The sequence below is a fragment of the Strongylocentrotus purpuratus genome, unplaced genomic scaffold, assembly GCF_000002235.5.
Source record: "Strongylocentrotus purpuratus isolate Spur 01 unplaced genomic scaffold, Spur_5.0 spur5_scaffold_9, whole genome shotgun sequence".
In the NCBI taxonomy this organism is placed as follows: Eukaryota; Metazoa; Echinodermata; class Echinoidea; order Camarodonta; family Strongylocentrotidae; genus Strongylocentrotus; species Strongylocentrotus purpuratus.
Genome location: NW_022145615.1, coordinates 11,180,174 through 11,457,547, shown reverse-complemented (window position 1 = coordinate 11,457,547; position 277,374 = coordinate 11,180,174). Strand labels below are relative to the sequence as shown.

Genomic DNA, 277,374 nt, shown 5'->3' with positions numbered 1-277,374 from the left:
ATTCCGAATTTAGGGGGTAAAATGAGCATTTTTCCTGATTTAGGGGGGTCTCCAAGGCAGGAAAAGCCCGCGAAAAGCCCGCGAAAGGGGGGTTCGGAAATGTTGGCACTCCTCAGATAGGGGGTGCTTTCAAAAATAGGGTACGAGCATATGCGTACCCTAAATAACACTGAGTGGGGGGGGGGGGCGGGTCAACAAGAGAGTTATTAAACCTAAAGTTTGTTCGTCAAAACATCCATGCTGATCCGCAGGCTCAAACGACATAATTATTATGAGTTTCCGAAATTCTTTTTTAGTGTGTTTTGTTCATAATATAATGATATGATAATAATTCTTGTTAGTGTGTTATCTGTTATTTTTGTTTAAATGTCAACATTTCTATTATCATTATTATATTATTGCGTAAAAGTTACTCAAAGAAAGTTATATTTGGTATATGTTGTATCGCTGAAATGTTATCTTGCAGAAGTAAAATGACTTAAATTCAATTTAATAATGATAAAACGGGATATTTAAAACATCCCCTCTTTTGTTTACTTGAACATAAACAACTACGATATTATTAAATATTTACGATACGATCGAGAAGATCGGGGTTTTAAATCATAAACTTTTATCTACGAAATGGAAGGGGAACATGGTGGTCAACAAATTATTAACAGATGAATTATATTTTGTATGCTTCCTACATAGAAAATTCATACTTTGTGATATTTAAAGTATTATAAGACTTTTTGTTGTAAACCTTGTTTCCAACTTCATCAGTAACATGGCATGAGTATTTCGTATAATAATATCAATATGTACTTCATTTGTAACTGTTCGGGCCCTGTTTCATGAAATTTGTTATCAATGACAAGTTACAATAACTGTTATAAGATACATAAACCGTGGCATTTGGTTGGCTTAGAACAAATTTCTGATAGACATTTGGCATTTGTTATTATCAGGGCCCTAATCGGGTTTGTCACACACGACCCCATGACCCCTGGATCCGCAAAAAAATAGGTCTGCAAAAACTTGTTTCATTTTCATCAGTGTGTAGTTTAATGCAACAAGCTATACACAAAATTCAGACGTTTCATCAATATATGACAATAATTTTTTTTTTTTTTAGCAACACAAGGAGCTTTTCAAGGCACCTGCCCATGCGCGAGCAGATTTTTATGAGAAGTCAATCGCCTTTTATTTTCATTGTGTCGTAGGCGCGTAAAAAATGAATATGCATGACTCAAAGCAGAGACGCGCCCATATTATTGGCCAAAAGTTTATTGTTACGTCACGTCAAACGCATCCTTTTATATCATGTCGTAAGCGCGTTAATCATGAATATGCATTACTTAAAGCGTAGGCGCACGCTTATTGGCCCAAAGTTTTTGTTACGTCACGGTCAAGCCCGCAGTTCTGCTTGTTGCGAGGCATACTTAGCAACCGGCTTCACAACTTGCTGAAACGGCATGCTCGCGAACACGTACAGTTAGCAATCTATCGAAATTCTTCAATAACGTCGAAGTTTTGACTTTTATTGCAGAAATCGTTATTTTACAGCTTGCGAAAACCAAAGTGATAATTAAGGTGAGTGCCTCACTGATTTACGATATCATTTTTCTTATCATTTTTCTTCCTATTAATAGGAAATATATACATGTACACAATACCCAATAAACACCTTCAAAATATCGGCTATATTTTTCTTCTGGGGGGGGGGGGGGGGGGGGGGAGGGGGTGAGGGGGTGAGGGGAGAGGGGTATTATTTCCTTGAAGATTATGCACAATTTATGTGACAAATAAAAATGAAAATGTACATGATATTGAAACAATGAGGCAAAGGAATAGAACATGTTATGGATAATGAAAGTGATAATGATGATGATGATGATGATGGTGATGAAAATAAAAAGGAGGAGGAGGAGGAGGAGGAGATGGGTACTGCTGAATGATGATGATGGTAACGTTTATAATGATAATGATAGTGCAATCCCTAATCTTATATTTTTGTGTAGTACAGGTAAGCATCATTGCATATTAAAATTGGAGGGATATGGACCGAATGTCCCCTAAATTTGCCAGGAATGTAATAGACATACATGTAATTAAACATTTTGTTTTAGAATGAGTATCACACCGAAGCATATCAACCGACTTCTTCCTCTTATGGCTGAGAAGCCGGTGAGGAATAGGGGTAATCTTGTTTACCCCCCTATCAAGAAAACACTGATGGCACGACCCGTGGACGAATTTAAGACCAAGAAAGTCCGAAATGAGGCAAGTATAGATGATAACACGTTTATAAATGGCGGGAAATCTGATTAGGCTTAAACAAAAAATGTGTTTGCAATAACCCCCCGGATATTTTGGATAAAGGGGGGAAAAGGCAGGAGAGGGAGGGTGTAGGAGAGAGAGAGAGAGAGAGAAGGAAATGGAGAGAGAGAGAGAGAGAGAGAGAGAAGGAGATGGAGAGAGAGAGAGAGAGAGAGACACATACAGACAGAGACAGAGAGAGAGAGATAGAGGGGTGATGAAGAGAGACACAGCTATACAGAGAGAGAGAAAGGGGTAGGGTCGGGAGGGGGAGGCAGGGAAAAGGGAGACGTGATTAGTCATTACCAAATCCCATTCCAATCTTAACCACTAAACAAGGATAACAAACAATTTAAGAACAACAGCTGAGCCGACCATAGGATACCGTTTATACCTGTTCGGAAACGATGCAATAAGATATTATATTATCATCTATCTATTTGTAATCGTTATGTGCCAATACGACAAAGAAAATCGGTATAACAATTCTGGAAGAGTTTCGACCAATCTCAGTTTAGAAATACTAAACTTTAAAAAAAAAAAAATTAATACCCTAGCTGTTCCTGTCAGCATCTTTTATTTTGACTTGAAAGAAATTTATTTTGAGTGACTGAATGTGGTTGAATGATAACAAAAAAAAAAAACGTAATTTCGTATATGTCCAAATACTGTATACATTGTGTAGGTATGATTTTCAATGTCCAAGTTTACGATATTTTATATGAAACTACACTACAGGACGTGCAAATAGTGCTGAAGTTCCTTCGTGAATCTTGTGGTTTTGCGCCCACGACCAGCCCGGCAGACACGGTCAATAAACTGATATTCAAGATGACCAGTGCAGACAACAAATCCAAAAGAATGAAGGAACAACTTAAGGTAAATTTGCAGCAATTTTGAAACTGTTATGAAACTGAAAATTTTTAATTTTCATTAATAAAACAATTTATAATAAAAATTGATTTATATTTGAATTATTTAACTATCTTCTACACTGTCTTAGCGGCCATTTTTTTTTCTATCATGGTCATGTATTATGTCTTCCTCGAGAATGTGTTGTATAAACTGGCTAAAAAGGCCACCTGTCTACCGTGTTCACTTTCTATGTTTCCCTAGGGTCTAGGGTTGCCGCAATATACAGGTTTGAATATCCCCCTTAAAAAAAATGTAAAGCAGGTTTAAAAATATGAAAGTACATATCATTCCTATATCCATATCTCCCCTAGATTATGCTATGCTCTCTTTTTGCTCCATTATTTTTTCTTATTCTTTCTCTTTCTCATTATCCCTTCACCTCGTTCTCTCTCTCTCTTGCTCCTTTTCGTACTCTCTCTCCCCCTCTCTCTCTCTCTCTCCCTCTTTCTCGTGTCCCATATTTGAAAATGTTTTTAGGACCATGATGTTCTCTTGTTTGACGTGCAAGATGCATTAGGCCTTGGTCCCGAGACCAACCCAGTCAGGACTGCTCGATCCTTCAAGACCTTCGTTCGAACCTCAAAAGAACGCGTTACCCGTCTTGAGAAGACCATCAAGGTACCATTTCTAAGATAATTAAGACAAAAAATATATATACATCTTGGCCCCGTTTCACAAAACTTATCATCATCAGTGACAAATAACAAGTTTTGTTATAAGCTAGTGAAATCCTTGCTTCTGGTTGGTTATCAGCAGATTTGTCACTGATTTTTGTTATTTGTCTTTGAAAAAAAAGGCTTTGTGAAACGGGTCCCAGTTCTCATTTGGAAAGATTCTGACCCATACAAAAGTACAGTAACACGATGAAAAAGCTTGAGATCTTATAAAATGCTATACAGTTTTACATGTACATGGTTTCAATTCCGATAAATCATTAAATAAAAAAGAAGGAGAAAGCTTTTTCAAATTTTCAGGTGATTTTCGGTCTAAACTTCCGGAGGGGGCGGGGGGGGGGGGGGGGTAGGGCTAGATTACAAAGTGGTAAAAGGGTGGGGGATCGTTAAGGCCCACATGTAAATCATTTCTCTCCTCTTTACTCGATTTAGGGTAACGAGACGCTCTTGAAGGCTTGCAAGGGGTTGACTGGAGTCTCCGGTCCCCTTGCTCCAGATGGTTTAGCTGATCTTATCACATCAACCTGGAGCAAGCAGAAATACGTCATATCCCAACTTAAGAACGACATCCAGGTACGTGACATCTTCTTGTAATGATTGATGTGAAAGAAAGGAGAAAGAGAAGAGGAAGAAGAAGAAGAAGGAGAAGTGGAGAATGATGAAGAGAATTAATTTTCCAACTAAAGGATTGAAAATATTATGATACATTCACATGTTTACAGATTTAAAACATAACTTATTGTCTATAAAAATCATTGATTACAAAAATTATGATGAGGCCTATAAAAAAAAGATGTTGTATTGCTCATTTGGTGCCAAAACATGGGTCGGTCGGTCGAATCTGTGTTTTTTTATGTTAATTTTTTGTTTGTTTACTTCCTCTTTGGGCTGGTATTTCTCAGTTTTGAATGCTTTAATACATATTTTTTCTTTAAAAAAAAAAATAAAAAAAAAAAAATTGTTTTTTGTTTTGTTAAAGCCGACCGTTGATTTCAAGATTGTTGGGTCTGTCGCAAAGGGCAATACAACGTATTTTTTTTTAAAGGCCTAATTGAAATGTATTATGTCATTTTCACGTTCGCATATTTCAGTATAATTATGCCACACAAAGCTATTAAAACAAACTAAGTTTGATTTTTGAAAATCTTTGCGATCGTATTCTATTTTGTGTATTTACGATTAAAAAATAATTTGTAATCATCCTTTTGCAGGAATTGAAAGAGTCACCGAAGGACTCTCTGATCGGCCAGTCGGATGAGTCTATCATGGTAACAAATTTGTAGGAAAATGTATAATGAAAAATATAGGTCTGTTTTATATAGATGTTTTCAATATTCATAGTAGGGAGGGGGGGGGGGGGATACAACCAACTGTCAGATCAGAAATAAGAACGTAGCAAAATGCTTCTCACTTCTCTCTTTCCTAATTTAAACTTATATATACCAGAATAAAGGGGGGAAAAGGTGGTGTTAGAAAGAGAGAAGGAAAGAAAGAAGAAAAAAAGCGAGAGAGAGACAGAGAGAGAAAGGTGGGGTTAGTAGGAAATAGAGAATATAAATTTGAGAAAATTGATAGGAAAATATGAAAGTTAGACAAAGAGAGAGAGAGAGAGAGACAGGGTCTTGACTTTCCGACCATAGTATGGGAATAGTGAAATAATAATTTAACGATCTACTATGATAATTCTCCTAACAGGGTCTTGCTCGAATGATGGATGTTGATACCACCCCCTCACAGACCTCGGCCATGGTCAGCAAGATGAAGGTCACCTTCATCAACCTCAAGGACATGGTCAAGGTCAAAGAGGAGAAGATTCAGGTATCTTAACATTATTCTTTATTAGGATGTATGCAAAAGAAAAATCTAATTTATTAGTTTTCTAAGTTAAATAAAAGATTTCAAAGGCAATCCGTTTCAATTTGAGTGATTAGGTGATAACAATAAAATAATGAAAATAATGATAATACTTCTACTGTTACGACCACTACACTGCTGCTACTACTACTACTACTACTACTACTACTACTACTACTACTGCTGCTACTACTAATACTACTAATACTGCTACTATAGTTACTACTTCTTCTACTAATGATTATTATAATAAAGATATTAATGATTTTAATAATAATCATAATGATATAAATGATATTGAAAATTAAATGAAGAAAAATGACTTTAAGACATTTTTTTCACGTAAATGCAAGAAATTTTGTTTTCAAGTCATAATCTGTAACATTGCATGAATCAATTTAATTTGATGCTAACTAAAAGACAATATTAAGCAATTATCTCTTACAGCTAAAACATTGTCAAGTGTTACATGTATTACTTTTGAAATTGACACAAATGCAAATCTCCTCTATAAAAAGTGTTTTTAAACTGTGCATTATTACACATGTAATTTGTATCAAAATGACTGTGGGGAGTGTATTTCTTTCTTCTATTGTTGTTAAATTAGTATTTTCCCCCTTTCCGTCTTCTTCCATCATAGGAGCTCCAGCATCAGCTTCGAATCAAATCCAGTAGGATGTATTTACATCACGATGAAACAGAGATTCAGGTATTGTGATGAAACCAGTTATGAAACATTGTCTAAGAAAATGAATATTAGGATTGTCATCAATAGGCATCACATAGGTGAAATACCAGGAGCATTGAAAATAATGAATGCAGTCTACATGGTTTAGGAAATAAATGGAACACAGTTATAGAGTAAAGCAATAACATATAATAACAATGATATATATAGACGTAGACATTCCTATTTGGTTTCCCAAACATGAAGAGAGAAAGAGTGAGAGAGAGAGAGAGAGAGAGAGAGAGAACTATATAAAATCCTTCCCATTGAAATCATTCATTTCCAGGTTCGAATTACACGTCGTTTCCAAAATAAATTAATGTAGACAAATGTTTAAGTGTGCATGATTTACGTAGTTCGATTGGAAAATATGACTTTAACTGATATAAAGTAATCATGAGATCACATGACGTAAAATATTTTATTCTTTGTCTTTTTCTTGTAGAATCTCCGTGATCGTGAAAAGACGAAGACCAAACGCATCGTCGAACTCCAGAACGACCTGGACAATTTGCAGACCAAGAACCTCGATCTAGCCCTCGACCTGCAGGTGACATTTCTACCCTCTTCGATTTTGTTGTTCGGTTGTTATTCAATAATATTTCATGATTTGAAGAAGTGATGAAGTCGAGGTTAGCTGTTCCCTCGAGTCAAGAAGCTGCCGAAAAGATTAACCTACCATAGGTTTTCTACACAAACTCGGTCCGAGGCAAACGCCAAGGTAATGAAGATACGGCCCTGAGGGCGGACTCGACTGCAACACTGATTTGAAGCTGATTATAGTTTTAGGTGTTTGGTATCCACATACTTATGTTCAACTTGATACTTTCTGAATGTAACTATTAACCTTTCCCTTTCCCTTTCTTCCTATATTTCTTATATGTAGGAAGCTCAAGATAAGCGGCAGACAGCCGACAACCGCGTCTTTGATTTCGAGACCAAGATTCGCGATCTTGAGACAGACATCGAAAAGAAGACATGTGAAATCGAGGTAGGTATAGATAAATCTCAAATTAGCAAATATTTTGCAGAAGTAAGGAGTTGTAATCCTAGATAATATACACAAAATTCATCAATCTGAAGATGACGCATGGAAATAATGACTCCCCCCTCTCTCTCTCTCTTCTGTTCTTAGGATTTACTGCAGCGCTACGAGGAAGCTGGGGAGGTGGTCTTGGGTCTTCAAACTAATCTGGATGAGACTAAACAGAACAACGAGTCTCTCAATGTACAGATCAAGGTATGTCATCTTATTGAAATTTATAAGCCACAATTTGACTTACTTCAAGAAAGAGAACTGCCCTCATAATATAAACGCATAATGGCGTCTAGGGGGGGGGGGGGGGGGGGGGGTTATTGCACGGACAGGGGTCTCTTGCCTATCTCACCTTGTACATAAATCATTAGATGTCCTATTTAAGGCATGCAGAATCTTCTCTTTTTTTCAATGACAAATATTGGAATTTTTGTATTTTCCTTTGTAGCAAAGTGGATGGCGGATATCGTCACAACAAGGTGACATTAAATCAAACAATCATATCATAAAATCATAACCACACAACCGTAACAACAGTTTGAATTTAAATCAAAAAATACCTGCTCATACGGTCTTAGATTTTTAAATGAAAAATCAAACCTTTTACAAAATAGTACTCTGCATATGTCTATAAATAACATTAACATATACATCATGAGTATGTATAAGGTAAGTAACAATATGAAGAACCATTGTAATCATGGAAAAGTTATAGTATTCTGTTTTTTTTTTCTTCTTCACAGCTTGTCAATAAAAACGCGAATTCGCACATTAGATCGGTGAAGGAGATGCCGAATTGTAACTTTACGCATACAATTATACTACGACAAAAACAAAATACACCAAATTTAACAGTAATATTCACTACCATCATGATTATTTATTGAATTATGAAAGAATAATTTACTTAATGAAAAAATAACGTTTTTTTTTTTTTACTTGATTTCTTTTGATTTTATCATCCTAATAGCAAATATATAATGGGAGATACTCCTATATTACCTTAAAACAATTTTTTTATTAAAGGATCTTCAAGCCAGAGAGTTCAAGAAAGATGATCACATCTTGACACTGGAGAAGGAATTGGCGAACCTCAAGCAGATGATGGATTTGGATTCAACGTCTGAGGTGGGTTATGAAAAGAAGCATCGAAAATGACAAAAGTATTTCTATTTCATTATTACCTGGATGAATGACATATGTATGATCTTGTGATAATAATTGCTCCGCGGTAATTTCCTACACAAACCGAACACCTTACCTTCGCCAACCATGGCCACAACATTATAACTTACCTAAACCTGAGCCTTACCTAAAACCCACTCGTAACCGTAACATAATGCCTATACTTTTGGTGAAAAAAAGCTTGGCAAGATTGTCACATTCCCTTTGAGAATCAGTCGTAAAGCCTTCATAGTCACGTGACGCAAGAGTATGACATAGCTTAATATTTTCTTACAAGTATATTTTGTTTACTGAAAATATTCATTTCAGGATGGCTTCATGACATCAAAACTAAACCAGAATGCCCTGAAACTTCAGAAGAAATCATTCGACCAAGAACTTAAGGTAAGAATACAAACTCTTCTTAACATATATTTTAAAAGATTAAGAAGAAGAAAAAAATTATATTGACTTACGTCACATCGAACTTTAATAGCCATACATGTAATCCTCCGTTTGAATTTACTCGTTATCTTGCAAAAAAAATTGATTTTTTTTTCCCCCCCCCCTTTATAACCCTCGTTTCAGAATCTTCGCTCTAATGGTCATGAAAGGGACTACTATGTCTTGAAGCTGGAGCAGGACATTGGAAACATGCAGAAAGAGAAAGATGAGTTGTATCAAGAGATACAGGTAAACTGACCATTTATAATGTCATACATTGAAATTGTAATTAACATGTATCATTTTATTAGCATGATGAAAATAATTATAAGCGCTAGTAAATAATGGAGAGGGCGTACCCCGTCCGGATTCGGCGCTCTATCATGGCCCGCTGATGGGGAATCAGTTTTCTACTGTAGGCTACCAAGACAGGGCTGCCCAAATGTTATACTTCCAGATAAATATTGTGAAGCATTCTGTAACTGCAAATTTGCTATTAACATACTTTGAGGATTGGATTGAAATTTTGAAATGCATATTTCATACGATAAGGAACATTATAGGAATGGTCTATACTGATAATAATGATCATCCCTAAACTGAAAGGAACCATGTCAACATAATATAAATTAATTTCATGTGCGAATATTGTATCAAAACTCTCTATACTTCTCCCCACTTCATTTCATTTCCAGAACTCATTTTCTAAAGACCGCAAGACCAACCATTGTGAGGACGAACTGAAACAAGAGATTGAAGACCTGAAAGAACAGAAGTTCGAGCTGGAGCTAAAGCTGAAGGTAGATCATTGCATAATAATGAGGATAGTGATTTAAAAAGTAGATGTATTCGATGAATTATAAAAAAGACAATCAGGATTATAAAATTGTAGCTGAAGAACAAGAAGTAGTAATAATATTAGTGATATGTTTAATAAAATATTGTAGTATTGTTGTTTTTAATGAAAAGTGTAACTTGTATAGATTAAAGCTAATATCATTATTGAACCAATGAACGATCATGGATATACAGGTACAAAGAAGTTATATTCAAAGACGCAATTCGAAGACAAAGTAGGTTAAACAACTATTACATTTTTTTTCTTCAAAATTTAATTCAAAGGACACCATATCCAAAGCAGATGAAGAGATCTTTGAATCCAAGAAGAGGGTTTCTGAAGTACAAGTTCAAAAGATCGAACTAGACTCTAAACTCAAGGTAACATATTTAGTCTGCCCGTTGAGGGCCAGGAGGGCGTTAGGAGTTAACGCCCTTCTGACCCTAAACAGATGGTTAGTCATTAAACGAGGAATGGGCGAGACTTTAAACCCATTCAGGGGGACATCCAATGTGTTAAGAAGTGATAAAATCACTCTTGAACTTGATCATAATTATAGAGAGATGTTAATAATCACTTAATAAATTCCTATGATACTTAAGAATATGCATAGAGTTGTATGGCAATATTTGAATACTCCATTACATGCATACTATAATATTGACATTCAAACAATAATAAATAAAGAGATGATAACAATTAATTTATAAAGTTGCACATTGGGTGGTGCAGTATATGGGTCAAAATTTATATTGAAGGGAAAGAAGGCCTATACTCAGCCTGGATCCCCAAACCACCAAATGATGGGTCTCCATCTTGTATATTAATTTTATAAAATTGGAATACCTTGTTCATGATGAATAGACCGTAGGCGAAAAATATTCGAAGGCAAAAGATCGTCTCCGCCAGCTCGGAAAGGATGTTGCCGATTTACGGAGCCAGAAGAACGAGGCGGATTCAGATAATCAGGTACAAATAATCGATATTAATATTTCAGGTGTTTATAGAACTATTAAAGATCTTTTACAGTATGAAGCAGCGTTTAAAATGGAATTAGATACTTTTTGTATGAAGTAAATGTTGAATTACGTCTTTATATTATGAGAAATTTTGGATACTTTTTAACCAGAAAGACAACATTTTTCCTGACATAAATCTTATTTATTTCATGATATTATTCAGATTCTTATCTGCAATTCAATTCAGCTTAGCTAAAATGGCATTTATTTACCATAAACGAAATCCTTGTATATACAAAAGCTTGTAGCGACGGAGCCCCGAAAAAACTATACTAGCTTTGCTATCACACCTACTGATAAACATTATAGACAAAGTAAACCAAACGAATAATTAAATATTATACAAACAAACATCACACCTTCTTTTCAATCAATCGAATTTAATATGTAATAATCATAATTGTCATTACATTTATACTAAAGACAAACGAAACGTATATATTATGAAAAATATCATATTCAATATCTTTCAGCGTCTTTCACTTGAGATCAAGGACCTAAAGGCCGACATTAAGCCGCTCCTGTCAGAGAAGGAACAGTTGAAATCTTATTCCATGGTAAGTTCTTAAGATAATGATTACAAAAAAACAAACAAATAATTGAATGAATAAATGAATTCATACATGAATACATTATGAAGAAAAATAAATGAATAGGCAAAACACAGACAACAATAAATAGCGTTACCAATCGGTATTTTCTGCAACTTATTAATCTCATTTCTCGTTTCATGCTAAATAGGAGTTAGAGAAGAAATTCTTAGACACCACAGATCGTCTCAGTCATCTGACAGAGGATGTTGCCAATTTACAGAGACAAACGAAAGAGGCAGATTCAGAAAATCAGGTACAAATAATAATTGTTGTTATCAAGATTCTACCCAAAGTTTTTAAACCATATTTTTTTATAAGTAATGTTCAAAATCGACTCTTCTCAACCATTTACCATTTACGTCTTTATTCCTCGAGAATATTCATGACATTATTGATCTTTAACTTGGTTGAATTTCAAATAGCGGACGAACATTTCCCACTGGTATTTTTAATTTATTGCGCTTAATCGTCGCAACAATATACCTAGTCCTATCACTGTTCAAAATGGTAACGACTGCAAATACATTATTAAAGGTATCACTTACTCTGAAGTTGAATGCATTCGAATCAACTCCAAACGAAGTGATCGAAGTTATATTACTCCTAAAAGAGGATCCCACTTCTGTGCATTTAGTGAGTAATAATATTTCTAACGACTTATCTATGTATAATATCAAACTAATCGTACTTATTTAGTGGCTTTCTGATGTGGTCTCACAACATAACGCTGATAAGGAGCAGCTCATATCGGGGAAGGAACGACTCTTGGCTCACTCAAAGGTATGTCTTTTTCTTAGTCCTTTTTTGAAAAAGTAATCACTACATTATTTACACACGGAACCTTTAATGTTTGTTTCGGAGATTTCAATCATCAAAACGCAAGCTAAAGACCAAGCAGACATAGTGAACAATTATGGAAGCATAGAAATAATTTTGTTGATAATTTTTTTTTTTTTTTTTTTAGAATTTTCGTCTAAATATTCATATCCATAATTTGTTTTTGTTATCGCAATTTTTTCAACAATGATAACTAGGCGTTAGAGGAGAAAAATACCAAGACCGAAGATCATCTCACGGAGTTGAAGAAGGAATTTGTCGATTTACAGAGCCAGAAGAACCAAACAGAGGCAGAAAATCAGGTATAAGTCATAAATTTGTTATTAATCAAGGTACATATATGTACAAGTTTAAAATTAGCAGTCACGTATTGGATAGTTTCTGTGTCATATTATCATATCCCTGTTTATTAAAAAAAAAAACGAATGATATATTCATCTCTCCTTAATGCTAAAGACCTGCATAAATGAGTCATGATTAAACATACTTGTACTTACTGATATTTTCAGCGCCTTTCTGATGAGGTCTCGCAGCGACAGGCTAATATAGAGCAGCTCCTTGCAGAGAAGGAACAACTCGAGTCTAACTCTGAGGTATGTTTGTTTGTTTGATTGTTTGGTTAGTTGGTTTGTTAGTTTATATTAATACATCTTATCCACACAGGAAGCCTTAATATTAGTTGTAAAACTCTAATCACTCCACAAAAAAAGGTGCTGTCCTTTTCCTGATTTCCCGACGGATTGCGACTTTTTAGCAACTTTTGCTCGAACTAATGCATTGTAAAGAGTTTAGCGATACTACTTTAGTATTTTGAAGGGGGAGGTGGGAGAGCCTAATCCTGAAGAATTTCACCCCCTCCCCTAGAACAAGAAAAACCAACTAATCACAATACACAAACAAAACCATTTTGCTATGGATAATAAATAAATAACGTAATGTTAAGTGAGATAAGTAAAATATTGTAAGTTATACAATCATTTGACTATTTGTTAAAAAGCAGAAATAACCGACATTTCCTTTTAAAAACCATCGGGTCGGGTTGAAATTCGAAATTTGCAAAACGGTAGTGTTAAGCACAGGTTCTGAAGCCATACTTCAAAAGATTGAAGGGACAGAGAAATGGGAATCACAAAGAATTCATAACAGGTTAACCCCAATACAGACAAATTGACCGCCGGTTTATGTTATAGAATATGGAACCATCACACAATAATTATTCAACGTATTAATATACCTGTTTTAAAGGAATTGAAGAAGAGCTGTTCAGCAGTAAATCAAGAGAAAGACCGACTTGAACTTCTCGTGGGGAGCTTGACAAGAGAAAAGGAACTTCTTTCAGCCCAACTTGAAACAGCTGGCCAGAAATATCAGGTAAGAATAATCACTAAACAAACAAACAAACAAGCAAAACAATAGGATTTATACTACGTACAAAAAACAGAAAATGTTTGAACTTTAATCTCTTTTCTTCATGTGATGCCAATTGACGACTAAAGGAAGAAAAATACATTCATTTTTATCCGAAAAGTATCGATGCAAAGTAAGTATGAGACTATCAAAAATAGGAGTCCGAAAAAGAAATTCAGACTCTAAAGAAATAATGATGAAAAGATCAAAATAACACCCCAAAAAAAAATAATATCGTTTTCGTACAGGTATTAAAGGACCAGTTTGAATCAAGCAACGAAGAAGGTAAGAGACGCCAGGCTCTGACACGGCAGTTCAGCGATGAAAAGTCTCAACTTTCCAAGCACCTTGAAGATGCCCGACAAAAATGCCAGGTATTATAGAAGACAAAAAAAACAGCTACTTGTAAATACAAAATAGGATGCTTCGATGTCTTTCAAATTTGATCATTGACTATTAAATAACTTTAATAATATTAAATAATCTTTTTGGTTTTAGTTTTGAATATAGTTTTGCTTTTGCGTTTTGTTGATGACTCCACAAGGTTAATAGCCTTATTTTGATGGAAATCTACCACATTTACTTGCATAATAGGTTTCAGCAATAATATGTGATAAAAAGATTGTGTTATCTTGCCATTGATAATTTTGAAATTATGTTTTCCTATTTGATTTTTCATTTCTGTGAGCTTTGGAATGCCCTTTAATACTTATTATTAGCAGAGACAAAACACGATGTGCTTTTGTTCTCTGTCGATTTCTCTATCTTTCACACTTGCATTGGCTACTTTCTTCAATGCTTTATTCCTTTCATTTGTTCTCTCTTTCCCTCACTCCCCTTCTCTCTCTCTCTCTCTCTCTATCTCTCTCTCTCTCTCTCTCTCTCTCCCTTCCTTCCCCTTCTCTCTCCCCTCCTCATCCACTTCTTCTCCTTCTCCTCTCTATCACCTTCTCTCTGAAATGCAACATTTTAAAATTATTTTTGTTTTAAAAGGAATTGGAGGAGAAACTCTCGGCTGAGGAACAGGGGAAAGAACAACAGCAGAATGAGGAACTTACAGCTCAAGTTAAGAAGGCTCAACAGCAATATCAGGTATAAACATAACACAAGTTGTAACGAAAAAAAAGAGAAAACTATCATTTCCAGCAAAGAAGCAAATCGAAGATATATAGATAATTGGGTTATTACTGTCAAACCGAAATACCATGGAATGCCATTCCACAAGAAACATTCCGCAAATTGCAAATATTTAATTTTGTGTCAAATGATAGTGGTTCAATTATTCCGCGACATGAAACTTTCGTGCATTTTAATCAATTGCGAAATTCGAGAAACATAATGCATGCAAACGTTTTCGGTCCTAAATCTGTTGCCCACTCGTCGAAATACGCTGACAAACATATTGCCTTAATAATCAGACTTCTGGTATATAACTTTGAAAATGGGATGTGCCTAAAACAAATTTGAAATGCTTTAAAATCATATTCTTACTCCCTTAATTCAAAGAGTTCTATTATTATTAGTCACTTCGTTTTTTAACTTCTCCAAACGGAAACCACTCCAAATTTTGAGAGTAAATATAATTTAGAGAGCAAATACTTCCACTTTCATCCCTTTTATCTTTGTAGGACCTGAATGAAAGATCCGCATCGGAGCTAGAAGAAATGACGAAAGCTCGCAAAGAACTTGCTGAGAGAGCGGCGAAAGAGAAGGATGTGCTCACAGCTGAACTCGCAGAAGCTCGCAAACAACTTGAGGTACAGACAATCATATTTTTAAGGTCACGAGGCCCCGAACATTTTTTTATTTAAAAATTGTGGTTAAGGATTTGGTTAGGGAATGCATGTCATTACCTTTATTTCATTTGTGTATGGCGAATCCCTTCGTCTTCCTGCATTAACCTTCTTTCCATCCCCATCTCTGTTGTCAACATAACATTGAAACGCTATCTTTTATTTGACATCTATAGCAAATGCAAGAGAGAATAGAACGTGTCCATAGAATAGGCGACGGATTAGCCGAGAAGAACCATAGCCTCTCAGGTGAAATTGGAATTGCCGCTAGGAACTACCAGGTACATGTATAACCAACCCTCAAAAGATTAAATATAAAACTAGATTAACAATGATTATTATATAATTCAAATTTACAATGATTATTCCATAACGATCGCAAATACTTTCAAGAAATCAACCCAAGACAATTCCAAAAGCCTTGTAAATCACCCTTTTAAATATACGAAATAAACAATGATATATTACATAATTCGAACAATTTTTCTAAATGCATTACAATAGCGTAATGAAAGTGAACCTTAGCTGTCTTCTTCTTACTCCTTGCGAAAGAGTTTTGAAGTTTTCAGGGGTTTTTCAGTTCGTTTTTGAGGCGTATATATATATATATATATATATATGTTTCGGTCATGAAATTAAAGCTGCCACCGATCTTTAATTATTGATTTTTAAAATAATGTAGTGAGATCTTGTTTGAATCTCTATAACAACTCGTTCTCCCTCACATCTTCAACCCCTTGTTTCTGACAGGAGTTGAAGGATGAATTCAAATCTTCGAAAGAGGAAAGCGAGATGAAAGTTATCACGCTGCAGAAGAAGAATGACTCCATTTCATCTGAACTCGCAACTGTCCGCATTAATTGCAAGGTAATAATACAAAGATTTTTAAAATAATGTAGTGAGATCTTGTTTGAATCACTAAAAATGTGTATAAATCTCTATAACAACTCGTTCTCCTTCACATCTTAAACCCCTTCTTTCGGACAGGAGTTGAAGGATGAATTCAAATCTTCGAAAGAGGAAAGCGAGATGAACGTTTCCAAGCTGCAGGCGAAGAATGACTCCATTTCATCTGAACTCGCAACTGTCCGCACAAATTGCCAGGTAATAATACAAAAATAATTTTGTTACCAAGGGTAATACTACGTCATACATTTCCTGTCTGACAATTTTTATCATATGAAATAAGTAAAGATTTACCCAAAATCTGTTGATTTATTCGCTCCATGATGATTTCTCAACTCACACCAAAACCATGAATGTTCCAAGTAGAATGTATTTGCAATATTCATAACAAGATATGCAATGAAAAAGACAATAATAATAATAAAACTCATAACAGAGAGAAATGTAATACCTCCATATCTAAACCATTATGGAAGTCTTACTCCTGAACATGCCTCGAGGATTAAAAAAAACAAACTTCTAAATACCTGTCTTTTAACATTAGCATGACCATGGAATGGACGTTCGAGTAGAATTAAATATTGTAGAGCTAATTGAGCATCTCCCCTTTAAACAAGAAGAAATAATACATATCTCTCTCTACCGACCAAAAATCATTAACCTCCCTTTATTTACACCCACAGGAGCTACAGGAGACACTTGAGGAGTTAAAAGAAGAGAATAAGAACATGGTTCAGGCAACAATTTCGGCACAGGGAGGAAAGAATGAGGAAGTATATGAAGAGCTGATGAAAAGCTTCCAAGAATGCAAGGTAATAACTTGTTATCTTGTAGAGGTGTCGTGGTGTAGTGGATACGTCTCCGGACTGTGGATCACATGGTTCACGGTTCGAGTCCCGCCACGGTGGACTAATGTCCTTTGGCAAGATATTGATCTGCATTTTGCCACTACCGGTAGGAACGAATTCCTTGAATGCTGTGAGCACCGACATCGGTAATCTAGCAGAGCCGGGGTTATGCTTGGGCACCTTGAGCACATTTCATGGTGGATATGTGCGCTTATTATAAAACTATATCCAATATTACTATTTGTATTATCTTTATTATTGTTATTGTTATTATAACCATTATTATCATTAAAATCCCTGTTTAACACTTTTCAAAGAAAATGGAGACGGCGGAATTTTGCGTGAACCTATGAATTAATCCGTATGGAAAAGAATTGCTGTGAAATTAATTTATATAAATTTAACGATAATAAAAAAAAAATATTCCAATGTTTTAAATGTTATTTTTGTGTTGGACTAAATTTGGAGTTTATACTGAATAACTATCATGTTTTGACCTCGAAGAAAGAACATCTTCTCCCTTTTCTAACTTTTCTTCTTCAGGAAAAAGAAGAGGCATTGGAAGAAGAACAAGAAGAGTTCGAAGAAACAGTTGCCAAATGGGAGAAAGAAAAAGCCAATTTCTTGAAACAACTCGAAGATCGTCAAGGTGTATTGCAGGTAGTGAGCATTGATGATCATTATCACATAGATGCATGTAAATAAAATAATAGAAAATGTCCACGCAATACGTACCAAACAGAAACCACCACAGTCCTGTTTATAAGTACATGATAATTCCAAAACGATCGCAATGAGTGTAAAGTATACCCAGGACATGATAGACCAATGTAGACCATGTTGATGATTATGATAATAATCAGGATCATGGATTATATCTTATCTAACGATTTCTTTTAAAAATTACCCAATGCGTAACCAAGACAAAACAATTTACAAGCTCCACCAGACTAAGATTGTTCATTGCTTTCAGGAGGCCAATTCTAACCCGGCTAAGCTTCAAGGTGGAACCGAAAATCTTGACGAGCGAATTGCCGGGCTCCAGAAAGAGAAAAAGAAATTAGAAGAAAAACTTCAGGCTGCTGATAAAGAACGCAAGGTAAAACAACAATTGAGCCCCCCCCCCTTCCCCCAAACAGGGGTTATAAATATTATAATATTTTTTTCCCATTGGAAGGGGGTTCTGATAAGTAATTTGTAATGTAGCATGACAATAAAACGTTTCATAATCCATATATTTTTCTAAAGGCAAGACATCAGGGTATTGAAACTGCACTCGATTCTTGAAAGTCTTTGTGATCGCGTTCTCTTGTACAGGTGCCGTGGGCTACTTGAGAAGTTGCCCGGACTGACCCACAATATACGGGGTTCGAATCCCTGTCCCAGCACTAACGTCCTTTGGCAGGATGTTAATCTACATTTGCCACACTCGACCCAGGTGTAGTGAGTGAGTAGGAAGTCATCCTCAAAGGCACTGAGCGCTGCAGTTGCCGAAGCTAGAACCGGGGAAATAGTATCATCCAAACTCCTTTGGAAAAGCATACAGAGATGTTATATCATAATATGATACGCATTATACAAGAACAGCATATTATTGTCTGTACTCGTGATTATCTGCAAACTTTTCTCCTTCTTTTGGTACAGGCATCGGAAGGTGAACTCAAGTCTGTGAAGGAGGAAAGCGAAAAGCAGGTCACTGAGCTGCAGGCTGAGAACGATTACATGATACGTGAAATGGCAGCCCTACGCGACCTTTGCGTGGTGAGGGAATCGTATACCTGAAAATTAATTTCTCAATTCAATTTAAAGAAATGTTTATTTTCTTAATTTTCCCCATATTCAGCAAATAATCAAGCAATATAATGTATCAAAATATGACATACATGATTTATTTAAGGGCATTGTAACACAATGGGGAAGGCGCAAATGATTAATATTAAATTTAACCCTCCCCCCTTTTTTTCCCTTTTTTTTCTTACAGCTGGAACATCTTTTAGGGGTGTAAAGTCGCTTCCTTAAATGAGTAACGAGGCGCAAATGATTAATATTAATGTTAACCCTTCCCCCCCTTTTTTTTTTTATAGCTGGAACATCTTTTAGGGGTGTAAAGTCGCTTCCTTAAATGAGTAGCGAGCGAAATTGACTTACTGTCTTCTTCAGAAGTTATGTTTATGGTCGAATGAGACCCACTAGACGGATGAATGACTTTGGCCTTCGTGATTGAAAACAAAGTTGGAAAACAAATCCCTGAATTCGTTTAATAGTGTATTAAGGACCATATGTTATATCTTACTCCAAGAATATGTCTACACGAGCTACAAAAATACACAAAACACCTTTCAGATGTCTCATTAATGTGTTGAAAACAGTTTTATTGAAAATAGGTCCGAAATATGATTGTGAAACTAACGTTTATCAAGTTCTTCATTAAAAGTAAGAATACTCAATCATATTCTGTAATATACATTTCAAAGTGCTCTTTAGATCAAACCATTTTAATAGCTCTCTTCGACCAACCTTACAGGAAACGGATACATCATTGGAGTCTGTGGTAGAAAGGAATGATCAACTGAAACGGGCTTTGAGGCTTATTCGAAAAGGAAATGACGATGAACTCTTGGGAGAATTGGAGAAAAGTTTCCTAAAATGCCAGGTAAAAAATGTAGTATGTGAAAAATGGCGTATTCAGCATATTTTGGAAGCTGACGTATACAGGACCTAATCTCAAGGACGAGGATTTTTGTTGTTGTTGCTTCAACAGCAAAGGCCCTAGATACAAGTCACCTATTGCCACCCCCTCCCCTACCCCACCCCTGGCCTGGGGGGGGGGGACTCTTCGCTTATTTGTTAATACGTCATCATGCATGAATCTGTTAAAGAGAAAGATAATATTGATAAACGTCAAGGAAATATTGCATCTTTGTTTTTCCGTTTTCTGTCGACGGAACTTAATGAGTAGATCATAGATGACAGATTTGTCACGTTTGAAGCATTTTGAAGGTGGAGTTTGCATTATCCCGATAATTTTTCTCCAGGATTTGGATGAGGCTTTGGAGCGGCAGCGGCAAGAACACAAAGAAGAAGCTCAGATATGGAAGGAAGAAAAGACATATCTCTTTGAAGAATTCAAAGACCTTCAACTTTTAAGTCAGGTATGGGCACGCATCATCGGTGCTACATAGGTTATAATCTCCGCCTGATATAATTAAAATTATTAACGATAAAAGTTTAATGATTGTTATACGATTTCATTGGTGAAAGAAACTCACTGGAAACAACAGGGAAAAGTAATGATGTTTATAGTACAACATAAGATTTAATATATACTGTGGGGTTTCTTGACTAATAAAAATGGAAACAAAATAGATTGTGCTGAAAATTACATGTGCTGTGCACAGAATGGGTACATGGGACTACACAGACTTGTGGCGTTAACACTGTCAAAATGTGGTTGACATCTGTCAGTTGTTGCCCGTTATATTGCGAATATGAGGAATTTCAAGGGAAATCCTTTGCAGGAGGCGTTTTTCAACTATGACATTTCTTTCAAACTAACATTCACACTCCTGTTTACATCTTTAGGCTACCAGAACTCAATCTTCTCTTTAAATGTAGATTTAAGCGTACACCATGATGATAATTATTATAAAAATCAGGAACAGGGTACTATGGTTTATCGTTTGATTTGTGTTTAATATATCACAACGTAAGAAGAAGAGAAATGACAAGGGGTGCTAATTACAATCGGTTCGTTAATTTTAGGAGGCAAATTTCTCACCAGCTGATATTCTAGAAGCTACCGAAAAGTTTGAAAAACAAATCGCACAGCTTCAGAAAGACAAGAAAGAACTTGAAGAAAAACTTCGGACTGTCGAAAAAGACCGCAAGGTAAATATGATGAAAGTGAAATAACTGTGTATAACTAACAACCATTATGTGGTTGATATCTGCTGTAGTTTATGGTCGTTATAACAAATTGAGAAATAATATATATATTCCTTGTACTTTTTATTTTTTTGGTAACTTATCTAATATTGTGTTTATTTGAAAAGGACCTCACTTTTACAAGCACATTTGCTTCTTAAATGTCCTAGCCTATAATGTATTTAAGATTTATCTTTTCCTGTCTATACTATTTTTAATGACGTCATATTTGAATGGAATTGAATTGAACTAAATATTTTTAAAAAGAGTATTTTCGTGAATTCGTAGGATTTTGAAATCTCATCTATAAATTGAATCTCAAAAATCTTGCTTTAGCTCATGCACTAATTAAGAACATCGTATAAATGCTGACACTGGTAAATTAATCCAACCTTTTCAATGAATCTGACTTGACATAAATCTATAATAAATTCAAAATAATAAATTACTGTTTAGTATATATTTAGCGGGGAAATGTATTTATTTTCCCTTATTTATTTGGCGACATTAAGAGATTTTAACAGTATTTAAAATCGTTTATGTGTTTACAAAGTTTGATTTGCACTTATTTTTCTATTTGTTCGTCTTAAGGATTTTCGGGAGAAATCTGCCCGTGAATTCCTGGGGTTCCAAGAAAGATATGCCAAATTGGAGAAAGAAAAAGCCAATCTCCTGAAACAACTTGGAAACTGTCAAACTGATTGCAAGGTATGGTAATAGACAACCAAAATGACCAAGACAAAATAGGCTTACGTAAACAAAGTCGCATAAAATCTCAATAATTAATAAATGATACTGAACATTAGGATATTCTATATGGAATAGGGTTTAAGTTTATTTGCTGAGTTAGGTTTAACATGGTAAAATATTAAACTGTTCATCTTGAGTGAACAAATGTGCTTTTAATTTAAAAGAATCGATTTAACAGTACCTTAAAGCTAAAAGAAAACTATTGACAAGGTGTGCCTATCACAATTGTTGTTTTTCCTTTTAGGAAGCCAAATCTAGAGCGGCTGAGATTCAAGGCGCTACCAAAAAGCTTGGGGAACAAATCGCTGAACTTCGAAAAGAGAAGAAAGAACTGGCTGAAGAAATTCAGAATGCTGCAAAAGAGCAAGAGGTAAACTACAAAAAAATGATACATAATAAAATGATATGAATCAAACAAAACTAAACTTCGGAATGGGGGACCTTCACGGTTTCGGTGATTTAGTTTGCCTGCCCCATTCCTGGCAACTTGTAAATGCTCATGGGAATCACGATGATTTTCATCCTTTGTTTTGTATGATTTGTTCTTCTATGTAATCCTCTGTATACACTTTGTTTTGCCGAATAAATAATAATAATAATAATAAGCGAACCGTCACCCGTTTCTTACTGAAAAGAGGTAATAGGACTTTCACACAACACAGCTTTGTTTAGCATGAGCTCACTGACTGATAATAAGTAGGGTAAAAATGCTAGCAAGAGTGTTAAATCTATAATTTGATTTGGTTCTGGTAAACCCTTTCAAGATGAATAGAAAAAGACAATGTGAATAATATTGATTATTAATACTGATGAATTTTAAGCAAGTCCATCATTAATTCGTGTTTTGAAATAGAAATCATCCGTATGACCGTATATCACTCATTTTCCTTTTTTTTTTCTTGACGAAATTCACATTACCTACAAAAATTGTCATGTTTTGAAATGAAGTTTACATTTCTCCTTTTCGCCTCCTTCTCAGGATTTAAAGAAGAAATCAGCATGTGAGACCGTAAAGCTCAAGGAGGAATCATCAAAATTGGAGAAGGAAAAGGCCAATCTAACGAGACAACTTGAAGGCCGTCAAATTGTGTGTCAGGTAATATATGCCATTTGACGATCAAGATTATATAAGCTCATATAAATGTTAAATTATCAACTTGTTGTTTATTTTCATTTTTAACAGAAATAACACATTAATTTTGTAGGCCTACATAGAATCTATGGTTTCCTTTGGATCGAAATCTAATCACCAAAATTATGATCTCAATCAATTTGGTAAAAATATGATATAGTGAGCGTTTTGAGAGCAATTTTAGCAATACTTAGCCATTCTATTGCATCAAAATGTAATCCCTCTACATTTTTCGACAGCAATTTGAGGAATACCTGGCGGCAGCTACTGAGGAAAGTGAGAGACACATGACACTCGCCATGAAGCTGAAGGAGGAAAATGAAGATCTCTCCAGGCAACTCACCCAGGCCCAGAAGCAAAGTCAGAAGGTAAACCATAGAGAGAGATAGAGAGACGGCGAAAAAAGCGATTCTACTGCATCATGGGTTACTGCGCATATTGATCGTGTTTGTTAATATAAACATAATTGTTAATAAACATGCAATCCACGCTTTAAACTTTATAGGACAATTAACCTTTCATAGAACAATGTGTTTCCCTACACATGTAACCCCTTTTTGAAAGTTGGACATCTGCCTTTTTCATTAGAGCTTTATTAAAACAGGGGTGAAAATGATTGTAATACTCATAATTAAGCAGTATACAATGCTATATGATCATTCAGCACTCTTACTATATAATTAGCTTTTAATTTATCATTACTGCCAATGTATGTACTGTAGCCGTCAAGAACAATTCAACTACTTTAACAAGAACCTCTTCTCTCTACAGGAATCAGATCTAAGCCCAGCTGTGCCTCCTGACAAAGTCGAAAAGCCAGATGAACAAACCGAGGAACTTCAGAACATCAAGAAGGATCTGGAACAGAAACTCAGCAAGGCCGAAAATGAGAGCTCGGTAAGATTATACATTTTGAAGATACATCCATAAGAACATCATATCAAAATAGCTATTGAATAAACTTGGCGCAACCACGGCCCCCAAGCAAAAACAAGCAATGCTATTACGAATACACTAATAAGTAAAAGAAGACTTTGTCATTGCTTTACTGTTTGAATTTATAGCTTATCAAATTTCTAAAAACTAATTAAAAATAGAATACTGGAAGCAATGTTGTTCAAAGCCTTTTCAACTCCAAATCCCCTTAGTTAAGAGCATGTTTCATCAATTTGAAATTAAAGGCATCGTTTAAGGGATCCGGTAACTTTGTCTCAGTTACCCAGTCCCTTTAAACAGGAATATTGATCATTGATACCGTATATTTCCACTAGATACGTAGCGGTTTTCAAATATCAATATTCTTATAAGGATATCGAGGATCATGATGGATCACAATGCTACTATTGGCGTAATAAATGTCCCATATGCTAACACTTTAAAAAGAGCGCATGTTGATGCTGCTGATTATAATGATGAACAAAACAAATCAAGTACTTCCAATGTATCTTTTAAATTTGTATTATTAATGCATTCGTATCATCATTACCTCTTACTATATAACGTACGTGTAGGAAGTTATTGTTCATTAAATACCATTATTTATCCATGTGTTCAAACCACAACTAGAAACTGGTCATGAAAAATCAGGTTATCACTAAAAGAGTGAAGGACTTGGAAAAGCTGGTGAAAGAGACTGTAGACCAAAACATCAAGCTCGAGAGTGAAATCAAGGTAAGCTGTATTTTGTTAAATAGTATCAATAGGAATGATGATAAGAGTTACAATAATACCCAACCAAATGTGCTGATTATTTGCGTTTGTATTTTATTATAGCGCCCTCAACACAAGCCTCGCGCTTTCAGGGATTATCGCCTCCGTTCTACATTGTAAACATACATTTCGCTTTATGTTAATTTTGATAATACATGTTTGAAGAAAATAAATGTTCCTCGATTCTTGACCTATCACTATCTAAGAGACGTTAGTAATAATGGTGTTACTTTAGTTAGATAATAGAAATATTTATTCTATGATGTTAATAATATTACTAAATGCACAATTATCCACCTAATGTTTTTAAAAATTAGATTTCTTTTAAAATATTCTATCATTCATCGAATATAATTGCATTCTTAATAATATACATGCTCATTGAAGTGTAGGAAAACCATGCAACACTGACAGAATGGGAATGAGGAAATTGTGTTTGTCCATCATTTGCTCTAAATAGTAAGGACATTCCGCAAATATGAAGAGGAAAATTCCATACACACAACATAAAAAACAATGAATAAGTCAATCAATCAAGCAAATAAAAGTTTAAAAAACAAGAAAACAATCACAAAACTGATAACTAATATTAAAATGGTAACTCTATTTGATCTTTGTAGAAATCTACTTCTAGACCTGCTTTGGCCCCGGGTGTCGCCGAAAAGCTCAAGCAGAAAGTTTACGAGCTTCAAAAAGAAAGAAAGGAACTGGAAGAAAAACTTCAAATAACCGAACAGGAGAGCAAGGTAAAAAGAAACGATACATTTCATTTAAAAAATAGCTAGAAGAGGGTGTGGGAGAGAAGACGCGATGGCCCAGTGGTAGGGCAGTGGTGTCGTAACTGGAAGGTCCTGGGTTCGAAAACAAGTCGATGCGCTTTAGTAAGGCATTAATCCTCATTACCAATGTCCCTCGGAGAGGACTTAAAGTCATCGGTCCCCTGGTTGGTTACTTACAAGCACACCCATGCTTTATTAGCAGTCAAGAAAACAAACTAGCTATCAAACCAAATAAAACGAATTCTGAAGACAAAAAAAAAAATCTGAAATTGATTTGCACAAACTAGCGTCGTTTCTCGAATCGATAATGAACAACGAACGCATGTTGACATTGAGTGATGAAATAATCTTGGAACTAAATAGTTAACTTAACGAGCTGTTGATGATGAGACAACTATTATCGGTATGGAGAGAATCAATCTAAATAAAAAGAACAAGCATAAGCCGTTGCAAGGTGTTGAAGACTGAACAAAAATGGATTTTTAAGAATATATTTTTAACTTGACATTTCATGATTTTTTTCATCTACAACAAGTTGCTCGATCATGTCCTAGAAAATGACAAAATAAGAAACTTTGAATTAAGAAAAATATACTTTAATGTAAACCTTGTCTCTACTTCAGGATTTTGCTGAGAAAACCGAGACAGCCATGGAAAAGGTGAAAGAAATGGAAGGACTTAAGAAGGAGGCCGAAGAGAAGAACAAGGAGCTAGAGTTTGAAATCAAGGTATGAAATTTGTTTTCAATCTTCCAAGATTAGAGTAAGCTAAGATAATTAAGCAGTTATCAATACCTTTCCCCTTTAGTCCTATCACCCTATCATTCTCTTTAAATGTCCTCCTTATCCCCTTTTATCCTCTTTAACTTTATGTTACCTAAATTACTCCCCCTCCCCCTCTCTCTGTCTCTCTGTCTTTTGTCTGTCTGTATGTCTATCTGTCAATCTGAATCTCTTTTTCTCTGTCTGTATGTGTGTCAGTCTGTCTGTCAGTCTCCCCCTGGTCCTCTCTCCCTCTCTCTCTCTATCTCTCTCTCTATCTCTCTCTCTCTCTCTCCCCCATCACTCCATCTCTCCCATCTCCCCCAATATCCCCTTTCCGTTTCTCCCGTCCCTCTTCCTCTGAATTCTCTTACCCCTTTCGTTTAACTTCTCTGCATCTCCGTCCCTAGATTTAATCACGTCTATTTAATCTTTAATTTTCAAATAACTTTTAATGCTAATATTTTTTCAGCACAATTTAAAACCTCTCTATTCTCTCCCTCGATTTCAAACTTTTCTACTCTCTTTTATATCTGATTGATACTCACTCTTTACCCACATTGTTACGTTATACAAAACACATACGAGAAGAAATGTCTATAACAAACCACTTTATTATTTACAATTTTGATTTATAACAATATTAATATCCCATTCCAGACTGGCTTATCAATGGTCGCCGATTACAAGTATGATATCGCCGATATGCAAGTCCGTAACAAAGGCCTTAAAAAATCAGTGGATTTCCAGAAGAAGAAAAATCAGGTGGGGAAAAGGATCAAATATATTGTTTTTTAAATCCAAAATGCTCCAGTCATACTATGCACATTCGTCGGGATTCTGTAGGCCTCATCTACGCTGAAAGTGTTTCGTGTCTCCCTCAAAACATTAATGAATTTGTTTGCATCCTAATCATAGATAGAATTGCGGTTTTCATTTCAGTGGCACTGTAATATGGAATAGGCTACCACGTGAATTAAGTTCTAGTACCTTTGTTGAATCATTCAAGAGGCATAAAGATAATGTTGTAGTTTATTTTGTAGGTTTACATGTATTGATTAATCTGATTTGTAAAGAGATTTGATCAGTTTTGTACTGTATATAGCGCTTTAGAAGAAAATATATCGTTCAAACATTTCATAGTTTCATGAAGACCAAATTTTATCACTGCTCACTGGTATCCTTCAAAAATCATTATTTTACTTACAACTTAGTTATAAAAGCAATGATGGTCAAAAACGATCTCAACTTCTTCTGATCTGAACTGAAATTAACTGAATTGAATTGAACTTCTTTTTCAAAATCAGTCTTTAAGAAAGAAGTACAAATGAATACATAGAAAATATTAGATCTATTGTGTAAACTGAAAGTTGAACTGTGATCTGTATTATACGTATATTAAGTCTTGTGTATAAGGACCATTAAAAAAAAAGGCGATTAAATTTAGCTAAGGGGTGGAAAAGGCGGTTGGCGTAGTTAAGCATTGCATTCATATGGAGGAGTAGTGGTATATTTGTTTAGTATCTTAACGATAAATCCAAATGTTTGAGGGTTCGAATCTCAGCCCTGCACTCACGTCTTTTGGCAAGACATTATTCCACATTTGCCACTCTCCACCCAGGTATATAAGGGTACCTCAACATTGCTGGGGTTAATGATAATTGCAGGGCCTGCAAGAAGAGCAGTATTTGTATAAATGTAAAGCTACAAAGGGTAAATAAGACTCAGTTATTTTTAAACACGTCTTTATCTTGCAGGAGCTTAATGGGAAGGTACTTCAAATGAAGGAGCAAAGCGATCTAATCGAGAAGACGTTTACAGAGGCGCTTGCAAGAAAGAAAGGGATGGAGGCGCTCAAAGAGAGAGCAACTGAAACGAAAGAAATACGGGACCAACTCGACGCGAAGGCCGCAGAAGCGGAGACGATGGCGAAAGAGAAGAAGGAGCTGAAAGGGAAAGTCGCTGAGATGAAGAAACTGAAGGAGGTACTCGAAGGGAAAGTGACAGAAGCGGAGACAAGAGAGAAGGGGGTGGAGGATGAGCTTGAGGTAAGCATCTCAAACAAGTTTACTTGGTTCCAGGATCATTTCTTCTTGTGCATGGGGTGATGCCTTTTCGAAGGAATAGTAAGGGAGGGTAAAGCGAAAAAAAATAAACTTGTCTACTACTTATTTGTATACTTCTTGAAGGATGTTCCCCCTAGCATCTCAAAAGCTTGCTTGAGGCTTGTCAGACATATCAACAGCTAATTTATGCAGTGGATTCCATCTATAGAAATGCCATTATGTTCGGCAGGTGGATTAAATAGTTCATAACCAGGAGTTCTGAAAAGAAACATACCCTAAATGAAATAAAAAATAGTATAAAAAAGTATATTCGAATCATATAAGAACACAAAAAATCTGTGCTCATGAACAAATATTGTCAGGATACGGTAGGACGATGGTAGAATAACATAATTTGCAATAATAGTTATCATCCGTTAGCGAATTATCCATCATTCGTTATTTTCCAGTACAATCCATTACTTTTTCTTTTTACTTTATTATCCATTTTATCTTTCTTAATACTTTCTGTCTCTTGAAAGGGGGAGAAGAAGCAAAAGAAAGGCAGAAAATGAGCGAGAGTTTGGAGAATATACATACATAAATTCAACTGGATGATTGCATTTTTTAATGTAAATGAAAAAGATCTAACTCTCACAAATGATTAAGTCATGAATACTTCATGTATCCACTCCACCTTCCACTGTCAAGTCGTCTCATATTCTGTAGTTCTAATCAGATAAAAAAAAAATCCTACTAATCTTTCTCCTCTGTTCTCCATTTCATCTTTAGGCGATGAAAGCTGCTCTGAACACTGCTGCCGTTGATTGTGGTCTGCTGACAAAGGTTGGGGATACACTCACGATCACAGACTTGTGCCAGTCGCTTGATGACATGAGCCAACTCAATGCACATATGAAACTCGAGATAAACGACTTGGAAAAGGCTAAAGCCAATCTTGAAGAAATGGTATGTGAAAGAATAAGACAGCAAAAACAACATAATATTTGACAAAAAGTTGGTATAATGTCCTTTTGGTTTTCAATTCAATGGCCTCACATACACCAATAAAATATCCCTGTTAACAAAGTGTTTTCTGTTTTGTCTACACCTCTCCAGTTTCTCTGATGCGAATTGACTTTAAACTACGACTCTGAACGTTTTTGATCTCATATTCGATTTTTGTTGTATAACTCGATATATGGATCAGTTTTGTAAACAGTGACAACTTAGAAATAAGATTTTAAACTGAACCCCATCTTTTCAAGCAAATATGTAGTACATGACTATTAGGGGAGCGGGTGCCTTTGATTGTTTGAAAGAGATAAATGGCGCCATACAAGTGCTGTGGATTATCATCATCATCATCATCATCATCATCATCATCATCATCATCATCATCATCAATTGAAATGGCCTCCTGCAAATAATATCTTCTCGCACCACTGTCGGCTCTACGGGTTTCAGACCCCAATTGTTCTCGAATAAAATTCCTATTCAAATTGATTAAAATGAAATTAATAATCACGATATAAATCAACAGTTACCACCAGTGAATCTGATGAAAACACATGCGACTGGTGGCTATACTAAAGAATATGTGAATTTTTAATTTTTTTAAATCCATTTATTACGTTCTCTACCCTGTACAGTTGAAGGCGAGTGATCCCTTTCTCGAGAGCGGTGATTCGGGTGACGATAGGAGGTAATTTGATTCCTTTTACAATAAAGTGCTGCAAGGAAAGGCAACATGATTATATCTTATCTGAAATCATAGCTAAATTAATTTCGATAGATGAAACCACGTATCGATTGTAGGAACACAAGGAATGTAAAAATACAAACATTTGCTGCCATCATCAAAATAGACAAAAGCCCATCGGACAACATGAAATTATGTCTTTATCATTAATGCAATCTGTTTAGAATTATCAGAAATTATCAGTGTATTCTTAAAATTCATGAAATTAAGAACAAAATATATGCTTATATGAATATCTCTTACGAATGCTCCACATTATTTATGTACATCACGTAGAAAGAGCACTGAAGAATCGATTCGATCAGATACACTTAAACAAATTTAACATGGACAACTAGAATCAATCGAAACTTAATTAGACTAGATATATTAATTTTCTTCAATACACACTGATGATATTTTTGTTTGCAGTATGGGAGAGCGTGAAAGGACTGAACTGAAGGAGACTGTTAAAGATCTTCGTTTCCAGACATATAAACAAGAACATCTACTCAAGAAACTCAGATACCAACTCTCCGAGTGAGTATTACATGAAAACAAATTTCTGAATACAAAGATATATCAAACAATTTCCTAAAGGAAGTGGTTAAAAGAAAGGGGAAAAAATATTAGTGTCTTCAGAGAGAATATTTTGTTTCTTTTATTTTTTGTGTTTTCTGAGCTATAAGTACGCACTGAAGAGAAAATGGAAGAAAAAGGTTAGCAACACCCCTGCTTAGAAAAGATAAATCTCTTTGCGTTTTGGATGATCATGATGTGTCGAATATTAGAAGAGATGGATATTTTGTAAAACCTTCCAAAAAGCTTTAACAGTTTAATAGTATTTTTGAAGAAATTAAAATTGAAAAAAGTGAAGAAAAGGAAGTTTTCTACAAAGGAATGGATATAATAATATACATAATCACAGACTGCAACTTGTTATGATGTTATAAGTTATAATATCCCTAACTCGTATTTACTTTCGTTTTCAGATTTCACGAGTTCATGTTAGAGAAAAGGGACACTATGTTTGCCGACATGCCTTATGTCGACCGAGCCGTGGTCATGCGAATCTACTCCGATGTCAAGCTGAAGGCCATCGACATCGCTGACCTTTCCTTCTTACCTGACGCCCAGGTAGATGATGACGAGGATCAGATCGGGAAGGGTGCGTTCGGGAAGGTGTTCCTTAGGCAGTACAAAGGCGAGGCCGTCGCCGTCAAGGTACCGTACGTAAGCGTACGGGTGAAAGAGGAGGATTCCGAGAAACGGATGATTCGCATCAAGGCCAACCATGCTCGTACGACCATGGAAGCCTTTGTCCACCTCACACTCGCCGACCATCCTTCTTTCCCGAAGGTAATCGGCGTCGTTGACATCGACGGTGCTCCTTCCCTCGTCCTCGAGTTCCTTGGCGACAAGGAAACCGGTGCGGTCTTCTCCCTCAGCCAGGCCATAAAACACCCTAGTCAGTCACTCACCCAGAGAGATTGGTTCGGCATCATCACAGACATCGTCAACGGAATACAGGTCCTGCATGCTAAAGGTCTCCTGCATAACGACCTGAAACCCAACAACGTTCTCTTGCAGTGGAACTACAGCGATAAGAGATGGCACGCTTTCATCATCGACATGGGCAAAGTGTCCACCCAGACAATACCCCTCAAGCACCGCCACATGCCTGACGCTGATCGAGAGGAGTACAATGATGGCACCCTGTACCAACATCTGGCTCCAGAATACATGTTAGACCAACAACCAATGTCTGTTCAAACTGACATCTTCTCCGTGGGCAAGATGCTGGGTCGGATCGAGGGCAGGGTGGTGAAGAGCCGAATCCTGAGAGAGCTGGTGGCTGAGATGACCAACATCAAACCTCGTCTTCGTCCATCCTGGAAACACATTGAGAAGGCCGTCGCAAAAGCCCAGAAGAAGAGCCTGTCATGATCCCGTGCTCTGATATATTGATGACATTGTATTTGTAGCGTAAGGTAGATAAGATATATTAATCATTATCTGATCACCAGCTGACATTTTATATGATATTTTACATACTGATGCTTTCGAGAGGAAATTTTTGCCGATGAAAAATATTCAGGCCTTCACATCTCAATTTCAGAAATTAAGCATAAAAATGAAGTTGTCTTTTACCGAGGCATTTCAGAGCAGGTTGACACCAACACTTTCAAAGGCCACTGTTCACAGTGTTTAAGTAATTGATGAAAGAGAAATGTAGAAATGATTATCAAAAAGATTTCGAATGAAATTAACTTGTACGGTGCTATGAAAAAGAAAATAGGGAAAGCGTCGAATCGAATGGTAGATACAAAATGAATAATGCTACATTAGGAAACAACAAGTCCAAAATGTAAACAAGACAAAACTGGTAATATATTTGATTATCCGTTTAATGACAAAAAGGTCAAAATATTAGCCAATATAATACCGAACCAAAACAAAAAGTGTTCCCCAGGACGAGATCGAAGGAAAAATTGCCGATGATAGGGCAAGAAGAATATTGATCAGCTATTTTTTTAAAGCTATTTCGACTGATTTATTTGATATGTCAATATTATGTATTTGATGTAGGCCGATTTTGTGTGACGAAATGTTATTTACATATCATGTTTAGTTTATATTTGGAATGATATTAGAAATGACTTAAGAAAGTTGACAGAACAGAGCAATGGCCAGAGAATGAATGATAAAGATAGTAGGAAGCTAAAAGAAAAGTTTGAAAAGCGTCTGATCACACCAATTATTGAGTGATTTTATCAAGTCCTTTAGTACTGTAGGAAGCCACGCCTCAAGCCACTTGACTGTCAGGTCCTCACAGACATCCAGACATGCTTACAAAGTCCCAGAATTTCCTTGACTGGTTAGAATTCAACATCTTTCTTCGTCTTGGAAATGGAAGTCGTTTGGAGTGTTTTCTGCGATTAAGTCTGTTTGTGATCCTGATTGGAAGGTTTGCTTTGGGTAGTGGATTTCAGGCGGGAAGGGAGTTGGTAGGTCACGTGACAGACGGTTCTGACCTCAAAGGTCGACACAGGTCCCTTTGCGTCAGAACACGATTGGAAAGACGAAAGTTAAGATAGGCTGGAGCTAACGTGACTGAAAAGCTCAAGGAAATGTTTTAAGAAAAGCTTTTAAAGAATGTATGATGATTTGAGATGTAAATACAATTATTTATTCTATTCTACACACATGCGTTTTCTTTCGTGGTACTGTACTAATAAATTGTAGAATATACAGGATGCAGATGTACAGATTATTGAGGGGAGAAGAGAAAGGGGAGATTAGATGAATGAGTGAGAGAGAGAGATAGATTGAGAGGGGAAGACAGAAAGAGAAAAAGAGGTGGAGGGAGGGAGAGTTAAAATGAAAGAGAGAGGGAGAGAGAGAGAGAGAGGGAGAAAGAAAGAGAGAGAGAGAGAGAAGGAGAGAGAGAGAGAGAGAGAGAGAGAGACAGCTATTCCAAGCAGCAAAACTTGGGTTTGTAATATACATGTATAAAAGAAAATCTTAAAATATATTTTCATCATTTCAAGTCAATTATAATCTTATATAAATTTTAAACTATATAAAGCCCCCATCACACCGAACTAGTTCTCACTACGTTGTGGAAAATGTTGCCCAACGGGCTCAAACTGTGTGTGAACGGAGTGAACGTAGCATCTTTTTTCCTGGACGGGCTCGGACTGGCTTGGACGGGAAAGGTGCTCTAGAATTTTGAGCCTGTTTAAAATTTCCCCGTCCTGCAATTAGACGGAGTGACAACGTATTATTGCACAAATTCGACGAAATCTCGAGAAAAAAAATTCAGTTCGATCCACAATCCGCTTTTTGTTCAATCCCAATGCTTCCATTTTTTCTAACTTAAGAGAGGAGTGATTGTTTGGTGTGAGTGTGAATAAAATCATTATTAAATGCAAGTAACTTCTAATTTTCAATACTTTATTGCATCTTACCCCGGTCCCCAACATAACAAAATCCTCTGGACGGCCATGCATTATGGCCCAGGGCACACAGAGGATTTTTTTTATGTTGGGGACCGGGGTAAAATGCAATAAATGAATTGAAAAATTATTGCATTTTCTTTGTTTTTTTCTTCAATTTATGGAAACTGCCCCCTACCATATCCCCCGCTGCGTACAGTCATGGTTCAGTGACAAAGCAATGGCCTCGTAACTGTGAGGCCCCAGGATCAAAACCGTGTCGATGTGCTATGTAAGTGCCCTTTTGTGCGGCATTAATCCTCATTACTGTCATTTATGACTTAAGGGCGTAGGTCCCCTAGTTAATAAGCATAGTAGCATACACATGCTTTAGTAGTCACGTAAAACACACATTTTCATATTATTATTCAATAAAACATGAGAATGTATACTATTATTTAGATCTTTTATTTTTATATTATTTTAAAAATAATGTCATAAATTGGGGTAAAACAAAAATATTCCAACTATATGAGCGACAGAACGGAATTTCCGTACTTCGATCCTACTTGGAACGTGTTACAATGTGCTGTGGTCGAATATAAATTAGCAGCAGCTAAGCCCTCATCACATCAAACTAGTTTACACTACGTTTCGGAACCGTCCTAGAAAGTCGTAAAATACGGGTAATGGTCGGGGTAGAATGTGTAAATAATGTCTATAATACGATCCTAGATCGTTCATGAACAGTCCTCAATATACGTCCATCTCGTCTGTACGCTGTTCACAGTCAGTTCACATCAAGTTCAGATCGGGTAAATTTAAGCCCCCATCACACCAAACTTGTTCTCACTACGTTCTCGAAAATGTTGCCAAACGGGCTCAAACTGTGTGCGAACGGAGTTGAACGTAATAGCAACTGTTTGCGACCTGTTAAGGACTTTATGGACGGGCTCGGACTGGACTAATGTCTATAATACGATCCTAGTTCGTTCATTAACAGTCCATACTACGTCCAACTCGTCTGTACCCGTCCACAGTCAGTTAATATCAAGTTCAGATCGGATACATTTTATTTTTCTAAGCAGTCCAAACAAGTTTTACTGGTTCGGAACTTCTTCTAACTAGTTTATAACCCAACCACCCCGTTCAGAAACAGTTCAACTCGTCCTCATCTCGTTCATAGTGCGTTCGAACGCGCTTCTATCGTGCTTTGCAATCCCGTCCTGATTCGAGTGCTATACAAACCGAGCGCGTTCTTCCTCATTGATGCTCGACCACATCACGTGGTAACACGTTCCTAGTAGGATCGAAGTACGGGATTCCCTTCATAGTACGTCCATCTCGTTTTAAGTACGTTGTCACTCCGTCCATTTGCAGGACGGGGAGAATTTTGAACAGGCTCAAAGTTCTAGACCACCCTTCCCGTCCAAGCCAGTCCAAGCCCGTTCACACACAGTTCGAGCACGTTTAGCAACATTTTCCAGAACGTAGTGAGAACTAGTTTGGTGTGATAGGTGCTTGACTTGAACGTCTTGATCTGCATTTATTTCCTCATAATATTCCTGAGTTACAACGCAAAGGGCTGATACAGATCATGACCTTCTAATTCTTTTATAAGGTCACAGGTGTGTGCGAAAGTTTGCGAATCAGTAATAATACATTTCATATCACCAAAATCGTCTGCTTTTCAACTTTGCTGCTCCCCATTGGGGATGCTTTTATTTAAGACACGTTCTTACAGAGCACACCATCCAAACAAAACCCAAGAGAGGGAAACTGCTCCTTTGTCAATGACCGAAAATGCTTACGCAGTCGTTATTGTTAAAACAGCTGAATGTTCTCATTAAGATGCACATAATCAGAAGGCGGCGACTATCATTGGATCAAAGAAGAATCACGTTGAATGTCCATCCGTAATAGGTCCATGGTCACAATCAGGTGATAAGCTTCATGAAACAGCAAAGAAGTTTACAGACACAATGAACCTCATTTCAAATCATGGCAAACTTTTTAAATGCCCAAATGTTTGAAATAACAAATGAAGTCATTACAAACATGTTAGAGTATTGACCATGTATCCAAGCAAACCCATTAGCAGACTTAAAGTTGATTCATCGGAGTATGAACTGGTAGAACCAAGGAGTTTTAAGGGATAGAGTCAAATCTCGCTCATTCCCTTTGTACCATCTTCGATGCCACCAAGAGAAAATTTGTCAGGTATGTGTTTAATACCCCCTTCACATACACGGATTTTTCTTACGAGTCCTTACGGATCGCCAACTCGTAGTCAATCGCAAGCATCCGTAAATAACTCGCTGGTATCCGTAAATAACTCGTCACAACTCGCAACAACTCGTAGACACTCTTAATGATCCGTGAAAGGAGAGGCAAATTTTTTGACATGTCAAAAATCTTCTTACGATTGTCCACGGATTGATTTGTCCGTAAATAGCTCTTAAATAGCTCGTAACAATCCGTACCATCCTTAAACCGCTCGCAACAACACGTAATCATTCGTAAACTGCTCGCAAGCATCCGCAACTTTTGTAACGATTCTTTACGGTTAGTTTACGATTTGTTTACGGATTATTTACGGATTGTTGCGAGCAGTTTACGGATGGTAACGTGTGCTTACGTGTTTTTTACGATTTTATTCGGGTCATTTTACGATGGCTTTACAGATTGATACGGGTTATTGCGAGCATTTTACGTGTAGTTATTAGTACTTTACGAATAGATACGTATACTTTACGTATGCTTACGAATTGTTTACGATTTGGGGAAAGGTATAAAAGCTGCAAATTCGAACACATCATTTTCAGTTGTTATTTTTTGGCTAAAAATCGTAAGGACTCGTAAATTCTCGTAACTTACTCGTAACTATTCGTAACAATACGTAAACAGGTCGTAACTAACACGTTAGTTGCTCGTAGTTATCCGTGACAACTCGTAACAAATCGTGAACTGTTGCCGTAAAAACATCGTAATAACTCGTAATAATCCGTAATAAAACGCAAACAGGTAGTAATAACTCTTAAACCGGTCGTAAAAGTGGCCAAATCGTATAAGGATCCGTGAAAGATCCGTGAGTTTGTGCGATCCGTAAGGACTCGTAAGAAAAATCCGTGTATGTGAAGGGGGTATTACTGGATCTTTCTTGTTGATAACAGAGAGGTGAAGGAAAGGAGTGGAATCAAGCCGCTTTCTCTAACCCCATGCTCCAAGCAGCCGAAAAGTTATGCGCTAATCTGCAACTGTTCACCAGGGATCCATAAAAGAGCGCATGAAATTTCAGGATTTAGAATTTTTACATCAGAAAATGGTATCACAGCAACTGTTCGCTGTCCCTTTCCATGTTGAATGTGTAATGAGTAGAACAAGCAAACACAAACTTGTGTAATTTCATCCTTTTTCCAACTGCAAAAATACAAAAAACATGCGAAAACACGCATTAGCAAACTTAATGTTGTCGAAGATTGTAAATCATGGATTAAATAACGAGACATTAAAACATGCACAAAGTAGCGCATTTTCCTAAAATATTAGGTTTTTGTCAGGATCTAATTTTTCTTTTACCAACTCTGGCACACAAATTATAGGAAGGGCGGAGTACTAAATTTGAAAAGTTGTTTGTTGCACTATCCCCAATACAATCCTCTTATAAAGTTTATAATGTACCCTGAAATTTTGCCGGTAATTTAATATTTTGTTCTAAATGTGAAACTGGTGCCTGGCTTCCGAAAGTCCCCTCAGTGGAAGCGCGGTTCGGAGCATGGAACTTCAAAGCCAAGTGGAGTGTTACAAATCCCATTGTTACGCTTTAGAACTCACGAATGCGTTTGAGTAAATTACAAGAGTTTCCAGCGGATCCAGGAAGGGGCCCAATTCGTGGAAAGATATTTAGCGGCGAACCAGCCGGCGAATAAGCCGGGGGGAGGGGTGAGGGGGGGGGGGGGGGTAATGAGCACCATTTTTTTTTTGCCAGGGGTGGGGCTGTTCCCCCTGGCCCCCCAGGATCTGCCACTGTGTGCGTGTTCGTATGCATGTGTTTTATACTGTACATTTGCGTACACTTTCAGCAAGTTGAACCAGCTCAATGCTTTCTGCCTTGTTGACTAGTTACTCCCTCGCCTCTATTTCACGTACTGTCTTCCGCCATTCGTAAATCATCTGATAGGAAGCTTGCATGGAGTTGCCCTGTTGGTCTTTCTCAAACATACCTTCGGCAATGATATAGAGCTCGTATTCGGTCAGACTTTCAGGGCTAAATTATAGACAAAAGAAGAATGCTTAATTTCAAATAGCACTTATATGTATATATTTGCGAGATTTTGAACCCAAAGAACTTTCATTGTATTATCCTTTGACTTGCGAAAACGCTGTTTGACTGTTTTATGATGTTTATCAACATAGCTTATAATGCGAACGCCCCAACAACACTGCAAAATATTAAAAGTTATGTGGACCTGTTCATGAGAATATACAAAACTTCTACACATTTTTATTTCATTCATCGATTCCAACGATTAATATTTACCAGCAAAGTCAACGACTGTTATTTTACGTAAATTTATACCCGACGCTGGGCTTAAGCTTTGTTCAGAATCGGGACTAACAAGGGAAATTGGTCTGAGGTCTAATTAAACTATCGTTCGGTAAACGTGATCTTTGATCCAAAGTCGGGTTTAGTAGAATACGGACTTGATTTTTCCTAGGTTGCTCCTTCTTGCCGCTTACTTATCATTGGGACCAGGGTTTCGCTCTACATCACCGGATCTCTGGACAGCCATTCCCTTCGATTGCATCTGCTTCACCGCTGGTTGTCCCTGATCCGAGGACCGGATAGGTCGGTGATCCACGATATTCCGTTACTTTCTGGAGGAAAATTATAAACAGAAGAAACTTTTGAAAATGATGATCAGACAGTATTTGTCAAAATACAAGTAGAATCACAAATAAATATGTATCCTGTCTATTTAAAGTAAAGGGCATTTTACTATTGATTACAATGTAATGAACGTCAAAGCTATAACTTCCACAGCAATTCTAAAAATCAGATCGCTCTCTAGAACCTGTCCTCATTCTTTTTTTTTTCTTTTTTTTTTCTTGTGTGAAATCTATTCTATAATAATATACGCCTGTATAAAAAACGTATATAAACGGTTTTTCTATGTAAAATGTGGAATAAATAAAACTTCACATCAACTTCAAACTTCATTTTAAATAGTTCATTTTTTTAAAATTGCATAAGGACATGTATCTGTTTAAGAACCCTTGTTACAAATATGACAAAAGGAATTATCATATACATGGCGTCCAACCAAAATGAAAACACGAACCCCCTACCCCCGCAAAAAAGATAAATGTGAACAAACTATGAGCTGTATGATATAATTCCTTGCTTAGCATGTTCTAAAAGCATATGCTTTCAAATGATACATTGATTACATTAATCCATACACGCTTCAATGAGCGACAGTGTTTTGAAAGTTGCATGTCAAAATCCGAAAGTGTCTGATTTTGCTAAAAAGTGAAAACGTTACGATCACACACGAACATGCCATGATAGAAGCTCAAAAAACTTAAAAATCTAATACGAAATTTATTTTACATGCTTCTTTTTAAAAATTAGGGCAAATTTTTGCAATTATTACAAAAAATAAATAATGGCGGACATAATGCCAATGGTGAGGGTAAAATGTATGTTTTGTACTTAGATGGATCACAATATGTGATTTTTCTCTCCGGACGTACACCCTTTCCAATCAAAAAAGTGGCATTTTTCATTGCTTATTAGGGCTATTTTTATTAATCAATGGGGTAATAGGGCCGTCTGCATCAAGCAAACTGTTGGCTAAATAAATCAATCTAAACTCATCATTTTCTCTCTCTCTCTCTCTTGGCAATTGTAATTACCTCTCTATCAACATCTCCTTCATCAATTATTGGTCAGGCAATTGCTTCAATGAATAATTCAAGAATACTTTGTAATAACGTTTAATTTGAACTTTAATAATGTATAAAACAGTAACTGGTGGAATGAATTCCGCAAAGATGATAAAGATTTAACTTATGTACAACTGCAGTATTTACGATTGCTTACACATGTTATAAGCGTGAACTAGTCTAGGTTACATGGTTTCTTAATTCACTTGTAGTACAAATATTTATAAGTTATTTAAATTACGTTCCAACGTTTCTGTCTTTATTCGATCCTAGTTCCCAAGTCAGTGTTAACTCTTCTTTCAAACTCAGTATCCCCTAAAACCGTGTTGTTGCGACCAGCGCATAAACACATCCCTTCCTATATCATAAAACTTCGCTTCTCAACTTGCCAACACCATTTCTCCCTTCCTGGGCATACCTGAACCAAACTTTCCAATGTTAAACCATAGTCACTACCTTGTATACTGGTCAGTGCTACTTTCAGAAACCGACGCTTATAGAAACTGGCCTCAGAGATTCTATCTCCCAGAAACTATGTCTAAAGAAATCTTAACGAGGGAACAACTCTCTTGTTTAATCTAACCATAACTTCTCCGAGTTTAACTCTAAATTCACAGATATATAAAATGTAATTACTAAATCAATGCATGGCGGTGGACTAGCAGGAAGAAAAGGGGTGGGAGGGGGGTGGTCAACTTCCAAGTCCTCTGATCTTGGTTCTAGTACCTCACTGACTGATCATCAAAACTGAAGGCGGTCTGATAACATGTTCATCTAAACAGAAATGGCATTCTGTTTTGTAAGTGTTCATCTAACAGAAATTGCATTCTGTTCTGTAGCCACAATCATCTGACCTGATATCCTGAAGGGGGGGGGGGGGGGGACTAAGATGTGCCTAAGACTAAACATACATTGATTATGATATCTAGTAAGCATTTATGAATACATGTATTTTAATTCCAATTCCGCACACATTTATGACCGAAAGGTCTGGACTTAGAATATTTCCTAAGGTAACAGTTACCAAAAGATCCATACTTAGAATATCTGAATAGTGCAAGTGACCGAAAGGTCTACACTTGTTATATTTTTAAAGTAATAAGTGATTGAGATTCACTTTAAGAGTACTTGTCTTGGTAGTAAATAACTAGTGACCGAAAGGTCTTGACTTAGAATATTTAATAGTGCAAATGACCGAAAGGTCTACACTTGTTATATTGTTGAAGTAACAAGTGACCGAGATTCAAGCAGGGCTCCCACTTTAATAGCCGAGTTGGAGCCTCGAGTTGGGGCGAGCTGGCGCGATCTTATGGCAAGCAGTTTTATCATTAAAACATATTTCTTGATATCAAGAATTCAATTCTTGATACCACGAAATCGAATTCCTGATATCACGAAATCGAATTCTTGATATTAAGAATTCGATTTCGTGATATCAGGAATTCGATTTCGTGATATCAAGAATTGAATTCTTGATATCAAGAAATATGTTTTAATGATAAAACTGCTTGCCATAAGATCGCGCCAGCTCGCCACAACTCGAGGCTCCAACTCGGCTAAGTGGGAGCCCTGCTTAGAGTATTTGTCTTGGTAATAAATGACCGAATGACTTAGAATATTTATGAAATAACAAGCTACCAAAGGTCTACACTTAGAATATTTAAGCAATGAAGGTTACCGAAAGGTCTGCACTTAGAATATTTGTATGTATATTCTATAAACATATTGAACAAGGTAAAAGTGTATGTATAAAGGCACTTTTGAGACACACTCAACTCTTCCAGTTAGCTTAGTCAGAAGACTAAGATTTAAAGATGTCAAAGTATTAAAATATTAAAAATCCATCAATTTCAACCAGTAAACATCTGAATAAATAATGCCAGGGTCCCAGACCCTGTAGTACGAACGAGGACATATGTTCCTTCCACACATGTTGTTCAGTTCTATAATAAATAATTATATACAAGGATGCAGTGAATGATTTGTCTTTTCTGTCTAAGTCCTATCAGAGCCAAAACGGTGACACTTAGAATATTTCAGAAGTGTAAGTGACCAAAAGGTCTACACTAAGAATAATTTGGACATTTCAACATATTTCAACAAGCACAAAATAATTCCAGAATTCAGTCTGAAAACATCCATCATACACTTCATAAATCAATATTATTATCTCCATTAGATATGAAATTACTGAAGAACTATATCGGTAGTTATATTACCAACGATCCAAATCTAAAATCGGAATTTGTATATCAAATTAAATTTCCTCCTAAAATCCCACATTTAGACAATAAATTCAGTAAATCAGTAAGAACTGCATTCCACATTAATATGTAATCTTCCCTTTAATTATTCCTATTTAATTTGAATAAAATTGGTACTTACAAGGCTTATTTGAGTGAAGGCTGAGAAGAGAATAAGAATGAATTGAGAACTTCCGAATGGTCTTGCAAAATGGCGATCTGAGAACTTGTGCCAAATTTGTGTCTCCCGCCCCGTATTTATACCCTTCCAATCCGGCAACGTGATTGGTCAAAAGTTCACACACTTTTACGCGCCACTTTTAACCAGGCCGGATAAACAAAGATCCTCTGAATAAAAATAGCACCCTCAACGTCACATTCAACGCAACTCAAAATCTCTCGCGGGAAATTTAAAGGCTAAATTCCTGAACGCGCTTACATGTTTGTATCTCAAAGGAATAATACAAATGGTTACCAAGGAAATCTAATAATATCAGAAATAACAATGGTGAGTACCTGCTTCCACAACATTATAATATGTGTAATTCTTTGAGCAGTAAAATTCTAAAGAGTGACATAAAGTGTCTCATTTTAAGAGAGGTATTTCAGTCCCACACATTGTACTTGGTGTGGTAAAAAGATCTATAGAAAGTTTTATTTATCAATCCAAATCCATATAAAGATAAACCTGTATATTTTATTTACCCACCAATTGTTTAATTGAAGAAAAAGTAGAGGGGTGGGGTCAAAAACGCCACACTATTATAAAAAAAAACTCCATTGATAAATATAGGTGGCATGCGCAATGTTTAGGAAATTTAATTCCTGTTAACTTTCCTTTTCTTTGAATGGAATTTTATATGTGATTTAATTCAGGTTTTTATAATTGTTATGTTCTATTGGGTTAAAAATACAAACCATCTTTACCCCTTTACTGTTTGTTTTTTTGTTGGAGAGGGGGGGGGGGGGCGTTTTGGGGGGCAAAAATGCGTTTTGCCACCCTACGTTTTTGTTTGAGGGGGGGGGGGGCAACTGCCCCCCCCCCCTGTTTGGGGTATTATTTTAAACTGAACTTGTGACAAAATTAGAAGATAATAATAAAAAACAGCCTAGTCATATAATAGTCATATAATATAATGCCGTTGTCTAAGTGCCTTTATTTGCCCCGCCATACCTAGAAAAGATATATGGGGATGACGAAATCCTTTCTGATAGTAATTGCCATATGCCCTCACGGTAACCATATGGTAAAGATTACGTCCCAGGGAGTGGAGATTGATGTTTAATTCCGATTACTAGTTCCTGGATAGCAATCTGTGAAGCGCTTAGATACGATATTTCGTATTATTTAAGCGCTATATAAATCCAATCCAGATGATGATGTTTATTATTATTATTGTTATTATCATGCTTATTATTATTGTTCACATTAGTATTATCATTATTATTGTTATTATTATTGCTATCATAATAATAATAATTATTATTATAATGGAATGGCCAAGGAAACAGAGAAGAAGTTATTATTTTTTGATATTCACATTGACCTGAAACACAGAACGAAAGAAAGAAATATTAGTTTAGGAAAAGATGTACTATTATAATGGTTAGATACACACAGAGAAGTGACAGTAAATTGAATCCCCAATGTAGGGAGTAAATTTACACCCCACAAGAAGGTGTAAATTTGCACCCCAAGGTTATGATTTTATTCCCTTTAAGGAGTGAAATTTGCACCCAATGGTGCTTAATTAACACCTTTTGGTTCCATTTTCATGAAAAATGGGTTCAAATTTACACCCCTGGGGTTTGAATTTTGTACCCTATATGATCGATTCCACTACCTGTGGGGAGTAAATCTACACCCTTCTTATGCACAACATCAAGCAATTATGGATCATCCATGCTTCGTAATCACCTAACAGTCACTGATTCTCACCCTTTTGTCTACGTTTCACTGCTCTAAAGAAAAAAGACCAGAATCTCGATTTATATGGCGAAAAACTTTAATGCTTACCTAACGACAGTTAGTGTGAACTCAACACAAGTGCAGCCTGTAAGAACCAACTAAGTTAGCCTCGGTAAGGCTGGCGTGGATGGACGTATCGGATCAACTGTAGTGGAACTACCTAAATACACAATCCTACCTCCCCGGACATCTTCCCTTTACTTACACGTATAAGAAGGCAATTATGTACTAGTTAGTAAAACAACACTTCTGCTAATTTCATTACATTATCAAATATAACCTTCGGTACAACCCCTTATTCTTGATCAGATAACTTTCACACAAATAAAATGCCCAAATGAAACATGATAATTCCCCCCAACATGACTAAAATATGTAAATTATGCTAATTTTCCATCATTTGGCAGTACCTATATCGACACGGTGCGCCATTGCTGTAGCGCATGCGTATATGCACTCACAACAGAAAAATGCTTTGACCAATCAGAGCTCGTCTGACTAAAATAGGGTGTAAAATTACACCTCTTAAATGACTATTCTGTACACCCTTGCGTATTTCCGTGTTTTACTCCCTAAAAGGTGTAATAGGGGCGCCCTATATTTCCAATTTCGTTTTACTCCCCAAGAACACATTTTATTTCTCTGTGTGTAGCCTGCAGAGATGGTTTGTGAAGAGGGAGTAAAAGATCAGGGAATAGAACTCCTGGTGAAGACTAGAAACAAAGAATTGTGTAATTGCATGGAAAACATAATTGAAAGGTATGACACCGATAAGCCTACATGCAATTGTTGTAATTTGAATTTGTCATGGATACTCACATACTGCATTGCCTCATTTCCATAGAGTTGAGAACTCAGAAAGCAGCATTTTCTTGTTTCCGTTCTTAAAATAATGCAAAATTGAGCAAGTTTTGCTCAGGAATGTACAGTTCAAAATCAAAATAATGCATTTATTGCCTTATGATTTCTGTAATGAATAAGATAATGTCTAGTTAATGGGCAAAACAGACGAAAGTAAAACGTTAAACATTAAGATATGCAATCTTTAATTATTCCCTCGCCGACGAAGTGATCAACAATCACTTCATCAATGAAATGAGATTCTAATAAGAATCTACATTCAAGCATGTCTTGTAAAGGCATTCAAAATAACAGCCAGTACGCTATTCAAAATGTAGAGATGTTCAATGATCCTTTGAAGCAAAATGTGGTGGTGCATGAAGCACGGTTATGCAGAAAGAGAAAAAAAATGCATAACTGGTGAAAGTTATAAATTTGTATTTTTAATATAGAGGTAGAACTTTCTGTGTTTTACAATGACAAGAAGATCGTAAATGCCTCTGCCACCTTGATAAGGCTTCATTTAAAAAGATGTCATTCGGTAATATCAAATTACACTTGTTAAATTCAGTGATATTACTAAGCGCCATCATGTTTCGGGTCAACCCGTTAAAGATTACATCTGGCCAATTTGATACATACATGAAAACCAACAAGAAAACCATACCGAATGTACACCTGTTTTGTTTAACCAATTGCTAAAATGAAACATGTATCTATATACAAGAATGAAATTGTCAACCTAACTTTATACCAAAAACCATTCAAAGCCCAAATGAAACCTCAGAATATTGAGAAGGGTAGGAATAACATGACTTCACCAACAGAGCAACATTTAGAGTGAGAACCCAACTTGAGAGTGCAATTCTTATGTGAATAAAATTGGTTGTGAAATATTTTCTGATTTCTTTCCTTATATTCAAAGAATCTGATTCACCTTATTCAAAAAATGTTTGTAAGTAATGCATCACCAACAAAACACATGATGGGTTTCATTATTTCATTTTTTTCTCAACATTTTAGAGTAATCAAATGAGAAGCATAAACAAAAACAATAACAAACACAATAAAAACAACAGCAGTCACCTTTATAGCACACATTTATCAGGTTAATTCTTGTATACCAAATTCACCATAATTAGTAATAACCCACATCACCAGAAACCATCTTATGTATATTATTGTGATGATGATACATGTATATTATCTATGTGATCTATTTCATCTCGTTGATCAGCAATTTAGAGTTGTTCCACAAGTAATCTATTTCAGATTGTATTATTAACCAGCATGAGTCCTTCACTGTTGTTCAATTCAGCATCTTGTTGACTCTATCAAGTCACTACCGGTATGTTGATCTGAAGAAGTACTTTAGCATTGTCTAACAAAATATATAGGTATTTAAGTTCCATTTTGTTCATCAGCATCAGTCCTTAATGGTTGTTCAATTCAGCATGTTGCTGACTCATCAATTCGCCGAGTTGAATTGCATGAAAATCTTTGATATGCCCACCAACCTCTCTATAAATTTCAGTTCATTTTGTTCATCAGCAAGGGCATATAATGTTGTACAGTACTTTGACAACTCTTATCAATTCATTTTGTTGATCTTCATGAGTACTTCCTTGGCGTTCAAGACACTATCTTTGCATTTTTAGTCGTTGATCTTCCAAAGTACTTTAATGATGAACAGCACAGCATCAAGGGAACCCAGTTTCTCTTGTTGATCCGCATGAGACTTCTGCTGTTGTCCAATGCAAGTATCAAGTCATCTTGTCAGTATAAGCACTTTGAGATTGAAAACACGCGACTCATTCACGAGTTTGACCGGCAGGAGCAAGCTGAAGGCGTACACCGGGGTACAATAGATTCTCAGGTCATCTTGTTGATCTGCATGAGCTCTTTGATGTTGTCATACTTCTGATGGAACTCCCCCAAAGATATGGGACCACTGATGGTGTCTATAAAGTCCGGATAATGAGCTGATTCTGGAGCATGTTTCAGCGAAGGGGACTTATTTGAAGGACCCTGAACCGAAACTGTTGGTAGAACGCACTATTTTTTTTTTTTTGGCCCTCGAAAATTTGAAAAATTGCCCCCCCCCGTGAGCGGCAGGGGGAGGGGGGGGGGGGGGCACCTCCCAAAAAAGGTCAAATTAACGTTAAAAAATGTAAAAATACATATATTTTTTCCCCAGAAGAGGGGCCGGGCCCCCCGGGCCGCTAATTTTTTTTTCCCAAACAGGTTTGCCAATGCTAATATTTCCGGTCATCTGATTGGCTCGATATGTTACGTCATTAGCATTGACGTAACCGTTAGGGTGAGTGATTGTGTTATAGAAATCATGCAGAATTTTTTTTCATCAACCCATCGTTGGCTCAATCGGTAAGGTCAGCGTAATACAATCTCAGAGTTGTGGGTTCAAGTCTCAGTTTATTCAGTTTTTTTGCCTTTTATAAATAGTGAGGCAAAGCAATACAAAAAATCAAAGTCTAATTGTTTGTGACCTCTTTCCAACCTGCTAATGACGTAGAACGTATCAGCCATTGAGAAGAACGGAAATATAAGAAATTGCGAACCTGTTTGGGAATAAAAATTTTGCCCCCGCCCCCCCCCCCTGGATCCGCCACTGGAGTCAGTACTGTTAAGGTTGAAGGTGGCAGGCTCGCTGTAACGTCTTTCAACACAGGCATGTGACTGCCCATCTCTTGCACCCTCTCCCACATCAAGTTTGGAATTTCTTTACCCATAAACTGTGGCCTTTGCGTACGTGGTGCTTGTGGTTGTTTGACAAACGCTGTTGCAGCTGTTCCACCTCCCAAAAAGGTAAAATTAACGTTAACAAATGTAAAAATACATTTTTTTCCCAGGAGGGGGGTCGGGCCCCCCGCCCCCCCCCCTGGATCCGCCACTGGAGTCAGTACTGTTAAGGTTGAAGGTGGGAGGCTCACTGTAACGTATTTCAACACAGGCATGTGACTGCCCATCTCTTCCACCCTCTCCCACATCAAGTTTGGAATGTCTTTACCCATAAACTATGGCCTTTGCGTACGTGGTGCTTGTGGTTGTTTAACAAACGCTGTTGCAGCTCTGCTGTTTTTTTGGAGTTGATGAAAATTATCCTCGGACCTCCTTGGGCACCAGGATACATGGTAGCTTTTAGATTTGGTTGACCAGGGTAGGGTAGAGGAGATTCTGAAGAAATAATCAACCCATCAGTGACATCCCCAACACTTTTTTGTCCACCTTGTGCTTGTGAAATACCACTCTCTTTAATTGTTAATGCCTTCTGAGCTGCCTTCTGAGCTGCCTTTTGAGCTGCCTTTTGTGCAGCTAGTCTGGCTGCTTCATGTGCTACTTTCTGGGCTGCATCCCTTGCTGCCTTCTCATACATATGCCGAGAGGACCTGGAGGATTCACGAACAGGAGAGTCTGCAGCGATAGATGTCTGTGGTGCACATGACGTTGGGACAGGGACTGTTTCTTGTTCCATCTTACGTTCAGTTTCTCGAGAATATGGTGAAGGCTTTGGGGACAGAGAGCTTTCCACAATCACCAGGTTCTGTGAATCATCTATTTCATCATCTATTTCTTCATCTTCAGACAACATATTCATTGGACTTATACTGTCAAGAGGTAAAGCTTCACTTGTTTGCTCATCTGGCTCTACCTCAATGAGATCAGATGATCCACTAACTGATGGAGTTCCTTCCTGTTTGCTTTCTGTAGTTGTAGATTCATCATTGCACTTCAGGGGTCGTTTTCCAATTTCTATCATCATCTCTCGTTTAATTATCTTATCAAAGTGCTTGAAGATATCTCCTCCATGTTTGAAAGCATCTGATGATTGCTGCATAAGTTCACATAGAGCAGTCTCTAATGAATGGGATGAACTGCTGCTAGAAAACATATTCTTAACTGACTCATGCTGCAAAGAAAGTGGTAATCCAACTGGGCTATCCACTCTTGGTACATTTTCCAATGTTGTAACAGAGGATGACTGGAAGTACTTCCCTGAATCTTCATCGCTACTTTCAACACCCTCTGGCTTGGCTTTTGCTGCATCCTCTCCCTCTAATTTTGTCTTTGATTCAGACCATAATCGTTTCAGAGCTCGCATCATTATGGTACCGAAGTACCCTTGCATATGATTTTCAGGACTCTGAATGACCATTTCATTGGCATCATTGGCTGCTTCATCAGTTCCCTTCTTTTTTTCTCCATCACATGTTTCTCCCCTCTTCATTTTGCTGGCAATTTCTTCTTCATCTTCCTCAATTTCATCTACATTGGGTTTCTTTTCTTTTGTGACTTCATTCTCATCTAGCTGTACTTCTTCCATTTCCTCGATCTCGATGGAAGTTTCCTGTTGGTCTTTTTTCAGGGACAAGTCCAAAGGACTTTCATCTACAACAACCATGGTTGTAACAGGTTGACCTTTCACATAGTTTCCTGCCTTCGAAAGTATGTTCTCTTCAGGGACATACTCTTTGCTTAGATTGGACTCCTTGGAGTAATCAAGAACTTGAGGATCAGAGTGCAACACTTTAGGATCTACAGGACAAATATCATCCACAGGCAAGCTCCTCTTTCGCTTCATCAACCTTACAGGCCCTCTTGATACACTCCTCTTCTCTCCTTCATCACCTGATAGCTGTCTATTTCTATTTGAGGCTTTTGGTAATGAATTGCACAACACATCTGCTCTGTTTGTTTGATCGTTTGCAGACAAGTCCAATCCTACATTTACTATGGAGTTGTCCGACTGTTTCCTTACTACCACTTTCTCCTTCTGACTTTGGTGTGGAATACTCAGAGGTGCCATATCATCACATGTAAATGATGCTGCTCTTTTCATATTCATCACACAAGCTTCTCTGTTTTCAGGCCAAGGTGGTGACTCGATACTACTGTCCCATGAATATTTACGACCATTATCACTGTCCAAGCTTCCTATTGATGGCACTCTGTTGACATTCAATGGTACTTCATGGAGCTCTTGGTGTGCCTTTATCATGACCGATTTGGGTTCGGAAGGTTTCAGATTACTTCCTAACACATCCCCGGGTGAGATGCCTAGAACAGCTTCCTTTGAAGCATTCAAATGTGCTCCTGGTACTGCCCCATTCGATTCCTGATTTGCTAAACTCCGGACTTCAACAATTATGGGCATTGATTCATTGTCACATGATGAACCAGCAATGATGTGGCTTGATGAATCGCTTATGTTCTCTGTGACACCCTTCTGAATGCTTTGAACAGCTGCTCTATGAAGCGATTTTTCCAGTACTTCCTTGAGTTGCATTTTTTCTTCCCTAATGGAAACTGCTATTTTTGACAATCTCCTGCTTTCTTTGCCATCATTATCAGTACAGATCATTTTGTTTTCATTCTCCAATATGCTGTTCCTCAAAACTTGCCCTGGAAGACTGTGCATATGTCCAGGCATCGAGGCCCTAATATCCATGGTCTGTTCCTGCTTCAACTGTCCGACATGCGATGTTACAGGCATTTGTGCAATGTTATCTCGCATCATACATGCAGCAAAATCTGGGTGATACTGCAGGGGAAAATTTTGCTGTTTTTGTGGTTGGTGTTGCACTTCAGAATGTATTAAGTTGGCAGCCTGCAGTTGTGCAGGAAAATCTCTTTGTCTTCTCGGGCTCTGGAATACTTCTTGGTGCGTGCACTGTACTGGCTGATGTGGCATCATAACTCCCGGACCTCTGGGTTGGTACTGTTGAGGCCCACCAAATCTCTGGTTGAGATGAAAGTTTGGATAATTTCCTGGCCTACCAACACAATTGGTAGCTGTCGGGACACCCTCTTTGATGGTCTGTACAAGACCGGTTTGGGGAACAGGATGTTGCATGGGTCCATCAAGTCTCACCTGCGTCTCAGGGTGTGCATGAGAATAATAGGCCATTTGGGGATGGGTTGGAGGGACAGCTGAGCCTGGAGGAACCCTGGCTTTTTTTGCTTGATACAACTCTTCCTGTTTTGGTAAGTTCGTTGGCTGTGCTTGTTGTACATATGTATGCGTTTCTTCAAAGAACTTCTTTCTAAAATCTGCATTATTGTTAGAGAGAAGTTTTCTTTGTGTATCTAATGTCTGTATCCGTTGTTTCTTTTCCTCTACAATATGTTGTGTCATGTAGGCGTCCAACAGCTCATCTTTTCTATTTTTCTCTTGGAAATGCGCAGCATGCAGCATACGCAGTTCCTGATGAAGACTCTCAGGGTCATATGTCCCTTGGGCAGCACTGTATTGATGTGTTATATGAGGATACTGGACAGGTGCAGCAGGTTGCACAGCAGGATTAGTAGCTGCCCTTTGAGGCACATTCGTGGACAGTTCTTGAAACCCGTTGGCTGGGATTGTTGCTGGCAAGTTCTGGAAGACATGCTGCTGCTTCTGATGCAGTTGCAGTTGCACAGGATGTTTTCCACTGCTCCCGTAAGGCACTGTTCTTTGTTGGTGGTACTGTTCTTGGTTGGATGGAATGACTCTTGGCGATACCAAAAGTTGCTGTAAAGGCACTTGAGGTACAAATGCAGGTCTGAAGGCACTAGTTGCTGAGTGTGGTAGGTTGGGTAGATGACCTTGGGTGGTGGCTAGACCCTGGGTTCGGACATCGTACATCTGATGGCCAACGTGTGACCTTGGGTAAGGCATCCTGTACGTCTGGTCAGTGGCCATGTTTTTCAGCTGCCACTTTCGATGAAAAGGGACTTAATCACTGTTCACTTGAGCTACTTTCTTTCAAAGTTGTCACATAGCCAGGGAGGTTGGTCATTGTGATGTCAGAGGACATTTAATCTGTGGAAGAAAAAAAAGGACAAACCGTTTTAAAATTACAAGTTCAATCTATTTGTAAAACTAATTCAAGACATTACTCATCAAATCAAATAAAAGTAACCTGATTATATTGCTATATGCTATAGCAGAGATGCCAATTACCTCTTGACACAAAAAAACAGGCTGAGTATCCTTAAAAAATCAGATTTTCACGGAAACTGGACACTACCACTGGCCCGTTAGCCCCGGGCCAGTTAAATTTTAGAAAAAGTGTTTTACTTGTAAGTTTGGTCAAGTAAAATGTTTGCTCTTTCATAAAAAGTTAATGAGGAAATTGTAAAGCAAAGTTTTTGTTGGAGTTGCGGGGGTTTAATTGTACATGTTTCTATGCAATTCCGCGGTTATTATGGGTTTAATTTTTTGTTAAATGATACCGTATTATCGTATTTCACACTTATTATCGTACTAAATACGGTTTAATCGTACTGGTTGGCATTTTTTTTTAAAAGTATAATCATACTAACTATAAATTAACTGACTGCTCCCAATCTTCCAAGTCAATTTTTTCCTTAATAATATCAGAAGAGGTTTAATACTTTGCCACATAATTTCTTCAAAAAATCCCAACGTATTCTCCCACTCATATAATTTGACACAAATTTATCTCCCTTCTCACTTTATACAGAGGACATCTTTCTGAACACATTACACAATTAATTCAATGTCCTGTTTAAAATGTCTAAATGTTCACTCGGAAATGCACTTTTGTAAACACCTTAAAAGAAAGATATAAAGTACAATTATAAAGACAAAACTATAATTTGTATGAAGTTCAGCATATTTTTTACGGGTTGTCTCAGTCGTACAGAGGGAAACGGAATACAATACAGGAAATGAAATGAGAATGGATGCTTTTTGCAATTATTCTAGATTGTATTCAGAGTAAGTATCAAATCTTTATTAGTAGCCAAGACAACAGCAGGTGTAAAGGGTAAACACAGAAAAAGAGATTAATAATATGTCACGTAGGAGATTTAAAAAATATGGTGTATTGCACTATATGAAGGTTTACAAGGCTAGTTGACTATTTTAATGGTATTGTCTTGTAAAAGCTTTTCCAGGAGAGAAGGATAGGAGGAGAGAACATTTTACCTCTTCCCTTAATAGAAAGCTTTGCAAATTGTGGTACAGAAAGACACGTCCGGAACACAAAAGGCTTAATAGTATGTAAATAAAAGTTTTCATGTGACATACAGTGTATGTGAATTTTGCTCCATATGTAAAGGCGAGGCGTCAAAAATAAATATTCCAGCTGGCGGCAGCTAACTGCACTTATGCGTCCGGCTGTATTTTTTTAATTAGCTCAGCCGGCTACCGCTGGCGGTAGGCAGGCGGCAACCAAAAAGCATGCGCCGGCTGCCGCCTATCGAATGGAAGCCGAGCCTTGGAAAAAGCTGAAAAACATGAGCTCAGCCGGCGGCCGTCGCACAGTGGGTTAGTGAGGAACCAAAGTGCGCCAAAACTCATTTTTTGATGATTTAAAAAAAAAACTTTTTCCTTTCCCAGTTTAAAGGTAACACATTGAGGAATACCTCAGTAAAAAAAATAATTCCGGTATGCACAATAAGGGTATAAATTGACTCCTTCAAACAGCAAAATCCTACATATTCACAGTTTTAGTGCAAAAGTGATTTATTTTATAAATCTTTCAATTTAACATGTAGTTTTTAAGTTTTTGATATGAAATTGCTCTCACATGTTCCTGATAGTTCATTTCGTTGCATGAATGGGTTAAAATTGATAGAAACACAATCTTCTTGATATACTAGAGGGTAATTCACTGCAAAATGGACTAATTATCCATGTTTTTTATAAATGCAAAGAAGTTTAGATATCTTCAGAGTTCCGCTACAATTTAAATACCACCATTTTCTCTGATGTCTAAGCTTCAAGTTGATACCAATTTTGGCTGCCCGATCTTGCCGATTTCCCTTGCCACATTGCCCCGAAAAACGTTTTTTTTTTAGGTCCGCGGCTGAATCATGAAGGATTTGCGGTCATAAATCACGGGGCATGGGGGCGCGTGACACACGTTCTCACACCGCGGACCAAAATAAACACATTTTTCGGTGCAATGTTGCAAGGAAAACGGCTCTAACATAATAACGGGCAGAATCGGGCAGCCAAATCTGGTATCAACTTAAAGCTTAGACATCAGAGAAAATGTTGGTAATACAATTTAAGCGGAAATCCCTGGAAATCCAAACATTTCCTCTGGATGTATAAAAGATAAATCCCCCAAAATGAGTTTTGGCGCACTTTGGTTCCTCCCTGGCCCACATTGCGCCGGCGGGAGGACAGTGACATGCCCTGAAACTGCCGCCTCTCGCATGGAAGCCGAGCCTCGTCTTAATGAGGTCGTCTGGCCACCGCCGGCCTAATTGAAACAGCCACACCCGGCCAAACGATACCTTTATAAACTAGAATCTAATTCGTCAGAGCAAAAGAAACAGCGCCATCTTATCATCATTGATAAATAACTCGAAAAAACAGTATAGCTTGGCGAAATAATCTTTCCAGATTGGACAGCCTTTAAACCCAACAACAACTAGTCACTAGAGACAAATATGTGGTCATTCTCTTCTGATATGCCTTTATCAATAAAGAGACCAGTCATATCGTAGATATCTGTGGGCTCACTTCATGTAGATGCACCCTGCATGTAAATGGATTAGATGCCTTGTTATCTTTGTCAAGTCGAGGCGAGACAGATAATATTTATATTATATTATAATATGCCACCGTCATGTTTTCAAGTTCTGATGAGTTGCGTTTGAAAAATAGAGTTCAGTCTAGAAATCAGGGGTACTTTGTTTTTCTAAGAATTTAGCAAATATAAATCTAACGTACATCTCTATCAGTTGTTTGGGGACTGAATAGATAATAAAAAGAAATATGTCAACGGCAAGCAGGACAATGAAGCATCTATTGACATAAAGCTATTTATTAAATGAATTTTCTGTAAATATATTGAGTAAAAAGGTCGATAATAGGAAAGGGTAGAAGGTATAAACAGTTTTTCTTCGAGTGTATTTTTTCGTTTAAAAGAAAATTGCGAAATTCTATAGCTCTATTAAAAAGACAAAGAAAACAGAAGCTATGCCGAGAATACAAGTGCGTGATTTAGAAGGAAAGATAGAAATATGTATAATTGTCTGGCCAGCGCACGTCTTAATTCTTAGTCTTTAAAAAGCGGCCAAATTCAAAAAGTCTTTTAAAAAGCGATTAGAAAAGACATGTCACTTTTTAAAGAAAGATAAGATGAACTGTATCAAGATTACAAAACGTGTCATGAGGAAGTGAGAAAAACTATCAATACAAATAGCCCGGTCTATTTCGTTTTCGAAATTATGGACCGTAAAAATCATGAAATTTTTACATTTTGATTCGGACATAATTATGAACCCTTTCTTAATTTCGCAATTTCGAATCCATTTCCAATTTTATAATGGGCCTTTTTCTCATTCCTTAATTCAAAATGGTTTACTCTAATACTTTCCTCGCTGCCACAAGGCAGAATTGCGAAAGTTTACAAGATGGACATTTCAAGATGGACATTGACAATAAAAATGCATTATTGAAGTATCATGAATAGAATAAAAGCAACCGCATAGAAAGAACAAGAAATAGGCATCGAAATCAATGAGACATGTTGAACTAAATAAGGTAAAATATGACGATAGAGGGAAAAGTAAATATACAACAAGGATGAAGGGGAGAGGGAGAGCGAGGGGAAATAAAAGGTGATAAAAAGAGATTAAAAAATAATTAAAAAAACATGAAGAAAAAAGAAAAGACGTGAGTGTTAAAAGAGATTGAGATGGATAGATAAGAGAGAGAGAGAGAGAGAGAGATAGAGAAAGAGATAGTGAGAGAAGGAGACAGAGAGATAAAGAAAGAGAAATAGAGAAAGAGAGAGAGAGAGAGAGAGAAGGATAAAACAGAGAAAAAGAGAGGGAAAAAAGAAGACTCGATATCAAAATAAAAGTAAAATCTTGATTTTTTAACGTTAAATACACACAACATTTAATCAATACGTATATGATTTCTGAAATATGTGGATAAATATAGATAGAGATGTGTCATGAGGAATTTTCTTAAAAAGCAGCCTAGTGGATTATTACTGTTTTATTCGACGGTTTGGTAGAATACAAACATTGCACTATTCATTGATCAAGTATTATTATAAGAATAATACGCCAACGCTATACCTTAAGCTATGGTCACAACTCAGAGCGGCGACCGACAGTCGGTCGCCGGTCGATTTTTAGGTCAAAACTGGGCGATATCGGGGAGCTTCTCCGGCCGGCGCTCCGGCAGTAGCGAGCTTTTTATTTTAGGCACCCGACGTCGGCTACTACGCGTGACGTCATATTTATCCCCTGCTCATGCGTGAGCTTCTGGGCCCACGTTCCCTTCCCGACGGGAGTCGGGGGCAATATTCGTGAATCCCCGTCGCCGTGAAAACGTCAACGTGAGTGTCGTTTCATCACCTTCTTTTATGTTATTCTTTGTTTTTATTAATCTATTATTTCCTCTTGCTATCTTTTGTTTCTTTTTCTATCACCTTTTCTTATGTTATTCTTTGTTTAATCATTTTATTACTTTCTCTTTCTGTTTTTTCCTATGTTATTCTTTGTTTCTTCCTTCTATCACACTCTCTTATGTTATTCCCTGTTTTACCATTTTATCACTTTCTGTCTTTCCTTATGTTATTCTTTGTTTCTTCCTACTATTACCTTTTCTTATGTTATTCTTTGTTTTTATCATTCTATCACTTCCGCTTTCTGTCTTTCCTTATGTTATTCTTTGTTTCTTCCTACTATTACCTTTTCTTATGTTATTCTTTGTTTTTATCATTCTATCACTTCCGCTTTCCGTCTTTCCTTATGTTATTCTTTGTTTCTTCCTACTATTACCTTCTCTTATGTTATTCTTTGTTTTTATCACTATCACTTCCTCTTTCTGTCTTTTCTTATGTTATTCTTTGTTTCTTCTTTCTATCACCTTCTTTTATGTTATTCTTTGTTTTATCATTATATCACTTTCTGTCTTTCCTTATGTTATTCTTTGTTTCTTCCTACTATTACCTTTTCTTATGTTATTCTTTGTTTTTATCATTCTATCACTTCCGCTTCCTGTCTTTCCTTATGTTATTCTTTGTTTCTTCTTCCTATCACCTTCTTTTATGTTATTCTTTGTTTTATCATTCTATCACTTTCTGTCTTTCCTTATGTTATTCTTTGTTTATTCCTACTATTACCTTCTCTTATGTTATTCTTTGTTTTTATCATTCTATCACTTCCTCTTTCTGTCTTTCCTTATGTCATTCTTTGTTTTATCATTCTATCACCTTCTGTCTTTCCTTATGTTATACTTTGTTTTATCATTCTTTCACTTTCTGTCTTTCCTTATGTTATTCTTTGTTTCTTCCTACTATTACCTTCTCTTATGTTATTCTTTGTTTTTATCACTATCACTTCCTCTTTCTGTCTTTTCTTATGTTATTCTTTGTTTCTTCTTCCTATCACCTTCTTTTATGTTATTCTTTGTTTTATCATTCTATCACTTTCTGTCTTTCCTTATGTTATTCTTTGTTTATTCCTACTATTACCTTCTCTTATGTTATTCTTTGTTTTTATCATTCTATCACTTCCTCTTTCTGTCTTTCCTTATGTCATTCTTTGTTTTATCATTCTATCACCTTCTGTCTTTCCTTATGTTATACTTTGTTTTATCATTCTATCACTTTCTGTCTTTCCTTATGTTATTCTTTGTTTCTTCCTACTATTACCTTCTCTTATGTTATTCTTTGTTTTTATCATTCTATCACTTCCTCTTTCTGTCTTTCCTTATGTTATTCTTTGTTTCTATCATTCTATATCACTTCCTCTTTCTATCTTTCTTCATGTCATTCTTTGTTTTTATCATTCTATTACTTCCTCCTTCTGTCTTTCCTTATATATGTTATTCTTTGTTTCTTCCTTCTATCACTTTCTCTTATGTTATTCTTTGTTTTTATCATTCTATCACTTCCTCTTTCTGTCTTTCCTTATGTTATTCTTTGTTTCTTCATTCTATCACCTTCTCTTATGTTATTCTTTGTTTTTATCATTCTATCACTTCCTCTTTCTGTCTTTCCTTATGTTATTCTTTGTTTCTTCATTCTATCACCTTCTCTTATGTTATTCTTTGTTTTTATCATTCTATCACTTCCTCTTTCTGTCTTTTCTTATGTTATTCTTTGTTTCTTCTTTCTATCACCTTCTTTTATGTTATTCTTTGTTTTATCATTATATCACTTTCTGTCTTTCCTTATGTTATTCTTTGTTTCTTCCTACTATTACCTTTTCTTATGTTATTCTTTGTTTTTATCATTCTATCACTTCCGCTTCCTGTCTTTCCTTATGTTATTCTTTGTTTTATAATTCTATCACCTTCTGTCTTTCCTTATGTTATTCTTTGTTTCTTCCTTCTATCACCTTCTCTTATGTTATTCTTTGTTTTTATCACTATCACTTCCTCTTTCTGTCTTTCTTATGTTATTCTTTGTTTCTTCTTCCTATCACCTTCTTTTATGCTATTCTTTGTTTTATCATTCTATCACTTTCTGTCTTTCCTTATGATATTCTTTGTTTCTTCCTTCTATTACCTTCTCTTATGTTATTCTTTGTTTTATCATTCTATCACTTTCTGTCTTTCCTTATGTTATTCTTTGTTTGTTCCTTCTATCACCTTCTCTTATGTTATTTTTTGTTTTATCATTCTACGGCAGGCAGCAAGTGAAAACGAAATGCAAGCATTACTCTAGACACACAAAACTTTGTTATTCCTAGTTCATTTTTTCCTGATTGAGGTGTCATATAAAAGGGCAGAAACTTAACTTTCTAGAAATGTGATTTTCTCTTTGAAATTCAGATACCGTCCGCCAAAGGACTTTTTGGTTTCCTCTCTTCGAAATGTTTTTAATCATTCATGCGTTAAATATGCATTATACGAGTACCATTAAATGAAAGAAGAGGATCCAAGCTTTACAAGTATGTGTCACTTATTAAATATAATTGTAATTAAGTTATGATAAAACATCGATGATTCTCGGTTTCGTTTTTTTCTGGGACGCACTGTATATACACGTAAGCAGGTCAAGTGACAAAGGCTGACCTGGACCAGCCACAAAAAGAGTGATAGGCCCTTGGAACAAGTTAGTCATATAGATTCGTAGATTGTTAAGAAAGGGTTTGCATTTCCTCCTTCATGATGGAGCAATAAATGAGGAAAATTCTGCTTGAGACATGCAAGACATGTCGGATTGTCTACATTAATTGTTTCTATAACCTAAATATGCATTCAAGCTCATTTTAAATCGGCAAAATGCTTTGAAAAATTCAATAAATAAAAGAACTTACCAGTGAACATGTATCGAAATCCGTCAGGAGCAGTACACACCCTTCACAAAATACCTCAGGCGTCTGTTTCCCAATGCACCACATGCATATTTGAAACCACGAAATACGTCAGTTCATCCGCACAACAACCTCACAAGATCGCAACAGGACCACACCTGTCTGTACTCGCGCTGGGATTGGACAAAAGCAATGCCACGTTTCCCGTAGCCTATTTGTTTAAAGCGATCACGTGGTTACTCTCGAGGCCGAATCCGCCGCGCCGGCTGTCGCCGAGTTGTCACCTGCACCATTGTCTTTTTGTCTTCTTTTTTTGTAAAATGAATTTATTGATAAATATATGTTTTTGAACAAATCAAACAATCATACATAATCGATTGAAATAACCTCATAGCATCTTAACATAGTTCAAATAAAACATGTTTCATTTTCTTGAATAACAGTGTTTTCAAAAATACATAGCGTTTTTGTTTTACAGTACTTTTCGATCTTTACTCTGTTGTGCATTAATCTTTTACAAATACAAAGAATAGAGACTTCATGAAACATGAGTTTGCGCTTTTCTGCTTGCATAAGTATTAACTTAACTGCTTATTTTGCATGTATGGTAAGAAAATTTAAACTTTTAAATATTTTGTTTCCTAAGTTATAACCTTCAATTAAAACGAACTTGTTAAAAGAAAAATTTACATTGTAAAGTTTTCGAATTATGTCTCCAAATTTTAACCAAAACAATCTTGTGTGTTTGCATTTTACAAATAAATGGAGATTGTCGTGTAACTGATCATCATATAAACATAAGGGATTGTTACACAATTTCCATTTGAATAAATTATACCTATTTGGTAATAAGTTGTGTAATAACTTAAAATTGAATTCTGATATTTTGTTATCTTTTATAGCTTGTAAATTTAATGACCATATGACTTTCCAGTCGATTTGTTCTGTACTATTTAATTTTCTTCCCATTTCTCTTCGATTTGAGGTCTAACAATTGAATGAATAGACAACGTAAAGTAGGAAAAACTTCGACTTTCGTTTAGTGTTAACATTCATTAAAACGTTTTTCATGACACCTTCATTTTCTTCCTGTGTCGCATCATATACATGTACCTGTCTTAACATATTCTGTTTCCAAACTTTGGGAACCGCATTTACTATGATGTAATATTCTTGAAACAAAGAAGCATGTTTTTTCTCAAATCTTTCTTCAATTTCTCTCAAAGACATAAATCTAGAGTTTTTTACGACATCATTAATTTTCAAAAGGCCTACATCAAACCATTTTTTAATAAATAAGTTAAACCATATGTCTTCACTTCTAACATTTGTACATTGTTAATCAATTGGCGTCTTACTTTCTACTATCTCTTTAAAGTCAAACCAAGAATATACCATATTCTTGTAATATTGGGCAATTTTTATATTCTTTAAACAAAACTTCATATCATCTTTTGTACATTTACTATTTAACACATATTGTAAATTGTCTACTTTTTTAAAGAAACCATCAATTATCTTTTTCCACTTTGAGTTTTCGTGGGAGAAGTAGTGCAATATCCACTTTAATATAAAACTTTGTAACAGAGCATTTAAATCAACCATTTTAAATCCTCCATACTCATAACTCATACAAACCACTTTTCTTTTTATTTTGTGTTTTTTCCATTCCACAAAAATGTATAAAGTAAAGAATCAATGTGTTTCATTACATTTTCCGGCATGGAAATCATTTGAGCATTGTATATAATTTGAGAAACAAGGAATGATTTGATTATAGTTATTTTACCAGAAAAAAGTTAAGCGCCTCGCTTTCCATAGACGTACTATATTTTCAATCTTTGATATTTTGGGTTTCCAATTAAGATTTATTAGGTTTTGTTCATTTTACCCAAAGTGAACCCCTAATATTTTAACATCAGAATAAGTCCATGGAATGCCATACATGTTTTCACCAGTGGTGTCTCCATTAATGTTAACTATGGAACTCTTTGATTTATTCAGCTCTCAACCAGAAAATAAACCGAAATGTTCTATCTGCTTTATAGCTTTCTTTAAATATTTTGTGTCTTTAACAAAAATTGTTGCGTCATCTGCAAATTGTAATATCTTTATTTCGACTGAATCAAAAAGGGTAATTCCTGTGATCTCTAGATCGTTTCTTATTTCAATAGGTAGTACCTCGGCAGCGAGTATAAATAAAAGGGCCGAGAGAGGGCACCCTTGGCGCACGCCTCTTGTTATGTTAATGTGTTCTGTTAACCAACCGTTTACATTGACACTGCTTTTAACATTTGTGTACAGAGTATTTAATTGACCCATCTGCAAAAATCATTTTTAAATCTAAATTGTCGTAAACATTCAAAGAGAAAATCCCAACTCAGACAATCAAAGGCTTTTCTAAAATCTGTTCAAAATGCAAGTCCTTTTTCTGAGAGGTTTTGGACATAATCAAATATATCTTCAATTAATCTGATATTTTCAGCTAAACTTCTACCCTTGATGTACCCTACTTGATCACTGGAAATTACCTTCTGGAGTCTTTTAGTTAGGACTGATGCCGCAATCTTGTCATCATAATTAAGAAGTGAGATTGGTCTAACATTTTCTAAACTAGTTTGATCACCTTTTTTGTGTGTAATAACTTAATTATGGCTTGTCTTTGCGTGTTAGAAAGTTCATTATTTTCAAATCCTTCGTTTAGTGAGTTTACAAGCAAACATTTAAAACAAATGATAAAACTCAATATTCAGGCCATCACTTCCAGGCGCTTTATTTTTGGCAAACTCAGAAATAACTTGCTGGCATTCTTTTTCTGTTAATTGACCTTCACGTAATTCTGCAAATTCATCGGTCAATTCAGGATTGTGTAAATCAACAAAATATCCTTCTAAATCATGTTGTCTTTCTTTTTGACGATATAAGTTTGAATAAAATTGATGAACACATTTTCTTATATTTTGTTGCTCACTAAAGTTTTTGCCTTTGTCGTTGCGTAGTTGCAAAATTGTACTTTTATCGAAATTTCTCTTTCCCAATGACTTAAAATATTTAGAGTTTTTCTCTCCTTCTTCAAACCATTTTACTCTCGACCTGATTATTGAGCCTTTACATTTCTGTTTGTATATTTGTTCTTGTTCTTCGGAGGTCTTTTCATATTCATTTATAGTTTCCTGCATTTTCTCACCGTTAAGTATCCACATTTTTTTCATTGATCTTTTGTAATTTCTCTTCTAAAAACGTAGAATCATTTTCTTTTGTTTTCTTACTTTTGGTATATTGGATAGAGTATTCTCTGACTCTAATTTACATAGTTCCCATGCGTACCACCAAGACATGCAAGAGTTATTCTTTTCTTGTACTGCCTCCTCTATAATTGTTCTAACTTCTTCACAATAATCACTTTTTGTTAACAAACTTGTATTAAATTTCCAAAATCCGGGTCCATGTTCTGTGTCGTTAAGTCTGATTGTTATGGTTACTGCATTATGGTCACCATTAACAACTGGCCTAATATCAGTTTTGATAATATAATTTTTCAAAGGTTTACTAACCAAAACAAAATCAATTCTTGATGCAACCTGTAGACTTTTGTTGCGCCATGTGTATTGTTTTTTTGCACTTTTCTCAGATATCAATTAACAAAACCTTCTTTAATATTACTTTTAAAAAACTTGGAGTTTTGTATTTGCTTTTAACGTTAAAGGTATCTGTTTTTGGATTCAACACACAGTTGAAATCTCCGCCTATAATCAAATGTGTTTGTATGTCTTGTAAATCGAACTTTTGATTCACTTTTTTATAAACACTTTTAAAGAAAATCTCTCTTTTCTCATGGACATTAGGAGCATATATATATTAACAATTATATGTTTTATTGAATGTATTAGACATTCTAAGATGAGGAATCTCCCGTTTTGGTCGTTATATTCAGAAAAGTATTTAATTTCACTCTGTCATGATTAAAGATGGCTGTACCTTTCCATTCGTTTCGTATTATGTGCTCTATGTCTTTAGACCAATGTGTTTCTTGTATAAGGACAATCTCAGCATTTTGATTTTCAAACCATTTGTCTTTTCAGTTTGTTACGTAACCCATTACAATTTTGGGTAATTACTAATACTGACGACATGTTAAAGTTAAGTTTATTTTCTAAATTGACACTATACACATATATCTTGTATTCGTACAATTCATGCACATATATATTTACTATTTCATTAATTATATTTTCTCCATAACTATCTGCACCATTGTCTTGATTAATATTTATATAGGCCCGGACAATTGTATTTTGATGTGGAAAGTAATGATTTATTAACCATTGATGTCTAGTTTTATTATTTTGGACAAGGTTTGTTATCTCGACGAGGAGAAGTATACCATCGTCCTCAAAAAATCTCCAACTTTACGGTAGTATGTTATGAAAATATGTGACAAAATGTTGTTCTTAGTTATTCAGAATTTATGCAACGGGGCCCATGTAGTACATCTATCAAAGAAGCTTTTGGGGCAAAAAAAAAATTAATCGAGATTCAAGTTGTATTCTTTTATGATGATTAAGAAATTGTTTCATTGGAAAAAGCTACGCCACGGGTGGAACTCTGTCAAAATATTGTGTAAACATATCCCAAAGTATACCATCCTCCTCAAAAAATCGAGATACCCTCTTATGTATTTATGTGTGAAATGACCTCTTGTGGAATTCAATGACATGTTTGTATGACCAATTATTTATTTATTTTGATCACTTACGTACACGCCTCAGCTGTTGCTAGTACCATCTGTATATTCCCAGGACAATGCTGTCGGATAAAGCTGTTGTCTGTTTGATGATTTTTCTTGTTTTTAATGATATGTACCCGCTGTCTATTTTAAAATTGTAGTACTTCGTTATTTTTATGATGTAATCGCAGACACATGTACAGCCCAATTGAGGTAACTTTCTCTCTATAAGTGAACATGCGTTCCTATATTTATTCCCTCCTCATTTTTTTCTTTCTTTCTAACATTTACTATTTTTTTTCTTTCCTATCAGCGTTCTGTTATATAAATGTAACTTTTATAATAATATCTATAATGTTCTCTCGGTAACTGTGTTAACTTATTATGGGCGTTTCCAACTCAAGCTATGCTTTCCGGGTTTTCGCCTCCTTCCGTATCTGATTTATTTACTGTATACTCTATGTTGAAATAATTGTTACATATATCATGTATACATACATTGTGTTTCATATTGTACTGTTGAGAAGGAAATAAATGTTAATAAATAAAAATACAAATACAAAATGAGGATCATTGTGTGTCCATCCAACTACCGTGTAAGTCAAAATAAGTTTACACCTAGAAAATTGCTTATTATTTTAAGAATCATCTATGAACAGTAAATTATTATATGAAAGAGTATTTTATCCCAAATCATTTATCATTTTTGTGTGGTTTGTGTTCACGCTTGGATGAACAGGAGGCATTGTTTGCGAGAGTGCAAAAATCGACTTGTGCCAAAGTGATGCCTACAGTATGTATTATGTTGAGATAAGCGGACAGAGAGAATGAAGTGAATGTATCAAATGAAACGCGGTGCATATGCTTTTCAATGTTCATTGATATTTGATATTTGATATGTGTGGCATGATTAATTTTGCTAGGGATGTTCCTTGGAGCTGCAAAGGCCGAATTAACACCCAAATCACAACTGTTTTATTCAAACATCACATAAACAACTTTGGCGCAATTCGATTTTTGAACTCTCGCAAACAATGCCTCCTGTTTCATTCAAGCGTGAACACATACCACACAAAATGATTCTAAATGATTCGGGATAAAAATACTCTTTTATAAGGTATATAATAATTACTGTTCATATATGATTTTTAAAATAATTAGCAATTTTCTAGGTGTAAACTTTTGTTTGACTCACACTGTATTGAGAAATTTTATAATAATGTCGAACCCCGCCCCCCCACTCAGTGTAATTTAGCGTACATATATGCGTGTTCCCAGCGACCCCCTCCCCCTTTTCAGCAAAAGTCCGGTGTGTAAAGTCAATACGGGTCGACCTTTTTCTTTTGTTATACGAGCCTTTTTGAGCACCCCCCCCCCCTTCAGCAAAAGTCCGGTGTGTAAAGTCAATACGGTTAGTCCTTTTTATTTTGTTACGAGCCGGAGATTTTGGGAACATGCATGGTATCCCTCCCTTCACGGAGTGGGGGAAAGGCGGGTGTCAAACTCGGATGGTTTTGGCTCAATTCGTTTCAAACATGATCTTGAATTAGCCCAACATGACCCTCATGTGTGTTCATGTTTACCCAATATTGCCTTACAGCGAAGCTGCCCACCTATTGTTTTGTTTATACCCCCTTCACATACACGGATTTTGCTTTCGAGTCCTTACGGATCGCCAACTCGTAGTCAATCGCAAGAATCCGTAAATAACTCGCTGGTATCCGTAAGTAACTCGTCACAACTCGCAACAAATCGTAGACACTCTTAAGGATCCGTGAAAGGAGAGGCAAATTTTTTGACATGTCAAAAATCTTCTTACGATTGTCCACGGATTGATTTGCCCGTAAATAGCTCGTAAATAGCTCGTAACAATCCGTAATCATCCGTAAACCGCTCGCAACAACACGTGACCATCCGTAAACTGCTCGCAAGAATCCGTAAATGACTCGTAACAGATTTTTATAACGATTCATTACGGTTAGTTACAATTTGTTTACGGATTATATACGGATTATTGGGAGCAGTTTACGGATGGTTACGTGTGATTACGTGTTGTTTACGATTTTATTCGGGTCATTTTACGATGGCTTAACGGATTGAAACGGGATATTACGAGAATTTTAGATATAATTACGAGTACTTTACGAATAGATACGTTTACTTTACGTATGCTTAAGGTATAAAAGCTGCAAATTCGAACACTTCATTTTCAGTTGTTATTTTTTGGCTAAAAATCGTAAGGACTCGTAAATACTCGTAACTTACTCGTAACTATTCGTAACAACACATAAACAGGTCGTAACTAACGCGTTAGTTGCTCGTAGTTATCCGTAACAACTCGTAACTAATCGTGGACTATTGCCGTAAATACATCGTAATAACTCGTAATAATCCTTAATATACCGCAAAAATCTCGTAATAACTCTTAAACAGGTCGTAAAAGTGGCCAAATCGTAAGGATCCGTGAAAGATCCGTGAGTGTGTGCGATCCGTAAGGACTCGTAAGAAAAATCTGTGTATGTGAAGGGGGTATTAGATGGAAGAAATAGCAGACTCAGCTGATAACAGATATTGATTTTAGCACCTCTCCGTTGTGGAATTTTGCTTTTGTCGTTCAACTGACGGCCGAGCATAAAAACAAATTAATCTCCCAATACTTTAGATGGAAGAAATAGCAGACTCAGCTGATAACAGATATTGATTTTAACACCTCTCCGTTGTGGAATTTTGCTTTTGTCGTTCAACTGACGGCCGAGCATAAAAACAAATTATTCTCCCAATACTGGGAACAACTGCAGTTGGCCAACTGTTGCTATCCCATGTATCTGATAACTTAAAGGGACTTGGTAACAATGTTTAGGTGGGAGAAAATGGTGCTTAGGTACTGACTTCAATGCGAGATGTACGATTAAAGATAATCTGAAAGTTTGAATGAAAACGAATATTAATGATAATAAAGACAAGGAAAAACGGTGGAAAATTCAAAAGTGGTTTGAAGAATCTACTGTTAATCATTATTAGAGGGTGTTGCACGGTGACGCCTTCAAAGAAAACCATAAATATCTTTGCGGTTTGAGAATTATTTCAGGATGTTTTGCCTTTTAGAGGGTAAGTAAAGTAGAATATAATAAGTAACATTTCATACAAAAATTACACAGCTTTTTCGTCAACCTTCAACAATTTTATCGAGTCACTTTAAGAATCTTTGTGATTATATTAAAGGGAGATTTTTTTGCATAAGAGATCGGCCTCGTTTTTATTAGGTGGTCTGTCGTCTTCGATCGACAAATTAAGATTAAGAAAATGTCTCATTTGGAATAAGTATATTGTGACATCATCATAATGGCCTTGGAAGTCAAAATACAAATTTGCATATTATGACGTCAGCATATTTATGGAAAATTGATTACAGAAAAATTGGCTCTTTGTCTGTACGCAGTGCTCAGATTGCCCCGGGACTGAATGTTAGTACAGATTTCGTTTGCAAAGACATGTTATTTTGAATAATCCAAGTCATAGACATAAATTAGTGGACAATTAGGCATAAAAATGCGTATTAATACACCTATTGCAGAAGTGTGGTGTGGAGAAAGCGAATGGGCATACCCAGAAAAAGACCCTTTCACATGAAACGCTTTGTAAATTACGTCATCATCATAACCAGGCAACTAGCGATATATATATATATATATATATTTCTTGTTTACGCAGTCAGAAAAAACATTTGTGACGCAAACCAGTGGCCCTAAGCTTATTTGAGGGTATTCAGGAGATACACAGCAATTGGGAATGAGAGAAATGATGTTACAGTTGAATGATTTAAATGATTTCTTTTGGACCGCTTTGATAGATGTATAGGGATGTTCGTGTTTAATGATGAGCTGTAATGAATCATAACAATCGTAATAATTTATGTTGACTTAAAAAAAGGTACGGTACTTAAGAAAGTCCAATGTATTTGGTCACTCAGTGTCCCATATGTTTGTAATCATGTATTTTAGAGGGGTTTTTTGTCATCAAATGCGCTATTTCACAATTTAATCTCATGTGAGAGGATCAGATATAATAAATCCTTTGTTGTTGTCGTTAAAGGTATGGGACAAAAATATAGCTTGGGCTTGCCCTAATACAATCATAGTACTATTACTGCTACTACTACCACTTCTATTATTACCACTACTACTACTACCACTTCTACTAAAACTGCTGCTACGACTATACCTCCTATTCCTCCTCCTACTCTACTAATTATACTACTACTACAACAACTACTACTTAAAACTACTCCCACGACTACACCTTTTCCTACTGCTACTACTACAGCTACCACTACTACTTCTACTAATACTACTACTACTACTACTACTACTACTACTAATACTACTACTACTACTATTACTACTACTACTACTACTTCTACTACTACTACTATTATAATACTACTACTATAGCTACTACTACTATTACTACTACTACTATCGCTACTACTACTACTACTACTACTACTACTACTACCTACTACAACTACTACTACTACTACTACGACTACTACTACTACTATACTACTACTTCTTCTAAATATAAAGCTATTACTGCTTATTCTATTATACTACAACTTCTACGAAATATACAGCTATTACTACAAGTTCTACGAAATATACAGCTATTACTCCAACTAATACTGGTAATCCCACTAAAACTACTCTGAAACGTATCATTACTATAATTGCTACTACTACTACTCCTAATAATACTAGTATAACTTGTAATACTACTTCTCTTACTACTATTTCAACAGGTATTACTACTTCTACTACTACTACTAATTGATTTGATTATGCTAAAATCAAAACAAGAAGGATATGTCAAAGATATACAGTCAAGTGAAATGTAATTAGGTAAAGCTAAAAGGTATTTTCTTTTTTTCTTTTTCAGGGTTTGGAGAATATGTGAGATGTTTGCAATTACACAATATGGGGTTAGTCCTTATACTGTTCGTCTTTTTCCAAGAAAAACCTTTACAAATAGTAACCGTAGTTTGAACAGAAAAGAATTATAGTAAAGTGATTCAAACTGAATTTTTTTTTTCGTGAGTGAGTGGATCAAAGATAATAAATACTTTTACAGCTATTACTACTGCTACTACTAATCATAACATTACTACTTTTACTCCTGCTATTACTTCTATGATTCCACTACAACTACTAATATTACTTATAACAGTACTACCACTATTACTACTACTTCTACCCAAAGCGGAAGTTGGTATACAAGTGTAAGGATGAATTATTGAGGGAATATGCCCCTATACTAATACAGTATTCTATCTTTTTCACTATAATACCTACACTCTAAAAACTGAAATGTTAAATCTCAATTTAAAAGAGCCCAGGAGTGACCACTCTTTCAAAATGTCAGATTGTAACTTTTAACATGCTAGATTCAGCTTTTATAGTGTTGGATCCAGCATGTTCAAAGTGTTAATCTACCATTTTTAAAGAGTGGTCACTCCTCGGCCCTTTTAAATGGTGATTTAACATTTCAGTTTTTAGAGTGTACCACTGTCTCTGTGAATTTGTGTGTCTGTGTCTCTTTCCATTTCTCTCTCTCTCTCTCTCTCTCTCTCTCTCTCTTTTTTCTCTCGTTTCTGACTGCAGCACATCCGACATTCAAGCACAATCACATAGCCAGTCGGTAAGTTGCATTTGGTACATTACAACACACCTGAACCGTATCAGGACACCTATCCCCTAGACATCCATCCCCGGATACCCCCCCCCCCATTCAACTACCCCCTAAGACAAGTAACCCCTGGGGCAACCATCCTCTAGGACGACTACCCCCTAGGGGCTACCACCCTCTAGGAAGACTAACCCCGGGACAACTACCCTCCAGAATAACTACCCCCAGACAACTACCCCTAGGACAACTAACCCCAGACAACTACACCGTAGGATAGTTGTCCGGGGGTAGTTGTCCTAGAGGATGGTTGTCGTAGGGGGTAGTTGTTCGGGGGTAGTTGTCCAGGGGTATAGTTGTCATAGGGGGTAGTTGTCCGGAGGTAGTTGTCCGGGGGTAGTTGTCCTAGGGGGTAGTTGTCCCGGGGGTAGTCGTCATAAAGGGTGTTTGCCCTAGGGGGTAGTTGTCCTAGGGGGGCAGTTGACTGGGGGTGGTTATCTGGGGTTGGATGTCCAGGGGGTAGGTGTCTTAGAACATACCTGAACGCACACACACGCACCCTCCTACACCCACCCAATCTCTCACTCCCACACACCCCGCCAACACTCACCCTTACCCACTGTGGAAAGTGCAAACATTTATCATTTGAACTTTTAGCACATCAACAATGTGCCCTAGACATACGCTTACTCTTACAACTTGTGTAGTAATTGCCCTCTGCGTATAGTTCGAATGTAAAAAGTCTTCAATTTTAAATGGAACCACTATATCCAATATGACTGATTAAATATTCATCGATTGCCATCGCCTGGTAAGAAATGTCGGATGACTAGAGTCCAGGGGGATGTTTCACAAAGATTCTAAGTTGAACTTATCTCTAAGTTGGACTTAAAAAATATGGAAAGCCATTAGCATCTTTGAAAATATTTTGTAAAAGTTATTTTGAAAGGCATAAAATGTTGATTCAAATCATTCATATTTTCTATCATCAAGGAGAGTTCATGTTCTGGATGTGGAATTTATAAAAAGTCTAAAATACTTGAATTTCTGCTTTTGAATATATTTCGTTTTAAGGCTCCAATGGCTGTCCATAACTTTTAAGTCCAACTTAGTGTTAAGTTCTACTTAGGATCTTTGTGAAACACCCCCCTGATCTCGACTACGCATGCTAGATATTTGAGTACAATAACTAAACTGCCGAATGCTTCTGAAAGGAGAGTATTCACGTTATTGCATGAAATCTCGAAAAGCACATTTGTTTTGAGTTCGATCCACTATCCTTTTTTTCCTTCATACCCAATGCTTCCATTTTCTCTAACGTTAGGAGTTATTGTTCGGGGTGAGTGTGAAGCCAATCATTATTATGCAAGTACATTCTAATTAGTGGAGTGTTACCCGAAATAGTAATATTTATATCATAGTCATTTTACACTTTAACAATTTAATGTGAAATCTGTGAAGTGCCGCACTTATACTTTCCTTAGCAAAAGGGATGCCATGCCTTTTTTTGTATTATTGCTTATATTTGTTAAACATCTGCTCTCATGAATATATTATTCTGTAATGAGAAACCTTTCTGGATTTTTTTAACTCGATATATTATATTTCAAAATACTAACTCCATATACTCAGTTTTTAGTTCTCAAGAAGTAATCTAAGGAATACTGCAATACTTATAAATGTCAAAGACATTGTAAACCCGTAAAAAGGGGATATTAATCATTTAAAGGATGATACTTACTTTTAATGATAAATTTTAAGTATGTATAATCAGGGGCGGCGGAGCGTCTTCCAAAGTGGGAGGGGGCACCAACAAAAAGGCACTCTCTAGAAAAAAGGGGCACCTACAAAGGAAAACCTTAAAGTGAACATACACCATTTTTAGGCATTGGTATATACCCCTACATCGTCATGATTTTGGAAGAAAACAAAATTGCACGTGTCAAAGTAAAAAGGGCAATTATCCGAGGTGAAAATAAGGCACTTATTATGCCTGAAAAGGTACACTCAACAGAGATGACAAACGGCACTTGTGAGAACGAAATTTGGCATCTGTTAAGGGAATAGGACACCTATCATATTTTAATAGAGGCGTTATTTCATCAAACGTAAAAAGGGGCATCTTTGAAAAGGAAAAGGTGCTGCAATAAAAAGGGGAGGCACTTATCCGAAGGAAAAATGGTACTTATTAGAAATCAAAAGTTGCAGGTGTCAAAATAAAAGGAGCACTTATCAAAGATGAAAAGTGGTATTTAAGATAAAGTGAAGGGTTTCTTATTACAAGAGGGAAAATACATTTATCACAAGAAAAAAGGGTACTTAAAAAGAAAAAGGGGCTCAAGTCAAAGTACATAAGGGCAAATTATCAAAGATGAAAAGGGGGATTTCTCGCACCTGAAAAGAAGCACTTACCAGAGATAAAAAGGGGCACTTTTATAAAGGGGGCATCTTTTGAAGGAAAAAGGACACCTGTCAGATTTTGATAGTGGCAATTATTTTGGGTGAAAAATGGGCATTTATGAGAAGGAAAGGAATTTGCACTTATCAGAAGGAAAAAGGGTCACGTGTCAAAATAAAAGGTGCACTTATTGGAGGTGAATAGGAGGCACTCATCAAAGAAGAAAGGAGCACTTATCAGAAGGGGAAGGGGATAATTATTACCAACGAAAAGGGGCCCTTGTCAAAGTAAAACGTGTTCCTTTTAGATTGAAATAGGGTCAATTATCAAAGATGAAGGTATCACTTCTCGAACCTGAAAAGGGGCACTTACCAGAGATAAAAAGGGGCACTTATTATAAAGGAAAGGGGGCATCTTTTGAATGAAAAAGGACACCTGTCAAATTTTGATAGTGGCAATTATTTTGGGTGAAAAATGGGCATTTATGAGAAAGAAAGGGGTTTGCACTTATCAGAGGGGAAAAGGGTCACGTGTCAAAATAAAAGGTGCACTTATTAAAGGTGAATAGGGGGCACTCATCAAAGAAGAAAGGAGCACTTATCAGAAGGGGAAGGGGACAATTATTACCAACGAAAAGGGACCCTTGTCAAAGTAAAACGTGCACCTTTTAGATTGAAATAGGGTCAATTATCAAAGATGAAGGTGTCACTTCTCGAACCTGAAAAGGGGCACTTACCAGAGATAAAAAGGGCACTAATGAGCATGGAAAAGGGATACTTATTGCAACGGAAAAGGGGGCAGTTGTCGAAGGAAAAAGGAGACTTATTGCAACGAAAAAAGGGGCACTTTTTGGAGGTACCTGAAATGCTGGGAACATTGCCCCCCCCCCCCCCTCTCCATCGGAGCGCCGCCTTTTTGCCTAATTATGTTTAATTTGATCTCTCTAACACTAAAGACTCAATGATGAAAATGATGAAAACATATTGAAAACATATATCTGCATATTCTCATTCAAAATATTCTTGATAATGTCATTGATGCTTTACTGATACTGTATTATACAGTAATAGGTCACTGATTCTTTGACAGGTATCTGTTATATCTTTTTCTTTCCCATCCCTCGTCTCCTTTCCATTCATAAAACCTCTGTATTTTAATCTAATTATGAATATTTGTTACTATTTCTCAGACTGTGTTATATCATGTATTCCGTAGGGTAATTTCTATTGTAATCCAGCCCTGGGGCTACTAATGTAAATGTTTTGTGCAATGAATAGGTTACCATGTCGATTATCTAGGCTGTACATTCCTTGTCGTAGCTGGCGTACTCAGAATTATGCTCGTTTGACGCGAAGCACAGGGATGTCATCTTGTCACACTCACACAATGCTAAAGACCAAAGACCCAAGTGCATGTTAAAATGCACAGTGGAAAAGTCAGCGGGTGCATGAAAGGTGGCTTTCACGCCCAACCATTTTTTTAAAACTTTGAAACAAGTTCAACAACCGTGCACGCGCTCGTGGAGGATCCCGAGCTAAAATAGAGGACGGATTCATTCAAGACCAGTTACAAGAGATTACTAAAATCAGAAATCAGAAATCAATAATCTCAATAATGAGAAATGGTAGAGAGCAGTCGTTGAGACGCAATATGCGTGAAAATAGAGGGAGAAACACAGAGATCCAAGGAAAGAGAAAGAGAGATATATAAAAAATATTTAAAAAAAAGCTGGGAGCCCCCCCCCCCCCTCCCTATGATCTCGGCCGTCGAATATCCGTCTGTAGACTTGTAACGAATCTTGAAAATGTTTTGAATAAATGCTTCCTTCATCTAAAATTCATGAGGTTTAAATTTGTTTATGATATTTGAAAATGCATGAGTTAATTTGCATAAATTATGAATACGCAAATTACGCATTCATGAATATAAAATCTGGAAATATACAGGGAACTAGAATCATTACAAAAATTGTCAGACTCCACTTTTTGAATGTTGAAACTCATTATTCATATGAAACTTCTTTTCTCAAACAAAATAGTTATTTTGATGTAATTAATAATGATAATTTATGCAAAATTGTATGCAATTTTAAAATATTTATTTTCTTATGTATTTCATTGTTTTTTTATTTCTTATTATATCTATTGTTTTATTTCTAATGATTTCTTTCATTCTGGAATACATCAAGTTACTTTGAGAAACATTATGAAAGCAATTTGATATCAATTCATATCTCCCACTTAGGAAGAAATACATCTAAACCTGTATTCACATTTCTGCTTGTATATGCAATTATAGCACTTTTTGATGACATGCGCATACTAATTGTCATGTAACACCTTACAGGTATATCCGATTTCAACGAAAATGGTATCAACATGCGTGTAAAACTTGAGGAAAAATAGTCATGAAACGACAATTCAAAATTCTAAACGGTTGTGGCGCAATCTCCGAAAATGTCGAGGGGGCCTCACAGCCCCCCCCCCCCCCAGTACAGTAAGGGTTAAGAATAGGCCAATGTTTATTGATGATGGGGTTACAAGTGTCTAAGTATTTATAGCGATTGAGACTTACACCTGCCTTGAAATAACTATAAATTCTACATAAATCTTATCTCATCACCCTCCACTTCTTAAAGCAAAAAGAGGGAAAACCTCATTTTCTTCATATCAAAGTATCATCATGCTTTTAAAGCATGACAAACAAATCATTAAGTTGTCTTTATGATTACGTGAATTACTGCATAGAGAGAGTCGTAGGTTTTAGTAGGTAAGTTTCATGAGCATGTATTAAATGCATGAATTCATTTTTGATATATCATTTCTGTGTATTCATACACGTATCCCGTATTCATGTAGTATTATCATTGTTTAGCCCACTGGGAAACGCAGACGGCCAGAACCATTATTATGACGTATTCGCCATACCACCAAACACGGCTGATAGTCCCTTAACAAATAAGAAAAGCTCATTACCATGTATTGCGACATTGATATAAATAGAAGTGACCCGATATGAAGTTGGGTAAATATTGCCGCTAGTTTGTATTTTACTCATGACTCTAATCTAACGAGCGGAATTTTAATTATCGCTTAAAGTTGCATTTATGACCAGGATGCAAAAGATATCTCTACTTTATCCCCATCTGATGTTCTTCCATTTTCACACATGTCAATTAAAAAATTCAATGTGTCATTCCATAGTACGGAAGGATTTACTACGGACAATATATAACTTATTATATTCACGAAAACTGCAATTGTTTGCTAATGAAAAAATGGTAGAGTATACCCTATAATTCAAAATATCATGAAGTGAGCGAAGCGAGGCGATGAAGGGAATCATTTGTGAAAGTAAAAAACATTTTAAATGTTATTGTTATTTAAGGGTAATCTTTTTAACATCATACATTGATTACAATCATACTTAACTTAATTTCTGCAGACAGTGTTTGACGAATAGTGAGTGTGTACTCTTTAGTTTTCGTTTCTTCTTGCTGTTTTTTCAACAGCCAGAAGGCGTCCATTTAAAATAATAGTGATTATTGATATAATAATGCCCTATAAAATTATAAAATTGAAATGATGAATTCTGAATTTGCTGTAAAATGTCCCCTAGTTGACTGGTAGAAATACCTTCCAGAACAGAAATGTCCCTAGAGTACTAAGTTACCAACAGTGAGAATCTTTTACTCACCGCCAGTAAAACAAAATATAGGAACTTATCAAATGTGGTTTGGAAAAAAGACAAGACATAGTGCATGATATTATGAGCAAACTTGACATAAATTAAAGCAAGGAAACAAACAAACAGCAGCAACAACAACAAATAGAGTAGTAACATATGATTGACTTGAAATAAACGTTTTACAAGGCCTGTAGTATACTAATATCAAATTTTGTTGATATTCTGCAGCATTTTACACATAGTGATGAGAAAACTCGCTTTAAATAACAAAATTAGTTCGGTAGTTACTGTGACCCGTTGTGACCCCTGTATAATTTTTCTGACAAAAGATATAGAAATCACCTACGGAAACAAATATTATCCTAGATGAGACCTACTTAAATGTTTACGATTTAATCCGTGAAACGCGTTCATTGCACGACCATACATAATTAAAATCTAAATTATGATTGGATTTCTCTAGATAATGGATATATGCCTACCATAATTATGTGACGCTATAAATGTGTGGATTCCCCACCACATGATCACAACTTCTTGACGTATTCTGCACCGCGTGGTTGCCACTTTCATCTCAACTGACTCGACATTTTAGAACAGTTGTGTCATATAATGTTATCATTTTGTTGCTGTTGGTAGTATTTTGAAAAGGAAATACGTTCTCATGCAATTTTTTCTTTTCCTTGCAGGGGGTTATGTGTATAGGGTACGAAAAGCTCCACTTTACTCCAACCCACTCCGCTCCACTATATGTGGTGGGATAGGAAGAAGGTCTGATAGACACGAGCTCAATATAAAAATTTGGTTCAATGGTATAATGCAGACAAAGAAAATTCCTATTTTCTCTGTCCATCTTTCTCTCTGTAACTCTCTTTCTCTCTTCCTCTCTCCTTCACTCTTTCTCTTCTCTCTCTCTCTCTCTCTCTCTCGCTCTCTTTCTCTCTCTCTCACTCTCTCTCTCTCTCCTTCTCCCTCCTTTCCTGTCTCCTTCTGAATTCCATACTCCCAATGTTTGTATTGCGTGCACGCAAACACGTAGCACCCAGTTCCTCAGGCTAGGTTCAGTTTCGCTCTAGGATAAATACATATAGCCAACCTTTCAAAAGAGCAACGTCATTCTTAATACTTCAAATATGGCGTCAAATACTGATGGGAAGCTTGCTCGTGGCATGAGGCTGTGGATAATATTCAGCGCCTTCTTTGTGTTCTGGCCAAATTACGTACGATGCCGTAAGTGATAAATCTAGCTAGATCTTATTCTTATCTTTATATTATACACATTTGTATTATATTAAGAGCACGGATGTATTTTAATATACAACCCCATGACAATGTACTACATGAGATATCGTACAAGTGGTATACTAAATAATTAAAAATTAAAAAGAACGAACTGGTTTCAAATCAGCCTTACCACTATATGAGGGATTATGGTTTTAAATTTCTGTTGGCATTAAAGCGGTAGGCTTTACCTTCCACCGCTTAATACATAAATTACATAATACAAAAGACAGTATTTAGATATAAAGAGCTTGATTCCAAAAGGAACTAAATCCAATTATAGTCAAATTTCTGAGAAAAACACGATTAAAAAAAAAGATTATCAAAGCTAGCAATGTCAGCTTTGAATGATACCTTGGCTAATTATACTACTGTATGAAACTAGTAAACAAAATCTATGTCTGCACAAATATTTTTCATGAATTTATGTTTTTTTTTAATTTTTATGGAATGATGTAGTCCTTTTTTGAACCGAAATTGGATGTAGTATTTCTTGGAATCTAAAATATTGCACACTGTATGCATGGAAATAAAGCTTTTGAGAAATGTCAGTGAATGTGGCTACTGGAGATGCGTACTATGCTATTCAAAATATTTTAACAAAATCAGTTTTGATTTTTTTTTTTAAATGGATGTAATACCTTTTGGAACCGAGCTTTTCTTATATTTGTCTGCTTTTATTAATATTAATAGTTCTTGTTCTTCTATTTGTCATTATCATTATTATCATTGTCATATATGAGTATGTATTGATAGTCCAAAGCTTTTCAAAGAACTTGAAGGAAACGTAAAATACTATATGAACTAGTAAATAGTACATCATTTCCAATGATTCACTTATTGCTAATGACAGAATGAAATAAGGTCGAGAAAAATTAGTTGAGACAGTATATATGCGATAGACAGGTAGACATAGAGAAAGAAACATAGAGACCTAAGGAAAGGAAAGAGAGATAAATAAACGAAAATCAAACAAAAAGAAAGAAACAAGGTATAGAAGTGAGAGAGAGAGAGAGAGAGAGAGAGAGGGGGGATATGTTTTCTTTGGACAATAATGCACTAAGCATAACACTATTGATGATGAGGTTTCCAAGTGTATAATCATTTACAGCGATTTAGACCGATACCCGCCATGAAATAACTAAAAATTATAAATGAAGTTTATCTCGTTACCCTCCACATCTAAAAGCAAAAAGACGGCAATCATCATGTTCTTCATATCAAAGTTTCATCATGCTTTTAAAGTACTAAATAAACCATTCACGTATCTTTATGATTCTGTGAATTACTGCATAACGAAAGTAATTCTAATTTTTGGTAGGATTTAGTAAGGAAGTTTCATGAACATGTATTCAATGATAAATTCACTTTTTATATATGATTTTCTGTTCATTCATACAAGTACCCGTATACCTCATGTATTTTGATGTATAGCGCATTGAGAAATGCTGACAGCGAGAGCCCCTTATCCTATGACGTACACGGCTGGTAGTCCCTTAACAAACAAGAAAAGCTTCTTACCACGCATTGTGTCATTGATATAAATAGCAATGACCCGATATGAAGGTTGTGTGAATACTGGAAATACAACTGGAAACTTTGTGTATATATACACTCTCTACATATGTATATATAATCACTGTATATGCTTTCATGGATATATAGTATAGGGAATGTACCACAAATAAATTAAGACAGCATGTGCATAAATCGAGAGTTAAAAGGTTGGAAAAGATGACAGTTATGTGATTCAAGTTATTATACAAATTCATCACTTTTATTGATGATCCTCACACAAAAACACTACAAATAAATTGAGAAAATAATGGAAAGGCATAAAATCCTAAGAAATTTAAAAGTAAATTTATACTTCCTCACAAATACACGCGTTTTAGGAATAAATTCGGGTTATTTTGTAATACGATGGAAAATGTTTCATTCTCGTTGAATGATTAGTGGATGTAAATTGGCACATATCCGTAAAATGTTCCCACGGGTAAACTTCATGGAAATTATTATTTATATATTCATTTCAGAAATATATTTCAAGGATATACAAGACAATGAAACCAATTTATTAATTCATGTTTTTTTTTTAATAAAGGCTAGCTCTGTCGGTAATGACATTTTCCCCGAGAGACATTTTTCCGTCAACACGCACAAATTTAAAATAATTTAAGACTTAACTTGGAGAAAATAATTACAATTTTGTATTTTATAGAAATGTTCACTGAGAGCGAGAGAGATAGCGAAATAGAGAAAGATAGATAGAGAGAGAGAGAAAGAGAGAGAGAGAGAGAAGATTATAGATTTCATAACATAAATTTCAAGCTCAAATAAGAACCATTCCTACAAAAAGCTCCCTATTCGTGTACATGGCACCTTTGTTACGATGGATAGGGCTTGCATGAGCGACCAGGGACAATTCGTACTTGGTTCGGTGCTCAAACATTTGTTCAAGGCAAATAGATCATAAAGCAGTTTCGTTCTGCATATTTATTTTATTTTCTCAACAATTTCTTTTTTTCTACGATTATGTGCTCATATGTGACTAAGCACTCTGTGACCAATTTATCCTCCTTGAGTTTGTTTACGTAACCAAGTCAATATTTAGTGGTCCCAAACGTAGTTACTCAATGTCGATATGATTTCACCCATGAGTTTAGCAGACGATATGGATATTCAATTTAAGATTCACAATTCATGAGTAACAGATATATTAATAATAAGAAAAATGTAATATGATAACAACATAACAATGATAATGAAATCATTTGACAACAGTATGGTAGTGCATTTTTCTTTATGTGAGAAAAAAAAAAAAAAATTCTGTCATACTAGAACCTTTGATCTCCGTTAATATTGTTGTTTGTAGTGGTTTCTTTTCATGTCTTTTTTCGTAGTATTTATCGATTTGCTTTTAAAATTCAGAATTCGAGGGGGATGTACGGCTTGTTGATGGAGCCCAGAATGGGCGAGGGCGGGTCGAGATCTACCACGACAACCAGTGGGGTACTATCTGTGATGACACATGGGACACCTCCGATGCACAAGTTGTCTGTCGACAGCTCGGTTTCGGAACCACCAACGCTCGCGGATATACCGCTACCAGTCCTGGGTCTGGTCCTATCCACCTTGACGGGACCCACTGCTTCGGGACCGAATATCGTCTAGATTATTGCTCTCATTCATCCTGGGGACTAAACGATTGTGTCCACAGCGAGGATGCAGCTGTATCATGTGGTAAGCCAAACACATTTGAGGGGATGTAGTTTACCACAAAGACTACTAGTAGCCCTCTATAAAAACCTTTAGTCACTCTCCTTACATAAATAAAAACGGTGGTTTCGCAATTTAGGGCTACTGTGTATATTCAATTATTCGTATGATGAATTTACAATTACGCAGATGTTATGATGGTCATGCATTACAAAATTTGGGGGGTCTGTTCAGTGATAAAATTGTACAAAAGATCAATTGTAATAGACCAAAGCTATCTCAATCTTGCACCTCTCATTCTTTTACCTATTCTTGCAATAGTGTGTGAGTAATCGTACTACACTGGTAACAGATCTCTCACCACCCAGGGAAACATTTCATTCAATCGGACTCATGGAAAAGGATCATTATGTAATGAATATTCTTTATTATCTGAAAGCAGTTTTCTTTCTTCTTTATTTTGGCAAATAAAAAATGACCGCATGTTTCATTGATAAAAAATATTACGCAGTTATAACTTGTATATGACTTCCTTTTAATTCTATCCAATAAGATTTATTCTTCTTTTGACTGTTATATACCTGTGACGATGGGATTTGACATTTAGTAGAAGGTTTCATGACTTGCACCAACTGTATTTCCACATCGGGGATGCAGTAATTGCACAATAGACGAAACTTAGTTAACAACTAAGTTATTTATATTCCTCGCAAATTTGATGTGTTTTGTGTTTTTCGTAACTCTTGAATTAAAATAAAGTGTACTGGTTAAATAAGGGCCTTTGTTGAAAAAATGTAAATATTAGCTTATATGTCGCATCTTCAAGAAATAAAAGTCGGGACTAATCAATTTTCACATACTTCAAAAATTAAAAAACTTGGTAAGGGTGTGGCTAGTTAACATGTATATTTAGAAAACTATTCACCTTCGTTAATTTCCCATTCTTGTATAATTGTGTTGAAGACATCAATGAAGGGGATGTCCGACTTGTTGGTGGGTTCACTCCAAACCAAGGCCGGGTTGAGATCTACCACAATTACCAGTGGGGGACAGTCTGTGATGACAGATGGGGTGACTCTGATGCGAGGGTAGTTTGTCGACAGCTTGGATACTCAGGTGATGTTGGTGAAGCCAGGAGTGGTGGTACATATGGACGAGGATCTGACCCAACATACCTTGACGAGGTCGGCTGTTTGGGATATGAAAGTAGATTGGCGGACTGTAGTCACGACGGATGGGGCATTGAAGACTGTACTCACAGCGAAGATGCAGGAGTCTACTGCAATGAAAATGGTAAGTTGCAAACACTACAGAGCAAGCGAGTTGTCTTAGTCGGTAATTAAAAGCATCTGCCTGTCGAACCGACAAGACAAAAAAACGTGTAGTAAGTATAATGCAATTCAGAGAGGTTCGAAACAAATGCAGAGGATATTCGCCAGAGAATAGGCTACCCATCCTTCCAGTCTGTTAGTTTGAGTGTAACATGTATGTCCTCGCATTTGGTATATTGCGGAAGTTTCAATCTTGTGTAGAACAGGACACACTGAACCTCGGTGAGGTGACGATGGACATTGGCTTTGGAAATATTTTCTCAAAGATTTGTCTACCCTTAATTCGATCAGTCTGCTGCAGACCTAGTGCCTTTCGACCTTAGCCTTGCAGATCAGTTCGTTGGCCCTGATGTTCCGCCCTGATCTGGGCTTGTTATCAAGGAAATCACCATGATTGTGTCGCTGCCACCATTTCCCAACCCATCATACACTTCTGCCCAGGGATTTGGCCATCTCCAGACGTTTTTTCTTCTTCTTCTTCTTCAGTCTCTCGAGTAGAACACCCTTTCCAGATTTGCTCTAAGCCATAGGGTAAAATATCAAACCAAGAAGAATTCTCAGTAACTATAAGCAGCACTCTATTCAGGCAAGACATTTTTAGGATAGAGACATGCAGATATATCGAATATAAGTCTAATTGGGGAGTATGAACTGTTGAGTCACTGTGTATATTAACTTTTATTTTTAATCTATTATTTTTGCTACAGTACCCGCTACATCTTCACCCGCTACATCTTCACCCGCTACGTCTTCACTTGTCGTGGGCATCATGTCGTTTGTTGGTGTGTCCTTGTTCTTGCTGACCATGTCTGCTCTCATAGCTGTGTATTACACCTGCAGTCAGCGTAAGCCGGCTATCATACCTACGCAATCAAATCAGATCCCTCTCAGCACCATTACTTCTCATCCTGTCGCTTATCACACCGCTGCGGCTGCCACTTCAAATAGCATGACAACAGGGCCCACTCAGCCATCATTGCCGCAGCAACCACCAGCAACTGAAACCGACTCTCTACCAAGTCCTCCCTCATATAACGCCTTACAGGGTGGACAATCCGACTCTATGCCCCAACCAAACTAACACAGCATAATTATGCTAGACCCTATAAAGGAATGAGGTGGGGAGCCAGGCTCGTACAAAGGGGGGAAAGGGGGGGGGGGTTACCCCCCCTTTGTTATTTTTGTTTGTCGTTGCGAAATTCTCGGCCCGATTTATAAATGTTAACCCCCCCCCCCTTGAAAAAAATCCTGCGTACGCGCCTGTGGGGAGCATATACCGTGTGAGTCTAAAACAAAAGTTTACACTTAGAAAACTGTCATTTATTTTAAAAGTCAGCTATAAACGAAAGGTTAGCATACATGTTCTGAAAGAGCGTTAAATCCCGAATCGTTTGTCATTATGTTTGTGTGGTATGTGTTAACGCTTGGATGAACAGGAGGCATGGTTCGCGAGACTGCGAAAATCGTTGCGCAAAAGTATGCCTGGATTATATTTCGCCTGCGATTAGTCTACGGGGCCCGTGTCCTGCCCGTATCCCCTTTTCTGTGCGGCCTCCGTGGGGAGGCAGGAGGCGGCCGTGAGATTTTCGTACGGATTCACGGGCTCCGCGGCGACTACCATTTTGTTTCGCGGGGAGTTAAACAAATTTGAAAAATCGTAAGCCCGTAGCCCGTAGACATGTCGTAGGTGGCATTGCACAATCCCCGCATGGACATTGCGTGGAGGCCTCACGTTGATCGTGCTGCAAACGCACGATTTTCAGTGAACATGGGGGCAAAATCGCACGAAAAATCGTAGACCAATTTATCGTGCGGCGCCCGGGCCAAATGTAATCCAGGCAGTGAGAGAATGAATTGAATGTATCACATGAGATGCATCGCATATGGTTTTTCAGAAGCAAAGTCACACACACACACACACACACACACAAGGAACATAAACACACACACCCACACTCACATATCACATTTAGATGCAGACTAACCGAGTTCTTTGGGAGAAACAATTCATTGTGATGTTACTGCACCAAACTTACATTATGGCATTGTGATTGCATTAAAAATATTAAATGGGAAATTTGCGATTTTACAGAAATGTTAATTACGTAATAATGGCTTGGCTGCTTGTATTTTTTATATATCTGAGTGGGCTAGTGCGCGGAAGTGTGTGTGTGTGTGTGTTCTTGCGTGTGCGTGTGTGTGTGTGTGTGTGTGTTTTTGACTGACTGAGTGTGACTCTGTGTGTGTTTTGATATGTGTGGCATGATGAATTTTGCTAGGGATTTTTATATTTGGATTTGCAGAGACCGAATATATACCCAATTGTTTTATTCAAACATTACATAGGCATCACTTTGGCGCAAGGCGATTTGTGCACTCTCTTGAACAATGTTTCCTGCTCATCCAAGCGTGACCACATACCACAAACAATTAACAATTTGTCTAGGTGTAAACTATGTACAGTATAAGTTTACACAAAAATAGTATTGTAGATACACCCGGACGTGCGCCGCGATATGATTTTTTTTTCCCGCCGCGAGCTTTCATGAATCCATAGCCAAGAGCCTTATTCCAGCCCTTGTAATAGGATTATTCGTATGAAAGCAGAAAATGAGATAAACTGAATGGCGAAGGTTTGAAATCAATCGGAACGATCATAAGAAAGTTTGAAATCTAATTTAATATGGCATCACTAAGTCTATATGAATTTCAAATTGGCAGTTTGGTCAGTGCACTGTGACGTCGTCGCGGATAACTCGCTCGTTTTCCGCGTACAAAAATATTATTAATTTCAGTTTTTCACCCAACTGCCTTCTTACTTTAGAAGCTACTCAAAATATGTTATGAACAGCATATTGTGTAGAGACAAATCACTTCTGAGTCATGCATTTTTTAGCATTTAGATTGTAGTCGTTTTTTGTATTGGAACAGATGGGAAAGTCGTCCGCCTCTACGTCACAGAGAGCACCACAATAATCTTCCTTTCTTAGGTTAAGATATCCCGTCAAACAGATTTAAAACAAGTAATGACGCATATATATATGTCTATGAGAATGTTATAGGTTTACTTTGTTGTTGTATGGTCTAACAACTTGAAACGATTCTTGTTAAAATAGCCTGTAGTTTATCGAGTGAGTAATTTTCGAGGGGTGGCTTCAATGTACAGGTTTCTTTTCTTTCTTTTTTTTTTTGGGGGGGGGGGTATATGCACAAAAGATCTATTCCTGGAGCATCCCTACTGCACCGATGCACTTGATCTAATAAATTCAAATGACGAGTCTGCGTTCATCATTTCTTAAGACTTGGAATTATTATTATTTTTATCTGCCAAAGCAGTCTCAATCTTTAAAATTTTTCATTGCTAACAATCAAAGAAAAACACACGAAAATGAATAAAGAGATGAACAAAAAAAAATTAACATGGGCGACGATATAAAATACCAGAAATACGCATTCTCTCTTTTTAAATATATACTTGCAACAAAAAGAGTTAGTTTCTTAGACCTTATCAATATCAATAATCTTCAATATTGAAAAATATTATTGGCCTAAAGTGCTACATTTTCACTTTTCATAGGACATATAAACATGATTTGTTTGATCATGCTGTTCCGGCTTGGTTAATCATGATCATGTTACTATAAGAATAAATGGATAGACTCATGTCTAAGTCTGAGAGATTATGGTATACGATACATGAGCTTCGTGTGTAATTCAATCAAGAAATCGATACTTTTATTGTATTCAGTGATGTATAACAAGTCTAGAAAATCTTCAATATGACGTACGACGATAGCGTGTGCGTGATGTGTTTGTGTGTGTGTGTGTTACGAATCTCACCGACCATGATTGTATTAAGATGTATATAAAAATATGCGTGTTTCTAATACATGCCTCATTTGAACAGAGTTCTTAATACAAATGTAAATTGTCATCTTTTTTATTATACTAATCATAATTTCATATAGCAGCTGATGATTTATAACATTAAATTTACATATAGCTGTATGTATTTTGTATACTCAAAGAAGAAATGATTTAGTATTCTAGTATTGCTACCACTAATTAAAAATGCATCTCCCCACCTCCGCGTTTCATACAATTATTTTCAATTTAAGATGTATTTATGTCCATGTTTAAGGAGCATACAGACGATAAATAATTGTATGCTTAATCCAACCAATGGATAAATCACGCTAAAAAAAAATAGAATGTACTTTTCTTCTTATTTCTTTCTTCTTTTTTTTCTTTTTTTCCCCCTGTCTTTGATATTTTTCTCCCTCTTCTTTTTTTTGTTATTGGTATCACCTCGTCATTTTACCTTATATTTACAATTGTATAATTTGTTTGTATTATTGGGGGTAGTCCTCGACAAATCATTTTTGATTTTGGACTGCCCCTTCAACATTTGCTGATTTTTACTTTTTAAAACATACATTGCTCCAACTGGAGATGTTTTATTATTGTATTGTATGTATGTATTTTATTCTATGTAGCTCCCTATGTTTTGCATTTGTGGAGAAATAAATTGAAATTGAAATTGAAACAAATTTTATATATAGAAGCCAGATTATACTTGGAAAACAAAATTGTGATACCTCGATGATTGTTTTGGTCATATGGGGAAAAAAGGGTATGGAGACATTTAAGTATTTTGCGGTTTTCTGTGGAATCTGCATACAAGATAAAGTTCCAAGATAAAGCTGTAAAGAACCTTATTAGGAAATTGGAGACGGAGGTACATAATAAATAACTGACACTGTTCAACATTTGTATCTTGTCTGCTACTATCCACGCCACTCCAAAATAAATATACCCTATTATCTGGCTAGAAGAATTTGTACAATTCAATCGAACGAGGAAGTGAGAGATGAAAGAAAAGGCAAGAGGACACTTTTTTTTGGTCTCGAAATTTGAAAATTTGACATTTTTCTCCGTAGGGGGGGGGGGGGGGATAAGGTCACCTTTTTTAGGTCAGCCATGGACATATTTTTTTATTTGTTTATAATTAAAAAAAACAAAAAAACAAACAAAACTAAGGGGGGTTTAGGTTTTTTTTTAGAGGGGTTCGCACACATAAAAAAATACCAAAGGGGGGGGGGGGGAGTTTAACCCCCAACCCCTCCCCCCCCCCCTGCGTACGCGTCTGAATGAGATATCTTGGCATTATATTATGCCTGACATGGGCGCAGCCATTTACTTGAAAATGTGACGTACCAGTTGGAGTTGTACATGTATCATGCACCAAGCTTTAATTGGAAAGAATTTTTAATTCAATTACAAAACCTTAACTTTTCAATGAGGGAAAACCATAGCCGAGAAAGTAAAATATAATTTGATGAAAATATATTTTAAGGTAACAATAAATTGTAAATCATTTATTTGAAATACATAAATATAGCAGATGAAAAATCAATTTCATTTATGCGAAACCTTCACCTCAGAACAACACCAACTTATTTATAAAATTTGCGTTCTGGCAATTGGAGTACAAAGGGTAATAGCAGGTGAATGAAATGCTTCAAAACCCCAAACACATGGAAGGGAAGCATGCATAATGTGAATACATTTTGTTTATAAAATACTCCGCATAGTACGTCATACAATCAAGAAAATAGCAATGCCCATGTCTTGCTGAGAAACTGTACTTTATTCTTACTTCATGCCTTTCTCATACACTTTGGTGGGGGAATCTTGAAGATTGATTGGCAAAAATGCAACAAATCTCTCAAAACAACCAAATTGTTCTGTGTGTTTATTTCTCCTTTAACAAAATACACATTATAATTAAATGAAAATGGAGATGAAGATTGACATTATTTGTTTATAGTTTAGTGCACTAATTTGTATGTTTTAATTTTTTAATTCACTATCTGATCAAATAAACTTAAACCGGTAATGGTGATAAATTAAACTTCCAATGTATTTTATATCAATTGTTAGATGTATATATATATATATATATATATATATATCTTTAAAAGTATATATACAGTGCGTCCCAGAAAAAAACAAAACCGAGAATCATCGATGTTTTATCATAACTTAATCACAATTATAATTAATAAATGACTCATATTTGTAAGCTTAGATCCCCTCTTTTTATTTAATGCTACTCGTATAATGCATATTTCACGCATGACTGATTAAAATTAATTTGAGGAGAGGGAACAAGGGAACCAAAAAGTCATTTGGCGGACGGTATCTGAATTTTAAAGAAAGAAAACCACATTTCTAGAAAGTTCAATTTCTGCCCTTTCATATGACACCTCAATCAGGAAAAAAGAGGTAGGAGTAACAAAGTTCTGTGTGCCTAAAGTAGTGCTTTCATTTCCATAATTTCATTAAAACGAATTCATTTTCAGTTGGCTGCCCGCCGTAACAACAATCAGACTTAATAAAAGACTTAACTCCGTTTCGTTGACAATCAGCCATAGCCGAAATACTTCATGCATGGCTTTGCCACTGAATCATGACTGCACGAAGCGGGGGCAAGGGTAGGGAGCAGCCCCCATAAATAAAATAAAAAACACAAAGAAAATGCAATAAATTATCAATAATTCATTGCATTTCCCCCGATCCCCAACAGAACAAAATCCTCTGCATGACCATGCCTTGAACCATAAGGATGGCCGTACAGTATTTCACTCATGGCTTTATAATTGAACGAGCAGAATTTAATTATAGCTTGAAGTCACAAAACGACTAGGAAAAATATCCCTAATTTATTCCTATGCTATTTCATCTTCATTTTCGCCAAAATCAATCAAATTACCTTTTTTAATTGTAAGTGTGTCATTTTACCGTACTGAAAGATGGAAGGATTACTAGGGACACAATTAAATATTCCATTAATCAAAATGGCAATCTTTTGCTAGTGACTGAATGGTGACGTAACATCTTTAATAAGAAGGGGGGGGGGTAAGAGGACACTTTCTTTCTTTTTTTTGGTCTCGAAATTTGAACATTTGACATTTTGCTCCGTTGGGGGGGGGGGGGGGGAGTAGAGTCAGCTTTTTTAGGTCAGCCATGGGAATATTTTTTTTAATTTTTATAAATAACAAAAAAAAAAAAAAAAAAAATCCAAAGGTGGGGGGGGGGGGGGGGGGTTTAACCCCCCCTGTGTACGCGCCTGTGATTATCCTTACCTTGGAGACCATGGTTTGTAAACCTAATACTCCCGTGTTTGTTTGGTTATGAAATTACATCTTCATAAACGAAATTATCGCGTCACAGAAACACGTGAAGCGTTAGTGATAGTTTTAGTCAAAATATCTGTGTGAAATTCACGTGAATATTACGAGGCTGACTTGAGATTAATCATGTTCTTCATTCACGTGAAATTTACGTCAAAGAGGAAATATGTTACTGTTTCCCGCGTTCAATCCAATAATTACGCAATTGTTACACAATAAATGAACCAAAATAATGACGTTCTCAACCCGCTTCTTCCATAATTACGTCCAGGCGCACCGGAAGCAGTTTGGGATAAGAGGGGGTGGGGGGGGGGGGTGCAAACATCCCAGAAGAGAAAGCTAGTTGCAACTGGTCCAGTTGATGAACCAGTTAATGCCAACTGGTAACCCTGGAAATTGAAATGGGCTAAATGATCCAGTTGATCCAGGCCAGTTAGAATTCAATTGCAATAAGAAATACAATGAAAATGCTGTTATTGCCTTTTTCTCAACTTTTAATTCTTCCGTTTGAGTTGGCTTATTTCCAATTTGACATATTATCAACATAGATAAGAAATCATATAGAAACATTTCTATAATTCCGTTCGAGTTTTAGCGGTAGCATATTTCCAACTTGACATACTATTAACATAGATATAAAATCATACAAAAACCATTTACATATTTCCGTTCGAGTTTTTGCGGTAGCATATTTCCAACTTGACATATTATTACATAACATAGATATGAAATTATATAAAACCATTTCCATAATTATTTGTTTGCAATGGCGGAAGGCGACAGACTGCGATTCCACAAATATGGGAACCCGAGGGTCACGGGTCACGTGACCAGCTGGGAAGACGGTGCTCTACCCAGCAGGCCCAGTTTCCTGGGCCATTGGTTCCCTACACAAGATCTGGTAATCGCAGCCTGTCCCCACCGTCGGTTCATGGCGCTCTTGGCCATTCCTCTCCTTGAGGCATACTGGAAATGATTATAGTTCAGGAACGAAACAAAAGAACAAAACCCTCTCATTTCGGAATACTAAGACTTCCGGAACAGAAGCTCCAGCCAATAAGCCAAAACCGGCCGACCCTGTCAATAATGTAGTCCAACCAACCATCACAATAATCAAGCCCAACAAACCATCCATGTCAATAAACGAGCCCAACCAACCATCCATGTCAATAAGCAAGCCCAACCAACCATCCATGTCAATAAGCAAGCCCAACCAACCATCCATGTCAATAACAAGCCCAACCAACCAACCATGTCAACAATCAAGCCCAACCAACCATCCATGTCAATAAGCAAGCCCAACCAACCATCCATGTCAATAAGCAAGCCCAACCAACCATCCATGTCAATAAGCAAGCCCAACCAACCATCCAAGTCAATAACAAGCCCAACCAACCATCCATGTCAATAATCAAGCCTAACCAACCAACCATGTCAATACAACAAGCCCAATTTCTTTCTTTCTTTCTTTTTTTTTTTATTTATTTTTTTCTCTCCACAATCTGCATTGATTTCCATGAATGTTGTAGCCTTAAAAGAACAAAATCACACAGTGATTAACAGATTGTGTACCATTAAAAGAACAATAATGAAACATAATCAATTTGACAATCCCCCCCCCCCAAAAAAAAAAAAGAAAAGAAAAACAAAACAACAAAAAGCAACCTAGCAAATCTGATGTAGAAACCGAAGGAAAAAAAAAAAAAAAAACAAAAACAAAAAAAACAACAAACAAACAAACATGATGTCAATATCATAAAACAAGCCCAATTAACCATCAACCTTGTCCACTACTACAGCCCCATCGTGTCACTTATTCAAGCCCAAACTCTAAGGCAATGACATACGCAGAACTACCAGTCCGGGCAAGTACCACTCCGGTCTCCCTATATACACTTTCTCAATAAAGGACCGCCCCCTCCCCCTGACAACCTCCTACCCAATAATCATGAGCCTAATCCTGCCCGTCCACAAGTCAGCAAGGAATTGAGGGGAGGGAGGGAGGGAAAAACACGACCAACTCAAACGAAGTATTAGCTGAGAATGACCCATTGATTAGTAAAAATACACGTCGTGGGAAACACTTGCCTTGCGACCCCGATATGTATTACAAAAGCGCGCCTATCATTGATATTTACAAAACACGCGTGGTAAAGATTCGGCTTTGTGACCTCAATGTAGGTTACAAAGAGATGCGCCTATGTTTGATATTTGCCGACCTGCTGGGAAACATTCGGTTATTGACCTCAAAATCATTTTACAAAAGAGGCGCGCTATCGTGTGTAGTCACCGGCTTGCCGCATATTTCCGGCCTACACTATTGCATTCTATTACAATTGGGTTTATTTTGATAACATCAAAATAAACGTATTGCAATAAGAAATACAATGAAAATGCTGTTATTGCCTTTTTCTCAACTTTTAATTCTTCCGTTTGAGTTGGCTTATTTCCAATTTGACATATTATCAACATAGATAAGAAATCATATAGAAACATTTCTATAATTCCGTTCGAGTTTTAGCGGTAGCATATTTCCAACTTGACATACTATTAACATAGATATAAAATCATACAAAAACCATTTACATATTTCCGTTCGAGTTTTTGCGGTAGCATATTTCCAACTTGACATATTATTACATAACATAGATATGAAATCATATAAAACCATTTCCATAATTATTTGTTTGCAATGGCGGAAGGCGACAGACTGCGATTCCACAAATATGGGAACCCGAGGGTCACGGGTCACGTGACCAGCTGGGAAGACGGTGCTCTACCCAGCAGGCCCAGTTTCCTGGGCCATTGGTTCCCTACACAAGATCTGGTAATCGCAGCCTGTCCCCACCGTCGGTTCATGGCGCTCTTGGCCATTCCTCTCCTTGAGGCATACTGGAAATGATTATAGTTCAGGAACGAAACAAAAGAACAAACTCCAAATCCCAACAACCCAATTTTTTTTTTTTTTTTTTTTTTTTGCCTAGCGAAATAGAACCTGGGCATGTGGCAAAATTTATGCACGGCTAACAAAAATAACAAACAATCAACTTTGCGTTATTTTTGTGGCTTTATTAACATTTTGAGATGGACGCTTATTTTGCACATTTTGATTTTCTGGGTGTCATAACAAAATAACACAGATATATTGAATCATAAAAAATGCTTACAAATGCTAGGCCCCCCGTCTATGAAATCGAGTGATGCCAAGGCTAAACTTATATACATTAAGTCATTATATCAGCCCCCCGCCTATAAAATCGAGTGATGCCTAAAGTTATAGAAAATAGATGTATATATCTACCAGCCTCTCCGCCTGTAAGATCGGATGATGCCTAAGATTAAAGCGTGACACCCTGAGTTTGAAAATGTGTAGGTACAACTAGGTCCCCCCGCATTCAAATCGAATGGGGGCCGGAAAACTAAGAATTGACATGCGAACAAATTCGACTGAATATACATTGGCAACCCCCTCGCAATGAAAAATTGAGTGGGGTCGAAAATTATTGGATGACAATTATTGATCAATAAACTTATCAGTACCATGTGATTAGTGATTTACCCATACAAAACCGGGTAGGGGCGAAACCCAATGGGAAAATTCCCCTACGGCCCACTGTCTTTGTGCACGACGCTTGATGTGCGACCAGGCCAAATGCCCCCGGCTCTGCATTAACTTCATAAATCACTGACCAATTTATTACATAAACCCTATCCGTACCTTTCATACCTGAAACCCTAAATCCTTTCCGTACTAATACGTATACCTTGGCTACTTCGAACCACCAAGCAATATTTAATTTATGCCACTAATATACTAAAAATACTTTTATTGGTGGAGATAATGGGGAGGTGGTGGGAATGTTTCAGACTCCGTACATTTTTCTTCTTGTCCATTCAAATGAAAGCCATAACTAGAATGAAAGCCCCTTCGTGCTATTTGTAATTTGCTGGCGGTATTTTCCGCGCTTGCTTGATAAGCGTACATACGCTTGTACATTTCCTTCCAATGTAATACAAAGTATTACATTTCCTAGCGCGTGAATTTCCCTCAAAAATGTAAACAACCTCTTGACCTACATTTTGTCAGCCTGTCAATAAACCATTTGAAATCGTAATCTACTCTTTAAATTTCAATATACTCCTGATTGCCCGCAATAAAACAAAGGGCATGCACAAAATAAAGTTTCAAAGATTAAGAGCAAATCGAACCGCTGACGCAAAGTTCTCCATGAGAAGATCACATCCCTCATCAGACAGATGCACGCCATCTCTGTGAAAATACCAGTGTTCTTGGACATTGAAATTGTGGCCTATGAATGATCCACTACACATACGCCGGACCCTCCGTCTGGCATACTTGTTGACACCTTTCCGCACATCATTGATGACGACCTGCGACGTGACGTGTACATCATGACCATAGTAATACAGGCGAGTAAGATGCTTGAAAATGAAATGTAGCATTGCGGCAACAATGACCGCGCTGTATTCAGTGCTTCATCCACCGCTTGTCGACAGTCCTTTGCAAAATAACGCCCCAAGTCGTTCGAGCCCGCATGGATGATTAGCTCCGATGGAGAAGGACCGAACCTCACTTGGCCCTGTAATTGACGCGGGAAATCGCGTATAGCGACGCCCCTCCTCGCCCGTGCCATGCCACCTCACAACCAGCGATTCCCAGGTCTCGACAGCCTCTGGTAAACTCCCGCTCACCAGCTCGCCTCACGAGAATGTCTCCGCACACCCAAACCCGGTGAGCCTGGGCACCTATTTGGAGAAAGATAAAAACCAAATTCCTTCCGAGTATGGCGTACCTTTTATGGGCTTATAGAACCAAAGGTTTCTAACATAATTACATAAGCGAAGCAAATTCAATTCTATATAGCATATTATCGCAAAGACGACCTTCGTCATTGCCTTGTTTTCGCTCACATTCTGCCCCATGAATATTCTCCTTTCCCTTATCCTTATCGTCAGGAAATCGCATTCGTTTTGCACGTAGTGTTTGTGATTCCTAGTTAGGTGCTTTCCTCATGTCTTTTTCCTTTCAAATTTCATAGGCATAGTCTCTAACATCTCATCAAGGTCACTACTTTCTTCGATTTTGGAAATCACCCATGCATGACCGTCCAGGCGCCATTTTGTCCGTTTCTGGTCCAATTTAAGGCCGTTATATCTTCCTTCCCATCCCCACTATCCTAGATCCTACAAACTTTTAACAAATTCCTCTAGATAGTCTGAGAGATGTCCTTTCATCTGCGACGGATGACTTGACCTTCACAATGCCATCTTCATACTCGAATTTCAAATCTAAAACCGACTCCTCCAATTAATCTCAAGTTCTTGAAAAATGGACCCCTAAACAATCTAAAACTGCCATAACTTTCTCATATAAATTCCGTTTTGTTTTTAAATCTCACAGTATCTTTATCTCATAATTGCACATAGCCGTGCCAAATTTCACGCTCCAATGGCTTTGCACAACATAAATAGCGCCCTCTAAAGTTTTAGGAATTGGCTTTCTCTCTGTGGCCGTATCTTCATAATGGCTTGGCAAACCCGTACCCTTTTTTGGATTTAGATACTTGAAGATATGTCCTTTCCAGCCATATACAAAATTATATACCCTAACACTGACCAAATTTGAGAAAAATTGCCTTCCAAATTCGCCATTTTCGAGAAAATTCCAAAATAACTTCAACTTACTCTAAAATAACGATCTTTATACCTACATCAATGAAACTTGGCAGACACATGTATCCATATACGTGACAACTGTCTGCCAGTTTGGTAAAATTCGAATACGTCAGCGCAAAGTTATCGCCAAAAATTTACTATGCGTTACGTAATAGCGCCTTTAATGCGTGCAGTACATTGCGCGCAGATGACAACGGTGTCAAACTGACCGCAATGAAGTGCCCTTTCGAATGATACCAAGTATGGTATATGTTCACACAGAAAATTTTGAGTAAATCACATTTGAACAAGGGTCATTATACGAATTCCGCCGAGTTTCCGCCCAATAATATAACACGTATCGGCTATGGCGTCATTTTTTCAGACTGCTTTTCACCCCCTAAACGTCCCTTTTTTTTCTTGAAATTTTGCAGTGACATTCCGAGTTGCAATACGCAGGGCACCTCTTGGCCGGATTTTTAAAATTGGTCAAGGGGGTCATTGAAGACGCAATTTTGTCCTATAAATCTATTTTACATCACGTGTTTCGATAGGATTACCATAGAACAAAAAAAAAATTGTTTACAATAACAACCATGAAATTCTCTTTCCCATGATACCAAATACGTCAGATAAAGTGACATAAAGAGAGAGAAAAAACAAACAATTAAAGTCCAGTCATAATACAGATCCTGTACGTTTTCCGCCCATGCATTACACGCATTGTCTATGGGGCAAATCGGGTTCACGCTTCTGGACCCCAGAACGATCTTTATTTTTCTTGAAATTTTACAGGCACATTCTAAGTGGCCAAGTGCAGAGCATCAAGAAGCCGGACTTTTTTTTAAAAATCGGTCAAGCATGACATTAAATGCTACTTCATACTCTGCGTAACTAGTCCGAGAGATGCTCTTTCGTTTGACATGTAAAAACAAGGCGTCATTGCACGCACATCGTTCTGACACGATTGCATTTCTAGTATCGTACCGAACTTGTTTAACATACTAAATATTGTACAACATCACTTGTCGAAACACGACTAACCCCAAATAAGTGCGTGGTTATACGAAAATGAATAACATCCCACTGAGCTGGTTAAAATTATTGAAAACAAAGTAAGCAATCGTACTAACTCTCCATAATTATATCCACACCTTATATGTAGGCCCCTATCTCCTTTGCCTACAATCAACCCGACCTTGTCCAACCTATTAACGGACATAAAGTTTATATGTCTCACTGCGCCATCTCCCCCATCTCCTTAGGGAATGATATGTTTGCGGAATTAGAAGATGAGACTAGCCTGTGGCTAGGTAACTCACCGGGTGGAGGATGGACAATAGACGGTTGATTCGCCGTTTCTAGGGATTCTGTGATGTTGGCCCCCCCGTCGGAGTCTGGTCTCCTTGGCGCTCCCGCCCTGCCGAAGCGGCTGGGTTACTCCTCGAGCCGCGTCTCGTCACTCGAGAATGTGGAGCTGGCGTTGTCCCCCTGATCGGGTCACTGTTTTGAAGCGCTGGCTCTCTCCGCTTTCCTTTGCCCTTTCGTCCCGTAGACGCCTTAGACTTCCCCATCTTGTCGTCCACACAATACAGACGAGCTAGTTAGACGACTATGCCGCAATCCGAGCTCCGATGTAACTTCCTCCAATATTTAATTCCAGCTATCCAATACAATTACTCCTCTGTTCAATTCCAAATATCTAGTGTAACATTTTCTCTTTTTAGATCCAATTATCCAGTGTAACTCTTCCTCTGTTTAATTCCAGATATCCAGTGTAACTTTTCCACCGTTTAATCCTTATATCCCGTGTAGCTGTCTCTCTGTTCAATTCCGAATATCCAGCGTATTGGTGTGAAACCCAGTGATAATAGAAACTAACCGGTGCAGTCAGTTCAACAGCGACAACCTGTGTACAATTAGCATGTATAATTCTGAGTCCAATAAAACACGACCAACTCAAACGAAGTATTAGCTGAGAATGACCCATTGATTAGTAAAAATACACGTCGTGGGAAACACTTGCCTTGCGACCCCGATATGTATTACAAAAGCGCGCCTATCATTGATATTTACAAAACACGCGTGGTAAAGATTCGGCTTTGTGACCTCAATGTAGGTTACAAAGAGATGCGCCTATGTTTGATATTTGCCGACCTGCTGGGAAACATTCGGTTATTGACCTCAAAATCATTTTACAAAAGAGGCGCGCTATCGTGTGTAGTCACCGGCTTGCCGCATATTTCCGGCCTACACTATTGCATTCTATTACAATTGGGTTTATTTTGATAACATCAAAATAAACGTATTCTAGCTGAGCCATTAGAACCATTTGGTAAAACTTCCAACCAGTTGAACGGCAACAACACTTCTATACTGGTACGTCTGTATTTCCAATGTAAAGGCATTGGTAATAAGTAGACTTACATAATTTAATTAGTCGAAATTTGTTCATATACTTGTATTTTATTGATATTATTTTAGTTTATAGTTAATGTTTCCCTTATTCAGGTGTGATGGAATATGGACTCAAAGGACTTGTGAGTTCTAGCTTAAACACATCCGGTTAACTCATGTTGGTTCCTTTATTGTGACTGTAGATACTAATCTCTGTTTTGTGAGGACATTTTTTGTTTCAGTTGACGATCGGAGTATGACGTCAGAAGCGATGGTTTTTTGGTTGAATTTTTAGTCTGCCGAGTGGGGGCGTAGTAATTTAGCTGCAAATGATTCTCAATTTTGGGAAAAGTCATCCTTCTGATTGCGATCAATATTTAGTATTTCCAGACAAGCCCAATGTTGTGAGTATAATTTGAATATATGATGTTGATACTTGATAACTAGCCGTCAGTTTGAGTTGGGTGTTGGTTTTATACAGTTCATAGTTTTCAGATAATTGATGTATAAAATTTGTTATGAAAGTGATTCGTACGCACAGTAACTTTTATGATGCATTACACGTGCAGTTACATAATACCGTGCATGTGTGTAGTGCTATGGGGATAGTCTGTTGTACAGACCGTGTTGTGTTATTTTAATATCATTTATATATAGGCAGTTGTATAAAGTGACAGAATGTAGATAAATTCTGGTTACTGTAGACATGTATGTAAAGAGGAATTTAGGGTAATTTGTGTAGAGCCAAAAGGGTTATTGTTTTATCATGCACACAAATACAACAGTGAACTAAGGAAACTCAAGAAGCCATATTAGGGTATCATAAATTTATTATTCATTATGATGCTAAGGAAATAGAACATAATCTTTACGGTAATTGATATTTCGTTTTGGAACAGTGTAATTTCAGTAAACATGCATTAATCGCACAACTAATTTGATGCAAGATTGATTGTAAACACAGTTGAAAATTGACATATTATTTATGATTGTTTAATTCTGATTAAATTTCAGGTTGAACCGCCTTTTGTGAACGGTATCGCATCATGCTTGAAATTGTCGCTATTTATTGAAGTGCAGTCAGTCCGATTGGTTGGTTATACGCTACAGTGACGCTGTCGTGGATCACCATTAGAAAGTGAAGAGAGATTCAACGCCTGTGTGGGATAATTCCTGCAAAAATACAACAAATGAAAACACTTAAATACATGTTCTTGCAATACGTTTAACACTTAGGAATCCAATTTCCACAAATACTCAAGTTCCATTCTTGTGTCAGTAAATCTAAACTTTATAGTTAAAATAATATGCCAACTTTCGATAAACCACAAATCTTTAGAGAAGCATAAATGCATAACTATAGACAAAAGAATAATCAATAACACAAACAAGAATCTTTCTCAAGCCCTAAAACGAGACTAACTTATCACCTTATCTCTAAAATGATATTCATCCGCGCATTAAATCGTGCGTGAAGAGGTTCTCGTAACTAAAATACCTTAACGCGTACATACGCAAGTAAACATAGTTTGGTCTTAACTTATTCGAAGGCTACCCATGCTCATAACTAAGTTAAATTCACATATCATCTTCCTGAAAACCATCAATTTTAAACTACTTTATCTTTTCACAAAGGAAAAGGTCTTCAAAAGACCGTCTAAACTATCAATCAAATTTTCAACGAATCCATGTTCGTATTCGTTTCACGTCACTACACACATTCATATAGGCTATCGCTTCCATATAGTGTGACTGTAATCTCTATAACTTGCAACTACTTTCAGTGGCATTTTACAGCACTCTATAATAAGACATATAACTCAATGAATAAAACATACTTTAAGGATTATCTAAAACGTTCCCATCTCAACATAGAAATGCTGGAACTGCAAGCAAACTGCTAAATTGTTGGCGAATGTCGTCGCTGTTGGCGACTTTCGTCGCTGTAAGCGAACTGCTATTACGTAGATAACAACTACCGTCTTCCCCTTCTTCTCCGAACTATTTCTTCTAGTCTCGTCACAAGTCTTTATCATAACTTTTAGAACAAGAAAAGAGTCATTCCATGACACATGTTTAATCAAATGTAATTTATACGAAGTAGCGAAATGTCCTAATAACTGATAATTTATATTTGTAGTATTTTCGAAATGAATTGCATATAACTAAATCATAATTAATTAAGAAATATGCTGTAAATTCAGATAAATTGTTTAAAAACACATAGATCTGCACGCACCCCATATTCAATATGCAAATTAATTGGTGTCAGCTGGTTCAACTGGAAATATGCCAACAGTCAGTCATCAACTGGTGCAACTGGTAAGATGCCAACAGTCAGTTATCAACTGGTGAAAATATAAATATGCCAACAGTCACGGAATTATCACCACGGAACTTAAATGGTAACTGTGAAACCATCAAGATACCCAAAAATAACTCATTTTTCACACCTGGAAATCACGGAATACCCAGCTTATATTGATAATTCATTTGAGTCACGAAATCATCACCGCGGAACTGCTGGCAACTTTGTCTACCATTTAAATAGGTGTTTTAAGACACCTAATAATGACTAATTTTTCACTCCTAAAAATCACCGATGCCCAGCTTAGATCAATAATCCGTTTGAGTCACGAGATCATCACCGCGGAACTTATGGCAACTTTGACTATCATTTAAATAGGTGTTTTAAGACACCTAATAATTACTTATTTTTCACACCTAAATATCACGGATTCACAGCTTAGATTAATAATCAGTTTTAGCTCCGTGATCATCACCAAGAAAGTTATGTTAACTTTGAAACCATTTAAAAAGGTGTTTTAAGACACCTAATAATTACTAATTTTTCACACCTAAAAGTCACGTATGCCCAGCTTAGATTTATAATCCTTTTGAGTCACGAGATCATCACCGCGGAACTTACGGCAACTTTGATTACCATTTTAAAATAATTACTTATTTATCACCACCATCGGTTAACGGACAAAAAACTCGTTGCTTGGTCAAGTGGTTATTTGGTCATAAACACTTGATTTACAGAGGTAAGTCGAATCACGTTACTCCAGTCGCGTAATAAATTGGTGGTTTTTAGGTTAGATGAAACGTGAACAGGAGTACTTTTTTGTTTAAATGAAGGCACGGGTTGATAACATTTAAATCTAGTTAAAAAGGCACCATACTTTAAAATCACTTAAAATACAATCCCAAAAGAGGTTACTTTTTAGAGTTTTGGTTATTGGGGGGGGGGGGGGGGCATCATGCGTGACTTGAAATAGTCGAACTTCTCGTTTTTGTTATTACGGTTTAGTACCACGCAATGATTTACTTTTTCTTTATATTCTACCATTAAGCAAGCACTTGCGTACATCCTGAAATGTAGAAGACTTTAACCATTGTTTTACTTTCTATTATTATGTCAGTGTCGTGTGATGTATGTGTGTGTGTGTGTGTGCGTGTGGGGGTGTATCATGGCGCGGGGAGCATCTGCCTTACTCGTTGGATGATATACAAGTTAACAGCGCCATTGATTTAGTGGAGGGGGTGGGAAAGCTATGGCATTTCCTTTCCTTGGGGGGCCCCTCCCCGGTGAACTTTTCGTCCCCCCTCTCATTTTCCGGCTATGTCACTCTTTTCTCCAACCTAGATAGGCCTACAGATTGTGTTATTACTTTTGTAGATATAACTTTATACTTACACACATTTTGTTTTCTTTTATATGTGTACCCTTTACAGATACAATAGATTGCTCAAAGTGTTCTGGTCAGTCATGCCCACCTCTTTGTTGGCGTAAGTCTACTCCAGGAAAATGACAAAATTTAACTTTGATATAATTTAAGAAAACAGATACATTGAAATTTACAGAATAGTCCGATTAAGGATAAGATTTTTTTTTTCTTCAATTGCGGCTCATCACACCCAAATTCGACAACTCTAGTTTAGTTTGCGTGTACTTCTCTCTCCCTTCTAATACAGTATTGATTCTCTCCCACTATATACCAACCACAGTCTCTCTATGTACATCTGTGTGTCTGTGTCTCTTTCTGTTTCCATTTTTTTCTCGTTTCTGTCTGCAACACACCAGACATGCAAGCAAAATCACATAGCCAATGGGTCAGTTGTATTAGGTACATCACAACACATCTGAATACACACGCGCACACCCTCCCAATCTCTCACTCCACCACACCCCACCATCATTCATCCTAATCGATCCTGAAAAATGTAAAAATTCATCATTTAGATATTAAGCACATTTAGCACATGAGCAACGTGACCTAGACCTATCCTTACTCTTAAAACTTGTGTAGTATAATCGGAATAAAGGCTGATTTATTTGAGAAAAAAGTTTTCAATTTCAAATGAAACGACTTTATCCAATATGACTGATTAAATATTCGTTGATTGCCATCACATGGTAGAAATGTATAGATCATTAGAATCCTGATCTCGATTACGCATACTTAATTTCTTAGTACAATAATTAAACTGCACAATTTGTTTAATTGAGAGTATAATTCACTTTATTGCACGAAATCGACGAAATCTCGAAAAACACAATTTTTAGTTCGATCAACAATCTTCTTTTGTCGTACCCCATGCTTTCATTTTCTTTAACCTTAGGAGTAATCGTTCGGTGTGAGTGGGAAGCCAATCATTATTATGCAAGTAAACTGTAATTAGTGGAGTGAACTTTACCCAATAAAGTAATATTTTATCATACTCATTTCAAATTTCATGAGAATTCCATCAAGAAAATGTCACATTCTTAATTTCTTAGTACAATAATCAAACTGCACAATTTTTTGAATTGAGAGTATAATTCACTTTATTGCACAAAATCGACGAAATCTCGAAAAACACAATTTCAGTTCGATCAACAATCTTCTTTTGTCGTACCCCATGCTTTCATTTTCTTTAACCTTAGGAGTAATCGTTCGGTGTGATCATTATTATGCAAGTAAACTGTAATTAGTGGAGTGAACTTTACCCAATAAAGTAATATTTGATCATACTCATTTCAAATTTCATGCGAATTCCATCAAGAAAATGTCACATGTATCCTCTTATAATTTAAAATCGTTCTATCTTTATTCTAAAGTTCGATATCTTTCAAATACGAATTCCATATAATCAGATAACTAGTGCTAAAGTAGTAATGTAAGAATACTGTAATACACTTAACTGTCGAAATCATTGTTAACCCGTAAAAATAAAATAAATGATTTATAAGATGACGATTTCTCTTTTTAATAAACTATAATGATGTATATTTATGTTGGTTTGCTCTGTCTAAAACTAAAGATTCAATCTTGAGAATGAAAATATATTGTTCTAGCTTTTCTACATTCAATTTCCTACTTTTTTTCTTATTCCCAAAGAAAATATTCGTAATAACGTCATTGATGCTTTACTGCCAAAATTATATAGTTTGCTGATCTATTCTTTGCCATGCATATCTTATAGCCTTTCCGTATTTTCTATTGTAATTCAGCCCTATAGGGCTGCTAATGTGAATGTTGTGCGCAATGAATAGTCTACCCCGTCGATTATTTAGGCTGTACAAATGTTCTCCTTGTCGTTCGCCGCGAAGCACAGGGATGCCGTCTTGTCACACTCACACAATGCTTGCGCACATCCGTCATTGGCTTCAGCATCTGAAAATAAGAAAATGATTTATAACATTTAGGAGATGGTGGTTGGTCTATCGGCAATGTGCATTTTATGGTGAGGTATCTAGCTTTCTTCGTCTACAAGCTGACCCTGATAGGACCAAGTTTCGAAACCGAATAACGTCTTTCGCATGGTAACTTTAAAGGTTGATCCAAGAATAATAATAATAACAACATTTATAATGCGCACATATCCACCCGAAGGGATGCTCAAGGGGGGGGGGGGGGGGGGGGGCTTAACAAATTTTGGAGATTTTTACCCCGGTCTTAGCCTTGTTGCCAATACGGCGCTCTACCATTTTAAGGAATTAATTCCTGCCAGGTACCCATTTACATCACCTGGGTTGAGAAGTACATGTACTTAGTCATATCTGATCGATAGTTTTGTTTTGAATATTATTTGTTGTGCTTCCATTCAACAAACTCTAGAAAAGAAATTGCATTATATGTATATATATATATATATCAAAAACAATCTCATACGTCTATCTATCACTCATCTATCCAACCCCACCCCTGAGGACCCCCAGACCACCCCATCCCCCATCATACTTGGAACCACCCCGCCCTGTCCATCTATCTCTCCCCATTACGCACATACACTTGCTCATACGCACATACACTTGCTCATACGCACATACACACATGCAAATACACACTCACAAACACGCACACACACACGCACACACACTCACAAACACACATATGCATGCGCACGCACAACCCACACACCTTATTACAACGTACATACCATGATATTAATAATCTCGAGATATTGAAGGGTAAGTCCGCCTCAAAGTTTGATATAAGTTTGGCATAAATAAAAAATAAATATTATGGGAATTTATGAAATGGATGAAAGTTTTAGCTTGCCCCGATAAAAATAAACTTTTGCCACTTCAATAAACAAATTACTTTTTTTAATCAATGAATAAATTAATCGATTTATTCGTCTTTTGTTCAATTTTGTGTCGTTTTTCTATGAATGAAAAGATAATGTAATGATGTTGATATATAATCTGATTTGATTTGATATTATTTTAATTGATTTGATAGCATTCGTGAAGTATGAATACATTTGACATATTACTGGTTTTGGGATCCTAAATAAGCAACGACAAAAAAAAAAGCAAAATAAATGGAACTGAGTTCGCAAGACTTACCGCAGGTGATGGTAAGCTCTTCGGCTTTAAAGAACCAACTCCAGGGTGCTCTACACTCGTAAGTGTATTCTAGGGTATATATGTTGGTGCCCTGGGGGCAGGGTCCCCCGTTAGCCGCTTCCACATCACCGTAGCAGTTGTCATGCACCTGACAGCATCTTGTGAGACAAAGAGAATCAAAAACAAAAAATGCCTAAATGGATGAATATAACTGAAAGAAATTATTAAAAAGAAAACCATTGAGCTACAAACAGCTCATTTGCGTCGTTTCAGAATACTTGCAGAACTTAAAAGTATTGCTCGAAGGAGCATGGTATATTGTTAAACCACTGTGCAAAGTCAAGAACCTTCTAGAATAATTTATTCCTAGAGTGTATACTATACAAAATACATTTTTAGCTAATAGTGTATCAAGGACATGTTGGGGCATTGTAATTAATGAATGAATACAAAAAGAGAAGACTTTGCTTTTATTTGATACGATAGATTCATTCATCTATACATGTTCAAGATGGCATATCAAAAATATATCGTAAGGCAAACGACGTGATCAGATGAAGGTTCAGTTACAAAACACATTAATTGTCCTCATTGTATAAAATGACCGTAATATTGATGTTAACAATAGTAAGAAGGGGGATACATTCCCATTAAAACACGAGGCTTGTGAAGGGGTGGGGTCATCTTAGTAGACCAAAAAGGTATATGAGTCCGACGGCCCACGAGTTGTTGTTGTTGTTAGTAATAGTTTAATGGCGTTCATTCAGTATTGAATATGTACGCCATATCTATAGTTTTATAAGAAAACCAGTTATCCATAAAGAAAACTGAAAATAAAAATTTGTAATGATATAATTAATTGGCTCACGAGGCCAACAGCAACGTAACTGGTGGACCTCAAGACCGATATAACGAGTAAATACATGAAGAAGGTAGTACAATTTACATAACATGGGTGTGGTCTAGTGAACATTCAATATGTTATCAGAAGCCAGAAGGTCTTCGAGACCGAAAATGTCGATCTCTTGGGCTGTAACAAATGCAGTTACTATAATGAGACAATGAAGAGGTACATTAAAATACAAATTACTACACTATTACAGGTACTAAACAATGAAAACAGAAATACTTTTCGAACAAGATATAACTTCGTCCGTCACCCTCTGAAATTAGCGCACAATCAAAACATTGTTTTCATACGCAATACAATGAGATATTATAATAGTCCTTGTGTTTATTTATTTGCTATTATGTTGCAAGTAATGGTACAATGAATACAAACATATCTGTATAAAATTATATACACTTGAAATATTGTATCAAACCATATTATGTTCATGAAAATGTATGATGAAAAAAAAGAAAAATAAATGCAGAAACCAATTAGTCAAATCAAATCAAATCTATAAGAATGACAATTAAACAATTTTACTGAAAAGGGAGAGGCACTTACACATCCAAATTGTCTACTGGGGTGCCGTGACCTCCTAATCCGCAGAAGCAGCCATTTCCGTTGTATCTAGTACTACTGTATGAATTAGTAGCACAGGATAACATATAGCCGAAATTCCAAAGGGCACCTTCATCAACCTGCTTATCCGCTGGATTGCCTGCCGCATAAACATATTGATAATTAAAATGATGATAGTAAGTCAAATAACTATGATAGTAATGATTATGTGTACAACAACAATAATGATGATTAATAATAAGAAAGATAATTTTAATGATAATAATTATGATAAAAATAACAATATTAATAATAATCAATAGCATTCTTAATGATACGATTAATGATAAGGATGATAATGAGGTTATAATAAAAGTAATAAAGATGACAATAACAATTTAAAAAAATACAGATAATTTGAATGATAATAACAATATTTATAATAATCAATAACATTATTGATGATACGAATAATAATTACAATAATAAAAGTGATAATGATGACAATAATAATTTGTTTAAAGAAATGATTATAATGATTACTAGACCTGCAATCGTTGCACAACGATATGCGTGCAATGACGGGCGATCTGGCACTAACGGTCGTCTATACTAACATAATTATAAACAGTATAATATGGTGTCTAAAATACGATTAACTCACAATTTTGCGTGTGAACATATATCATACTTGGTATTATCCGAAAGGGCACTTCATTGCGGTTAGTTTGACACCATTGTTATCTGTGCGCAATGTACTGCACGCATTTAACACGCTATCACGTAATGCATAGTAAATTCATCATTTTTAGCGATAACTTTGCGCTGACGTCATTGAAATTTACCAAACTTGGCAGATAGTTGTCAGGTATATTGATACATGTGTCTGCTAAGTTTTATTGTTGTAGGTATAATGATCGCAATTTTAGAGCAAGTTGAAGTTATTTCGCAATTTTCTTGAAAATGGCGATTTCGGAGAGCAATTTTCTCAAATTTGGTCAAAGATAGGGTATATAATTTCGTATATGGCTGGAAAGGGGATATCTTCGGGTATCTAAATCTAAAAAAAGGTACGGGTCTGCCAAGCCATAATTGAGATACGGCCACAGAAAGAAAGCCAATTCCCAGAACTTTAGAGGGCGCTATTTATTTTGTGCATAGCCATTGGAGCGTGGAATTTGGCATGGCTATGTGCAAATATGAGATAAAGATACTGTAAGATTTAAATACAAAACGGAAAATATATGATAAAGTTATGGCAGTTTTAGATTTATACGGGTCAATTTTTCAAGAATTTGAGAGATTTTTGATGGAGTCGGTTTCGGATTTGAATTTTGAGTACAAAGATGGCATTTTGAAGGGCAGGTTATACGTCGCAGATGAAAGAACATCTCTTACACTATCTATAAGAATTTATTAGAAGTTTGTAGGATCTAGGATAGTGAAGATAGGAAGGAAGAGAGAAAGGCCTAAAAATGGACCAGAAACGGACAAAATGGCGCCTGGTTGGTTATGCATGAGTGATTTTGAAAATCGAAAAAATAGGTGACCTTGATGAAATGCTAGAGACTATGCCTATGAAATTTGAACGGAAATGGACATGAGAAAAGCACCTAACTAGGAATAACAAACACTATGTGCAAAACGAATGCGATTTTCTGCAAAGAAGAAGAATATTAATGGTGCAGAATGTGAACGAAAACAAGGCAATGACGATATTCGTCATTGCAATAATAGTTATATATTAAGATGCAAGAGAAATAGCTCATACGGTAGAACCAGACTATACTGCTACATGCACATTTGGTCTTATATACCGATTTAAAGGAGCAGTGCATGTGACTTTCAGAATGTTTTAGTATCTTTTTAAATATTGCTCATTCCTAAACCTAATTATAGGAGCAGTGCATGTGAATTTCAGAATGTTTTAGTATTTTTTTAAAATATTGGTCATTCCTAAACCTAACGGTTCTCAAGTTGGGGTGCTATACGCTTGTAAGTTTTGATTGAACCTATTGCATCAAGATCAGGCGCATGTGGAAGTCAAGTATCAAAGATGCCAAAGCTTTCCCAGGAGCAGACTGTGATACGGACCATATACTGTTAGTCGCAAAGATGCAAATCAAACTGTCTAAAGTCAGCAAGATATCAAAATCAAGAAGAATGAATGTAAAATCACTTGAAGACCCCAAAACTCTACAGTCTTTCTTGAACTCATCATAAACCAAATTCAAGAAGAATCTCTCTAAAATAGAACCTAATAAAGAATCTTTATCAGAGACGATATGGACAGTCTATGAAACAGTACTTAAAGAATCTGCTGATGCAACCCTTGGTAGAGCAACAAGACATGCTAAGAAGCCCTGGATTAGTAATGAAGTTTTCTTACTAGCTGAAGAAAAGAGCAAATTAAGACAGGATAAAGTTACAAAAGTCAAGGAAGAAAGGTACAAGAATCTAAGATCAGAAATCCAAAGAAAGATAAGGAAGGATAAAGCATATTGGTTGGAAGAAAGATGTAGGGAAGTGAACGGTGTCAACATAGCTGGTAAGGCCAAAGAAATGTACTCAGCTATCTAATCGGTCAAGACCAACCCCAGAGAGACACAGCAATCATGTATAAAAGACAAGAACGGCATCATTTTAGATCAGAGGAAAAAGATAATGGATCGCTGAAAAGAATATGGAACTGAGCTTTTCAAAAGACCAATTGAAGAGAGTCCACATAAAGAAGAGAAGGTCCCTATAATGGAACAAGAACCAGTGCCACTTCTTTCAGAAGTTGAACATGCGGTGGAAAAGCTCAGAGCAGGAAAGTCACCAGGAATTGATGGAATACCAGCCGAACTGGGGAAAGCTATACAGGACAATATGGTATCAAATTTCTCCACAAATTGTGTGCAAGCATTTGGACTTCTTGCCATCGGCCAGATGAATGGAAGATACTGGAATTTGTTGTTCTGTTTAAATCTGGGGATCAAAAACTGTGCTCAAACTACAGGACTATTGCCCTTATCAGTCACACCAGCAAAATCTTACTCGTGATAATAGTTAACAGAATTTATAAAAACAAAAGTTAGAACAAGAGCAACCAGAAGACCAGGCTGCCTACAAAAAAGGCAAAGGGACCAGAGACATGCTTGTATGTTTGCAAGTTTTATTTGAGAAGGTGATTGCCATGGATCAACAAGCTTGTATTATATTCATAGACTATTCAAAGGCGTTTGATTATGTAAGCCACAACAAACTTATCTCCATCTTCTTAGATACGGGCTTCCCAAAACACCTTGTCACTTTAATCACATCTCTCTTTGTAAACCAAAGAGCTAGAATCCGTTGGGATGTTGAAGACACTGAAGAGTTTAAGATAGGAAAAGGTGCAAGACAGGGCTATATCTTATCACCATACCTCTTCGTCACATACACAGAAAGTGGGATGAGGGAAGCAGATATAGCGCACTGTGGCATTAAATTTGGTGGCAAAATCATCTCAAATCTCAGATATGCTGACGACACAGCACATATCGAATCTTCCAAAGATGGATTTGAAAGTCTCACACGATGCCGGCAAGAAACTCAACTTGCATTTAAATGGTAAAAAGACCAAACTCCTAGTTGCTGGTAAAACCTCAGATACCGATCGTAGCATCCAGATCGACGGGGAAACAGCCAAAGATGTGGAAAGCTTCAAATATCTTGGATCTACAAAGAACAGCGATGCTAGCTGTACCAGTGAAATAAAGATCAGAATAGCTATAGCGAAGAAGAGAATGGTTGACCTGCATGTACTTTGGAATGACAGGAACATCTCAACCGGTATGAAAATAAAACTGGTCAAAACCCTGGTTTGGAGTGCTTTGCTTTATGGTGCTGAAAGCTGGACACTGCTCAAAGCCGATGAAAATCGCATCATGGCAGCAGAAATGTGGTTCTGGAGGAAAATGCTAAAAATCAGCTGGAAGGACAAAAGAACTAGCCTCAGTGTTCTACAAGAACTAAACGCAGAAAGAGATCTCCTTGGACAAATTGGTCCGCCTCAGGATGGGTTACTTTGGACACATTCTGTGTGGCAGGGGGAGTCCCTTAGCAGCTCAAATAATAGAAAGCCAAGTAGAAGGAAAAAGAAAAAGAGGCAGACAGAGAAAGCAGTGGTTTGATAACATCACAGAATGGACAGGTCTCACATATTCAGAAGCCAAAAGATTAGCACAGGATAGAAACAAATGGAGAAAGACAACAAGAAGATGTGCAGTTGTGGTCGGCAGTCGCCAGCAACTGACGGCGGCAGCCTGGATACCAGGTAGGAATTGCATCAAGAGAACGAATCCACCCTACGTTCTCGGTCCCGCTGGGATGCGGCGGTCATATTGATATGTTTACCGTTGTAGGGTACACAAGGCAGCTGATCTCTCTTCCCAAAATATCACGCGAGCGATCAACCTCCATTTGGCTGCTTTTATCTTTAGTCTATACTCTATTCCTGTTAGTTCTTACCTGATGCAAACGATATGAGCATCGCAACGACAAGTATGCTGAAATACATGATGGGGCTGTGCAGGAATCAAATCTCCGATGAAGTTTGGCGAACGTCTTGTTGGTCCTGGTGCACTGGATGCTTCTGCGACAGAGTAGCGTCATATTTATAGACAGCGGCATCTCAACAGCCTCAACGTAAAAACACATAGGTAGCTTTATCTTATTACGATTATGAATAAAATTACAATTTGACAAAATTGAAGAAACGGATTTGACAGATGGTCAATTAAAAACAGAATCTTGAACCAGATAGTTTTCATCATTGTGTACCCACAAAAACCAGCAAATAAAATTTGATTGTGATGGAAGAACAGAAAATAACTACCACCAAAAAAAAAATCACCAAAGGAAAATAGAAAGTAGGAATAATGGGGTTTACCATTAATTAACTGGTGATCAAATGTGGCTAAATTTGTTTTCTCTTTTGGTATTTTTATGGTACGGAGATAATAAACCTTTTCAGAACATAATTGAAGTTCTTCTTCAGTGAGTACTTTGAACTCCATTTCCTCTCATTGGTTTCTGAAGTGACAAGTATTTAATTGAACTACCTGAACATCTCTTTTTCTTTCCTAAAGAACTGGTTCTTTTCAAGGACCCAGAGAATCATTGGTATCACACTGCCCAACATGGAAAAATGTTGTATGGTGAAGGTTCACTAGCTAAGGTCATGCGAATTATGAAAGATCCAACCCATCCTTTGTTCAGTCATTTTAGTTTCAATAGATCTGGTGATCGCCTTTGTGTCCCTCGTACCAAGCGGGATCGCTTTAAGCCCCCATCACACCAAACAAATTTCCACTACATTCTGGAAAATGTTGCCAAACGGCCTCAAACTGTGTGCGAACGGAGTTGAGCGTAGTCGAAACCGTTTACGATCTGTTTAAGAACTCCATTGACGGGCTCGGACTAAGAGTGCTCTAGAACTTTGAACCTGTTCAAAATTGTCCCCGTCCTGCAATTAGACGGAAAGACAACGTGCTTAAAACGAGGAGGACGTACTACAAACGGACGGATTGCCGTACTTCGATCCTACTAGGAACTAGTTACAAAGTGCTGTGGTCGAGCATTATTAGGTACTTTTAAATTTGTACTACTAGAACGTAGACTGCTACATGTGACATCCGTTTAAAGGTACGCTTTACTACTTCAGCCAGAAGGGATTAGACCACACAGCGAGCCAGCGAGGTCACTGTGACAGGTGGCTATCTCATTAACTCAGCTCTCATTTAACATAAGAAAAAGAGGATCATGGGGGACCAACAGGCACCGATTGGGGAATTTTTCTATATAGAGAGAGCAAGTAGCTACAAGTAAGACAGTGTGCCTTTAAGGCAACGTGACGTCCTTTTAAGACACTGCTGGGCACCGCCAGTGCCTTAAAAGGACGTCGCATGTAGCAGTCCACGTTCTCGTCGTGCAAATCTAAAGGTCCCTTATAGCAGCAGCTAAGCCCCCATCATACCAAACTAGTTCTCAACACGTCCTGGAACAGTCCTAGAAAATCGTAGAAATGGGTTATGGTCGGGGTAGAATGTGTAAATAAGGTCTATAACACGATGTTAGATCGTTCATAAACAGTCCTCAATACGTCCATCTCGTCTGTACCCCATCCACAATCAGTTAATATCAAGTTAAGATCGGGTGAATTTGCCATTACCAAGCGGTCCAAGGCCGTTCATAATCGGTTCAAACAGGTGTTTAACTAGTTCTACCTCGTTCCAAATACGTCCAAATCATTCTAACTAGCTCGCAACTTGTTTTAGCTAGTTTTTAACCCGACCATCCCGTGCAGGGACAGTTCAACTCGTTTTCATCTCGTTCTTAGACCCCTGTTACATATACCGTCCTTGTTTTCACGAAGTGACGGTAGTGAGGAAAATCGTAACGCAAAGTGAATGCAATTTTTTTTCACTACTGTCACTTCGTGAAAAATATTACGTCTGAAAGTGGACTGAGGCCGGCCCCGGAGGCGGCTCGACGTATGTGTAACACCAACTTTTTTGAAAAGCCGGACTGAGGCCAGGTGGATGTGGTTTGAGGCCGGCCTCAGTCCCGCAATCAGTAGGTGTAACACCAAAGTGGACTCGGGGCCGGCTTATAAGCGGAAGTGACGTGACCTGTCAACATATTATATCAACATAATACATCAGGCGCGCTTTGCCACCTTCTCTTATGTTATTCTTTGTTTTTATCATTCTTTCACTTTCTCTTCCTGTCTTTCCTTATGTTATTCTTTGTTTTTATCATTCTATCACTTTCTCTTTCCGTCTTTCCTTATTTTATTCTTTGTTTTTATTATTCCATTACTTTCCTTTTCTGTATTTCCTTATGTTATTCTTTGTTTCTTCCTTCTATCACCTTCTCTTATGTTATTCTTTGTTTTGATCGTTCTATCACTTTCTCTTTCTGTCTTTCCTTATATTATTCTTTGTTTCTTCCTTCTATCATCTTCTCTTATGTTTTTATTTGTTTTCATCATTCTATCACTTTCTCTTTCTGTCTTTCCTTATCTTATTCTTTGTTTTTATCCTTCTATCACTTTCTCTTTCTGTCTTTCCTTATCTTATTCTTTGTTTTTATCTTTCTATCACTTTCTCTTTCTGTCTTTCCTTATGTTATTCTTTGTTTTTATCCTTCTATCACTTTCTCTTTCTGTCTTTCTGGAGTGCGCCCCAACGTCATCTCGTAAAAAGGCGACGTGAGGCCGGCCTATGTGTAGACGCAAAATTGCGGGCCCGAGATCATGTAACAGGGGTTTGATGATCTCGAGGTGGCTTCAAATTGCAGGTGTGAGGCCGCCTCCGGGGCCCGCTTTAAAACCCGACGCATGCGTTCGAATGCGCCCCGTATAGGCATGAGAGCTATAAAACCCAGCTCGTTCTTGCCATTACTCATTTCCGTTCAATTATACTGCTAATTAATGTTCGATCACGTCACGTTTCAATACGTTCCTAGAACATCCCCCCCCCCCAACCGTCCAAACCAGTCTGGGCCCGTCCATGAAGTTCTTGATAGTCCAGTAGACGGTACTTTGTACCATGTACATGACCTGGAAAAGTTGATAAGTACAAGGTTTTTTGTTGATTTGTGTTCTGGATGGGTATTGAAGTAAATTCAGCTTGGTTGCCAGCTTGGCAACATTGGGCAACTTTTTTAATAGCCATATTAGCATAATCATCTTATTAGCATATGTGCAATATGTAATGATATTGCTAATCTCAATCCAGAAAGCCTGAAAACATGGATAATACGACTTTTCAAGGGTTTTCTATGTCAAGGAATTCATTAATGACACCATTTTTTTATTTTTAAGTAATACAATTGTCTTAAAAAGAATAATTAACATAATAATTTACAATATAATGGACTTCAGTGTCATTGTTTATCTATAAAACCTAAAAATGGTTCAATGCAACATCTAAAATCACTTTTGAAAGACTAATCATTAATTCATGAGACGAGGGGGCCCTTTTCTCGGTTATTTGATAGTCACGACTTCTCAAACCGGAAAAAAAATATCCCTCAAAATCTCATTAATCGGACCATAAACAGTTCTCCAAAGGAATATAGATGCTTCTTTAACAACTATTGATCGCTGTGGAATCATTTTGTGACGGAAATTTTCTCATTAAACTACATTACTGGCTAACTAAACTTCAGTGCAGATAGTCAAAATGGCGACCAGCAAGGGCCTTGCACAATGTTCATTCGCTAGCGTCGCCAGATCGGGCACGCTGGAACAACACCGTGACGCTAATGAACGCACCGCAGCCGGAGGTAAGCCTGTCTTCATTAAAGATCGAGAAGTACCTCTTTCGAAAGATAACTTTGTAACAAGTCAGGAAATGTATAAAGCTGTAGTGAATTCAATCTCCGCTACGAAAGTTCAAGGTATTCAGAAAATCGGAGGCCTATGTAGGCTATATATTTCAGACCGTACAAGTAGGCTAAACCTCATTACTAGCGGCCTCAATATTCGCAACTCCTGCGTCAATGTGTTTGACTTAAACCCATTCCTCCCAGCTAACAATGAAAACTTAACCAGAGTTTTGATTAAGGACATATCCTTGTCAGTTCATGATGTGAACATCCTGAATGAATTTGAATCTAGGAAGCTTAAGGTGTCTGGAAAGATAATACTTCAGCGTCTAAGGGTCGACGGTAGACTCACAGAGTGCCTTACAGGGGACAGGGTGTTGTTGATCGAAAAACCAGCCCAACCCCTACCAAGGTTTGTCTCCTTCGGCTCATTCAAAGGTAGAGTGTTTCACGCCGATAAACTGCCCAACGACCTGAGCACGGTATGTTCCAATTGCCTAATCAAAGGGCATCATCGTTCCACCTGTAAGAGTGAAGTGATATGTCGCTCTTGCGGCAGACCTCGGCACTATCAGAGAGACTACACGGCAACGATGAGTGACCCCAACTCTCACCCCAGCACGCCTAGTCCTCCACGCGACGCCTCTGCCGAATGCCACAATGATCGAGCCGAAGTCATCTCAGAAGCCATCTCCGTAGCAACGACCCCCACCAAACCACGCGAGTCTTCTGCTGGTGCACAACAAACAGCCTTTTCACACACAGCTAAAATTCTATAAACATGACTAGTATAAACGTGTTTCGAACGTGTTTAAACTAATCACGAGCCTTTCACACACAGAAATTTCGGTTCGATCGTTAATTGTTCGTGATTAACTACTGCTCGTAAAATGCGCAGTAGTGCCATTGCGCATTGAAGGTCATGTCATGTCAATCAAAGCGCACGCTCCATCCAGTTTAAACACGTTTAAACAAGAATTTCCTTTCACACACAAAATGTCAAGCTCTCTAGATACGAACTTCGTATCTGCAGCCTGCTTTTAGGCAGCCTTTTCACACACAGCTAAAATTCTATAAACATGACTAGTATAAACGTGTTTCGAACGTGTTTAAACTAATCACGAGCCTTTCACACACAGAAATTTCGGTGCGATCGTTAATTGTTCGTGATTAACTACTGCTCGTAAAATGCGCAGTAGTGCCATTGCGCATTGAAGGTCATGTCATGTCAATCAAAGCGCACGCTCCATCCAGTTTAAACACGTTTAAACAAGAATTTCCTTTCACACACAAAATGTCAAGCTCTCTAGATACGAACTTCGTATCTGCAGCCTGCTTTTAGGCAGCCTTTTCACACACAGCTAAAATTCTATAAACATGACTAGTATAAACGTGTTTCGAACGTGTTTAAACTAATCACGAGCCTTTCACACACAGAAATTTCGGTGCGATCGTTAATTGTTTCGTGATTAACTACTGCTCGTAAAATGCGCAGTAGTGCCATTGCGCATTGAAGGTCATGTCATGTCAATCAAAGCGCACGCTCCACCCAGTTTAAACACGTTTAAACAAGAATTTCCTTTTCACACACAAAATGTCAAGCTCTCTAGATACGAACTTCGTATCTGCAGCCTACTTTTAGGGGCGTATGGATCGCGACTTCGTATCTATCCCAACATCGTATAAACGATGTTCACACTGGGAAATTTTGTCTATAAACATGTTTAAAATTTTACGATGATTCTAATCATCACTAGATACGATGAATTTTAGCTGTGTGTGAAAAGGCTGAAAGTACGATTACGCAATTTCTACAGCAACAACGCCAAGCTGCAACAGAAAGCGCTGTCCTTGGCCTCTCCGACTCGCATACATCGAGCGATGATTCTACCAACGACGGAGACGACGAGAGCGAACCTTCGAAGCATACTCGTACTCGAGATCGGCTTTCATGCAGCAATGATTCGCAAGCGAAGATTAAGCGACTCGCAGCCACTACACGCATTTTGCAACAAGATTCATCAATTCATCAAGTACCCTTCAATAAACCTAGCAACGAGACGCTTCCATCACCAGAAATCACACATGGAGCTTCTCACAGTGACACAGCGGTGCGAGTTCGACGCAACATCAATGAATTGCAGTACTCTGATATATCAGCAGAGTCACCTGAAATTGTCAGGCATCGTCTAAGATCAGGAAGCACTAACAGTCAGAAAAGGAAACAGCGAAGTACGAAAACAAAATCTAAGAAGAAATGAATGTCATGTCTTGAGTTGTTTTTGTTTTGTAACCCACTATCACCCTATTCCATAAAATGTCAGTCTGTCACGTTATTAGTTTAAATGCCCGCGGGCTTAGAAACAAAGACAAAAGAAGTCAAGTATTTCAATGGTTTAAATGTCAAAAAGCTAATGTAATTTTCATCCAAGAAACTTATTGGACATCAGATATAGAAAACACTGTTAAGAATGAAAGGCGCGGATCATGTTACTTCTCTCATGGGTCTAATCATTCGTCGGGAGTTGCCATCCTTTTTGATCAGACATTTAATGTAGATACTGTTCATGTTAAGCAAAAGGATGGTAGAATGTTGCTTCTAAAAGTCAATGTTGATACAGTGATCTATACTCTTGTCAATGTGTATGCACCCACACATACAACATTTAGGGAAGGATTTTTTAAGAACTTACAACACACTCTTCTTACAAGCGATGTAAAAGAAATTGATTCTAATCTAATATTTGGTGGTGATTGGAACTGTGTAGTAAATGTGCATTATGATGTTCAAGGTACGAGAAGTAAATTTTATAAAAAGCCACGAAACCTTTGTAAATTGTTAAAACGATATTCCTTGTGTGATATTTGGAGAAGAACAAACCCACTCAGTAGACAATTTACATGGCGAAATTCTTCTCTAAAATTAGCATCAAGACTAGACTATTGGCTTGTAAACAAAAACGTTCAGGTTAAGGTAATTAAAGCAGATATTAGACCGGCAATACGTGCCGATCATAATGTAATATCCCTCAGAATTAGAATAAAAGAAAATAGGACTGGTCCAGGATATTTGAAAATGAACACCAGTATTTTGAGTGATGAGAAATATTTAAATAGTGTGCGTAATATCGAAAATATGGTTCAAGAAAAAAACAATTCTCCCTCTGAAATGTGAGAATTGTTGAAAATAATCATACGTGAGTTTACACAGAAATTTTGTAAAAAGAAAATGGTTAAGAAGAAGAACAGAACAGAAATATTACAGGAAAAGTTAGAGACTCTCGAAAAACAGATTGATGTAAATAAGAATGATACTGAAATAAAAAAGAACTATGTATCAATAAAAGTAGAATTAGAAAGAATTTATAAATTTGAATGTAAAGGTGCAGGCGTAAGGGCTAGAGTGAAATGGATGGAGGAAGGAGAAAGAAGTACAAAGTATTTCCTTAGCTTGGAAAAAAGGAACGCTTCTCGAAAGGAAATAACCCATTTATCTTCAATAAATGGGAAAAGAGTACTAAACAAAAAAAATGACATTTTAAAAGAAACAGTGAAATTTTATAGTGCGTTATATACAAATGAGAACTTAGATTATGATCTTATTAAAAATTATGTTCACTCACAAAATATACCACTTCTTAATAGTAATGATAAAAACTCATGTGAAGGTCTGTTAAAAATTGCAGAATGTAAACAAGCAATTTTCTCTATGCAGAAAAATAAAGCACCCGGTTCCGATGGAATCCCTGAAGAATTTTATCAGGTGTTTTGGGTTGACCTAAATCACATTCTTGTGGGTGCCTTGAATGAGTGTTATGTTAACGAAGCTATGTCAAATACTCAAAGGAAAGGACTCATTACACTATTGTATAAGAAAGGAGATCGTCTTCATTCACAGTGGTTTTGAAATTTGTAGCGGCGTTGTAGCGGAGCGGCGACACCGCCATAACACCGCTACAAATGCATTCACAGTAGAAAAGTTATCCCGCTGCAGCAGCGGGATAAATATCATGTACCCATTCACGCTGCAGCGGGTGATTTTTATTACCTCCGTAACAAACACGTGTATGCATGGCTCATGACCCGCGAGTGACCCCGATATGACCAGAAATACTTGCTTGAAATTGCGCGGTAAACATGTCAAGTTGCTTTTTGTATCCTCGATCATATTACTTTTTAAAAAACTAGCATTTTTATTGCTTCCAGTCAGAATATTTTAATTTTTTGAAGTGTGAAATATTTTTATTTGGATAATTATAATACCTACATAATAATAAAATCAATTTGAATCCACTGGTTACTTTATTTCTATTTCACTTTATGTTCCCCATTGCTGTAGAAAAGAGGTCAGTGATAGGTAAGTAAACAAATCACACGTGTTTGTCGCGGTGTTATAGCGGAGAGCCTTCACACTGAGTAAACACCGCGACAGCAGCGGGACTGTCCCGCTGCTGTAGCTAGGCGTCCCTAGCGATAGTTTGTGTCGGCGTTATCGCTAGGCGGTGTTATCCCGCGATAGTTTATAACGGGTCCGAGCCTTCACACTGAAGACAACACCGCGACAGCAGCGGGACAGTCCCGCTGCTGTCGCGGTGTTTGAGGCCACTGTGAATGGGGTATAAGCCTGAAAAATTGGAGGCCTATAACACCTTTGAACTGTGACTACAAAATCATAGCAGCTGTTTTATCACGTAGGTTACAAAAGGTTATTAAGCATATTATTAACCCTAACCAAACCGGGTATATTAAAGGTCGTCTAGCGGCACACAATGAGTGATTTCAGGCTGGGTGTTTAAGGCTGGTGTTAGTGTTTAATAAACACTAACACCAGCCTAAACACCGAAATGGAAATCAGCTGGTGTTAAGGCTTTGACCTCTGAATATCGTCAACTTCCGGTAGCTAGTGTTATCGATTTTGCAAATTTGTCGTCTGCTGAATCGACCTTTGTGGCTGGTGTTAATATTTTACGTACAAATGTCCTATGCACTAAGACTAGCCCCTAGGGATTAAGCAATGTTGATTTCCACTTCGGTGTTAGTGTTGTACCGCACAACAGTCATCGCACGAACGACGCCAATTTATTGTCTGACGATCAAATAAAAATATGTGAAACAGGTAATTCATGTATTCTTTTGTGTAACATGAGTTATTTTATAAGACCAGAAAAATAGGTCTATATTTATTCGGTACTTTTCATGATATCTTTAGTTTTTATGTACTATTTTTAAATCATCGTCGTGAAATCAAGTATGTGGTGACGTCACAGCTGGTGTTAAGCTATCGATTTTGATATCGGTATCGGGCTCTTAATTTCAAAAGTAAACGGGAAGAAAGAAAGAGTGCTACTGAACGAAATACGTTGACGCTCCACTATAAAAAATGGGAACATCTCAAGGTAAACATGGATAATATGCAAGAAAATGCAAGGGATGAGGAAAGGGGGGGCCTGCCCGGTTCACAGCTGTGTGTGATTGACCGGTCTCGACTGCCATAGACTGCCCACGTCTTCTTGTATCGTTTTTTGTTTTTTGTTTTTTTGTTTTTTGTTTTTTTTTGTTTTTGTTTTTTTTGTTTTTTTTCTTTTTTTTGTTTTTTTGTTTTTTTGTTTTGTGTTTGTTGTTGTTGGTTTTGTTTTTAACGGGGGTAGGGGATTTAACAAACTTTATTCATTCGATATAACTAAGTTGATTGTAGTCTGTACTTTGTTCCAATATGTTATAAATTATAATATGTAATAGGGATACTAGTAACACAGAACAAAATATAGAGGGGGGGGGGTTATAACAATATTAATTCATTCAATATAATTGAGATTACTGTATTTTGTGCTCTGTAATTGGTTTCAATATGTTATATATTACAATTTGTATGAATTAATATTATTTATTGAGTGAATACAATAAAGAATATTACAAAACAAAAATTTCATCAGCAAATTTTTCGCTCGATTTAAGAGCTCTTGACTGCTCTTAACGCTAACACTAACACTAACACCCAACTTGAAATCACTCAATGTTCGTTTAACAAAGGACAATAGCGAGTTTTCGCTCAGCAACGGACAGACCTTCGCGGACGTAGAGCACTCAGGTTTACGGCCGTCGCACACAGACCACCCTCGATACAATACGTGGTTTCGCTTTCCGGTGAATGCGTACGTATCTCTACGGGGGTATTGCATTTGCAATGCCCGGCGTTAGGCAATTTTCGTAATGCAACCAAATTTAATTCATACGTCTTTGTGAAGTGCCTCGATACAAAATATTTCATTCACCTGATAAGGATAATAGTATTTCGATAGACAGAATCCAAACTGCATACATTAGTTGTTGCCAGTTCGACAAACATTAGGGCTATTTCGCAAGCTCATTGCGGACAGAGAATCTGCGGTGCGTGTGCAAAATCGAGAAGCTACCATAGTAACAGCAGGGTGATCGCTGAGGTACTGAAATCCAGAACGGGTTTTGGGCAAATCTACGGGCGTTCTCAATGACGCCCCAAATGAATAAACAGCCAATCAGCGAGCTTGTACCAAAGATGGTGATGAGAATTTCGTCGTCTAATGATGAAGGGGGGGGGGGGGGGTTGACATTTGAAAAATTGCGCCGACCAAAATTTCGATAAAAAGCCGTTTTGTGGCTTGGTCGAGACAAGTTGTGCTAGTCGTGTATTCCCGTCTGCACTGTATTGCGTGGAAGGGAATAGGCCATTTTCGTAATGTAATCAAATTAACATACGTCTTTGTGAAGTTTCTCAATACAAATTATTTCATTCACCTGTCTAGGAGTCGCAATAGCCAGAATGCAAACTGCATGTATTCAGTGTGGCAACAACTAATGTATGCAGATTGGATTCTGTCTATTTAAATACTATTATTATTATCAGGTGAATGAAATAGTTTGTATCGAGGCACTTGATTCTCTTGGGGCGTCATTGCGAACGCCCGTAGATTTGGCCAAAACTCGTTCTAGATTTCAGGGCCTCAGCGGTCATCCAACTGTTACTATAGTAACTTCTCGATTTTGCACACGAACCGCAGATTCTAATTCCGCAATGAGTTTGCGAAAATTGCCTATTATTGCATATATGTTGAAGAAAAATGTAACTGGAGCAATTATGATGGTAGATTTCACTAAAGCATTCGATGTTATTGACATACTTTTTGTAAATAACTGTTTAGAGAAATTGAACTTTGGTCCGTCGTTTCGAAAGTGGGTCGATGTTCTTTAAACAGACATTTCAAGTTGAGTCATTGTTAATGGAGGGATATCAGAGACGTTCCCAGTCAAGAGAGGGATTCGTCAAGGCTGCCCCATTTCAACATTACTGTTCATTTTGGCACCTGAATTCATGGCTAATAGAGTTAGGAAAAATAATATCATTCAGAAATTTGATTTTAAAGGGTGCCACTCTACGCTTAAACTTTTACAATATGCTGACGATATATTATTCTTTGTTAAAAATAGAAATTCTCTAGAGAATATATTAGATGAATTGGATTTATTTGGAAAAGTCGCAGGCCCGAAATTAAATAAAGATAAAACTGTTCTTTTCTGGATTGGAGATGTCAAGAGAAGGTGGTCTCTCTCCGACCTTGATCTTTGTTGGTCAACAGAACCTGTACAGTACTTAGGGTATTTTATATCTGCAGACTTATATTATGCTACAAAATTGAGTTGGGAAAATAAATTGACCAAACTACAGAAACTCCTGGATAACTGGAGAAGCAGAAACCTTACAATATTTGGAAGAATCATTGTTGTTAAATCACTGGCTTTAAGTATAATAGTTCATTTAATGATGGTAGACACGATTCCACCAAAGTGTCTGCAGAAATTGAATAAATTAGTTTTCAATTTTATTTGGAAATCCAAAATTGACAAGGTAAAAAGATCCATCGTTACTCAAGATTATAGCCAAGGGGGATTACGTATGGTTAATACTGAGAAACAGATACTGAGTTTTCGTTTAAGATGGCTTGGTAGATTATTGGATGACAGTAAAGGTCCATGGAAAGATATGTGTAATTACTAGTTTAATTTGCTCGGTGGTGTAAATCTTCTGTTAAACTGTAACTATGACCATAAATTATTCGATGTCCAGAAATTGCAACTCCCTGATTTCTATCTAGAAATATTACAAGCCTGGAATTATGTGAAAGGTTTTACTTGTATTGAAAATTATTCCGTACAAGATACCTTTTTTCATAGGAAAATAGTATGGCATAACAAGGATATTGAATTCAATACGAAGTCTTTGTTTTACGCAGATTGGTTTGGTTGTGGAATAATTTATCTAAAAGACCTCTTTGAAGAAAAACATTTTTTGTCTATTAAAGATCTGTCAGTACGCCTTGAGACAAAAAAAGCAAGCAAAATCTCTTATTCGATTATACTAAATTGAAGAAACCTATTCCAAAGATATTGTTCAGTGATCTTACCAAGAAAGAAACTGAACCAGTATATTATAACCACCCTCTTGAAATTCCTTATTTTAAATTTGGAAGAGTGTCTTTACCTATCAGTGACGTGAGCTGCAAACGTTTCTCTACAACCTGATATATTTTAAACATACATTCAACAACAACAGGTGCTGTCTCTTTTGGGAAAATATACTACAAAGAAATATTGACTGGTCTTCCGTGTTCAAAAGGAATTTAACATATACAAGGGAACATCGCTTAAGGGAGTTCAACTTTAAATTGCTGTACAACATACTACCTGTTAAAAACAATATTTACAAATGGAGATTAGCAGACGACAGATACTGTCCCAAGTGCCATGTCATAGAGGACATAGTGCATGTGTTTATCGAATGTGAACAGAATAAGAATTTCTTTGATTATATCAAACATGTTGTAAAGTACACTTTTAATATTGATTTTGTCATGGATATATCCTGTTTACTTAAGATTAATATTGATAGCGAGATAGACGTTGTAACAACGATCGCATTCTGGTGTATATACAAAATGTTAGTCAACCGGAATAAATATGGATTTAATGAAAACCGTTTTCAACTAAGATACGTATTTGAAAGAGAAATAAAAAACAGAATTGTTGTAAATCAGGGGCTTAAAAAGCCAGACCAGAGATTGCCAAAGAAACTGTTACAAGCACTTTTATGGCACGCCTTTAGGGAAACAAATAAATATATGCGACACTTTCAAAAAATATATTTCACTCAAATGTATATATTCGACACTTTCAGAAAATATTTGACAAGTTTTATTTGACAAGAATTTTATTCGACATCAATTTCATTCGACACATTGTTCGTCAAAAATTGTATTTCTCAACAAATTTATTCGACACAAATTTTATTCGACAAAATTTCATTCGACAAAAATTTCATTCGACACAAATTTCATTCGACAAAAATTTTATTCGACACAAATTTTATTCGACAAAATTTCATTAGACAAAAATTTCATTCGACAAAAATTTCATTCGACAAAAATTTTATTCGACACAAATCTTATTCGACAAAATTTCATTCGACAAAATCTTATTTGGCACATTTTGTTTTGTTCTACAAAAATATTATTCCAAGGAATTATTTTACTTTTTATTCGACAATAAAGGTATTCAATGAAAAAGATGTATTCAACAAAGGAGCTATTCGGCGTTCCATACATAATGCATGCCACGAAAAAGTATTCGTCTCTAAAATTCATTCGACACAAATTTTATTCGACACAAATTTTATTCAACCAGAATACATGCGATACTTCACACAACCACCTGAACCGTGCAGTAGTACACGCGCGCGCAACAGGTAGTCTGCAAGCACAGACCCTAATTTAACACTTTATTAAAAAATAATTGTGCCTTGAGAGAAGCCTAGCCCAGCTACCTACTGGGTGTGTCAGGAGCAGCTATAGTACATGGCCTATGGTAGTCTTATAGTGCAGACACTCTTAAGACTGACCAGGGTTTGTGCCTGCAAACTACACAACAGGCGCATTTACGGTACGAAGACTAGGAAGGCCTATAGCCTCTGGTCGGACTCACGCACCGGCATGTAGGTAGTCTAAGCATGCAGCGCAGCTACATAGCTACATGTAGCTGGGCTAGCTGGCTCAGACAGGCCATCAATTTATCCTATACTTTTGCTTTGTTGATGTTATATAACATTATACACTGTATGTACTTTTAATGCCCTGCATTTTCCAGTAAAATGGAATTGTCCAGGGCTTTTATATCTTCTCCTTTGTTGTGCAAGTTTGGACAATAAAGTGATGTTTAAAAAAGAAATGTTTTTATTATTTCCAGTTCCTAACTATACAGTCAACAGCTCTACATGCACATGTGTATATAAGACGCACGTGCGGGTGTTAAAGTGACACACTGGTTATTGAATCTACAGACCTACTGTTGTGGGGGGAGGGGGGGTTGTGCACATACTGCACCCCTATTAAAACGGATGAATATTTTTAATGTTAATGCAGCTCGGTCAATTCATGTTCCAGTACAAACATAACAACTTGCCACCTGTATATGATGACCTTTTTATACAAAACTCTTCTATGGCAAGAAATGTAAAGCTACAGTCCCATATACGTCCCGGACCGTCCCGGACCATCCCGGACCCCATCCGGGGTGATCCGGGATTCGGTCCGTGTTGACACCGTGTTGGCACCGGGGTGGTCCTGGATGGTCCTGGATGGTCCTGGATGGTCCTGGATGGTCCTGGGCGGTCCGGGAGTCGACCCCGGATGTTTTTGACGGTCAAAAACTGCCGGGGTGGTCCGGGACGGTCCGGGACAAAAGTTTGATCCGGGGTGATCCGTGTAGCCACCGTGCTGGGTCCGGGGTCATCCGTAGTGGCGCCGGGGCGGTCCGTGTTGATCCGTGGCAGTCCGGGAGTGAGTTATTGACCGCCCAGGACCATCCAGGACCACCCCGGTGCCAACACGGTGTCAACACGGACCGAATCCCGGATCACCCCGGATGGGGTCCGGGATGGTCCGGGACGGTCCGGGACGTATATGGGACTGTAGCTTTTAAAGCATCACACTTTTTTTAACAAAACATCCCGGACCATCCCGGATCACCCCAGACCATGGTCCGGGATGGTCCGGAGTGGTCCGTGCTCGTCCGTGCTGGTCCGGCTTTATATGGGACTGGGGCTGTATAGCTAAAGCTACAGTCCCATATACGTCCCGGACCGTCCCGGACCATCCCGGACCCCATCCGGGGTGATCCGGGATTCGGTCCGTGTTGACACCGTGTTGGCACCGGGGTGGTCCTGGATGGTCCTGGATGGTCCTGGACGGTCCTGGATGGTCCTGGGCGGTCCGGGAGTCGACCCCGGATGTTTTTGACGGTCAAAAACTGCCGGGGTGGTCCGGGACGGTCCGGGACAATAGTTTGATCCGGGGTGATCCGTGTAGCCACCGTGCTGGGTCCGGGGTCATCCGTAGTGGCGCCGGGGCGGTCCGTGTTGATCCGTGGCAGTCTGGGAGTGAGTTATTGACCGCCCAGGACCATCCAGGACCATCCAGGACCACCCCGGTGCCAACACGGTGTCAACACGGACCGAATCCCGGATCACCCCGGATGGGGTCCGGGATGGTCCGGGACGGTCCGGGACGTATATGGGACCATGGGTGTCGATACTTACGTAATACCTATTCATCAGGGGGGGATGAATGAATAGATCATCCCCCCTGATGAATAGGTATCAGTTACGGATCGACACCCATGTATGGGACTGTAGCTTTTAAAGCATCACACTTTTTTGAACAAAACATCCCGGACCATCCCGGATCACCCCAGACCATGGTCCGGGATGGTCCAGAGTGGTCCGTGCTCGTCCGTGCTGGTCCGGCTTTATATGGGACTGGGGCTTTAGACTTTCTTACAAAAACGGAAAGCCTTCAATTGGCCTATATGTTATGGAGTCATGTTCCACCTGATATAAATTGTCCTTCATTGTATTCATTGAGGCTAAGTTAAGGTTATTCCTGATACTCAAGTAAGGCCATCATTAATTTTTTTTAAACATTCACGGAAGCACTCCCCCCCCCCCCCCCCCGTCTTTGATATTTTCTCCCTCTTCTTTCTCGTTATTGGTACCACCTCATCATTTGACTTGATATTTACCTTTGATTGTATAATTTGTTATTATTATTGGGGGGGGGGGGTAGTCCGACTACCCTTTCTACCTTTGCTGATTTGTTTCTATTTCAAGCATAACGTGGAGCCGTTTTATTGCATGTATGTATTTGACCTATGTTTGGCATTTGTGCAGGAGAAATACATTGAATTGCATTGAAGTTCAATGGCCTGCTTTCAAAAGAGTATGTATACAGTATATGTATGAGTATATTACCTACTTTATTAATTATTAACAGTGGGTAGGATTGTTTGCATGATGATGATGAGAAGAGGGAGGGCATAGTGGTGTAGACTGGAATTGAATGGATAGGGGATAGTGGTGGTGGTGGGGTGGCGCTATTGGAATATAAAGGAGTGTATATTACCTACTACGTTTCCACGTACCTCCCCACCTCCACCCCACCCCCCCCCCATCCACTAGCTCTTTACCCGGGGTGACTACATCATTATGCCCACACCTTCATTTGTATCACCCTAAAACAATCTATAGTAAATGAAAAAATGAACAAAGTAGGTAATAGACACTAATTTGTACCCCCTTAACGCCCCCCCCCCCCAACAAGCCCCTAACCATCCAGGCTACATGACTTTGCCCTCCCTCTTCTCATCTCTCATCACCCTCAAACAGTCCAAACCCACTGTTCATTGACCAGAGGCTATAGGCCGCGACGTGGATCTATAGTCTTCGTATCGTAAACGCGCCTGTTGCGCGGGTGTGCACGGTACAGGTTATTCTGGTTGAATAAAATTTGTGTCGAATAAAATTTGTGTCGAATGAAATTTTTGTCGAATGAAATTTTGGTCGAACAAAATTTTTGTCGAATGAAATTTGTGTCGAATAAAATTTGTGTCGAATGAAATTTGTTTCGAATGAAATTTTTGTCGAATGAAATTTGTGTCGAATAAAATTTTTGTCGAATGAAATTTTTGTCGAATGAAATTTTGGTCGAATAAAATTTGTGTCGAATAAAATTTTGGTCGAATGAAATTTGTGTCGAATAAAATTTTTGTCGAATAAATTTGTTGACAAATATAATTTTTGACGAACAATGTGTCGAATGAAATTGATGTCGAATAAAATTCTTGTCAAATAAAACTTGTCAAATATTTTCTGAAAGTGTCGAATATATACATTTGAGTGAAATATATTTTTTGAAAGTGTCGCATATATTTATTTGTTTCCCTAAAGGCGTGCCATACACTTTAGATGAAAATATTGTATAGTTGAGAAAAAAAATATGTGATTTTATTGATAACATTGTGCGTCAATTGTTTTTGTTCTCACAACTTTATTTTGATGTTTGAATGTAAATAAACACCTCATTAGAGGCACAAAATTTTATTTTTTTAAATGAGAAGATATTGCATGCAGATGTAGTATAATTAGCCGAATTAGCATAATAATCTAATTAGCATATATGTGCAATATGTAATAATGTTGCTAATCTTAATCCAGGAAGCCTAAAAATATGAATAATGTGACTTTTCCAGGAATTCTGCCACAAGCTTGAGCAACAACGAGCTTGTACTCTCAATGGTACTGGCTTTGGTAAACATAGACAGATCATAGGTCGCACTGTTGTATTCAACATCCCTGGCCTATGTACATGTACGTATACATTTTCAATAATTTATTGCATTTTACCCCGGTTCCCAACATAAACAAATCTTCTGTGTGCCCATGCCTTGAGCCATAATGCATGGCCGTCCAGAGGATTTTTTTTTATGTTGGGGACCGGGGTAAAATGCAATAAATTATTGAAAATTTATTGCCTTTTCTTTTTCTTGTTTTAAATTTATGGAAACCGCCCCCTATCCTACCCTAGCCACTGCTGCGTACAGTCATGGTTCAGTGACAAAACAATGGCCTCGTAACTGTGAGGCCCCAGGATCAAAACCGTGTCGATGTGCTATATTAGTGCCCTTTTGTGGGGCATTAATCCTCATTACTGTCATTTATGACTTGAGGGCGTAGGTCACCTAGTTAATACGCATAGTAGCATACACATGCTTTAGCAGTCCCGCAAAACACACATTGGCAAATTATTATTCAATGAAATATGAGAATGTATACTATTATTTTTAAATAATTTTTAAAATAATTCCATGAATTGGGGTAAAACTAAAATATTCCAACTTTATGAGCGACAGTGTATTTATATCAACATACCATCATTACTATTATCATCATTATTGATAACATTCCGTCGATGTGACTAGGTACTTATATCAACATACGGCTCCATGACATGTGATCAGATGACAACCCGATCGAGAACTCATCCCAAAGTTAATTTTAACATAAATATTCCTAGCTTGTTATGTTGATCAGATATCACCAATCTGTTTGTCTTAGCTTTACTAGCAAGTCATTCACAGGTTCAGATTGCCCTTTAAAGATAAAAGTGAGTTCTGGTCATCCGAATGCATTGTGAAAGAAAAGGTGTGGAATGGATCATAAAAAGTTGATCATGGAGCATATAAGTATTGGTGTGTACTTCAAAGTTCTGGAGTCATCAAAATCATAATAAATTTGGCCCAGTCTCGTTAAAGTAACAAAGAGTGTACACAGAAAGATGTATATGGGACTACACAAATGGTGTCGGGGGGGGGGGGGGGGTACTATGCTCATTACTCAGCCAGTATACATTTTCTATCAAAATTGTTTGGCAAATGACATTTATTTGTAATCTTGAACATTCAGTGTAAGTTTCGTTTGATTCTGTGAGAATTCATTTTCTTTTGTTTAACCAGAACTCACCTTTATCTTAATCTACCAAAATATTAGACACGAGAACATTTCACATGTGGGTAATAATGCCGTAAGAATTTGATTCAATCAGAAATGTGTATAGCACACTGAAGCTGCTTAGTGCATTACAAAGAGGATTGGGCTGCTATGGTAACCCGCCTTTACCAATATTATATTGGCATTGTATCTGCGTTTTCTCTTTCATGTGATTGATCTATACAGTTTTGGTTGAATGGTATTATGCAGTAAAAGCAAATACAATGCCGCCCTAAATTGTCTTTGTTCATCTCTCTCTCTCTCTCTCTCTCTCTCTCTCTCCATCTCTCTCTCTCTCTCTCCTTCTCCCTCTTTTCCACACTCCCAATATTAGTGTTGTGTGCACGCACTCATGAATCATCTAGTGCACCAGACTAAGGTCAATTTCTCTCTAGGAGAATACATATATACAAACCGTTGTGAAGACCAACGTCATTCTTAGTGCTTGAAAAATGGCGTCAAATACTGATAGGAAGCTTGTTCGTCGTATGAGACTGTGGATAATATTCAGCGCCTTCGTTGTGTTCTGGCCAAATTACGTACGATGCCGTAAGTGTAAATTCTAGTTAGATTTTGTTCCTATTTTTATTTTATACTCATTTTTAATATATTCAGAGGGTGAATATGTTTTAATCTACAAGCCCATTACAATGTACTACATGAGTTCTCGTACGAGTGGTATACCCAAACAAAAATGGATTCAAATCAGCTAAACCACTTCTGTATGAAGGCTTATGATGTTAATTTCCTTTTGGTATAGAAGCGGTAGGCCTTATATTTAATCGCTTAAAAAATAATTTACTAAATACAAAATACATTATGTATATATATATATATATATATACATTATTTTTAGTTCCTTGTTTCCTCTTCTTATTCTGCTCCTTTCCATTATCATTATCATCATTATTATTGTAATATATGCTCCATGTATTGATAGTCCAAAGCTTTTCAAAGAGTAATTTTTACCTTCTCGTCTATAATTTTTACTCATTGAAAATTAAAGTTTTTTTAATTGAATTAAAAAGTCTTTTCAACTGAAGCTTGGTGCATGATACATGTATAACTCCAACTGGTACGTCACATGTTCAAGAAAATGGCTGCGTCCATGTCATGCTAAAAGGCATAACATCAGGCCAAGAAATCTACATTCATATATCTCTTGTACACGTTCGTAAGATTTAATTTACATCAAACGGCAGGAATTAATCTCTTTTTACAGAATATCTACACTTATTCTTTGGGGTTAGTTCCCCTTTAACAAATATGAAAAGCTCATTACCATGTATTACGACATTGATATAAATAGCAGTGACCCGATATGTAGCTTGTGTAAATACAGGAAATATGTTTTTAATGGTGCTCAACTCATCCGTGTATAATGTGAGACTCTGTGTAGAAATACATTCATACATGTATATGCAGAGTCATCAGTCACTGTATATGTCTTTCATGGATATATACGCTGTTGGTCATAATGGTGGAATAATTTCTTTTTACCCCGATTTATGGAAAGATTTTAACAATGATTTATTCCTACTAGATCTAGATAATAGTTTACATTCTCAGATTCTATTAAATAATAATTTGTGAGTGTTTGTTTTGCGTGACTGCTAAAGCATGTGTATGCTACTAAGCTAATCTACTAGGGGACCTACGTCCTTAAATCATAACTGACAGTGATGAGGAATAATGCCTCATAAAAGGGCACTAATAAAGCATATCGACACGGTTTTTATCCTGGGGGCTCACAGTAACGTGGCCATTGCTTAGCCACTGAATCATGACTGTACGCAGCGGGGGCTAAGGTACGTCGCCGCCCCCACAAATACAAAAAAAGAACGAAAATGCAATAGATTTTCAATAATTCATTGCATTTCCCCCCGGTCCCCAACATATACAATTCATCTGTGGGGCAATGCATTATGGGTCAAGGCATGCCCACATAGAGGATTTTTTCCACTTTTATGACCAACAGTGTACAATGCGTCCCTGAAAAAACGAAACCGAGAATTATCGATGTTTTATCATAACTTAATCACAATTATAATTAATAAATGACACATATTTGTTACGCTTATATCTTTATCTTCATTCGATGCAACTCATATGATGCATATTTCACGCATGAGTGATTCAAAACAATTTGAAGAAAAGGTATCAAAAAGTCATTAGGCGGACGGTATCTGAATTTCAAAGAGAAAATCAAATGTCTAAAATGTTCATTTTCTGCCATTTCATATGAAACATCAATCAGGAAGAATGAGTCAGAACTAACAAAGTTCTGTTTGTTTAAAGTAATGCTTGCATTTCCATAATGTTATCAAACGAATACGTTTTACTGGCTGCCTGCCGTAAAAACAAACAACACACTCTGTCACGTTGACGATCAGCCATGCATGACGTATTTCGCATTCTTTGTTGTTACGGTAGACAACCAGTGAAAACGAATAGTTTAATAAAAGTATGGAAATGCAAGCATTGCTGTAAACAAACAGAACTTTGTTATTCCTGGGTTACGTAAACATCCTCTGTCTATTTGCCTTGTATGATGCTCATGTACGTCATTAGGATTGATTGAAATACCTGAAGGCAAGAAGGTGCTTAATTATGAACGCATTCATATATCATCATAACACGACTCCAGGAGAGTAGCCAGAGGGGGGGGGAGGTGGGGGCGGTCGCCCCCCCCCCCCCATAAAAAAAAAAAAAAAAAAAAAAACGCCGGACAAAAAAAAAAAGAGAGAGAAAGAGAAGAAAAAAGGAAGAGGACGTAGAAAAAGAGAAAAGGAATCGCGCAGAAAGGGGGAAACTGAGTTCAAATTAAGGATTAAGAGTCGGAAAAGGTATAACTAATCGTCTTCTCTGTCTAATAATACGTCAAAGCTTCCGCGCTTCGCGCAGGAGGGAGGGGGGGGGGGGGGGGGGGACTGAATTCAGATAAGGATTAAGAGTCGAGAAAGGTACAACGAATCGTCTTCTTTCTGAGGCTAAACGATGTCAATGTCCTTTAGTTCTTGTCACTAAGACAGGTCTTTTGTTTTCCTTAAAATCATAAAAATGTTGAATGAAATTGATTTAAAAAGCAAAGAGGCGACAATTATATTCGTGATGAACATAGTTCTCCCTTTTCTACTTGTTCTCTTTCTTCTTTGTTTCCCTTCTTCTTCTTCTTCTTCTTCTTCTTCTTCTTCTTCATCATCATCTTCATCTTCTTCTTCTTCTTCTTCTTCTTTTTCTTCTTCTTCTTCTTCTTCTTCTTCTTCTTCTTCTTCTTCTTCTTCTTCTTCTTTGTTTCCCTTCTTCTTCTTCTTCTTCTTCTTCTTCATCTTCATCTTCATCTTCATCTTTTTCTTCTTCTTCTTCTTCTTCTTCTTCTTCTTCTTCTTCTTTCCTTCTTCTTCTCTTCTTCTTCTTCTTCTTCTTCTTCTTCTTCTTCTTCTTCTTCATCTTCATCTTATTCCAGGAGCGTAGCCAGGGAGGGGGGCGGTGGGGGCGGTCGCCCCCCCCCCCAAAAAAAAAAAAACGCCGGCCAAAAAAAAAAGAGAGAGAGAAAGAGAAGAAAAAAAGTAAGATGACGTAGAAAAAGGGAAAAGGAATCGCGCGGAAAGGGGGAAACTGAGTTCAGATTAAGGATTAAGAGTCGGAAAAGGTACAAATAATCGTCTTCTTTGTCTAATAATACGTCTAAGCTTCCGTGCTTCGCGCATGAGGAGGGAGGGGGAGGGGGGGGGGGGGGGGCTGAATTCAGATAAGGATTAAGAGTCGAGAAAGGTACAACGAATCGTCTTCTTTCTCTAATAATTTAAAGAAATGTCAAAGCTTCGCGCGATAGGGGGGGGGGGGGAGGGAACAGAAATCAGACAAGGATTAAGAAGTCGAGAACGGTACTTTGAGTCGTCTTATTTCTCTAATAATTTAATGAAACGTCAATTCTTCGCGCGAGAGGGGGGGAGGGGAGGGAACAGAAATCAGACAAGGATTAAGAAGTCGAGAACGGTACTTTGAGTCGTCTTCTTTCTCTAATAATTTAATGAAACTTCAAACTTTTGCGCGGGAGAGAGAGGGGAAGAAACTGAATTCAGATAAGGATTAAGAGTCGAGAACGGTACATCGAATCGTCTTCTTTCTCTAATAAATTAATAAAACGTCAAAGCTTTCGCGCTTCGCGCGGGAGGAGGACTGAATACAAAAAAAGGATTAAGAGTCGAGAAAGGTACAACGATTAATCTTCTTTGTCTAATAATAGGTCAAAGCTTTCGCGTTATGCGCAGGAAGGGCGGACTGAATTCAGACAAGGATTGCGAGTCGAGAAAGGGACAACGAATCGTCTTCTTTCAAAGCTTCCGCGCTTCGCGAGGGAGGGGGGAAACTCCCCCTCCCTGCACCCACCCCCCTAGGGAGTGCGCTGGGCGCTTCGAGTGCGCTTCGCGTGCTCATTACCGCCCCACTCAAATAAAATCCTGGCTACGCGCTTGCACGACTCAACTCAAACCGTTCGTTTAAGTTAAGGGCCACAACAACCAAATTATAGAGAGACACGCCCTCTTCGTTTACATGGCACCGTTGTCACGGTGGATAGGTCGTGCACGAGCGATGAGGGACAATTCGTACTTCGTACGTACTTTGCCATTTGAATATGTCAAATAGGTCATGAAACAGTTTCGTTAAGCATATTTACTTTATTTTCTTGGCAATATGTTTTTCTTTCAGATTATGCGCTCCTATGTGACTACACTCTAAAAAAAAGATACCCAATATTGGGTAAAATTTTACACTTTACGAGGGTAAAAAGGGAACATGCATGTTTGTTGGGTAAAATTTGACCCAGGGGTGGTTGGGTAAAAATTTACCCAGCAAATTTTTAATGTTCTACCCAACTGATGTGCAATATATTTGACCCAATGTAAAAGGTAAAATGTTATCCAACGACAACCATGTTCCCTTTTTGACACAACATTGGGTAATTTTTACCCAACTCATCCTGGATACTCGTTTACTTTGTTCTTGTGTAATTTTTTACCCAAAAGTTGTGTAAAATTTTAACCCAACCTTATTGTATGATTTTTTATTTTAACACAGATTTGCGTAAAAAAGAGAATTTGTCCGAGGAGTTGGCTGGAAAAGTACATGCTATACGTAGTGTAGTGTATAAGTAGCAGACCTCTCTCTCTCTCTCTTGGCTAGACAGTCTTTCGCTTAGCGTGCTCGCAGTAGGTGACTGCATCGCGGATGACATTCTCCATTCGAAAAATGTGTTGTCCAGAATTATGAGGAATTTCATGTCCATATTGAGAAGATTTACACGCATTCATGCAAATAAATTCTGCGGAAAGATACAAGTGCGTGATCGTAGTGTATTTCGAACAAAGTCGTCCATCCTCTGTCGATCTTGAACACGATTAATTCGATGAACAGCTCATTCGGAACGACCGACCACGCTAGCGCTTCAATCATAGTTTTTAACATCGGTTGTGTCATAATACCAACGTTTAGGTGTCAAAACTTGAGTTTACCCAACGCGTGGTTCAAATATTAATCTGCATCGTTACTTTCTTACCCCGGAAATGCGCACAGTCGAATTTTGATATGACACTATGGCAAGTGTAATTAAATTTCGAAGGGACTTGGTGTTTGGCACAAGGTTGGGTAATACTTTACCCAACTTTTTTAAACAGCGATTTTGCACAGCAAAATTTTGCACTCTATTTTTAGAGGTTAAGCACCCTTCAAACAATTTATTCTCCTTGAAATTGTCAACGTAGCGAAGTCAATATTTAGCTACCCCCCCCCCCCCATGACGTATTTCCTCAATGTCGATATGATTTCACCCATGAATTTAGAGGACGATATGAAAATTCGATTAATGATTCATAACTGAAGAATTATAAATACAATAATGAGAAGAAAAAAGTAATCTTATAACAACAATGATAATGATAATAACAGTAATGATATAAACTAGTTTATAAAGTTTCTAATGACTAAACTGTATGAGATGACCTTAAGTGACTAACTCAGCTGATTTGCGACATCTTGTCGAATCGCAGATTCTTCGTAGACCTATGTGGCAGACAGGGTTGATAGCGGACTCAGAAGAATGGGCTTCCACAAGGGAGTGTCCTTGCTCCTCTATTGTTTAATATCTACACCAATGACCAACCCATTTACCCAGGCACCAGAAGTTTCATCTATGCTGATGACTCGTGTATTGCTTCTCAGAAGCATAATTTTAAGCAGGAGTTTCCCTTAGCACTGCCCTGGTCGGTCTCATCCCTTAATATGCCATCAATCATTTCAGAGCTAACCAGGACTAAACGCCTGTCATTTGAAGAACGGGGAAGCTAACCACCAACTACGGATTAGGTGGTATGGAAAACGATTGCAACACCAACAAGCCAGTCTATTCAGGGGTCACGCTTGACCGGTCCCTCACATACAAGTATCACTTCAACAAGAGACCTCATTAATAAGTTTACCTACAAGTAAAGTAAAATAGGCCAAAAGTACTTCTTTCCCCTCTCGCTTCTTTAGGAGATTCTCCTAAAGAGAATAAAAGGAGGAATAAATAAAGAAATATAATGTATGTATGTATGTAATATATAGGCCTATATAATGTCCTATATAATATTAAAGAAAGACGTTCATTTTTCAATTTGTTATAATTTTATGCATTGATACTAACAAAAAGCCCACTTTAATGTTTGCTTACAAATAGTGATAATGTGAAAAGATTTGTATAACAATTTACTTGAATGGATTGGAAATTCGGTTTCAGGAGCGCCCCTGTACGATGTGTCTCAATTAGTGTTTCTGTGTTTCTGAGTGGTCTAGGCACCGTGCGTTACAAAATTAAAAGATCACTGCGCACGCACGCCGAGTAGCCGAGAAGCCTGTTTCAAATTGGGCAAAGCTAGTTTTCCATGCAATCGAAACCGGGCTGACCAGATTAAACTTTTAAAAAAGCAGAAACACGAAGTTGCAAACCATCTAGAGACTCCTAATAAAGTGCGTTACTGATTAGTTAATAATCATTACAAATCTTTATCCTCAGTTTTCTTATGTATAACTGATTTTCTTATAAAATTAAAGATATGGCGTATATATTCAATAATGAATGAACGTCATTAAACTATTACCTACAACAACAACAACACATCACCCATACTAAGGCGAAGGTAGGATCAAGGAATAGTATCATCGGGAAGCTGACCAATACATAAGTGGGGTGCTGATGATAAGACAGTCCGCTCGATCTACAGCCCTGGCTTTGTGTTTCTCTACATCAGAGTATAATTGACCGTCAGAAGTAGTTCAGTTCCTGCCAACAAGATCGACCGTGCGTTGAATGCTGCCTGACGGGGTATCACTGGTTGCCTGAAACCCACGAACTTCAAGGTTTAGTACCTTTGATTGCTGAGTGATATCACACCTTCTAACATTCGAAGAACTGTTGCATCTAAGAAGGATCAACAATCAAGAGAGAGTCTCATATCTCGGAACAGCTTTCTGCTTTCTGTTGAGACACTGAACAAGAGCCCTGACAACCAGTGAATGTCCCTGTGGACCAACCATCTTGCCCAAGCACAACAAACAGTGTCCTTCCGCCCTAAGAAAACCACCCCCTGCATCCATCGAGGTATGACCTTCATGGTCATGTCTCAACCGTTTACGAGGTGCTGTCGGTCGTTGCAAAACCAACCTAGTGAATTGGAGATATAGTGAGAACTATGACACCAACTGCCTATGTGAAGAGGAGCAGACTGTGCAACATCTCTTAGCCTACCCACAACTACCAGGCCCTTGCACCTATGAAGATCTAGAACCATTGACCCCAGGCCACCTGCGCGATACAATTCGTCCTTGTTTTCACGAAGTGACGGTAGTGAGGAAAATCGTAACGCAAAGTGAATGCAATTTGTTTTCACTACCGTCACTTCGTGAAAACAGCGACGAATTTATCCAACAATGGATTGAGACAATCCACCTAAGAGTGAACCTTGTGGCGGAGTGACTCGAGAAGAAGATAATTTCTAATGAATAATTTGAACACATACATTATTACAGTATTTTAGTGCATTTTTAATCGTAAAAGCGGAGAAATGAAAAAAAAATCGTTTTCTTTCTTACTATAACCATTGATCTCAGTTACTTCTGTTCTTGTTTTTATATAATATAGATGTTCTTGATGTCTTTGATGGTTTTTTGTAGTAATTATCGATAGTTTTTCGTTCGATTTCTTTTTTCTTTTGGATCAGAATTCGAGGGGGATGTACGCCTTGGCGATGTCGCCCAGAATGGGCGAGGGCGGGTCGAGATCTACCACGATAACCAATGGGGTACTATATGTGATGACACATGGGACAACTCCGATGCACAAGTTGTCTGTCGACAGCTCGGTATCGGAACCACCAACGCTCGCGGGTATACAGCTACCAGTCCTGGGTCTGGTCCTATCCATCTTGACGGGACCTACTGCGTCGGGACTGAATATCGTCTAGATTCTTGCTCTCATTCATCCTGGGGACAACACAATTGTATTCACAGCGAGGATGCGGCTGTAGAATGTGGTAAGCTTAAAACATTTAAAGGGATTAGTTGAGTTCTTGTTTAGGACCGCAAATGCCTTCAAAGTGCATGTTCATTGCTCTTATTCTTATTTTAGACATTACTAGTGCTCTTCTAGGACCTAAAATTGCTATAAAGGTAATTTTAAACACCAAGCTGTTTAAAATGTAGCGTTGTCTCCAAATAGGCGTACAATTGCAAGGCTATAGGGTCACACGTAGGAAGGCACGGCTACTGGCACAGTAATGAAAAATGGCCCAGCCTATTTTCGAATGCAATATATCCTACAACGATAACTTTCTTTACTCTCCCTACATAAATAAAAACAGAAGGTTTCGTAAGTTTAGGGTTACTGTGGTTATTCATATAATGAATTTACAATTACGCAAATGTTATGATATTGCACAAAAGATCAATTATCTGATAGAAATTTGTGTCGTCCATCTCTTTCTTCTATATTTTGTCAGATACGAAATGACCGCATGTTTCATTGATAAAATATTACGCAGTTATAACTTCAAGTTTCAAGTTTCAAGTTTATTTATTTCACTTTATCAAAAATAACATAATTGAACATAATGAACAATGGTAATAACTAAACATACAATATAGAAAACATAATGTACATAACAATAGTTATAACAGAGAATACGATCATATTAATCAATCAATAAAGTGGGAGATCTGCTAAAAAGCAAAGCTTGTATTATGTAGGTCCCGGTTCATAGGTTTGTGTATAAATAAGGGTATTTGAATTAACATATTTACAAAAGCATATTCCTTCCTTTTAATTCTTTCCAATAATTAAAGATTTATTCTTGTTATTAATCTTATAGCCGTAAGGATGGGATATGACATTTAGTAAAAAGGTTTGATGACTTGCACGAACTATATTCTCACATCGGGATTGCAGTAAATGCATAATAGTCGAAACGTACTGTTAACAACTGAATAATTTTTTTTCTTTGCAAATTTGATGTATTTTGTGTTTTTTGTAACTCCCCAATAAAAGGTGGGCTGGTTAATTTTGGGTCTTTAATGTTACAGCAAGCAGAAAATGTATACTTTATATGTCAACTCCTCAAGAAACGAAAATCGGGGCGAATCAATGTTCACATACTTCAACAATTACAAGAATCGGTAAGGGTGTGAATAATTTAGTTGTAAACATGTATATTGCAAAAACTATTCGTTAATTTCTTATTCTTTTATAATTGCGTTGAAGAAATCAATGAAGGGGATGTCCGCATTGTTGATGGGTCCACTCCAAACCAAGGCCGGGTTGAGATCTACCACAATTACCTTTGGGGGACAGTCTGTGATGACAGCTGGGATGACTCTGACGCGAGGGTAGTTTGTCGACAGCTTGGATACTCAGGTGATGTTGGTGAAGCCAGGAGTGGTGGTACATATGGACGAGGATCTGACCCGACATATCTTGACGAGGTCGGCTGTTCGGGATATGAAAGTAGATTGGAGTACTGTAGTCACGCCGGATGGGGCATTGAAGACTGTTCTCACAGCGAAGATGCAGGAGTTTACTGCTATGACAATAATGGTAAGTCGCATCAATACAAAGCAGGTATTGAGGAGGCGAGTTGGTATATAATAGTCGGTAAAGCATCTGCCTGTTGGACCAACATGACCAAAGATCGTGGCTTCAAACTCAACCCGTGGGGCCTGTCTTGTGTGCTAATGTGCCCCTCCCCTTTATCACAGTAATGGAAAAATGGCCCAACCTATTTTAGAATACGATATATCCTACAGCTATATATATACATTTCTTTACTCTACATAAACAAAAAACAGGAGGTTTTGCAAATTTAGGGTTACTGTGGTTATTCATATAATGAATTTACAATTACGCACATTTCATGATATTGCACAAAAGATCAATTATCTGATAGAAATTTTCGTCGTCCATCTCTTTCTTCTATATTTTGTCTGATACGAAATGACCGCATGTTTCATTGATAAAATATTACGCAGTTATAACTAGTATATGACCTAGCTCTTTTTGATTCTGTCCAATAAGATTGATTCTTGTTATGTGCTGGTTTTTATGGGGTTGTTTTTAACTGAGAGTGCAGTTCACATTGGAATTAGAGCTACACTGAAACATGTGCACTGAACTTCCGATGGTCTATTCAAAGGAATAGGTGAATTCTCTTCATTCTACACACCTGTATCAGTTGAATGCACATTGGACTTCGTTATCATCACAATGGCTGCATCACTTAATACAAGACAACAAGCTGCTGTAACTAGTCAGGTAATAAGAGACTTAGTCAAGAATGATGAATTCACCTCCTGGATGCCATTGTTAGTAAAGCTATTGATAAGAAAATGGGTGAATTTCTTACTTCAATTGAGAAAATCCAGGGAGATATGTTTGATGTCCTGAAGAACCTTGAGGAGAAAGAGAAAGAAGTTATACACCTGAAAGAAACAATTGTTCATCAACAGCATGATATCAACCGAATGGAATCTGCCATCAATGCAATGGAACAGTACTCTAGACGATCAAATATCCGGATATTTGGTCTGCAAGAAAAGAAAGGGGAAAACACAGATGCCCTTGTAGCTGACGTCATCACTCGCAAGCTTGGTGTAACCTTGGATCCAGTGAGAGACCTAGATCGCACTCACCGTACAGGAAGGCTGCATGATAACAGTGAGCCATCAGCACCAGGTACATCGTTGACTGATGCTTCATCAGCTAGGAAGGCCCGATCACGTCCCATAATTGTCAAGTTGACAACCTACAGGAAGAGGAGAGAGGTCATCTACAATAGAAAGAAATTGAAAGGAACAGGGATAGTAATTGTCGAAGACTTGACAGTTGAGAACCAGAAACTTCTGTCTGCAACACGTAAGACTTCAGGTGTCACAGCTGCATGGTCTTCCGACGGTCGAATCATTGCTCTTATCAACGCAACCGGAGGTAAGAGCATCACCAAACTTATTGCAAGTGAAGGAGATCTGAAAAAACATTAAAACACAATCATGATGTACTGTATAACACCTTGTTGGAATGTCTCACTTCTACAACTCATGCAGCTTTTTTGATAAAGCAGACTACTAAAATATACCAATCCATTCCTCCGATACCTATATAGGCATTTTATTTATTTTACATATTCCATTTTTATGTCCATTTTTATATACGATTTTAAATACATTTTTTAAGTACATTTTTAAGTACATTTTTAAGGTGACTTAGCCTTTGTTCAGTACTGTTTGTTTGTTTTCTTGAACATCAATTTTTTTTTTTTTTTTTTTTTTTTTTTTTTTTTTTTTTTGGTTGTTGTTAAATGTCTACCTGTAACAATTTGAGAGAATGCCTAAGTAAATGCAACCATGACTTAAACACCTTGCATGAATTTTTATCGCTTGATAATATTGATTTTTGTCCTTGTAAGAAATATTTTACACCTGATGAGTTTAATACATACATTACAAACAAAGCAAAATCTGCAAATCCACTTTCATGTATCCATTGTAATTCAAGAAGTCTTCTTCATAGTTTTGATAATATCACTGAATTCTTAAACAGTGTGAAACTAGAGCCTACAGTACTATGTGTCACAGAAACCTGGTTCCAGGAGCACACCATACACCCTTTGTGTAATATAGATGGTTATGAATTTGAAGGCGTTAGCCGCTTGTCAAGAAGGGGTGGAGGAGTTGGGATTTTTGTAAACAATAATGTGCAATATATAAGACGTCCCGACTTAGAACAGACCGATAGCTGTATTGAAAGTGTATTTGTGGAAATTGTCAATAAGAATTCTGGTATAATTGTTGGGTCAATTTATAGGCCTCCGGATCAGTCTGTTGATGATTTTTTAGAGAGATTCTCAAATGTTTTTAGCGTTGTAAATAGGGAAAATAAAATAATTTATTTATTAGGTGATTACAATATCAATTTATTGAATGTAGGTAAAGTGCAACATGTTGATAATTTCATCAATTTACTATTGTCGCATCATATGTATCCGTTGATAGACCATCCTACCAGAATCACTGACGACACAATTTCTTTGATTGATAATGTAATTACTAATAATGTAGACAATGTTGAATCAGGAATATTTATAACAGACATCAGCGATCATTTACCTGTATATTGTATTAGCTGGAATGATATTCAATCTCAGCAAAATTTGAATAAGCCTTTAAGAATAATCAATGATAAAAGTATAAATTGTTTTTTAAGATCCCTTCAGATGGTCCAATGGTCTTGCCATAATAACAATCCAAATGTAAATTATGTGCAATTTTTAGAGAAGTTTTTAAATGTATATAATCTGTGTTTTCCTTTAGAATGTTTGAAAAAAACACCCCAAAAAAATAAACCATGGATCAATCCTGATATTCGTAAGTTGTCAAAGAAAAAATGTCGTTCATATCGACTTTATCTGAGAAACCCAACACCGTATCGAAAAGAAGTGTACAGAAAATGTCGGAATAAAGTCAATAATATGATTAAACAAGCTAAAAAACACTATTTCATGGAAAATTTTGCAACAGCCAAAGGGAATATGAAAAAGACTTGGAACATAGTTAATTGTGCAATGGGTCGTGTAAATAAAAAGTGCAGTATTAATTTTTTGATATCTAATGATCAGGTGTTACATGATACCTCCAAAATTTGTATTGTATTTAATGAATATTTTATTAGGTGATACGTACGTAGACGTATCACCTTTTGATTTCGTCAAGATTTTTATTATTTATTTATTTATTATTATTCTTCCTCGAATTTGTTCGCAGGATATCTCAAGACTGAACGAAGCCATTGTTATGAATCTTTCAATGATGATAGATCTTAGTCTAACTTAGAACTGCGTGACTTTTCAAAGACTCAAAGTCATCGTGACGTCATCCAGGCGCCATTTTGTGAAAATCAACTAATGATCATATCTTTATAACGAATAATAATTTTTCATTCATATTTATCATGATTAAGATCAATATCCGTCCGGTCAAGTTGAGGTCAATAAACGTGCGTAAATGCGCGCGTGCGCGCTCGTCCGCGCGTTTACGCGCGCGCAAAAATTAAAAATGCTCTAAATCATCCCAAATTTTTTTTGCATACGTTTCAGGCCATATGGAGCATTTGATAAAAAAATTACGCACACGCGCATGCGCGCGCATTTTCGCGCGTACTGGCATTTTGCAACATAGAATCGTCGATTTTTTTCTGTCATCATATTCGGTACATTTTGATGATTTGTTCACCTTTTATTAACGCAATGAGCGTCCGTCAAAGTTGACAGCACGCGCGGATTTGCGTTATCTTTATCCACAATACATGGGCAAAAACATGCCTATATAAAATTCATTGTAACTCTTTAGAATAGATAGAAACTCCTAATATTTTTTCATATTTGGATAGATTATGAGTCGGAGATATGATTTCATGTCTCATTTGATCCTCAATTAACTCATGACGTCATCATAATGGCCTTCAAACTCAAAATTTTAATTTGCATATTATGACGTCAGCATATTTTTGGAAAATTGATTGTATCTCTGTAAATATGGATCAATTTCTTTTTAATTTTGATATGTTCTAGCTGAGACAATTTTCTACAAATGTAATGTTCACAATTTTTATTTTTGACAAAAGTATCATAGTGTATTTTTGCGATTAAAGGAGGCATGTCAATTTTTCGCATTTTGCGTGTATTCTCTATGGGACATGACTTTTTCTCAAAACTGGATTCTACACTCCTGTCTTTCGCGAGCAAAATCTCCGTTGTTTTAGCTTCATTTTCGCTGAGCTTCGGATATGTTGTAGCTGAGACAATGAGCTATCACAAGTGTGCCCTTTATTTTTCGATTAGATGCCGGGATCATGCTCATATTTCACTTGCAAAGTAGGATTTCTGAATTCCATTTCCTGTTTACGTGTAATCGCTATGGGAGATGTTTTGGTATATCGGTAACGCACTTGACTTCCAACCTCGAGATCCCTGGTTCGAGTCCGGGTGTCTCCAACACTTTTTTTTCTCACTTTTTTTTCCTTTTGACCTTCACTGTACCATCTCCTTTGATTATTTAAACACGTAGATTCGCAAATAATGTCATAAATAACCCTTTTTACTTTATTATTACCCTATTTTCACTTAATCCATTACTTTTTGCGTGTAATCCCTATGGGAAATGACTTTTTCTCAAATCTGGAGTCTACATTCCTGTCTTTTGCGAGCAATATCGCCGTTATTTCGGCTTGGATTTTGTTGATTTTTGAGTATGTTGTAGCTGAGATTATATGCTATCTAAATCAACCCTCATTTTTTCAATAAGATGTCATGATCGCGCTCATGATCATGATCATGATCATCACGATCATCATTATCATAATGATGCTAATCATTTATCAATTACATTTTCATTTCTTTGAATAAGATAAAATCGTCAAAAGGTGTTCTTCATGATGTAAATTAGAGTCAAATGTGTAACTGGTTACTGCACAGGGTCAAAGGTCATATATTGTTTCAATCTATCTTCCCTAGATCCATGATGATCAAGGAGACACAATTTAATCTTGACATATGAATAGATCATTATGGGAGAAGCATATGAATGGGAGAAGCAAAATAATATATCGTGTAATGCATTATTCGTTATGTAAACCATTATCATACGTATCACCTAATTCGTCTAAGTGACGAATTAAAGTCTAGTATTTATTTTGTGTCTGTATAGAAGAAATTATTATTATTAGGTGATACGTAACGAAGTCTACGTATCACCTATTGATTTCGTCAAGATTGTTATCAGGTGGGCTGTATAACGTACAGACCACCTTATAATTTCGTTAGAATTGCCTTTATTTATTTATTTATTATATATTTTTCTTATTTCTAACCACTTTTTTGTTGGCAAGATAACTTGGAAATGGCTCAATCAAATAATTTGAAATTTGGCACACATATGTATAGGCATATGTACAAAGCACAATAACGTTTTCAACATTGACCTTCACTGATGACGTCATCTAGGCGCCATTTTGTAAAATTTTACGAAAATCAACTCCTGATCATATCTTCATAACCAAAAGGTATTTCTGATTCATATTTATCATGATCAGGGTCAATATCCGTCCGGTCAATTTCAGGTCAAATAACGCGCGCGTGCGCGTACGTCCGCGCGTCAATGCGCGCGCAAAATTTTGAAATGCTCAAAATCGTCTCAAAATCATTTTGCATACGTTTTAGGCCATTCTAAGCATTTTTTTAAAAATCGCGCACACGCGCATGCGCGCGCGTTCTCGCGCGTAAAACTATTAGACACCATAGAATCGCCATTTTTTTTTCTTCATAATATTCCACATATTCTTACAAACAAATTGATACCATGTTTGTCTCTTTATGACTATAAATAATTGAATAATCGACCGTTTAACATAAATTTCAATGCGCGCGAGCTCTTGTAATACATAGCATATATGGGCAAAAACATGCCTATGCAAAATCCATTATAGCTCTTTAGGATGCAAGGTGACCCCAATTTTTTTTTCATATTTTGAGAGAGTATGAATCAGAGATATGATTTCATGTCTCATTTGACCCTCAATTAACTCATGACGTCATCATAATGGCCTCCGAACTCAAAATTTCAATTTGCCTATTATGACGTCAGCATTTTTTTGGAAAATTGATTGTATCTTTCTAAAAATTGATTAATTTTCTTTAAAATTTTGATATGTTCTAGCTGAGACAATTCTCTACAAATCCAGTTGTCACAATTTTTCATTTTGACAAAGGCATCATGGCGTATTTTTGCGATTAAAGGAGGCAAGCTAATTTTTTCACATTTTGCGTGTATTCTCTAAGGGACATGACTTTTTCTCAAAACTTGATTCTACATTCCCGTCTTTCGCGAGCAATATCTACGTCGTTTTAGCTTCATTTACGCTGAACTCCAAATATGTTGTAGCTGAGACAAAAAGCTATTTCAAATGTACCCTTTATTTTGTCTCAATTTTTTGTTGGATCAGCCCACCTATACTTGTTCCAAACAAGTATTACAAATCTAGTTAGGTGATACGTACGTAGACGTATCACCTTTTGATTTCGTCAAGATTTTTATTATTTATTTATTTATTATTATTTATTATTATTCTTCCTCGAATTTGTTCGCAGGATATCTCAAGACTGAATAAAGCCATTATCATGAAACTTGCTATGATGATAGATCTTAGTCTAACTTAGAACTGCATGACTTTTTAGAGGGTCAAAATTATCGTGACGTCATCCAGGCGCCATTTTGTGAAAATCAACTAATGATCATATCTTCATGACGGAAAAGTATTTCTCATTCATAATTATCACGATTAAGATAAATATCCGTCCGGTCAAGTTGAGGTCAATAAAAGTGCGCAAATGCGCGCGTGCGCGTTCGTCCGCGCGTTTACGCGCGCGCAAAAATTTAAAATGCTCCAAATCATCCCAAATTTTTTTTGCATACGTTTCAGGCCATATGGAGCATTCGATAAAAAAATTACGCACACGCGCATGCGCGCGCGTTTTCGCGCGTACTGGCATTTTGCAACATAGAATCGCCGATTTTTTTCTGTCATCATATTCGGTACATTTTTCCAAGCATTTTGATAATTTGTTCACCTTTTATTTACGCAACGAGCGTCCGTCAAAGTTGACAGCACGCGCGGATTTACGTTATCTTTATCCACAATACATGGGCAAAAACATGCCTACATAAATTTCATTGTAACTCTTTAGAATAGATAGAAACTCCTAATATTTTTTCATATTTGGATAGATTATGAGTCGGAGATATGATTTCATGTCTCATTTTATCCTCAATTAACTCATGACGTCATCATAATGGCCTCCAAACTCAAAAATTCAATTTGCATATTATGACGTCAGCATATTTTTGGAAAATTGATTGTATCTCTGTAAATATGGATCAATTTTCTTTTTAATTTTGATATGTTCTAGCTGAGACAATTTTCTACAAATGTAATATTCACAATTTTTATTTTTGACAAAAGTATCAGGGTGTATTTTTGCGATTGAAGGAGGCATGTCAATTTTTCGCATTTTGCGTGTATTCTCTATGGGACATGACTATTTCTCAAAACTGGATTCTACACTCCTGTCTTTAGCGAGCAAAATCTCCGTTGTTTTAACTTCGTTTTCGGTGAGCTTCGGATATGTTGTAGCTGAGACAATGAGCTATCTCCAATGTGTACTTCATTTTTCGATCATATGCCGGGATCATGCTCATATTTTACTTGCAAAGTGGGATTTTAGAATTCCATTTTCGTTTACGTGTAATCGCTATGGGAAATGTTTTGGTATATCGGTAACGCACTTGACTTCCGACCTTGAGATCCCGGGTTCGGGTCCGGGTGTCTCCAACAATTTTTTCTCCACTTTTTTTTCCTTTTGACTTTTCACTGTACCATCTCCTTTGATTATTTAAACACGTAGAATCGCAAATAATGTAATAAACAACCCTATTTACTTTAGTGTTTCCCTATTTTCACTTAATCCATTACTTTTTGCGTGTAATCCCTGTGGGAGATAATTTTTTCTCAAATCTGGATTCTACATTCCTGTCTTTTGCGAGCAATATCGCCGTTATTTCTGCTTTGATTTTGTTGATTTTTGAGTATGCTATAGCTAAGACTATGTGCTATCTAAATCACCCCTCATTTTTTCAATAAGATGTCAGGATCCCGCTCATGATTATGATCTTCATCATGATTATCATGATCATCATTATCATAATGATGATAATCATTTATCAATTACATTTTCATTTCTTTGAATAAGATAAAATCGTCAAAATGTGTTCTTCATGATATAAATTAGAATCAAAGGTGTAACTGGTTACTGCGCAGGGTCAATGGTCATATTTTTTCAATCTATCTTCCCTAGATCCATAATGATCAAGGGGACACAATTTAAACTTGACATATGGATAGATCTTAATGGATGAAGCATTTCATAAAATAATATGATATCGTGTAATGCATTCTTTATTATGTAAACCATTAGCATACGTATCACCTAATTCGTCAAAGTGACGAATTAAAGTCTAGTTAGGTGATACGTACGAAGTATACGTATCAACTATTGATTTCGTCAAGATTTTTATTATTCACAAAAAATTATTATTATTCTTCCTCGATTTTGTTCGCAAGAAATCTCAAGAACGGATAAACGCATTGTCATGAAACTTGCTATGATGATGGATCCCGGTCTAACTTAGAACTGCGTGACTTTTCAATGACTCAAGGTCATCATGACGTCATCTAGGCGCCATTTTGTGAAAATCAACTCATGACCATAACTTCATAACAGAAAGCAATTTCTCATTCATATTTATCACGATCAAGGTCAATATTGGTCCGGTCAATTTCCGATCAATAAATGCGCGCAAAAATGCGCGTACGCTTACGTGCGCGCGTAAATGCGCGCGTAAAATTTTAAATTGCTTAAAATCGTCTTAAATTTTTTTTGCATACGTTTCAGACCATTTTAAGCATTTCATAAAAAATCACGCAAAACACGCATTTTTGCACATTTTCGTTCGTCACGGCCGAACGAAAAATAATCGCCCAGCAAAAACTTTTGACAGAATATTCCTCATATTTTTCCGAACAATTTGATACCCTTTTTATCTCTTGATCTCTATTAATAACGGAATGAGCGTCCGTTCAAAATAACCGTCCGTACGCACGATTTTTGCAATACATAGCATATATGGGCAAAAACATGCCTATAAAAAGTCCATTGGGATGAATAAGGACTGCCAATTTTTTTTTCTTATTTAGATAGAGTATGAGTCGGAGGTATGATTTCGTAACTCATTTGGCCATTAAGTACATCATGACGTCATCATAATGGCCTTGGAAGTCAAAATACAAAAATGCATATTATGACGTCATTATATTTATGGGAAAATGTGTGTATTTCTCTCAATATTCATTGATTTACTTTTAGATTGTAATATGTTGTAGTCGAGGCAATCCTCTACAAGATCAATACACACTAAATTTCATTTTAATGACGTCATCATAGTACAAAATTCAATTAAAGGCCACTTGTCAGAATTTTCTTAATTTGCGTGTTATGTCTATGGAAGGTGAATTTCGTTCACATTGTGAATCTACATGACATCAATCTTTCAGCACCATCTCGCTCATTTGTGCTCTATTCCCTCCCAGATTCTGGTATGTTATAGCTGAGACCATGGGCTATAAAAACGGTGTACTTTGTTTTTTAATCAGATGTTGGGATCATGTCGGAATTTTCAATCGAAAGTTGAAATTGCAAATTTTGAAGAAATTATTAGGTGATACGTACGAAGTATACGTATCAACTATTGATTTCGTCAAGATTTTTATTATTCACAAAAAATTATTATTATTCTTCCTCGATTTTGTTCGCAAGAAATCTCAAGAACGGATAAACGCATTGTCATGAAACTTGCTATGATGATGGATCCCGGTCTAACTTAGAACTGCGTGACTTTTCAATGACTCAAGGTCATCATGACGTCATCTAGGCGCCATTTTGTGAAAATCAACTCATGACCATAACTTCATAACAGAAAGCAATTTCTCATTCATATTTATCACGATCAAGGTCAATATTGGTCCGGTCAATTTCCGATCAATAAATGCGCGCAAAAATGCGCGTACGCTTACGTGCGCGCGTAAATGCGCGCGTAAAATTTTAAATTGCTTAAAATCGTCTTAAATTTTTTTTGCATACGTTTCAGACCATTTTAAGCATTTCATAAAAAATCACGCAAAACACGCATTTTTGCACATTTTCGTTCGTCACGGCCGAACGAAAAATAATCGCCCAGCAAAAACTTTTGACAGAATATTCCTCATATTTTTCCGAACAATTTGATACCCTTTTTATCTCTTGATCTCTATTAATAACGGAATGAGCGTCCGTTCAAAATAACCGTCCGTACGCACGATTTTTGCAATACATAGCATATATGGGCAAAAACATGCCTATAAAAAGTCCATTGGGATGAATAAGGACTGCCAATTTTTTTTTCTTATTTAGATAGAGTATGAGTCGGAGGTATGATTTCGTAACTCATTTGGCCATTAAGTACATCATGACGTCATCATAATGGCCTTGGAAGTCAAAATACAAAAATGCATATTATGACGTCATTATATTTATGGGAAAATGTGTGTATTTCTCTCAATATTCATTGATTTACTTTTAGATTGTAATATGTTGTAGTCGAGGCAATCCTCTACAAGATCAATACACACTAAATTTCATTTTAATGACGTCATCATAGTACAAAATTCAATTAAAGGCCACTTGTCAGAATTTTCTTAATTTGCGTGTTATGTCTATGGAAGGTGAATTTCGTTCACATTGTGAATCTACATGACATCAATCTTTCAGCACCATCTCGCTCATTTGTGCTCTATTCCCTCCCAGATTCTGGTATGTTATAGCTGAGACCATGGGCTATAAAAACGGTGTACTTTGTTTTTTAATCAGATGTTGGGATCATGTCGGAATTTTCAATCGAAAGTTGAAATTGCAAATTTTGAAGAAATTATTAGGTGATACGTACGAAGTATACGTATCAACTATTGATTTCGTCAAGATTTTTATTATTCACAAAAAATTATTATTATTCTTCCTCGATTTTGTTCGCAAGAAATCTCAAGAACGGATAAACGCATTGTCATGAAACTTGCTATGATGATGGATCCCGGTCTAACTTAGAACTGCGTGACTTTTCAATGACTCAAGGTCATCATGACGTCATCTAGGCGCCATTTTGTGAAAATCAACTCATGACCATAACTTCATAACAGAAAGCAATTTCTCATTCATATTTATCACGATCAAGGTCAATATTGGTCCGGTCAATTTCCGATCAATAAATGCGCGCAAAAATGCGCGTACGCTTACGTGCGCGCGTAAATGCGCGCGTAAAATTTTAAATTGCTTAAAATCGTCTTAAATTTTTTTTGCATACGTTTCAGACCATTTTAAGCATTTCATAAAAAATCACGCAAAACACGCATTTTTGCACATTTTCGTTCGTCACGGCCGAACGAAAAATAATCGCCCAGCAAAAACTTTTGACAGAATATTCCTCATATTTTTCCGAACAATTTGATACCCTTTTTATCTCTTGATCTCTATTAATAACGGAATGAGCGTCCGTTCAAAATAACCGTCCGTACGCACGATTTTTGCAATACATAGCATATATGGGCAAAAACATGCCTATAAAAAGTCCATTGGGATGAATAAGGACTGCCAATTTTTTTTTCTTATTTAGATAGAGTATGAGTCGGAGGTATGATTTCGTAACTCATTTGGCCATTAAGTACATCATGACGTCATCATAATGGCCTTGGAAGTCAAAATACAAAAATGCATATTATGACGTCATTATATTTATGGGAAAATGTGTGTATTTCTCTCAATATTCATTGATTTACTTTTAGATTGTAATATGTTGTAGTCGAGGCAATCCTCTACAAGATCAATACACACTAAATTTCATTTTAATGACGTCATCATAGTACAAAATTCAATTAAAGGCCACTTGTCAGAATTTTCTTAATTTGCGTGTTATGTCTATGGAAGGTGAATTTCGTTCACATTGTGAATCTACATGACATCAATCTTTCAGCACCATCTCGCTCATTTGTGCTCTATTCCCTCCCAGATTCTGGTATGTTATAGCTGAGACCATGGGCTATAAAAACGGTGTACTTTGTTTTTTAATCAGATGTTGGGATCATGTCGGAATTTTCAATCGAAAGTTGAAATTGCAAATTTTGAAGAAATTATTAGGTGATACGTACGAAGTATACGTATCAACTATTGATTTCGTCAAGATTTTTATTATTCACAAAAAATTATTATTATTCTTCCTCGATTTTGTTCGCAAGAAATCTCAAGAACGGATAAACGCATTGTCATGAAACTTGCTATGATGATGGATCCCGGTCTAACTTAGAACTGCGTGACTTTTCAATGACTCAAGGTCATCATGACGTCATCTAGGCGCCATTTTGTGAAAATCAACTCATGACCATAACTTCATAACAGAAAGCAATTTCTCATTCATATTTATCACGATCAAGGTCAATATTGGTCCGGTCAATTTCCGATCAATAAATGCGCGCAAAAATGCGCGTACGCTTACGTGCGCGCGTAAATGCGCGCGTAAAATTTTAAATTGCTTAAAATCGTCTTAAATTTTTTTTGCATACGTTTCAGACCATTTTAAGCATTTCATAAAAAATCACGCAAAACACGCATTTTTGCACATTTTCGTTCGTCACGGCCGAACGAAAAATAATCGCCCAGCAAAAACTTTTGACAGAATATTCCTCATATTTTTCCGAACAATTTGATACCCTTTTTATCTCTTGATCTCTATTAATAACGGAATGAGCGTCCGTTCAAAATAACCGTCCGTACGCACGATTTTTGCAATACATAGCATATATGGGCAAAAACATGCCTATAAAAAGTCCATTGGGATGAATAAGGACTGCCAATTTTTTTTTCTTATTTAGATAGAGTATGAGTCGGAGGTATGATTTCGTAACTCATTTGGCCATTAAGTACATCATGACGTCATCATAATGGCCTTGGAAGTCAAAATACAAAAATGCATATTATGACGTCATTATATTTATGGGAAAATGTGTGTATTTCTCTCAATATTCATTGATTTACTTTTAGATTGTAATATGTTGTAGTCGAGGCAATCCTCTACAAGATCAATACACACTAAATTTCATTTTAATGACGTCATCATAGTACAAAATTCAATTAAAGGCCACTTGTCAGAATTTTCTTAATTTGCGTGTTATGTCTATGGAAGGTGAATTTCGTTCACATTGTGAATCTACATGACATCAATCTTTCAGCACCATCTCGCTCATTTGTGCTCTATTCCCTCCCAGATTCTGGTATGTTATAGCTGAGACCATGGGCTATAAAAACGGTGTACTTTGTTTTTTAATCAGATGTTGGGATCATGTCGGAATTTTCAATCGAAAGTTGAAATTGCAAATTTTGAAGAAATTATTAGGTGATACGTACGAAGTATACGTATCAACTATTGATTTCGTCAAGATTTTTATTATTCACAAAAAATTATTATTATTCTTCCTCGATTTTGTTCGCAAGAAATCTCAAGAACGGATAAACGCATTGTCATGAAACTTGCTATGATGATGGATCCCGGTCTAACTTAGAACTGCGTGACTTTTCAATGACTCAAGGTCATCATGACGTCATCTAGGCGCCATTTTGTGAAAATCAACTCATGACCATAACTTCATAACAGAAAGCAATTTCTCATTCATATTTATCACGATCAAGGTCAATATTGGTCCGGTCAATTTCCGATCAATAAATGCGCGCAAAAATGCGCGTACGCTTACGTGCGCGCGTAAATGCGCGCGTAAAATTTTAAATTGCTTAAAATCGTCTTAAATTTTTTTTGCATACGTTTCAGACCATTTTAAGCATTTCATAAAAAATCACGCAAAACACGCATTTTTGCACATTTTCGTTCGTCACGGCCGAACGAAAAATAATCGCCCAGCAAAAACTTTTGACAGAATATTCCTCATATTTTTCCGAACAATTTGATACCCTTTTTATCTCTTGATCTCTATTAATAACGGAATGAGCGTCCGTTCAAAATAACCGTCCGTACGCACGATTTTTGCAATACATAGCATATATGGGCAAAAACATGCCTATAAAAAGTCCATTGGGATGAATAAGGACTGCCAATTTTTTTTTCTTATTTAGATAGAGTATGAGTCGGAGGTATGATTTCGTAACTCATTTGGCCATTAAGTACATCATGACGTCATCATAATGGCCTTGGAAGTCAAAATACAAAAATGCATATTATGACGTCATTATATTTATGGGAAAATGTGTGTATTTCTCTCAATATTCATTGATTTACTTTTAGATTGTAATATGTTGTAGTCGAGGCAATCCTCTACAAGATCAATACACACTAAATTTCATTTTAATGACGTCATCATAGTACAAAATTCAATTAAAGGCCACTTGTCAGAATTTTCTTAATTTGCGTGTTATGTCTATGGAAGGTGAATTTCGTTCACATTGTGAATCTACATGACATCAATCTTTCAGCACCATCTCGCTCATTTGTGCTCTATTCCCTCCCAGATTCTGGTATGTTATAGCTGAGACCATGGGCTATAAAAACGGTGTACTTTGTTTTTTAATCAGATGTTGGGATCATGTCGGAATTTTCAATCGAAAGTTGAAATTGCAAATTTTGAAGAAATTATTAGGTGATACGTACGAAGTATACGTATCAACTATTGATTTCGTCAAGATTTTTATTATTCACAAAAAATTATTATTATTCTTCCTCGATTTTGTTCGCAAGAAATCTCAAGAACGGATAAACGCATTGTCATGAAACTTGCTATGATGATGGATCCCGGTCTAACTTAGAACTGCGTGACTTTTCAATGACTCAAGGTCATCATGACGTCATCTAGGCGCCATTTTGTGAAAATCAACTCATGACCATAACTTCATAACAGAAAGCAATTTCTCATTCATATTTATCACGATCAAGGTCAATATTGGTCCGGTCAATTTCCGATCAATAAATGCGCGCAAAAATGCGCGTACGCTTACGTGCGCGCGTAAATGCGCGCGTAAAATTTTAAATTGCTTAAAATCGTCTTAAATTTTTTTTGCATACGTTTCAGACCATTTTAAGCATTTCATAAAAAATCACGCAAAACACGCATTTTTGCACATTTTCGTTCGTCACGGCCGAACGAAAAATAATCGCCCAGCAAAAACTTTTGACAGAATATTCCTCATATTTTTCCGAACAATTTGATACCCTTTTTATCTCTTGATCTCTATTAATAACGGAATGAGCGTCCGTTCAAAATAACCGTCCGTACGCACGATTTTTGCAATACATAGCATATATGGGCAAAAACATGCCTATAAAAAGTCCATTGGGATGAATAAGGACTGCCAATTTTTTTTTCTTATTTAGATAGAGTATGAGTCGGAGGTATGATTTCGTAACTCATTTGGCCATTAAGTACATCATGACGTCATCATAATGGCCTTGGAAGTCAAAATACAAAAATGCATATTATGACGTCATTATATTTATGGGAAAATGTGTGTATTTCTCTCAATATTCATTGATTTACTTTTAGATTGTAATATGTTGTAGTCGAGGCAATCCTCTACAAGATCAATACACACTAAATTTCATTTTAATGACGTCATCATAGTACAAAATTCAATTAAAGGCCACTTGTCAGAATTTTCTTAATTTGCGTGTTATGTCTATGGAAGGTGAATTTCGTTCACATTGTGAATCTACATGACATCAATCTTTCAGCACCATCTCGCTCATTTGTGCTCTATTCCCTCCCAGATTCTGGTATGTTATAGCTGAGACCATGGGCTATAAAAACGGTGTACTTTGTTTTTTAATCAGATGTTGGGATCATGTCGGAATTTTCAATCGAAAGTTGAAATTGCAAATTTTGAAGAAATTATTAGGTGATACGTACGAAGTATACGTATCAACTATTGATTTCGTCAAGATTTTTATTATTCACAAAAAATTATTATTATTCTTCCTCGATTTTGTTCGCAAGAAATCTCAAGAACGGATAAACGCATTGTCATGAAACTTGCTATGATGATGGATCCCGGTCTAACTTAGAACTGCGTGACTTTTCAATGACTCAAGGTCATCATGACGTCATCTAGGCGCCATTTTGTGAAAATCAACTCATGACCATAACTTCATAACAGAAAGCAATTTCTCATTCATATTTATCACGATCAAGGTCAATATTGGTCCGGTCAATTTCCGATCAATAAATGCGCGCAAAAATGCGCGTACGCTTACGTGCGCGCGTAAATGCGCGCGTAAAATTTTAAATTGCTTAAAATCGTCTTAAATTTTTTTTGCATACGTTTCAGACCATTTTAAGCATTTCATAAAAAATCACGCAAAACACGCATTTTTGCACATTTTCGTTCGTCACGGCCGAACGAAAAATAATCGCCCAGCAAAAACTTTTGACAGAATATTCCTCATATTTTTCCGAACAATTTGATACCCTTTTTATCTCTTGATCTCTATTAATAACGGAATGAGCGTCCGTTCAAAATAACCGTCCGTACGCACGATTTTTGCAATACATAGCATATATGGGCAAAAACATGCCTATAAAAAGTCCATTGGGATGAATAAGGACTGCCAATTTTTTTTTCTTATTTAGATAGAGTATGAGTCGGAGGTATGATTTCGTAACTCATTTGGCCATTAAGTACATCATGACGTCATCATAATGGCCTTGGAAGTCAAAATACAAAAATGCATATTATGACGTCATTATATTTATGGGAAAATGTGTGTATTTCTCTCAATATTCATTGATTTACTTTTAGATTGTAATATGTTGTAGTCGAGGCAATCCTCTACAAGATCAATACACACTAAATTTCATTTTAATGACGTCATCATAGTACAAAATTCAATTAAAGGCCACTTGTCAGAATTTTCTTAATTTGCGTGTTATGTCTATGGAAGGTGAATTTCGTTCACATTGTGAATCTACATGACATCAATCTTTCAGCACCATCTCGCTCATTTGTGCTCTATTCCCTCCCAGATTCTGGTATGTTATAGCTGAGACCATGGGCTATAAAAACGGTGTACTTTGTTTTTTAATCAGATGTTGGGATCATGTCGGAATTTTCAATCGAAAGTTGAAATTGCAAATTTTGAAGAAATTATTAGGTGATACGTACGAAGTATACGTATCAACTATTGATTTCGTCAAGATTTTTATTATTCACAAAAAATTATTATTATTCTTCCTCGATTTTGTTCGCAAGAAATCTCAAGAACGGATAAACGCATTGTCATGAAACTTGCTATGATGATGGATCCCGGTCTAACTTAGAACTGCGTGACTTTTCAATGACTCAAGGTCATCATGACGTCATCTAGGCGCCATTTTGTGAAAATCAACTCATGACCATAACTTCATAACAGAAAGCAATTTCTCATTCATATTTATCACGATCAAGGTCAATATTGGTCCGGTCAATTTCCGATCAATAAATGCGCGCAAAAATGCGCGTACGCTTACGTGCGCGCGTAAATGCGCGCGTAAAATTTTAAATTGCTTAAAATCGTCTTAAATTTTTTTTGCATACGTTTCAGACCATTTTAAGCATTTCATAAAAAATCACGCAAAACACGCATTTTTGCACATTTTCGTTCGTCACGGCCGAACGAAAAATAATCGCCCAGCAAAAACTTTTGACAGAATATTCCTCATATTTTTCCGAACAATTTGATACCCTTTTTATCTCTTGATCTCTATTAATAACGGAATGAGCGTCCGTTCAAAATAACCGTCCGTACGCACGATTTTTGCAATACATAGCATATATGGGCAAAAACATGCCTATAAAAAGTCCATTGGGATGAATAAGGACTGCCAATTTTTTTTTCTTATTTAGATAGAGTATGAGTCGGAGGTATGATTTCGTAACTCATTTGGCCATTAAGTACATCATGACGTCATCATAATGGCCTTGGAAGTCAAAATACAAAAATGCATATTATGACGTCATTATATTTATGGGAAAATGTGTGTATTTCTCTCAATATTCATTGATTTACTTTTAGATTGTAATATGTTGTAGTCGAGGCAATCCTCTACAAGATCAATACACACTAAATTTCATTTTAATGACGTCATCATAGTACAAAATTCAATTAAAGGCCACTTGTCAGAATTTTCTTAATTTGCGTGTTATGTCTATGGAAGGTGAATTTCGTTCACATTGTGAATCTACATGACATCAATCTTTCAGCACCATCTCGCTCATTTGTGCTCTATTCCCTCCCAGATTCTGGTATGTTATAGCTGAGACCATGGGCTATAAAAACGGTGTACTTTGTTTTTTAATCAGATGTTGGGATCATGTCGGAATTTTCAATCGAAAGTTGAAATTGCAAATTTTGAAGAAATTATTAGGTGATACGTACGAAGTATACGTATCAACTATTGATTTCGTCAAGATTTTTATTATTCACAAAAAATTATTATTATTCTTCCTCGATTTTGTTCGCAAGAAATCTCAAGAACGGATAAACGCATTGTCATGAAACTTGCTATGATGATGGATCCCGGTCTAACTTAGAACTGCGTGACTTTTCAATGACTCAAGGTCATCATGACGTCATCTAGGCGCCATTTTGTGAAAATCAACTCATGACCATAACTTCATAACAGAAAGCAATTTCTCATTCATATTTATCACGATCAAGGTCAATATTGGTCCGGTCAATTTCCGATCAATAAATGCGCGCAAAAATGCGCGTACGCTTACGTGCGCGCGTAAATGCGCGCGTAAAATTTTAAATTGCTTAAAATCGTCTTAAATTTTTTTTGCATACGTTTCAGACCATTTTAAGCATTTCATAAAAAATCACGCAAAACACGCATTTTTGCACATTTTCGTTCGTCACGGCCGAACGAAAAATAATCGCCCAGCAAAAACTTTTGACAGAATATTCCTCATATTTTTCCGAACAATTTGATACCCTTTTTATCTCTTGATCTCTATTAATAACGGAATGAGCGTCCGTTCAAAATAACCGTCCGTACGCACGATTTTTGCAATACATAGCATATATGGGCAAAAACATGCCTATAAAAAGTCCATTGGGATGAATAAGGACTGCCAATTTTTTTTTCTTATTTAGATAGAGTATGAGTCGGAGGTATGATTTCGTAACTCATTTGGCCATTAAGTACATCATGACGTCATCATAATGGCCTTGGAAGTCAAAATACAAAAATGCATATTATGACGTCATTATATTTATGGGAAAATGTGTGTATTTCTCTCAATATTCATTGATTTACTTTTAGATTGTAATATGTTGTAGTCGAGGCAATCCTCTACAAGATCAATACACACTAAATTTCATTTTAATGACGTCATCATAGTACAAAATTCAATTAAAGGCCACTTGTCAGAATTTTCTTAATTTGCGTGTTATGTCTATGGAAGGTGAATTTCGTTCACATTGTGAATCTACATGACATCAATCTTTCAGCACCATCTCGCTCATTTGTGCTCTATTCCCTCCCAGATTCTGGTATGTTATAGCTGAGACCATGGGCTATAAAAACGGTGTACTTTGTTTTTTAATCAGATGTTGGGATCATGTCGGAATTTTCAATCGAAAGTTGAAATTGCAAATTTTGAAGAAATTATTAGGTGATACGTACGAAGTATACGTATCAACTATTGATTTCGTCAAGATTTTTATTATTCACAAAAAATTATTATTATTCTTCCTCGATTTTGTTCGCAAGAAATCTCAAGAACGGATAAACGCATTGTCATGAAACTTGCTATGATGATGGATCCCGGTCTAACTTAGAACTGCGTGACTTTTCAATGACTCAAGGTCATCATGACGTCATCTAGGCGCCATTTTGTGAAAATCAACTCATGACCATAACTTCATAACAGAAAGCAATTTCTCATTCATATTTATCACGATCAAGGTCAATATTGGTCCGGTCAATTTCCGATCAATAAATGCGCGCAAAAATGCGCGTACGCTTACGTGCGCGCGTAAATGCGCGCGTAAAATTTTAAATTGCTTAAAATCGTCTTAAATTTTTTTTGCATACGTTTCAGACCATTTTAAGCATTTCATAAAAAATCACGCAAAACACGCATTTTTGCACATTTTCGTTCGTCACGGCCGAACGAAAAATAATCGCCCAGCAAAAACTTTTGACAGAATATTCCTCATATTTTTCCGAACAATTTGATACCCTTTTTATCTCTTGATCTCTATTAATAACGGAATGAGCGTCCGTTCAAAATAACCGTCCGTACGCACGATTTTTGCAATACATAGCATATATGGGCAAAAACATGCCTATAAAAAGTCCATTGGGATGAATAAGGACTGCCAATTTTTTTTTCTTATTTAGATAGAGTATGAGTCGGAGGTATGATTTCGTAACTCATTTGGCCATTAAGTACATCATGACGTCATCATAATGGCCTTGGAAGTCAAAATACAAAAATGCATATTATGACGTCATTATATTTATGGGAAAATGTGTGTATTTCTCTCAATATTCATTGATTTACTTTTAGATTGTAATATGTTGTAGTCGAGGCAATCCTCTACAAGATCAATACACACTAAATTTCATTTTAATGACGTCATCATAGTACAAAATTCAATTAAAGGCCACTTGTCAGAATTTTCTTAATTTGCGTGTTATGTCTATGGAAGGTGAATTTCGTTCACATTGTGAATCTACATGACATCAATCTTTCAGCACCATCTCGCTCATTTGTGCTCTATTCCCTCCCAGATTCTGGTATGTTATAGCTGAGACCATGGGCTATAAAAACGGTGTACTTTGTTTTTTAATCAGATGTTGGGATCATGTCGGAATTTTCAATCGAAAGTTGAAATTGCAAATTTTGAAGAAATTATTAGGTGATACGTACGAAGTATACGTATCAACTATTGATTTCGTCAAGATTTTTATTATTCACAAAAAATTATTATTATTCTTCCTCGATTTTGTTCGCAAGAAATCTCAAGAACGGATAAACGCATTGTCATGAAACTTGCTATGATGATGGATCCCGGTCTAACTTAGAACTGCGTGACTTTTCAATGACTCAAGGTCATCATGACGTCATCTAGGCGCCATTTTGTGAAAATCAACTCATGACCATAACTTCATAACAGAAAGCAATTTCTCATTCATATTTATCACGATCAAGGTCAATATTGGTCCGGTCAATTTCCGATCAATAAATGCGCGCAAAAATGCGCGTACGCTTACGTGCGCGCGTAAATGCGCGCGTAAAATTTTAAATTGCTTAAAATCGTCTTAAATTTTTTTTGCATACGTTTCAGACCATTTTAAGCATTTCATAAAAAATCACGCAAAACACGCATTTTTGCACATTTTCGTTCGTCACGGCCGAACGAAAAATAATCGCCCAGCAAAAACTTTTGACAGAATATTCCTCATATTTTTCCGAACAATTTGATACCCTTTTTATCTCTTGATCTCTATTAATAACGGAATGAGCGTCCGTTCAAAATAACCGTCCGTACGCACGATTTTTGCAATACATAGCATATATGGGCAAAAACATGCCTATAAAAAGTCCATTGGGATGAATAAGGACTGCCAATTTTTTTTTCTTATTTAGATAGAGTATGAGTCGGAGGTATGATTTCGTAACTCATTTGGCCATTAAGTACATCATGACGTCATCATAATGGCCTTGGAAGTCAAAATACAAAAATGCATATTATGACGTCATTATATTTATGGGAAAATGTGTGTATTTCTCTCAATATTCATTGATTTACTTTTAGATTGTAATATGTTGTAGTCGAGGCAATCCTCTACAAGATCAATACACACTAAATTTCATTTTAATGACGTCATCATAGTACAAAATTCAATTAAAGGCCACTTGTCAGAATTTTCTTAATTTGCGTGTTATGTCTATGGAAGGTGAATTTCGTTCACATTGTGAATCTACATGACATCAATCTTTCAGCACCATCTCGCTCATTTGTGCTCTATTCCCTCCCAGATTCTGGTATGTTATAGCTGAGACCATGGGCTATAAAAACGGTGTACTTTGTTTTTTAATCAGATGTTGGGATCATGTCGGAATTTTCAATCGAAAGTTGAAATTGCAAATTTTGAAGAAATTATTAGGTGATACGTACGAAGTATACGTATCAACTATTGATTTCGTCAAGATTTTTATTATTCACAAAAAATTATTATTATTCTTCCTCGATTTTGTTCGCAAGAAATCTCAAGAACGGATAAACGCATTGTCATGAAACTTGCTATGATGATGGATCCCGGTCTAACTTAGAACTGCGTGACTTTTCAATGACTCAAGGTCATCATGACGTCATCTAGGCGCCATTTTGTGAAAATCAACTCATGACCATAACTTCATAACAGAAAGCAATTTCTCATTCATATTTATCACGATCAAGGTCAATATTGGTCCGGTCAATTTCCGATCAATAAATGCGCGCAAAAATGCGCGTACGCTTACGTGCGCGCGTAAATGCGCGCGTAAAATTTTAAATTGCTTAAAATCGTCTTAAATTTTTTTTGCATACGTTTCAGACCATTTTAAGCATTTCATAAAAAATCACGCAAAACACGCATTTTTGCACATTTTCGTTCGTCACGGCCGAACGAAAAATAATCGCCCAGCAAAAACTTTTGACAGAATATTCCTCATATTTTTCCGAACAATTTGATACCCTTTTTATCTCTTGATCTCTATTAATAACGGAATGAGCGTCCGTTCAAAATAACCGTCCGTACGCACGATTTTTGCAATACATAGCATATATGGGCAAAAACATGCCTATAAAAAGTCCATTGGGATGAATAAGGACTGCCAATTTTTTTTTCTTATTTAGATAGAGTATGAGTCGGAGGTATGATTTCGTAACTCATTTGGCCATTAAGTACATCATGACGTCATCATAATGGCCTTGGAAGTCAAAATACAAAAATGCATATTATGACGTCATTATATTTATGGGAAAATGTGTGTATTTCTCTCAATATTCATTGATTTACTTTTAGATTGTAATATGTTGTAGTCGAGGCAATCCTCTACAAGATCAATACACACTAAATTTCATTTTAATGACGTCATCATAGTACAAAATTCAATTAAAGGCCACTTGTCAGAATTTTCTTAATTTGCGTGTTATGTCTATGGAAGGTGAATTTCGTTCACATTGTGAATCTACATGACATCAATCTTTCAGCACCATCTCGCTCATTTGTGCTCTATTCCCTCCCAGATTCTGGTATGTTATAGCTGAGACCATGGGCTATAAAAACGGTGTACTTTGTTTTTTAATCAGATGTTGGGATCATGTCGGAATTTTCAATCGAAAGTTGAAATTGCAAATTTTGAAGAAATTATTAGGTGATACGTACGAAGTATACGTATCAACTATTGATTTCGTCAAGATTTTTATTATTCACAAAAAATTATTATTATTCTTCCTCGATTTTGTTCGCAAGAAATCTCAAGAACGGATAAACGCATTGTCATGAAACTTGCTATGATGATGGATCCCGGTCTAACTTAGAACTGCGTGACTTTTCAATGACTCAAGGTCATCATGACGTCATCTAGGCGCCATTTTGTGAAAATCAACTCATGACCATAACTTCATAACAGAAAGCAATTTCTCATTCATATTTATCACGATCAAGGTCAATATTGGTCCGGTCAATTTCCGATCAATAAATGCGCGCAAAAATGCGCGTACGCTTACGTGCGCGCGTAAATGCGCGCGTAAAATTTTAAATTGCTTAAAATCGTCTTAAATTTTTTTTGCATACGTTTCAGACCATTTTAAGCATTTCATAAAAAATCACGCAAAACACGCATTTTTGCACATTTTCGTTCGTCACGGCCGAACGAAAAATAATCGCCCAGCAAAAACTTTTGACAGAATATTCCTCATATTTTTCCGAACAATTTGATACCCTTTTTATCTCTTGATCTCTATTAATAACGGAATGAGCGTCCGTTCAAAATAACCGTCCGTACGCACGATTTTTGCAATACATAGCATATATGGGCAAAAACATGCCTATAAAAAGTCCATTGGGATGAATAAGGACTGCCAATTTTTTTTTCTTATTTAGATAGAGTATGAGTCGGAGGTATGATTTCGTAACTCATTTGGCCATTAAGTACATCATGACGTCATCATAATGGCCTTGGAAGTCAAAATACAAAAATGCATATTATGACGTCATTATATTTATGGGAAAATGTGTGTATTTCTCTCAATATTCATTGATTTACTTTTAGATTGTAATATGTTGTAGTCGAGGCAATCCTCTACAAGATCAATACACACTAAATTTCATTTTAATGACGTCATCATAGTACAAAATTCAATTAAAGGCCACTTGTCAGAATTTTCTTAATTTGCGTGTTATGTCTATGGAAGGTGAATTTCGTTCACATTGTGAATCTACATGACATCAATCTTTCAGCACCATCTCGCTCATTTGTGCTCTATTCCCTCCCAGATTCTGGTATGTTATAGCTGAGACCATGGGCTATAAAAACGGTGTACTTTGTTTTTTAATCAGATGTTGGGATCATGTCGGAATTTTCAATCGAAAGTTGAAATTGCAAATTTTGAAGAAATTATTAGGTGATACGTACGAAGTATACGTATCAACTATTGATTTCGTCAAGATTTTTATTATTCACAAAAAATTATTATTATTCTTCCTCGATTTTGTTCGCAAGAAATCTCAAGAACGGATAAACGCATTGTCATGAAACTTGCTATGATGATGGATCCCGGTCTAACTTAGAACTGCGTGACTTTTCAATGACTCAAGGTCATCATGACGTCATCTAGGCGCCATTTTGTGAAAATCAACTCATGACCATAACTTCATAACAGAAAGCAATTTCTCATTCATATTTATCACGATCAAGGTCAATATTGGTCCGGTCAATTTCCGATCAATAAATGCGCGCAAAAATGCGCGTACGCTTACGTGCGCGCGTAAATGCGCGCGTAAAATTTTAAATTGCTTAAAATCGTCTTAAATTTTTTTTGCATACGTTTCAGACCATTTTAAGCATTTCATAAAAAATCACGCAAAACACGCATTTTTGCACATTTTCGTTCGTCACGGCCGAACGAAAAATAATCGCCCAGCAAAAACTTTTGACAGAATATTCCTCATATTTTTCCGAACAATTTGATACCCTTTTTATCTCTTGATCTCTATTAATAACGGAATGAGCGTCCGTTCAAAATAACCGTCCGTACGCACGATTTTTGCAATACATAGCATATATGGGCAAAAACATGCCTATAAAAAGTCCATTGGGATGAATAAGGACTGCCAATTTTTTTTTCTTATTTAGATAGAGTATGAGTCGGAGGTATGATTTCGTAACTCATTTGGCCATTAAGTACATCATGACGTCATCATAATGGCCTTGGAAGTCAAAATACAAAAATGCATATTATGACGTCATTATATTTATGGGAAAATGTGTGTATTTCTCTCAATATTCATTGATTTACTTTTAGATTGTAATATGTTGTAGTCGAGGCAATCCTCTACAAGATCAATACACACTAAATTTCATTTTAATGACGTCATCATAGTACAAAATTCAATTAAAGGCCACTTGTCAGAATTTTCTTAATTTGCGTGTTATGTCTATGGAAGGTGAATTTCGTTCACATTGTGAATCTACATGACATCAATCTTTCAGCACCATCTCGCTCATTTGTGCTCTATTCCCTCCCAGATTCTGGTATGTTATAGCTGAGACCATGGGCTATAAAAACGGTGTACTTTGTTTTTTAATCAGATGTTGGGATCATGTCGGAATTTTCAATCGAAAGTTGAAATTGCAAATTTTGAAGAAATTATTAGGTGATACGTACGAAGTATACGTATCAACTATTGATTTCGTCAAGATTTTTATTATTCACAAAAAATTATTATTATTCTTCCTCGATTTTGTTCGCAAGAAATCTCAAGAACGGATAAACGCATTGTCATGAAACTTGCTATGATGATGGATCCCGGTCTAACTTAGAACTGCGTGACTTTTCAATGACTCAAGGTCATCATGACGTCATCTAGGCGCCATTTTGTGAAAATCAACTCATGACCATAACTTCATAACAGAAAGCAATTTCTCATTCATATTTATCACGATCAAGGTCAATATTGGTCCGGTCAATTTCCGATCAATAAATGCGCGCAAAAATGCGCGTACGCTTACGTGCGCGCGTAAATGCGCGCGTAAAATTTTAAATTGCTTAAAATCGTCTTAAATTTTTTTTGCATACGTTTCAGACCATTTTAAGCATTTCATAAAAAATCACGCAAAACACGCATTTTTGCACATTTTCGTTCGTCACGGCCGAACGAAAAATAATCGCCCAGCAAAAACTTTTGACAGAATATTCCTCATATTTTTCCGAACAATTTGATACCCTTTTTATCTCTTGATCTCTATTAATAACGGAATGAGCGTCCGTTCAAAATAACCGTCCGTACGCACGATTTTTGCAATACATAGCATATATGGGCAAAAACATGCCTATAAAAAGTCCATTGGGATGAATAAGGACTGCCAATTTTTTTTTCTTATTTAGATAGAGTATGAGTCGGAGGTATGATTTCGTAACTCATTTGGCCATTAAGTACATCATGACGTCATCATAATGGCCTTGGAAGTCAAAATACAAAAATGCATATTATGACGTCATTATATTTATGGGAAAATGTGTGTATTTCTCTCAATATTCATTGATTTACTTTTAGATTGTAATATGTTGTAGTCGAGGCAATCCTCTACAAGATCAATACACACTAAATTTCATTTTAATGACGTCATCATAGTACAAAATTCAATTAAAGGCCACTTGTCAGAATTTTCTTAATTTGCGTGTTATGTCTATGGAAGGTGAATTTCGTTCACATTGTGAATCTACATGACATCAATCTTTCAGCACCATCTCGCTCATTTGTGCTCTATTCCCTCCCAGATTCTGGTATGTTATAGCTGAGACCATGGGCTATAAAAACGGTGTACTTTGTTTTTTAATCAGATGTTGGGATCATGTCGGAATTTTCAATCGAAAGTTGAAATTGCAAATTTTGAAGAAATTATTAGGTGATACGTACGAAGTATACGTATCAACTATTGATTTCGTCAAGATTTTTATTATTCACAAAAAATTATTATTATTCTTCCTCGATTTTGTTCGCAAGAAATCTCAAGAACGGATAAACGCATTGTCATGAAACTTGCTATGATGATGGATCCCGGTCTAACTTAGAACTGCGTGACTTTTCAATGACTCAAGGTCATCATGACGTCATCTAGGCGCCATTTTGTGAAAATCAACTCATGACCATAACTTCATAACAGAAAGCAATTTCTCATTCATATTTATCACGATCAAGGTCAATATTGGTCCGGTCAATTTCCGATCAATAAATGCGCGCAAAAATGCGCGTACGCTTACGTGCGCGCGTAAATGCGCGCGTAAAATTTTAAATTGCTTAAAATCGTCTTAAATTTTTTTTGCATACGTTTCAGACCATTTTAAGCATTTCATAAAAAATCACGCAAAACACGCATTTTTGCACATTTTCGTTCGTCACGGCCGAACGAAAAATAATCGCCCAGCAAAAACTTTTGACAGAATATTCCTCATATTTTTCCGAACAATTTGATACCCTTTTTATCTCTTGATCTCTATTAATAACGGAATGAGCGTCCGTTCAAAATAACCGTCCGTACGCACGATTTTTGCAATACATAGCATATATGGGCAAAAACATGCCTATAAAAAGTCCATTGGGATGAATAAGGACTGCCAATTTTTTTTTCTTATTTAGATAGAGTATGAGTCGGAGGTATGATTTCGTAACTCATTTGGCCATTAAGTACATCATGACGTCATCATAATGGCCTTGGAAGTCAAAATACAAAAATGCATATTATGACGTCATTATATTTATGGGAAAATGTGTGTATTTCTCTCAATATTCATTGATTTACTTTTAGATTGTAATATGTTGTAGTCGAGGCAATCCTCTACAAGATCAATACACACTAAATTTCATTTTAATGACGTCATCATAGTACAAAATTCAATTAAAGGCCACTTGTCAGAATTTTCTTAATTTGCGTGTTATGTCTATGGAAGGTGAATTTCGTTCACATTGTGAATCTACATGACATCAATCTTTCAGCACCATCTCGCTCATTTGTGCTCTATTCCCTCCCAGATTCTGGTATGTTATAGCTGAGACCATGGGCTATAAAAACGGTGTACTTTGTTTTTTAATCAGATGTTGGGATCATGTCGGAATTTTCAATCGAAAGTTGAAATTGCAAATTTTGAAGAAATTATTAGGTGATACGTACGAAGTATACGTATCAACTATTGATTTCGTCAAGATTTTTATTATTCACAAAAAATTATTATTATTCTTCCTCGATTTTGTTCGCAAGAAATCTCAAGAACGGATAAACGCATTGTCATGAAACTTGCTATGATGATGGATCCCGGTCTAACTTAGAACTGCGTGACTTTTCAATGACTCAAGGTCATCATGACGTCATCTAGGCGCCATTTTGTGAAAATCAACTCATGACCATAACTTCATAACAGAAAGCAATTTCTCATTCATATTTATCACGATCAAGGTCAATATTGGTCCGGTCAATTTCCGATCAATAAATGCGCGCAAAAATGCGCGTACGCTTACGTGCGCGCGTAAATGCGCGCGTAAAATTTTAAATTGCTTAAAATCGTCTTAAATTTTTTTTGCATACGTTTCAGACCATTTTAAGCATTTCATAAAAAATCACGCAAAACACGCATTTTTGCACATTTTCGTTCGTCACGGCCGAACGAAAAATAATCGCCCAGCAAAAACTTTTGACAGAATATTCCTCATATTTTTCCGAACAATTTGATACCCTTTTTATCTCTTGATCTCTATTAATAACGGAATGAGCGTCCGTTCAAAATAACCGTCCGTACGCACGATTTTTGCAATACATAGCATATATGGGCAAAAACATGCCTATAAAAAGTCCATTGGGATGAATAAGGACTGCCAATTTTTTTTTCTTATTTAGATAGAGTATGAGTCGGAGGTATGATTTCGTAACTCATTTGGCCATTAAGTACATCATGACGTCATCATAATGGCCTTGGAAGTCAAAATACAAAAATGCATATTATGACGTCATTATATTTATGGGAAAATGTGTGTATTTCTCTCAATATTCATTGATTTACTTTTAGATTGTAATATGTTGTAGTCGAGGCAATCCTCTACAAGATCAATACACACTAAATTTCATTTTAATGACGTCATCATAGTACAAAATTCAATTAAAGGCCACTTGTCAGAATTTTCTTAATTTGCGTGTTATGTCTATGGAAGGTGAATTTCGTTCACATTGTGAATCTACATGACATCAATCTTTCAGCACCATCTCGCTCATTTGTGCTCTATTCCCTCCCAGATTCTGGTATGTTATAGCTGAGACCATGGGCTATAAAAACGGTGTACTTTGTTTTTTAATCAGATGTTGGGATCATGTCGGAATTTTCAATCGAAAGTTGAAATTGCAAATTTTGAAGAAATTATTAGGTGATACGTACGAAGTATACGTATCAACTATTGATTTCGTCAAGATTTTTATTATTCACAAAAAATTATTATTATTCTTCCTCGATTTTGTTCGCAAGAAATCTCAAGAACGGATAAACGCATTGTCATGAAACTTGCTATGATGATGGATCCCGGTCTAACTTAGAACTGCGTGACTTTTCAATGACTCAAGGTCATCATGACGTCATCTAGGCGCCATTTTGTGAAAATCAACTCATGACCATAACTTCATAACAGAAAGCAATTTCTCATTCATATTTATCACGATCAAGGTCAATATTGGTCCGGTCAATTTCCGATCAATAAATGCGCGCAAAAATGCGCGTACGCTTACGTGCGCGCGTAAATGCGCGCGTAAAATTTTAAATTGCTTAAAATCGTCTTAAATTTTTTTTGCATACGTTTCAGACCATTTTAAGCATTTCATAAAAAATCACGCAAAACACGCATTTTTGCACATTTTCGTTCGTCACGGCCGAACGAAAAATAATCGCCCAGCAAAAACTTTTGACAGAATATTCCTCATATTTTTCCGAACAATTTGATACCCTTTTTATCTCTTGATCTCTATTAATAACGGAATGAGCGTCCGTTCAAAATAACCGTCCGTACGCACGATTTTTGCAATACATAGCATATATGGGCAAAAACATGCCTATAAAAAGTCCATTGGGATGAATAAGGACTGCCAATTTTTTTTTCTTATTTAGATAGAGTATGAGTCGGAGGTATGATTTCGTAACTCATTTGGCCATTAAGTACATCATGACGTCATCATAATGGCCTTGGAAGTCAAAATACAAAAATGCATATTATGACGTCATTATATTTATGGGAAAATGTGTGTATTTCTCTCAATATTCATTGATTTACTTTTAGATTGTAATATGTTGTAGTCGAGGCAATCCTCTACAAGATCAATACACACTAAATTTCATTTTAATGACGTCATCATAGTACAAAATTCAATTAAAGGCCACTTGTCAGAATTTTCTTAATTTGCGTGTTATGTCTATGGAAGGTGAATTTCGTTCACATTGTGAATCTACATGACATCAATCTTTCAGCACCATCTCGCTCATTTGTGCTCTATTCCCTCCCAGATTCTGGTATGTTATAGCTGAGACCATGGGCTATAAAAACGGTGCTTTTAGATTTTTAATCAGGTGATGAGATCATGTCGAAATTTTCAATTGAACGAAACCCATTGACTTTGTAGATTTTAATGTCATACACTCTTGAGTGACTGACTGACTTCTTTTTTTCTCTGGTAATAATATACATAAAATTAGCTGTATAAAAAGGATGAGCATTTGTCTACATTAATAACCCATTTTTTGTAATGGCCCAAATTAAAATAATTGAATTTCTACGCAGCAACTTATAGTATAGGTAGAACATGACGGGTAAAGCATTTCATGGAATAAGATGAAATTGTGAAAATGCATTCTTCATTGAGTCATTTAGAGACGAAGGTGTAGCTGCTCATTGTACATGGTTATCTCAATCTATCTTCTATAGATCCATAGTTGTCAATATGCTACACAGTTGAGGCTTTGTATTTTGGTGTTATTGTATTTATTAACGTTTATTTACTTCTCGACATCACAATATGAAACACAATGTATACAGTGCGTCCCCCCAAAACGAAACCGAGAATTATCGATGTTTTATCATAACTTAATCAAAAATTATAATTGATAAATGATACATATTTGTAAAGCTTAGATCCTCCTCTTTCATTTGACGTAACTCATGTAATGCATATTGCACGCAAGAGTGATTCAAATGAATTTGAAGAGAGGAAACCAAAAAGACATTTGGCAGACAGTATCTGAATTTCAAAGAGAAAATCACATTTCTCAAAGTTTGAGTTTCTGCTCTTTCATATGACACCTCGATCAGGAAAAATGAGCTAGGAATAACAAAGTTATGTTTGTTTTAAGTAGTGCTTGCATTTCCATTATTTTACTAAACGATTTCGTTTTCACTGGCTGCCTGCCGTAGCAACAAGCAGAATTTACAAAATACTTAACTCCGTTTCGTTGACAATCAGCCATGCATGAACTCTTTCGTCTACGGAAGCAGGCGGAAGCATAGCTTGAGTCGGGAATGCCCATAATAATTTAACACAGTTACTGAGAGAACATTATACATATTATTATGAAAATAACATATTATATGACACAACGTTGATAGAAAATAACATCTAGTAAATGGAAGGAAAAAAATGAGAAGAGAATTAAGTATAGGAAAGAAAGATAACTAAATAGGGCTGTACATTGTGTTTGCGATTACCTCATATAAATGACTAAGTACTTCAATTATTAAAAAAGACAGCGGTTACATATCATTAAAAACGAGCAAAGTCAACAGACAAAAAGCAGCTTCATCCGACAACATTGTCATGGGGAATATACATTAGATTTATTAAGTACAAATTTGTCATGGAAATACTGGGATATTGCTTTGCGAATCCTGTGAGTAGGTTACGATAATTTTTGTAATCATGAGAATTTTTGTCTGATGGGTTACGTTAATACATTTTGTATAATTTATTCCTATGTCGCATCGACTGTTACTGTCCATTCGTTATCCAACATTTTATTTTTTTAAATTTTTGTTTAAATACAATTGGAAAATGCTTGTCATACAATGCACGAAACTTATTTTGAAAAATATAATAGCTATCATCTGGATGTTCTGCAGCATAGACATCCCTCCAGTCGACGTCGTGCAAATTCCTAATTAAGGCCTCAATATTTCTCTGATTTATGATTCTGTGACCGATCTTTACTTTCGATGATTTTACATTGGCAACATTTAGCTTTGAAATGGTAAAGACATGGAAGTGATCGGATACATTACCATACAATAGACCAGTATCATGAAAAGATAGTAACTTATTTGAAAGTATATTATCTATTAAAGTGGTGGATTACTTCGTAATTAGTTTAGGTTTGTCGATTAAGGGGTAGCATGAGTTACTGGATTTTATATCGATCACGTTTTTTTTACCGAGTGGACATGTTGTAATAAATCGATATTATAATCACCCATTACATAACACATTTTGTTGTCGCTAGTTATTTTGTTGAACACAATCTCCAGTGCTTCAGAAAAAAATCCAGTCTGAGTATTTAGGGGCTTGTATACCACACCAACTATAATATTCTTTCTCTTTTCTTAAACTATTTCTATAAATATGGAGTCACATATTTCTGAATCAAACGTCAGGTCATCTCTTTGGAAATAATTATGTTAATCCGCTACATGCATTCCAACACCCCGCCACGACCATGGTTTCTGTTCTCACAGATAAAAGTATATTCATCAATATTTGTTAAAGACTATCGTCTGTGAACCAAGTCACACTCCCTGCCTGTTAGTCTTTCTCTTTTCTACATTATTTCCTGTTAATTAAACTTTGATCTAATTCAATTAATACAGTGACAGTATATATCCATCCGATATTTAAATATTTCATTATCAAGCAACTAGCGAATCTCACGTCAACAACTAAAAATGATCGATAATGTATGCCACATTTATTTTGACTTTTGATTGACGCCGGGAAATCGTGACGTCATACACTATTCACTTTTTATTATTCAGGCATAAGCTCTTATTTATCAAATACATTTTCATTTCTTTGAAAATGCGTTCCTAATGATGTAACTTAGTTACTGCACAGGGCCAATCATTGGTGCCGATCTGTCATTGATACCTATTGTTCAGGGGGGATGATCTATTCATTCACCCCCCCCCCCTGATAAATAGGTATTACGTAAGGATCGACACCCATGGTCTCAATCTATCTTCCCCAGATCCATGATGATCAAGGAGACACAATTTAATCTTGACATATGGACAGATCATAATGGGAGAAGCATTTTATAAAATAATATATCGTGTTATGCATTTTTCATACGTATCACCTAATTCGTCTAAGTGACGAATTAAAGTCTAGTATTTATTTTGTGTCTGTATAGAAGAAATTATTATTATTCTTCCTCAATTTTGTTCGCAGGATATCTCAAGAATGGCTAAAGCCATTATCATGAAACTTGCCATGATGATAGATCTTAGCCTAACTTAGAACTGCATGACTTTTCAAAAACTCAAAGTCATCGTGACGTCATCCAGGCGCCATTTTGTGAAAATCAACTTATGATCATATCTTCATAACGGAAAAATATTTCTCATTCATAATTATCACGATTAAGATCAATATCCGTCCGGTCGATTTCAGGTCAATAAACGTGCGCAAATGCGCGCGTGCGCGTTCGTTCGCGCGTTTACGCGGGCGCAAAAAATTAAAATGCTCTAAATCATCCCAAAATTTTTTGGCATACGTTTTAGGCCATATGGAGCATTTGACAAAAAATTATGGTCACGCGCATGCGCGCGCGTTTTTTGCGCGTACTAGCATTTTGCAACATAAAATCGCCGAATTTTGTCTATCATCATATTTGGCACATTTTTCCAAGCATTTTGATAACTTGTTAACCTTTTAATAACGCAATGAGCGTCCGTGAAAGTTGACAGCGCGCGCGGACCTGCGTTATCTTTATCCACAATACATGAGCAAAAACATGCCTAAACAAAATTCTTTGTAACTCTTCAGAATAGACAGGAACTCCCAATATTTTTTCATATTTAGATAGATTATGAGTCAAAGATATGATTTTATGTCTCATTTGACCCTCAATTAACTCATGACGTCATCATAATGGCCTCCAAACTCAAAATTTTAATTTGCATATTATGACGTCAGCATATTCATGGAAAATTTAGTGTATTTCTCGTAATATTTATTGATTTTCTTCCAAATTTGGCTATGATCTAACTGTGACAATTTTCTACAAATGCAGTATTCACAATTTTTATTTTTGACAAAAGTATCATGGTGTATTTTTGCGATTAAAGGAGGCATGTCAATTTTTCGCATTTTGCGTGTATTCTCTATGGGACATGACTTTTTCTCAAAACTGGATTCTACACTCCTGTCTTTCGCGAGCAAAATCTCCGTTGTTTTAGCTTTTTTTTTCGCTGAGCTTTGGATATGTTGTAGCTGAGACAATGAGCCATTAAAAGTGTGCCTTTTATTTTTCGATTAGATGCCGGGATCATGCTCATATTTCACTTGCAAAGTGGGATTTCTGAATTCCATTTCCTGTTTACGTGTAATCGCTATGGGAGATGTTTTGGTATATCGGTAACGCACTTGACTTCCAACCTCGAGATCCCTGGTTCGAGTCCGGGTGTCTCCAACACTTTTTTTTTCACTTTTTGTTCCTTTTGACCTTCACTCTACCATCTCCTTTGATTATTTAAACACGTAGATTCGCAAATAATGTCATAAATAACCCTTTTTACTTATTATTACCCTATTTTCACTTAATCCATTACTTTTTGCGTGTAATCCCTATGGGAGATGACTTTTTCTAAAATCTGGAGTCTACATTCCTGTCTTTTGCGAGCAATATCGCCGTTATTTCGGCTTGGATTTTGTTGATTTTTGAGTATGTTGTAGCTGAGACTAATGCTATCTAAATCAACCCTCATTTTTTCAATAAGATGTCATGATCGCGCTCATGATCATGATCATGATCATCATGATCATCATTATCATAATGATGATAATCATTTATCAATTACATTTTCATTTCTTTGAATAAGATTAAATCGTCAAAAGGTGTTCTTTATGATGTAAATGAGAGTCAAATGTGTAACTGGTTACTGCACAGGGTCAAAGGTCATATATTGTTTCAATCTATCTTCCCTAGATCCATGATGATCAAGGAGACACAATTTAATCTTGACATATGAATAGATCATAATGGGAGAAGCATTTTACAAAATAATATATCGTGTAATGCATTATTCGTTATGTAAACCATTATCATACGTATCACCTAATTCGTCTAAGTGACGAATTAAAGTCTAGTTATTATTTATTTTTATTATTCTTCCTCGAATTTGTTCGCAGGATATCTCAAGACTGAATAAAGCCATTATCATGAAACTTTCAATGATGATAGATCTTAGTCTAACTTAGAACTGTGTGACTTTTCAGACAGTCAAGGTCATCGTGACGTCATCCAGGCGCCATTTTGTGAAAATCAACTTATGATCATATCTTCATAAAGGAAAGCCATTTTTCATTCATATTTATCATGATTAAACTCAATATCCGTCCGGTCAATTTCAAGTTAATAAATGCGCGCAAAAATGCGCGTACGCTTATGTCCGCGCGTTTACGCGCGCGAAAAAAATTAAAATGCTCCAAATCATCCCAATTTTTTTTTACATCCGTTTCAGGCCATATGGAGCATTTGATAAAAAAATTACGCACACGCGCATGCGCGCGCGTTTTCGCGCGTACTGGCATTTTGCAATATAGAATCGCCGAATTTTTTCTGTCATTATATTTGGTACATTTTTCCAAGCATTTTGATAACTTGTTCACCTTTTATTAACGCAATGAGCGTCCGTCAAAGTTGACAGCACGCGTGGATTTGCGTTATCTTTATCTACAATACATGGGCAAAAACATGCCTATATAAAAGTCATTGTAACTCTTTAGAATAGATAGAAACTCCTAATATTTTTTCATATTTGGATAGATTATGAGTCGGAGATATGATTTCATGTCTCATTTGATCCTCAATTAACTCATGACGTCATCATAATGGCCTCCAAACTCAAATTTTTAATTTGCATATTATGACGTCAGCATATTTTTGGAAAATTGATTGTATCTCTGTAAATATGGATTAATTTTCTTTTTTTAATTTTGATAAGTTCTAGCTGAGACAATTTTCTACAAATGTAATATTCACAATTTTTATTTTTGACAAAAGTATCATGGTGTAATTTTGCAATTAAAGGAGGCATGTCAATTGTTCGCATTTTGCGTGTATTCTCTATGGGACATGACTTTTTCTCAAAACTGGATTCTACACTCCTGTCTTTCGCGATCAAAATCTCCGTTGTTTTAGCTTCGTCTTCGCTGAGCTTCGGATATGTTGTAGCTGAGACAATGAGCTATCAAAAGTGTGCCCTTTATTTTTCGATTAGATGCCGGGATCATGCTCATATTTCACTTGCAAAGTGGGATTTCTGAATTCCATTTCCCGTTTACGTGTAATCGCTATGGGAGATGTTTTGGTATATCGGTAACGCACTTGACTTCCAACCTCGAGATCCCTGGTTCGAGTCCGGGTGTCTCCAACACTTTTTTTTCACTTTTTTTTCCTTTTGACCTTCACTGTACCATCTCCTTTGATTATTTAAACACGTAGATTCGCAAATAATGTCATAAATAACCCTTTTTACTTTATTATTACCCTATTTTCACTTAATCCATTACTTTTTGCGTGTAATCCCTATGGGAAATGACTTTTTCTCAAATCTGGAGTCTACATTCCTGTCTTTGGCGAGCAATATCGCCGTTATTTCGGCTTGGATTTTGTTGATTTTTGAGTATGTTGTAGCTGAGACTATATGCTATCTAAATCAACCCTCATTTTTTCAATAAGATGTCATGATCGTGCTCATGATCATGATCATGATCATCACGATCATCATTATCATAATGATGCTAATCATTTATCAATTACATTTTCATTTCTTTGAATAAGATAAAATCGTCAAAAGGTGTTCTTCATGATGTAAATTAGAGTCAAATGTGTAACTGGTTACTGCACAGGGTCAAAGGTCATATATTGTTTCAATCTATCTTCCCTAGATCCATGATGATCAAGGAGACACAATTTAATCTTGACATATGAATAGATCATAATGGGAGAAGCATATGAATGGGAGAAGCAAAATAATATATCGTGTAATGCATTATTCGTTATGTAAACCATTATCATACGTATCACCTAATTCGTCTAAGTGACGAATTAAAGTCTAGTTAATATTGTATCTGAATTGAAATATCCTGTTGATCAGGGCAATAATTTAAATTTGAATCCTTGTCGTTATTTGGATAGGAATTCTAATACGTGTTATTTTAAACCAATCACATGTTCCGAGATCATTGATATTGTGTCTAATATAAAGAGAGATTGCAGTCCTGGGTACGATGATATAAGTATCAAGGTTATAAAGAAATCTATACATATTTTATGTCAACCCATCTGTGCAATATTCAATCAATGCTTAGATTTAGGTATATTTCCTGATGAATTAAAGATTGCTCGTGTGGTTCCTGTATATAAAAATGGTTCAAGTGAAAATGTTGCAAATTACAGACCCATATCAGTCTTGCCAATTTTCTCTAAAATTTTAGAAAAATGTATGTACAATAGATTATTTGATTTTATAAGCAAGTACAATATATTATCTTTGAACCAATATGGTTTCCGTCCTGGACATTCGACGTCATCGGCTCTTATTGATTTTGTTCACACTGTTGTTAATGCTCTTGATAACAAGAAATATATGATTGCAATGTTTTTAGATTTGAAGAAGGCTTTTGATACAGTAGATCACGCTATTTTATTACACAAACTTGAATTATATGGCATAAGAGGTATTGTACTTAAATTATTTGAAAGTTATTTATCAAATAGAAAACAATATGTTGAAATTTCTAAATGCAAATCACAGCAAGGGACTATCTCATGTGGGGTACCACAGGGTTCTATCTTAGGACCACTGTTGTTTCTTTTATTTATAAATGACCTTAGTAAAGTATCTAAATTATTACATTGTATTATGTTTGCTGACGACACCAGTCTGTTTTTATCCCATCCTAACTGTCAGGACTTACATAATCTATTCAATTCTGAACTTGAATTAATATCTGAGTGGTTTTACGCAAATAAAATGATAATCAATGTAGCAAAAACCAGTTATATTATTTTTAGTAATTTATTGATACCAGATTATCTTTCAATTAGATTGTGCAATACAGATATTAAGTGTGTAACGTCAGTAAAATTTTTAGGCATTACAATAGATCATAAACTTACATGGAAAAATCACATTGATAGTCTGTGCAATAAGCTGGCAAAAAATATAGGAATAATGTATTGTTTAAGATCATTTCCAAAGGAGATTTTAAAAATTATTTATTATGCAATTGTATATCCGTATCTTAATTATGGTATTCTTGTCTGGGGTAATGCAAGTAATAATCACATTGATAGATTGTTTATTTTACAAAAACGTGCAATACGAAATATGTCTCATGCACCTTACCTTGCCCATACCAACCCTTTATTTATTGAATCAGGTGTTTTGAAATTTCATGATATATATGTATTTCAGGTACTTATATTTATGTACTTATGTAACAATCACCTCTTGCCAGACTATATTAAAACATTCTTTCAGTTCAATAATGAATATCATGGATACAATACAAGAAATGCTAATGATTTTCATTTACCCAAACCGAGGCTCTCATCTTTTAAAAATTCAATATTATTTCAAGGACCCCAAATCTGGAATTCTCTTTCTTCAGATATTAAACAAGCAGTTTCGTTAAATGTTTTTAAGTCAAAATCTAGGCACTTTATTTTAGACAGGTATTCACCAAGTTTGTTTGTTTAAATGTATAGGTATAGTACCCCCCCCCCTTTATGTTGTTGTAAGTGATTTGTTATTTTTTGTAGCTTCCTTAATGTATTATGTTACAGGGTCAGCTAATCACAAGGCTTGTTCCTTTCTTGCTGTCCCTCTCATACTTAATCCAAATGTATACTTTGTTATTAATTTTTCTTGTGAATTTTATCCTTTGTATCATGTTGATTTATGAATGTTTGCACGTGTTTTCTGGATTTTTATGAGCAAATAAATTGAAATTGAAATTGAAATTATACCCGTGAGAATGGGATATGATTTTAGTAAAAAGGTTTGATGACTTGCACGAACTATATTCTCACATCGGGATTGCAGTAAATGCATCAAAGTCTAAATGTACTATTATAACATCTGAATTATTTAATGTGATGTTTTTTGTATTTTGTGCAGGCGCGTAGCCAGGGGGCGGTTGGGGCGGTCGCCCCCCCCCCCCCCCCAAAAAAAAAAAACGCCGCCAAAAAAAGAGAGAGAGAGAGAGAGAAAAAAAGAAGAAAGGAAGAGGACGTAGCAAGAAAAGGATTAAGAGTCGAGAACGGTACAACGAATCGTCTTCTTTCTCTAATAATTTATGAAACGTTGAAGCTTTTGCGCTTCGCGCGGGAGGGGGAAAGCTCCCCCTCCCTGCACCCACCTCCTAGGGAGCGCGCTACGTGCGCTCTGTAAGTGATTCGCACGGTTCGCATGCTCACTACCGCCCCCTAAAATGAAATCCTGGCTACGCGCTTGGTTTTTTGTAACTCCTCAATAAAAGGTGAGCTGGTTGAATTAGGCCCTTTGTTAAAAATAAATAAATATAAGCTTTATATGTCGCCTCCTCAAGAAACAAAAATCGGAACGAATCAATGTTCACATTCTTTAACAATTACAAAAGTTGGTAAGGGTGTGAATAATTTAGTTGTAAACATATACATTGAAAAACTATTCACCTTCGTTAATTTTTTATTCTTTTATAATTCCATTGAAGACCCCGATGAAGGAAATGTCCGACTTGCTGGTGGGTCTACTCCAAACCAAGGCCGGGTTGAGATCTACCACAATTCCCTGTGGGGGACAGTCTGTGATGACAGTTGGGATGACTCTGACGCGAGGGTAGTTTGTCGACAGCTTGGATACTCAGGTGATGTAGGTGAAGCCAGGAGTGGTGGTACATATGGACGAGGATCTGACCCGACATATCTTGACGAGGTCGGCTGTTCGGGATATGAAAGTAGATTGGAGTACTGTAGTCACGCCGGATGGGGCATTGAAGACTGTTCTCACAGCGAAGATGCAGGAGTTTACTGCAATGACAATGGTAAGTTGCAAACAATACAAAGCAGGCATTGCGGAGACGAGTTGGCATATAATAGTCGGTAAAGCATCTGCCTGTTGGACCAACATGACCAATGATCGTGGCTTCAAACCCAACCCGTGGGGATGACTAAAGATTGTCTTGTGCGCCAATGAGCCCCTCCCCTGTTTCATAGATACACGCTATACATAGTGGAAAACACTCCTACCATCGGATACGAAGTAAAAAGAAGGCCTCGTGTAGAGGAATGTCACCACCTTTTCACGTTAAGAACCCAAAGCACTCTTCGAATAGGAGTAGGGGAACCCTGTTACTAATATTGGTCGACCCCGATCAGTTATATCGGGAGGAGACTTGAGGGTAATTGAATTGAATTGAATTATTTTCTTCTGCAAAACATGCACGAAATGCAAAACTTACAAATCCAATCACATTTCAGCGATACAATACGATAAAATTGAACGTGCACACCATATAATAATGATAGAAATTTTAGAAACAACTTACAATGATTTAGGTTGATTTTGTTTTCCCATGTACAGGTTACTCCAAATGATATTTTGTCTTGCATTACCTGTACGTTTCCTTCATTTGCATATAGAGCTTGGCTAAATCCCACGAAAACAACGGCACACAAGGCCAACTGCCCACAAGAACAATAATAGCTGGAATCACATAATAGCAACATGTTACACAAATTCTAACAATCTTAGGAATTTCACACTGTTCACAAAGACATTTATGGCCAGTTCTCCACACTTTATGTAAAGTGGCATAGACTTTTTTTTGTAAATACCCTTAAATGGCAGAAAAGTTTTCTTCAGGGATTTTGTATAGTGTCACCAAATTCCTCCGGCTAATACAATGACCGACATTTAATCCTTAGTTTCATATGTTTGTTTATTGTCCGTTTAATTAATCTCGTTTTTCAGTCTTTATAAACGATAACATCGCAGACAGTATTATAACGATGAAGATATTTTGCGAGCAATGATACAAGATAGGCCCTAAACATATCTTTTGTAGATTTATCTTCCAAATCACAGAATATTGTAAATACAAAAAGGAGCCATACAAATAAAAACGTTTTACTTTCCTTTTAATTGCTGGTGATAACGACGGTGAAATCCGTCAGATGCAGAACACGGGTCGAACAGATTTCTTGACGGTTCTATTTGAGGCTGACGTCGATGAAAAAATAATCTTTAGCCAGGGCGCCCTGTGAGAACTGTGAATGTCACCGTTGTGGCTCTCATAATGCTGCTGCTGCTGATGATGATGACATTAACAATAATAACATCCTGTTTCTAAAGAAAATAGATGTGCTTTACGCCTACATGGACTATTCAAATTAGGTACGCTTTTAATAATATCGGTCATAATCTTTCCACTTCTGATGATGATTTTGTGTTTATGTTTTGATCCTGCAGACAATGATTTGGAAGGAGACGTCCGCCTGGTTGATGGGTACAGTTTAGATGAAGGCAGGGTTGAGATCTTCCATGAAGGTCAATGGGGAACAGTATGTGATGACAGTTGGAGTGACTCTGACGCGAGGGTAGTTTGTCGACAGCTTGGATACTCAGGTGATGTTGGTGTAGCTCAGAGTGGTGGTACATACGGAAGAGGATCTGACCCGATATTCCTTGATGAAGTCACCTGTACGGGATATGAAACACGGTTGAAGTACTGTAGTCATCAAGGATGGGGCAATGAAGACTGTGATCATTCTGAAGATGCCGGAGTGCAATGTCGTAAGTCTGTCAAGAGCGTTAACTACATACAATAGCTGGAAATTAAAATGCATACATGCTTTTTTTAATAGCCATTATCTGATGATTCTCATTTTTCATGATAGGAGTTGCGGGTGCAGATCCAATTATTTCAAAAGCAAGTTTGTTCTACAATTTTCTTCACAACAGCCTCAAGTATTTCAGGCATAGATATCTCTACCAGATAATTCTATTTTGTAACACTTCTTTGTTGCATTGGAGATGAGCTGTTTCATGATGGTTCAGGTAGACTACGCATTAGAACCTGCCTTTTCGGGATTCTCCAACAGTGCTTGATCAGGGTCAAGTCTAGAGAGGTGGGTATCCATTCCTTCTTATTCAAGAATCCTGGAAGGTGGTCGACATTCGGCACTCTACCGCTTAGTCACTAGAGAAGTATGACCAGGTGCACCATCGTGAACAACACCATGTCAGGCTGCTTGTTAACCATTTCCTTGGTGTAACGGGTTCTGATTAATTGCTTTCTACCCAGGATATGGAGCAATGTCTGCTGCAAGATGTTGTTTATAAATTGAACTGTGCATTAATTGTGATACCTTGACGTAGAAAGCGCCTTTGAGAGAGATGGGAAACAGGTACAGAGGATACTCGCTAGAGAAGGCCAAGCTCGTGTCTCTCTGTAAATTGGTGAATCGTGGAAGTTTCAATCGTTTGTAGAACCGGATACACCGTACCTTGGCTTTCGAAACATTTCCAAGATTTTTCATTGTCTGCTGCAGGCCTGGTACCTGTTGACCTTAGCCTTGCAGATTAGTTCGTTGACCCTGGAACTCCGCTCTGATCTGGGTTTGTCATCAAGAGAATCACCATGCTTGTGTCGCTGCCTCCATTTCCCAACCCATCGTACACTTCTGCCCAGGGATTTGGCTATCTCCTGACTGTTTTTTTCTTCTTCAGTCTCTCGAAAGGCAATAGCTTGAGCATTTACCTGAAAATCTGAAGTAGAATACCCTGTCCAGATTTGCTCTTAGCCATGGTGTAAAACATCAAAACGAGAAGAACTCTCAGTAACTGAGCAGCACTCTATTTAGGCAAGAAAATATTAGCATTTAAACAAACCTAAAAATATTTGTCGACCACATATATAACACCCTTTTTGTGTTGCAATTCCTACACAAATATAAATCTAATTGGGGAGGATGAACTTTTGAATTTCTGTGTATATAAAAGTGAATTCCATCTATACTGAAATGAGGAAATTCATATTTCTATGTTCTTTTCTTTATAATCCATTTTTTGTGCTGCAGGTTCACCCGCTCCCTCTTCACGTGTCGTGGGCATCATGTCTTTTGTTGGTGTGTCTTTGTCCTTGCTGACACTGTTTGCTCTCGTAGTTGTATGTTATACCTGTAGTCAGCGTAAGCCGGTCGTCATACCTACGTCATCGGTTCAGGTCCCTCTCAGTACCATTAGTTCTCATCCTGCCGCTAATAACACCCCTGCGGCTCCCACTTCAAATGGCATGATATCCGTGCCCACTGAGCCACCGATGCCGCAACAACCACCGAATCCCTATCCTCCAGCAACTGAAACCGACTCCCTACCGCAACAACCACCGAATCCCTATCCTCCAGCATCTCAAACCGACTCCTTACCAGGTCCTCCCTCATATTACGCCTTACAGGGTGGACAATCCGATCCTCTGCCACCACCGAATTAACACAGCATAATTATGTTAGACCTTAAAAGGAATAAGATGGAGCGTATAGAATCACCCCAGACGTGCGCCGCGATATGTTCGAGGATTATTCTTTTTCCCGCCGCGAGCTTTCATGAATCATGGCGTAGAATCTTAAGAGGCAATCCAACCTTCGTATTGACATCTTTTGTATAAAAGCAGAAAATAGGATAAAGAAATTGACAAACGTTTGCAAAAAATGGGAACAATGATAAGGAAGTTCGGAGTTTTTTAATATGACATCACTAAGTCTATATAAATTTCAAATTGGCAGTTTGGTCAGTGCACGTCGTCGCGGATAACTCTCTCGTTTGCCGCGTACAAAAATATCATTAATTTCAGTTTTTCTCCCAAGTGCCTTCTTACTTTGGGCACTACAGAAAATAGTATGATAGAATATTATTATAAGTCCTCCATAGAGAAAGAAAAAAAAACACACTTTTGATTCATGCATTTTTGAAACATTGAAATTTTAAACACTGATATTTATGTTGGAACAGATTGGAAAGTTGCCCGCGCCACTACGTCACAGAGAGCACCACAATTATCCGGCCTTTCTTATGTTTAGGTATCCCTCAAAGAGGTATAAAATGAGCAATAACGCAGATACTTGAAACGATTCTTGTTAATAAGCCTAAAGTCTATTAGTTGAGTAATTTTTCAAAGAGTGGCTTCAATCTATATATCTTTTGGAGGAACGGGGGGGGGGGATTATCCACAAACAATCTATTCCTGGAGTATCCCTACCGCACTGATGCAATTGATCTGAAAATGTTATCATATAACGAAGTATACAATTCAAATTAACTTTACATTGGCAGTCAAATGACGAGTCTGCGTTCGTCATTTCCTTTGCCTTGGAACTATTTTCATCTGCTAAAGCATAAAATGTCATTCTTAATCTGTAAAAAAAAAAAATATTACTAACAATCAAAGGAAAAAACAAAACGAAGCGAAAACAAAAATGTTGATACATGGGCAACGATATAAAATAACTGAAATATGAACTCTCTCTTTTTTTTAATACACTTGCAACAAAAAGGGTTAGTTTCTTAGACGTTTTAAGCTATAATAAGTGGAATAATGGGAATTCAAAGATGAATCTTGAACATATTACTGTCGTAATGAAGTAATTTGTGTCAGCTCTTCAATATTGAATAATGTTATTGGCCTGAAATGCTACACTATCTCTTTTCATATGAACGTAATTCGTAGGATATACTGCTGCTTTGGCTTGGTTCATCATGATCATGTTACTATAGAATAGATGGACAGACTCATGTTTAAGTATGAGAGGTGATGGTATACGTTACATAATAAGTTTAATGTGTAATTCAATCAAGAAATCGATACTTTTATTGTATTCAGTGATGTATAATAAGTCTAGAAAATCTACAATATGACGTACGACGATAGCGTGTGCGTGATGTGTTTGTGTGTGTGTGTGTTACGAATCTCACCGACCATGATTGTCTTAAGATGTATATAACAATATGTGTGGTTCTAATACATGCCTCATTTGAACAGAGTGATTAATAAAAATATAAATTGTCATCTTTTTTTTACTATCATAAGAATTATTATACTAATCATAATTTCATATAGCAGCTGATGATTCATAACGTTAAATTTACATAAAGTTTCATGAATTTATTTACTCAAAGAATAAACCATCTCAGTGTTCTAGTTTTGCTACCACTAATTAAAAATGCACCCCCCCCGCGCTTTATTCAATTATTCTTAATTAAAGATGTATTTATAGACCACAAAGATGTTTAAGGAACATACAAACAATAAAAAGTCGTATGCTTAATCGAACCAATGGATAAATCAGGAAAACAAATATGTATATACTTTTCTTTTATATTTCGAAGGTGGATTATAAGTGGAAAAACATTGGTTATGATACCTCGATGATTGATTTTCTCATATGGAAAAAAAAGGTATGGAGAGTATTTGCGATATTCTGCAGAATCTGCATTTGAACCTAAATATGAAATTGGAGACGGAGGTACATAATAAATAACTGACACTGTTCAACATTTGTATCTTGTCTGCTACTATCCACGCCACTCCAAAATAAATATAACATATTATCTGGCTAGAAGAATTTGTACAATTCAATGGAACGAGGAAGTGAGAGATGAAAGAAAATCTAAAGAATTGGAATCCATGCTTATGCTTCGGAAATATCCGGAAAATCGCATTAAAGTAGATATACAAAAGAGGACGTAAAATAGAGGACAAAAATAAAGGCAAAAAAAAAAAAAAGAAAATCGAAAAGAAGATATGCTGTTTGTAATTACTATCTTCATACGATCCCAATAATGTAAATATTTCAAATACTATCGATCAACAGTGTAAAATCTTGTTTAACAGTAATGAGAAGTAAGAACAAAAAATTCGAATGATGCGATTACTGTATGCATTTTTAACAATAAGTTCGAATTAAAAGATAACTTTTTATGCTCATCCAGAAATTAAATTGTAATAGTAGAATCTAGAGTTTGATGTGATGCCTTTTTATAATGTGGGAAAATAAAATAAAACGAAACATAAGATATACCAAAGAAAATTATTTTTTATTTTTTTGGTCTCGAAATTTGAAAATTTGACATTTTTCTCCGTTGGGGGGGGGGGGGGGTAAGGTCATCTTTTTTAGGTCAACCATGGGAATATTTTTTTTGATTTGTTTATAATTAAAAAAATAAACAAACAAACAAAACAAGGGGGAGGGGTTTGGGTTTTTTAGGGGGGTTCGCACACATAAAAAACCCAAAGGGGGGGGGGGGGTTCATCCCCCCCCCCCCTGCGTACGTGCCTGAATGAGATATCTTGGCATTATATTATGCCTGACATGGGCGCAGCCATTTACTTGAAAATGTGACGTACCAGTTGGAGTTGTACATGTATCATGCACCAAGCTTAAATTGAAAGAATTTTTAATTCAATTACAAAACCTTTACTTTTCAATGAGGGAAAACCATAGCCGAGAAAGTAAAAATTAATTTGATGAAAATATATTTTAAGGTAACAATACATTGTAAATCATTTATTTGAAAAATCAATTTCATTTATGCGAAACCTTCACCTCAGAACAACACCAACTTATTTATAAAATTTGCGTTCTGGCAATTGGAGTACAAAGGGTAATTATAGCAGGTGAATGAAATGCTTCAAAACCACAAACACATGGAAGGGAAGCATGCATAATGTGAATACATTTTGTTTATAAAATACTCCGCATAGTACGTCATACAATCAAGAAAATAGCAATGCCCATGTCTTGCTGAGAAACTGTACTTTATTCTTACTTCATGCCTTTCTCATACACTTTGGTGGGGAATCTTGTAGATTGATTGGCAAAAATGCAATAAATCTCTCAAAACAACCAAATTGTTCTGTGTGTTTATTTCTTCTTTAACAAAATACACATTATAATAAAATGAAAATGGAGATGAAGATTGACCTTACATGATTTTGACTATGATGTAATCTATGTCAAAATACGCCATTTTACGCAATGCGCTCGTACGCATTATTTGTGTATAGTTTAGTGCACTAATTTGTATGTTTTAATTTTTTAATTCACTATCTGATCAAATAAACTGAAACCGGTAATGGAGATAAATTAAACTTCCAATGTATTTTATATCAATTGTTAAGAGTATGTATATATATATATATATATATCTCAAAAATTATATATACAGTGCGTCCCAGAAAAAACAAAACCGAGAATCATCGATGTTTTATCATAATTTAATCACAATTATAATTAATAAATGACACATATTTTTAAGCTTAGATCCCCTCTTTTGATTTAATGCTACTCGTATAATGCATATTTCACGCATGACTGATTAAAATTAATTTGAGGAGAGGGAACAAGGGAACCAAAAAGTCATTTGGCGGACGGTATCTGAATTTTTAAAAAAGAAAACCACATTTCTAGAAAGTTCAATGTCTGCCATTTCATATGACACCTCAATCAGGAAAAAAGAGGTAGGAGTAACAAAGTTCTGTGTGCCTAAAGTAGTGCTTTCATTTCCATAATTTCATTAAAACGAATTCATTTTCACTGGCTGCCCGCCGTAACAACAATCAGACTTAATAAAAGACTTAACTCCGTTTCGTTGACAATCAGCCATAGCCGAAAGACTTCATGCATGGCTTTGCCACTAAATCATGACTGCACGAAGCAGGGGCCAGGGTAGGGAGCAGCCCCCATAAATAAAATAAAAAACACAAAGAAAATGCAATAAATTATCAATAATTCATTGCATTTCCCCCGATCCCCAACAGAAAAAAATCCTCTGCGTGACCATGCCTTGAACCATAAGGATGGCCGTACAGTATTTCACTCATGGCTTTATAATTGAACGAGCAGAATTTTAATTATAGCTTGAAGTTACAAAATGACTAGGAAAAATATCCCTAATTTATTCCCATGCTATGTTCATCCTAATTTTCGCCAAAATCAATCAAATTACTTTTTTAATTGTAAGTGTGTCATTTTACCGTACTGAAAGACGGAAGGATTTACTAGGGACACAATTAAATATTCCATTAATCAAAATTGCAATCTTTTGCTAGTGACTGAATGGTGACGTAACATCTTTAATAAGAAGGAGGGGGGGGGGGGGTAAGAGGACACTTTCTTTTTCTTTTTTTGGTCTCGAAATTCAAAAATTTGACATTTTGCTCCGTTGGGGGGGGGGGGGGGGTAAAGTCAGTTTTTTTAGGTCAGCCATGGGAATATACCTATTTTTTTTTATAAATAAAAAAAAAAAACAAAACAAAAAAAATCCAAGGGGGGGGGGGGGGTTCAGGGGGTTATGGGGGGTTTACATACAGAAAAGTACCAAAGGGGGGGGGGGTTAAACCCCCCAACCCCCAACCCCCCCCCCCCCCCCCTGTGTACGCGCCTGTGATTATCCCTACCTTGGATATCATGGTTTGTAAACCTAATACTCCCATGTTTGTTTGGTTATGAAAATACATCTTCATAAACGAAATTATCGCGTCACAGAAACACGTGAAGCGTTAGTGATAGTTTTAGTCAAAATATCTGCGTGAAATTCACATGAATATTACGAGGCTGACTTGAGATGAATCATGTTCTTCATTCACGTGAAATTTACGTCAAAGAGCAAATATGTTACTGTTACCCGCGTTCAATCCAATAATTACGCAATTGTTACACAATAAATAAACCAAAATAATGACGTTCTAATCCCGCTTCTTCCATAATTACGTCCAGGCGCGCCGGAAGCAGTTTGGGATTAGAGGGGGTGGGGGGTGCAAACATCCCAGAAGAGAAAGCTAGTTGCAACTGAACCAGTTAATGCCAACTGGTAACCCTGGAAATTGAAATGGGCTTAAGGATCCAGTTGATCCAGGCCAGTTAGAATTCAATTCTAGCTGAGCCATTAGAACCATTTGGTAAAACTTCCAACCAGTTGAACGGCAACAACACTTCTATACTGGTACGTCTGTATTTCCAATGTAAAGGCATTGGTAATAAGTAGACCTACATAATCTAATTAGTCGAAATTTGTTTATATACTTGTATTTTATTGATATAATTTTAGTTCATAGTTAATGTTTCCGTTATTCAGGTGTGATGGAATAAGCTTAATTCTAGCTTAAACACGTTGTTGCAATTCAATGATGAAACAAAGGAGACATCCGGTTAACTCATGTTTTTTTATTTATTTAAAATGGTTTATTTCATTAAAAAACATTCGCGGCCCGAGAGCCGAATTGCAGTTTTTTTTACAAGGTATACATCAGTGACAAAGTAAAATTACACGTAAAACATTATGCATGGTAGCATTATGGTAGTAAAATTGGAATTCTTTTGTACAAATGATATATAATTATGCTTCAACGACCTTGGCAAATTGCTTGGTACATATACAGAAATTCGAATTGTATTACCATATTTGCAATAAAATGATATATTAAACTTATACAATACATGAATAGCAATACATATTTGATATTCAAAAGAATTAAATGTTTTGGTTGGAAAATGCATAGCCAGATGGGTAAGGTATAGTTGTGGTGTTTTCTTCAATAACAGGGACAACAACAGAAACCAAATCCAGGAATTATAAAGTCAAATAGATGTTCCAATGATTTAAACAGATTATACAAATTATACATTGTAGATAAAATGCAGAACATTTTGTATTTGGGCCAATTTAGTAAAAGGTACATGTAGAATATTGCATAAAAATATGGTAAGATAAGTTTCGCATACAAACATGTTGGTTCCTTTATTGTGACGCTGTCGTGGATTTCATTCATTTTTTTTCTATTCATTCATTTCGGTTTTGTCAAAATTCCATGTTAAAACAGTTAGGATACTGATACAAACAAAGATTACAAAGCTCAAAGAAATAAGGAGAAATTAAAAATACATGTACATCAATATAGAAACGGTTACAAATTAGTTCAAGGAATTAATTAACAATAATAATAATGGAACCTTCAATATATTGCACATCAGACATAAAATAAATCGAATTTATATACATGGATGATTTGGGAAAAAAAGAAGATAACAAAGAGATAAAGGACAAGTATTTCATTTCCTTTTCTCGTAACATTTAGATTTTGAACATTTACATTTTAAACACAAATCATTAGAAAGTAAAATGAGATTTAACAACTGTGTGGGATAATTCCTGCAAAAATACAACAAATGAAAACACTTAAATACATGTTCTTGCAATACGTTTAACACTTAGGAATCCAATTTCCAGGAATACTCAAGTTCCATTCTTGTGTCAGTAAATCTAAACTTTATACACTGTTGGTCATAAAGGTGGAATAATTATTTTTACTCCAGTTTTAGGGAAGGACCTTAAAAAATTATTTATTTCTAATATCTAGATAATGGCATACATTCTCAGATTTTATTGAATATTAATTTGCGAGTGTTTGTTTTGCGTGACTGCTAAATCATATGTGTGCTTCTATGCTAATAAGCTAGGGAACTTACGTCCTTACATCATAATTGACAGTAATGAGGATTAATGCCTCACAAAAGGGCACTAATATATAGCTGACCGACACGATTTTTATCCTGGGGCCTCACAGTAATGAGGCCATTGCTTAGCCCCTGAATCATGATTGTACGCAGTGTTTGCTAGGGTACGCGGCCCCTTCCACAAATCCCCCAAAACGAAGAAAATGCAATAAATTGTCAAAAATTTATTGCATTTCCCCCCGGCCCCCAACAGGAAAAATTCCTCTGTAGGGCCATGCATTATGGTTCAAAACTTATGCTTCGACAACTCTAGTTTAGTTTGCGTGTACTTCTCTCTCCCTACTAATACAGTATTAATTCTTTCCCACTATATGCCAACCACAGTCTCTCTGTACATCTGTGTGTCTGTGTCTCTTTCTGTTTCCATCTTTCTCTCGTTTCTGGCTGCAACACACCAGACATGCAAGCAAAATCACATAGCCAATGCGTCAGTTGTATTAGGTACATTACAGCACACCTGAATACACACGCGCACACCCTCCCAATCTCTCACTCCATCACACCCCACCATCATTCATCCTAATCGATCCCGAAAATGTAAAAATTCATCATTTAGATATTAAGCACATTTAGCACATGAGCAACGGGACCTAGACCTATCCTTGCTCTTAAAACTTGTGTAGTATAATCGGAATAAAGGCTGATTTATTTGAGAAAAAAGTTTTCAATTTCAAATGAAACGACTTCATCCAATATGACTGATTAAATATTCATTGACTGCCATCACATGGTAAGAAATGTATAGATCATTACAATGCTGATCTCGATTACGCATACTTAATTTCTTAGTACAATAATCAAACTGCACAATTTTTTGAATTGAGAGTATAATTCACTTTATTGCACAAAATCGACGAAATCTCGAAAAACACAATTTCAGTTCGATCAACAATCTTCTTTTGTCGTACCCCATGCTTTCACTTTCTTTAACCTTAGGAGTAATCGTTCGGTGTGATCATTATTATGCAAGTAAACTGTAATTAGTGGAGTGAACTTTACCCAATAAAGTAATATTTGATCATACTCATTTCAAATTTCATGCGAATTCCATCAAGAAAATGTCACATGTATCCTCTTATAATTTAAAATCGTTCTATCTTTATTCTAAAGTTCGATATCTTTCAAATACGAATTCCATATAATCAGATAACTAGTGCTAAAGTAGTAATGTAAGAATACTGTAATACACTTAACTGTCGAAATCATTGTTAACCCGTAAAAAAGAAAATAAATGATTTATAAGATGACGATTTCTCTTTTTAATAAACTATAATGATGTATATTTATGTTGGTTTGCTCTCTCTAAAACTAAAGATTCAATCTTGAGAATGAAAATATATTGTTCTAGCTTTTCTACATTCAATTTCCTACTTTTTTTTCTTATTCCCAAAGAAAATATTCGTAATAACGTCATTGATGCTTTACTGACAAAATTATATAGTTTGCTGATCTATTCTTTGCCATGCATATCTTATAGCCTTTCCGTATTTTCTATTGTAATTCAGCCCTATAGGGCTGCTAATGTGAATGTTGTGCGCAATGAATAGTCTACCCCGTCGATTATTTAGGCTGTACACATGTTCTCCTTGTCGTAGCTGGCGTACTCATCATTATATTCGTTCGCCGCGAAGCACAGGGATGCCGTCTTGTCACACTCACACAATGCTTGCGCACATCCGTCATTGGCTTCAGCATCTGAAAATAAGAAAATGATTTATAACATTTAGGAGATGGTGGTTGGTCTATCGGCAATGTGCATTTTATGGTGAGGTATCTAGCTTTCTTCGTCTACAAGCTGACCCTGATAGGACCAAGTTTCGAAACCGAATAACGTCTTTCGCATGGTAACTTTAAAGGTTGATCCAAGAATAATAATAATAACAACATTTATAATGCGCACATATCCACCCGAAGGGATGCTCAAGGGGGGGGGGGGGGGCTTAACAAATTTTGGAGATTTTTACCCCGGTCTTAGCCTTGTTGCCAATACGGCGCTCTACCATTTTAAGGAATTAATTCCTTCCAGGTATTAATTCATTCAGACGTAGACTTAGATAATGAACATATAAAAGACAATCTCATCCGCATATATCCACTCCTAAACCCGTTCATATGCAGCCATTTTGTTCTGACCCGGAACGTAGAAGTACCGAGTGAGACAGACAAAGAGGACGAATCTATTGTCAGTCAAGTGCCCTCATCTAATGACAATAGAGATGCAAGCCAATGTCAAATATGTGATTTAAAATGTCACGACAGCGAGACAATCTGCATGAAATGTAAGTGCATGCCACTTAGATTAGACCAATTATCCATGGAGTTAAAGAAAGTGCAGCATGTGATCGATGCTTTGTTAGACACTCCGCCGTCACACCCATCACCTCAGCAGAAGAACACAGCTACATTGAAAACATCTCAATCAACCTCGTCAAGCAGCCGATCTGACCAACCCACACCACCTGGAACCACCCGAACACGGCCAGTCGACCAGAACCCCCAACCACGCAGCCGTCAGCATCCCTCACTCCCAACACCGGTAGCATCAGATACCACTCGAGCACCTCGACAACCTCCTCCAGCCCCCTACCAGAACTTCCAACCCATGCAAGCACGAAACCGTCAACATCCGGCCTCGCTACCGAACCCGTCAGGCCCACCACTCACTCAGCAACGTTACCAGCAGACAACTGCCCCACCACCCGATCAGCACCGCCGCAACTTCCCCAACTCCCCTTTCTACCGAAATGCCCAATCCCAGCCCCCATCCACTCCTTTCAACCAACAATACCGAAACCAGTACCCTCCCATCAATTCACAGCAACTATCACACAGTATGTTGAACCAGGAACCTCCAAGAGACTACATTTATGACCAACAACGTGCTCTATTCAATTCGCGCCAAAGAGCCTCCTACGCATCTGCTCTAGTGAACCCTCCCACATCCTCTCTATACGGCGATTTATACATGTTAGGATGTGAAAATTGTGGAAAAGAGAACCACAGAGCCCGAGCATGTCGACACGGAATGCAACTCCAATGCCGTTACTGCATGCAATACGGACACAAGGCAAAAATATGTCCGTTCTACTATTAGCACACAGGCCAAGAAGAGAGTGCCCAGATAGATTGTACTGGAGCATGTCACTCACCTATTGAAGAACTGCCTTATGTAGACAATTGTAAACTCATAAATTCATACACTGTTTCATGTACTGTGAATCAAAACAAAGGGGATATATTACGTAAACCTAAATTGAATGAAAGTGACGTAATATATCACACGCAAAACAGTTCTCACACACCTAAAAGTTTGAAAAGTTTGAAATGTATCTCCTTAAATGCAAAAAGTGTTGTTAATAAGATTGAAGAAATTCAAACAATTATCAAAATTGAAAATCCTGATATATTTGTATGTACGGAGACGCATTTAAGTAAGGATATTTTATCTAATGAAATATTTCCACAAACGTATATCGTTATAAGAAAAGATAGAAATCGGCATGGCGGTGGCCTTCTTATTGCCTACAAAACCCATTTGTCTGTGACACCTAGACCAGACCTGGAAACAGATTGTGAGATCCTTTGGTGTGAAGTAATATGTCACGAAAATAAATCTTTGTTTGTAGGTGTGTTTTATAGACCACCGAGCAGTAGTTTAGATGTGATTAAAGAGCTTAATAAATCTATGTCGATATTATCAAATCATGGTAAGAAGGCTAGAAATGTTATTCTAACCGGTGATTTCAATCTTCCTAAATTAAAGTGGCAAGACGGACATATTGTAGAAATAGATAATACTGATTTAACACAAAATATACTTACGATCATCGAGAACAATTTTTTATATCAACACATATCGCAAACTACAAGGATCACTGATACCACCAGTAGCATATTAGATCTTTTATTTACATCTGATCCATCCATTGTTAGTAATGTGAATATTATTCCCGGTATAAGCGACCATGAGGCTATTGTTTTTATTATTAATTGTACATTAAAGGGAAAAGGTTGCAAACCCAGAATGACTTATTCTTATTCAAAAGCAGATTTTAACAAATTTAGAAATGATTTAGAAAACGCACCATTAACGGAATCACTTGTAAAAGAGGACTTAGAATCATCATGGCAATCTTGGAAAAACATTATACTTAATGTTGTAGATAAGAACGTACCTCATAGAAAAGTAACAAGAAAATATCACGTTCCGTGGATAGATAAAGACGTTAAGAGACTGTTTCGGAAACGAAGGAAATTTTTCGAAAAAGCTACAAAATCGAATTTACAATCCGACTGGAATAAATTTCGTAAAATAAGACGAGACACCAAAAGACTTATTAAGCTAAAATATAAAGATTATTTGCAAAACAACCTCTGTGAGGACATCAAAAGTAACCCCAAAAGATTTTGGAATTTTGTTAAATCAAAGAAAAAAGTGCAAAACCCGATTCCGTTCCTGAAGGTAAATGGAATTACTTTTACTGACGATAAAGAAAAAGTAGATACTCTAAACAAACAATTTGAGTCTGTATCTAAAGACACTAATGATGGTCATTTTCCACCATGTGAAGAAAGAAATGATGTTCCTGCCATGAGTGATATTCATTGTTGTGTCGCTGACGTATGTAAGTTGCTCAAAAGCATTGACGTTAATAAGGCTCAAGGTCCTGATGGATTATCTCCCCGTGTATTGAAAGAAGGGGCGGAGCAGCTTGCACCCTCGCTTTGTCAATTGTTCAATATGTCACTTTCTAAAGGAGAGTTACCAATTGACTGGCGAAGAGCAAACGTGTCGCCCCTTCTTAAGAAAGGTAACAAAGAAGACCCGGGTAATTATCGCCCAATATCACTTACTTCAATTACTTGTAAACTACTCGAAAAACTTGTTTGTAAACATCTTGTTGATCATTTTAATCTACACAATGTCTTATGTGATAACCAGCATGGTTTTCGCGAAAAGCGGTCATGCGAGACTCAATTGATTGAAGCTATTCACGACTGGAGTAGTTGGATGAACTCCGGCTATAGTGTTGACATAGCATATTTAGATTTTGCTAAAGCGTTCGATAGCGTGTCGCACAATTTATTAGAACGAAAGTTAAAAATGTATGGTATTCAAAATTTAAATTTAAAATGGATCATGAATTTTTTGAAAAATCGTTCACAACGAGTCGTCCTCAATGGTGAATACTCTAATTGGGTAGACGTAAAATCAGGTGTACCACAAGGGACAATTTTAGGTCCAATCATATTTTTATGTTTCATAAACGACATTTCCTATAATATTGATTCAACTATAAGACTTTACGCAGATGATTGTATTTTATATAGGCCTATCCACTCTATTGAAGATTGCAAACTTTTACAAAAGGATTTAGAAAATTTAGATAAGTGGGCAAATTCATGGCTACTTGATTTCAATGTAAACAAATGTAAGATAATGCAAATGTCAAGAAAGTCCTCTAAACCACAGTATGAATATAAATTGGGTGGACATAAATTAATTAACACTAAGTCAGAAAAGTATTTGGGCATTACTATAAATGATACCCTTAATTTTAATTCTCATTGTAACGAAACATACGCAAAGTGTAGTAAGATTGTAGCTATAATCAAAAGAAATTTTCTTAATTGCCCACGTTCTGTGTTTAAAACCTTATATGACTCTCTTATACGTCCATGTCTAGAATATTGTTGTATTGCATGGGACCCCTATAGAGTTTCACATATAAATATTATTGAACGTGTCCAAAAACGATATTTAAGAATGATGTTTAGAGACTGGGAAACAAGTTACCATGAACTATTAGAAAAATCAAGTTTTGCAAAATTAGAAGAAAGACGCAAGTACCACAGATTAGTCATGTTTTATAAAATAATAAATAATATGGTAAATGTTGGTCCGATTGAAAAAATTATACGTGCTCACAGAATTGGGCGTAATGATCATAATATGAAAATGTACGTACCATTTGCAAAAACAGATTATTTCAAAAACTCTTTTTATATAAGAACTGCCAATGAGTGGAACATGCTCCCAAGTAATGTTATTAATAGTCCATCTCTTTCAACTTTCAAAATATCATTAAAAAGTTGCTTACATATTTAACTTTTTAAACTCCGCAATAACAATTTGTTTTTACATTTTTATACAATTACATCCAAATTCGCGCAATATCAACTATATTTTAATTTTTACCTTAGATCATGCTGCAACATTTTTTATATAGCATTTTGATCCCTGAAATACCCAATCATTTGTATATTCAATAATGCTGTTTTGCAATCAATAATATTTTATGTATTTATTTTCGCTCTAAACTACATTGTGTATATAATTATTTGATGTATTATCGTGTTTGATATCATTTTTTTGTTGTAACTATGTTATGCAATAATAATATTTGTGAACTTTGCTTTTTATCAGGGATGCAGACTTGTACGGGTTTTTCAAACCCTTTTCTGCATCCCTAGACATGCTTGTCTGAATAAATACAATACAATACAATACAATACCCATTTACATCACCTGGGTTGAGAAGTACATGTACTTAGTCATATCTGATCGATAGTTTTGTTTTGAATATTATTTGTTGTGCTTCCATTCAACAAACTCTAGAAAAGAAATTGCATTATATGTATATATATATATATATATATATATATATAAAACAATCTCATACGTCTATCTATCACTCATCTATCCAACCCCACCCCTGAGGACCCCCAGACCACCCCATCCCCCATCATACTTGGAACCACCCCGCCCTGTCCATCTATCTCTCCCCATTACGCACATACACTTGCTCATACGCACATACACACATGCAAATACACACTCATAAACACACACACACACACACGCACACGCACACTCACAAACACACATATGCATGCGCACGCACAACCCACACACCTTATTACAACGTACATACCATGATATCAATAATCTCGAGATATTGAAGGGTAAGTCCGCCTCAAAGTTTGATATAAGTTTGGCATAAATAAAAAATAAATATTATGAGAATTTATGAAATGGATAAAAGTTTTAGCTTGCCCCGATAAAAATAAACTTTTGCCACTTCAATAAACAAATTACTTTTTTTAATCAATGAATAAATTAATCGATTTATTCGTCTTTTGTTCAATTTTGTGTCGTTTTTCTATGAATGAAAAGATAATGTAATGATGTTGATATATAATCTGATTTGATTTGATATTATTTTAATTGATTTGATAGCATTCGTGAAGTATGAATACATTTGACATATTACTGGTATTGGGACCCTAAATAAGCAACGACAAAAAAAAGCAAAATAAATGGAACTGAGTTCGCAAGACTTACCGCAGGTGATGGTAAGCTCTTCGGCTTTATAGAACCAACTCCAGGGTGCTCTACACTCGTAAGTGTATCCTAGGGTATATATGTTGGTGCCCTGGGGGCAGGGTCCCCCGTTAGCCGCTTCCACATCACCGTAGCAGTTGTCATGCACCTGACAGCATCTTGTGAGACAAAGAGAATCAAAAACAAAAAATGCCTAAATGGATGAATATAACTGAAAGAAATTATTAAAAAGAAAACCATTGAGCTACGAACAGCTCATTTGCGTCGTTTCGGAATACTTGCAGAACTTAAAAGTATTGCTCGAAGGAGCATGGTATATTGTTAACCCACTGTGCAAAGTCAAGAACCTTCTAGAATAATTTATTCCTAGAGTGTATACTATACAAAATACATTTTTAGCTAATAGTGTATCAATGACATGTTGGGGCATTGTAATTAATGAATGAATACAAAAAGAGAAGACTTTGCTTTTATTTGATACGATAGATTCATTCATCTATACATGTTCAAGATGGCATATCAAAAATATATCGTAAGGCAAACGACGTGATCAGATGAAGGTTCAGTTACAAAACACATTAATTGTCCTCATTGTATAAAATGACCGTAATATTGATGTTAACAATAGTAAGAAGGGGGATACATTCCCATTAAAACACGAGGCTTGTGAAGGGGTGGGGTCATCTTAGTAGACCAAAAAGGTATATGAGTCCGACGGCCCACGAGTTGTTGTTGTTGTTAGTAATAGTTTAATGGCGTTCATTCAGTATTGAATATGTACGCCATATCTTCAGTTTTATAAGAAAACCAGTTATCCATAAAGAAAACTGAAAATAAAAATTTGTAATGATATAATTAATTGGCTCACGAGGCCAACAGCAACGTAACTGGTGGACCTCAAGACCGATATAACGAGTAAATACATGAAGAAGGTAGTACAATTTACATAACATGGGTGTGGTCTAGTGAACATTCAATATGTTATCAGAAGCCAGAAGGTCTTCGAGACCGAAAATGTCGATCTCTTGGGCTGTAACAAATGCAGTTACTATAATGAGACAATAAAGAGGTACATTAAAATACAAATTACTACACTATTACAGGTACTAAACAATGAAAACAGAAATACTTTTCGAACAAGATATAACATCGTCCGTCACCCTTTGAAATTAGCGCACAATCAAAACATGGTTTTCATACGTAAAACAATGAGCTATTATAATAGTCCTTGAGTTGATTCATTTGCTATTCTGTTGTAAGTAATAGTACAATGAATACAACAATATCTATAAGAATGACAATCAAACAATTTTACTGAAAAGGGAGAGGCACTTACACATCCAAATTGTCTACTGGGGTGCCGTGACCTCCTAATCCGCAGAAGCAACCATATCCGTCGTATCTAGAACTGTATGAATTAGTAGCACAGGATGACATTTCGCCGAAATTAAAAACGGAGCCTTCATCAACCTGCTTATCCGCTGGATTGCCTGCCGCATAAACATATTGATAATTAAAATGATGATTGTAAGTCAAATAACTATGATAGTAATGATTATGTGTACAACAACAATAATGATGATTAATAATAAGAAAGATAATTTTAATGATAATAATTATGATAAAAATAACAATATTAATAATGATCAATAGCATTCTTAATGATACGATTAATGATAATGATGATAATGAGGTTATAATAATAGTAATAAAGATGACAATAACAATTAAAAAAAAATACAGATAATTTGAATGATAATAACAATATTAATAATAATCAAAAACATTATTGATGATACAAATAATGATAATGATGACGATAAGGTTATACAGATAATAATTACAATAATAAAAGTGATAATGATAATAATTTATTTAAAGAAATGATTATAATGATAATAATAGTTATATATTAAGATGCAAGAGAAATAGCTCATACGGTAGAACCAGACTATACTGCTACATGCACATGTGGTCTTATATACCGATTTATAGGAGCAGTGCATGTGACAGAATGTTTTACTATTTTTTTTAAATATTGGTCATTCCTAAACCTAACGGTTCTCAAGTTAGGGTGCTATACGCTTGTAAGTTTTGATTGAACCTATTGCATCAAGATCAGGCGCAGGTGGAAGTCAAGTATCAAAGATGCCAAAGCTTTCCCAGGAGCAGACTGTGATACGGACCATATACTGCTAGTCGCAAAGAAGCAAATCAAACTGTCTAAAGTCAGCAAGATATCAAAATCAAGAAGAATAATTGTAAAATCACTTGAAGACGCCAAAACTCTACAGTCTTTCTTGAACTCATCAGAAACCAAATTCAAGAAGAATCTCTCTAAAATAGAACCTAACAAAGAATCTTTATCAGAGACGATATGGACAGTCTATGAAACAGTACTTAAAGAATCTTCTGATGTAACCCTTGGTAAAGCAACAAGACGTGCTAAGAAGCCCTGGATTAGTAATGAAGTTTTCACAGAAAAGAGCAAATTAAGACAGGATAAAGTTACAAAAGTCAAGGAAGAAAGGTACAAGAATCTAAGATCAGAAATCCAAAGAAAGATAAGGAAGGATAAAGCATATTGGTTGGAAGAAAGAAAAGGAAGGATAAAGCATATTGGTTGGAAGAAAGATGTAGCAAAGTGAACGGTTTCAACATAGCTGGTAAGGCCAAAGAAATGTACTCAGCTATCTAATCAGTCAAGACCAACCCCAGAGAGACACAACAATCATGTATAAAAGACAAGAACGGCATCATTTTAGATCAGAGGAAAAACATAATGGATCGCTGAAAAGAATATGGAACTGAGCTTTTCAAAAGACCAATTGATGAGAGTCCACATAAAGAAGAGAAGGTCCCTGTAATGGAACAAGAACCAGTGTCACTTCTTTCAGAAGTTGAACATGCGGTGAAAAAGCTCAGAGCAGGAAAGTCACCAGGAATTGATGGAATACCAGCCGAACTGGTGAAAGCTATACAGGACCATATGGTATCAAATTTCTCCACAAATTGTGTGCAAGCATTTGGACTTCTTGCCATCGGCCAGATGAATGGAAGATACTGGAATTTGTTGTTCTGTTTAAATCTGGGGATCAAAAACTGTGCTCAAACTACAGGACTATTGCCCTTATCAGTCACACCAGCAAAATCTTACTCGTGATAATTGTTAACAGAATAAAACAAAAGTTAGGACAAGAGCAACCAGAAGACCAGGCTGCCTACAGAAAAGGCAGAGGGACCAGAGACATGCTTGTATGTTTGCAAGTTTTATTTGAGAATGTGATTGCCATGGATCAACAAGCTTATATTATGTTCATAGACTATTCAAAGGCGTTTGATTCTGTAAGCCACAACAAACTTTTCTCCATCTTCTTAGATACGGGCTTCCCAAAACACCTTGTCACTTTAATCCAATCTCTCTTTGTAAACCAAAGAGCTAGAATCCGCTGGGATGGTGAAGACACTGAAGAGTTTGAGATATGAAAAGGTGCAAGACAGGGCTGTATCTTATCACCATACCTCTTCGTCACATACACAGAAAGTGGGATGAGGGCAGCATATATAGCGCACTGTGGCATTAAATTTGGTGGCAAAAACATCTCAAATCTCAGATATGCTGACGACACAGCACTCATCGAATCTTCCAAAGATGGATTTGAAAGTCTCACACTTGCAGTAAACGATGCCGGCAAGAAACTCAACTTGCATTTAAATGGTAAAAAGACCAAACTTCTAGTTGCTGGTAAAACCTCAGATACCGATCGTAGCATCCGGATCGACGGGGAAACAGTCAAAGATGTGGAAAGCTTCAAATATCTTGGATCTACAAAGAACAGCGATGCTAGCTGTACCAGCGAAATAAAGATCAGAATAGCTATAGCGAAGAAGAGAATGGTTGACCTGCATGTACTTTGGAATGACAGTAGGTATCACAGAAGAGCTGCGTTGAGTGGGGACACACAGAGCTCAACCACGCAAATTCTCTCTTTGTGAAGGAAGATTTTCATATCATGGAAAAAATAAATATTATAAAATTATATGTCTCTCGAAAGCTCAGGATTCTGTCTTTCATGTCATGTCATTTTCATCAATATCCATTAATTACTTACGACACAGTTGCTTGAGATTTACCCTCTAATTCGTACGGTCTCACTTCGTTTGTCGCCATTTTTTTTTGACGGCCGATTTGTATCCCTAGTTTTAGCTCAATTCGCTTGAACGCCGTCTTTGAGTTTTAAAAATCCACTGGTTGGAAAGAGCACATCTTAAGCTTTATTTTCATATAAAAACTGATGGGGGTATGTTTCAAAAAGATCGTGAAAAATCAGAGTGAAAAGTTTGAAACAATTTTTCTATATCAGAAAAACATACTTTTAATTCAATTTTGATACGAGAAGAAAGAGAATTTACTGGAGAATACGATCATGTAAATATTAAGAATGACCGCTAGATGGCGCTAGAGCGCGAATCCGGTTAGTACAGCTGTACTCTGTGTATAATACGCACTGAGCGAGAGGGACTACAGCGAGCAAGCCCCCAGCTTCGCACGCGGACCCGACGGGCAACGTGGCGGCCACGTGTCGCATCACCGCACCCGCCGCTTGCCGTCCCATCAAGATCCGAAACGGAGCATGAATCTGAGGCTTCAAATATCGAAACTGAGGCAGGATTTGCAGCATTTGGCGAACAAATTAGTAAATACATATATATTTCGACGGAATTATTATGCTATCATAACCTAAATAAAACAGATTTTAAAGCGATCACAAGACCAATAATACATGTTTGTGTTTTTCCACTCGCAATTTTTCTCACACGTCATGCGAGTGAACTTTGAATTTCAAAGTGACTTTTTAAGAAATTCAAGAACAAACTTGTGTAATCTTTGTCAATTTATAGAGCGAAAATTTAATCAAATTTTGTCAGAATTTTTTTTTTTTTTTGTGTTTCAATCTACATCAAATAACTGTAATGACGGCTTTTCTGATCTTTGGATAATAATTATTAAATTCCAATTAAATTCAGGCAGTGTCTTTTCAGTAATCATATCTGATTGAGCACGTCTGTATGAAAACCCAACGACACACACACACACACACTCGGTGATAGCTCGGCGGCCGTGCACCGCCCATACTGGTGTCTCTATTCTCATGTTGTGATTGCGAACCCACGCCAAGGATTTAAAGGGCATTTATTGTTTTCCCAGAGTTCTTAAATTTAAGATCGTGGATTCAATTTATGAATTTCAATTAAAAGGGATTTGTTATTATATTTGTTTATATAGTAAATAAGTTAGGTAGGCCTAGGGGGGAGGGAGGGTGGGTGGGGGGGGGGGGGGGGTAAGAGGACATTTTTTTTTGGTCTAAAAAAAAATCGTAACGACTCAGCCAACCGCTGAATAAGCGGGGGGGGGGGGGATAAGAGGGCACTTTTTTTGGGGGGGGGGTCAAGAAATTTTTCATTTTTCTCCGTTGGGGGGGGGGCACGTCTCTGTTTTTAGTACATTTTGGGGGAATTTATGGCTGATTGTAACATATTTTTTTGGGCCGGGGGGGGGGTACGTGCCCCCTGTGCCCCCCCCCCCTCCCCTGGATCCGCCACTGCCATACTTTCTATTGATGTGCCAAAATTCATTCCCCTACCATTAACGGTTTTCAATTTAGGCAGACTTGAAAACACAAAAAAAAGCTTAAGGGTGCTTTAAAATATGAAGTTTTAAGAGTTTAGAGCCTTTTTCAAATGCCATTTAAAATTAATTTAAATGGATTTGATGGTCCAAACTTACAGAAATAATTAAGCTATATACATACCCCAGATATGTCGAAATTCAGCCCCACTTCATAGACACTCTTAAATCTAGCCATGTTTCAAAACCTATGAAAACTTGTTCCGGCGACGCAAAAATAGCCATTTGTCACACGCATCAAATTGGGCTTCATTTAATTATTTGAAAAATTCCACGAAAACAAATATTTGTCTAAAGAACCTGAAAAAAAATAGGCATGTAGGAAATCATACAGAGAACAGATTTTTTGAAAAAAAAGGTGATTAATCAATTAATTACAAAATTATGTCACCTTGAAAATGGCTAATTGTCAGTTATAGCCTAATTACGCAAAATTTGACCATTTCGTCTCTTATGTAAGTGGCCGTATTTTCAAAAGTACTTATTCAAATTTGACAAATGAGGTATCAAAACTCCTCTTTCCATGTGCTCTAAAATGAAATTGGCAGGGGAAATGAAATGTAGATACTTTCAAACTTTAGCTGTGATACCTAATGACAGGAACATCTTAATCGGTATGAAAATAAAACTGGTCAAAACCCTTGTTTGGAGTGCTTTGCTTTATGGTGCTGAAAGCTGGACACTGCTCAAAGCCGATGAAAATCGCATCATGGCAGCAGAAATGTGGTTCTGGAGGAAAATGCTAAAAATCAGCTGGAAGGACAAAAGAAATAACCTCAGTGTTCTACAAGAACTAAACGCAGAAAGAGATCTCCTTGGACAAATTGGCCCGCCTCAAGATGGGTTACTTTGGACACATTCTGCGTGGCAGTGGGAGTCCCTTAGCAGCACAAATATTAGAAAGCCAAGTAGAAGGAAAAAGAAAAAGAGGCAGACAGAGAAAGCAGTGGTTTGATAACATCACAGAATGGACAGGTCTCACATATTCAGAAGCCAAAAGATTAGCACAGGATAGAAACAAATGGAGAAAGACAACAAGAAGATGTGCAGTTGTGGTCGGCAATCGCCAGCAACTGACGGTGGCAGCCTGGATACCAGGTAGGTATTGCATCAAGAGAACGAATCCACCCTACGTTCTCGGTCCCGCTGGGATGCTGCGGTCATATTGATATGTTTACCGTTGTAGGGTACACAAGGCAGCTGATCTCTCTTCCCAAAATATCAAGCGAGCGATCAACCTCCATTTGGCTGCTTTTAACTTAAGTCTATACTCTATTCCTGTTAGTTCTTACCTGATGCAAACGATATGAGCATCGCAACGACAAGTATGCTGAAATACATGATGGGGCTCTGTAGGAATCAAATGTCCGATGAATTTTGGCGAACGTCTTGTTGGTCCTGGTGCACTGGACGTTTCTGCGACAGAGTAGCGTCATATTTATAGACAGCGGCCTCTCAACAGCCTCAACGTAAAAACACATAGGTAGCTTTATCTTATTACGATTATGAATAAAATTACAATTTGACAAAATTGAAGAAACGGATTTTACATATGTTCAATCAAAAACAGAACCTTTAACCAGACAGTTTTAATCATTCTGTACCCAGCGGCATGTCAACAGCCTCAACGTAAAAACACATAGGTAGCTTCATCTCATTACGATTATGAATACAATTACAATTTGACAAAATTGAAGAAACGGATTTGACAGATGTTCAATCAAAAACAGAATCTTGAACCAGACAGTTTTAATCATTCTGTACCCACAAAACCAGCAAATATAATTTGATTGTGATGGAAGAACAGATAATATCTACCACCACAGCAATACAATTACCAAAGGAATAACTTAGAAATAATGGGGTTTACCATTGATCAACTGGGAATCAAGTGTGGCTAAAGGTGTTTTCTGTCTGAGGTTTTTGTTATGGTAAGGAGATAATAAATATGATATGCTTGCGGTAACAATATATCGTAGCAGTCTTTATATATTGTCTTTCACCAATCAATGACGAACGTTTTCAGAACATAATTGAAGTTTAAACTTGAGTAGATCTACTTCAGTGAAGTACTTTGAACTCCATTTACCTGATTATCTGTTCTTCTTTCCTACAGAACTGGTTCCTTAGAAGCACACAAAAGGCACCCCAAAACCCACACTAATCTTCTCAAACAGAATATGAAGTCTCATTGTATACTAGAAAACTGACCTTTTGAGGGGGCCATAAGGACAGATTCAGAGCCATCTATATACAGAGTTTAGGCAACTTGGTTTCACTGGGTCACAACATGGCGTATATTAGGGACTTTTAGATTGAGTGGACGAGAACACGACGAACGCCGACTGTTCATGCGTGTCAACGTATTTATCTTGACTGTTGACTACAATTAGAAATCTTTTAGATTGCACTCGACGATATACATGCATGCAGGAAGTAACACTATGAACATCACGGACAAAGAAAGAGGACAAAATATACAGTTCCTCATTCTACCCTCAACAAAAGAACATCCCTTCACTGCTATTAATATGTAAAAATGTATAGAACAGGTGAATATGCATGTGACACCTGTTCTACACATTTTTACATAGCAGGGAAGGGATGTTCCTTTGTCTACCTGAGGAACTGTATATGTTATGCGCACGCGGCATACTAGTACCTTGAGCATGTAAAGGCGCTATATAAATATCAATATGTATGTATGTGTATATTGTACTAGATTTAGGAAAATCGAGGTTGACGCATTCTCGATCGCCGACTGAGACGACGTAACGCATGCGCTGTGCCTTAAAATGACGTCACACGTTGCAGTCAAAACTGTTGACGTGCAAATCTAAAAGTCCCTATTCTTTTGTTTAGTGGTTGCCCAACAAAGCAGTAGTCGCCATATTGTGTCTAACTCAAACCGGGTTGATCAAACTCTGTGTATAGATAGCTCAGGACAGATAGTTTGCTCGGTGACTTGAATCATATCTCGCAGACTGGATCAATTAAAGTGGAGAAAAGGGAGATTGTTCTCAACCCTCAGGCCTTCCGCATGGAACTGGTCCAGTCGGTTGTACAATCTACACTCTACCTGTTGGATGCACTGCTCGTCGCCATGAAGTCGTCTAACATACTTATGCCGATGATATACAACTCTATGTAACATGTGATTCGAAAGGGCTTGCAGCCTAGATGGTGCACTGGAGACCCTAACCTCTTCTGTGGCAGACATGTAAAGCGCCTGGATGACCCGTTACATGCTGAAGTTGAATGAAGATAAAACGGAATTTCTTGTTATTGGTTCTGTCATAATCTTCGTTCTCATGGAAATGTTACTCTTACATAGGTTCGATAACCTTTATACTTAAAAAAATGTAAGTCTATTTAACAGTGTTCTTGTCCAACATCTATTGCCAATGTACATGGGAAGCGCGGCAACATAGATTATAAGATTGAGCCGATCGACGTCATGACCCAAACCTCTACTAAAATACCTGCATTGGTTTCCAAAAAAGAGAAAGAATTCTCGTCAAAATCCTACTGTTTGTTTTTAAAGACTTCCATAATCAAATGCCCAGTATATATTAAAGATAGTCTTACATTTCACAACCTATCCCGTCCTAATCTTCACTCTTCTAGCGACCCTTTTCTTCTTACCATTCCACAGACTCGTAGCCAAGCTGGTGATCGCATATTTACTGTAACTGCATCCAAAGAATGGAGCCACATCCCATCCTTCACGCAAATAAGTTAATTCCACAGAACAATTCAAGAAACTCCTAAAAAACATACCTCTTCCCCAAGTAGTTGCACCCCTTTTCATATAATTCCTTTTAATTTGTACTTGTTTTAAATAAATTAAATATTATGAATAACGTATTTTGTAAACATTGTATTCGGAGCGAACTATGTACTAGTTATCATCTTATTATTATTGTTATTTTAATTATTAATATAAATATCATTATTATTATTTATATTTTCATTATTTTTATTTATGTTATAATGAATATTATTATAATCATTTGTATGAATATTATTATCATAATTAAAATTATCATAATTAATATTATCATCATTATTGATATCATTCCGTCGATGTGACTAGGTATTTATATCAACATACGGCTCCATGACATGTGATCACATGACAACCCGATCGAGAACTCATCCCAAAGTTAATTTTAACATAAATATTCCTAGCTTGTTATGTTCATCAGATATCACCAATCTGTTTGTCTTTGCTTTACTAGCAAGTCATTCACAGGTTCAGATTGCCCTTTAAAGATAAAAGTGAGTTCTGGTCATCCGAATGCATTGTGAAAGAAAAGGTGTGGAATGGATCAGAAAAAGTTGATCATGTAGCATACAAGTACTGGTGTGTACTTCAAAGTTCTGGAGTCATCAAAAGCATAATAAATTAGGCACAGTCTCGGTAAAGTAACAAAGAGTGTACACAGAAAGATGTATATGGGACTACACAAATGGTGTCGGGGCTACTATGCTCATTACTCAGCCAGTATACATTTTCTATCAAAATTGTTTGGCAAATGACATTTATTTGTAATCTTGAACATTCAGTGTAAGTTTCGTTTGATTCTGTGAGAATTCATTTTCTTTTTTTTAACCAGAACTCACTTTTATCTCTACCAAAATATTAGACACGAGAACATTTCACATGTGGGTAATAATGCCGTAAGAATTTGATTCAATCAGAAATGTGAATAACACACTGCAGCTGCTAAGTGCATTACAATGAGGATTGGGCTGCTATTGTAACCCGCCTTTACCAATATTATATTGGCATTGTATCTGCGTTTTCTCTTTCATGTGATTGATGTATACAGTTTTGGTTGAATAGTATTATGCAGTCAAAGCAAATACAACGCCCCCCTAAAATTATTTTGTTCATCTCTCTCTCTCTCTCTCTCTCCATCTCTCTCTCTCTCTTTTTCCACACTCCCAATATTAGGGACTTTTAGATTTCCGCGGACTGATACTTGTGACGTCTATTCAAGGCAGTGCATTAAAAGGACGTCGATTGTAGCAATTCCCATTGTCTTCGTGCGAATCTAAAAGTCCCTATTAGTGTTGTGTGCACGCACTCATGAACCATCTAGTGCACCAGACTAGGATCAATTTCGCTTTAGGATAATACATGTATACAAACCGTTGTGAAGACCCACGTCATTCTTAGTGCTTGAAAAATGGCGTCAAATACTGATAGGAAGCTTGGTCGTGGTATGAGACTGTGGATAATATTAAGCGCCTTCGTTGTGTTCTGGCCAAATTACGTACGATGCCGTAAGTGTAAATTCTAGCTAGATTGTGTTCCTACTTTTATTTTATGCTCATTTTTAATATATTCAGAGGGTGAATATGTTTTAATCTACAAGCCCATTACAATGTACTACATGAGTTCTCGTACGAGTGGTATACCCAAACAAAAATGGATTAAAATCAGCTATACCACTTCCGTATGAAGGCTTATGATGTTAATTTCCTTTGGGTATAGAAGCGGTAGGCCTTATATTTAATCGCTTAAAAAATAATTTACTAAATACAAAATACATTATGTATATATATATATATATATATATATATATTATTTTTAGTTCCTTGTTTCCTCTTCTTATTCTGCTCCTTCTAATTACCATTATCATTATCATCATTATAATTTTTATAATATATGCTCCATGTATTGAAAGTCCAAAGCTTCTCAAATGGTAATTTTTACCTTTACGTCTATAAATTATCCTCATTGAAAATTAAAGGTTTTTTTAATTGAATTAAAAAGTCTTTTCAATCATAGCTTGGTGCAGGATACATGTACTCCAACTGGTACGTCATATTTTCAAGAAAATGGCTGCGTCCATGTCATGCTAAAAGCCATAACATCATGCCAAGAAATCTACATTCATATATCTCTTGTACACGTTCGTAAGATTTAATGTACATCAAACGGCAGGAATTAATATCTTTTTACAGAATACGAATCAGTTGTTAACAGTACAACGAATACGTTTTTACTGGCTGCCTGCCGTACACTCTGTCACGTTGACGATCAGCCATTCATGATGTCTTTCGCCTTGTTTGTTGTTACGGTAGACAACCAGTGAAAACGAATACGTTTGATAAAAGTATGGAAATGCAAGCATTACTGTAAACAAACATAACTTTGTTATTCCTGGGTTAAGTAAACATCCTCTGTCTATTTGTCTTGTATGATGCTCATGTACGTCATTAGGATTGATTAAAATACCTGAAGGCAAGAAGGTGCTTAAATTATGAACGCATTCATATATCATCATAACACGACTAAACTCAAACCGTTCGTTTAAGTTAAGGGTTACAACAACCAAATTATCGAGAGTTTAATTGGAGACATGCCCTCTTTGTTTACGTGGCACCGTTGTCACGGTGGATAGGTCGTGCACGAGCGATGAGGGACAATTCGTACTTCGTACGTACTTGCCATTTGTATATGGCAAATAGGTCATAAAACAGTTTCGTTTAATATGCATATTTACTTTATTTTCTCGGCAATTTGTTTTTCTTTCAGGTTATGCGCTCCTATGTGACTAAGCACCCTTCAAACAATTTATTCACCTTGAATTTGTCTACGTAGCGAAGTCAATATTTAGCTACCCCCCCCCCCCCATGACGTAGTTACTCAATGTCGATATGATTTCACCCATCAATTTAGAGGACAATATGAAAATTCGATTAATGATTCACAACTGAGGAATAATGAATACAATAATGAGAAGAAAAAAGTGATCTCATAACAACAATGATAATGATAATAACAGTAATGATAAAAACTAGTTTATAAAGTTTATGATGACTAAACTGTATGAGATGACCTTAAGTGACTAACTCAGCTGATTTGCGACATCTTGTCGAATCGCAGATTCTTCGTAGACCTATGTGGCAGACAGGGTAGATAGTGGACTCAGAAGAATGTGCTTCCACAAGGGAGTGTCCTTGCCCCTCTATTGTTTAATATCTACACCAATGACCAACCCATTTACCCAGGCACCAGAAGTTTCATCTATGCTGATGACTCGTGTATTGCATCTCAGAAGCATAATTTTAAGCAGGAGTTTCCCTTAGCACTGCCCTGGTCAGTCTCATCCCTTTCTATGCCAACAATCATTTCAGAGCTAACCAGGACTAAACGTCTGTCATTTGAAGAACAGGGAAGCTAACCACCAACTACGGATTAGGTGTTATGGGAAATGATTGCAACACCACCAAGCAAGTCTATTTAGGGGTCACGCTTGACCGGTCCCTCACATACAAGTATCACATCACCAAGACTAACAAGACAGGCGAAGGTAGGTTCAAGGAATAGTATCATCGGGAAGCTGACCAATACAAAAGTAGGGTGCTGATGATAAGACAGTCCGCTCTACAGCCCTGGCTTTGTGTTTCTCTACATCAGAGTATACTTGACCGTCAGAAGTAGTTCAGTTCCTGCCAACAAGATCAACCGTGCGTTGAATGCTTTCCTGACGGGTATCACTGGTTGCATGAAACCCACGAAGGTTTAGTACCTTTGATTGCTGAGTGATAGTCTCTCTGAGAGTCTCATATTTCGGAACAGCTTTCTGCTTTCTGTTGAGACACTGAACAAGAGCCCTGACAACCAGTGAATGTCCCTGTGGAACAACCATCTTGCCCAAGCACAACAAACAGTGTCCTTCCGCCCTAAGAAAACCACCCCCTGCATCCATCGGGGCATGGCCTAATTCATGGTCATGTCTCAACCGTTTACGAGCTGCTGTCGGTCGTTGCAAAACCAAACTAGTGAATTGGAGATATAGTGAGAACTATGACACCATTTACCTATGTGAAGAGGAGCAGACTGTGTAACATCTCCTAGCCTATCCACAACTACTAGGCCCTTGCACCTATGCAGATCCAGAACCATTGACCCCACCTGCGCGATACAATGTATCCAACAATGGATTGAGACAATCCACCTAAGAGTGAACCTTGTGGTGGAGTGACTCGAGAAGAAGAAATAATTTGAACACATACATTATTACAGTATTTTAGTGCATTTTTAATCGTAACAGCGGAGAAGTAAACAAAATCGTTTTTCTTCTTACTATAACCATTGATCTCAGTTACTTCTGTTCTTTGTTGTCGTCTATATAAATGTTCTTGATGTTTTTGATGGTTTGACGTAGTAATTATCGATGCATTTTTGTTCGATTTCTATCTTTTTTGGATCAGAATTCGAGGGGGATGTACGCCTTGGCGATGGCGCCCAGAATGGGCGAGGGCGGGTCGAGATATACCACGATAACCAGTGGGGTACTATCTGTGATGACACATGGGACATCTCCGATGCACAAGTTGTCTGTCGACAGCTAGGTTTAGGAACCATCAACGCTCGCGGGTATACAGCTATCAGTCCTGGGTCAGGTCCTATCCATCTTGACGGGACCTACTGCGTCGGGACCGAATATCGTCTTGATTCTTGCTCTCATGAATGGGGACAAAATAATTGTGGTCACAGCGAAGATGCGGCTGTAGAATGTGGTAAGCTAAAAACATTTAAAGGGATAGTTGAGTTCTTGTTTAGGACCGCAAATGCCTTAGAAGTGCATTTTCATTGCTCTTATTCTTATTTTAGACATTACTAGTGCTCTTCTAGGACCTAAAATTGCCTTAAAGTAATTTTATACCCCAAGCTGTTTGAAATTTAGCGTTGTCTCCAAATAGGCGTACAATTGCAAGGCTACATGGTCACAGGTAGGAAGGCACGGCTACTGGCACAGTAATGAAAAATGGCCCAACCTATTTTCGAATGCAATATATCCTACAACGATACCTTTCTTTACTCTCCCTACATAAATAAAAACAGAAGGTTTCGTACATGTAGGGTTACTGCGGTTATTCATATAATGAATTTACAATTACGCAATTGTTATGATATTGCACAAAAGATCAAGCTGATAGCAGTTTTCGTCGTCCATCTCTTTCTTCTATATTTTGTCCGATACGAAATGACCGCATGTTTCATTGATAAATATTACGCAGTTATAACTTCAAGTTTCAAGTTTCAAGTTTATTTATTTCACTTTATCAAAAATAACATAATTGAACATATTGAACAATGGTAATTATTATAACTAAACATACATTATTGAAAACATAATGTACATGATAATAGTTATAACAGAGAATACAATCATATAAATCAATCAATAAAGTGGGGGATCTACTTGTTTTATGTAGGTCCCGGTTCATAGGTTTGTGTATAAATAAGGGTATTTGATTTTTTTTTTTTGATTTTGATTTATTTACCAACAGCGATACATTTTCATACATTTTATACAATAATTACATTTACAGGAAGAGAAACTATTGGTTGGTAAAAAGGGGCCAGATAATAGCACATGTCTATTAAGATATTTACAAAAGCTTATGGCTTCCTTTTAATTCTTTCCAATAATTAAAGATTGATTCTTGTTATGACTCTTATAGCCGTAAGGATGGGATATGACATTTAGTAAAAAGGTTTGATGACTTGCACGAACTATATTCTCACATCGGGATAGCAGTTAATGCATAATAGTCTAAACGTACTTTTAACAACTGAATCATTTTTGTTCTTTGCAAATTTTGTGTTTTTTGTGTTTTTCGTAACTCCTCAATAAAAGGTGGGCTAGATTAATTAGTGCCTTTGTTATTAGAATAAATTAAATGTATGCTTTATATGTCACCTCCTCAAGAAACAAAAATCGGGACAAATCAATGTTCACATACTTCAACAATTAGAAGAGTTGGTGAGGGTGTGAGTAATTTAGTTGTAAACATGTATATGTAAAAAACTATGCACCCTCGTTAATTTCTTATTCTTTTATAATTGCGTTGAAGACCCCGATGAAGGGGATGTCCGCCTTGTTGATGGATCTACTCCAAACCAAGGCCGGGTTGAGATCTACCACAATTACCAGTGGGGGACAGTCTGTGATGACAGATGGGGTGACTCTGATGCAAGGGTAGTTTGTCGACAGCTTGGATACTCAGGTGATGTTGGTGAAGCCAGGAGTGGTGGTACATACGGAAGAGGATATTACCCGACATATCTTGACGAGGTCGGCTGTTCGGGATATGAAAGTAGATTGGAGTACTGTACTCACGACGGATGGGGCATTGAAGACTGTTCTCACAGCGAAGATGCAGGAGTTTACTGCTATGACAATAATGGTAAGTCGCAAACAATACAAAGCAGGCATTGAGGAGGCGAGTTGGTATATAATAGTCGGTAAAGCATCTGCCTGTCGGACGAACATGTCCAAAGATCGTTGCTTCAAACTCAACGCGTGGGGCCTGTCTTGTGTGCTAATTTGCCCCTCCCTTTTATCATATATACACGCTTTGTTATAGGGTTAGGATTAACCCACACGAAAAGGCCAATAAATAGCCAAAATCGGCATTGGCTGGAATAAAACGTAAAATCTCGTCTTGTAAACGGCTGGTTCAAATTATTGAATATATTAGAAATCATTATATTTATGGATGTTTCAGCCGTCTTTAAACCGATTTGGATGAATCAAAGATGATTAACACAACAGTCTATTAGGGAAAATGAGTATGGTAAAACCGGTCACTCCAAGATTTTTTACTATTTTGAGGCACTTCTTGATCATTTTGAAGCGCGATTTTTTTTAGGGCTTCAATATTACACCATTTCACAGACACTGATTCTTGTTATGACTCTTATACCTGTGAGAATGAGATTTGACATTTGGTAAAAGGTTTGATTTCTTGCACGAACTATGTTCTCACATCGGGATTGCAGTAAATGCATAATAGTCGAAATGTACTGTTAACAACTGAATGATTTAATTTGATGTTTTTCGTAACTCCTCAATAAAAGGTGAGCTGGTTGAATTAGGCCCTTTGTGAAAAAAAAAAATATATAAGCTTTTTATGTCGCCTCCTCAAGAAACAAAAATCGGAACTATTCAATGTTCACATTCTTCAACAATTACAAAAGTTGGTAAGGGTGTGAATAATTTAGTTGTAAACATATATATTGAAAAACTATTCCCTTTCGTTAATCTCCCATTCTTTTATAATTCCATTCAAGACCCCGATGAAGGAAATGTCCGACTTGCTGGTGGATCCACTCCAAACCAAGGCCGGGTTGAGATCTACCACAATTCCCTGTGGGGGACAGTCTGTGATGACAGATGGGGTGACTCTGACGCGAGGGTAGTTTGTCGACAGCTTGGATACTCAGGTGATGTTGGTGAAGCCAGGACTGGTGGTACATACGGACAAGGATCTGAACCGACATATCTTGACGAGGTCGGCTGTTCGGGATATGAAAGTAGATTGGAGTACTGTACTCACGACGGATGGGGCATTGAAGACTGTTCTCACAGCGAAGATGCAGGAGTTTACTGCTATGACAATAATGGTAAGTCGCAAACAATACAAAGCAGGCATTGAGGAGGCGAGTTGGTATATAATAGTCAGTAAAGCATCTGCCTTTCGGACCAACATGTCCAAAGATCGTGGCTTCAAACCCAACCCGTGGGGATGACTAAAGATTGTCTTGTGCGCTAATGAGCCCCTCCTCTGTTTCATAGCTACACGCTATGTTATAGTGGAAAACACACCTACCCTCGGATAGGAAGTAAAAAGTAGGCCTCGTGTAGAGGAATGTCACCATCGTTTCACGTTAAGAACCCAAAGCACTCTTCGAAAAGGAGTAGGGGGAACCCTGGTGTACTATTTGTTGACCCCAATCAGTTATATCGGGAGGAGAGACTTGAGGGTAATTGAATTGAATTGAATTATTTTCTTTTGCAAAACATGCACGTAATGCAAAACATACAAATCCAATCACATTTTAGCGATACAACATAGGCCTATACAAAATCTTTATTAACAAAATTGAACGAGCTCACAATATAATAATGACAGCAATTTTAGAATCAACTTACAATGATTCAGGTTGATTTTGTTTTCCCAGGTACAGGTTACTCCAAATGATAATTTTTCTTGCATTACCTGTCATAATCTTACCACTTCTGATGATGATTTTGTGTTTATGTTTTGATCCTGCAGACAATGATTTGGAAGGAGACGTCCGCATGGTTGATGGGTTCAGTTCAGATGAAGGCAGGGTTGAGATCTTCCATGAAGGTCAATGGGGGACAGTATGTCATGACAGTTGGGATGACTCTGACGCGAGGGTAGTTTGTCGACAGCTTGGATACTCAGGTGATGTTGGTATAGCCACGAGTGGTAGTACATACGGAGGAGGATCTGACCCGATATTCCTTGATGATGTCACCTGTTCGGGATATGAAGCACGGTTGGAGTACTGTAGTCATCAAGAATGGGGCTCAAACTACTGTGGCCATTCTGAAGATGCCGGAGTGCAATGTCGTAAGTCTGTCAAGAGCGTTAACTACATACAATAGCTGGAAGTGTAAATCCATACATGTTTTTTTTTAAATCGCCATTATCTGATGATTCTCATTTTTCATGGTAAGAGTTGCGGGTGCAGATCTAATTATTTCAAAAGCCATTTTGTTTTCGATTTTTCTTGACAACAGCCTCAGTATTTCTGGCATATATTGTACCAGATGGCGCTATTTTGTAACACATATTCGTTGTTGCATTGGAGATGAGCTGTTTCGTGATGGTTCAGGTAGATTACGCATTAGAACCTGCCTTTCAGGATTCCCCAGCAGTGTTTGATCAGATTCAAGTCTAGAGAGGTGGGTGTCCATTCCTCCTTTTTAAGAATCCTGGACGTTGGTCGACATTCGGCACTCTACTGCTTAGTCACTAGAGAAGTATGACCAGGTGCACCATCGTGAACCAACACCATTTCAGGCTGCTTGTTAACCATTTCCTTGGTGTAACGGGTTCTGATTAATTGCTTTCTACCCAGGATATGGAGCAATGTCTGCTGCAAGATGTTGTTTACGAATTGAACTGTGCATTAATTGTGATACCTTGACGTAGAAAGCGCCATTGAGAGAGATGGGAAACAGGTGCAGAGGACATTCATTAGATAATAGGCTACCCATCCTCCCAGTCTGATAGTGTGATTGTAACATGTATGTACTCGCAAAGGCCAAGCTCGTGTCTTTCTGCAAATTGGTGAATCGTGGAAGTTTCAAACGTTTGTAGAACCGGATACACCGTACCTTGGCTTTCAAAACATTTCCAAGATTTGTCATTGTCTGCTGTAGGCCTGGTACCTTTTGACCTTAGCCTTGCAGATCAGTTTGTTGGCCATGGAACTCCGCTCTGATCTGGGCTTGTCATCAAGAGAATCACCATGCTTGTGTCGCTGCCTCCATTTCCCAACCTATCGTACACTTCTGCTCAGATATTTGGCCTTCTCCTGACTGTTTTTGTTTTCTTCAGTTTCTCGTAATGCAATAGCTAGAGCACTAACTTGAGAATCTGAAGTAGATCACCCTTTCCAAATTCGCTCTTAGCCATGGTGTAAAACATCAAAACAAGAAGAATTCGTAGTAACTGAGCAGCACTCTATTCAGGCAAGAAATTACTAGGATGGAGACAGGCAGATATATCGTATAAACAACCTCAAATTATTTTTTCGACCACGTATGACACTCTTTTTGTGTTGCAATTTCTACACAAATATAAATCTTATTGGGGAGGATGAACTTTTGAATTTCTGTGTATATTAAAATGAGAATGCCATCTATACTAAAATGAGGAAATTCATATTTGTATGTTCTTTTCTTTATAATCCATTTTTTGTGCTGCAGGTTCACCCGCTACCTCTTCAGGTGTCGTGGGCATCATGTCTTTTGTTGGTGTGTCTTTGTCCTTGCTGACACTGTTTGCTCTCGTAGCTGTATGTTACACCTGCAGCCAGCGTAAGCCGGCCGTCATTCCTACGCAATCGGATCAGGTCCCTCTCATCACCTCTGAGTTGATATCCTGCCGCTAATAACACCTCTGCGGCTCCCACTTCAAATGGCATGATATCCGTGCCGACTTAGCCACCGATGCCGCGACAACCACCGAATCCCTATCCTCCAGCAACTGAAACCGACTCCCTACCGCAACAACCACCGAATCCCTATCCTCCAGCATCTCAAACCGACTCCCTACCAAGTCCTCCCTCATATTACGCCTTACAGGGTGGACAATCCGATCCTCTGCCACCACCGAATTAACACAGCATAATTATGTAAGACCTAATAAAAGGAATAAGATGGAGCGTATAGAATCACCCCAGACGTGCGCCGCGATATGTTCGAGGATTATTCTTTTTCCCGCCGCGAGCTTTCATGAATCATGGCGTAGAATCTTAAGAGGCAATCCAACCTTCGTATTGACATCTTTTGTATACAAGCAGAAAATAGGATAAAGAAATTGACAAACGTTTGCAAAAAATGGGAACAATGATAAGAAAGTTCGGAGTTTTTTAATATGACATCACTAAGTCTATATAAATTTCAAATTGGCAGTTTGGTCAGTGCACTGTGACGTCGTCGCGGATAACTCTCTCGTTTGCCGCGTACAAAAATATCATTAATTTCAGTTTTTCTCCCAAGTGCCTTCTTACTTTGGGCACTACAGAAAATAGTATGATAGAATATTATTATAAGTCCTCCATAGAGAAAAAAAAACACACTTTTGATTCATGCATTTTTGAAACATTAAAATTTTAAACACTGATATTTATGTTGGAATAGATTGGAAAGTTGCCCGCGCCACTACGTCACAGAGAGCACCACAATTATCCGGCCTTTCTTATGTTTAGGTATCCCTCAAAGAGGTATAAAATGAGCAATAACGCAGATACTTGAAACGATTCTTGTTAATAAGCCTAAAGTCTATTAGTTGAGTAATTTTTCAAAGAGTGGCTTCAATCTATATATCTTTTGGAGGAACGGGGGGGGGGGGATTATCCACAAACAATCTATTCCTGGAGTATCCCTACCGCACTGATGCAATTGATCTGAGAATGTTATCATATAACGAAGTATACAATTCAAATTAACTTTACATTGGCAGTCAAATGACGAGTCTGCGTTCGTCATTTCCTTTGCCTTGGAACTATTTTCAACTGCTAAAGCATAAAATGTCATTCTTAATCTGTAAAAAAAAAAATATTACTAACAATCAAAGGAAAAAACAAAACGAAGCGAAAACAAAAATGTTGATACATGGGCAACGATATAAAATAACTGAAATATGAACTCTCTCTTTTTTTTAATACACTTGCAACAAAAAGGGTTAGTTTCTTAGACGTTTTAAGCTACAATAAGTGGAATAATGGGAATTCAAAGATGAATCTTGAACATATTACTGTCGTAATGAAGTAATTTGTGTCAGCTCTTCAATATTGAATAATGTTATTGGCTTGAAATGCTACATTATCTCTTTTCATATGAACATAATTCGTAGGATATACTGCTGCTTTGGCTTGGTTCATCATGATCATGTTACTATTAGAATAGATGGACAGACTCATGTTTAAGTATGAGAGGTGATGGTATACGTTACATAATGAGTTTAATGTGTAATTCAATCAAGAAATCGATACTTTTATTGTATTCAGTGATGTATAATAAGTCTAGAAAATCTACAATATGACGTACGACGATAGCGTGTGCGTGATGTGTTTGAGTGTGTGTGTGTGTGTGTTACGAATCTCACCGACCATGATTGTCTTAAGATGTATATAACAATATGTGTGGTTCTAATACATGCCTCATTTGAACAGAGTGATTAATAAAAATATAAATTGTCATCTTTTTTTTACTATCATAAGAATTATTATACTAATCATAATTTCATATAGCAGCTGATGATTCATAACGTTAAATTTACATAAAGTTTCATGAAGTTATTTACTCAAAGAATAAACCATCTCAGTGTTCTAGTTTTGCTACCACTAATTAAAAATGCACCCCCCCCGCGCTTTATTCAATTATTCTTAATTAAAGATGTATTTATAGAACACAAAGATGTTTAATGAACATACAAACAATAAAAAGTCGTATGCTTAATCCAACCAATGGATAAATCAGGAAAACAAATATGTATATACTTTTCTTTTATATTTCGAAGGTGGATTATAAGTGGAAAAACATTGGTTATGATACCTCGATGATTGATTTTCTCATATGGAAAAAAAAGGTATGGAGAGTATTTGCGATATTCTGCAGAATCTGCATTTGAACCTAAATATGAAATTGGAGACGGAGGTACATAATAAATAACTGACACTGTTCAACATTTGTATCTTGTCTGCTACTATCCACGCCACTCCAAAATAAATATACCATATTATCTGGCTAGAAGAATTTGTACAATTCAATGGAACGAGGAAGTGAGAGATGAAAGAAAATCTAAAGAATTGGAATCCATGCTTATGCTTCGGAAATATCCGGAAAATCGCATTAAAGTAGATATACAAAAGAGGACGTAAAATGGAGGACAAAAATAAAGGCAAAACAAAAAAAGAAAATTGAAAAGAAGATATGCTGTTTGTAATTACTATCTTCATACGATCCCAATAATGTAAATATTTCAAATACTATCGATCAACAGTGTAAAATCTTGTTTAACAGTAATGAGAAGTAAGAACAAAAAATTCGAATGATGCGATTACTGTATGCATTTTTAACAATAAGTTCGAATTAAAAGATAACTTTTTATGCTCATCCAGAAATTAAATTGTAATAGTAGAATCTAGAGTTTGATGTGATGCCTTTTTATAATGTGGGAAAATAAAATAAAACGAAACATAAGATATACCAAAGAAAATTATTTCATAATTTTTTGGCAGCCAGAGCTGAACAAGTGTTATGTCAACATAGTGAATGATTAGTTACTGTATGGATATGTATGCCTAATATATGTATGATATTAATATATGTATCATATAAGTAGTTTTGCTGATTCAAAGGGAGAACTAACCCCAAAGAATGAGTGTAGATATTCTGTGAAACGAGATGAATTCCTGCCTTTTGATGTACATTAAACCTTACGCACATGTACAAGAGATATATAAATGAGACCAGGCGCGTACGCAGAATTTTAAATCGGGCCGAAAATTTCGCAACGACTCAGCCGGCCGCTGAATGAGCGGGGGGGGGGGGGGAGGGGGAGGGGAGGGGGGGGGGGTAAGAGGACACTTTTTTGGTCTCGAAATTCGAAAAATTGACATTTTTCTCCGTTGGGGGGGGGGGGGTAAGGTCATCTTTTTTAGGTCAGCCATGGGAATATTTTTTTTGATTTGTTTATAATTAAAAAAATAAACAAACAAACAAAACAAGGGGGAGGGGTTTGGGTTTTTTAGGGGGGTTCGCACACATAAAAAACCAAAGGGGGGGGGTTCATCCCCCCCCCCTGCGTACGTGCCTGAATGAGATATCTTGGCATTATATTATGCCTGACATGGGCGCAGCCATTTACTTGAAAATGTGACGTACCAGTTGGAGTTGTACATGTATCATGCACCAAGCTTAAATTGAAAGAATTTTTAATTCATTTACAAAACCTTTACTTTTCAACGAGGGAAAACCATAGCCGAGAAAGTAAAAATTAATTTGATGAAAATATATTTTAAGGTAACAATAAATTGTAAATCATTTATTTGAAAAATCAATTTCATTTATGCGAAACCTTCTCCTCAGAACAACACCAACTTATTTATAAAATTTGTGTTCTGGCAATTGGAGTACAAAGGGTAATAGCAGGTGAATGAAATGCTTCAAAACCACAAACACATGGAAGGGAAGCATGCATAATATAAATACATTTTGTTTATAAAATACTCCGCATAGTACGTCATACAATCAAGAAAATAGCAATGCCCATGTCTTGCTGAGAAACTGTACTTTATTCTTACTTCATGCCTTTCTCATACACTTTGGTGGGGAATCTTGTAGATTGATTGGCAAAAATGCAATAAATCTCTCAAAACAACCAAATTGTTCTGTGTGTTTATTTCTCCTTTAACAAAATACACATTATAATTAAATGAAAATGGAGATGAAGGTTGACCTTACATGATTTTGACTATGATGTAATCTATGCCAAAATACGCCATTTTACGCAATGCGCCCGTACGCATTATTTGTGTATAGTTTAGTGCACTAATTTGTATGTTTTAATTTTTTAATTCACTATCTGATCAAATAAACTGAAACCGGTAATGGAGATAAATTAAACTTCCAATGTATTTTATATCAATTGTTAAGAGTATGTATATATATATATATATATATATATATATATATATCTCAAAAATTTTATATACAGTGCGTCCCAGAAAAAACAAAACCGAGAATCATCGATGTTTTATCATAATTTAATCACAATTATAATTAATAAATGACACATATTTTTAAGCTTAGATCCCCTCTTTTTATTTAATGCTACTCGTATAATGCATATTTCACGCATGACTGATTAAAATTAATTTGAGGAGAGGGAACAAGGGAACCAAAATGTCATTTGGCGGACGGTATCTGAATTAAAAAAAAAGAAAACCACATTTCTAGAAAGTTCAATTTCTGCCATTTCATATGACACCTCAATCAGGAAAAAAGAGGTAGGAGTAACAAAGTTCTGTGTGCCTAAAGTAGTGCTTTCATTTCCATAATTTCATTAAAACGAATTCATTTTCACTGGCTGCCCGCCGTAACAACAATCAGACTTAATAAAAGACTTAACTCCGTTTCGTTGACAATCAGCCATAGCCGTAAGACTTTATGCATGGCTTTGCCACTAAATCATGACTGCACGAAGCAGGGGCCAGGGTAGGGAGCAGCCCCCATAAATAAAATAAAAAAACACAAAGAAAATGCAATAAATTATCAATAATTCATTGCATTTCCCCCGATCCCCAACAGAAAAAAAATCCTCTGCGTGACCATGCCTTGAACCATAAGGATGGCCGTACAGTATTTCACTCATGGCTTTATAATTGAACGAGCAGAATTTTAATTATAGCTTGAAGTTACAAAATGACTAGGAAAAATATCCCTAATTTATTCCCATGCTATTTTCATCCTAATTTTCGCCAAAATCAATCAAATTACTTTTTTAATTGTAAGTGTGTCATTTTACCGTACTGAAAGACGGAAGGATTTACTAGGGACACAATTAAATATTCCATTAATCAAAATTGCAATCTTTTGCTAGTGACTGAATGGTGACGTAACATCTTTAATAAGAAGGGGGGGGGGGGGGTAAGAGGACACTTTCTTTTTCTTTTTTTGGTCTCGAAATTTAAAAATTTGACATTTTGCTCCGTTGGGGGGGGGGGGGTAAAGTCAGTTTTTTTAGGTCAGCCATGGGAATATACATATTTTTTTTTATAAATGAAAACAAAACAAAACAAAAAAATCCTAGGGGGGGGTTCAGGGGGTGATGGGGGGTTTACATACAGAAAAGTACCAAAGGGGGGGGGGGTTAAACCCCCCAAACCCCCAAACCCCCCCCCCCCCTAGTACGCGCCTGTGATTATCCCTACCTTGGAGATCATGGTTTGTAAACCTAATACTCCCATGTTTGTTTGGTTATGAAAATACATCTTCATAAACGAAATTATCGCGTCACAGAAACACGTGAAGCGTTAGTGATAGTTTTAGTCAAAATATCTGCGTGAAATTCACATGAATATTACGAGGCTGACTTGAGATGAATCATGTTCTTCATTCACGTGAAATTTACGTCAAAGAGCAAATATGTTACTGTTACCCGCGTTCAATCCAATAATTACGCAATTGTTACACAATAAATAAACCAAAATAATGACGTTCTAATCCCGCTTCTTCCATAATTACGTCCAGGCGCGCCGGAAGCAGTTTGGGATTAGAGGGGGTGGGGGTGCAAACATCCCAGAAGAGAAAGCTAGTTGCAACTGAACCAGTTAATGCCAACTGGTAACCCTGGAAATTGAAAAGGGCTAAATGATCCAGTTGATCCAGGCCAGTTAGAATTCAATTCTAGCTGAGCCATTAGAACCATTTGGTAAAACTTCCAACCAGTTGAACGGCAACAACACTTCTATACTGGTACGTCTGTATTTCCAATGTAAAGGCATTGGTAATAAGTAGACTTACATAATCTAATTAGTCGAAATTTATTCATATACTTGTATTTTATTGATATAATTTTAGTTCATAGTTAATGTTTCCCTTATTCAGGTGTGATGGAATAAGCTTAATTCTAGCTTAAACACGTTGTTGCAATTCAATGATGAAACAAAGGAGACATCCGGTTAACTCATGTTGGTTCCTTTATTGTGACGCTGTCGTGGATTTCATTCATTTTTTTTTCCATTCATTCATTTTGGTTTTGTCAAAATTCCATGTTAAAACAGTTAGGAGACTGATACAAACAAAGATTACAAAGCTCAAAGAAATAAGGAGAAATTAAAAATACATGTACATCAATATAGAAACGGTTACAAATTAGTTCAAGGAATTAATTAACAATAATAATAATGGAACCTTCAATATATTGCACATCAGACATAAAATAAATCGAATTTATATACATGGATGATTTGGGGAAAAAAGAAGATAACAAAGAGATAAAGGACAAATTATTTCATTTCCTTTTCTCGTAACATTTAGATTTTGAACATTTACATTTTAAACACAAATCATTAGAAAGTGAAATGAGATTCAACAACTGTGTGGGATAATTCCTGCAAAAATACAACAAATGAAAACACTAAATACATGTTCTTGCAATACGTTTAACACTTAGGAATCCAATTTCCACATATACTCAAGTTCCATTCTTGTGTTAGTAAATCTAAACTTTATAGTTAAAATAATATGCCAACTTTCGATAAACCACAAATTTTTAAAGAAGCATAAATGCATAACCATAGACAAAAGAATGATCAATAACACAAACAAGAAACTTTCTCAAGCCCTAAAACGAGACTAACTAACTTATCACCTTATCTCTAAAACGATATTCATCCGCGCATTAAATCGTGCGTGAAGAGGTTCTCGTAACTAAGATACTGTACCTTCACGCGTACATACGCAAGTAAACATAGTTTGGTCTTAACTTATTCGAAGTCTACCATCAATTTTAAACTACTTTATCTTTTCACAAAGGAAAAGGACTTCAAAAGACCGTCTAAACTATCAATCAAACTTTCAACGAATCCATGTTCGCTATTCGTTTCACGTCACTACACACATTCATATAGGCTATCGCTTCCATATAGTGTGACTGTAATCTCTATAACTTGCAACTACTTTCAGTGGCATTTTACAGCACTCTATTATAAGACATATAACTCAATGAATAAAACATACCTTAAGGATTATCTAATATGTTCCCATCTCAACATAGAAATGCTGGAACTGCAAGCAAACTGCTAAACTGTTGGCGACTGTCGTCGCTGTTGGCGACTTTCGTCGCTGTAAGCGAACTGCTATTACGTAGATAACAACTATCGTCTTCCCCTTCTTCTCCGAACTATTTCTTCTAGTCTCGTCACAAGTCTTTATCATAACTTTCAGAACAAGAAAAGAGTCATTCCATGACACATGTTTAATCAAATGTAATTTATACGAAGTAGCGAAATGTCCTAATAACTGGTAATTTATATTTGTAGTATTTTCGAAATGAATTGCATATAACTAAATCATAATTAATTAAAAAATATGCTGTAAATTAAGATAAATTGTTTAATACAATCAATCCATCAAAATCGTCTATTAATCTCGGAGTCGGAGTGGATGACAAACTTACCATGAAGCAACATGTTCAGAAATCATGCAGAGCCGCTTCGTTTGGAATTTACCGGATCGGAAAACTCCGAAAGTACCTAGACCAAAGTTCTACTGGGCGCCTAATAAATGCATTTGTGACATCACACATTGATTACTGTAATAGCCTGTTGATAAATCTACCCAGCTCACATCTGACCAAACTCCAACACATCCAGAACACTGCAGCCCGTCTCCTCACACGCACAAGAAAGTACGAACACATAACACCTATTCTTCGTTCTCTTCACTGGCTCCCCATTCCACAGCGCATCCAATTCAAGGTACTGCTTCTCACCTACAAGGCCCGTAATGGACTTGCTCCAGTATACATCAATGGACTCATTTCACCAAAGGTGCAAACCTCCTCCATCAGGCTCCGCTCATCATCATCTGTTCATCTTCAACTATCATCTGGTCCTCGAACTCACACCCGCTATGGAGATCGTGCCTTCTCTGTATGTGCTCCTAAACTCTGGAATAATCTCCCCGTCTCTGTCCGTGACTCCCCAACTCTTGACACTTTTAAACGTAGACTTAAGACCTATCTATTCAACACGAAGTAATTGTCCATCATCATACCGTATTTATAACCACATGGCCTATCTTCTTGTAATCTATTTATTGTCTAATGTACATAATTATTGCAGTTTCATTAATGATACTTAATTATTGTATTTACATTTTCATTTTTCATTATCATGTTATTGTTATACATTGTTAGTTAAGTAATTCGTCCAAATTAAGCGCATTGTTTATTTCATGTTTCTTGTTGATCCTTATCACATATTTAGTTTAACCGTACTTTTCATTTCACTTGTTTTGTAAAGCGCTTAGAAACTGTACTTGTATACCAGCGCTATATAAATCTTAAATATTATTATTATTATTATAAAAACACATAGATCTGCACGCACCCCATATTCAATATGCAAATTAATTGGTGTCAGCTGGTTCAACTGGAAATATGCCAACAGTCAGTCATCAACTGGTGCAACTGGTAAGATGCCAACAGTCAGTTATCAACTGGTGAAAATATAAATATGCCAACAGTCACGGGATTATCACCACGGAACTTAAATTGTAACTGTGAAACCATCAAGATACCCAAGATAACTCATTTTTCAGACCTGGAAATCACGGAATACCCAGCTTATATTGATAATCCGTTTGAGTCACGAGATCATCACCGCGGAACTTATGGCAACTTTGACTACCATTTAAATAGGTGTTTTAAGACATCTAATAATTACTTATTTTTCACACCTAAATATCACGGATTCACAGCTTAGATTAATAATCAGTTTTAGCTCCGTGATCATCACCAAGAAAGTTATGTTAACTTTGAAACCATTTAAAAAGCTGTTTTAAGACACCTAATAATTACTAATTTTTCACAACTAAAAGTCACGTATGCCAGCTTAGATTTATAATCCTTTTGAGTCACGAGATCATCACCGCGGAACTTATGGCAACTTTGATTACCATTTTAAAATAATTACTTATTTATCACCACCATCGGTTAACGGACAAAAAACTCGTTGCTTGGTCAAGTGGTTATTTGGTCATAAACACTTGATTTACAGAGGTAAAGTGGAATCACGTTACTCCAGTCGCGTAATAAATTGGTGGTTTTTAGGTTAGATGAAACGTGAACAGGAGTACTTTTTTTGTTTAAATGAAGGCACGGGTTGATAACATTTAAATCTAGTTCAAAAGGCATCATACTTTAAAATCACTTAAAATACAATCCCAAAAGAGGTTACTTTTTAGTGTTTTGGTTATTGGGGGGGGGGGGCATCATGCGTGACTTGAAATAGTCGAACTTCTCGTTTTTGTTATTACGGTTTAGTACCACGCAATGATTTACTTTTTCTTTATATTCTACCATTAAGCAAGCACTTGAGTACATCCTGAAATGTAGAAGACTTTAACCATTGTTTTACTTTCTATTATTATGTCAGTGTCGTGTGATGTATGTGTGTGTGTGTGTGTGTGTGTGTGTGGGGGTGTATCATGGCGCGGGGAGCATCTGCCTTACTCGTTGGATGATATACAAGTTAACAGCGCCATTGATTTAGTGGAGGGGGTGGGAAAGCTATGGCATTTCCTTTCCTTGGGGGGCCCCTCCCCGGTGAACTTTTCGTCCCCCCTCTCATTTTCCGGCTATGTCACTCTTTTCTCCAACCTAGATAGGCCTACAGATTGTGTTATTACTTTTGTAGATATAACTTTATATTTACACACATTTTGTTTTCTTTTATATGTGTACCCTTTACAGATACAATAGATTGCTCAAAGTGTTCTGGTCAGTCATGCCCACCTCTTTGTTGGCGTAAGTCTACTCCAGGAAAATGACAAAATTTAACTTTGATATAATTTAAGAAAACAGATACATTGAAATTTACAGAATAGTCCGATAAAGGATAAGATTTTTTTTTCTTCAATTGCGGCTCATCACACCCAAATTCGACAACTCTAGTTTAGTTTGCGTGTACTTCTCTCTCCCTACTAATACAGCATTAATTCTTTCCCACTATATGCCAACCACAGTCTCTCTGTATATCTGTGTGTCTGTGTCTCTTTCTGTTTCCATCTTTCTCTCGTTTCTGGCTGCAACACACCAGACATGCAAGCAAAATCACTTAGCCAATGCGTCAGTTGTATTAGGTACATTACAGCACACGTGAATACACACGCGCACACCCTCCCAATCTCTCACTCCACCACACCCCACCATCATTCATCCTAATCGATCCTGAAAAATGTAAAAATTCATCATGTAAATATAAAGCACATTTAGCACATGAGCAACGTGACCTAGACCTATCCTTACTCTTAAAACTTGTGTAGTATAATCGGAATAAAGGCTGATTTATTTGAGAAAAAAGTCTTCAATTTCAAATGAAACGACTTTATCCAATATGACTGATTAAATATTCATTGATTGCCATCACATGGTAAGAAATGTATAGATCATTACAATGCTGATCTCGATTACGCATACTTAATTTCTTAGTACAATAATCAAACTGCACAATTTTTTGAATTGAGAGTATAATTCACTTTATTGCACAAAATCGACGAAATCTCGAAAAACACAATTTCAGTTCGATCAACAATCTTCTTTTGTCGTACCCCATGCTTTCATTTTTTTTAACCTTAGGAGTAATCGTTCGGTGTGATCATTATTATGCAAGTAAACTGTAATTAGTGGAGTGAACTTTACCCAATAAAGTAATATTTGATCATACTCATTTCAAATTTCATGCGAATTCCATCAAGAAAATGTCACATGTATCCTCTTATAATTTAAAATCGTTCTATCTTTATTCTAAAGTTCGATATCTTTCAAATACGAATTCCATATAATCAGATAACTAGTGCTAAAGTAGTAATGTAAGAATACTGTAATACACTTAACTGTCGAAATCATTGTTAACCCGTGAAAAGAAAATAAATGATTTATAAGATGACGATTTCTCTTTTTAATAAACTATAATGATGTATATTTATGTTGGTTTGCTCTCTCTAAAACTAAAGATTCAATCTTGAGAATGAAAATATATTGTTCTAGCTTTTCTACATTCAATTTCCTACTTTTTTTTCTTATTCCCAAAGAAAATATTCGTAATAACGTCATTGATGCTTTACTGACAAAATTATATAGTTTGCTGATCTATTCTTTGCCATGCATATCTTATAGCCTTTCCGTATTTTCTATTGTAATTCAGCCCTATAGGGCTGCTAATGTGAATGTTGTGCGCAATGAATAGTCTACCCCGTCGATTATTTAGGCTGTACACATGTTCTCCTTGTCGTAGCTGGCGTACTCATCATTATATTCGTTCGCCGCGAAGCACAGAGATGCCGTCTTGTCACACTCACACAATGCTTGCGCACATCCGTCATTGGCTTCAGCATCTGAAAATAAGAAAATGATTTATAACATTTAGGAGATGGTGGTTGGTCTATCGGCAATGTGCATTTTATGGTGAGGTATCTAGCTTTCTTCGTCTACAAGCTGACCCTGATAGGACCAAGTTTCGAAACCGAATAACGTCTTTCGCATGGTAACTTTAAAGGTTGATCCAAGAATAATAATAATAACAACATTTATAATGCGCACATATCCACCCGAAGGGATGCTCAAGGGGGGGGGGGGGGGCTTAACAAATTTTGGAGATTTTTACCCCGGTCTTAGCCTTGTTGCCAATACGGCGCTCTACCATTTTAAGGAATTAATTCCTGCCAGGTACCCATTTACATCACCTGGGTTGAGAAGTACATGTACTTAGTCATATCTGATCGATGGTTTTGTTTTGAATATTATTTGTTGTGCTTCCATTCAACAAACTCTAGAAAAGAAATTGCATTATATGTATATATATATATGTATATATATAAAAAACAATCTCATACGTCTATCACTCATCTATCCAACCCCACCCCTGACGACCCCCAGACCACCCCATCCCCCATCATACTTGGAACCACCCCGCCCTGTCCATCTATCTCTCCCCATTACGCACATACACTTGCTCATACGCACATACACTTGCTCATACGCACATACACACATGCAAATACACACTCACAAACACGCACACACACACGCACACACACACTCACAAACACACATATGCATGCGCACGCACAACCCACACACCTTATTACAACGTACATACCATGATATTAATAATCTCGAGATATTGAAGGGTAAGTCCGCCTCAAAGTTTGATATAAGTTTGGCATAAATAAAAAATAAATATTATGAGAATTTATGAAATGGATGAAAGTTTTAGCTTGCCCCGATAAAAATAAACTTTTGCCACTTCAATAAATAAATTACTTTTTTTAATCAATGAATAAATTAATCGATTTATTCGTCTTTTGTGTCGTTTTTCTATGAATGAAAAGATAATATAATGATGTTGATATATAATCTGATTTGATTTGATATTATTTTAATTGATTTGATAGCATTCGTGAAGTATGAATACATTTGACATATTACTGGTATTGGGATCCTAAATAAGCAACGACAAAAAAAAGCAAAATAAATGGAACTGAGTTCGCAAGACTTACCGCAGGTGATGGTAAGCTCTTCGGCTTTATAGAACCAACTCCAGGGTGCTCTACACTCGTAAGTGTATTCTAGGGTATATATGTTGGTGCCCTGGGGGCAGGGTTCCCCGTTAGCCGCTTCCACATCACCGTAGCAGTTGTCATGCACCTGACAGCATCTTGTGAGACAAAGAGAATCAAAAACAAAAAATGCCTAAATGGATGAATATAACTGAAAGAAATTATTAAAAAGAAAACCATTGAGCTACAAACAGCTCATTTGCGTCGTTTCAGAATACTTGCAGAACTTAAAAGTATTGCTCGAAGGAGCATGGTATATTGTTAAACCACTGTGCAAAGTCAAGAACCTTCTAGAATAATTTATTCCTAGAGTGTATACTATACAAAATACATTTTTAGCTAATAGTGTATCAAGGACATGTTGGGGCATTGTAATTAATGAATGAATACAAAAAGAGAAGACTTTGCTTTTATTTGATACGATAGATTCATTCATCTATACATGTTCAAGATGGCATATCAAAAATATATCGTAAGGCAAACGACGTGATCAGATGAAGGTTCAGTTACAAAACACATTAATTGTCCTCATTGTATAAAATGACCGTAATATTGATGTTAACAATAGTAAGAAGGGGGATACATTCCCATTAAAACACGAGGCTTGTGAAGGGGTGGGGTCATCTTAGTAGACCAAAAAGGTATATGAGTCCGACGGCCCACGAGTTGTTGTTGTTGTTAGTAATAGTTTAATGGCGTTCATTCAGTATTGAATATGTACGCCATATCTTCAGTTTTATAAGAAAACCAGTTATCCATAAAGAAAACTGAAAATAAAAATTTGTAATGATATAATTAATTGGCTCACGAGGCCAACAGCAACGTAACTGGTGGACCTCAAGACCGATATAACGAGTAAATACATGAAGAAGGTAGTACAATTTACATAACATGGGTGTGGTCTAGTGAACATTCAATATGTTATCAGAAGCCAGAAGGTCTTCGAGACCGAAAATGTCGATCTCTTGGGCTGTAACAAATGCAGTTACTATAATGAGACAATAAAGAGGTACATTAAAATACAAATTACTACACTATTACAGGTACTAAACAATGAAAACAGAAATACTTTTCGAACAAGATATAACTTCGTCCGTCACCCTCTGAAATTAGCGCACAATCAAAACATGGTTTTCATACGTAATACAATGAGCTATTATAATAGTCCTTGAGTTGATTCATTTGCTATTCTGTTGTAAGTAATAGTACAATGAATACAACAATATCTATAAGAATGACAATCAAACAATTTTACTGAAAAGGGAGAGGCACTTACACATCCAAATTGTCTACTGGGGTGCCGTGACCTCCTAATCCGCAAAAGCAACCATATCCGTCGTATCTAGAACTGTATGAATTAGTAGCACAGGATGACATTTCGCCGAAATTAAAAACGGAGCCTTCATCAACCTGCTTATCCGCTGGATTGCCTGCCGCATAAACATATTGATAATTAAAATGATGATAGTAAGTCAAATAACTATGATAGTAATGATTATGTGTACAACAACAATAATGATGATTAATAATAAGAAAGATAATTTTAATGATAATAATTATGATAAAAATAACAATATTAATAATGATCAATAGCATTCTTAATGATACGATTAATGATAATGATGATAATGAGGTTATAATAATAGTAATAAAGATGACAATAACAATTAAAAAAAAATACAGATAATTTGAATGATAATAACAATATTAATAACAATAAATAACATTATTGATGATACGAATAATGATAATGATGACGATAAGGTTATACAGATAATAATTACAATAATAAAAGTGATAATGATAATAATTTGTTTAAAGAAATGATTATAATGATAATAATAGTTATATATTAAGATGCAAGAGAAATAGCTCATACGGTAGAACCAGACTATACTGCTACATGCACATGTGGTCTTATATACCGATTTATAGGAGCAGTGCATGTGACAGAATGTTTTAGTATTTTTTTTAAATATTGGTCATTCCTAAACCTAACGGTTCTCAAGTTAGGGTGCTATACGCTTGTAAGTTTTGATTGAACCTATTGCATCAAGATCAGGCGCACTGGCGTTCATTCTGTTTTCGCGATTAGTCTCTTTTTAGTCGCTCGGCGTCTATCAGGCATGTGGCCTTGTTTAAAGGCTAGTGGAAGTCAAGTATCAAAGATGCCAAAGCTTTCCCAGGAGCAGACTGTGATACGGACCATATACTGCTAGTCGCAAAGAAGCAAATCAAACTGTCTAAAGTCAGCAAGATATCAAAATCAAGAAGAATAATTGTAAAATCACTTGAAGACCCCAAAACTCTACAGTCTTTCTTGAACTCATCAGAAACCAAATTCAAGAAGAATCTCTCTAAAATAGAACCTAACAAAGAATCTTTATCAGAGACGATATGGACAGTCTATGAAACAGTACTTAAAGAATCTTCTGATGTAACCCTTGGTAAAGCAACAAGACGTGCTAAGAAGCCCTGGATTAGTAATGAAGTTTTCTTACTAGCTGAAGAAAAGAGCAAATTAAGACAGGATAAAGTTACAAAAGTCAAGGAAGAAAGGTACAAGAATCTATGATCAGAAATCCAAAGAAAGATAAGGAAGGATAAAGCATATTGGTTGGAAGAAAGAAAAGGAAGGATAAAGCATATTGGTTGGAAGAAAGATGTAGCAAAGTGAACGGTTTCAACATAGCTGGTAAGGCCAAAGAAATGTACTCAGCTATCTAATCAGTCAAGACCAACCCCAGAGAGACACAACAATCATGTATAAAAGACAAGAACGGCATCATTTTAGATCAGAGGAAAAACATAATGGATCGCTGAAAAGAATATGGAACTGAGCTTTTCAAAAGACCAATTGATGAGAGTCCACATAAATAAGAGAAGGTCCCTATAATGGAACAAGAACCAGTGTCACTTTTTTCAGAAGTTGAACATGCGGTGAAAAAGCTCAGAGCAGGAAAGTCACCAGGAATTGATGGAATACCAGCCGAACTGGTGAAAGCTATACAGGACCATATGGTATCAAATTTCTCCACAAATTGTGTGCAAGCATTTGGACTTCTTGCCATCGGCCAGATGAATGGAAGATACAGGAATTTGTTGTTCTGTTTAAATCTGGGGATCAAAAACTGTGCTCAAACTACACTACTATTGCCCTTATCAGTCACACCAGCAAAATCTTACTCGTGATAATTGTTAACAGAATAAAACAAAAGTTAGGACAAGAGCAACCAGAAGACCAGGCTGCCTACAGAAAAGGCAGAGGGACCAGAGACATGCTTGTATGTTTGCAAGTTTTATTTGAGAATGTGATTGCCATGGATCAACAAGCTTATATTATGTTCATAGACTATTCAAAGGCGTTTGATTCTGTAAGCCACAACAAACTTTTCTCCATCTTCTTAGATACGGGCTTCCCAAAACACCTTGTCACTTTAATCCAATCTCTCTTTGTAAACCAAAGAGCTAGAATCCGCTGGGATGGTGAAGACACTGAAGAGTTTGAGATATGAAAAGGTGCAAGACAGGGCTGTATCTTATCACCATACCTCTTCGTCACATACACAGAAAGTGGGATGAGGGCAGCAGATATAGCGCACTGTGGCATTAAATTTGGTGGCAAAAACATCTCAAATCTCAGATATGCTGACGACACAGCACTCATCGAATCTTCCAAAGATGGATTTGAAAGTCTCACACTTGCAGTAAACGATGCCGGCAAGAAACTCAACTTGCATTTAAATGGTAAAAAGACCAAACTTCTAGTTGCTGGTAAAACCTCAGATACCGATCGTAGCATCCGGATCGACGGGGAAACAGTCAAAGATGTGGAAAGCTTCAAATATCTTGGATCTACAAAGAACAGCGATGATAGCTGTACCAGCGAAATAAAGATCAGAATAGCTATAGCGAAGAAGAGAATGGTTGACCTGCATGTACTTTGGAATGACAGGAACATCTTAATCGGTATGAAAATAAAACTGGTCAAAACCCTTGTTTGGAGTGCTTTGCTTTATGGTGCTGAAAGCTGGACACTGCTCAAAGCCGATGAAAATCGCATCATGGCAGCAGAAATGTGGCTCTGGAGGAAAATGCTAAAAATCAGCTGGAAGGACAAAAGAAATAACCTCAGTGTTCTACAAGAACTAAACGCAGAAAGAGATCTCCTTGGACAAATTGGCCCGCCTCAAGATGGGTTACTTTGGACACATTCTGCGTGGCAGTGGGAGTCCCTTAGCAGCACAAATATTAGAAAGCCAAGTAGAAGGAAAAAGAAAAAGAGGCAGACAGAGAAAGCAGTGGTTTGATAATATCACAGAATGAACAGGTCTCATATATTCAGAAGCCAAAAGATTAGCACAGGATAGAAACAAATGGAGAAAGACAACAAGAAGATGTGCAGTTGTGGTCGGCAATCGCCAGCAACTGACGGTGGCAGCCTGGATACCAGGTAGGTATTGCATCAAGAGAACGAATCCACCCTACGTTCTCGGTCCCGCTGGGATGCTGCGGTCATATTGATATGTTTACCGTTGTAGGGTACACAAGGCAGCTGATCTCTCTTCCCAAAATATCAAGCGAGCGATCAACCTCCATTTGGCTGCTTTTAACTTAAGTCTATACACTATTCCTGTTAGTTCTTACCTGATGCAAACGATATGAGCATCGCAACGACAAGTATGCTGAAATACATGATGGGGCTCTGTAGGAATCAAATGTCCGATGAATTTTGGCGAACGTCTTGTTGGTCCTGGTGCACTGGACGTTTCTGCGACAGAGTAGCGTCATATTTATAGACAGCGGCCTCTCAACAGCCTCAACGTAAAAACACATAGGTAGCTTTATCTTATTACGATTATGAATAAAATTACAATTTGACAAAATTGAAGAAACGGATTTTACATATGTTCAATCAAAAACAGAACCTTTAACCAGACAGTTTTAATCATTCTGTACCCAGCGGCATGTCAACAGCCTCAACGTAAAAACACATAGGTAGCTTCATCTCATTACGATTATGAATACAATTACAATTTGACAAAATTGAAGAAACGGATTTGACAGATGTTCAATCAAAAACAGAATCTTGAACCAGACAGTTTTAATCATTCTGTACCCACAAAACCAGCAAATATAATTTGATTGTGATGGAAGAACAGATAATATCTACCACCACAGCAATACAATTACCAAAGGAATAACTTAGAAATAATGGGGTGACAAAATATACAGTTCCTCATTCTACCCTCAACAAAAGAACATCCCTTCACTGCTATTAATATGTAAAAATGTATAGAACAGGTGAATATGCATGTGACACCTGTTCTACACATTTTTACATAGCAGGGAAGGCATGTTCCTTTGTCTACCTGAGGAACTGTATATGTTATGCGCACGCGGCATACTAGTACCTTGAGCATGTAAAGGCGCTATATAAATATCAATATGTATGTATGTGTATATTGTACTAGATTTAGGAAAATCGAGGTTGACGCATTCTCGATCGCCGACTGAGACGACGTAACGCATGCGCTGTGCCTTAAAATGACGTCACACGTTGCAGTCAAAACTGTTGACGTGCAAATCTAAAAGTCCCTATTCTTTTGTTTAGTGGTTGCCCAACAAAGCAGTAGTCGCCATATTGTGTCTAACTCAAACCGGGTTGATCAAACTCTGTGTATAGATAGCTCAGGACAGATAGTTTGCTCGGTGACTTGAATCATATCTCGCAGACTGGATCAATTAAAGTGGAGAAAAGGGAGATTGTTCTCAACCCTCAGGCCTTCCGCATGGAACTGGTCCAGTCGGTTGTACAATCTACACTCTACCTGTTGGATGCACTGCTCGTCGCCATGAAGTCGTCTAACATACTTATGCCGATGATATACAACTCTATGTAACATGTGATTCGAAAGGGCTTGCAGCCTAGATGGTGCACTGGAGACCCTAACCTCTTCTGTGGCAGACATGTAAAGCGCCTGGATGACCCGTTACATGCTGAAGTTGAATGAAGATAAAACGGAATTTCTTGTGATTGGTTCTGTCATAATCTTTGTTCTCATGGAAATGTTACTCTTACATAGGTTCGATAACCTTTATACTTAAAAAAATGTAAGTCTATTTAACAGTGTTCTTGTCCAACATCTATTGCCAATGTACATGGGAAGCGCGGCAACATAGATTATAAGATTGAGCCGATCGACGTCATGACCCAAACCTCTACTAAAATACCTGCATTGGTTTCCAAAAAAGAGAAAGAATTCTCGTCAAAATCCTACTGTTTGTTTTTAAAGACTTCCATAATCAAATGCCCAGTATATATTAAAGATAGTCTTACATTTCACAACCTATCCCGTCCTAATCTTCACTCTTCTAGCGACCCTTTTCTTCTTACCATTCCACAGACTCGTAGCCAAGCTGGTGATCGCATATTTACTGTAACTGCATCCAAAGAATGGAGCCACATCCCATCCTTCACGCAAATAAGTTAATTCCACAGAACAATTCAAGAAACTCCTAAAAAACATACCTCTTCCCCCAAGTAGTTGCACTCCTTTTCATATAATTCCTTTTAATTTGTACTTGTTTTAAATAAATTAAATATTATGAATAACGTATTTTGTAAACATTGTATTCGGAGCGTACTATGTACTAGTTATCATCTTATTATCATTTTTATTTTAATTATTAATATAAATATCATTATTATTATTAATATTTTCATTATTTTTATTTATGTTATAATGAATATTATTATAATCATTTGTATGAATATTATTATCATTATTAAAATTACCATCATTACTATTATCATCATTATTGATATCATTCCGTCGATGTGACTAGGTACTTATATCAACATACGGCTCCATGACATGTGATCACATGACAACCCGATCGAGAACTCATCCCAAAGTTAATTTTAACATAAATATTCCTAGCTTGTTATGTTGATCAGATATCACCAATCTGTTTGTCTTTGCTTTACTAGCAAGTCATTCACAGGTTCAGATTGCCCTTTAAAGATAAAAGTGAGTTCTGGTCATCCGAATGCATTGTGAAAAAAGGTGTGGAATGGTTCAGAAAAATTTGATCATGTAGCATATAAGTATTGGTGTGTACTTCAAAGTTCTGGAGTCATCAAAATCATAATAAATTTGGCCCAGTCTCGGTTAAGTAACAAAGAGTGTACACAGAAAGATGTATATGGGACTACACAAATGGTGTCGGGGATACTATGCTCATTACTCAGCCAGTATACATTTTCTATCAAAATTGTTTGGCAAATGACATTTATTTGTAATCTTGAACATTCAGTGTAAGTTTCTTTTGATTCTGTGAGAATTCATTTTCTTTTGTTTAACCAGAACTCACCTTTATCTTAATCTACCAAAATATTAGACTCGAGAACATTTCACATGTGGGTAATAATGCCGTAAGAATTTGATTCAATCAGAAATGTGTATAGCACACTGAAGCTGCTTAGTGCATTACAAAGAGGATTGGGCTGCTATGGTAACCCGCCTTTACCAATATTATATTGGCATTGTATCTGCGTTTTCTCTTTCATGTGATTGATCTATACAGTCAAAGCAAATACAACGCCGCCCTAAATTTTCTTTGTTCATCTCTCTCTCTCTCTCTCTCTCCATCTCTCTCTCTCTCTCTCTCCTTCTCCCTCTTTTCCACACTCCCAACATTAGTGTTGTGTGCACGCACTCATGAATCATCTAGTACACCAGACTAAGGTCAATTTATCTCTTGGATAATACATATATACAAACCGTTGTGAAGACCAACGTCATTCTTAGTGCTTGAAAAATGGCGTCAAATACTGATAGGAAGCTTGTTCGTGGTATGAGACTGTGGATAATATTCAGCGCCTTCGTTGTGTTCTGGCCAAATTACGTACGATGCCGTAAGTGTAAATTCTAGTAAGATTTGGTTCCTATTTTTATTTTATACTCATTTTTAATATATTCAGAGGGTGAATATGTTTTAATCTACAAGCCCATTACAATGTACTACATGACTTCTCGTACGAGTGGTATACCCAAACAAAAATGGGTTCAAATCAGCTATACCACTTCTGTATGAAGGCTTATGATGTTAATTTCCTTTTGGTATAGAAGCGGTAGGCCTTATATTTAATCGCTTAAAAAATAAATGACTAAATACAAAATACATTATGTATATATATATATATATATATAGGATTTCCCGGCCAAATTCGCGAGTTTGTCATTCAAATTAATTTGTCTTGCGTTCAAATTCGATGGTTTTAGTACAGTCAAGTATATCTCAGGTTTATATTCCCTTTTCTAGTTTTCAAATCTATGGAATTTTCGTTAGAATCTACTTATGTTTCATTCAAATTAATGAACAATGTGCTTCTTTCGCTATTTGGTCATTCGATTTGGCGCAACACGATTTTCTGACAACACGACAGTGTACTTTTAGCATTCTAATTCATTTGTACTTTGTAGCATTCAAATTAGCACTTTGTGCACTTGAATTGATGGTCAATATACATTTCTCGTTTATTACACACTTTTTATAGCTCATTCTTTTTCTTTCAAGATTGTTTTTTCATGTGTATTTCATCATATTTCATTTTCTTGCATTTATTCATACTTATTAGATTTATCTGATATTCATCAGCATTTAAGTTTGATTGTTAAGAAGAAAAAGCGACTTGCATCTACGGACCTGATGGTCTCAGTATATTTGTAAATGTTCATGTAAGGAAGTTGTTTTGTCTTATGTTTCATCATAAATGTATCATAATTTCATCATAACTTCATTATGGAAGAAGGGTACAATATTGTGACTGGGGTAGTGACTGGAGTCAACAATTTGAACATGTCTTTAGCCATCGATCTGCTGGCGGGCAAGTAAACTATGAAACTCTTTAAGAAAAACAGAGGGGTGTGCTGGGTATAAGAGACGATGTGAATTACTTTTGTAAAATTCCGAGTCTGTAGTAAATAGGGGCGATTGAGGGTACCCCCACCTTTCCCGGGTATATGAACATGTCCGTGCAGAAATTCCATATCCCTTGATTTCGCCCCTTCTTTACTTTATGTCTGACTACACCCATCTGCATTGTCCTGAAAATAAATAAATGGAATAACAGCTTAGACCCCAATGGCAAATCATGCATTTTAACTGCATTATTTAAAAATTATAAAAGTTTGATGCAATTCTTCCCCCTAACATTCCTAACTTGAATAAAAAATATTACGAATACGAATGACAGGTGTTAATTTGAATGATAAAAATTACGCTTCGACAAGTGAATATTAATTTGAATGCTAGTTGAGCAGTTTCTAAATTGAATGACAGATCTATGAAACCCTTCGACCAAAATTCTAAATTAAATACAAAAACTGGAAAATTGAATGATACTTGGCATGGCAAAGCCGATCTGCGCTACCTTAAGTGCAAAGTAAATGAATTCGAATGACAAACACGCGAATTTGGCCGGGAAATCCTATATATATATATATATATATACATTATTTTTAGTTCCTTGTTTCCTCTTCTTATTCTGCTCCTTACCATTATCATTATCATCATTATTATTTTAATATATGCTCCATGTATTGATAGTCCAAAGCTTTTCAAAGAGTAATTTTTACCTTCTCGTCTATAATTTTTACTCATTGAAAATTAAAGGTTTTTTAATTGAATTAAAAAGTCTTTTCAATTGAAGCTTGGTGCATGATACATGTATAACTCCAACTGGTACGTCACATGTTCAAGAAAATGGCTGCGTCCATGTCATGCTAAAAGGCATAACATCAGGCCAAGAAATCTACATTCATATATCTCTTGTACACGTTCGTAAGATTTAATTTACATCAAACGGCAGGAATTAATCTCTTTTTACAGAATATCTACACTTATTCTTTGGGGTTAGTTCCCCTTTAACAAATATGAAAAGCTCATTACCATGTATTACGACATGGATATAAATAGCAGTGACCCAATATGTAGGTTGTGTAAATACAGGAAATATGTTTTTAATGGTGCTCAACTCATCCGTGTATAATGTGAGACTCTGTGTAGAAATACATTCCTACATGTATATGCAGAGTCATCAGTCACTGTATATGTCTTTCATGGATGTATACACTGTTGGTCATAATTGTGGAATAATTTCTTTTTACCCCGATTTATGGAAAGATTTTAACAATGATTTATTCCTACTAGATCTAGATAATAGTTTACATTCTCAGATTCTATCAAATAATAATTTGTGAGTGTTTGTTTTGCATGACTGCTAAAGCATGTGTATGCTACTAAGCTAATCTACTAGGGGACCTACGTCCTTAAATCATAACTGACAGTGATGAGGAATAATGCCTCATAAAAGGGCACTAATAAAGCATATAGATACGGTTTTTATCCTGGGAGCTCACAGTAACGTGGACATTACTTAGCCACTGAACCATGACTGTACGCAGCGGGGCTAGGGTACGTCGCCGCCCCCACAAATACAAAAAAAAAAGAACGAAAATGCAATAGATTTTCAATAATTCATTGTATTTCCCCCCCGGTCCCCAACATATACAATTCCTCTGTAGGGCAATGCATTATGGGTCAAGGCATGCCCACATAGAGGATTTTTTCCACCATTATGACCAACAGTCATGGGTGTCGATCCTTACGTAATACCTATTCATCAGGGGGGGGGCATGAATGAATAGATCACCCCCCCCCCCCCCGATGAATAGGTATCAGTTACAGATCGACACCCATGCCAACAGTATACAATGCGTCCCTGAAAAAACGAGACCGAGAATTATCGATGTTTTATCATAACTTAATCACAATTATAATTAATAAATGACACATATTTGTTACGCTTATATCTTTATCTTCATTCGATGCAACTCATATGATGCATATTTCACGCATGAGTGATTTAAAACAATTTGAAGAAAAGGTATCAAAAAGTCATTAGGCGGACGGTATCTGAATTTCAAAGAGAAAATCAAATGTCTAAAATTTTCATTTTCTGCCATTTCATATGAAACATCAATCAGGAAGAATGAGTCAGAACTAACAAAGTTCTGTTTGTTTAAAGTAATGCTTGCATTTCCATAATGTTATCAAACGAATACGTTTTACTGGCTGCCTGCCGTAGAAACAAACAACACACTAAGTCACGTTGACGATCAGCCATGCATGACGTATTTCGCCTTCTTTGTTGTTACGGTAGACAACCAGTGAAAACGAATACGTTTAATAAAAGTATGGAAATGCAAGCATTACTGTAAACAAACAGAACGTTGTTATTCCTGGGTTACGTAAACATCCTCTGTCTATTTGCCTTGTATGATGCTCATGTACGTCATTAGGATTGATTGAAATACCTGAAGGCAAGAAGGTGTTTAATTTCATATATCATCATAACACGACTCCAGGAGCGTAGCCAGGTGGGGGGGGGACGGTGGGGGCGGTCGCCCCCCCCCCCAAAAAAAAAAAAACGCCGGTCAAAAAAAAGAGAGAGGGAAAGAGAAGAAAAAGGTAAAAGGACGTAGAAAAAGGGAAAAGGAATCGCGCAGAAAGGGGGAAACTGAGTTCAAATTAAGGATTAAGAGTCGGAAAAGGTATAACTAATCGTCTTCTTTGTCTAATAATACGTCAAAGCTTCCGCGCTTCGCGCAGGAGGGAGGGGGGAGGGGGGAATGAATTCAGATAAGGATTAAGAGTCGAGAAAGGTACAACGAATCGTCTTCTTTCTGAGGCTAAACGATGTCAATATCCTTTAGTTCTTGTCATTAAGACAGGTCTTTTGTTTTCCTTAAAATCATGAAAATGTTGAATGAAGCGACAATTATATTCGTGATGAACATAGTTCTCCCTTTTCTACTTGTTCTCTTTCTTCTTTGTTTCCCTTCTTCTTCTTCTTCTTCTTCTTCTTCTTTTTCTTCACCTTCATCTTCTTCTTCTTCTTCTTCTTCTTCTTCTTCTTCTTCTTTTTCTTCTTCTTCTTCTTCTTCTTCTTCTTCTTCTTCTTTGTTTCCCTTCTTCTTCTTCTTCTTCATCTTCATCCTCTTCTTCTTCTTCTTCTTCTTCTTCTCCTTCTTCTTCTTCTTCTTCTTCTTCTTCTTCTTTATCTTCATCTTATTCCAGGAGCGTAGCCAGGGGAGGGGGGGGCGGTGGGGGCGGTTTTCTCTAATTTATACATTAAAATGGATTGAAAACGGCTTCGCGTGCTGGATGCTTCGCGGCAGCTCCATTAAACGGGCCCTTCTTTTACTTTTGCAATGCATTGGCACGAACTTAGATCAAGATCTATCGGCAGATGTTGTTTTTGGAAGTTTATTTTCGTCTTCATGTCAACAATGCAAGATAAAATTGTCGGTAAGATCGATCGAGATTCAATTGTATTGAAATTACCGACCAATTCATCGCACACGTACGGTATCCTCGTTCGCTCAGACCATTTTTTAACATGTGAACCTATGGGTATTTCACCAAGACTGAACTATTTTCCCAGTAACCATGGTAACTGGGATTTCAGAACTATTTTTTTGAACTATTACATGGGTTTGGAATTTTATCGGGAATTTTACAGGAATAGTTAAAGTTTATGAATGCAATTTCGACCGATCAGATGGCTGGATTTCTTAAGTGAGGTATATAATGAAAACTATATGACACTATTTGCATGTGTGAAGAGGAGCAGACTATGCAACATCTTCTAGCCTGTCGACGTGTACCAGACCCTTGCACCTAAGAAGATCTAGAACCATTGACCCCACCTGCGCGATACAATGTATCCAACAATGGATTGAGACAAGTGAACCTTGTGGCGTAGTGACTCGAGAAAAAGATAGGTTCTAATGAAATAATTTGAACAAGTACATTATTACAGTATATTAGTGCATTTTTATTTGTAAAAACGAAGAATTTTTTTTTCTTCTTACTGTAACCATTGTTCTCAGTTACTTCTGTTCTTTGTTGTCGTCTATATAAATGTTCTTGATGTTTTTGATGGTTTGTCGTAGTAATTATCGATACATTTTTGTTCGATTTCTCTCTTTTTTGGATCAGAATTCGAGGGGATGTACGGCTTGTTGATGGCGCCCAGAATGGGCGAGGGCGGGTCGAGATCTACCACGATAACCAGTGGGGTACTATCTGTGATGACACGTGGGACAACTCCGATGCACAAGTTGTCTGTCGACAGCTCAGTTTCGGAACCACCAACGCTCGCGGGTATACAGCTATCAATCCTGGGTCTGGTCCTATCCATCTTGACGGGACCTACTGCTTCGGGACCGAATATCGTCTAGATTCTTGCTCTCATTCATCCTGGGGACAACACGATTGTAGTCATAGCGAGGATGCGGCTGTAGAATGTGGTAAGCAAAAAACATTTAAAGGGATAGTTGAGTTCTTGTTTCAGACCGCAAATGCCTTCAAAGTGCATGGTCATTGCTCTTATTCTTATTTATGACGTTACTAGTGCTCTTTTAGGACCTTAAATTGCCATGAGGGTAATTTTAGACCCCAAACTGTTTGAAATTTAGCGTTGTCTCCAAATAGGCGTACAATTGGAAAGCTACAGGGTCACAGATAGGCAGACACGGTACTTGCACAGTATTGGTAATAATCGGCTATTGGTACAGTAAGGGAAAAATGGCCCATCCTATTTTCGAATGCAAAATATCCTACAGCGATACCTTTCCTAACTCTCCCTACATAAATAAAAACAGAAGGTTCATAAATTTAGGGTTACTGTGGTTATTCATATAATGAATTTACAATTACGCAAATGTTATGATATTGCACAAAAGATCAAGCTGATAGCAGTTTTCGTCGTCCATCTCTTTCTTCTATATTTTGTCCGATACAAAATGACCGCATGTTTCATTGATAAATATTACGCAGTTATAACTTCAAGTTTCAAGTTTCAAGTTTATTTATTTCACTTTATCAAAAATAACATAATTGAACATAATGAACAATAGTAATTACTAAACATACAATATAGAAAACATAATGTACATGATAATAGTTATAACAGAGAATACAATCATATAAATCAATCAATAAAGTGGGGGATCTACTAAAAAGCAAAGCTTGTTTTATGTAGGTCCCGGTTCATAGGTTTGTGTGTAAATAAGGGTATTTGATATAACATATTTGCAAAAGCATATGGCTTCCTTTTAATTCTTTCCAATAATTAAAGATTGTTATGAATCTTATAGCCGTAAGGATGGAATATGACATTTAGTAAAAAGGTTTGATGACTTGCACGAACTATATTATCACATCGGGATCGCAGTAAATGCATAATAGTCGAAACGTACTGTTAACAACTGAATAATTTTTTTCTTTGCAAATTTGATGTTTTTTGTGTTTTTCGTAACTCCCCAATAAAAGGTGGGCTGGTTGAATTAGGGCCTTTAATGTTATAACAAAAACAAATGTATGCTTTATATGTCAACTCCTCAAGAAACAAAAATTGGGGCGAATCAATGTTCACATACTTCAACAATTACAAGAACCGGTAAGGGTGTGAATAATTTAGTTGTAAACATGTATATTGTAAAAACTATTCACCTTCGTTAATTTCTTATTCTTTTATAATTGCGTTGAAGACATCAATGAAGGGGATGTCCGCCTTGTTGATGGGTCCACTCCAAACCAAGGCCGGGTTGAGATCTACCACAATTACCAGTGGGGGACAGTCTGTGATGACAGATGGGATGACTCTGATGCGAGGGTAGTTTGTCGACAGCTTGGATACTCAGGTGATGTTGGTGAAGCCAGGAGTGGTGGAACATATGGTCAAGGATCTGACCCGATATACTTAGACGAAGTCGGCTGTTCGGGATATGAAAGTAGATTGGAGTACTGTAGTCACAACGTATGGGGCGTTGAAGACTGTTCTCACAGCGAAGATGCAGGAGTTTACTGCTATGACAACAATTGTAAGTCGCAAACAATATAAAGCAGGCATTGAGGAGGCGAGTTGGTATATAATAGTCGGTAAAGCATCTGCCTGTCGCAGTGGCGGATCCAGGGGGGCCCCGGGAGGCCCGGGTCCCCCCTTGAGAAAAAAATCATGTAAAATCACGCGATTTTTACCTTTTTGGGGGGTTGGACCCCCCCCCCCCCTGGCGCTCAAGGGGGGTTGCAAATTTTAAAATTTTCGAGGACCAAAAAAAAAATAAAAAAATAATGTGCTCACTACCCCCCCCCCCCCCCCCCCCCCCCCCCCCCCCCCCCCCCCACTGAGCGACTTATCGGCCGGCGCGATTTTCAAATTTTCGGGAGCAAAAAAAAAAAAAAAGTTGGGCTCCCTCCCCTAAGAAATCCTGGATCCGCGCCTGGCCTGTCGGACCAACATGTCCAAAGATCGTGGCTTAGAACCCAACCCGCGGGGATGACTAAAGATCGTCTTGTGCGCTTATGAGCACAAGCGTGTTCCAAAGATACACGCTATGTTATAGCGGAAAACACTCCTACCATCGGATACGAAGTAAAAAGAAGACCTCGTGTGGAGGAATGTCACTATCTTTTCACGTGAAGAACCCAAAGCACTCTTCAAATAGGTGTAGGGGAACCCTATTGTACTATTGATCGACCCCAATCATTTATATCGGGAGGAGACCTGAGGGTAATTGAATTGAATTGAATTATTTTCTTCTGCAAAACATACACGAAATGCAAAACATACAAATCAAATCAATATTGATAGAAACGTTAATTTTGAAACAACTGACAATGATTCACGTTGGTTTTGTTTTCCAAGGCTCAGGTGACACCAAGTGATTATTATTATTGCATTACCTGTATGTTTCCTTCGTTTGCGTATAGAGCTTGGCTAAATCCCACGAAAACAACGGCCTCCGAGGCCAACTGCCCACAAGAAAAATAATAGCTGGAATCACATAATCGCAACATGTAACACAAATTCCAACAATCTTAGGAATTTCACACTGTTCAAAAATATATTTTATGGCCAGTTCTCCACACTTTATATAAAATGGCGTAGACTTTTTAAAGTTTCCTTCACTAGTTTTGTATAGAGTAACAAAATTCATCCGGCTACTACAATGACCGACATTTAATCCTTAGTTTCGTATGTTCGTTTATTGTCCGTTGAATTAATCTCGTTTTTCAGTCTTCATAAACGATAACATCGCAGATAGTATAATAACGATGAAGCTATTTTGTGAGCAATGATACAAAATAGGCCCTAAACATCTCTTTTGTAAACATATCTTCCAAATCACAGAATTTTGTAAATACAAAAAGGAGCCATACAAAAAAAAAACGTTTTACTTTCCTTTTAATTGCTGGTGATAACGACGGTAAAATCCGTCAGATGCAGAACACGGGTCGGACAGATTTCTTGACGGTTCTATTTAAGGCTGACGTCGATGAAAAAAAGAATCTTTAACCAGAGCACCCTGTGAGAACAGTGAATGTCACCGATGTGGCTCTCATCATGTTGCTGCTGCTGATGATGATGATGATGATGACATTAACAATAATAACATCTTGTTTCTAAAGAAAATAGATGTGCTTTACGCCTACATGGACTATTCAAATTAGGTACGCTTTTAATAATATCGGTCATAATCTTACCACTTATGATGATTATTTTTTGTTTATGTTTTGATCCTGCAGACAATGATTTGGAAGGAGACGTCCGCCTGGTTGATGGATACAGTTTAGATGAAGGCAGGGTTGAGATCTTCCATGAAGGTCAATGGGGAACAGTATGTGATGACAGTTGGGATGACTCTGATGCGAGGGTAGTTTGTCAACAGCTTGGATACTCAGGTGATGTTGGTGTAGCCAGGAGTGGTGGTACATATGGTCAAGGATCTGACCCGATATACCTAGACGAAGTCGGCTGTTCGGGATATGAAACAAGGTTGGAGTTCTGTAGTCACGCCGGATGGGGTATTGAAGACTGTTCTCACAGCGAAGATGCAGGAGTGCAATGTCGTAAGTCTGTACAGAGCGTTCTCAACATACAATAGCTGGAAATGCAAATCCATACATGCTTGTTTTTGATAGCCATTATCTGATGATTCTCATTTTTCTTGATAGGAGTTGCGGGTGCAGATCCAATTATTCTAAAAGCAAGTTTGTTCTCCATTTTTCTTCACAACAGCCTCAAGTATTTCAGGCATAGATATCTCTACCAGATAATTCTATTTTGTAACACTTCTTTGTTGCATTGGAGATGAGCTGTTTCATGATGGTTCAGGTAGACTACGCATTAGAACCTGCCTTTTCAGGATTCTCCAACAGTGTTTGATCAGGATCAAGTCTAGAGAGGTGGGTATCCATTCCTTCTTATTCAAGAATCCTGGAAGGTGGTCGACATTCGGCACTCTACTGCTTAGTCACTAGAGAAGTATGACCAGGTGCACCATCGTGAACCAACACCATGTCAGGCTGCTTGTTAACCATTTCCTTGGTGTAACGGGTTCTGATTAATTGCTTTCTACCCATGATATGGAGCAATGTCTGCTGCAAGATGTTGTTTATGAATTGAACTGTGCATTAATTGTGATACCTTGACGTAGAAAGCGCCTTTGAGCGAGAAGGGAAAAAGGTACAGAGGATACTCACTAGAGAAGGCCAAGCTCGTGTCTCTCTGTAAATTGGTGAATCGTGGAAGTTTCAATCGTTTGTAGAACCGGATACACCGTACCTTGGCTTTCGAAACATTTCCAAGATTTTTCATTGTCTGCTGCAGGCCTGGTACCTGTTTACCTTAGCCTTGCAGATTAGTTCGTTGACCCTGGAACTCCGCTCTGATCTGGGTTTGTCATCAAGAGAATCACCATGCTTGTGTCGCTGCCTCCATTTCCCAACCCATCGTACACTTCTGCCCAGGGATTTGGCTATCTCCTGACTGTTTTTTCTTCTTCAGTCTCTCGAAAGGCAATAGCTTGAGTATTTACCTGAGAATCTGAAGTAGAATACCCTGTCCAGATTTGCTCTTAGCCATGGTGTAAAACATCAAACCGAGAAGAACTCTCAGTAACTGAGCAGCACTCTATTCAGGCAAGAAAATATTAGCATTTAAACAAACCTAAAACTATTTGTCGACCACATATATAACATCCTTTTTGTGTTGCAATTCCTACACAAATATAAATCTAATTGGGGAGGATGAACTTTTGAATTTCGGTGTATATAAAAGTGAGAATTCCATCTATACTGAAATGAGGAAATTCATGTTTCTATGTTCTTTTCTTTATAATCCATTTTTTGTGCTGCAGGTTCACCCGCTACCTCTTCACGTGTCGTGGGCATCATGTCTTTTGTTGGTGTGTCTTTGTCCTTGCTGACACTGTTTGCTCTCGTAGCTGTATGTTATACCTGCAGTCAGCGTAAGCCGGTCGTCATACCTACGTCATCGGTTCAGGTCCCTCTCAGCACCATTAGTTCTCATCCTGCCGCTAATAACACCCCTGCGGCTCCCACTTCAAATGGCATGATATCCGTGCCGACTTAGCCACAGATGCCGCGACAACCACCGAATCCCTATCCTCCAGTAACTGAAACCGACTCCCTACCACAACAACCACCGAATCCCTATCCTCCAGCAACTGAAACCGACTCCCTACCGCAACAACCACCGAATCCCTATCCTCCAGCGTCTCAAACCGACTCCTTACCAAGTCCTCCCTCATATTACGCCTTACAGGGTGGACAATCCGATCCTCTGCCACCACCGAATTAACACAGCATAATTATGTTAGACCTTAAAAGGAATAAGATGGAGCGTATAGAATCACCCAGACGTGCGCCGCGATATGTTCGAGGATTATTCTTTTTCCCGCCGCGAGCTTTCATGAATCATGGCGTAGAATCTTAAGAGGCAATCCAACCTTCGTATTGACATCTTTTGTATAAAAGCAGAAAATAGGATAAAGAAATTGACAAACGTTTGCAAAAAATGGGAACAATGATAAGAAAGTTCGGAGTTTTTTAATATGACATCACTAAGTCTATATAAATTTCAAATTGGCAGTTTGGTCAGTGCACTGTGACGTCGTCGCGGATAACTCTCTCGTTTGCCGCGTACAAAAATATCATTAATTTCAGTTTTTCTCCCAAGTGCCTTCTTACTTTGGGCACTACAGAAAATAGTATGATAGAATATTATTATAAGTCCTCCATAGAGAAAAAAAAACACACTTTTGATTCATGCATTTTTGAAACATTAAAATTTTAAACACTGATATTTATGTTGGAATAGATTGGAACGTCACAGAGAGCACCACAATTATCCGGCCTTTCTTATGTTTAGGTATCCCTCAAAGAGGTATAAAATGAGCAATAACGCAGATACTTGAAACGATTCTTGTTAATAAGCCTAAAGTCTATTAGTTGAGTAATTTTTCAAAGAGGGGCTTCAATCTATATATCTTTTGGAGGAACGGGGGGGGGGATTATCCACAAACAATCTATTCCTGGAGTATCCCTACCGCACTGATGCCATTGATCTGAGAATGTTATCATATAACGAAGTATACAATTCAAATTAACTTTACATTGGCAGTCAAATGACGAGTCTGCGTTCGTCATTTCCTTTGCCTTGGAACTATTTTCATCTGCTAAAGCATAAAATGTCATTCTTAATCTGTAAAAAAAAAATATTACTAACAATCAAAGGAAAAAACAAAACGAAGCGAAAACAAAAATGTTGATACATGGGCGACGATATAAAATAACTGAAATATGAACTCTCTCTTTTTTTTAATACACTTGCAACAAAAAGGGTTAGCTTCTTAGACGTTTTAAGCTACAATAAGTGGAATAATGGGAATTCAAAGATGAATCTTGAACATATTACTGTCGTAATGAAGTAATTTGTGTCAGCTCTTTAATATTGAATAATGTTATTGGCCTGAAATGCTACACTATCTCTTTTCATATGAACATAATTCGTAGGATATACTGCTGCTTTGGCTTGGTTCATCATGATCATGTTACTATTAGAATAGATGGACAGACTCATGTTTAAGTATGAGAGGTGATGGTATACGTTACATAATGAGTTTAATGTGTAATTCAATCAAGAAATCGATACTTTTATTGTATTCAGTGATGTATAATAAGTCTAGAAAATCTACAATATGACGTACGACGATAGTGTGTGCGTGATGTGTTTGAGAGTGTGTGTGTGTTACGAATCTCACCGACCATGATTGTCTTAAGATGTATATAACAATATGTGTGGTTCTAATGCCTCATTTGAACAGAGTGATTAATAAAAATATAAATTGTCATTAATAATAATAATAGTACATTTATAAAGCGCAGAAACTATCCAACATTAGGTATATATTCTACTGCGCTACAAGAGCTCCTGATTTGCTTAGATTTACGGTACAGTTAAAAAGAAGTTTTTTTCAGTTTTGACTTAAAGACGTTTACAGATGGTGATTTCCTGACTTCAAATGGCAAGTTATTCCAGAGTTTTGGGGCTGCACAAGCAAATGCTCGATCACCTAGCGTTATTCTTGTTTTGATAGATGGGATCTGTAGCAACAAAGTATCTCGGGAACTGCGCAAGTTGCGATTGTGTTGATTAGGTTTGAAATTCAACAGTTCTTTGATATAAGTGGGAGCTTGACCAAGAAGTGCTTTATATACAATCAGCAAGATTTTGAATGTTATTCTCTGGCGTACTGGTAAACAATGTAGATTTCTTAAAATTGGGGTGATCCGTGTGAATTTAGAACAACCACAGATCAGCCTTGCACAGGTGTCATCTTTTTTTACTATCATAAGAATTATTATACTAATCATAATTTCATATAGCAGCTGATGATTTATAACGTTAAATTTACATAAAGTTTCATGAATTTATTTACTCAAAGAATAAACCATCTTAGTGTTCTAGTTTTGCTACCACTTATTAAAAATGCATCCCCCGCGCTTTATTCAATTATTCTTAATTAAAGATGTATTTATAGAAAACAAAGATGTTTAAGGAACATACAAACAATAAAAAGTCGTATGCTTAATCCAACCAATGGATAAATCAGGAAAACAAATATGTATATACTTTTCTTTTATATTTGGAAGGTGGATTATATGTGGAAAAACATTGGTTATGATACCTCGATGATTGATTTTCTCACATGGAAAAAAAAGGTATGGAGAGTATTTGCGATATTCTGCAGAATCTGCATACAGATATTTCATTCAAAATGGAGGCGTCAGGAGAGAAGATGTTCCAAGATAAAACTTGAATGAACCTAAACATGAAATTGGAGACGGAGGTACATAATAAATAACTGACACTGTTCAACATTTGTATCTTGTCTGCTACTATCCACGCCACTCCAAAATAAATATACCCTATTATCTGGCTAGAAGAATTTGTAAAATTCAATCGAACGAGGAAGTGAGAGAGGGAAATTTGCCTCGGAAATATCAGGAAAATCGCATTAAAGTAGATATACAAAAGAGGACGTAAAATGGAGGACATAAATAAAGACAAACAAAGAAGAACAAAATCGAACAGAAGATGCTGTTTGTAATAACTATCTTCATACGATCCCAATAATGTAAATATTTTAAATACTATCGATCAACAGTGTAAAATCTTGTTTAACAGTATTGAGAAGTAAGAACAAAAATTTCGAATGATGCGATTACTGTATGCATTTTTACCAATTAGTTCGAATTAAAAGATAACTTTTCATGCTCATCCAGAAATTAAATTGTAATGGTAGAATCTAGAGTTTGATGTGATGCCTTTTTATAATGTGGGAAAATAAAATAAAACGAAACATAAGATATACCAAAGAAAATTATTTCATAAATTTATTGCAGCCAGAGCTGAACAAGTGTTATGTCAACATAGTGAATGATGTAGTTACTGTATGGATTTGTATGCCTAATATATTTATGATATTAATATATTTATGATATAAGTAGTGTTGCTGATTTAAAGGGGAGCTAACCCCAAATAATGAGTGTAGATATTCTGTGAAACGAGATGAATTCCTGCCTTTTGATGAATTACACTCCCAATGAATATTATATCAATTGTTAAAAGTATGTATATATATATATCTTAAAAACTATATATATACATACACTGTTTGTCATTAAGGTGGAATAATTTTTTTACCCCAATTTATAATAGATCTAGATAATAGAATAAATTTTCAGATTGTATTGAATAATAATTTGCGAGTGTATGTTTTGCATGAGTGCTAAAGCAAGTGTGTGCTACTATACTTATAAAATAGGGACCTACGTCCTTAAGTCATAAGTGACATTAATAAGGATTAATGCCTCACAAAAGGGCACTAATAAGGCACATTGACACGGTTTTGAACCTGGGGCCTCATAGTTACGGCCATTGATTTGCCACTGAATCATGACTGTACGCAGCGGGGGCTAGGGTAGGGAGCAGCCCCAATAAATTAAAAAAACACAAAGAAAATGCAATAAATTATCAATATTTCCATATTGCTCCGTTTAGTCTCATTTCACAACGCCCCCTATCGTCAGAGCATGGTCAGAGTCAGCAGCCTAACATGTTAGCCTATGGACGTTTTTTTAAAAAAATCGTTAAAAATTCATTTTTTGTTTAAACGAAAAGCACATCCACCCCGACGTTAGTTATCACTAGCTCTTTCATTGGAGCCCTCATGTCTCATTGACTTTTGAAAGTTCACCCACGGTAATTTTTCAAAATAGGTTGCAAGCTCGTCATTGCCTATATTACACATGTGAAACAAGTCTAACTTTGGACTCAGTTTGCCAAGCGATTTGAAGATTATAGGTCGAGCACACGAAACATAAAAAGCATGAATTATCATAGATCACTTTTGCCTATTTCATTATGTCCATTTCATCCAACCCCCCACCGTAATTTTTTAATTTAGTAAAAGCAAACATTTAGCCGAGGTAAGCAAAAACATGAATATTCATGACACACAATGGACTATTCGGTTATTAACAGAGGGGTGCAATCAGTCATCACGTCAAACTCCCCTAATTGCCACCAAGTATTTCATATAATTATATAGTTTTTTTTTTCTTTTACTCAGTCATGAACTATTAAATATCAATGATGAAGAAATGTAAAAGAAATTTAAGTTGATATCTATTAACAAAGTAATTTATATTTAGCAAAGCAATCTCACATACAAAATTACTATCAAGTGTCGTCTGCTACGCTTATCGTCGCCTGCTTCGTTAAAGGCACATATTTATCGTTTGGATTGTAAGGTATACCAGGGAGATTTGTATTTTCCTGCAGTACAACGTATAGCAGGAAAATGTTGTATATGCGGATCCTTTTAATGATTACGTAATGGAAGTGGCGAGGCGGTATGGTTTGAATAACTTAGGCAGGTGAAAGTTATTGTATTGAGAAGGAAAGGAACGTTCGGAAAGGCATAGAGAGGGAAGTGGGCGTGGTAGCCATTCTAGCTTTGAACCTACATCAGTACGAGAATACACCCGACGGCGCGGTGGCCTGTACTTATAGCGCGCGAACACATCACACCCAATGGCATACACCCGGTACCCTGCAACACAGTGGAACATTTTTAAGAAATAAAATATATCTACAAAATGGACCTCTTGAATCATCTGAGAAGTAACTTACCCTAGTCTGATTACTTCAATGAATGTCAAGATAACAATGGCTGCTTTTCCATCCAAAAATAAAACTATTTTGCAATTAGAAATAGTCAATTTCTCGATAATTTCACAAAATATATTTGCCGCCGCATTCAATATGACGTCATTGACAGCTGATTGGCTAGTTTGGTAGTGACGTCGAACGAGCTATGTTTGTGCTGCAGTGATCGAGCGAGCGAAAATGAGACAATCGGAGCAATATGATTGCATTTTCCCCAAACACCCCAACAGAAAAAAATCCTCTGCGTGGCCATGCCTTGAACCATAATGCATGGCCGTACAGTTTGTCCCTCATGGCTTTATAATTGAACGTGCAGAATTTTAATTATAGCCTAAAGTTACAAAATGACGAGAAAAAATGTCCCTAATTTATCCCTTTCCTCTGTTCATCTTAATTTTCGCCGAAATCGATCAAATTACCTTTTTTAATTGTAAGTGTGTTATTTTACTGTGCTGAAAGACTGAAGGATTTACTAGGGACACAATTAAATATTCCATTAACGAAAAATTGCAATCTTTTGCTAATGACTGAATGGTGACGTATAATCTTTAATTAGAACGATCGTAAGGTGTAGTGGGGCGAGTGAAGGCATTAATTCAATATTTCAGTAATTCAAAACTTTGGGTGCTCTATTAATTTTTCATTCGCTTTGTATACTATGTCAATCTCACATGGGGCGTCAAATGACTGATCATGTCGCTGACGCAGTCCTGCGTTATTACCCATATAAAGCCACGCGTGCAACGGGCGAATTATGCGTGACTTGAAATAGTCGAAGTTCCCATTTTTTTTATTACGGTTTTAGTACCACGCAATGCTTTACTCTTGCTTTACATTCTACCATTAAGCAAGCACTTGCGTACATCCTGAAATGTAGCAGACTTTAACCATTGTTATACTTTCTATTATTCTGTCAGTGTTGTGTCATGTATGTGCGTGTGTGTGTGCGTGTGGGGTGTATCATGGCGCAGGGGAGCATCGGCCTTACTCGTTGGATGATATACAAGTTAACAGTGCCATTGATTTAGTGGAGGGAAGAGCTATGGCGTTTCCTTTCTTTGGGGGCCCCTCCTCGGCGAACTTTTCGTCCCCCCTCTCACTTTCCGGCTATGACACTCTTTTCTCCAACCTAGATAGGCCTACAGATTGTGTTATTACTTTTGTAGATATAACGTTATACTTACACACATTTTGTTTTCTTTCCTATGTGTACCCTTTACAGATACAATAGATTGTTCAAAGTGTAAGGGTAAGTCTACTCCAGGAAAATGACAAAATTTAACTTTGATATAATTTAAGAAAACAGATACATTGAAATTTACAGAATAGTCCGATAAAGGATAAGATTTTTATTTTTCAATTGCGGCTCATCACACCCAAATTCGACAACTCTAGTTTAATTTGCGTGTACTTCTCTCTCCCTACTAATGCAGTATTAATTCTCTCCCACTATATACCAACCACAGTCTCTCTGTACATCTGTGTGTCTGTGTCTCTTTCTGTTTCCATCTTTCTCTCGTTTCTGGCTGCAACACACCAGACATGCAAACAAAATCACATAGCCAATGGGTCAGTTGTATTAGGTACATTACAGCACACCTGAATACACACGCGCACACCCTCCCAATCTCTCCCTCCACCACACCCCACCATCATTCATCCTAATCGATCCTGAAAAATGTAAAAATTCATCATTTAGATATTAAGCACATTTAGCACATATGCAACGTGACCTAGACCTATCCTTACTCTTAAAACTTGTGTAGTATAATCGGAATAAAGGCTGATTTATTTGAGAAAAAAGTTTTCAATTTCAAATGAAACGACTTTATCCAATATGACTGATTAAATATTCTTTGATTGCCATCACATGGTAGAAATGTATAGATCATTAGAATCCTGATCTCGATTACGCATACTTAATTTCTTAGTACAATAATTAAAGTGCACAATTTTTTGAATTGAGAGTATAATTCACTTTATTGCACGAAATCGACGAAATCTCGAAAAACACAATTTTTAGTTCGATCAACAATCTTCTTTTGTCGTACCCCATGCTTTCATTTTCTTTAACCTTAGGAGTAATCGTTCGGTGTGAGTGGGAAGCCAATCATTATTATGCAAGTAAACTGTAATTAGTGGAGTGAACTTTACCCAATAAAGTAATATTTTATCATACTCATTTCAAATTTCATGAGAATTCCATCAAGAAAATGTCACATGTATCCTCTTATAATTTAAAACCGTTCTATCTTTATTTTAAAGTTCGATATCTTTCAAATACGAATTCCATATAATCAGATAATTAGTGCTCAAGTAGTAATGTAAGAATACTGTAATACACTTAACTGTCAAAATCATTGTTAACCCGTTAAAAGAAAATAAATAATTCATAGGATGACGATTTCTTTTTAAAATAAACTATAAGGATGTATATTTAGGTTGATTTGAAAATGTCACACATATCATTTTATAATTTAAAAACTTTCTATCTTTATTTTAAAGTTCGATATCTTTCAAATACGAATTCCATATAATCAGATAAATAGTGCTCAAGTAGTTATGTAAGAATATTGTAATACACTTAACTGTCAAAATCATTGTTAACCCGTAAAAAGAAAAAGAAAAAAAATTATAGGATGACGATTTAAAAAAAACAAAAAAACTATGAGGATGTATATTTATATCGGTTTGCTCTCTCTAAAACTAAAGATTCAATCTTGAGAATGAAAATATACTGTTCTAGCTTATCTATTTTCAATTTCCTATTTTGTAAATATTCCCAATGAAAATATTCGTAATAACGTCATTGATGCTTTTATATAAATTGCTGACCTGTTCTTTTCCATGTATATCTTATAGCCTTCCCGTATTTTTTTATTGTAATTCAGCCCTATAGTGCTGTTAATGTGAATGTTTTGTGCAATGAATAGTCTACCCCGTCGATTATTTAGGCTGTACACAAATTCTCCTTGTCGTAGTTGTAGTACGCATCATTATATTCGTTTGCCGCGAAGCACAGGGATGCCGTCTTGTCACACTCACACAATGCTTGCGCACATCCGTCATTGGCTTCAGCATCTGAAAACAAGAAAATGATTTATAAAATTTAGGAGATGGGGGTTGGTCTATCGGCAATGTGCATTTTATGGTCAGGTATCTAGCTTTCTTCGTCTACAAGCTGACCCTGATAGGACCCAGTTTCGAAACCGAATAACGTCTTTCGCATGGTAACTTTAAAGGTTGATCCAAGAATAATTATACTAACAACATTTATAATGCGCACATATGCACCCGAAAGGATGGTCAAGGCGCCTTAACAAATTTTGGAGGTTTTTACCCCGGTTTTTAGCTGTGTTGCCATTACGGCGCTCTAGCATTTCAAGAAATTAATTCCTGCCAGGTACCCATTTGGCATTACCTGGGTTGAGAAGTACATGTACATAGTCATATCTGATCCATAGTTTTGTCTTGAATTTTATTGTTTTGTGCTTCCATTCAACAAATTCTAGAAAAGAAATTGCATTATATATAAATATAAATCAAAACAATTTCATACTTTTCGAATAATACACTGTCGCTCATAAAGGTAGAATATTTTTTTTAACCCAAATATGGGAATTATTTTTTTAAATAATTTAAAAATAATAGATCTAGATAATAGTATACATTCTCAGATTTTATTGAATAATAATTTGCCAATGTGTGTTTTGCGTGACTGCTAAAGCATGTGTATGCTACTATGCTTATCAACTAGGGGACATACGCCCTTAAGTCATAAATGACAGTAATGAGGATTAATGCCCCACAAAAGGGCACTAATATAGCACATCGACACGGTTTTGATCCTGGGGCCTCACAGTTACGAGGCCATTGCTTTTTCACTGAACCAAGACTGTACGCAGCAGGAGCTAGGGTAGGGGGCTGTTTTCATAAACAGAACATGCAATAAATTTTCAATAATTTATTGCATTTACCCCGGTTCCCAACATAACAAAATCTTCTGTGTGCCCATGCCTTGAGCCATAATGCAAGGTCCTCCCAGAGGATTTTTTTTATGTTGGGGACCGGGGTAAAATGCAATAAATTATTGAAAATTTATTGCATGTTCTGTTTATGTGCAAAATTGTGCCGATCAGCTATATTAGTGCCCTTTTGTGAGGCATTAATCCTCATTACTGTCAATTATGATTTAAGGACGTAGGTTCCCTAGCTGACTAGCATAGTAGCACACATATGATTTAGCAGTCACGCAAAACAAACACTCGCAAATTAATATTCAATAAAATCTGAGAATGTATGCCATTATCTAGATCTATTAAAAATAAATAATTTTTTAAAATCCTTCCCTAAACTGGGGTAAAAATAATTATTCCACCATTATGACCAACAGTGTAATATAATCCATCATACGATGAGTACTTAAAGTTCCAATATCTTCTTTCCTTCGACCACCAAAATGGCCTCAACTCAAAGGACACCTATCCAACCCCACCCCTAAGGAACCCTGACCACCCCATCCCCATCATAATTGGAACCACCCCGCCCTGTCCATCTATCTATCCCCATTACGCATATACACTTATAATTTATACACTTTTTTTTTCAATAGTTTTTTTTTTAATGATTCCAAACAATAAAAAGTAATTTTTAGAAATAAAGTACAGTTGTTTTTCCTTGACATGAATTCAAAACATTTACAATACATAGATTGTACAATTAATGAAAACAAAAATGAATTCAGTTGTAACATAAAACAAATAACCCCATCCAACCAAACAACTACTACCCCCCCCCCTCCACCCTCCCCATCATGCCACCCACACACTACCCGACCACACTTCCACCACACACTGTTCCTTGCCCCGTCAGAATACCTCAAATTACAGCGACAGACAAACAGAAACAATCTATTTAAAACATTTAAAACAAAATCATTTAAACGAGGCTACAATAGCCACAATAGTCCAGTGTAAAAAAATCATGAAAACTTTACTTCTTCCCACTTCTGTAAATTTAAGGTCAATGTACCTGCCCTCCCTGCAATATTCTTTTCTTCTTCCCTAAATTCTAACAGTTCTTTTTGAAACTCCCCCAATATTACGGACTTTCCCCTGCATCTATATATCAAATATTTCAATGCACGTACGCACATACACACATAAAAACACACACGCGCGCGCACACACACACTCACACACACACACATACGCACGCACGCGCACGCACAACCCCCACACCTTAACCATATTACAACGTACACAAATTGATATTAATAATGAAGGGTAGGTCCGCCTCAAAGTTTGATATAAGTTTGACATAAGTAAAAATAAAAATTATGAGAATTTATGGAATGGATGAAAGTTTTAGTTTGCCCTGATAAACATTAAACTTTTGCCACTTCAATAAACAAATTACCTTTTTTAATCAATGAATAAATTAATCGATTTATTCGTCTTTTGTTCAATTTGTTGTTTTTCTATGAATGGACAGATAATGGAATGATGTTAATATATAATCTGATTTGATTTGATATGATTTTAATTGAATTAACATCATTCGTGAAAATGTTAATACATTTGACATATTACTGGTATTGGGATCCTAAATAAGCAACGACAAAAAAAAGCAAAATAAATGAAACTGAGTTCGCAAGACTTACCGCAGGTGATGGTAAGCTCTTCGGCTTTAAAGAACCAACTCCAGGGTGCTCTACACTCGTAAGTGTATCCTAGGGTATATATGTTGGTGCCCTGGGGGCAGGGTCCTCCGTTAGCCGCTTCCACATCACCGTAGCAGTTGTCATGCACCTGACAGCATCTTGTGAGACAAAGAGAATCAAAAACAAAAAATGCCTAAATGGATGAATATAACTGAAAGAAACTATTAAAAAGAAAACCGTTGAGCTACAAACAGCTCATTTGCGTCGTTTCAGAATACTTGTAGAACTTAAAAGTATTGCTCGAAGGAGCATGGTATATTGTTAACCCACTGTGCAAAGTCAAGAACCTTCTAGAATAATTTATTCCTAGAGTGTATACTATACAAAATACATTTTTTTAGCTAATAGTGTATCAAGGACATGTTGGGGCATTGTAATTAATGAATGAATACAAAAAGAGAAGACTTTGCTTTTATTTGATACGATAGATTCATTCATCTATACATGTTCAAGATGGCATATCAAAAATATATCGTACGGTGAACGACGTGATCAGAAGGTTCAGTTACAAAACACATCAATTGTCCTTATTTTATAAAATAACCGTAATATTGATGTAGTGAGGAGGGGGATACATTCCCCTTAAAAAACGAGGCGTGTGATGGGTTGGGGTCATCTTAGTAGACCGAAAAGGTATATGAGTCCGACGGCCCACGAGTTGTTGTTGTTGTTAGTAATAGTGTAATGGCGTTCATTCAGTATTGAATATGTACGCCATATCTTCAGTTTTATAAGAAAACCAGTTATCCATAAAGAAAACTGAAAATAAAAAATTGTAATGATATAATTAATTGGCTCACGAGGCCAACAGCAACGTAACTGTTGGACCTCAAGACCGATACAACGAGTAAATATATGAAGAAGGGAGTAGAATTTACATAACATGGGTGTGGTTTAGTGAACATTCAATAATTTATCAGAAGCCAGAAGGTCTTCGAGACCGAAAATGTCGATCTCTTGGGCTGTAACAAATGCAGTTGCTATAATGAGACAATGAAGAGGTACATTAAAATACAAATTACTACACTATTACAGGTACTAAACAATGAAAACAGAAATACTTTTCGAACAAGATATAACTTCGTCCGTCACCCTCTGAAATTAGCGCACAATCAAAACATTGTTTTCATACGCAATACAATGAGATATTATAATAGTCCTTGTGTTTATTTATTTGCTATTATGTTGCAAGTAATGGTACAATGAATACAAACATATCTGTATAAAATTATATACACTTGAAATATTGTATCAAACCATATTATGTTCATGAAAATGTATGATGAAAAAAAAGAAAAATAGATGCAGAAACCAATTAGTCAAATCAAATCAAATCTATAAGAATGACAATTAAACAATTTTACTGAAAAGGGAGAGGCTCTTACACATCCAAATTGTCTACTGGGGTGCCGTGACCTCCTAATCCGCAGAAGCAGCCATATCCGTTGTATCTAGTACTGTATGAATTAGTAGCACAGGATGACATATAGCCGAAATTCCAAACGGCACCTTCATCAACCTGCTTATCCGCTGGATTGCCTGCCGCATAAACATATTGATAATTAAAATGATGATAGTAATTCAAATAACTATGATAGTAATGATTATGTGTACAACAACAATAATGATGATTAATAATAAGAAAGATAATTTTAATGATAATAATTATGATAAAAATTACAATATAAATAATAATCAATAGCATTCTTAATGATACGATTAATGATAAGGATGATAATGAGGTTATAATAAAAGTAATAAAGATGACAATAACAATTTTTAAAAATACAGATAATGTGAATGATAATAACAATATTAATAATAATCAATAACATTATTGATGATACGAATAATGATAATGATGACGATAAGGTTATACAGATAATAATTACAATAATAAAAGTGATAATGATGACAATAATAATTTGTTTAAAGAAATGATTATAATGATAACTAGACCTGCAATCGTTGCACAACGATATGCGTGCAATGACGGGCGATCTTGCACTAACGGTCGTCTATACTAACATAATTATAAACAGTATAATATGGTGTCTAAAATACGATTAACTCACAATTTTGTGTGTGAACATATATCATACTTGGTATCATCCGAAAGGGCACTTCATTGCGGTTAGTTTGACACCATTGTTATCTGTGCGCAATGTACTGCACGCATTTAACACGCTATCACGTAATGCATAGTAAATTCATCATTGTTAGCGATAACTTTGCGCTGACGTAATTGAAATTTACCAAACTTGGCAGATAGTTGTCACGTATATTGATACATGTGTCTGCTAAGTTTTATTGTTGTAGGTATAATGATCGCAATTTTAGAGCAAGTTGAAGTTATTTCGCAATTTTCTTGAAAATGGCGATTTCAGAGAGCAATTTTCTCAGATTTGGTCAAAGATAGGGTATATAATTTCGTATATGGCTTGAAAGGGGATATCTCCGGGTATCTAAATCCAAAAAAAGGTACGGGTCTGCCAAGCCATAATTGAGATACGGCCACAGAAAGAAAGCCAATTCCCAGAACTTTAGAGGACGCTATTTATTTTGTGCATAGCCATTGGAGCGTGGAATTTGGCATGGCTATGTGCAAATATGAGATAAAGATACTGTAAGATTTAAATACAAAACGGAATTTATATGATAAAGTTATGGCAGTTTTAGATTTATCCGGGTCAATTTTTCAAGAATTTGAGAGATTTTTGATGGAGTCGGTTTCGGATTTGAATTTTGAGTACGAAGATGGCATTTTGAAGGGCAGGTTATACGTCGCAGATGAAAGAACATCTCTTACACTATCTATAAAAATTTATTAGAAGTTTGTAGGATCTAGGATAGTGAAGATAGGAAGGAAGAGAGAAAGGCCTAAAAATGGACCAGAAACGGACAAAATGGCGCCTGGTTGGTTATGCATGAGTGATTTTCTAAAATCGAAAAAATAGGTGACCTTGATGAAATGCTAGAGACTATGCCTATGAAATTTGAACGGAAATGGACATGAGAAAAGCACCTAACTAGGAATAACAAACACTATGTGCAAAACGAATGCGATTTTCTGCAAAGAAGAAGAATATTAATGGTGCAGAATGTGAACGAAAACAAGGCAATGACGATATTCGTCATTGCAATAATAGTTATATATTAAGATGCAAGAGAAATAGCTCATACGGTAGAACCAGACTATACTACTACATGCACATTTGGTCTTATATACCGATTTAAAGGAGCAGTGCATGTGACTTTCAGAATGTTTTAGTATCTTTTTAAATATTGCTCATTCCTAAACCTAATTATAGGAGCAGTGCATGTGACTTTCAGAATGTTTTAGTATTTTTTTTAAATATTGCTCATTCCTAAACCTAACGGTTCTCAAGTTGGGGTGCTATACGCTTGTAAGTTTTGATTGAACCTATTGCATCAAGATCAGGCGCAGGTGGAAGTCAAGTATCAAAGATGCCAAAGCTTTCCCAGGAGCAGACTGTGATACGGACCATATACTGTTAGTCGCAAGGATGCAAATCAAACTGTCTAAAGTCAGCAAGATATCAAAATCAAGAAGAATGAATGTAAAATCACTTGAAGACCCCAAAACTCTACAGTCTTTCTTGAACTCATCATAAACCAAATTCAAGAAGAATCTCTCTAAAATAGAACCTAATAAAGAATCTTTATCAGAGACGATATGGACAGTCTATGAAACAGTACTTAAAGAATCTGCTGATGCAACCCTTGGTAGAGCAACAAGACGTGCTAAGAAGCCCTGGATTAGTAATGAAGTTTTCTTACTAGCTGAAGAAAAGAGCAAATTAAGACAGGATAAAGTTACAAAAGTCAAGGAAGAAAGGTACAAGAATCTAAGATCAGAAATCCAAAGAAAGATAAGGAAGGATAAAGCATATTGGTTGGAAGAAAGATGTAGGGAAGTGAACGGTGTCAACATAGCTGGTAAGGCCAAAGAAATGTACTCAGCTATCTAATCGGTCAAGACCAACCCCAGAGAGACACAACAATCATGTATAAAAGACAAGAACGGCATCATTTTAGATCAGAGGAAAAAGATAATGGATCGCTGAAAAGAATATGGAACTAAGCTTTTCAAAAGACCAATTGATGAGAGTCTACATAAAGAAGAGAAGGTCCCTATAATGGAACAAGAACCAGTGCCACTTCTTTCAGAAGTTGAACATGCGGTGGAAAAGCTCAGAGCAGGAAAGTCACCAGGAATTGATGGAATACCAGCCGAACTGGGGAAAGCTATACAGGACAATATGGTATCAAATTTCTCCACAAATTGTGTGCAAGCATTTGGACTTCTTGCCATCGGCCAGATGAATGGAAGATACATGAATTTGTTGTTCTGTTTAAATCTGGGGATCAAAAACTGTGCTCAAACTACAGGACTATTGCCCTTATCAGTCACACCAGCAAAATCTTACTTGTGATAATTGTTAACAGAATTTATAAAACAAAAGTTAGAACAAGAGCAACCAGAAGACCAGGCTGCCTACAAAAAAAGGCAGAGGGACCAGAGACATGCTTGTATGTTTGCAAGTTTTATTTGAGAAGGTGATTGCCATGGATCAACAAGCTTGTATTATATTTATAGACTATTCAAAGGCGTTTGATTATGTAAGCCACAACAAACTTTTCTCCATCTTCTTAGATACGGGCTTCCCAAAACACCTTGTCACTTTAATCCAATCTCTCTTTGTAAACCAAAGAGCTAGAATCCGTTGGGATGTTGAAGACACTGAAGAGTTTAAGATAGGAAAAGGTGCAAGACAGGGCTGTATCTTATCACCATACCTCTTCGTCACATACACAGAAAGTGGGATGAGGGAAGCAGATATAGCGCACTGTGGCATTAAATTTGGTGGCAAAAACATCTCAAATCTCAGATATGCTGACGACACAGAAACTCAACTTGCATTTAAATGGTAAAAAGACCAAACTCCTAGTTGCTGGTAAAACCTCAGATACCGATCGTAGCATCCAGATCGACGGGGAAACAGTCAAAGATGTGGAAAGCTTCAAATATCTTGGATCTACAAACAACAGCGATGCTAGCTGTACCAGTGAAATAAAGATCAGAATAGCTATAGCGAAGAAGAGAATGGTTGACCTGCATGTACTTTGGAATGACAGGAACATCTCAACCGGTATGAAAATAAAACTGGTCAAAACCCTGGTTTGGAGTGCTTTGCTTTATGGTGCTGAAAGCTGGACACTGCTCAAAGCCGATGAAAATCGCATCATGGCAGCAGAAATGTGGTTCTGGAGGAAAATGCTAAAAATCAGCTGGAAGAAAAAAAAAAACTAGCCTCAGTGTTCTACAAGAACTAAACGCAGAAAGAGATCTCCTTGGACAAATTGGCCCGCCTCAAGATGGGTTACTTTGGACACATTCTGTGTGGCAGGGGGAGTCCCTTAGCAGCACAAATAATAGAAAGCCAAGTAGAAGGGAAAAAAACAGGCAGACAGAGAAAGCAGTGGTTTGATAACATCACAGAATGGACAGGTCTCACATATTCAGAAGCCAAAAAATTAGCACAGGATAGAAACAAATGGAGAAAGACAACAAGAAGATGTGCAGTTGTGGTCGGCAGTCGCCAGCAACTGACGGTGGCAGCCTGGATACCAGGTAGGTATTGCATCAAGAGAACGAATCCACCCTACGTTCTCGGTCCCGCTGGGATGCGGCGGTCATATTGATATGTTTACCGTTGTAGGGTACACAAGGCAGCTGATCTCTCTTCCCAAAATATCACGCGAGCGATCAACCTCCATTTGGCTGCTTTTATCTTTAGTCTATACTCTATTCCTGTTAGTTCTTACCTGATGCAAACGATATGAGCATCGCAACGACAAGTATGCTGAAATACATGATGGGGCTCTGTAGGAATCAAATCTCCGATGAAGTTTGGCGAACGTCTTGTTGGTCCTGGTGCACTGGATGCTTCTGCGACAGAGTAGCGTCATATTTATAGACAGCGGCATCTCAACAGCCTCAACGTAAAAACACATAGGTAGCTTTATCTTATTACGATTATGAATAAAATTACAATTTGACAAAATTGAAGAAACGGATTTGACAGATGGTCAATTAAAAACAGAATCTTGAACCAGATAGTTTTAATCATTGTGTACCCACAACAACCAGCAAATAAAATTTGATTGTGATGGAAGAACAGAAAATAACTACCACCAAAAAAAAAATCACCAAAGGAATATAGAAAGTAGGAATAATGGGGTTTACCATTAATTAACTGGTGATCAAATGTGGCTAAATTTGTTTTCTCTTTTGGTATTTTTATGGTACGGAGATAATAAATATGAGATGCTTGCGGTAAAATCAAACCTTCACCAATCAAGGACGAACCTTTTCAGAACATAATTGAAGTTCTTCTTCAGTGAGTACTTTGAACTCCATTTCCTCTCATTGGTTTCTGAAGTGACAAGTATTTAATTGAACTACCTGAACATCTCTTTTTCTTTCCTAAAGAACTGGTTCTTTTCAAGGACCCAGAGAATCATTGGTATCACACTGCCCAACATGGAAAAGTGTTGTATGGTGAAGGTTCACTAGCTAAGGTCATGCGAATTATGAAAGATCCAACCCATCCTTTGTTCAGTCATTTTAGTTTCAATAGATCTGGTGATCGCCTTTGTGTCCCTCGTACCAAGCGGGATCGCTTTAAGCCCCCATCACACCAAACAAATTTCCACTACATTCTGGAAAATGTTGCCAAACGGCCTCAAACTGTGTGCGAACGGAGTTGAGCGTAGTCGAAACCGTTTACGATCTGTTTAAGAACTCCATTGACGGGCTCGGACTAAGAGTGCTCTAGAACTTTGAACCTGTTCAAAATTGTCCCCGTCCTGCAATTAGACGGAAAGACAACGTGCTTAAAACGAGGAGGACGTACTACAAACGGACGGATTGCCGTACTTCGATCCTACTAGGAACTAGTTACAAAGTGCTGTGGTCGAGCATTATTAGGTACTTATAAAATTTGTACTACTAGAACGTAGACTGCTACATGTGACATCCGTTTAAAAGTACGCTTTACTACTTCAGCCAGAAGGAATTAGACCACACAGCGAGCCAGCGAGGTCACTGTGACAGGTGGCTATCTCATTAACTCAGCTCTCATTTAACATAAGAAAAAGAGGATCATGGGGGACCAACAGGCACCGATTGGGGAATTTTTCTATATAGAGAGAGCAAGTAGCTACAAGTAAGACAGTGTGCCTTTAAGGCAACGTGACGTCCTTTTAAGACACTGCTGGGCACCGCCAGTGCCTTAAAAGGACGTCGCATGTAGCAGTCCACGTTCTCGTCGTGCAAATCTAAAGGTCCCTAATAGCAGCAGCTAAGCCCCCATCATACCAAACTAGTTCTCAACACGTCCTGGAACAGTCCTAGAAAATCGTAGAAATGGGTTATGGTCGGGGTAGAGTGTGTAAATAAGGTCTATAACACGATGTTAGATCGTTGATAAACAGTCCTCAATACGTCCATCTCGTCTGTACCCCATCCACAATCAGTTAATATCAAGTTAAGATCGGGTGAATTTGCCATTACCAAGCGGTCCAAGGCCGTTCATAATCGGTTCAAACAGGTGTTTAACTAGTTCTACCTCGTTCCAAATACGTCCAAATCATTCTAACTAGCTCGCAACTTGTTTTAGGTAGTTTTTAACCCGACCATCCCGTGCAGGGACAGTTCAACTCGTTTTCATCTCGTTCTTAGACCCCTGTTACACATACCGTCCTTGTTTTCACGAAGTGACGGTAGTGAGGAAAATCGTAACGCAAAGTGAATGCAATTTTTTTTCACTACTGTCACTTCGTGAAAAAATATTACGTCTGAAAGTGGACTGAGGCCGGCCCCGGAGGCGGCTCGACGTATGTGTAACACGAACTTTTTTGAAAAGCCGGACTGAGGCCAGGTGGATGTGGTTTGAGGCCGGCCTCAGTCCCGCAATCAGTAGGTGTAACACCAAAGTGGACTCGGGCCGGCTTATAAGCGGAAGTGACGTGACCTGTCAACATATTATATCAACATAATACATCAGGCGCGCTTTGCCACCTTCTTTTATGTTATTCTTTGTTTTTATCATTCTTTCACTTTCTCTTCCTGTCTTTCCTTATGTTATTCTTTGTTTTTATCATTCTATCACTTTCTCTTTCCGTCTTTCCTTATTTTATTCTTTGTTTTTATTATTCCATTACTTTCCTTTTCTGTATTTCCTTATGTTATTCTTTGTTCCTTCCTTCTATCACCTTCTCTTATGTTATTCTTTGTTTTGATCGTTCTATCACTTTCTCTTTCTGTCTTTCCTTATATTATTCTTTGTTTCTTCCTTCTATCACCTTCTCTTATGTTTTTCTTTGTTTTGATCGTTCTATCACTTTCTCTTTCTGTCTTTCCTTATATTATTCTTTGTTTCTTCCTTCTATCACCTTCTCTTATGTTTTTCTTTGTTTTCATCATTCTATCACTTTCTCTTTCTGTCTTTCCTTATGTTATTCTTTGTTTTTATCCTTCTATCACTTTCTCTTTCTGTCTTTCTGGAGTGCGCCCCAACGTCATCTCGTAAAAAGGCGACGTGAGGCCAGCCTATGTGTAGACGCAAAATTGCGGGCCCGAGATCATGTGTAACAGGGGTTTGATGATCTCGAGGTGGCTTCAAATTGCAGGTGTGAGGCCGCCTCCGGGGCCCGCTTTAAAACCCGACGCATGCGTTCGAACATCGTGACGCTAATGAACGCACCGCAGCCGGAGGTAAGCCTGTCTTCATTAAAGATAGAGAAGAACCTCTTTCGAAAGATAACTTTGTAACAAGTCTGGAAATGTATAAAGCTGTAGTGAATTAAATCTCCGCTACGAAAGTTCAAGGTATTCAGAAAATCGGAGGCCAATGGAGTCTATATATTTCAAACCGTACAAGTAGGCTAAAGCCTCAATATTCGCAACTCCTGCGTCAATGTGTTTGACTTAAACCCATTCCTCCCAGCTAACAATGAAAACTTAACCAGAGTTTTGATTAAGGACATATCCTTGTCAGTTCATGATGTGAACATCCTGAATGAATTTGAATCTAGGAAGCTTAAGGTGTCTGGAAAGATAATACTTCAGCGTCTAAGGGTCGACGGTAGACTCACAGAGTGCCTTACAGGGGACAGGGTGTTGTTGATCGAAAAACCAGCCCAACCCCTACCAAGGTTTGTCTCCTTCGGCTCATTCAAAGGTAGAGTGTTTCACGCCGATAAACTGCCCAACGACCTGAGCACGGTATGTTCCAATTGCCTAATCAAAGGGCATCATCGTTCCACCTGTAAGAGTGAAGTGATGTGTCGCTCTTGCGGCAGACCTCGGCACTATCAGAGAGACTACACGGCAACGATGAGTGACCCCAACTCTCACCCCAGCACGCCTAGTCCTCCACGCGACGCCTCTGCCGAATGCCACAATGATCGAGCCGAAGTCATCTCAGAAGCCATCTCCGTAGCAACGACCCCCACCAAACCACGCGAGTCTTCTGCTGGTGCAGTACGATTACGCAATTTCTACAGCAACAACGCCAAGCTGCAACAGAAAGCGCTGTCCTTGGCCCCTCCGACTCGCATACATCGAGCGATGATTCTACCAACGACGGAGACGACGAGAGCGAACCTTCGAAGCATACTCGTACTCGAGATCGGCTTCCATGCAGCAATGATTCGCAAGCGAAGATTAAGCGAACAGGATTCATCAAGTACCCTTTAATAAACCTAGCAACGAGACGTTTCCATCACCAGAAATCACACATGGAGCTTCTCACAGTGACACAGCGGTGCGAGTTCGACGCAACATCAATGAATTGCAGTACTCTGATATATCAGCAGAGTCACCTGAAATTGTCAGGCATCGTCTAAGATCAGGAAGCACTAACAGTCAGAAAAAGAAACAGCGAAGTACGAAAACAAAATCTAAGAAGAAATGAATGTCATGTCTTGAGTTGTTTTTGTTTTGTAACCCACTATCACCCTATTCCATAACTATCAGTCTGTCACGTTATTAGTTTAAATGCCCGCGGGCTTAGAAACAAAGACAAAAGAAGTCAAGTATTTCAATGGTTTAAATGTCAAAAAGCTAATGTAATTTTCATCCAAGAAACTTATTGGACATCAGATATAGAAAACACTGTTAAGAATGAAAGGCGCGGATCATGTTACTTCTCTCATGGGTCTAATCATTCGTCGGGAGTTGCCATCCTTTTTTATCAGACATTTAATGTAGATACTGTTCATGTTAAGCAAAAGGATGGTAGAATCTTGCTTCTAAAAGTCAATGTTGATACAGTGATCTATACTCTTGTCAATGTGTATGCACCCACACATAAAAAATTTAGGGAAGGATTTTTTAAGAACTTACAACACACTCTTCTTACAAGCGATGTAAAAGAAATTGATTCTAATCTAATATTTGGTGGTGATTGGAACTGTGTAGTAAATGTGCATTATGATGTTCAAGGTACGAGAAGTAAATTTTATAAAAAGCCACGAAACTTTTGTAAATTGTTAAAACAATATTCCCTGTGTGATATTTGGAGAAGAACAAACCCACTCAGTAGACAATTTACATGGCGAAATTCTTCTCTAAAATTAGCATCAAGACTAGACTATTGGCTTGTAAACAAGAACGTTCAGGTTAAGGTAATTAAAGCAGATATTAGACCGGCAATACGTGCCGATCATAATGCAATATCCCTCAGAATTAGAATAAAAGAAAATAGGACTGGTCCAGGTTATTGGAAAATGAACACCAGTATTTTGAGTGATGAGAAATATTTAAATAGTGTGCGTAATATTGTAAATATGGTTCAAGAAAAAAACAATTCTCCCTCCGAAATGTGGGAATTGTTAAAAATAAAAATACGTGAGTTTACACAGAAATTTTGTAAAAAGAAAATGGTTAAGAAGAAGAATAGAACAGAAATATTACAGGAAAAGTTAGAGACTCTCGAAAAACAGATTGATGTAAATAAGAATGATACTGAAATAAAAAAGAACTATGTATCAATAAAAGTAGAATTAGAAAGAATTTATAAATTTGAATCTAAAGGTGCAGGCGTAAGGGCTAGAGTGAAATGGATGGAGAAAGGAGAAAGAAGTACAAAGTATTTCCTTAGCTTGGAAAAAAGGAACGCTTCTCGAAAGGAAATAACCCATTTATCTTCAATAAATTGGAAAAGAGTACTAAACAAAGAAAATGACATTTTAAAAGAAACAGTGAAATTTTATAGTGCGCTATAACAAATGAAAACATAGATTATGATCTTATTACAAATTATGTTCACTCACAAAATATACCACTTCTTAATAGTAATGATAAAAACTCATGTGAAGGTCTGTTAAAAATTGCAGAATGTAAACAAGCAATTTTCTCTATGCAGAAAAATAAAGCACCCGGTTCCGATGGAATCCCTGTAGAATTTTATCAGGTGTTTTGGGTTGACCTAAATCACATTCTTGTGGGTGCCTTGAATGAGTGTTATGTTAACGAAGCTATGTCAAATACTCAAAGGAAAGGAATCATTACACTATTGTATAAGAAAGGAGATCGTCTAAGCCTGAAAAATTGGAGGCCTATAACACTCCTGAACTGTGACTACAAAATCATAGCAGCTGTTTTATCACGTAGGTTACAAAAAGTTATTAAGCATATTATTGACCCTAACCAAACCCGGTATATTAAAGGTCGTCTAGCGGCACACAATGAGTGATTTCAGGTTGGGTGTTTAAGGCTGGTGTTAGTGTTTAATAAACACTAACACCAGCCTAAACACCGAAATGGAAATCAGCTGGTGTTAAGGCTTTGACCTCTGAATATCGTCAACTTCCGGTAGCTAGTGTTATCGATTTTGCAAATTTGTCGTATGCTGAACCGACCTTTGTGGCTGGTGTTAATATTTTACGTACAAATGTCCTATGCACTAACACTAGCCCCTAGGGATTAAGCAATGTTGATTTCCACTTCGGTGTTAGTGTTGTACCGCACAACAGTCATCGCACGATTGACGCCAATTTATTGTCTGACGATCAAATAAAAATATGTGAAACAGGTAATTCATGTATTCTTTTGTGTAAAATTAGTTATTTTATAAGACCAGAAAAACAGGTCTATATTTATTCTGTACTTTTCATGATATCTTTAGTTTTTATGTACTATTTTTAAATCATCGTCGTGAAATCAAGTATGTGGTGACGTCACAGCTGGTGTTAAGCTATCGATTTTGATATCGGTATCGGGCTCTTAATTTCATCAGCAAATTTTTCGCTCGATTTAAGAGCTCTTGACTGCTCTTAACGCTAACACTAACACTAACACCCTACTTGAAATCACTCAATTTTCATTTAACAAAAGATTATTGCATATGTTGAAGAAAAATGTAACTGGAGCAATTATGATGGTAGATTTCACTAAAGCATTCGATGTTATTGACATGCTTTTTGTAAATAACTGTTTAGAGAAATTGAACTTTGGTCCGTCGTTTCGAAAGTGGGTCGATGTTCTTTAAACAGACATTTCAAGTTCAGTCATTGTTAATGGATGGATATCAGAGACGTTCCCAGTCAAGAGAGGGATTCGTCAAGGCTGCCCCCTTTCAACAAAGTTCATTTTGGCACCTGAATTCATGGCTAATAGAGTTAGGAAAAATAATATCATTCAGAAATTTGATTTTAAAGGGTGCCACTCTACGAATAAAATGTTATAATATGCTGACGATATATTATTCTTTGTTAAAAATAGAAATTCTCTAGAGAATATATTAGATGAATTGGACTTATTTGGAAAAGTCGCAGGCCCGAAATTAAATAAAGATAAAACTGTTCTTTTCTGGATTGGAGATGTCAAGAGAAGGTGGTCTCTCTCCGACCTTGATCTTTGTTGGTCAACAGAACCTGTACAGTACTTAGGGTATTTTATATCTGCAGACTTATATTATGCTACAAAATTGAGTTGGGAAAATAAATTGACCAAACTACAGAAACTCCTGGATAACTGGAGAAACAGAAACCTTACAATATTTGGAAGAATCATTGTTGTTAAATTACTGGCTTTAAGTATAATAGTTCATTTAATGATGGTAGACACGATTCCACCAAAGTGTCTGCAGAAATTGAATAAATTAGTTTTCAATTTTATTTGGAAATCCAAAATTGACAAGGTAAAAAGATCCATCCTTACTCAAGATTATAGCCAAGGGGGATTACGTATGGTTAATACTGAGAAACAGATAATGAGTTTTCGTTTAAGATGGCTTGGTAGATTATTGGATGACAGTAAAGGTCCATGGAAAGATATGTGTAATTACTAGTTTGATTTGCTCGGTGGTGTAAATCTTCTGTTAAACTGTAACTATGACCATAAATTATTCGATGTCCAGAAATTGCAACTCCCTGATTTCTATCTAGAAATATTACAAGCCTGGAATTATGTGAAAGGTTTTACTTGTAGTGAAAATTATTCCGTACAAGATACCTTTTTTCATAGGCAAATAGTATGGCATAACAAGGATATTGTTTTCAATACGAAGTCTTTGTTTTACGCAGATTGGTTTGGTTGTGGAATAATTTATCTAAAAGACCTCTTTGAAGAAAGACATTTTTTGTCTATTAAAGATCTGTCAGTACGCCTTGAGACAAAAAAAAGCAAACAAAATCTCTTATTCGATTATACTAAATTGAAGAAAGCTATTCCAAAGATATTGTTCAGTGATCTTACCAAGAAAGAAACTGAACCAGTATATTATAATCACCCTCTTGGAATTCCTTATTTTAAATTTGGAGGAGTGTCTTTACCTATCAGTGATGTGAGCAGCAAACGTTCTCTACAACCTGATATATTTTAAACATACATTCAACAACAACAGGTGCTGTCTCTTTTGGGAAAATATACTACAAAGAAATATTGACTGGTCTTCCGTGTTCAAAAGGAATTTAACATATACAAGGGAACATCGCTTAAGGTAGTTCAACTTGAAATTGCTGTACAACATACTACCTGTTAAAAACAATCTTTACAAATGGAGATTAGCAGACGACAGATAATGTCCCAAGTGCCATGTCATAGAGGACATAGTGCATGTGTTTATCGAATGTGAACAGAATAAGAATTTCTTTGATTATATCAAACATGTTGTAAAGTACACTTTTAATATTGATTTTGTCATGGATATCTCCTGTTTACTTAAGATTAATATTGATAGCGAGATAGACGTTGTAACAACGATCGCATTCTGGTGTATATACTAAATGTTAGTCAACCGGAATAAGTATGGATTTAATGAAAACCGTTTCAAACTAACCCAATAAACAGAACACCAAAAAGTAACCTCTTTTGGGAGTGTATTTTAAGTGATTTTAAAGTATAGTGCCTTTTGAACTAGATTTAAACGTTATCGACACGTGCCTCCATTTAAACAAAAAAGGTACTCCTGTTCACGTTTTCATCTAACCTAAAAATCACCAGTTTATCACGCGACTGGAGTAACGTGATTCCACTTACCTCTGTAAATCAAGTGTTTATGACCAAATAACCACTTTACCAAGCAACGAGTTTTTTCTCAGTTAACCGATGGTGGCGATAAATACGTAATTATTTGGTCTTGTAAGCACCTTTATTGATTGGTTTCACAGGTTATCCAAGGTTGATGGTAATAATCACGTTACTTACACCGGCTAATCGTCTTTTGTTCTGTCCGTGAATCTCTGGTTATATTCAACTAGTAATTCTGAGGTGTCTTACACACCTCTTTAAAAGTTTTCAAAGTTACCATAAATTTCTTGGTTATGATCACGTGGCTCAAGCTGATTACTAATCTAAGCTGTGAATCCGTGATATTTAGGTGTGAAAATGAGTAATTATTAAGTGTTTTAAAACACCTATTTAAATGGTAGTCAAAGTTGCCAGCAGTTCCGCGGTGATGATCTCGTGACTCAAACGGAATATTAATCTAAGCAGGGCATACGTGACTTTTAGGTGTGAAAAATTAGTCATTATTAGGTGTCTTAAAACACCTATTTAAATGGTTTCAAAGTTACCATAACTTTCTTGGTGATGATCACGTAGTTAAAACTGATTACTAATCTAAGCTGTGAATCCGTGATATTTAGGTGTGAAAAATTAGTAATTATTAGGTGTCTTAAAACACCTATTTAAATGGAAGTCAAAGTTGCCATAAGTTCCGCGGTGATGATCTCGTGACTCAAACGGATTATTAATCTAAGCAGGGCATACGTGACTTTTAGGTGTGAAAAATAAGTCATGATTAGGTGTCTTAAAACACCTATTTAAATCGTAGTCAAAGTTGCCAGCAGTTCCGCGGTGATGATCGCGTGACTCAAACGGATTATTAATATAAGCTGGGTATTCCGTGTTTTCCATGTGTGAAAATGAGTTATTCCTGGGTGTCTTGATGGTTTCACAGTTACCATTTAAGTTCCGTGGTGATAATCCCGTGACTGTTGGCATATTTCTATTTTCACCAGTTGATAACTGACTGTTGGCATATTTTCATTGCACCAGTTGATAACTGGAGTGTGCATATTTCCAGTTGCACCAGTTGATGACTGAGCGTTGGCATATTTCGAGTTGACCCAGCTGACATCAATTCATTTGCATATTGAATATGGGGTGCGTGCAGATCTATGTTTTTTAAACAATTTATCTGAATTTACAGTATATTTCTTAATTACTGGTGATTTAGTTATATGCAATTCATTTCGAAAATACTACAAATATAAATTACCAGTTATTAGAACATTTCGCTACTTCGTATAAATAGTTAAACATGAATAAGGGAAACATTAACTGTGAACTAAAATAATTTCAATAAAGTACAAGTATACGAAATTTTTTCGATTAATCCAATTATGTAAGTCTACTTATTACCAATGCCCTTACATTGGAAATACAGACGTACCAGTATTGAAGTATTGTTGCTGTTCAACTGGTTGGAAGTTTTACCAAATGGTTCTAATGGCTCAGCTAGACCAGTTGAATTATAACTGGCCTGGATCAACTGGATCATTTAGCCCATTTCAATTTCCATGATAACCAGTTGGCATTAAATGGTTCATCAACTGGACCAGTTGCAACTAGCTTTCTCTTCTGGGATGTTTGCACCCCCCCCCCCCCCCCCCCCCACCCAACCCCCTCTAATCCCAAACTGCTTCCGGCGCGCCTGGACGTAATTATGGAAGATCCAAGACACGATGTTCAGAAACGGGATGAGAACGTCATTATTTTGGTTCATTTATTGTGTAACATTTGCGTAATTATTGGGTTGAACGCGGGTTACAGTAACATACTTCCTCTTCGACGTAAATTTCACGTGAATGAAGAACATGATTCATCTCAAATCAGCCTCGTAATATTCACGTGAATTTCACGCAGATATTTTGACTAAAACTATCACTAACGCTTCACGTGTTTCTGTGACGCGATAATTTCGTGTATGAAGATGTAATTTCATAACCAAACAAACACGGGAGTATTAGGTTTACAAACCATGGTCTCCAAGGTAGGGATAATCACGTTAATAATGGTGATATTGCAGTGACAATTGCATGATTTAGTGTACGTGTGTTTCAAGTTACCTAATGCAATAAACGTATTAACACATTTACGTAAATGTCCGGTGTTTGAAGAACGTAACTCTCCTCAAGTCGATACCTTGATATTGACGTGATTTTCACGTGATTTTGTTTATTGGGAAGATACGTATTTGAAAGAGAAATCAAAAACAGAATTGTTGTAAATCAGGAGCTTAAAAAGCCAGACCAGAGATTGCCAAAGAAACTGTTACAAGCACTTTAGATGAAAATATTGTATAGTTGAGAAAAAAAATATGTGATTTTATTGATAACATTGTGCGTCAATTGTATTTGTTCTCACAACTTTATTTTGATGTTTGAATGTAAATAAACACCTCATTAGAGGCACAAAAATTTTTTTTTAAAATGAGAAGATATTGCATGCAGATGTAGTATAATTAGCCGAATTAGCATAATAATCTAATTAGCATATATGTGCAATATGTAATAATGTTGCTAATCTTAATCCAGGAAGCCTGAAAATATGAATAATGTGACTTTTCCAGGAATTCTGCCACAAGCTTGAGCAACAACGAGCTTGTACTCTCAATGGTACTGGCTTTGGTAAACATAGACAGATCATAGGTCGCACTGTTGTATTCAACATCCCTGGCCTATGTACATGTACGTATACATTTTCAATAATTTATTGCATTTTACCCCGGTTCCCAACATAAACAAATCTTCTGTGTACCCATGCCTTGAGCCATAATGCATGGCCGTCCAGAGGATTTTTTGTTTATGTTGGGGACCGGGGTAAAATGCAATAAATTATTGAAAATGTATTGCATTTTCTTTTTCTTGTTTTAAATTTATGGAAACTGCCCCCTCCCCTACCCTAGCCACTGCTGCGTACAGTCATGGTTCAGTGACAAAACAATGGCCTCGTAACTGTGAGGCCCCAGGATCAAAACCGTGTCGATGTGCTATATTAGTGCCCTTTTGTGGGGCATTAATCCTCATTACTGTCATTTATGACTTGAGGGCGTAGGTCACCTAGTTAATACACATAGTAGCATACACATGCTTTAGCAGTCCCGCAAAACACACATTGGCAAATTATTATTAAATGAAATATGAGAATGTATACTATTATTTTTAAATAATTTTTAAAATAAATTCCATGAATTGGGGTAAAACTAAAATATTCCACCTTTATGAGCGACAGTGTATTATCATCATTATTGATAATATTCCGTCGATGTGACTAGGTATTTATATCAACATACGGCTCCATGACATGTGATCACATGACAACCCGATCGAGAACTCATCCCAAAGTTAATTTTAACATAAATATTCCTAGCTTGTTATGTTGATCAGATATCACCAATCTGTTTGTCTTAGCTTTACTAGCAAGTCATTCACAGGTTCAGATTGCCCTTTAAAGATAAAAGTGAGTTCTGGTCATCCGAATGCATTGTGAAAGAAAAGG

General features: G+C 36.7%; 10 protein-coding genes across 10 annotated transcripts; 6 read left to right on the top strand and 4 right to left on the bottom strand.

Moving 5' to 3' along the window:
* Positions 1-9,382: 9,382 nt before the first annotated feature.
* LOC105438974 (golgin subfamily B member 1-like) lies at positions 9,383-20,538 on the top strand. Its single transcript, XM_030977108.1, has 19 exons — positions 9,383-9,400; positions 9,811-9,915; positions 10,238-10,333; positions 10,818-10,922; positions 11,446-11,529; positions 11,714-11,818; positions 12,600-12,704; positions 12,912-12,995; positions 14,058-14,183; positions 14,803-14,901; positions 15,438-15,566; positions 16,353-16,469; positions 16,590-16,706; positions 17,192-17,320; positions 17,900-18,016; positions 18,330-18,455; positions 19,001-19,117; positions 19,881-20,009; positions 20,392-20,538. Exons 1-19 carry the CDS (start codon positions 9,383-9,385, stop codon positions 20,536-20,538), a joined length of 2,055 nt encoding a protein of 684 aa, XP_030832968.1.
* A 5,763-nt stretch (positions 20,539-26,301) lies between these two features.
* On the top strand, positions 26,302-33,362 carry LOC105439164. The gene is made up of 6 exons (XM_030977107.1): positions 26,302-26,379; positions 28,170-28,460; positions 29,250-29,426; positions 30,110-30,162; positions 30,631-30,738; positions 31,191-33,362. Exons 1-6 carry the CDS (start codon positions 26,302-26,304, stop codon positions 32,143-32,145), a joined length of 1,662 nt encoding a protein of 553 aa, XP_030832967.1. The 3' UTR covers positions 32,146-33,362.
* Positions 33,363-76,990: 43,628 nt separating this feature from the next.
* On the top strand, positions 76,991-82,869 carry LOC100893071 (scavenger receptor cysteine-rich domain-containing group B protein). The gene is made up of 4 exons (XM_003729565.2): positions 76,991-77,119; positions 80,102-80,413; positions 81,353-81,682; positions 82,428-82,869. Exons 1-4 carry the CDS (start codon positions 77,023-77,025, stop codon positions 82,799-82,801), a joined length of 1,113 nt encoding a protein of 370 aa, XP_003729613.1. The 5' UTR covers positions 76,991-77,022; the 3' UTR covers positions 82,802-82,869.
* Positions 82,870-102,545: 19,676 nt separating this feature from the next.
* On the bottom strand, positions 102,546-109,940 carry LOC115920685 (acidic phospholipase A2 natratoxin-like). Its single transcript, XM_030977106.1, has 4 exons — positions 109,772-109,940; positions 105,281-105,437; positions 103,828-103,985; positions 102,546-102,649 (listed from the first exon to the last, which is right to left on the bottom strand). The coding sequence occupies exons 1-4, from the start codon at positions 109,818-109,820 to the stop codon at positions 102,546-102,548; spliced, it is 468 nt and encodes a 155-aa protein (XP_030832966.1). The 5' UTR covers positions 109,821-109,940.
* Positions 109,941-128,937: 18,997 nt separating this feature from the next.
* LOC755081 (deleted in malignant brain tumors 1 protein-like) lies at positions 128,938-185,431 on the top strand. The gene is made up of 7 exons (XM_030977105.1): positions 128,938-129,092; positions 136,802-137,113; positions 138,337-138,669; positions 139,498-140,055; positions 179,000-179,398; positions 180,826-181,149; positions 182,436-185,431. The coding sequence occupies exons 1-7, from the start codon at positions 128,996-128,998 to the stop codon at positions 182,846-182,848; spliced, it is 2,436 nt and encodes an 811-aa protein (XP_030832965.1). The 5' UTR covers positions 128,938-128,995; the 3' UTR covers positions 182,849-185,431.
* A 5,425-nt stretch (positions 185,432-190,856) lies between these two features.
* LOC115920713 (neutral phospholipase A2 3-like) lies at positions 190,857-204,385 on the bottom strand. Its single transcript, XM_030977207.1, has 4 exons — positions 204,253-204,385; positions 198,608-198,761; positions 197,272-197,429; positions 190,857-191,621 (listed from the first exon to the last, which is right to left on the bottom strand). Exons 1-4 carry the CDS (start codon positions 204,299-204,301, stop codon positions 191,491-191,493), a joined length of 492 nt encoding a protein of 163 aa, XP_030833067.1. The 5' UTR covers positions 204,302-204,385; the 3' UTR covers positions 190,857-191,490.
* A 3,744-nt stretch (positions 204,386-208,129) lies between these two features.
* LOC576930 (scavenger receptor cysteine-rich domain-containing group B protein) lies at positions 208,130-219,741 on the top strand. Its single transcript, XM_777193.5, has 6 exons — positions 208,130-208,252; positions 211,193-211,501; positions 212,843-213,175; positions 214,062-214,394; positions 215,048-215,371; positions 216,736-219,741. Exons 1-6 carry the CDS (start codon positions 208,156-208,158, stop codon positions 216,918-216,920), a joined length of 1,581 nt encoding a protein of 526 aa, XP_782286.3. The 5' UTR covers positions 208,130-208,155; the 3' UTR covers positions 216,921-219,741.
* Positions 219,742-227,778: 8,037 nt separating this feature from the next.
* LOC755117 (neutral phospholipase A2 3) lies at positions 227,779-234,682 on the bottom strand. Its single transcript, XM_030977328.1, has 4 exons — positions 234,529-234,682; positions 231,158-231,311; positions 229,822-229,979; positions 227,779-228,657 (listed from the first exon to the last, which is right to left on the bottom strand). The coding sequence occupies exons 1-4, from the start codon at positions 234,575-234,577 to the stop codon at positions 228,527-228,529; spliced, it is 492 nt and encodes a 163-aa protein (XP_030833188.1). The 5' UTR covers positions 234,578-234,682; the 3' UTR covers positions 227,779-228,526.
* Positions 234,683-237,797: 3,115 nt separating this feature from the next.
* Positions 237,798-249,109, top strand: LOC578211 (neurotrypsin). Its single transcript, XM_030977103.1, has 5 exons — positions 237,798-237,802; positions 242,953-243,263; positions 244,506-244,838; positions 246,544-246,867; positions 248,157-249,109. The coding sequence occupies exons 1-5, from the start codon at positions 237,798-237,800 to the stop codon at positions 248,390-248,392; spliced, it is 1,209 nt and encodes a 402-aa protein (XP_030832963.1). The 3' UTR covers positions 248,393-249,109.
* A 6,407-nt stretch (positions 249,110-255,516) lies between these two features.
* LOC100890616 (acidic phospholipase A2 natratoxin) lies at positions 255,517-265,296 on the bottom strand. Its single transcript, XM_003730713.2, has 4 exons — positions 265,128-265,296; positions 260,663-260,816; positions 259,218-259,375; positions 255,517-256,636 (listed from the first exon to the last, which is right to left on the bottom strand). The coding sequence occupies exons 1-4, from the start codon at positions 265,174-265,176 to the stop codon at positions 256,506-256,508; spliced, it is 492 nt and encodes a 163-aa protein (XP_003730761.1). The 5' UTR covers positions 265,177-265,296; the 3' UTR covers positions 255,517-256,505.
* Between the last annotated feature and the right edge of the window lie 12,078 nt (positions 265,297-277,374).

What these genes read in the sequence shown, in the direction of transcription:
- LOC105438974 (XM_030977108.1), top strand. An exon ending in AGCTGGAGCTAAAGCTGAAG is followed by an intron (nt 9,916 to 10,237) that starts GTAGATCATTGC and finishes TTTAATTCAAAG; the next exon opens with GACACCATATCCAAAGCAGA. An exon ending in CTGTCCGCATTAATTGCAAG is followed by an intron (nt 16,470 to 16,589) that starts GTAATAATACAA and finishes TCTTTCGGACAG; the next exon opens with GAGTTGAAGGATGAATTCAA.
- LOC105439164 (XM_030977107.1), top strand. Translation starts at nt 26,302, where the DNA reads ATGGAAAAGGTGAAAGAAATGGAAGGACTTAAGAAGGAGGCCGAAGAG. An exon ending in GGGTGGAGGATGAGCTTGAG is followed by an intron (nt 28,461 to 29,249) that starts GTAAGCATCTCA and finishes TTTCATCTTTAG; the next exon opens with GCGATGAAAGCTGCTCTGAA. An exon ending in CTCAGATACCAACTCTCCGA is followed by an intron (nt 30,739 to 31,190) that starts GTGAGTATTACA and finishes TTTCGTTTTCAG; the next exon opens with ATTTCACGAGTTCATGTTAG.
- LOC100893071 (XM_003729565.2), top strand. Translation starts at nt 77,023, where the DNA reads ATGGCGTCAAATACTGATGGGAAGCTTGCTCGTGGCATGAGGCTGTGG. An exon ending in GCCAAATTACGTACGATGCC is followed by an intron (nt 77,120 to 80,101) that starts GTAAGTGATAAA and finishes TTTAAAATTCAG; the next exon opens with AATTCGAGGGGGATGTACGG. An exon ending in AGTCTACTGCAATGAAAATG is followed by an intron (nt 81,683 to 82,427) that starts GTAAGTTGCAAA and finishes TTTTTGCTACAG; the next exon opens with TACCCGCTACATCTTCACCC.
- LOC115920685 (XM_030977106.1), bottom strand. Translation starts at nt 109,820, where the DNA reads ATGTATTTCAGCATACTTGTCGTTGCGATGCTCATATCGTTTGCATCA. An exon ending in GCTCATATCGTTTGCATCAG is followed by an intron (nt 105,438 to 109,771) that starts GTAAGAACTAAC and finishes TTTATGCGGCAG; the next exon opens with GCAATCCAGCGGATAAGCAG. An exon ending in AGAGCTTACCATCACCTGCG is followed by an intron (nt 102,650 to 103,827) that starts GTAAGTCTTGCG and finishes TCTTATTTTCAG; the next exon opens with ATGCTGAAGCCAATGACGGA.
- LOC755081 (XM_030977105.1), top strand. Translation starts at nt 128,996, where the DNA reads ATGGCGTCAAATACTGATAGGAAGCTTGTTCGTCGTATGAGACTGTGG. An exon ending in AGTTTACTGCAATGACAATG is followed by an intron (nt 179,399 to 180,825) that starts GTAAGTTGCAAA and finishes TTGATCCTGCAG; the next exon opens with ACAATGATTTGGAAGGAGAC. An exon ending in AGATGCCGGAGTGCAATGTC is followed by an intron (nt 181,150 to 182,435) that starts GTAAGTCTGTCA and finishes TTTGTGCTGCAG; the next exon opens with GTTCACCCGCTCCCTCTTCA.
- LOC115920713 (XM_030977207.1), bottom strand. Translation starts at nt 204,301, where the DNA reads ATGTATTTCAGCATACTTGTCGTTGCGATGCTCATATCGTTTGCATCA. An exon ending in CCAGTAGACAATTTGGATGT is followed by an intron (nt 197,430 to 198,607) that starts GTAAGTGCCTCT and finishes TTGTCTCACAAG; the next exon opens with ATGCTGTCAGGTGCATGACA. An exon ending in AGAGCTTACCATCACCTGCG is followed by an intron (nt 191,622 to 197,271) that starts GTAAGTCTTGCG and finishes TCTTATTTTCAG; the next exon opens with ATGCTGAAGCCAATGACGGA.
- LOC576930 (XM_777193.5), top strand. Translation starts at nt 208,156, where the DNA reads ATGGCGTCAAATACTGATAGGAAGCTTGGTCGTGGTATGAGACTGTGG. An exon ending in AGATGCGGCTGTAGAATGTG is followed by an intron (nt 211,502 to 212,842) that starts GTAAGCTAAAAA and finishes ATTGCGTTGAAG; the next exon opens with ACCCCGATGAAGGGGATGTC. An exon ending in AGATGCCGGAGTGCAATGTC is followed by an intron (nt 215,372 to 216,735) that starts GTAAGTCTGTCA and finishes TTTGTGCTGCAG; the next exon opens with GTTCACCCGCTACCTCTTCA.
- LOC755117 (XM_030977328.1), bottom strand. Translation starts at nt 234,577, where the DNA reads ATGTATTTCAGCATACTTGTCGTTGCGATGCTCATATCGTTTGCATCA. An exon ending in GCTCATATCGTTTGCATCAG is followed by an intron (nt 231,312 to 234,528) that starts GTAAGAACTAAC and finishes TTTATGCGGCAG; the next exon opens with GCAATCCAGCGGATAAGCAG. An exon ending in AGAGCTTACCATCACCTGCG is followed by an intron (nt 228,658 to 229,821) that starts GTAAGTCTTGCG and finishes TCTTATTTTCAG; the next exon opens with ATGCTGAAGCCAATGACGGA.
- LOC578211 (XM_030977103.1), top strand. An exon ending in GGATGCGGCTGTAGAATGTG is followed by an intron (nt 243,264 to 244,505) that starts GTAAGCAAAAAA and finishes ATTGCGTTGAAG; the next exon opens with ACATCAATGAAGGGGATGTC. An exon ending in AGATGCAGGAGTGCAATGTC is followed by an intron (nt 246,868 to 248,156) that starts GTAAGTCTGTAC and finishes TTTGTGCTGCAG; the next exon opens with GTTCACCCGCTACCTCTTCA.
- LOC100890616 (XM_003730713.2), bottom strand. Translation starts at nt 265,176, where the DNA reads ATGTATTTCAGCATACTTGTCGTTGCGATGCTCATATCGTTTGCATCA. An exon ending in GCTCATATCGTTTGCATCAG is followed by an intron (nt 260,817 to 265,127) that starts GTAAGAACTAAC and finishes TTTATGCGGCAG; the next exon opens with GCAATCCAGCGGATAAGCAG. An exon ending in CCAGTAGACAATTTGGATGT is followed by an intron (nt 259,376 to 260,662) that starts GTAAGAGCCTCT and finishes TTGTCTCACAAG; the next exon opens with ATGCTGTCAGGTGCATGACA.